Here is a 277,225-nt window from a genome sequence, read left to right on the forward strand (position 1 = left end):
CTTGGCCTTATCTGCTTCTCCTAGTAGGACTTGATTATGATAGGTGCAAATTGAAGCACCTTGGGTGAACTAATAAGGGTAGAACAGACAGAGTATTGAGAAGACCTTGAGGACAAGTACAAATATTGAGGCCAAAGTACAAGAAATCCATAAGGAAGCAACACAGGTAGTTAAAATGATGAAGGTTATGACATGTGATAAATAAATAAATCTGAATCTGACATTCTTGGCTTCATTAGCCAGGGCATCAGGTATTAAACCATGGAAATTATGACACAATTTTACAAAACATAGGTTAAGCTGGATGTGAAGTGTTGTGCACAATGCTAGCTGCCGCGCTATAGGAAGGACACAATTTCACTAGACAGTTTTCAGTGATCACATTTTCCTGGGATGGATTGTTTCAGTTATGAAAAGAAACTGGATAGATTGGGGTTGTTTTCCTCTGAGAGGAGAAAACTGGGGGGTGAGGGGTGAAGAAACACCTGACAGAAATATACAAAGTTATCTGGGGCAGAGGTAGAGCAGATAGTAGGGAACTGTTCTCCATAACGGTAATATCTACAGAAAAATAGAGAGTTTAGATTTAGGGTAAGGGGTAAAAGGTACAGAAGGGGTCTGAGGAAGAAAATTTTCACCCAGGAAATGTCTGGAATCTGGAAAGCACTGTCCGAGAGGGCAGCGAAGGCAAGTGCTCTCATACTTTTAAGAAGTATGGATAATCAACGTGGATGAGGTGGACCATTGGACCTGGTTTAGGCTGCATGACTCCATGATTCTGCTTGTTATATCCTCTATCTACTTTATCAAACCTAAATTTGTTTTCATAAAGTTATGCTGCTTGATTACATTAAGTTTTCCTAAATGACCAGCTGTTTCTTCCTAGAATATAGACTCCAGAATCTTTTAAGAGGCTCCTGAATAGGTACATGGAGCTTAGAAAAATAGAGGGCTATGGATAACCAACCCGAGGTAATTTCTGAGGTAAATACATGTTCGGCACAGCATTGTGGGCCAAAGGGCCTGTATTGTGCTGTAGGTTTTCTATGTTTCTATCTGACCAGCCACTGATGCTGAGCTATAGACATAAAACAAAGAACATAAACAGCAGCTCGCCAGAGTCCTTTGTTCTGGGCCAGACTTTTAAGTTTTCCCAGGTGTAGCCCATTTTCTTGGTGTACCCTTCCTCTCCCAGGGATGAGGTCTTTGGAGCATCTGCTGGTGTTCCTGGAACACTGCGTTTTTACAGGATGGGGCTGCTAGCTTCATGCCTAATCCTCCTCCTTGGGACTATTCATGATGGAGTTCAACAGTACAGTGCAAGTTATTAAAATTAAAATACAATAAAAACACAGGAATAGCAATATAGTGTTCATGGACCATTCAGATTTACTCTGTGTAGGCACTTTGTATTATTATAAACTTCTATCAGATCCTTCCTCAGCCTCCAGTGCTCCAGAGAAAACTATCCAAGTTTGTCCAACCTCTCCTTATAGCTAATACTCTTCAATGCAGGCAACAGCCTAGTGAACCTCCTCCATATCCTTTCCACAGCATCTACATCCTTCCTGTAATGGGATGAATACTACACACAATACTCTAAATGCAGCCTAACCAAACTTCTATATCACTGCAGTATGATTCCTGAATCTTATACTCACTATCCCAACCCATGACGGCAAACATGCCACACACATTCTTTACCATCCTATCTACTTGTGTTGGAACTTTTAGGGAGCTATGGACTTAGACACCAAGTTCTTTCTGCATATTAAAGCTCTTAAGGAAAATTCTATTTACTGCAGTCCTTCACCATCTAGATTTAACCACCTAAAATGCAACACCTCATGTTTGAGTGCATTAAACTGCATCTATTATTTTTCTGCCTATATCTGCAACTGATCTACAGTATATCTTGCTGTATCCTATCACAACCTTCTTCACTATCCATGATTCTAATTTTGTGGTGATTGCAAACTTACTAATCAGCCCCTCTATGTTTTCATTCAAGTCAGTTATACACATCTTAATAACAACTGAGCTTGTGATTTAATTGTTGATTAGAGGCACCAAGGTAGGAAGTGGTGCCTTTGAAGTCTCTCTGTAGGCTCTTTCTTCACTGATATGCTTCTTGTCTGAAGGTTCCTGACTACCTGAGCAGCCAGTTGTACCCATAATGATGCATTCAGTAATAGTGAGGTTGAAGTTGTTGTTACTTTTACGGCACCCGTGACTAACTGTGGAAAAAGCACTGACCTGTTTACTGAAGCACAATCTACAGACCTTGAAAAATGTCAGCATTAGTCAGTCAGCTCTGGACTTGCCGAATTGGGTCTCCTGATACCAGGGAAGTGTCCTTTCCAATAAGCAGAAAAACAATTGAACACAGTGATCCAAATTCAAATGAGACTGCTCTACAAGAAGCTTGAATTTATGTAGGCATGGATGGGACTAGGCAGCATGCAAATAGCATAACAGCCTAAGGAAAAAATGTTGGGGATTGGTGCATTGGGTGCCTGATGCTGTGTGATTGATTGAATTGGTTTAATTCTGTAATATTTACTCTTCTTTAAGAATAGGTAAGGAACTGCCATAGATATTTTTCCAGATCCCTAAAACAAGGTACAGTGGAACCAATGAATTAGGAAACCTAGAGAACTAAACATCTTTTGAAGTGTTCATTCATTGAGTGACATGAATTAGCCCAAAACCTCCAGGAATTCCTGTCCCTACTGAAGCCTTCCCTTCGATAGTTCTTTCACATGATTGTACAATCAAATGTGCTTTTCTCCCCCTTCCCATTTGTTGGAATTCCTGGTTCACTTCACCTCAGTGTTCTTCTCATTTGAGGAATGGAAAGTTTCACAACTGTGAAGGATGCGTTCCTCAGACTCCTCCACTAACACCTGCACAGGTGTGCCACAAGTTAACATTGAAGAGATTCCAGTCTTACTGAGGAAGCTATGGCTCTGCAGGGTCCTGGTTTGGGCCCCTCCTTCCAATCACCACCACTGCTTGAGTGTGGGTGCTTTCTGCAAGTTAATAAAATGGATATCAAGGTGGAATGAGATGTGACAATACCTTGCACAGTCACTGCTTTTTTTTGAATAAATAAATTGGTTTATTATTGTCACATATACTGAGGTAGAGTGAAACATTTGTCTTGCATTCTGCCCATACAAATGAATTCATTACAACAGTGCATTGAGGTGGTACATGGGAAAACAATAGCAGAATACAGAATAAAGTGTTAAAATACAGAAAAAGCGCATTGCAGACAGACACTATGGTGTAATATCACAACAAGGTAGATTGCAAGGACAATTGTTCAGCTTAACCTACTTGGGAAATGTACAGTAATTTTATAACAGCAGGGTAGAGGTGTACTTAAGTCTGATAGTATTTACTTTCAGGTGCATGTCTTCTGCCCGATGGGATATGAGAGAAGGTTCAGTAGGTAGGGTCTTTGATCGTGCTGGCTGCTTTACTGAGGCAGGGAGAAGTATGGATGGAGTCTAAGAAGGGGATGTTGGCAGGTTGGCTTCCTTGACATGCTGAGCTGTTCATAACACACTGCAGTTTCTTGCTGTCACGGGCAGAGCAGTTGCCATACCCAAATCATGATGCATCCCAACATCATTATGACAGTGAAGCTGCCCTAGATCTGTCCATCCTATAAACACCATTTATAAACATCATTATAAACTACATTTATGTAGTGTGCAGTGTTTTAGAACAAAACAACGATGATTGGGGTGGGGGGGGGAGGGTAAAAAGATAAAATTATCACGATTCATTATTTAGTTACTAAAACAATAACCAGTGTCATTCTGCCTCCTGTAGATTGCATTTTTTTTAATGCATGGATATCTGTATAAAGAATATGTGGAAAAACTCAATACCTCCTGGCTTTCTTGCAGTAAGTCAGATTAGAACTATTTGATGTAGGAATATTACACAATAGAAAACTGTCCAAAAATGCATCATGAAGCAATTTACATTTGTACAAGCTACACCCTCCTCTTCATTAGATCTCAGTTAGTTTCCCCTATCAACCAGGAGCGGTGAAAACCTGTGGGAAAATGTGCTACCACAAAGTCCAAAGAAAATTTGGAGCTGTATGCTTTAAGAAAAAAAAGGCAGGGTGTGGAACAACTCAGTAGATTATAAAAGAAACCATAGTGCATAAAGACAAAATGAGGTCAATCACATTCCTTTCCCAACTACATACAAGAAAACAAATAGTAGTAGCACAGTCCTTCACACAGGCTCCACTATTCGATTGGATCATGGTCATCCTATCTCAAGCCCAATTTCCCACCAGATCACCAAATCATGTACAACTTAAGCATTCAGACATTTTAAGTGATACGGAATTTCAACCATCTGAAAATCTCTGCACTAAAGAATTTCTCCATCCCATCCTAAATGACTGCCCCTTTGTCCATAGCCTATCACTAGTCCCAGACACTGCAATTAGTAGAAAAAACCTCTCAAACATTGTGTCAGTAGATTTTAGTAAAACCACCTTTCAGACTTAAATTGCACTGAATATAACTTAATCTAACTTCCTGCTCAGAGCAAACCTCATCTGTTAGAATGAATCTGGTGAATCTACACTGCCCTGACTTCAACACATGATTATCTAGATTACACACAGTATGCCAATAAAGTCTCAGAAAAGCCATACACATTCTCAGTAAGACTTCATTTACATTTCAAATCTTCCAAAAAAGTCTCAAGTTCTTGAAGTTTCTTGGATGCAATGGTAGAATGTAACACTGTGCATATATCAACTTATTGTATAGTGCTAAATCTGGCGTCACCTCCTTTGAAAAATATGAAGGGTCTCATAATTCAAGGTTATTATACGTTTCAAGTTTTCTGGTCCAGAAATATGATCACAGTGACTTACTTCAGCAGATTGGACACATGATGACCATTTCCAAGTTGTTCCATGGGATCAAGTTTGAACACTTCCCAGTGTAGATGGACATTGGATCAGTTCCCATGCTAAAAATATCTGCATTGCTCTGGAGGTGATGAGGATTGATTATTTCTCAATCACGTTTTCATGAATTCAGTTCCCCCTCTCACCACCTGCACTTCAGGAACCACACTTTGGCCCAGGTCCCAACCTTCTTCACTTGACTAATGGCCCCAACCACGAAGGGATTTAATGTCCGATCCTACAATGATCTGTGACCCCTGGCTCACCCCCTCATTATGGATGATCAAAATAGTCATGTGCATGTCACTGCCACACAGTGGACAAATAGAAGCACACGAGTTCCATGACTTTTTCCTGTTCTTCCACTCAGGTACAGAATTTAATTTCCCCACATTGTTCTCCATCTGTTGATCAAGTTCTGCTGCTTAATCACGTCCATCCTTTTGCCTGTTGTCCTCTCACAAATCACCCTCATTCCTGGCTTTATGTCAATATTAAAACTGAACAGCCAAGGCCCAGTACTGATCATCTTAGTAACACAGTAGTGGCAATTTTCGAAGAAACAAACCTCTTATTCTTGATTTATATCCTTTAGCATTATTAGAGGATTTAATGTTACTTCTAAACCAGAGTCTTTGGTTTAACAACCTTTGGTATGTTACCTTTTGGAAAAACAGGTACCAGAACCAGATACCAAAGAGCCTTAATCATACAACACAGAAACAAAATCTGTGTCATTCCCTCTTTATTGTCACACTTCCTTACACAATAACTTAACAATTTTCTTTTATAGTTAACTTTGCCAAATAAGATTTCAATTTTCTCAGTATTGTCATAAGATGCTCTATGACTGATTCCTATATTTTGTCAACCAAGGGACATTGGTTAATTGATCTGTAGATACCCAGGAGTTCTTTGAGAGAGACAGAGACAGCATACAAAGTCCTCCTCTGGAGGCCATCTTGAACCAGTGGGCAAGATAGATCCTGGACAGGGACTGTCATGTTTTAATTTGAGCTTTGCAAATATTCTGCTGTAAAAGGCATATTTTGTGTTTGTAAACAAACCCCTTTAAAAGAAAGTAAGGTCTATAGTTCTTAATTTTTCCCATTTCTTAAACAGAAGCTTGCATTTTCTAGCACTGTCTATTGAATAATATTCCAAATCTTAAAGGACTTTAATGAATCAAAGATCGTCATCTTTTAAAACATTTTATAAATGTATGTTTGTAGATTAAACCAAAAATATCACAAAGGTTAGAGAAAACACTGATACAACACATTCATTCAGACTGAAAATCCAAATTGGGAATTGCTCCGGGTAATCCATCTACCTGAAGCTCTTCTCACAACATGCTGGAGGAACTCCGTAGGTCGGGCAGCATCCATGGGAAAGATCGGTCGACGTTTCTGGCTGGAACCCTTCACAGTCCTGACGAAGGGTTCCGGCCCGAAACATCGACCGATCTTTTCCACGGATGCTGCCTGACCTGCTGAGTTCCTCCAGCGTGTTGTGAGTGTTGCTTTGACCCCAGCATCTGCAGGTTATTTTGTGTGTACCTGAAGTTCTTGATATTTAAGCGAATTTTGCGCAGTCAAACCAGAATACATTGAAAATAAATTGCTAAACAAAACCACCATTTTCATTTTTCTTCCTGCTATCCTCAATTTGATGCTACTCCAGCACTAAGGGAATACGTAGCTGATTGTTTTAGCAGCCTAGAGCAAGTTCTTAACATCCCATGACCTGCATCCCTCTGGGACCTTAGATCAGGGTGTCAGAAAACTACACCACAGAAACGTGTTACACGTTTGGAACAAATGAATGGTCCTGCTTATTTCACACAACTGGGCAATAAAGGGCATCATGGTAACATAATAGGGCACTATAGTAATTGGTGCAACACTACTAGAGCTTGGGGAGTTCAGACTTCAATTCTGGCAATGTCTGTAAGGAATTTGTACATTTTCCCTCTGAACTGCATGGGTTTCTTCCGGGTGCTCTGGGTTCCTCCCACAGTCCAAAGACTAGACTAATTGGTCATTGTGAATTGTTCTGTGATTAGACTAACATTAAATAAGTGGGTTGCTGGGCGGAGTGGATCGTTTGGCAGGAAGAGCCTGCGCTGCAATAACAAAAATATCAATGTTTTTACAGTATCAAAAACACAGATTACTTAGAGCATGGACCATTATCTCAAATTTGCACTACAGTGTGAAAAATACTCCCTTCTTTGTAACTACGAAGTGAATGGCGAGTTGAAACCTAATATTACTTCTCTAGGAGACCAAACAACTTCAGAAGTCTGCAGGTACTGATTTAATTATCTTCCTTTAAAACAGTTACTGCCATGGCTCCTCCCAATCCACTTCAGCTTCTGGTATATATCAGCCAACTAGAGATAGGCTCACTTTACATTCTGTAGCTCTAGTCTCATTCAGCATCGTAATTGTCTGATCCTAGAGTTTTATTGGTTTTCAAACCCTGAGATAACTAGAATGTCATGCAATTTAAGTCATTAGGCCTTTTCAAAACCTCTCATGAGTTTCAGTGAGTACTTCCAGGCAGAAATTCTGCATCTCTTTTTTGTTTAGCTTATACACTTATATGTTAAATTCTTTGCCAGTTTCCTGAAATTAAGAATTTTTAATTTGGTAACTGCAGCTGGGCTTATTTCTTTATCTTATCCTCTCTCTCATGCTTTCCAAACAACTGCTTGGCTCATTCATCCCTAGTGGCATCTACCCCAATGACTTCTTATACCTTGATTTTTCATTCTATTATATTCATTTATTTGATAGTTCTTTCTTTAATAAACAAAATCCTTAAGATTCACTTTATGTTTTCTTCTGAAAGACTTCCTGTCATCTTCAATTGAAGTTCTTGTATCCCTAGCTCCTTTCTCCATCATAGTCAGTCATAGAACAGAAACAGGCCCTTCGGCCCATACTGCCTGCTTTCTGATAATCTTGAATTCAACTCAAAGTTGCACAGCTCAACATTTAGCTCAAAGAATAAAGACCAGATAGCTGATCCAAAATGTTTGAACGCTGACAGGTTACAATGTCAAGATGGAGGAAGTTGGTAGTCAAACATCACAAACAAGTTCAGAACAAAATTAATGAGAATTTATACATTTAAAAAAAGAAATGATAACTCATTGACACTTGAAAGGTCAAAAGTTTAATCTGAGAGTCTCACCTTCATGCAATTACAAAGAATGTAGAAAAGAACACAAAACTGCTGTTTTAAAAAAGGTTTGTCCCAGGTGCACAAATTACATCTGGTACTTCATTGCACCCACTAGGCCCAAATGCCAAAACTGACAAATCTGACATGCTTAATCCTACAGAAGTATGAAAGACATTCTCAGGACCCTTATGGCATAACTCCTTTCTGGACATTACCAAGGAATAGAGATGGAAGAAGCACGTTTCAAAAACTCAACAGAAAATGGTATCATCACCAATGTCCTGTAGTTTTCAAGCAACTCATCTTACAAAATGGATCCGAGCAGCTCAGAACAACCTAGTCACTGTTGTGAAAAGTGCATTGTAGCAAATGTAACAGGCAAAATTGCAGGATCAGTTTGCCTGTGTAATCTGCAAGAAAACATCAAGATACAGGGCACTACAATGGACGTTCCTATGTAAAGTCAGCTATAAGATGTAATGGCATTCATGACTTTGTCTTCCTGTAACAAAGCTGAAGACAAATTTAGTCTACAGGGTTCACTAGACAGATATCTGGTTACAGTTAAAGGATTTCCTATATAAAAACTTTCACATCCATTTAGACAACTTGAGGCGAGATTGTAGGTTACATTATAAAAAGACATTGATATTACTTGGCTTCCAACCAGGCTTACAGAATTGAAGGCCCTCACTGTTCTAATAGCTGCACAAGGTGAGGGAGTCATGTCTTGCCTCCAAACTAAATGGGAAAATGCAAAATAGGGAGTATAACCAAGTCCTACTTCAAATACAAACTGAAAAACTTGGGTATTCAGCTTCAAATGGAAACTCTTAAAGGAACAACCAGTGATAGATTTACTAGTGAACATGTTGCTTCTGTAATAGTCTGGGTTGTAGGTTTAGATGTTTTGGCTGTTCACAGGAGGAAGTATATCTGCAACATACAAATTGCTTGAACGTCACAATAGCCACCTTTTATTTGCTTTCTGCATACTGTCCTCCTCCCCAAGGAATGTTAATGTGCTGGGCCAACTTCCCAGGCACACAGGTGCTCTAGCCACAGTGCCCCTAATAACCCATTCCAGAAGGCTCATCATCTTAAAGCAGGAAGGTGGCTGTGCTGTAACTAACAAAAAACAAAATAAGTTGGCATATATTTCTAAGTGATTGCGGGGTGGGGGGGGGCTCTTAAGGAGAATAAAATCAAGGCAGTTAAAGAAATTTTACTCTAGGAATTACTTCCCTGTAAATTATTTTTACACTCTTCCATCTTCTCTTCTAGTCTTCTTTGGCTAGATTCATAAAGTAGCTCCATTTAAATGAGCACAATATTATCACTTAAAATGCAACTAACTTGCACTTGGGAAATCAGGCCCTTAACTTAAATGTTGACATTAGTTGGCATCCTCCTCCTGCCAGCCAATTCATCCAAATGATCAATCAGGGAAAAATAAACTCAAAGTTGTCACTCTTCATGTGCGAATCACCAAATTAAATGTTGGTGAGTTATTCAGGCATTACAAGAGTGTTATCCTAACCACCAAAAGTCCAGAGGTCAATTTTATCAGTGAATAATTAGGAAGGGGAATCCAGTTAACTTTAGTTCTTCAGAAGTTGGACACCACCCAAATGTTGCATCGCCCTGTTATAAAAATAATTCTGCCTAAATAACAATTATTAGTATACAATTAAAAATCCATTTGTGTAAATATTGCTGCACACAATATTGTTCATTTTCGTCATACACATTGGGCTTCAGTACTAATGTGGTAGTTGTACCACCAATACCTTGAGGATCTTTGCAATAGGCAAATTCAGAAAGTGGACTGCCACACCTTTGGCAAAAATCCATTCAGGGAGGAGATTATCTACAAAAAGATAGTATTCCTAGAACACAAACAGTTTTCCACCCTCATCATTAAGAATTTTAGTTCATGTAACAACTCTGCAGAAATGATTTGTTACCTAGGTGGATGCCACAAAAAAAAAAACTAAATTCCTTGTTCAGTAAATGCAACATGGCTCTCACTTGCCAGCAGTGTGAGAATGTAGAGATTTTCTGTAAGCCTTAATTATGATACTTGGATTACTTTGATTATTCAAGCTATCGACTAATTCTGGCAGCTTCTATTGGAGAATTAGTGTTCCAATGGTTTAAGAGGCAAAAAAAGAAAAAAAGCAACGAAAGACATATGTAAACGTTTGATATGTCAGGCTGGGAGAGGGGAAGCAAGGTTTGTCGAGGACAGACGATGTCCACTCTATGTGAAGGTCAGACCAGCTTCGTTATACACTTTGAAGACTTTCTCGATGGCATTGACATAAGCAGCTGTTCTCAAATCCAGGCCCAGGTTATATTTCATTGCTGTCCGCATAATTTGCTGGAAGAGAGAAAAAAAACATTACTAGTAAACACATTCTTCTTCCCCACCCCTGCCTTTGGTATACATTCCTAGGATGCAGATCACCTAACAACTAAATATTCTTCCTGCTCCCGTATCAAAAGTCATTGACATGCTATTCAAACATAAAAGGCACATTTATTTCTAGCCACTTTGATTCCAAACATGGATAAAAAGAACCAAATTGCTAAGTGAGTGTAACTGTCCTTTATATCACTTACACAATTATCAAGGATCTCCAGTAAACCTTGGTAGGGGAGAATCAAATAGAAATTCTTCACCAGTTACAGTCATACTAACAGAAGATAACAGATGAATGTGGGCAATCAAAAATCAGCTGTAGTGAGTCTCAATCACAAGACCAGAATTGGCAGATTACCAATGATCACATTTACAACTTCTCTAAAGATATCTACAAGCAACAAGATCTCAACAACATTCATATTTGGCCTGTTAAATGAAAAGCAATACCTTTATTACCCAAATGATGGGCAGTAACCTTCAATCCAGTCCCTCCACCATCACGATTCTTGGGGACACTACTGACTTGAAACAAATGCATCAGCTACATATGTGCTGTGGCTAAAAGTGTAGATCTGAATCTGGGTTCTCTGTGGCAAGAGACTCATCATCTCATTTTCCAAAGCCTTTTTGCTATTTACAGCAAGTTAGGTGTCAGATTCTCCTAGGCCAGCGTAGCTTAAGCAAGACGCAAGACAAAGCAGCTCACTTGATTGGCATTCCCTCAATCACATTAACACTCTCTTGCACAATGGTTTTTCACAAAATACACACCAAAACAAAAAAAATTATGACTTCTGCTGCCTCAGATGGGGTAACAGATGCATGGAGACATTTGCAATTCCCTTCAAGTCACACACATCATTCTGTTTTGGAAATGTATTTACGATCTTTTATTGTCATCGCATTGAAGTCTGGATACTTCTTGTTAGAAATATATATTGATACACCCAGGATTAAAAGTGAAATACAAATTAACGAGAGCATGAATTTCAGGTTTTGTTTCTAATGTTTAGACCACATTCTTCACCCAATTATACAAAACCAAACTGTTTGGTTTGCATGCATGTCATTAAAGCCAGGTGTTGGACATTTCTTCACTGTGTTTCTGCAAATGCCCTCTGCTTGCATCTGCTCCCTCAATGGCAAAAAGCAAGAGCTGTCATACTGTCAGCTCCTGCACCTTTGAATCAGAAGATTTTGGGTTAAGTCTCAGTTCAGTTTGTGTATGAATCCTACTCCTGATACCCAGCTATTCAATAAAATGAGTAACTAGCTTACTGCAAGAGAAAGTAAAACGTAGGAATAAAGCGAACAGCCCAAATGACTACGAAAGATTACAAGCCAATATTAATACATTTCCTAAATTGCATACAATATTTAACTACTGCAAGGATTAAGATTTTGCCTGTGTTGGCTCTTGTATCCTTCAGCCTGATGTTTACAATGTGGAAAAATAAGAGGCCATTTACTCGAAAAACAAAATTAAAATGACCTAGGGATTGCAAACACCATAAGTAAAAAATTCAAATTAATAAAGGCAAATGAACTTGAGCTTTAAAGATCAGAATCAACAATTTTATCAAAACCCTAAAGCCATGAAACCATAAAACTAGAGCCATTTTGAAAGATACAGGGAAGGGGCAAAAAAAAAAATCTAACTATTATACCAGAAATGCTATTCATATCTTACTGGAAGGATGTAAAGATCTTCCTTTTACAGAGAAGGCTGGGTGCTAACTTCCAAGGTTCATTTGCTATAACTAAACATTTTGATAGAAGAGACATGTCAAAGATGGCAACAGTAAGGTTATCAGTACCCAAGGGTCATGAAGAAATCTTGTTAATTCAGGGCAATCAGCTGAATTTAAAAGACAACTAGAACACAAGAGAGAAGGGGAGTTAAAGAGATTAAGGGGTTATTGCTGTTAATTGAAAGAGCTTGAGCTGTATATGTTGAGTTCTACGGAAATGAGAAACCACCCCTCCCCCCAATTCAGGTGACTGCAAAAGTTCACATGGTCCAATTTAAGAGCAGAGTTTTCCCAGTTGCCTGAGCAACATTTTATCCTTCAATCAACTTCACTCATCTGTTTGCAAGTTTGTTGAACTTCTGTACATAAAATTGTTGCACTATTTCCCTGCTAATGCCTTCTCCACCAGCTCTGGGATGCTTTGGGATGTTCAAAGAAGACATTTTTAAAATCAAAGCCTATTTTGTTCTAAATCAAATGCAGAAATTAAGGCTGTTTGAATAATTTCCCGCTCCTTATCTCACAGTACAATGACAGTAAAGACCAGTGGTTTTATAGAAAACAGAGACACAAAGTACACCCAATCTACATTACTTCATATAACTTGTTTAGCCTTGTACAGACCTTTGCTGAGCGCTCCATGGTATATGCTAGACCAGAATGGACAATATCCTTCTCAGAGGCACCCTATTAAAAAAGATGGACCAAAACAGTGTAAAGAAATAGTGGTTTATGGAATAGACAATCTGCTAGTGCAAAGATATTGTTTCCATATCAGCTTTCTCCAAACCTGATAAAATGTCACTGAATTGAAGCACCAATGTTTCTCTCTCCAATGTTGCCTGACTTGCTGTTGATTTACAGTGTTTTATTTAGGAGACAATATGCTTTTCTTTAAGATAAGTATTGTCACTAAAACAGACAAAGTGTGTTGAGAGTTTCCTAATGCGTTTCTAAATTGGGAGGTAGAAAAGACCACTTCTTGGTGAATGATCAGTTGCCCACCAAGATCAACGTGGTTTTAATTTCATTTTTTTGGGTTAGTCGTGTGGTCTTAATTACCGTAATTTGTGTTGAAGTTCTGGTCTTTGTTCCATGACTTTAAGCATTTTGATTTAGAATACAGTTACTACCATTTCAGTTTACTTAGCAAATCATCTCAATCTGAAGACTGCAAAAAAACATGTGAAATATTAACTTTTAATGACATCATTTAATTGCTACATCTCTTTGTACAGTGTATCCCTCACAGCATGTTTTCCACCCATCTTGGTACCTTCTGAAAATCAGGCTACCATAAACTCAGTCCCCATACCCATGTCATTATTATAAATAACAGAGGGATCAGCATTAATTCACAAAGAGTGTCACTGTTTATAATGTAGGCCCAAAATCAACCCATTTACTATTTTCTCCTGTCAATCTTGCTTCTATATTTGTATATTATCCCTAATACCACAAGTTTGTACTTCCTGTAGCCACCTTTTACATAGTACCTTACAGAATATATTTTGGGAAAACCAAATATAGTTATAGCTATTGCCCCCGCCCCTTTATCTAACCAGTTTATTATGTTCTCACAGAACTTTAAACACTTTAGGAAAACAAGATGTTGTCATGGTCTTATAAAGGCCCTGCTAATATTTCAAGTGACAGATCTGAGGCTAATTGGGCCATTGTTCCATGCTTCCAGTTCCCTTTTTAATAGGGGCACTGCATTTGCAGTTTGTCAAATCAGGGAGGGCAATTAGATAAAAATGGAAAATGCTGGAAAGATTTAGTAGCAACAATGCCCTGGCACAGGCAAATTAATTACAAATATAAAACACAAAATAATTGAGTGCATAACTATTCACCCCCTTCAAGTCAGTATTTAGTAGATGTACCTTTGGCAGCAATTACAGCCTTGAGTCTGTGTGGATAGATCTCTACCAGCTTTGCACATCTGTGCACTGCAATTTTTCTCCATTCTACTTTACAAAACTGATCAAACTTTGTCAGATTGTACAGGGATTGTGAATGAACAGCATTTTTCAAGTCCAGCCACAAATTCTCAATTGGATTGAGGTCTGGACTCTAACGTGGCCACTCCAGGACATTAACTTTGTTGTTTTTAAGCCATTCCTGTGCAGCTTTGGCTTTATGCTTGGGGTCATTGTCTTGCTGGAAAACAAATCCTCTTCCAAGCTGCAGTTTCCTTGCAGACTGCATCACATTTTCCTCCAGGATTTTCCTGTATTTTGCTGCATTCATTTTACCCTCTACCTTCAGAAGCCTTCCAGGGTCTGCTGCAGTGAATCATCTCCACAACATGATGCAGCCACCACCATGCTTCACAGTAGGGATGGTGTGTTTTTAATGATGTGTGGTGTTTAGCTTATGCCAAACATAGCATTTAGTCTGATAACTAAAAAGCTCAACTTTGGTTTCATCAGACATAGAAACTTCTTTGAGCTGACTTCAGAATCTCCACATGCCTTATGGCAAACTCTAGTTGAGATTTCATGAGTTTTTTTTTTTTACCTCCAACAGTGGCTTTCTCTTCGCCACTCTCCCATACAGCTGCGACTGGTGAAGCACTTAAGATTATAACTCCTCCAGAGTTGTCATTGGTCTCTTGGTGGCCTCCCCCACTAGTCTCCTTCTTGTATGGTTTTTGAGGACAGCCTGCTCTAGGCAGATTTACAACTGTGCCATATTCTTTCCATTTCTTGATGCTTGACTTAACTGTACTCCAAGTGATATCCAGTGACTTGGAAATTTTCCTGTGTCCATCCTAACTTGTGCTCTTCAATAAACTTTTTTGTGAAATAGCTTCGAATGTTCTTTTGTCTTCATAGTGTACATTCTCCCAGGATACTGACTGACCTTCCAGATACAGATGTACTTTTTTTACTACAACCAATTGAAACACCTTAACTACTCACATCACCAAAAACAGATCGCCATTTAACTAATTACATGACTTCTAAGACCAATTGGCTGCGCCAGTGATGATTTGGTATGTCATATTAAAGATTATGCAATCAATTATTCTGTGTTTTATAATTGTAATAAGTTTAGATAACTTCAGAGAATAGTTTTCACTCTGACATGAAAATCTTTTTCTGTTGATCAGTGTCAAAAAACCCAAATTAAATCCACTGTGGTTCAATGTTGTAAAACAATAAAGCATGAAAACCTCCAAGGGGAATGAATACTTTTTATAGGCACAGTATGTAGCTATAGATACTGCACTGCTACATAATAAACAGAAGTAGTAATTAAGTATTAAGGAATTCATGTTAAGAAAGGGTCTGAGTCATAACTACTATGCCACCACACCCAAAAACCAACTCCCCACCCGCAGGCTGACATATCTCCCTTCTGCAATTATCTAACAAGAACCAGACTCACGCAGATCTAAACCATCCTATCAAATTTACTCTCATGTTAAGTTAGAAAAAAAGCTATAAATTTGTCGATGCCACTATTGTTGGTAAAATCTAATTGCGATGAGGCTGCATACAGCAGTGAGGTAGATTGGTTGTTTGAGTGGTGTCGCAAAAACCACCTTGTACTCAATGTCAGCAAGACCAAGGAATTGATTGTGGACTTCAGGAAGAGGAAGTCAGGAGAACACCAGACCTCACTGAGGAGCCAGGGGTGGAAAGAATGAGAAGCTCAAGATCAAGCTTCAAGATGTCAACACGGAGTATCAATCTTGGGTTCAACACATTGATTTAAATCATGAAGGCAGCAGATTTGCAGCTCTACATCGTTAGGAATTCAAGGTGATTTGACATGTCAAAGACTCTTCCAAGTTTCTATAGATGTAGAGTGGAAACCATACTAACTGGTTGCACTGCAGCCTGGTGCAGAGGCTCCAATATGCAGGATTATAGGGGCTACACAGTATTGTAGACTCAGTCAGTTCCACCAAGGGCACATCCTTCCACATCACTAAGAACATCTTCACACAGGGCCTCATGAAGGCGACATCCATCAGCATCCAGGACATGCCTTCTCATTACTACCATGAGAAGGTACAGGAGACTGAAGACCCACCATAATCAGTGATTTAGGAGCAGCTTCTTCCCCACTGCCAGATTCTTGAATGGTCCATGACATTTCTTTTTTGTTGTATTATATTTTGTAATTTATAGCATTGCAATTTTGTATCGACACTGTACTACTGCTTCAAGGTTCAGTTCACATCATAAGGGTGATAGTAAACCTGATTCTGAAAAATCTTGCCTTCAATGTACATAATTTTCTAATATACCACGGTTTTATCATGCCAAAATGTTACTTCCAAAATACAACATTGAGATTCAGAGCTTTAATTTTCTTCAATGTGATTACTACCATTACAAATCTCCCGAGGTCTGATTGCATGCAAAATTATATTCAGAAATATATCCTCAATTCTGTGTATTCTTCTGCATTTCATTATAATATTCCAGTTTACTACATGATAATCTTAGAGCTATACAGCACAGAAACAGGCTCGTTGGCTCAATTCAGTTATAACGACTGCAGGCTTCCTGAATTAGTCCCATTTGCCTACATTTGGCCCTTCTCTCGCTTTCTCTCTCAACACCTTCTATTCATGATTCTCTCCACGGAGGAATGAAAAGACAAGAACAAGTCCCAGATACTTACTGCTATTCTGGCTTGGAATTCTGCTGTGGGTACAACTGGTATTGTGCCACCATGCTTGCCAAACTTCCTCTCTAAGCTTTCCTGGACGGACACTAAGGGGAAGGAGGAAAACATCAGAGGCAAAATTCAGTTGTAAATATCTGGCACCTATTGAATAAACAAATTTCACCTCATCCGTAACTTCTATTCTGGACAAAGACAGGTACTTTTAGAGCTGGATAACATCAAATACAGAAAAGCATGACCTTTAAAAGGCTTTGAATTTTATTAAGGATGAATCAGTAAAGACATGATACTCCAAAAGGTTTGATCTGAGGCCAGAGACTTGAAGTGTTGAATTTATTTTCACAAAGACTACCTGACTTGTTGAGTAATTCCAGCATCTTTTGTTACTGTGATACTTGTTCTATCCTCCTCCTATGGATTCCGATATTACAGTACAGTTTGCAGTACCATTTGAAGGTTTTAAATACAAACCCCATTTCCAGAAAAGTTGGGATAGTTTCCAAAATGCAATAAAAACAAAAATCTGTGATATGTTAATTCACGTGAACCTTTATTTAACTTACAAAAGTACAAAGAAAAGATTTTCAATAGTTTTACTGACCAACTTAATTGTATTTTGTAAACATACACAAACTTAGAACTTGATGGCTGCAACACACTCAACAAAAGTTGGGACAGAGGCACGTTTACCATTGTGTTACATCACCTTTCCTTATAATAACACTTTTTAATCGTTTTGGAACTGAGGATACTAATTGTAGTAGATTTGCAATTGGAAATTCTGTCCAGTCTTGCTTGATACAAGACTTCAGCTGCTCAACAGTCCATGGTCTCCGTTGTCTGATTCTCCTCTTCATGATGCGCCATACATTTTCAATAGGAGATAGATCTGGACTGGCAGTAGGCCAGTCAAGCACACGCACTCTGTGTCTACAAAGCCACGGTGTTGTAGCCCGTGCAGAATGTGGTCTGGCATTGTCCTGCCGAAATAAGCATGGACGTCCCGGGAAGAGACGTTGCCTTGATGGCAACATATGTCTCCCTAAAATCCTAATATATGCCTCAGAGTCAATGGTACCTTCACATACATGCAACTCACCCATGCCATGGACACTGATGCACCCCCATACCATCACAGATGCTGGCTTTTGCACCTTTCGCTGATAACAATCTAGATGGTCATTTTCATCTTTGGTACGGAGAACTCAACGTCCATTTTTTCTGAAAACTAGCTGAAATGTGGACTCATCTGACCACAGCACACAATTCCACAGTCTTTCGGTCCATCTGAGATGAGCTCGGGGCCCAGAGAACTTGCTGGCGTTTCTGCATAGAGTTGATGTATGGCTTCCTCCTTGCATAATACAAAAGGTGCATTTCTGGATGCAGCAACAGACTGTGTTGAGTGACAATGGTTTTCCAAAGTACTCCCGAGTCCTGGTGGCTATAATTGTCACAGTAGCATGACGGTTTCTTAGGTAGTGCCGCCTGAGGGCTCGAAGATCACGCGCATTCAACAGTGGTTTCTGAATTTGCCCTTTACGCACCTTTTCACAATATTATGTACTGTAGATGTTGAAAGACCTAAATTCTCTGCAATCTTGCGTTGAGAAATGTTCCTTTTGAACTGACTAACAATTCTCTCACGAATTTTGGCACAAAGGGGTGAGCCACGACCCATCCTTGCTTGCGAAGACTGAGCCTTTGATGGACGCTACTTTTATACCCAGTCATGATACCTCACCTGCTACCAATCAGCCTGCTTAATGTGGAGTCTTCCAAACCGGTGTTACTTGAATATTCTGTGCACTTTTCAATCTTATTTTAACTCTGTCCCAACCTTTGTTGAGTGTGTTGCAGCCAGCAAATTCTAAGTTTGTGTATATTTACAAAATACAATTAAGTTGGTCAGTAAATCTATTGAAACTTTGTACTTTTGTCAGTTAAATAAAGGTTCACGAGAATGAACATATCACAGATTTTTGTTTTTATTGCATTTTGGAAAATATCCCAACTTTTCTGGGTGGGGTTTGTACATTTTACATTCTCCACTATCCTTCAAAGAAAAAGCACCAGAAAGATATTCATGGGGTTATATCAATGAGGTTAAACCCATAAAAAAAGTTTAAGGGTACTCAGTAACTTTGCAAAATTACAAGAAAAAAAAGACTGAAACAGTGTCTTCTTAATTAGTTGACTAGATCCTTAGAGAAGTTTCATTTAATTTCAGTTCTGGATTAATCCAAGGTCATGTGAGAAAGTTTTCAAAACAGTGATTCCTCATAATTTTACAGGAAACATTTTGAATCAGGATGGAATCAAACTAAAAGATTAAATTTTCTCTCCCCAATATCTTATGCTAAAATGAAGATATGGATCTAAATGAGACTCAGGCTCCTACCACTTTGCCCAAATGATATATTGGGAACTGGACAAGGCATCAGATAATTTAATAACAAATATTCTTATAAATGTGGCTCAACTTGTTCAATTCAGATCTAACAGGAATTAAGGTTCATCCTCCTCCCCCATTTGTTCTACACAGGCCTTTTCCAGCAACTAACCAACTGCTGCTCACCAGGATAGTGACCTTCACTACTATACTCAGAAAATCACAAAAGGCTCACTTACTTAGCAGGTGGTAGTTGGAGTCTCTCTCATATTTGAAGGTCAGCCGGCCATAGCTGACATGGTTCAAATTTTTTAGCCACTCGAAATAGGAAACAGTGACACCACCAGCATTCAAGAATAGATCCTGTAACAAGGAGGAGAGATAATTAGAGATCAGAATGACAGTAGATGGTGCCCTACACTGAGGCACCAGCCTCTATTACTTCAGGTACATTATTCTTGTTGAGATCCTCTTCCCAACTGTTACACAGGGAAACTCAGGGGACTGGTTGCTAACTACCTCACCTCTCCCCCCACCCTGGTTACTGCTCTTATTCAATACAAGCACTAAATTTAAACCAAATAATCTAAATAATTTAATGACAAGCAGATTTTTTCCCCTTCTGAGGAACAGAAGTGGTATTAGTTTGTGAAAGAGACCAGTAGCAATTAGCCAGCCTCTTTAACACCAACTTCATTCAGTCACGAAAATCAGGCAAATTGTTAAATTGTTACATAGGTCACACTAATTTGCTGCTGGAGGCAGTTTCAAACAGACAACAGCTACTTTATTTTTGACTTTGTTTCAACTAATTTTAGGAATATACAAATTAAGTGACAAAGTTACAAATTAATTCCATCATTAAAGGAAGACATGAATTTTATTCTAATAAGAACAATGTTTAAACATTGCTGAATGTTAAGCCAAGAAAACCACCAAACTGTATTGACTAATGAGGAACTAACATATAAGTCACAGGAAGTCTACTACAAACAGATTAAGAAAGCAACTTTTTCTGGCGAGATTAGAAAGCAGTAGACATTAAATCAAAATGCACTTGGAGTATTGTGAGCAATTTTGTACCTGTTATCTAAAATATTTGCCGGCATTGGATATGATCCAGAGGAGGTTCACCAAGAATGAAGGGGTTAACATAAGAACAGTTGATGATCTGAGCCTGGACTGGCTGGAGTTTAGAAGAATAGAGCAGGGGGAGGGGAGGAAGGATCTTATTGAAATCTAAAGAATAATGAAAGGCCTAGATAGATTGTTTCAGCCTCAGAATAGAGGAACATCCATTTAGAATTGAGAAGAGGAGGGATTTCTTCAGCCAGAGGGTAACGAATCTATAGAATTCATTGCCACAGACTGCTGGGGAGGCCAAGTTACTGAGTATATTTTTAAAGCAGAGGTTGGTAAATTCTGATTAGTCAGGGTGTCAAAAAAGATTACGGGGAGCGGGCAGGAGAATGGGATTGAAGGGGATAATAAATTAGCTATGAAGGAATAGTGGAGCAGACTCAACAGGCCGAATGGCCTAATTCTGCTCCTCTGTCTTATTTTCTTATGATCTAAAATCCACGAGTATGAAGCAGAAAGCCAGGCCAAAACTCACTGGAATAACCATGATGTTCCTTTCCATGAAGATCTTGTCAGCTTCTGGAGTTGTTGGCCCATTAGCACCTTCAGCAATAATCTGAAAAGTAGATGTTTGGAATCATTCTAATATAAATAAGCCATTGTTCTCAGCTACCATGACAGATCTCACTCTTCAGCATTACAGAAACACTTCCATTCCTCAGATCACTAAGCTCTCCAATTCTGGTCCTTTGCACATTCCAGGTTTTGTCCCACAACATTAGTAATATTTTAACATCATCACATACTCAGGTTAGTAACAAGTGTTGAAATACACACATTTCTTTTCCTCGTTGAGCATTAAATGGGCAAATGCTGAAAGAGCAGCAAAACAAGATCATAATGAGTAAAATGGCTTTCAGTTATTCTGATCTTTTAGCCACAGTAGGAGTTAAAATAACTGGACAAAAAATAAACATTTTAAAATGGATGGAACCAAAGAAGATGGACCTCTCTTATATATTATACCATGTGTGGTGAATCAATGCCCAAAAAACAGAAGCAAAGCATCCCAAACAGAAGCAGTACCTCCAATAAAGTCCTGATGAAGGGTCTCAGCCTGAAACCTCCCCTCTGTAGATGCTGCCTGACCTGCTGAGTTCCTCCAGTGTTTTGTATGTGTGTCTCTGTGGTGCAGGTGCTGGAAACCCAATCTGCTGAGTTTATGCTTCTAATAACCTAACTGTGAAGCAATCTAAATGACTTCCATTGTTTAGGAATTTGAATCCAAACCCTAGAGAAGGTGTGCAGACTAGCTGGAAAACGTACCAAAGGCTCAAAACCAAAAAGGTAAGCAAGTAGATCGACAAGTATCATGAGCTTTAGGAAATAGATCTAAAAGAGAAAATTAAGACCTGAATAATTAAACAAGTTTGAGTAAAAAATTTGAGCTATTTATTTAGAGACAGACCACAAAAAAGGCCCTATCTGCCCTTCGAGCCCCACCACACAGTAATCAATTAATTTAATTCTCGCCTAATCACGGGACAATTTACTACAACCAAAAGCCTTACTAACTGGTACATCTTTGGAGTGTGTGAAGGAACCAGAACACCTGGGGGAAACCCACGTGGTCATGGGGAGAACATACAAACTCCTTATAGGCAGCAGTGGGATTTGAACCCAGATCACCTGTACTGTAAAGAATTGTGCTAACCACTACACCACCGGGCTGATCAAAGGCAAGATCAAAATAAAGAGGAAATAATTTAAATGAGTTACATTCAAATTGGGACAAAAAAGAACTGCAAAGTGATCACTATCAGAAACTCTACACAGCAGGATAAGCCATATTGGAAAAATAAGTGGTAGATAATTATAAATGTCAATGTAGGAGTTTATAGCATGGATATTACAAAAGCTATGAAGCATGTTTTTAAAATGAGGACTAAATTCTATCTTGGTGGCCTCATTATCATTTGTCCATGTAGGTCAAAGTGGTATTATAATTGGTTTATGATTAATCCCTTTTCAGTTGCAATTACCTGGTGTGAATTTATGAAATTCCAGAGCTTTTTCATCAGTTTAATCCTATTAGTACAAATTAACTACAAATTTATCAATTTATAAATGGTGTTATCTTTAAAACTAAGCAGTTGTAAGTTTTGCACTGAGATTTATTAATATTTTTTAAATTTTGCTGCTTTACTTTCGAACATTGCAGGAGTCAACTAAACGTTTCTGGCATTCTTATTGTTGATGGGATTCTGAATGCTGGGTTTTAATTCTGAAAGTAAAAATAAAATTCAATCTAAGTATTATTTTGTCGCTACAGGTGAAAGAGACAGTGGCTCTGTAATCTCAGAATGAGGTTGTAAAGGGCCAATTAACAAGACAACAATCATAAATACATTCAGTACTTGCAATCACATTAACAATTCATACACAGTGACCCCTTTTTAGGTACACCCGTGGGTGGTAGTGATTGCCTGTCTATAGTGTCTGATGGTGACAGAAAATCTGTATGGGAGAGTTTTTGAAGTGGAAAAGCTATTGTACTGGAGCAGCTCCACTCTCCCAACCTCGGAAGTCTGGATCCAGTGATAAGAACAAGCATCACAAATGGGGTCTTCCTTGGTTGAAGTGGATGGCCGTGATACCTCCTGTGCCTTGTCATGCGATTTGCTCTCCAGGGAGCATTGTAGTACTGCCTTCCTAGCCACTAGATCTCACTGTAGATCTTATCCTTCCAGTCCACCAGAACTGGTTTGCATTCTAGGACAAGCATGTCCCCATCTCACCATGGTATGAGTCCACCAGCTACCCTCACCTGGTTAAGCCCACCTGTCGAAGCAGTGTACCAGGGTGTGGAATCAGGCGCATGCAAACAGCTACTTAGAGCCATTGGTGAGAGCCAAATGCCCGGTGGGGTCTAAAGGTGAGTGAGCTGTCACGAAATGAACACATCAAGTCCCTTCACCAGAGGTACTCGTTACTGCAAATATCCAATCAGTCAATCATGTGGCAGCAACTCAATGCATAAAAGCATGCAGGCATGGTCAAGAGGTTCAGTTGTTGTTCAGACCAAACTTCAGAACGGGGAAGAAATATGATCTGAATGACTGACCGTGGAATGATTGTTGGTGCCAGACGGGGCATTTTGAGTATCTCAAAAACTGCTGATCTCCTTGGATTTTCATGCACAACATTCTCTAGAGTTTACCAAAAAAAAAATCCAGTGAGCAGCAGTACTGTGGCCAAAAATGCCTTGTAATAAGAGGTCAAAGAGGAATGTTAATGAGAAGGAGAATTTTCAGGGCTAAGTATTGGCACTGCTGCTTTTCACATTGTTAGTCAATGATTTAGATAAAGGAATTGATGGCTTTGTGACAAAGTTTGCAGATGATGGAAAGATAGGTGGAGGGGTAGGTAGTGCTGAGGAAGCAGTGCAATTACAGCAGGACTTACGCAAATTGGAAGAGTGAACAAAAAAAGTGGCAGATGGAATACAGTGTTGGGAAATGTACGATAATGCTTTTTGGTAAAAGGAACAATAGTGCAGACTATTACCTAAATGGGGAGAAGGTTCAAACATTAAAAGTGCAGGGGGACTTAGGATTCCTTGTACAAGACTCCCAGAAGGTTAGTTTACAGGTTGAAGTCTGTGGTAAAGAAGGGAAATGCAATGTTGCCATTATTTCAAGGGAAACAGAATATAAAATCAAGGAGATAATACTGAGCCTTTATAAGACACTAGTCAGGCTGCACTTGGAGTACTGTCAACGGTTTTGGACCCCTTATCTCAGAAAGGATGCATTGTCATTGGAGAGTGGTGGTTCACAAGGATGGTTCCAGGAATGAAGGGGTTAACATACGAGGAGCATTTGGCAGCTTTGGGCCTGTACTCACAGGAATTTAGAAGAACGCGGGGGGATCTCATTGAAACCTACAGAATGTTGGAAGGACTAAAATATGATGGATGTAGAAAAGGATATTTCCTTTGGTGGGATATCCAGAACTAGAACACACAGCCTCAAAATTGAGGGGTGACCCTTTAGAACAGAGTTAATGAGGATTTTTTTAGTCAGAGAGTAGTAAATCTGTGGAATGCTCTGCCACAGACTGCAGTAGAGGCCATCCGTGGGTATATTTATGGCACAAGTTGATCGTTTCTTGATCAGTCATGGCATCAAAGGATATGGCGAGAAGGCAGGTGTATGGAGTTAATTGGGATCTGGGATCAGCTATGATGGAATGGTAAAGTAGACTAGATGGGCTGAATGGCCTCATTCTGCTCCTATGTCTTATGGTCTAATCGCCAGATTGATTTAAACTACAGTAATTCAAATAACAACGCGTTATAAGTGGTGTGTAGAAGAGTATCTCTGAATGCACAACACATCGAACCTTGAAGTGGATGGATTACAGCAGCAGAAGACCTTGAAGATACGCTCATCTTGGAGACAGAATAAACTCAAGAGATTAAGTGGTCACAGGAAGCACCCAATAAAATGGCCACTGTGTATGTTGCTTTAACTGGGACTGGAGATTTCTCCTCACCTTTGCTTTAACTTTCTGTGCATTGTGTTTGGTCAGCTGCTTCTCACCGGCTGCAGGGATGAGAATGTCGCATTCTGACTCCAGGATATTGCCTTCATATGGTCGAGCTTTAGGGAAGCCAACTATAGATCCATTTGCCTGTATACAGAACCAGACAACATACAAAGGACTGAAATCTTTCACACAATGTAGTTTACCGAAGGAGTATCGTGTAATTTCAGTGGCATGAGTTAAATGAACTTGTTTTTCAATCATGAAATCCAGGGGCTCAGTAGACTTAAAGTATAAAATGAAAATCGTGATAAACTCATCTTATTTCCAGAAATCACTTCCAGCATCTTCATTACACAAAATTGACAGTGAGTCAGTGTGTGTACAGAGACCAACAGCTCCATATCCATTATATAACTACATTCATAGATTGCACAACACAATCACCTTCAGAAGCTGCTCCTATGGCCAATAGCAAAAGCTTCATTTTCAGTAAAATTTATTTTGTTCAGTTTTTTAACACTTCATTGCATCCAGCATTAACTGAAAAAATTGCTATTTGGCTTTTACAAATAGGTACTAACAACAAAAAAGACTGGAGAAAAATTACAGCCTTTTGAAAATTACCATCTCCCAAGTTCTATGCTGCATAAATTTTGTATTTACAGAAAAAAAAAAGCCTATTGTCAAAGTAGGCTTGTACAATACAACTCTGGTATTTGTCTTCTCCAGATAGCCATTAAATACAGAAAGACCATGGGCATTGATGAAAAAGTCATTAACTCCACCCCCCCCAAACAGACATGATAAAGAAACAAAGCTCGCAGACCCCAAAATACCCTGCTTGCCTGCAGCAAAACACCACAAAAACAGTCAACGATCCTCTACATATACCAATCCCCGACACCCTCACTTGCAGAAAAGAACAGCGACAGCAGCACCCCAAATCCAAATAGTAGATGATGGAAATATAGACTAAAAGCAAAAACTGCAGGGAATAGATTAGTCAGCAACTATGGAGAGAGAAAGATAAGCTGATATTTCAGATCAATGACCTGAAGGATCAGAATGGTCACTATTTCTCTCTGTAAATTTGTTGCCTGACCTGCTGAGCATCACAGCAGTGTTAGTAGATATTTACTTACCAGTTTGTAATCCTCTAGTTCCTTGGGATCTATTCCATTCTCGTTCCAAATGGACCCATCCAACTCACCAACACCTATGCACTTGGCTCCATAACGATGCAAGTACCTCATGGAGTGCATCCCTACATTACCAAATCCCTGTGCAATGACACAGAAACAGGAATCACTATCATCAATATTGATTATTACCTGTTAAAATCTTCAAGAGCATCTAATGAGTTTCTTCAGTATGTTTCACTTGCTCTGAAAGACCCCATCCTTCACTATTTTTTGTTTTATCATCCAAATGACTTTTCTTGGAGAACAGTTTTTAAATTAGTATCCCAAAATGGTGTAGCTCATCTGATGCTTATGCAATTCTTTAATAGCTTGGATGAGATTAATAGTTAGTGGGAATATAAAAATCAAATGGTATCTTCATAATTCCAGGACACTGAGGTCAACTGATACCCCACAGCTTTCCTTCAGTAATCCTGCAAGACTAGGATTTGAAATGTAACCTTGTTTATGTATAATGAAAACTTAAAACTGGACAACTGAAATTCTCATTGAATTCAAGGCGCTAACATGGAGAGAATCTTTTTCTTCCAGGGATATTATCAAGCCTTAGATTAGTCAGATACAAGTTCTGACTGCTAAAATGTTAAAAAAAAGTTTCCACAAGGAGAAATTTGCTTTTGCCATTTCAAAATTTGCATCTAGATTTAAGGAAATGAAAAATCTATCACCCAATATAGACATTGTCCACATCTTTGCTTCTCAGAACCTCAAGCTAATTGAATGAAATTGAGAATCATGTTTACCATTGTATACTACCTTATTAGAATACATTTTGCACTGAGATTGCCAATGTGCAATGACATATATGCTGTTGAGTTTTGCAATTAACCTAGGAAGTGGGGATATCTTCAGAACAAAAAGGAGCTGCAAGTTTTGTTATTGAATTAATTTATGAGAGTTTTTGAAGGCAGTGTATACAGCCCCCACAACTATTTTCACATTTTACTGAAGTTTGTAAGATTTGTTATTTTTCTAAATTTAAAACATACTGAAGTAGGACTTTTGATTAATCTACAAAACATTGCGCATCATGTAAAATCAAAAGAAAAATTCCAAAACCTGTCAACAATTTACTAAAAATTATAAACCAAAATTGAGGCTGCAGAAGTATTCATCTCCTTTGTAATTATGGTGCTAGCTTTCCTCAGGTGCAATACTGTATATTACTTACCAATTCACTCAATTTGTTGATGTAGACAATTGGAGAATCACCTTTCTTCCAATGAATTAAGAATAAATACCCCCTCCCTCAGTAAGTCCAACAGTATGCTAGATTTTCAACAGAGCAAAGTAAAGACAAGCCAGGGAGCGATAATAGAGAGGCACAAATATAGGAAAGGACACAAGACCATCTCAAAGGCATTGAACATACCTAGGAGCTTAGTGCAGTCCATTGTGAAAAAGTGGAAAAAATATGAGGCCACAACCACACTGCCTGGATCAAGCTGCCCCTCTAAACTTAGTTGCTGGAAAAGAATTGCACTCATAATATTAGAAAATGGCAGAAGTCTGTAGCTGCAACAGGAGATGAAGTTCATGGCTCCACAACTTCCAAGACCTTACACAGAAAGGATTTTTTAAAATGGAAGAGTGGCAAGGAAGAAGCCCTAGCTAAAAAACATCCTTACCCATAAAGACTTCGCAAGACGTCACTTAGAAGATACTGTAAAGATGTGGAAGATGATCTTGTGGTCAGATGAGACTAAAGTGGAACTTCTTGGCCTCAACATTAAGGGATATGTGTAGCATAAAATCTAATACTGTGTATCAGCCAGTTAGCACCATCCCTACTGTACAGTGGAGAGAGCATCCTGCTATGGGGGTGCTTTTTAGCAGCAGGGACTAGAAATCTGGTCAGGATTAATGGGAAGATTAATGCTGCTAAATAGGATAAAAAACCTGCTAGCCTCTGCCAGAAAGCTTAAACTAGAGCAGAAGTTTGTCTTTCAGCAGGACAATAACTCAAAGCACACTGCCAGAGCAGTATGGATTCAAATGTTCTTGAGTGGTCCAGTCAGTGTTCTGACCTTAACCTGATTGAATATCCCTGGCAAGACTTCAAGATTGCCGTCCACCACTTCTCCCCAACTAACCTGGCATAGCTTGAGGAATTTTACAAGGAGGAATGGACAAATCTTGCTCCGTCACATTGTTCAAAGCTGATAGACAATAGCTGCAAGAGGTGGTTCAGCAAAGTACTGAGCAAAGGGGGTGAATACTTTTGAACTGCTGACACTTCAGCTTTGAATTTTTAGTTTTTCACGCCTTACAATTTTCCCTTTGCTTTGGGCTCTACTGTGGAAAAAAGGAGCACATTATTCACAAATAAAAATTGCAATACTTATTTATGCATGTGAACAAAGGGTTGGGGACTGAATACTTGTAAAAAGCACTGCATATCCATGGAAGACATTGAATGTAGAAGTCAGAGTGAAATCAATTACAAATATTTCCTCCACATGGTTAAAGGGCCATGCCCAAGGGTTAATAATATTAGACATAGCAAAATTGAATGAGTAAAGCATTGTTCAGTATCCACTACAAACCTGAATGACGAAAGTTTTGTCTCCAAAGCCTGGGGTCATTCCAAGGACACTCATGTAGGACGCTTCGTTAATAAAGTTCTCAATCCCATGGAATACTCCACGTCCTGTAGCTGAAATTCGCCCATGGATGCCACCTTGGCTGATGGGTTTACCAGTCACACAGGCATGAGCATTTATATCCTGCCACAGAAAATTGTTAATACAAACTTAAAAACACATATAGTTGGGCCTACATAGAGAAACTTCTCTCTGTTGCTGAAAAATCCTGCAGTTGGCATTTTCCTAATAGCCTTCGACTTCAGGAGCCAAATCCAATAAAAGGTTATTTGAGCCTATGCCTCTTCTAGGTCAGCCTTCATTAAGTACTTCCTGACCTCATTCCTCAATAATAACACTTCATAAAATGACACACCACAACACTCTGACTGATATCTGACACTCCAGAATGCCCAAACGCTAGTTGAAACTGCAGGTAGGTAACAGGCAAATGCAGACATATCCCATGACAAATACTAGACAGCTGGACTAGTTTTCACACAGAGTCTATGGATAAAGAGACTTTGCTGGACACACTGATCTGGTTAATCAATCGCTAAATGATTGGTTGCCAACTTGTGCAGCAATGTGAAACTGATATCCAAAAAAATTGGCCCTGAACCACATGCAGCTCACTATGTTTTCTTGGCAAATTAATAAATTATGTTTGACAATAATTTCATGGCTACAGGAGATCCAGTCCAGCTTTAGGCATTTGCTGCTTACATTTCAGCAATGAAAGCAGGAAAATTATATAATCTGAAAACAAGGTAGAAGATTTCCTTTTGCATTAAAAGCTGTTATTCCACAAGTTCCTCAAATACTTAAATCTTCACTTAGTACTAAAATGATATCACTAAAATAAGAGATTGCATATGATTGCTCTACCACACTACAATCAGCTTCTCCAATATTAAATTTAAGTAGCAAAACATTTCACTTGTGTGCACACTAAATTATTTGGCTCACCGTCTCTGTGTGCTACCAAGTGTTACTAACATTGTGTTTTTGTTTCAGATTCCCAGCATGTCAGCTGCTGTTTTCAATTCCCGACTTGATACAACTCAACTTCTCACCATGGATGCAGCCTAACTTGCTGAGCTTTCCCACAATTCTTATGTTGTATTTCCAGCAACTGGGGTATTGTGTCTCAGTTAGAGCTTTTGAGTCTTCCTTATTCTATTTACAGCTCCAATCTAGTTAGTTATAACAAGACTCTTTGCCTTCTGACACCAATATGTTAAACTAAATAAGTAACAAGCAGTTTTAGAAGTAACAAAGAATTGATACACGAAAATACCTTTCTATATAGAACATATGCATCAGTCATAATGGGAGACGCACTAAGGTATTCTTATAAAGAATGCAGATTTACCAGATTAGAATTTCATGTTAACTTATGATTTTAAAGGATATGAACAAATTGAATTAAATCATGGATCAGCAATTTTGTTGTTGAATAGCTAAACAGGTTTGAAAGGCTGAATTATCAGCTCCCATTTCTAACAAGCCTTTTCCTTACCTCTGGAATGGCCTGCTTCTGACTTTGTCCATTTGCTTCAATTTTCAGTGGTTAAATATTCTATTAGGCTCTTTCTGCACCACCATAAAATGCCAATTTTCCAAATGCCAAATCATACTTGGAATGTAATCTTACCTCATAACCCAGACTTTCCAACCTCAGAAATATTCCAGCAAATCTTTATTCTTTCCTTCAGAACAATACATTCCTTGGGTTTAATGATCAAATACAATGGATTCCAGTTAATTGGACCACCAGTAAATAATTGCAGCTGTTTATTTGGGACAACTCAAAGAACAAAAGCTAAATTGAGAAGAAAATAGCCAGGGTTCCCTTTCAGCATCTCTCGGAAGAGGCGCAGTCGACGTTTCAGGCCGAGACCCTTCGTCAGGACTAACTGAAGGAAGAGTGAGTAAGGGATTTGAAAGTTGGAGGGGGAGGGGGAGATCCAAAATGATAGGAGAAGACAGGAGGAGGAGGGATGGAACCAAGAGCTGGACAGGTGATAGGCAAAAGCCTTGGTTCCATCCCTCCCCCTCCTGTCTTCTCCTATCATTTTGGATCTCCCCCTCCCCCTCCAACTTTCAAATCCCTTACTCACTCTTCCTTCAGTTAGTCCTGACGAAGGGTCTCGGCCTGAAACGTTGACTGTGCCTCTTCCTAGAGATGCTGCCTGGCCTGCTGCGTTCACCAGCAACTTTGATGTGTGTTGCTTGAATTTCCAGCATCTGCAGAATTCCTGTTGTCAGGGTTCCCTTTATTTATTTGGGACACTACTCCGTTTAATTGGGACAGAAGACTATTAGTGAACAGTTTTCTAACTAGCGTCAGTCGCACGCACTGGCATGGCCATTAGACACTACATTGTGCTTAGAGCATTGCTTTTTTTAAAAAAGGTGTTAGTTTCATGTGCCTGTGTTCCAAAACCAGTGATTTGTTTCTGATAGTTGGTGAGAAATAAGCAGCAAGACCACTCAAAACTGTCTTGCTCACCACAGTTTAGAGCATTCAGGCTTGGAGATGCCAAAAACAGCCAGGAGTGAAATTGAAATGATTTCATTACTTCAAGCTAAGGATTTGAAGGTTTTGACAATCATCTTGAATGTTACAATGAATATGAAGATTTGGAGGATGCAATCGTCTACAGCATTGTATGAAGGCAGTCCTTTATGTACACTCGGTCTCCGTGCTGATTTTGTTCATTTGCAGTCAAAGGAACACAGCAGTACACACTGAATGAATTACTCTGTTAATAAGGACCTAATACAGTTTTATAGTACTGTTTGTAGTATTGTTAGTGTTCTAATTTGGTTTTGTACTTCATTTAAATGCATAATTTGTTACTCAGTTAAACAGTAGTTTGTCTTTTTTATACCTTTTGACTACATCCACGAAACAACTAATTGGGGCAGCAGCTTAAGTGAACCAAAATGTACTGGTCCCAATTAACTGGAATCCACTGTATATGCAATACTGTTTTTACATGGCTGAAGTAGTTACTCTTTAACTTCCTGACCTCTACAATTTGATTGGTGATCAGAAGCTCCCAAATTGTTTTGAACACCAGAAGTTGGGAGCAGGATGACATTTTGTATTTTGAGACTCCATCATCCAGTACCGTCCCTAGTTCCTCTGTCTTCTAAGTCTATCATTTGACCATGCAGAAGAGAAAGTTGATAAAAGTAGAGAATTCCAGCGATTCATAATTTCAGTAAATATCCTGTGCTACATGCTTGACCCCTAATTTTAGCCTTCCTTACCAGGGGAAACTTGTTGCACCTGTCCCAAGAGGAGCCTCAAGAATGTGTTTCAGTGAAATCGCTTCTTACTCTTCTGGACTCTAGGAATGCAGGCATAACCGTTTGTCTTCTCTCACTAATCCCTTTATTCCAGCCATCAGGCTTGCGAACATCAGTTGCACTTCACCCAAGGCAAAAGTGTTCATTTAGGTAGAGATATCACAGCAGAATTTAGATACGATTTCATCAACTCTACTTTCAAGAATAGTCAAGTAAAACATTCCAGTTGCATTATAATTACCAATTGCAAACTAACATTTTGCAATTTGCAAAGAAATTCAGATCTTTTTGAATGTCAGCATTTTCTTCTCTTGCAGTACAAATGAATTTCTTTCTACTTTAGTATTTGTTTAAAATACTCCTTAGGAATCTGCCAGTTTTGCCCACCCATCATTAATCCATAATCGTTATGCACCTATTAACTTTATCCTGGGGAAACCTGGATATGTGGCTCATCATTGAGATAATTTTCACTAATAAGTGTAGTGAACAGGAGCAACTAACTTTAGTTTTACTTATTCCAACCACATCTCACTCCTCACCACAGGATATAGGCATCGTTGGTAAGGAGGGGATTTATTAACCTTGAATTGCTCAGCCACTCTCTTGAATGATTACTGTTCTTCAGATGGAAGTGCTTCTGGGGAGGGCGTTCTAGGGTTAAGCTTATTGATCGTAGTGGACGTTGTAATGATAATACCTTTGAATATCAATAGTGGCTGGAAAATTATTGCTGATTGATATTGCCCAACTCATGGTGCTAATACTATTTTCCTCTGAACAGCCCATGCCCAAATGTTGTCTAGGTCTTGCAGCATTCAAGCATGGACATTTTCATTTGCTGAGATGAGAATGAAACAATCATTAGCAGGCATCTCCACTTCAGATCTTCTGAAAGAAAATTCACCGATGAAGCAATAGATGGTTTGCACAGAACACTACCCTGAGGAACCTCTGCAGTGAGGCCTGAGCCAAGACTGATCAACTTCAAATTATTACATTTCCCTTTGTGTGAGGTATGCCTTCAACCACTGGAGTGTTAACTCATCTGCAATACTGTCAGAGCCAAATGTATTCAGACCAAGGGTACTGAAGATCAATCTCATCAATGGGTGGAGCTCAGGATTTGGAATTTTTCCCACTTGGATTTAATAAGGCAATGTACAAATAGGTAAGTGGGATAGGAACTGCATATATACCATATGCAGATTAAGGTTATGGTTTTAACTGTTTGAAATGTTAAACATGTATACATCATAAGACACCCTCCATATTAGGAGGATAGAAGCTGCCAATCTAGACTTCTTAAGTTTCTGCCAGGTATCCTCATCAAGTAACAGGCTCCCAAATATATTGCACATCCAGCCAATGAACAATCATGGGAGGACAGAGAATCACCAGCTATGGGCAAATAGAGCTTGTACATCAAAAGGGGGAAAAATCATGTTGAAGAACTTGGAGAACATAAAAATACTAGTCTCAGTGCTGGAATTGGACCAATGAAAATTGGAAGAGCTACTGTAATAAGGATCTTTGGAAAATATGCAAGGTCCACATGCTGTTCCTTTCCCTGATCTTTTTCAAATGTTTAGTAACAAACACTTAAAAATCTTATTGATTCTGCTTATGGCTGAGATCACCATTCCCTAAAAAGAACCTTCCCGGCATTCATTTTGGTGTTTTGGAGATAAAATTACAACAAAAATGATTTATTCAGTCATGGGTGTCCAGTTAAATTTCAGGTCAATGGCAACTACAGATACTGCTAGTGGAATGCCAGACATATGATTAGGCTCTTTTGCTGTCCCACCAGGCACTTTGGCTGTTACATTTCAGCCCAAAATCCATGAATGCTGGATTTAGTTTCAGAGGAATTTAAAATCTTTTAGTCAAAGGAAATCACAACAAATGAGTGAAAAAAAATGAATTTGAGAGCATTAAATTCTTTTTAAATTAATGCACTTTTAATCAACAGCCAGATACCAATGACAGTATTCTACTGACATCCTTTGCCACTTCTATGCCCTTTTGCTCACCTTATGCCCTGCAATTTCTTGGCTGATGAGAGATTCAAATCCAGAATCTGGAAGTCAGAATTAGCCCATTGTAAAATCCATATTCACTTTCAACAAATAACCTAGTCTTGAATAATTAAAGACTTCTAATATTTCATCTACTGATTTGATGCAGAAGCAAGATCTTATCCATTCACTTTCCTTGTCCACTCACCTGGTGTCCCATTGTTGTGGCGAAAGTATCAGCAATCCAAGACATCTCTCGCTCACCTGTGCTCATGTCAGGGGCTGGCACATCAATACCAGGTCCTAAGAAGGCAAACAAAAGCTTTTACCTTCCAAGAATCATTAAATCTACAGTAAAACATTGGAACAAATTAAAAATAGAAACTATAACTGCACACAACAGAACCCAGTTCTGCACCTTCTGTGGGCTACCATCTCAAGCTATTTTTCTGTCTGTAAGAAACACTGTTCTCATACCTTTTGCTAATAGACAAACTTGCCCATTAAAGTCCTGTGCCAGAGTAGCAGAGTTCCAATATTCTCAAAGTGACATAATTAGTCACACCTCATGATGGGTCAAAAGTGTCTTGCAACTAGAAAAAGACATCATGCAGTCTGAGCTGGATACAGTTGGTATGAAAATTACAGACTTGTAATCAGACTTTTCTCATATTTAATAAGCTGTCATCAATTTTGATATGTTCAAAAGATAGAACAATTTTTTTTTAAGAATGGAGATGTGCAAGATTCAGTTCATCAAGCAGCCTACATAGTAACTGCTGCAAATGTTTTTCAGGATATGGGTGTCACCAGCAAGGCCAGTAGTTCATGTCCAAACCTAACTACCAATGAGATGGTATCAAATCACAGAAACAGAAAACCTATAGCACAATACAGGCCCTTCAGCTCACAAAGCTGTGCCAAACATGTACTTACTTTAGAAAATACCTAGGGTTACCCATAACCCCCTATTTTTCTAAGCTCCATGGACCTATCCAAGAGTCTCTTAAAAGACTCCATCATATCTGCCTCCAGCACCGTTGCCGGCAGCCCATTCCGTGCACTCACCACTCTCTGCGTGAAAAAAATTACCCTTGACATCTCCTCTGTATCAACTTCCAAGCACTTTAAAACTGTGCCCTCTCATGTTAGGGCTTTCAGCCCTGGGAAAAAGCCTCTGATGATCCACACGATCAATGCCTCTCATCACCTTATATACCTCTATCAAGTCACCTCTCATCCTCTGATGCTCAAGGAGAAAAGGCCGAGTTCACACAACCTATTCTCATAAGGAATGCTCCCCAATCCAGGCGACATCCTTGCAAATTTCCTCTGCACACTTCAATAGTTTCCACATCCTTCCTGTAGTGAGGTGACCAGAACTGAGCACAGTACTCCAAGTGGGGTCTGACCAGGGTCCTATATAGCTGCAACATTATCTCTTTGCTCAAACTTAATCCCACGGTTGATGAAGGCCAATGCACTGTATACATTCTTAACCACACAGCCAACCTGTACAGCAGCTTTGAGTGTCCTGTGGACTCGGATCCCAAAATTCCTCTGATCCTCTGCACTGCCAAGAGTCTTACCATTAAAACTATATTCTGTCATCATATTTGACCTACCAAAATGAACTACCTCACACTTATCTGGGTTGAACTCCATCTGCCACTTCTCAGTCCAGTTTTGCATCCTATTGATGTCCCGCTGTAATCGCTGACAGCCCTCCACACTATCCACAACACCTCCAACCTTTGTGTCATCAGCAAATTTACTAACCCATTCCTCCATTTCCACATCCAGGTCATTTATAAAAATCATGAAGAGTAGGGGTCCCAGAACAGATCCCTGAGGCACACCCACTGGTTACCGACCTCCATGCAGAATATGACCTGACTACAACCACTCTTTGCCTTCTGTGGACAAGCCAATTCTGGATCCACAAAGCAAGGTCCCCTTGGATCCCATGCCTCTTTACTTTCTCAATAGGCCTTGCATAGGGTACCTTATCAAATGCTTTCCTGAAATCCATATACACTACATCTACTTCTCTACCTTCAATGTGCTTAGTCACATCATCAAAAAATTCAATCAGGCTTGTAAGGCACGACCTGCCTTTTACAAAGAAATGCTGACTATTCCTAATCATATTATGCCTCTCCAAATGTTCATAAATCCTGCCACTCAGGATCTTTTCCATCAACTTACCAACCACTGAAGTAAGACTCACTGGTCGATAATTTCCTGGGCTATCCCTACTCCCTTTCTTGAATAATGGAACAACATTCGCAACCCTCCAATCCTCCTGAATCTCTCTCATCTCCATTGATGATGCAAAGATCATTGCCAAAGGCTCAGCAACCTCCTTCCTTGCCTCCCACAGTAGCCTGGGGTACATCTTATCTGGTCCCAGAGACTTATCCAACTTGATGCTTTCCAAAAGCTCCAGCACATCCTCTTTCTTAATATCTATATGCTCAAGCTTTTCAATCTGCTGTAAGTCATCCCTACAATCGCCAAGATCCTTTTCCGTAATGAATACTTTGCTTCAGTATTCACTAAGTATCTCTGCTATCTCCTCCAGTTCCATACACACTTTTCCACTGTCACACTTGATTGGTCCTATTTTCTCACGTCTTATCCTCTTGCTCTTCACATACTTGTAGAATGCCTTGGGGTTTTCCTTAATCCTGCTTGCCAAGGCCTTCTCATGGTCCCTTCTTGCTCTCCTAATTTCATTCTTAAGCTCCTTCCTGCTAGCCTTATAATCTTCCAGATCTCTATCATTACCTAGATTTTTTGAACCATTGAACTGCTGTAGCCCTTTGGATATAGGTATTCAGTCAATGCTATTGAGGAGTGTGCTAGGATTCAGACTCACTGATGATGCAACAGTTTGCAGGAAAACTGGCAGGAGATGGTGTTCTCTTACATCTGCTGTCCTTGAGTTTCTTAATGTTAAACTTCCAGATTTTGGATCATTGTCATTTGGTTTACAGGGTGGAGATATATCTCTACCAAAAAAGGTGTAAGGTGCTCCTTCCTTCCGCTAGCTTGCAGGTCACCCTTGGGCAAAGTGTAGTATCTGCTTATCCGCCTCCCCCACCCCCAATCAGGGTTATGTGAAGCCCTGGGAGCAGGTGGTGGATGGTCATATGAGCAGCTGGTGCAACCACTGACAGCAGGGAGTCGATCTCTGGAGAGTATTGATAATGGCAGGGGTCGCCCATCTTGTAAAGATACTAAACTAACCAGAAGGAGGCAATGGCAAACCACTTCTGTAAAAAACTTTACCAAGAACAATCACGGTCGAAGACCGTGATCACCCACGTCATGACATGGCACATAATGATGATGATGTTAGTGTAGCCCAACCAGGTTAACGGGAACATTTTGTAGACAGTACACAGCAGTAATAGTTAAGCCAGTAGAAAAGATAATTAACATCTACGGTGCTGGAAAGGATGGCTTAGTCCTGGAGATCATTAAGCTTCAAATATCACCCAGAACTGCATTTACCCAGGCTAGAGCAGACAATACCATCACATATAGTAGCAAAATGGTTTAGGGCTGTAAGGTGGTGAGCCACTCAAAGGATACCCAGACTTTTAGCATTAATGTAGCTAAATATGGCTGAATTTCTGGTCAACTGATCCTCAGGATGATGGTCAGGGAACTGGGCAGTAACCAGCTTTTGAGGTAATTGATACATGCTTCCTTTCAGCCTGTGCTACTTCATTTGCTGATTTGCAGCAAAAGGAATTGAACAATACGCAATCAGTGGACATCCCATTTCTGGTCTTAGAATAGAAGACAGGCGTCTGATGAAACAGTTTAAGATGGCTACACCCAAGGAATTTCTGCAGCTAGATCACTGATCTCCAGTGACTACAAGATTTGTTTGGATGTCAACCAGAGCTCATTCTGAATTGGTATGCAATTATCTGCTGATGGAAGACAGCAAAGTAGATGCCAGGCAGGGTATAGATCAGGCCACTCTCTGACCAAGTAACTATGGATACTGAAGACTCCAGTAGGATACTGCAGATCCATGGCCTGCAGTACCTAAAGTTCATCTAATCCAGCTTGTTCAAGTAAAACTGATGAAATATGTGGAGATAAAAGGAAATAAATAGCCTGCATTGGTGAGAGGGATCCCCTTTGCATTGACTGATCAAAAGGAAACTGAAATGTTCATTCTGATAAAGGTTCCACCTATTTTTGCCCTCAAATAATATCACAAATTTAATGTCAAATCAATTGCTTTCACATTTTAAGACTGGATTATCAAAAAAATTATGAAACAAGTCAAAAAGTTCATACTAAACTGCTGACATAATCTTCATAGGCCCAATATCTCAAATTCCATTGCCAGCCTGTATTAATTTCAGCCTCAGCAAGAAATAAATTATAAGCAGCCGCCTCAGAATACTGAGATGAAGGAGGGAGTGAGGCAAAGAAAATCATATTGTTAGGTTGGCTCTCATGGCACCTCAACTGCCACTGGAATGAATTACATTCCAATATCCAGACCAAATCCAGCAATAACTGACTCATGGGCTATGGAAAGCTTGGGGGAGTGGGGGGGGGGGGCAGTGGAAACCAGGGAAGGGGTTGAAAATCAAATGTAAATTTTGCTTAGTCCAGACTAAAGTTCAAACCTGTCAAAAACTTTGCACATCACAACTTGAATGCAGGATTGGAAAAAATGTCTACAATCTGCACTTACTTCAGAAAGAAGGCAACAGAAAGAGGAAACATCAAATGAGGAATAATAATAGTATAAACATCTTAAGTGAGGAAGAGCCTATTAAGAAATTTAGGATGATCCAGTAATCCTGTGACAACTGTTCTATTTCTACATATTTAATTGCTCTCTCAGCTTACTAATAGGATAGCCGAACTCACTTGGTCCTTGCTGCAAAAACATCTTCCATGACATCTACCTCCAGTCCTCAGATCATTAAGAATGCATAATCATGGTATATGACTTTATCTGAGCCTCTAATCCTGCATTCACCCAAAACTATCAAAATATCATCTCCAGAGTTGGATCAATATGTAAATTCTCCCTAACCCTCCATTAAAGTACTTCATCTTAAACTTAGCTGACCCAATCATCTATTCAGTGAATGCTTACGCTCCAACTGAATCGCAACTTGTCTACTGCAGTGAGACCCATCCTTCTTCACCCAACCTTCCTATTACTTCTATATTCATGAGGGCTTCTGACCCCATAATACTTGCAATTTTTCATGGGATTTCCCAAAGCTTTGATGCACAGCAGTTAATGGGCCTTTGCATTTATTGAGTCTTTGGACCTCCTGAGTTTTCTCTCTGCTAGCCCAGCTCTATTCTGAGACCCAGCTCAGAAGTTCTCAATGAGCAGCCCCACCAAACCCCATACAATCCATCCTACAACAGCCACTTGATTCTTCAGTCAGTTCATTTTCATGTAGCTCATTCTTGTCCATATGATCCAGACTCCTAACCCCACACCCAAACCAGCAACTCCGATTCTTCCGAACACTTCCCTCACCTTGTACCTCTCCACTGACTACAGATCTCTATTGTCTCAGGGAATTTACACCATTGATTCATGTCTCTCATCATCCTACACTGACCCTCCTCATACCCAGCCTCGGATCAAGGCATAATTTTATTCCTTACAAAATCATGCATTGCACGTTAACTCCATGACCCTCAGAGCTAATATACCGTGATCCATGTGCAGGATCTGTTACAAATGCAGAGGACAGAGAATGAAGTTGGCAAACATGATTTTAGTAAAAGGCATGCTGAACTACTCTTGTTGGTCTAGAGCTGCTGTATGTAATCTAGTGAGAATTATGTACTTCAGAAGCATTCTCCACAAACTTACCAATAAATCCTTTTTTTGCCAGCTCAATAGTAAATCTTCTTGTGATTTTTTCTAATTCGGAATCCTGCAATAGTGCAGAAAATTGGTCAGTGTAGGGTAGTACAATACAAGCACTGATCAAACTAGAATGAGACTTCATAAAATTGACTTCAAGATTCAAACGTAAACCACCTTTGACTCAAGGTACTTGTCAAAAGACTCATTTCAAAACTACATACAGTATATAAATCACTGTAACTGAGGTACTATACTCCCTGTGCAAGTCACCTCAACAAGAAAGTGACAAATTAGAGCTACATTGATTTTTCTTGTATTCTCTGATATTGAGCATATGCAAGGCAAGAAATAGGAAGATCATACAGTATAACACGTGGCCAAGGAGATGGTGCAGGAGGGAGGGATTCACATTTTCAGATCATTCAGCTCTCTTCCAGGGAAGGTGGGACCTGGACTGAAGGGATGGTTTGCACCTGAATTGGAGAGGGGTTTGTATCCTTGAGGGAAGGTTTACTAATGCTGCACAGCAGGGAGGGATTTAAACTAAACTTGTAGGGGGATTTGTAAAAACCAGAGTGCTAGTGGAGTGGTTGTGGGGAAAGATGTTGTTAAGCCTACAAAGTTAGGAATCGAAAGACTGTAATTGGAATAATGTGCTGAGTTGTATGTATTTCAACGCAAGGAGTATTGCAGGAAATGCGGATGAGCGTAGGGGCATGGTTCAGGACGTGGAATTATGACATTGTAGCTTTAGTGAGACCTGGTTGCAGGAGGGGCAGGGCTGGCAGCTTAGTCCAGGATTCCGTTGCTTTAGACAAGATAGAACAAGAGAGAGGGGGATGGGTGGCATTACTAGTCAGGGAAAATATCATGGCAGTGCTCAGGCAGGACAAACTGGAGAGTTCGTCTACTGAGGCTATATGGGTGGAGCTGAGGAATAAGAAAAGGATGGCCATGTTAATGGGATATTATAGACCATCCAGCATTCCACAGGATTTAGAGGAGCAAATTTGTACAGATATCGCGGGTCGTTGCGAGAAAAATAAAGCTGTGATAACAGGTGATTTTAATTTTCCACATATTGACTGGGACTCACATACAGCGAAAGGGTTAGATGGGATAGAGTTTGTCAAACATGTTCAGGAAAGTTTCCTTAATCAGATCATAGCAGTCTCAACTTAGAGAGTGCACAATACAATATCTCCCATTAGGGTGTGAGACAGGGCCGGTGAAAGCAGTGTGTGTAGGGTATCACTTTGTATCTAGTGATCATAATTCCATTAGTTCAAGATAACTATGGAAAAGAATAGGTGTGGTCCTCAGGTTTAGATTCTAATTTGGAGAAAGGGCAATTTTGGTATCAGAAAGGATCTGGCAAATGTGGATTGGGACAGGTTGTTTTCAGGCAAAGGTGTACTTGATAAATGGGAGACTTTCAAAAGTGAAATTTTCAGAGTACAGAATTTGTATGTTCCTATCAGAAGGCTAGGACAGCAGGTTTAGAAAACCTTGATTTGAGAGATATTGAGGACTTCTTAAGAAAAAGGAGGCGTATAGCAGATATAGGCAGGAAGGAGCAAATGAGGTACTGGAGTCCAAGAAATGCAAGAGAACACACAAGGAAATAAGTGTTTTGATAAACAGGGACTGATTAGGAATAGTCAACATGGCTTTGTGTGTGGGGGTCATATCTAACCAATCTTATAAAGTTGATGAAGGCAAGGCAATGGATATTGTCTACATGGACTTTAGCAAGGCCTTTGACAAAGTCCCACATGGGAGGTCAGTCAAGAAGGTTTAGTTGCATGGCATTCAAGATGAGGTAGCAAACTCGATTAGATGCTGGTTTCGAGGGAGAGGCCAGAGAGCGGTAGTAGATGGTTGTCTCTCTGACTGGAGGTCTGTGATTAGTGATGTGCCACAGGGATTGGTGCTGTGTCTGTTGTTGCCCATCATCTAAATCAACAATCTGAATGATAATATGGTACACTGGATCAGCAAATTTGTGAATGACACCAGGATTGGGGGCGTAGCAGATAACGAGAAAGACAAAATAATGTTCCTCTGGACAAAAGCATATCACAACAACAGAAAACAAAATATTACCACAAGTTAATAAAATACAATTCAAAATGCATGCGATGTGCACAGGTAAACAGTAAAAAGCTCACTATCCAGTGAACTTCAGCTACTAGAATCCTATTTTTCTTAACACATGCTTCTAGAGCCTATGGACATCTTTTCAGTCTGATGCCTTAATATTTAGTCCATCACTTCAAGTTTGTAGAGTGGGAGTGAGAGAGGAAGGCTGTAAACAAGATCAGGGAATCGAGGTTAGCAATGGACCAGTTACCCAAAATGCCACATACAATACACCAATCCCTCAAATTTCAGCAAAAGCTCAACTCCCTAGCTTAACTGTACTTTGCCCTCTATAAAAAAAAAAATGCAGGAAACATTGGTTTGAAAATCAGCTTGAAGTTATTTGACTACAACTCCAAGAGATGCCCATTTACCATGGAAATGCTTCTGCCTGATGAACAGAAGGAACAGGCTGGTCTTCACAAACTCATGTTTCTCTCTGCACAGTTTGTGTTAACTTGGTATCTCAGGAACACCGAATGCTCCAACAGCATTCTTTTCCCAAGTTTTCACACCTTTAAAAATGTCATAGAACACAGTACAGGCCATTCATCCAGTCTCATTTTCCATTAAATACTGATGGAACAGAAACTGCAACCCACTGACATTTTCAGCTGAAGTTTCTAATATATTAAAGTTACAATACCAATTATGATACTTTAAAAAAAAGTATATGCAGTGGATTTTGGTTAATCGCGCCAGAACATTTTGGTGCAATTAAATGGCTGCCCCAATTAGCTGAACTTTCACAGAAATAGTTTAAAGATGTAGTAAAAAGAAACTACTGTTTAACTGAGTAACAAATTATATATTTAAATGAAATACAGAACAAATTACAACACTACCAATACTACAACAGTACTATAAAACTGTATTAGTTCTTAATAGTCAGAGGAATTCATCCAATGGACACTGCCACATTCTTTTGACTGTGAAGGAACAAAATCAGTGCAAACACCTAGTGCAGATAATGGACTACCTTCATACAATGCTTTGATGATTGCATCAAATTCTTCGTAGTTCCTAACTTGAAGTAGCAAAACCATTTCATTTTCAGTCATAGCCATTTTTGACTTCAAGCTTGAAGGCTTGAAACCTCAAAGAGTAAAACAGTTCTGAATTGCCTTGCTGCTCATATCTCACAACTATCAATGACAAGAATCACTGCTTTTTGAACACAAATCGCTCAAATGACAATTTAAAAACCGATGTTAGAGTCCTGATGAAGGGTCTCGGCCCAAAACGTCAAATGTTCACTCTTTTCATTATATGCTGCCTGGCCTGCTGAGTTCCTCCAGCATTTTGTGTGTATTGCTTGGATTTCCAGCATCTGCAGATTTGCTCATGCCTCTAGTTAGAAACTATTCAGCAAGTGTCCTGTCCCAATTAAGCGGTATAGTGTCCAAAATAAAGGAAGGGAATCCGGGCTATTTTCTCTATTAATTTTTGTTGTTTAAGAATTGCCCCAAAAAAGTAGCTGCCCCGATTACCTGATGGCCCAAATAATTAGAATCCACTGTACTTTCTTATATCTTTTACAAACACCCATTAGTAAAAGCTATTTAACTTATACCCACTGAAAAGAGTTAAACTGTTATTTAAAGTCACACTCCACCTCAGTACAATGTTAGATTTCACAATTTCAGTAGATCAGCACTTATTGGATCCAAATGAATCAGAATTGTGGACACAGAAAATCTCCTCTGCCTTGTCTTCACTCTAAAGACACCTGCATCCCCCACCAGGAAGGCTTCAAAGCTTTGTTTTTTTCTGGACTCCAGACCTAACCAGTTCCCCTCCACCACCACTCTCATTCACCTAGCAGAACTTTTCCTTATTCAAAATACTTTCTCTTTTGGCTCCTCCCATTTCCTTCAAACAAAAGGTGTAGCCATTGGCACTCACATGGGTCCCAGCTATGCCTGCCTGTTTGTCGGCTATGTGGAACAGTCCATGTTCCAAACCTACACTGGTGACCACCCCGCACTTTTCCTATGCTACATTGAGTGGATCGGTGCTGCTTCCTGCACCCACGCTGAACTCGTCGACTTTGTCCACTCTGCCGTCAAATTCACGTGGTCCATTTCCAACACCTCCCTTCCCTTTCTCGATCTCACTGTCTATCTCTGGAGACAGCTTATCCACTGATGTCTATTACAAACCCACGGCCTCTCACAGCTACCTGGATTACACCTCGTCCCACCCTCTTTCCTGCACCATCCCCTTCTCTCAATCCTCCATCTTCACTGCATCTGCTCTCAGGACGAGGCCATTCTGGAATGAAGGAGATTTTCAAAGAAAGGGGCTTCTCTTCCTCCACCATCAAACACTGCCCTCAACTGCATCTCTTCCATTTCACACGCCTGCTCTTACCCCATCTTCCCACCACCCTATGAGGGATAGGGTTCCTCTTCTCCTCACCAAGCATGTCACCAGCCTCTGCATTCAGCACATAATTCTGCAGAACTTCCACCATCTCCAATGGGATCCCACTATCAAGCACATCTTTCCCTCCCCCCACCTTTCTGCTTTCCGTAGGGATCACTCCCTATACAACTCCCTTGTTGATTCGTCCCTTCCCACTGATCTCCCTCCTGAAACTTATCCTTGCAAATGGAACAAGTACTACACCTGTCCCTACACATAAGACCATAAGACAAAGGAGCAGAAGTCAGCCATTCAGCCCATCGAGTCTGCTCCACCATTTCATCATGAGCTGATCCATTCTCCCATTTAGTCCCACTCCCTCACCTTTTCACCATAACCTTTGATGCCCTGGCTACTCAGATACCTATCAATCTCTGCCTTAAATACACCCAATGACTTGGCCTCCACTGCTGCCCATGGCAACAAATTCCACAGATTCACCACCCTCTGGCTAAAAAATTTCTTCGCATCTCTGTTCTGAATGGGCGCCCTTCAATCCTTAAGTCATGCCCTCTCGTACTAGACTCCTCCACCATGGGAAACAACTTTGCCACATCCACTCTGTCCATGCCTTTCAATATTCGAAATGTTTCTATGAGGTCCCCCCTCATTCTTCTAAACTCCAAGGAGTACAGTCCAAGAGCGGTCAAACGTTCCTCATATGTTAACCCTCTCAGTCCCGGAATCATTCTAGTGAACCTTCTCTGAACCCTCTCCGTCAGCACATCCATTCTTAAATAAGGAGCCCAAAACTGCCCACAGTACTCCAAGTAAGGTCTTAGCAATGCCTTATAGAGCCTCAACATCACATCCCTGCTCCTATACTCTATTCCTCTAGAAATGAATGCCAACATTGCATTCGCCTTCTCACCACTGAACGTCCTCCCTCACTATCATTTAGGGCCCCAAACAGTCCTCCCAGGTGAGGCAACACTTCACTAATGAGTCTGTTGAGGTCATTTGCTGCATCCCATGCTCCCAGTGTGGCCTCCTGTATATCGGTAAGAACTGATGTAGATTGGGAGACCGCTTTGCCAAGCATCTACACTCCGTCCACCAGAACAAGCGGGATCCCCCAGGGGCCACCCATTTTAATTCCACTTCCCATTCCGATATATCCATCCATGGCCTCCTCCACTGTCATGACAAGACCACACTGAGGTTGAAGGAACATCTTATATTTCTGTTTGGATAGCCTCCAACTTGATGACACATATTGATTTCTCTAGCTTCCAGTAATGCCCCCCCAAAACCAGCCTCCTTCACCATTTCCCATCCCCTTTTCCCTCCCTCACCTTGGCCACCCATCACCTCCCTCTGGTGCTCCTCCTCCCCTCCTTTTTCTTTCTCCCACAGCCTTTTCTCTATTTTACCAATTTACTTCCCAGCTCTTTATTTCATGCCTTGCCCTCCAGGTTTCACCTATCACCTTGTGTTTTTCTCTCTCCCCTCCCATCACCTTTTAAATCTACTCAGCTTCTTTTTCTTCAGTCCTGCAGAAGGGTTTCGGCCCAAAACCTCGACTGTACTATTTTTTCATTAGATGCTGCCTGGCCTGCTGAGTTCCTTCAGCATTGGTGTGTTGCACAGAAAAATTGCTTTTATTTTGGACTGATTTTCAAACAAGAATTATCTGATTTTCAACCGTCGAGGGCAGTACTTCATTACAGAAATTAAATACAAGCAAGAAAGCTAACCAGCAATTACTTACCGAGTACATCTTCGGATTAATTTTTACTCCAGCTTTAGCCCCACCAAAGGGTACATCTAGAGCACAGGGAAGGGAGGAGAAATTGAGAAATATGTTAAGTTTCAGGCTTAAAGTTGACTATAGAATCAGGCAAAAGGACTATTTCTGTCCATCTCTTCTGCCCATTGCTGTCCAGCTTCAAATTACTTTTTGAAAAGCTAAATTACAAACTCAAAGACAAGACAGAGGTTATGGTCAGTGATTGACTAGGGTTCACCTTCTAAAAATCCAAATATATAGCAAACAATATTTAAACATCTAAAATGTAAATTGAGTACGTGATTCTAAATATTCCACTGCACATCTTTGCACTGAATCCTTAGAATGGAATACAGGGAGAGAGAAAGGACATGCTATATACAGGGAGAATCTCTGCATTTTAAACTATCTTGTGGTTAGTTGGATGGTGATGATAATGATGAATGAGGAAAATGTACAAGCTCTAATCTGTATTTTCCAACCGATAAGCTGGTAAAGGAATTATAAGCATTTGCAAAACATTTCTCAGAATTTACTTTTAAAAATGATTCCAGAACTGATTACTTCCCTAAACAGGAGATATTCCATTGGGTAGTTAATATATTTGTTAACACAACGCTGAGGATAAACCATTCAATACATCAAAAGACAGATTCAGTGCACTGGTCACGGCACTTACCAACCACTGCACATTTGTATGTCATCAAAGAGGCCAGAGCTTTCACTTCATCCACACAGACATCTGTGCTGTAACGGATACCTGTAATCAGAGACACAAGCTAAAATTTTCCACCGTAAAAGTACAACTGAAGAACAAAACAGATGTTTTGGCTTTGAAAGGGATATTTCTCAGACAACCTCTTCCTCTTGTTCTTTCAGATCCCATTGGCACTAAACTATCACATTTGAGTTAGAATCAGTTATACAGCATGAAATCAGACATTTGGCAATCATTAAATCCCATTTATACAAATACTGCTTGTTTACTCTCCATTCTACCATTCTAAATGCATTAGTCAATTAACTCATCTTTAGCAAGCAGGAAGAAACAGGAACACAAATGTAAGTCCACATTAGACTGTAAAGCCCAATTTATACTTCTGCGTCAAATGTACGCTGTAGGTACCGCGTACCCTAAGCCGTAGGGTGATGTGCGCCTCCCCAAGAATGTAAATCACACGCCGCGACGACGCAGCCCGCAACAACTGTGATTGGTCTGCTTGGTAGCATCGCATTTCCTCATACACATTTCCGGTTGCTTTTCTCCGCCATGTCTGTACACTGATTCGAAATAAATAATTGGAGACGATGAACCAAATCGTCAAATCTACCTACCAACATCTGAAAATATTTGAAATGCATTTCCTCGTCCATGTCTCTCATGAAGAAACTCACTGTGGCATAGAAACCCCACCGCCAACTAGCGTTTTGGCGGTGAATTGCAGAGTGACACAGACACAACTACGCACTCTCACTACGGCGTAGGTCTACGCAAAAGTATAAATCAGGCCTATGGCGTAGCCCATACGTACAAGTATAAATCAGCCTTAAGGCTACGTCCACACTAGACCGGATAATTTTGAAAACACTGGTTTAGCGTAAAAACGGTGGGCGTCCACACCAGGCGTTTTTGAAAATACCTCCATCCACATTAAAATGGGTATTTGGGCGAATCTCCTCCTACTGGGCAGGCGCAGGACATATCTACAGAAAACAAGCGAAGAGGAAACAGTATCCTATTTCCATTTTTGCGGCGGTGTTGTGCTATTTCCATTGGTCAAAAACTACAGTACCTACAACAACAGTGAAAGAAAGTTTTCAACAATGTCTTCGAGGAATACAAAGAAAACCTCCACTGGAAAAAAGCAGACTAGACTTCTTCGTTTGGACAGACGATGAAGTCGAGCTGCTTCTGCGAGTTACAAACGACTACAAAGTCAGCAAAGCAGTGGAAAACGTGGACCGGGAGTCGTGCCAAACCAAATACAACGACATCCACAACCACTATAAAGAATGGTACTATATATGCGTTCAAGAAAACAATGAAATGCTGCACTGCTGCCACCATCTGTTCCAGCACATCTGGACAGCATTTTTAAAAAGCTCTGGTTATGCCGTACACACTACATCGCCCAACCGGCATTTTCAGATTTACACGCTCTGGAGGGCGTTTTAGAAAAGCTCAGTTTTCAGGGGAGGAAAACGCCGTTTCAGTGTGGACAAAGGGTCAAAACAAAGAGAAAAGGCTTCAGTTACGGATTTATCTGGTCTAGTGTGGACGTAGCCTAAGATACAGGAGCAGAATTAGGCCACTTGGTCCAATGAGTCTGCTCTGCCATTTCATCGTGGCAGATCCATTTTTCCTTTCAGCCCTGATTTCCTGCCTTCTCCCTGTATCTCTTCATGCCCTGACCAATCAACTGCTGCCTTAAATATACATAAAGACTTGGCCTCCACAGTTGTCTGTGGCAAAGAATTCCACCGATTCACCACTCTCTGGCTGAAAGAAGTTCCTCCTCGCCTCCATTCTAAATGGACGTCCCTCTATTCCGAGCCTATGCCCTTTGGTCTTAGAGGATCTTGAGGGAAATCCAACAGGCGTTGAATGAAACCTATCCGTTGGTATTTCTGTTATCAGTGCTCTGGTATGAAAAGACCACATCAGTCTGAGGTTGTGTTCTCTGGTCTGAGACTCCACATCTTCTCTATCAAGGCCTTTCACCATTTAATATGTTTCAATGAGGTCACCCCTCAAACTTCTGAGTTCCAGCAAATACAGACCTAGAACCATCAAGTGTTCTTCATATGACAAGCCATTCAATTCTGGAATTATTTTCGTAAATCTCCTTTGAACAGTCTCCAGTTCAGCACATCCTTTCTAAGGTTAGGGACCCAAAACTGCTCACAATACTCCAAGTGAGGCCTCACCAGTGCTTTATAAAGTATCAACATTACATCCTTGCTTTTATCCAGTCCTCTTAAAATGAATGCCAACATTACATTTGTCTTCCTCACCACAGACTCAACCTACAAATGAATCTTTAGGGAATGCTGCAAAATGACTCCCAAGTCCCCTTGCACCTCAGTTTTGTATTTTCTCTCCACTTAGAAAAACATCAACCTTTTCATTTCTTCTACCAAAGTGTATGACCACTTAGCGACTCTGTATTCCATCTGCCATTTCTTTGCCCATTCTCCTAATCTGTCTAAGTCCTTCTGTAGCCTCTCTACAGTCTCAAAACTACCTGCTCCTCCATCTATATTCATATTGTCTGTAAACTTTGCAACAAAGCTATCAATTCCATCATCCAAATCATTGACATATAACGTATAAAGAATCAGTCCCAACACAGACCCCCCATGAAACACCACTAGTCACTGGCACCAGCCAGAAAAGGCATCCTTTATTCCTATTCTTTGCCTCCTGCCAATCAGCCACTGCTTAATCCATGCTGGAATCTTTTTATGCATTAAAATAGGCTCGTAGCTTGTTAAGCAGCCTCATGTGTGGCACCTTGTCAAAGGCCTTCTTAAAATCCAAGTACACAACATCAACCGATTCTCTATTGTCTATCCTGCTTGTTATTTCTTCAAAGAATTCCAGATTTGTCAGGCAAGATTTTCCCTCAGGGAAACCATGCTGACTATGGCTTACTTTATCAGGTGCCTCCAAGTACCCCGAGACCTCATCCTGAATAATTGACTCCAACATCTTCCCAACCACTGGGATCAGACTAACTGGCCTATAGTTTCCTTTCTTCTGCCTCTCGCTCTCTCTTCTTGAAGAGCGAAGTGACATTTACAATTTTCCAGTCTTCAGGAACCATACCAGAGTCTAGTTATTCTTGAAAGATCAATACAAATGCTGCCACGATCTCTTCAGCCACCTCTTTCAGAACTCTGGGGTGTACACCATCTGCTCCAGATGACTTATCTACCTTCAGACCCTCCAATTTCCCAAGAACTTTCTCTCGAGTTATGTTAACTTCATACACTTCATGACCCCTGACACCTGGAACTTCAACCATATTGCTAGTGTCTTTAACAGTGAAGACTAATGCAAAATACTTTAATTCATCCGCCATTTTATTGTCCCCCATTACTACCTCTCCAACAGTTTTCAAGTTGTCCGATATCCACTCTTGCCCCTCTTTTACACTATGAATCTGAGGAAACTTTTGGAATCCTCTAATATTACTGGCCAACTTACTTTCGTATTCTACGAGGTTCACTGAAGCAGCTAAAAAATATTTCAGAAATAAAACCAGAAAATTCTAGAAAAAATCTACAGGCTTGGCAGCACCTGTACAAGATTAAAGAACCTTTATTACCATTGAGATAGAGGAAGTGCATTAGATTAAATAGCAGAGAGGATGGAGGATGGCAATGGGTGAAACAAAGTGAATGTCCATAACTGAATGGAGTGATGTAGACACTGAATGGGCAATTAAACTCTTCGCAATGTAATAGTTGTTAGTGTTGTTAAGTCCAGATGGTGCTGTATGGTCTGTCCTCACAGGGCAGTGAAGAAAGGAACAGCTAGCACAGCCAGTTCAGAGCAAGTGATTATCCGAAGTTGGAGAATCCACTATCAAATCTTGCAGACAGCAATATGTGCAGAGAAATGAGGTGCTCTACAAAGCTTACGCTGGCAGGCAATCAGAAGCTCAGGGTCACTCTGCAAGAGCTTCACAAACTGATCATCCCATCTGTGCCCAGGGTACAGGAGACCACCTTTTGAATGTAGAATGTAGTACATTAGATTGGAAGTGCAGGTGAATAACTGCCTTACTTGGAAAGACTGATTGATCCCTGGATAGTGAGAAGAGAAGTGATGAAAGCACAGGCAATGCATTTCCTGCAGTTACATAGCAAAGTACCATACACAGGGAATGAGTGGGGACAAAAGAGCAGACCAGAGAGCCACAGAAAGAGCAATCCCTTTGAGATGTTGAAAGGAGAGAAAGAGGGTTTGTTTGGTGGTGAAACTTTGTAGTTGACAGTACTATCCACCCTGTTACAGACATTACCTATATTTCAACCCACTGCCCTCTCTAACCTTTTCTACTGCTTCAAGCTCATTTTCTCTTTTAAGGTTCTGATCTGAAACAAATGTTTTCTTTCCACCTATTCTGCCTTACTTGCAGAGTTTTTAAATTTCAGATTCCCAACCCTCAAGATTTTGTTTAGTTTTCATTTACCAGAAGACGTTTCAGCCTAGGACACTGCACCTAAGAAATTGCTGGCATATCTTGGGACTGAGAAGACTGACTTCCAATGATCACAACCACCTTTCTTGAAGACCTCAACTAGAGAGCAACTTCAACATTACTGACCAATATTAAGAAGATTTATTGATACTGCACTCCATCAGATGCTACTTTGATGTTTAAAAATTTAAAACTATTGCACCCATGAAATTAATCTCATTGGTTCATATTTGGACAAGACAAAAATGGAGTCAAGCCTAGCCACCAGGACAAAAAGCAGAACAAACATCAGAAAAGCACATACATAATATGGTCAAATTTCCTCCGTCTGTTAATAACTCTAAATAAACTGATTAGGCAATCATTAGCCAGATTGCATTTATCCTGCTTTGTGTGAACAGGAAACAGTCATGCATTTCTCCAAATCATCCAGTAGATGGCAGTTGTCAACTACACAGGAATATTTGGTGAGTTGTGGAGTAAATTTTCAATGTTTCAGGTAAGATGTCATCCAATCTCTTTGAGACTATTGCACCCTTTGGTATTTCTTGATATCATAGTGTACACTGAATTGGCAAAAGACCCTTTCCTATCAATAGTGGAAGCCCCAAAAAAATTGATTTCAGAATGGCAGGCAGTGACTAGTGGGGTACTGCAAGGCTCAGTGCTGGGACCCCAGTTGTTTACAATATATATCAATGATTTAGACGAGGGAATTAAATGCAGCATCTCCAAGTTTGCGGATGACACGAAGCTGGGCGGCAGTGTTAGCTGTGAGGAGGATGCTAAGAGGATGCAGGGTGACTTGGATAGGTTAGGTGAGTGGGCAAATTCATGGCAGATGCAATTTAATGTGGATAAATGTGAGGTTATCCACTTTGGTGGCAAGAACAGGAAAACACATTATTATCTGAATGGTGGCTGATTAGGAAAAGGGGAGGTGCAACGAGACCTGGGTGTCATTATACACCAGTCATTGAAAGTGGACATGTAGGTACAGCAGGCAGTGAAAAAGGTGTATGGTATGCCGGCATTCGTAGCAAGAGGATTCGAGTACAGGAGCAGGGAGGTACTACTGCAATTGTACAAGGCCTTGGTGAGACCACACCTGGAGTATCATGTGCAGTTTTGGTCCCCTAATCTGAGGAAAGACATTCTTGCCATAGAGGGAGTACAAAGAAGGTTCACCGGATTGATTCCTGGGATAGCAGGACTTTCATATGATGAAAGACTGGATCAACTAGGCTTATACTCTCTGGAATTTAGATTGTTCCCGATGTTGGGGAAGTCCAGAACGAGGGGTCACAGTTTGAGGATAAAGGGGAAGCCTTTTAGGACCGAGATGAAGAAAAACTTCTTCACACAGAGAGTGGTGAATCTGTGGAATTCTCTGCCACAGGAAACAGTTGAGGCCAGTTCATTGGCTATATTTAAGAGGGAGTTAGATATGGCCCTTGTGGCTAAAGGGATCGGGGGTATGGAAAGAAGGCAGGTACAGGGTTCTGAGTTGGATGATCAGCCATGACCATACTGAATGGCGGTGCAGGCTTGAAGGGCCGAATGGCCTACTCCTGCACCTATTTTCTATGTTAGCCCTGCAACTCCTACTGCTTTTTTTAAAAAATGGAGCTAGTACAACACATTTAATGTATTATGTTACTATTTGCATACTGATTTACGCTTTCCTGTGGTCAAGATAACTTGCCACTATTTATCCATGGAGACACGAGAGACTGCAGATGTTGAAATCTGGAGCGATAATCTGCTGGAGGAACTTCATGAGTCCATCAGTACTTAAGGCAGGAAAGAAACTGTCAATGTTTTGGGCCAAGCTCTGCTTTAAGACAGGTGGTACAAGACAGGGCAGATCTGAATGGAGGGTTTCAATTCCTTTCCTCCCACAGGTGCTGCTTGACTGCTGAGTCTTTCCAGCAGACCACTGGTTGCTCACTCTTTATCCAAGTTGTTTTAGCTAGCCCTTCAGCACTTTCTGGGCTGCTTCAACCTACTACCATTGCTCTACCTCCCTTCACCCCTGCCCCTCATCCACATTAACATCAGAATCCAAATCATTGACGTCCAGTGAACAATGGTGAGCTCAACACATTGGGGAATTGTATGATACATACAGATGGCCAGAGATTACTAAACAGTCCTCCTGGTGAAAATTAATGGTTTTGTAATCACAACCTAAAATCAATTTGACTGTCAACTTTCCACAGAATAATCATATTGAACCTTCACTAATGCTATTTTCACTACTGTTTAAACAAAAGATAATCCTCCTGCTTATCCCTCAGCTCCATCTATGCATGCACAAATATGTTGTTTGTATAACTGCAACAGCAGTTTGCACTGCATAGTGTGCCTTAAGCCTCAAAAATCAATGGAGATTTTGAAAAGTAGATTTTGATTTGATAACTATAACCACCACTCCCCACTTGCAAGTATTTATAGAACAATGAGAACATCCTAATGTTTTTGAGTTTCAAAGGAACACCCCCCCCCCCCCCCCCCCCCCCCCCCCCCCGTTTCTATAGGCTGTTCAGGACATAACAAACAGAATCAAACTAATCTTAGCAGCAGCACTGCAACAGGATTGAGTAACGCCACCAAGTGCAGTCAAGAGTAACAGGCATCAACAACTGCTGAAAGATTGATTTTAAAACTTAGCTTTAAATGGGATGGGCCATTTGCAGTCAGCTGAGAAATGTAAGAGAAAGTAATTTTTAAACACAAAAATACAGGTTGTTTTCAGACTGGTCAACTGCATACAAGACCTATCAATCTCCTCCTCAAACACCCTCAATGATCGGGCCTCCACAGCTGTATGTGGCAACGAATTCCATAAATCCACGACCTTCTGGCTCAAAAAATTTCTCCTCACCTCTGTTTTAAATGGGTACCCTCTAATTCTAAGACTGTGGCCTTTTGTCCTGGACTCACCCACCAAGGGAAACAGCCTTTCCATATCTACTCTGTCCAACCCTTTCAACATTCAAAATGTTTCTATGAGATCCCCTCTCATTCTTCTATACTCTAATGAATACAGTCCAAGAGCCGACAAACGCTCCTCATATGTTAGTCCCTGAATTCCAAGAATCATCCTTGTAAATCTTCTCTGAACTCTCTCCCAACATCAGTACATCCCTTCTAAGATAGGAGGCCCAAAACTGCACACACTTTTCCAAATGAGGTCTCACCAGTGCCCCATAGAGCCTCATCAACACCTCCTTACTCTTATACACTATTCCTCTTGAAATGAATGGCAACATAGCATTCGTCTTCCTTACTGCCTATCCAACCTGGCTGTTAACCTTTACAGTATCCTGCACGAGGGACCCCAAGTCCCTTTGCACTTCCAATTTTTGAATTTTCTCCCCATCCAAATAATAATGTGCCCAATTATTTCTTCTTCCAAAATGTACTACCGTACACTTCTCTACACTGTATCCCACCTGCCATTTCTTTGCTCACTCTCTTAAACTGACCATTCCGTTCCTTCAACACTTCCAGCTCCTCCACCTATCTTGGTGTCATCCACAAACTTAGCCACAAAACCATTCAATCCATAATCTAAATCATCGATATACATTGTAAAAAGAAGTGGCCTCAACACCGACCCCTGCAGAGCACCACTAGTAACCGGCAACCAATCAGAATAGGATCCCTTTATTCCCACCCTTTGCTATCAGCCAATGCTCCACCCATTCCAATATCTTTCCTATAATTCCATGGGCTCTCATCTTATTAAGCAGCCTTTTATGTGGCACCTTATCGAAGGCCTTTTGAAACTCCAAATACACAACATCCACAGCCTCTCCCTTGTCAATCTTATTTGAGATTACCTCAAAAAATTCCAATAGGTTGGTGAAGCAGGATCTTCCCTTCATGAAACCATGCTGGCTTGGGCCTATCTTGTCATGCACCTCGAGGTATTTCATAACCTCACCCTTGAGGATCGACTCCAATAACTTTCCAACTACTGATGTCAGACTAATAGGTCTGTAATTTTCTTTTTGCTGCCTCCCTCCTTTCTTAAACAGCAGAACTACATCTGCGACCTTCCAGTTCTCCAGAACCATGCCAGAGTCTGGGCTGACACTTACGTGCCGGGCAGCACCTAATTAATTAGCTTGTTTATTTCGGCTTTTTCTTAAAGATGTGCTGGATGCGTTCCGGCCACCGCTGCACCCCTGCATGCTTCGCGGCAATGCATCGGTCCGCAGCCCGGAGGTTGGGGACCACAGGTATAAGTCATACCTCACCCAAAATAGATCCCAATGATCCAAGTATTTGAAGCCCTGTCCCCTGCAACAGTTACTTAGCCACACATTCATCTGCTTAATTCTGCTATTTTTACCTTCATTAGCACGTGGCTCAGGCAGTAATCCTGAAATTATTGCTCTAGAGGTCCGGCTTTTCAATTTCTTCCTAGCTCCCAGTAATCTTCCTTCAGGACCTCCTCTCTTTTTCTGTCTATGTCATTGGTACAAACATGTACCAAGACTTCTGGCTGCTCGCCCTCTCTCCTCAGAATACTCTGGACCTAATCTGAGACATCCTGTACCCTGGCACCAGGGAGGCAACACACCATCCGGGTATTCTTGTCCAGCTCGCAGAATCTCTTGTCTGTTCCCCCCACTATGGAATCCCCTATAACTACTGCATTTCTCCTTGCTTTCTTGATCAAGGCACTGGGCAGAGTGCCAGAGTCCCGTCCGCTATGGTCTTCCTCTGTCAGGTCAACCTCTCCAACAGTATCTAAAACGATATATCGATTTCTGAGGGGGACTGTCACAGAGGTTATCTCTCTATAGGTATTATCAATCACCTCCTCACTTTCCCTAATTAGCTGAAGGTCATCAAGTTGCAGCTCCAGATCCCTGACACGGTCCTTAAGGAGCCTCATCTCAATGCACCTGGTGCAGATGTAATCCTTGGGGAGGCTGGGAGTCTCCCAGGGTCCCCACATCTGGCACTCCAAGCACAACACTAATCCTAGATGCATACCTCTAATGCTACTGTTATTACTAAATAAATAAACCGGTAACTTACCCCTTTACTATGAAACTCAATGGTCGCAGGAAGCCTCTTCCCGTTTCTGCCTAAGCCTGTTGAGCCAAAGCCCGATCACTCTGCACCCTCACTCCGCTGCCTGCTTCAGTTTGATAAAGGAACTACAAAGTGTCTACTGCAAAAAAAAATCTGAATTTCTAATGCCAATCACACTGGACAATTTCAATGCTCTGTGATGCCCTATCCTCCATAAACCAGCTTATTCAAAATAGCACTTAGCCTATAAGAAATGGGAGTAAATTAGACCATTCATCCCATTGCTTGTACTGCCATTCAATCAAGACTAATTTATTTCCCTTTCAACCCCAGTCTTCTGCCTTCTCACCATAACCTTGACACCCTTACTAATCAAGAACGTACCAATCTCCAGTTTAAATATACACAATGACTTGGCCTCCACAGATGTCTGTGGCAATGAATTCCACAGATTCACCACCTTCTGGCTGAAGAAAATCTTCATCTCTGTTTTAAAGGGGTGTACTTCTATTATGAGGCTGTGCCTTCTGGTTCTAGACTCCTACAATACAAGAAACATCCTCTCCATGTCCACTCTATCCAGGCTTTTCAATATTTGATAGGTTTTTCACTTTGTATCATGCACCAATGTCCCTGATCCCATATCAGAAGACCAGATATAAATCAACCAGAAGTTGAAACTGAGAAAATGTGTGTGAGGAATATTTTAGATTCCCCCTACCAAATAAAAAGCATTGTAGGTGCTAAAACCTGAACACAAAAGCAACATATGCCGAATATGGTCAAGATCAAACATTTGCAGAGAAAACAAATATACCAGGTCAATATACCTAGTCCTGACGAAGGGTCTCGGTCCGAAACGTCGACTGTACCTCTTCCTAGAGATGCTGCCAGGCCTGCTGCGTTCACTAGCAACTTTGATGTGTGATACCAGGTCTATGTTTAGTTGGAATTGACAAAACGTTGGAAACCAATTTTAAACAATGCACAGAAGCAGGAAATTTGAAGAGAAAATGAGGAGATTACGCAAGATAATAGGTGAATGCAAGGTAAATAGATTTAGTAGTAGATGCTGTAATAAATAGGAATGAAAGGAAATGTAAATAGGACGAAAGAACTAATACAAAGCAGCAGTGGTAATGATTAAAATGAGTCAAAGTTGAAATGCACCTATTCAAGCCTTGCTCCACAAAAGTCTGTTGATGTTCTCACAACAGTTCACTGGAGCCTCATTCGCACAAAGTCCTTGCATTCATCGGCATTTTAAGAGCATTTGCGCATTTTAAACAGACTACAGAACAGATGATATTTGTTGCTGAACTTGTGTGAAGGACCTATTGGATGCCAAGATTATTTATGCATGTCAAACGTAAGCAGAATAGAGAGTCAGGAAACCACATCACATGTTCAGTGATGGAAAACAAGTTTGTTTCAGTTCTCATGGTTTCTTTATTCCCATATGTTAGCATTCATTTCAAGACTAGAAAATAAGAGAAAGGATGTGATGCTGAGGCTTTATAAGGTATTGGTCAGACCACACTTGGGAGTATTGCAAGCAGCTTTGGGCCCCTTATCTAAGATGAGATGTGGTGGCATTGGAGAGGGTCCAGAGTAGGTTTACGAGAATGATTCCACAGGGGGAAAAAAGGGTTAATGCATGAGCCGCACACAAAATGCTAGAGGAACTCAGCAGGCCAGGCAGCACCTATGGAAAAGAGTACAGTCAATGTTTCGGACCAAAACTCTTCAGAAGGACTGGAAGGGTCTCAGCCCGAAACATCAACTGCACTCTTTTCCATAGATGCTACCTGGCCTGCTAAGTTCCTCCCCCATTTTGTGTGTGTGTGTTGCTTGGATTTCCAGCATCTTCAATTTTTCTCGTCTGGTTAATGAACGAGGTGTATTTAGTGGCTCTGGGCCTGTACTGACTGGAGTTTAGGAGAGTTTGGGGGGGGGGGTGTGGGGGGAGCAGAGAAGGTTCCCATTGAGATCTGCTGAATATTGAAAGACCTAGACAGAGATGATGTGGAGAGGATATCTTTCCTAAAGGGGACCAGAGGAAGCAGCTTCAGAGCAGACAGACATCCATTTAGAAGCGATGAGCAGGACTTTCTTTAGCCAGAGGGTGGTGAATCTGTGAAATTCATTGTCATGGAATGCTGTGGAGTCCAAGTCATTGGGTATATTTAAAGTGGAGTTTGATTAGTCAGGGCATCAAAAGGTTACAGAGAGAAGGCAGATAATGGGGCTGAGGGGGATAATAAATCAGTCATGATGGAGCAGTCTTGATTGGCCAAATGGGCTAATTCTGCTCCTGTCTTATTGTCATATACTTGTTATCTGTGACAGACCACTGCTTTAATGTAACACATAAAAATTGCTGGTGAACGCAGCAGGCCAGGCAGCATCTCTAGGAAGAGGTACAGTCGACGTTTCAGGCCGAGACCCTTCCTGACGTCCTGACGAAGGGTCTCAACCTGAAACATCAACTGTACCTCTTCCTAGAGATGCTGCCTGGCCTGCTGCATTCAACAGCAATTTTTGTGTGTTGCTTGAAATTCCAGCATCTGCAGATTTCCTCGTGACTGCTTTAATGTAATGCATTCAGTTATTCAATATTCATAAATTAGCCTCACATTTATTCCTCCAAATTACCTACACAGATAAAATTCCTACATACCCCAGAAAAGTTAACAAAAATGGACTGCCAGCGAACCTCGGACTGAAATTTTTTTTTTTAAAAGAGGCTTGTATTTCTTCATGACTAGAAGACTAAAATCAGCAGCAAGCACTCAAACTCTACATAGTTAATTCAGAGGATGGGACTAGATAAAGAACTACAACATCTAGGAAAAAGGACACTGGTCAGCAGTCAATAGTAATCTGAGCAAGCTGTACAAGGTCTTATTTAGGGTTAAGGAGATACAAGAACAAAAGACACAGGAGAAGAATTAGGCCATTTGGCCCATTGAAATATGTGAAACTAGACAGGCTGTAGCATGCAAATTTTTGTTGTGCATGGATAAAAATGATGAAAAATTTGTGCAAATATTTAAAATGTTTTCTTAAATCTTTGGGGAGATTCTTTTGCAGTGGAGCAATTTTGCTAAGATTTGAGGCTACAGTACTATTCAACAATTCAGGTTTTTAAACTTCACTATTTGGATTCACTCTATATAATGCATACATCAGCATGCTCTTCATCAACTGCAGTTCAGCATTTAGTACCATCATCCGCTCAAAACTTATCATTAAATTTCAAGACCTTGGCCCCATTACCCCCTTGGGCAATTGGATCCTCTATTTTCTCACTTGCAGATCCCAGTCTGTTCAGATTGACAACATCTCCTCTATAATCTCCATCAACACAGCTGCACCACAGGACTGCGCCGAGCCCCTTGCTCTACTCACTTTACATTTATGACTGTGTAGCTAAGCAAAGTTCCAGTGCCATATTAAGTTTGCTGACAACACCACTGTCATTGGCCGAATCAAAGATGATGCCAAATCAACATATTGGATGGAGATTGTTGTTCTGATATCACTCAGCCAGATTATCAATCTCTTACTCAATGTCAGCAAGACCAAGGGCTGATTGACCAGGGAGCCTTGACCAGCTCTCATTGTGGGAATCAGAGGAGGAGAGAGTGAGCAACTTTAAATTCCTCAGTGCTATTTCAGAGGACCTATTCTGGACGCAAATGCAATTACAGAGAAAGCAAGGCAGTGCTTCTACTACCTTAGAAGATTGCGAAGATCCAGAATGACATTTAAAAATTTGACAAACTTCTATAGACTTGTGGTGGAGGGTATGTTGACTGACCGCATCACAGCTTGATACGAAAGGACCAATACCCTTGAAGGGAAAATCTTTTTTAAAAAATTTTATTTGGATAAGGTATTCACAAGTAATACACAAACTTTTTTTTAACATATATAACCTTTTCCATTTTTTGTGTGAGTAAATCTATATTAATTTGTACGTTCACAAGTGCACATTGAGATAATATAGAAAATAATTAGGCACTCAAATAGATGTTTATGTGCAATTGTAATTCCACTCTATTAAACTAAATAATGATAATAGTTGTTATAAAAAATATTAATAATAGTGGTTGAATACTAATTCCCATGTATCTCTTCTGGTCCAAAATTTCCCCAGATCTTTTCTTTACTTGTGTTAATTCCACATTTTCCAAAAAAAAGAACAGTAAACATTCGAGCCAAGGGTGCTTACGTTAACACTATTACTATGTTGGTGAGACAAACAGTATAAACCATTAGGAGAGTCAGCTGAAGTCTGCTCGCTCTGGGGTTATGAATTCAATCCATTTATTCCAAATTTGATAAAAATTTTTCCTTTTGAATTCTCAGAGAGTAGGTCATCTTTTCCATTTTAAATATTTCCAAAATGATTTCATGCCAATCTTCTAATGTAGGTGATGTTGGATTTAACCACTTTCTGGTGATTGATTTCTTACTTGCCACTAAAAGGGCCTGCAGCAGCTTTATATCTTTCTTCTGTTCCAAAAACAATACATGCCCCAAGTAGAGAGTCTCAGGAGGTATCTGAGTCTTAAATACTTTAACTGATGTTCTGTGAATACCTTCCTAATATAAACTTAATTCAGGGCAATCCCAAAAAACATAGAAATGATTTGCCTCCTTGGAGCCACACTTTCTGCAACACGCCACGTTTGTGTCTTTATATTTTTCTTGGTATGGGGTCTTGAAGTATCTTATAATATTTTTCCAACAATGTTCTCTCCAAATCAAAGAGTTAGTCGAAGACCACTGGAAGCTGCATATTTTCCCCCAAGCCTCCTCTGAAAGTACCAACCCCACTTCTTTCTCCCACTTTAATATACAATGTGTTTTCATTTTTGGCATGAGAGAGGGCATTATATAATCGAGAAATTGATTTACTTGGTATTGAACTGTAAGCCAAATTCAGAATCTTGAAAAATTCTAATTCTGTTGATAAGTCTGTATATCTACGACTCTGGTTAACATGATGTTGTCCTTGAAGGTACCTAAAAAAGTCATTGTGTTCTAGGCCATGTTTGTCCTGCAGGGATTGAAAATTTTGTAATTCACTTTTGTGTGAATGAGAGGTGGTTGTAAGACCTTTCTTTATTCACAGTTAAAATCTTATCTCCTCTGCTGGGAAGAAATTCCGTATCATAAGCACACCATCTAAAAAGTTTTAACATGTTATTAATTCCACATGAATTAGCCACCTTCTGCCATACTTTTAATGTGAGATTTATCCAGCTGTTTTTAATCTTTTCCAATTGGGCCATCAATCCTTTATCCGCTATGGAGGCCTGTAGAGGAAAACTGTCAATCAATCCAAATTCTATTTCCTTCCATCTAGCCTTGTATTCCCTATTACACCAATATAACAGAGGGGTTATCTGTGAAGCATGAAAATAATTTCTCAAACAAGGAAGCGCCATACCTTCTCCTTCCTTTCCTAACTGTAAGGCATTAAATCAGATTCTGGGTTTCTTTCCTTGCCAGATAAATCCATTTGTCCCATTCCCTGAATTGATTATCGTTCACCTCCACAGGTAAAGCCCGGAAAAGGTAAAGTAACCGAGGGAGAATATTCATTTTTATGGTATTTATCTTTGAATTTAAACTTAAAAAGGGGATAAGATTCCACCTTATGTATACAGGTGTCTCCCCGCTTTTTGAACGTTTGCTTTACGCGAAAAAAAAATCAGCGCGTGCCCCGAGCAGCCACTCTCCCCCGGATTCCGAACTGCATTCTCGCCGGCATTGCTTAAACACGTGCCTGTGAGCAGTCGTTTGCAAGATGAGTTCTAAGGTCTCAGAAAAGCCTGAAAGAGCTCGTAAGGGTGTTACACTTAGAGTAAAACTAAACATAATGAAGCATTTCCATCGTGATGAACGAAGTAAGGACAAAGTGAGTTTGGCTTGTGGAAGTTGACAAAGATGATGTTGAAGAGGTTTTGGCATCCCACGACCAAGAACTGACAGATGACGAGCTGATGCAATTGGAAGAGGAAAGGATAAAGTACGACTTTAATTTTGAAAGGGTACGTCGGTTTAAGGCATATTTGCAAGATGGTTTGAGTCCTTACAAAGAGCTGTATGATCTAAAAATGCGCGAGGCTCAGCAAACAAGCAAGCCTTCCACATCAGCCACAGCAGACGACAAACCTCCACCTTCGACATCAAGGTGGGCAGTCATAAGAGAAGGTGAGCTGCCTGCCCTAATGGAAACAGACGATGATGAGATGACACCCCAGTGTCCCACCACCCCAACCCCCAGGCCGCGGACAGATACAGATTCGCAGAGAATGCAGCAGTAGCCGGGACGCACCCAGCACATCTTTAAGAAAAATGCCCAAATAAACATGCTAATTAATTAGGTGCCACCCGGCACTAATTGTCGGCCCAGATCAGAGGCAATGCAAAATCGCCTCTGGTCTGGGCCAACAATTACGTGCTGGGCGGTACCTCATTAATTAGCATGTTTACTTCTGCTTTTTTGTTAAAGATGTGCTGTATGCCTCCCGGCTACCGCTGGACCGCTGCATTCTTCGCGGATCAGTATCGGTTCGCTGCCCGGAGGGAGGGGGCCACTGCACCACCCCAACCACTGACGACTCAGGCTATAACACCATCATCAGTGTGCTCGGCACTTTCCCAATTCCGGTAAGTGATACTACACTGTACATACATTATTTCTACTTTATATAGGCTGTGTATTTTTACGTGTTATTTGGTATGATTTGGCAGCTTCATAGCTTAAAGGTTACTGGAGAGCGCTTGTGCCGTGTTTTTGCTGACAGCTCTTGCTCCGTGTTTCTGCCGAGAGTGCTTGCGTGAGATTTTCGCTACGGAGAACAGTTCAGGCAATGATTGTGGAAAAGTATTTCTACTTCATATAGGCTGTGTACTTATCATATCATTCCTGCTTTTACTATATGTTACTGTTATTTTAGGTTTTATGTGTTATTTGGTATGATTTGGTAGGTTATTTTTGGGTCTGCGAACGCTCACAAAATTTTCCCGTATAAATAAATGGTAATTACTTCTTCGCTTTATGACATTCCAGCTTACGAACCGTTTCATAGGAACGCTCTACCTTCGGATGGCGGGGGAAACCTGTATCTGCTTTTATCTCTGAAATTAATGGCCCATAATTTACCTGTGACAATGTTGAAAGATCTTGAATGGAAAATCTTACAGTTAAGAAAGTAATGGATACAGCCCAGTTGATCACAGGTAAAGCCCTCCTCACCATTGAGCACTTGTACACTGAGCGTTGTCGCAGGAAAACAGCTCCACAACCAGGAACCCCCACCATCCAGGCCATGCTCTCTTCTTGCTGCTGCCATCAGGAAGGTGATACAGGAACTTAGGACTCACCACTAGGTTCCAGAAAAGTTATTACCCCTCAAGCATCAAGCTCTTGAACCAGCGGAATAACTTCACTTGCCTCATCATTGAAAGATTCCCACAACCTATGGACTGACTTTCAAGGACTCTTCATCTCATGCTTTCAAAATTTCTGCTTATTTATTTATTTTCGTATTTGCACAGTTTGTTGTTGTTTGCACACTAGTTGAATCCCCAGTTGGTGTGATCTTTCATTGATTCTACTATAGTTATTGGATTTAGAGTATAACTGCAAGAAATTTTTCTTTGAAATTTGAAGACTAGTCTGGAAAAAGTTCAACTTCCAATGACTGGCAAACTAGATTTGTTAATTTAGTGTGCAATATGTGCTACTGGCTTCTTAGACCTCAGATCTCTTTTCAAGAACAACACAAAAAGATCCAATAGCAAGTACACTGGTGCAAGAGCTGAGTAATGGTACTTAGGAAAGCCAAAGAGCTTCATCTCCAGTAACATAAAAATCTACAGCACACTGTGGGCCAAAGGGCCTGTAATGTTGTGCTGACCATGTAACCTACTCTAGAGTCTGCCTAGAATTTCCCTGGCATATAGCCCTCTATTTTTCTAAGCTCCATGTCCCTAGCTAAGAATCTCTTAAATGAGCCTATTATATCCGCCGCTACCATCTTCACTGGCAGTGCATTCCACTCACCCACCACTCTGAAAAACTTACCTCTGACATCCCCCTTGTACCTACTTCCAAGCACCTTAAAACTATGTCCCCTCGTGTTAGCCATTTCAGCCCTGGGACAAAAGCCTCTGGCTATCCACATGATCACTGCCTCTCATCATCTTATCAGGTCACCTCTCATCCTCCGTCGCTCCAAGGAGAAAAGGACAAGTTCATTCAACCTATTCTCATAAGGCATGCTCTCCAATCCAGGCAACACCTTTGTATATCTTCTCTGCATTCTCTCTATAGTAGAGAGTATAGTCCTTCCTGTCATGAGGTGACCAGAACTAAACACAGTACTCCAAGTGGGATCCAAGTACAGTCTCATATAGCTGTAACATTACCTCATGGCTCTTAAACTCAGTCCCAAGGTTGATGACGACCAACACACCACGTGCCTTCTTAACACCACAGTCAACTTGCGCAGCAGCTTTGTGTCCTATGGATATGAACCCCAAAATCTCATGATCCTCCACAATGCCAAGAGTCTGTCTTCAAATTTGACCAACAAAACTGAACCACTTCACACTTATCCGGGTTGAACTCCATCTGCCACTTCTCAGCCCAGTCCTGAATCCTATCGATGTCATGCTGTAAACTTTGACAACCCTCCAGACTATCCACAACACCCCCAACTTTTGTATAATCAGCAAACTTACTAACCCACCCTCACCCTGGTCATTTATAAAAATCACAAAGAGGAGGGGTCCCAGAACAGATCCCTGAGCAACATCACTGGTCACCAACCTCCATGCAGAACATGAACCATCTACAACCACCCTTAGCCTTCTGCAGGTAAGCCAATTCTGGATCCACAAAGCAAGGTCCCCTTGGATCCAATGCCTCATTACTTTCTGAATGAGCCTTGCATGGGGAACCTTATCAAGTACCTTACCAAAATTCATACACACCACATCCACTACTCTACCAATGTGCTTTGTTACATCCTCAAAGAATTCAATCAGGTTCGTAAGGCATGAGCTGCCCTTGACAAAACCATGCTTAATATCCCTAATCAGATTATGTCTCTCCAAATGCTCATAAATCCTGCCTCTCAGGATCTTCTCCAACAGTTTGCCCACCACTGAGGTAAGACTCACCAGTCTACAATTTCCTGGGTTATCTCTACTCCCTTTCTTGAACAAGGGAACAACACTTGCAACCTTTCAATCCTCCAATACTTCTCCCATCCTTATTAATGATGCAAAGATCATTTCCAGAGGCTCAGCAATCTCCTCCCTTACTTCCCTCAGGAGCCTCTGGTACATCTCATTCAGTCCTGGTGACTTATCTAACTTAATACCTTTGAAAAGCTCCAGCACATAGTCTTTCTCAATGTCTACACACTCAAGCGTTTCAGTCCACTGCAAGTCATCCCCAAAATTGACAAGGTCTTTTTCATTGGTGAATACTGAAGCAAAGTATTCATTAACCATATAACAATTACAGTACAGAAACAGGCCATCTCGGCACTTTTAGTCCGTGCCGAACTCTTACTCTCACCTAGTCCCACTGACCTGCACTTAGCCCATAACCCTCCATTCCTTTCCTGTCCATATAGCTATCCAATTTTACTTTAAATGACAATATCGAGCCTGCCTCAACCACTTCTGCTGGAAGCTCGTTCCACACAGCTACCACTCTCTGAGTAAAGAAGTTCCCCCTCATGTTACCACTAAACTTTTGCCCTTTAACTCTCAACTCATGTCCTCTTGTTTGAATCTCCCCTACTCTCAATGGAAAATGCCTATCCACGTCAACTCTATCTATTCCCCTCATAATTTTAAATACCTTTTCTAAGTCCCCCCTCAACCTTCTACGCTCCAAAGAATAAAGACCCAACTTGTTCAACCTTTCTCTGTAACTTAGGAGATGAAACCCAGGTAACATTCTAGTAAATCTTCTCTGTACTCTATTTTGTTGACATCTTTCCTATAATTCGATGACCAGAACTGTACACAATACTCCAAATTTGGCCTTACCAATGCCTTGTACAATTTTAACATTACCTCCCAACTCCTATACTCAATACTCTGATTTATGAAGGCCAGCATACCAAAAGCTTTCTTCACCACCCTATCCACATGAAATTCCATCTTCAGGGAACTATGCACCATTATTCCTAAACCCCTCTGTTCTACTGCATTCTTCAATGCCCTACCATTTACCATGTGTCCTATTTTGATTAGTCCTACCAAAATGTAGCGCCTCACATTTATCAGCATTAAACTCCATCTGCCATCTTTCAGCCCACTCTTCTAACTGGCCTAAATCTCTCTGCAAGCTTTCAAAACCTACTTCATTATCCACAACTCCACCTACCTTAGTATCATCTGCATAGTTACTAATCCAATTTACCACCCCCATCATCCAGATCATTAATGTATACGACAAACAACATTGGACCCAGTACAGATCCCTGAGGCACACCACTAGTCACTGGCCTCCAATCTGACAAACAGCTATCCACCACTATTCTCTGGCATCTCCCATCCAGCCAATATTGAATCCATTTTACTACTTCAATATTAATACCTAACGATTGAACCTTCCTAACTAACCTTCCGTGTGGAACCTTGTCAAAGGCCTTACTGAAGTCTATAAAGACAACATCCACCACTTTACCCTCGTCAGCTTTCCTAGTAACCTCTTCAAAAAATTCAGTAAGATTTGTCAAACATGACTTTCCATGCACAAATCCATGTTGACTGTTCCTAATCAGACCCTGTCTATCCAGATAATTATATGTGCCATCTCTAAGAATACCTTCCATCAATTTCCCCACCACTGACGTGAAACTCACAGGCCGATAATTGCTAGGTTTACTCTTAGAACCCTTTTTAAACAATGGAACAACATGAGCAATACGCGAATCCTCCAGCACCATCCCAGTTTCTAATGACATTTTAAATATTTCTGTCAGAGCCCCTGCTATTTCCACACTAACTTCCCTCAAGGTCCTAGGGAATATCCTGTCAAGACCCGGAGACTTATCCACTTTTATATTCCTTAAAAGCGCCAATACTTCCTCTTCTTTAATCATCATAGTTTCCATAACTTCCCTGTCTGTTTCCCTTACCTTACACAATTCAATATCCTTCTCCTTAGTGAATACCGAAGGAAAGAAATTGATTTAAATATCCCCCATCTCTTTTAGTTCCACACATAGCTGTCCACTCTGATTCTCCAAGGCACCAATTTTATCCCTCACTATTCTTTTGCCACTAACATAACTGTAGAAACCCTTTGGATTTATTTTCACCTTACTTGCCAAAGCATCCTCGTATCTTCTTTTAGCTTTTCTAATTTCTTTCTTAAGATCCTTTTTACATTCTTTATATTCCTTGAGCACATTTACTCCATGCTGCCTATATTTATTGTAGATATCTCTCTTTTTCCGAACCAAGTTTCCAATATCCCTTGAAAACCATGGCTCCCTCAAACTTTTAACCTTTCCTTTCAACCTAACAGGAACATAAAGATTCTGTACCCTCAAAATTTCACCTTTAAATGACCTCCATTTCTCTATTACATCCTTCCCATAAAACAAATTGTCCCAATCCACTCCTTCTAAATCCTTTCGCATCTCCTGAAAGTTAGCCTTTCTCCAACCAAAAATTTCAACCCTGGGTCCAGACCTATTCTTCTCCATAATTATATTGAAACTAATGGCATTGTGATCACTGCACCTGAAGTGCTCCCCAACACAAACCTCCATCACCTGACCTATCTCATTCCCTAACAGGAGATCCAACACTGCCCCTTCTCTCGTTGGTACCTTAGTGTATTGCTGCAAAACACTATCCTGCACACATTTTACAAACTCCAAACCATTCAGCCCTTTTACAGTATGGGCTTCCCACTCTATGTGTGGAAAATTAAAATCTCCCATAATCACAACCTTGTGCTTACTACAAATATCTGCTATCTCCTTAAAAATTTGCTCCTCCAATTCTCACTCCCCATTAGGTGGTCTATAATACACCCCTAAGTGTTACTACACCTTTCCCATTCCTCAATTCCACCCAAATAGCCTCCCTAGACGAGCTCTCTAATCTATCCTGCCAGAGCACCGCTGTAATCTTTTCTGTGACAAGCAATGCAACACCTCCCCTTCTTGTTCCTCCAATTCTATCACACCTGAAGCAATGAAATCCAGGAATATTTAGTTGCCAATCACACACCTCCTGCAACCATATTTCACTAATAGCTATAACATCATACTTCCAGGTATCAATCCATGCTCCAAGCTCATCCACCTTTCTTACAATGCTCCTAGCATTAAAATAAATGCATTTAAGAAATTTTCCACCTCTTACTTGGTTTATCACTAACGGTGCAAACAACTTTACTATCTCCTTTTTCTTCCTTCTCCCCAGCATCTGTTCCTACACTCTGGTTCCCCTCCTCCCTTGTATCTAGTTTAAATCTACCGCAGCCTCTCTAGCAAACCTACCTGCAAGAATATTAGTCCCCCTCCAGTCCAGATGTAAACCATCCCGCCGGAACATGTCCCATCTTCCCTGGAAAACTACCCAATTATCTATAAATCTGAAGCCCTCCCTCCTGCACCATGTCTTCAGCCACATGTTGATCTGCGCTATCTTACTATTTCTAAACCCACCTGCACGTGGCACTGGTACCAATCCTGAGATTGCTATCCTGGAGGTCCTGTCCTTTAACTTGGTGCCGAACTCCCTAAACTCGCCTTTCAGGACCTCCTCACTCTTCCTACCCACGTCATTGGTCCCTACATGGACCACGACATCCGGCTGCTCACCCTCCCCCTTGAGAATACCGAGAGCCCGATCCGAGATATCGTGGACCTTGGCACCAGGGAGGCAACAGGCCATCTGGGATTCTCGATCTCTTCCACAGAACCTCTTAACATCTTTACCCTAACATCTTTTCCCTGCCTCAATGGAATATACCTATGCAGAACACCATGCAAATGTTCCCTGAATATTTGCGACATTTCTGCCATACATTTGCCTGAGAAAATCTGCTCCTAATTTATGTTCCCAATTTCCTGCCTAATGGCATCATATTTCCCCCTCACCAATTAAATATTTTTCCAAATTGTCTGCTCCTATCCCCCTCCAGCATTGTGGTAAAGGAGATAGAGTTGTGATCACTACCTCCAAAATGCTCTCCCACCAAGAGATCCAACACCTGACCAGGTTAATTTCCCAATACCAGATCAAGTTCAGCCTCTCCTCTAGTTGGCTTATCTACATACTGCATCAGGAAAACTTCTTGAACAACCTTACAAAGTCCACCCCATCTAAACCCCTTGCTCCAAGGAGAAGCCAACCAATATTAGGAAAGTTAAAATACCCATCACAACAACCCTTTTCATTGTTCCAGATTCTGCCTCCCTATCTGCTCCTCGATGTCTGTTATACAGTATTGGGGTCTATATTTTAAAAAATACCCAGTAGAGTTACTGCCCCCTTCCTGTTTCTGACTTCCATCCACAGTAACTTAGTAGACAATCCCTCCATGACTTCCTCCTTTTCTGCAGTGATACTACCCCTGATTAGCAGTGCCACTCCCCCACCTCTTTTTCCTCCCTCCCTGTCTTTTCTGAAACATCTAAAGCCTGGCACTCCAAGTAACCAATCCTGCCCCTGAGCCATCCAAGTCTCTGTACTGGCCACAACATAGTTCCACGTATTGATACACAGTCCAAGCTCATCCACCTTGTTTATGATACTCCTTGCATTAAAATAGACACATCTCAAACCATCTGGCTGAGTGTTTCTTTGCTCTATCATCTGCTTATCCTTCCTCAAACTCCCTGCAAGCTGTCATCACTTGTGCGCCAACTGCCCCATTCTCTGCCTCTCCCCTTCTGTTCCCACTCCCCTGCAAGACCAGTTTAGTAGAGATGCAGAACAGGCTAAGATTACTCCTAGAGTTGGCAATCAAAATATACTTGTGTATGAGATGCAAAATTCAAGAACATTACTGTAAAAGTCAATTGTGACAATTTAAAACCTGCACAAGCCATTAGAATTAGCATCTATTGACTAATCAAAGCAAAGAAGCATCACAGAATCCTAGACAAGGTGCAACTATGGGATTAGCAGAGAAAACAATCCAGCCTATTTCAAAGATACAGCAGTGCTGGGAAAACCAATAATAAACATCTAATCTACTGAAAAATATACTTTGGAGCAAACCTGCTATACAAGACAGAGAAATACAGAGTGTTTGTCTTTTTTTTTAAATTAGGAGGTAATCCAGGCATTTGGACCAACAAGGTGCAGCCAATGAGGTTTGCCATCTCAGTATTCAAACGCTAGATTTATACCAATAATTGAGTGACATTCTAATTTCTACAAGAAATCAACTCCCTTTTCATTTGTATCTAAGCAGATTGTATTCTGCATAATCTATAGTTTACATATATAAATACCCATCACCAAAATACAAAGTTCTACTAAATTAATGAAAATACTTGAGATCTCATTCTGTTAATGTTTCTAAAGATAACATTTTCGGAAAGGCTGCACAAGTTTACAGAATGGCACCTGTCCAATAGAAACAGAACACATCACAGTAGATGGATACATATGGAAGACATTTAGTCTGGATGTATTCTTAGAGGTTGACATGAAATGTTCCACGAAAGTAGGAACACGAGAGGATTGTTTTTTTTTAAAAAAAGCTAAATCCAACATTGAAGGAGTAATAAAACATAATTAGTGGGGGAAAATGGATCAGCACAAAGAAATGTTAGAGCAGATTCAACGAGCCAAATGGCCTAATTCTGCTCTTTTTTCTTATAGTCTCAATTCTTTTAAAAAAAATCTGTAGAAAGAAAAACAGTTAATATTTTGAGTCTGCATTCCATTGGGAATGGAGTATTTTATACTAGTTTGAGATTGTGAGAACTGCTATACAAATATTTCCCTCTTTATTACAAAGGTCAACTAAGCCAATCAATTAAAATTGAAAACAAGAGAAAATCTGCACACAAAATACTGGAGGAACTCAGCAGGCCAGGCAGCATCTATGTAAAAGAGTTAGCTATGACATCACTGGAGTAGTCATTGTTATCATTTAGATTCCTAAAAAACTTGACCTCACCCACAAGGCTCCCTAACCCCCTGCTGGATTTATTCAAGCCCTTAAGACTCACAGAGTCAGGCCCATTTTTAGTTTGACATTATCAAATGCATCAAGAGTGTCATGTGCTAGGTCAACAAGCTTTACCTGTCACCTTCCTTGTCTGGTGAAGGGCCTCTGACCGGAAACATCAGTTATTTCTCTCCCCATAGAGGTAGCTTAACCTGCTGAATGTTTCCAGTATTTTGTGTTTTTATTTCAGATTTGTAGAATCTGCAGTTTTATTTTTTAAATTTTACGTTTAACATACAGCTACTATCTTATTTAACAGATTGCCTTACTGCTGTGGCAGGTTTCACTGCACAGGTTTTCTTCCACTTAAGACATTTCTGGCTGAGATCAAGTACCATTCAGCCTCTTTCTTCTCCCATATGGAAATTTGTCATCTCGAAGCCTTGAGTTTGAGTAGTGGCGTCACCGAAATACTTTTTGGCATCCAATTAATTTCCTCCTATTCACAAATAAAGCAATTCCATACAGAAACCTGCCTGTTCAGCATCCAATTACAATCAAGAGTAGATGTACAGAGAAACTGGATTTGGTGATTACGCAAGATGGTCACTTAAAATATGAAGGCACTCAAAACTATGAACATCAAAGTAAAGGGAAAATAGTCCATGGAGTTTATTAATTCTAAACACAACAGGTTCAATGCTCATGCTTCACTACCTTTTTCAGTTGAGCCTTGTTACTGAAGACTTTTTCCCTGTCATGCTTGCATGTAGTCCTGCTGCAAGATCTAGCCACAATTCAAAAGTCATCATTAATCAACAATTCTTGGATTTATTAAAGCATGTTGTATGCACTCGAGCAATAAGATGACATTTTTACTTTACTGAAGTAGATACCAAATTTAAAAAGGTTAAAATTTTTGCAATTTAACATACTGCTAAACTTTCCACCCAGTGGCATTAAGTGTGACTGGTATTGCATTAAGTTTAGCTATGCAAATTTCCAAAATTTATTCTAAATGTTTAATCTTTTGAAACTGTATAAAGTGGCAAGTTACACATTAGGGTCCTGAGAGGCAATATGTATCTCATTGCAACCAATAACAGGATTAGATAATGACACTTACACCGGAGATTTCTAATTCCTAATTCTGAGGATTCAGACCTAGAACCAAGGTGCCAAGTACCGTCTGTGTTTGTCTATATGGCTTCAAAATAGCTGCAATGCCATGAGCATGATTGTGATTTATTTTTTATTATTCAAATATGGAATGCAGTAAAGATTCACAGGACTAATCTCAAGGTTGACAGATTTTCTATATAATGAAAAAAATTGAGAATAAACTCTAGATCAGGGGTCCCCAACCTTTTTTGCACCGCGGACCGGTTTAATATTGACAATATTCTTGCAGACCGGCCGACCGGGAGGGGGGTGTCCAAGTAGGGTTAAACTCACCTCAACATGTCTTTTACAGTTAGGATTGCCAACTTTCTCACTCCCAAGTAAGGGACAAAAGTGGCAGTCAAATCCCGGGACACTTTACCCCAGGAAAGTCTACCATGACCATGAAGCCTTGCGCGGGCACCTGTGTGTGCATGCGTGACGTGCGCATGTGCGTACGTGCCAATTTCTTTCCCTCCACAAATTGGTTTTGCCTTCATCTTCCTGACTACACTGTACATACATTATTTCTACTTTATATAGGCTGTGTATTTATCATATCATTCCTGCTTTTACTATATGTTAGTGTTATTTATTTTTGGTTTTATGTGTTATTTGGTATGATTTGTTAGGTTATTTTTTGGGTCTGGGAACGCTCAAAAATTTTTCCCATATAAACTAGTGGTAATTGCTTCTTCGCTTCATGCCATTTCGGCACGAAAGGTTTCATAGGCACGCTCTACCTTAGCGGGGGAAATACGGGACAAACCAATTTAGCCCAATATACAGGATGTCGCAGCAAATACAGGACAGTTGACAACCCTATGTTCAAGTTCAACAGTGTGTGACAGGGGATGAGGAAAGGTGCAGCTGACTCATATTGTTTCCTCATGGCCCGGAAGCACATGCTTTGCAGCCTGGTACCAGTGGCCCGGTGGTTGGGGACCGCTGGCCTAGATCTTAGAAGAATAAGATGAGATTCATTTAAACTTAAAATACTGAAGTGTTTAACAAGCTAGACATGGGGAGCTTGCTGGTGGGGGGGGGGACTTTGAACAAGTGTAGGTCATAGGTCATTTAGGAATGATGAAAAACTTTTTTTTTACTGTGGTGAAACTTTGGAGTTCTGTATCTTGAAGGGCTGTGTAGACTATCAAGTTCATTCAAAACAGATTAATAGATTTCTGGATGGAGAGAATCAAAGTTTAAGGGAATATGCAAAAAAAACCCATCATGTTCATGACGAATGGTGGAGCAAGCCATATTTGATTTTACTGAAAAGATGAATACAATAAGATATTCAATGTGCCTTACATAGATCAGTAGAAAAACTGAGATATCTGAAATTTTGCATACAATTCAGTCTCACGAACTATGTGACATTTTCTTTTCTGGGTAATAAGTTCTGCTGCTAATTAACTTGCTTCCTGATCTTTTTACTGACTGAGTGTATTAACAACTGCTTTACTCTGATTGTTTTGAGATTCCAATAGCCGGGGCTGCTCGGTCACTGCCCACCACTGTGAGCGGAAGCATTGTGTGTTGTGCCAGGTTCAGAAAACAGTGTTTTCTTTTTAAATCACAACCTCACATACAACTTCTAATGACCTCTCATAGAACCCTGATTGAGAAGCCCTGGCCCAGTAAATTTCAGAAGTCTTTGTTAATGGTCTGCACTGCATTATTGTTTTGTTTTTTTTAAATAAATTAAGTATTCTTGCAACAACCATCAGGAATGGACATTTGGGAAAATAATTTGCGTCAGATCATGAATTGAAGTGAATTCAGCCGAGGTTTTCATCAGATTTATTCCTGTTGAATCCATGACCCAATTAGAGTAAATTTGAAGCAAACCCTCAGATTGTTCATCTGTCAAATATACTTACACATTATGAAATGATTCAACTTGAAAACCATTTTCGCCAAATTTGTGGTGGTATAATGCAGGTTTCTAAATTAATCTGCTCATGGAATCATTGGTAACATTTGACAAAAACTATCAAATTGGACAAAACCAAAGGGGATTTTTAAGGTTGCATGTACAGTTTCTCCACTTCACATTCATTCCCTCCCTCTCCACTGCCCCCCATTTATTTCCTGACATAAATCCATTATTAAATTCCATTATAAGTCATCATAATTGTAATTAAGTTAGATCTTATTTACAGGGAGTGTTATAAAACTCAATTGCACGGAAATAAACGCAAACATCATGATTACCAACATAATCCGTTCAACGTCAGATATAGCAACTAATGTAAGATAATATTTTCATTTTAACGCACTGAAGAAATACTGAGCCATTATAAATCAAAAAGAAAACATTAATGCTGAAAATACCAAGTTCTGTGGGGAGAGAAACAAAACATTTTAGGAATAAAAGATCATTGGCCCAAAATGTTAATTCTGTTTCCCTCCCCACAGATCTAACCTGACTATTTCCGGGGAGCGGGGGGCGGGGGGTTGGAGAGAAGGAGAAATGGCAGATCAATCCAAATTAATGCAAATAAGACCGATTATGAACAGTTAACTACACAATGTTGCCAACAACCATTAACATTTTAGCTCCCTAAAGGAATTTTCATCTGCCCCTCCATAGTTGTAATCCCACCTACCACAAGGAAATAACAGCTCTACAACAATGGTTAATGGCTTAGGGTGGTATTGAAATAAGACATACATTTTTGTAAACAACAGTAACTACACAAGAAAAATTTTTGGAAATCAAGTTATGAATTGAAGAGAAAAATTAGATTGAGAGTGAACTAGCTAAATGATCACTGCTGAAGTACATAAAAAAGCAGCAGACGTTAAATTCAGCATTGATTACCAGAGGATAAGACTGGGGATTTAATAATGGAAACAGCAGATTTTCTAAGAATATTTTGTATGCCTTCATAGCAGATAGCAAAAGTGTCCAAACAACAGAATAAGTGAAGTGCAAAAAGGTAAAGGAGATCTTAAAACAAGGTAGTAGAGAAAAAGTATTAGGCCAACTAATGGGACCAAAAGCTACCAAGACCCAAGACCTGATGGCCCAGATCCTGGGATTCTTAAGCAGCTACAGAGACAGTGACAGTGTTGGTTGGGATCTCCCAAACTTCTTCAGATTTTGAAAACATCCCACTGTACTAGAAAACGACCAGTATACTGGAAAACTACCTGGTTAATGCTCCTATTTAAGGAACAAGTGACAATAATGAAATCTACAGACCAGTTAGCTGAACATCTGTCATTATGAAAATATTGTAATTTATTACCAAGTAGTATAGGATTATTTAGCAAATCAGAATACAATCAAAATTAGCATGGTTTTATTAAAGAACAATGGAACTTATGGAAGCTCTTATGAGAATGAAATAAGAATCAATAGAAGGGAACCTGAAAATGTAGCTGGATTTCCAAAACGCAGATGTAAAGATCTGTTAACCTGCACTTTAATATCCCATTTTCCCACAGGCCTCAATATCCTCAAATTTATTGCATTCCCTTTGCTCCACCCTTCCAAATGCACTACCACACTTCTTTCAATTATATTTCAATTGCCTTTTTCTCAACAATTGGCAAGATCATATACTGTACCATCCTACAAACTAAAACTTTATTAATCATACAATGAATTATTTTTCCGTCTTGACCCCACTACATTCAGTCTAAATCCTTAACTATGTGAGCAAGGGAATAAGTGGAAATAACACTGACACAAAGACCACACATGAACGATTATCTGGCACTTCCAGATTCTGAGCCAATTTTAGATCCAATTTGTCACCCTTGGGACTAAGATTTTTTTTCCCCCAAAAAGTGTCATTTGCTGGCTGAAATTTGCAGAGGAAAAACATTAATCAGAACCAGGTTTATTATCACCGGCACATGACGTGAAATTTGTTAACTTAGCAGCAGTTCAATGCAATACATAATCTAGCAGAGAAAAAAATGAAATAATATTAGTAAACAAGTAAATCAATTATGTATATTGAATAATTTAAAAAACATGCAAGAACAGAAATACTGTATACAGTATTAAAAAAGTGAAGTAGTGTCCAAAGATTCACTGTCCATTTAGGAATCGGATGGCAGAGGGGAAGAAGCTGTTCCTGAATTGCTGAGTGTGTGCCTTCAGGTTTCTGTATCTCCTGCCTGATGGAAACAGTGAGAAAAGGCATGCCCTGGGTGCTGGAGGTCCTTAATAATGGATGCTGCCTTTCTGAGACACCACTTCCTGAAGATGTCCTAGGTACTTTGTAGGCTAGTACCCAAGATGGAGCTGACTAGATTTATGACCTTCTGCAGCTTCTTTCGGTCCTGTGCAGTAGCCCCTCCAGACAGTGATGCAGCCTGTCAGAATGCTCTCCATGATATATCTATAGAAGTTTTTGAATGTATTTGTTGACATGCCAAATTTCTTTAAACTCCTAATAAAGTATAGTCGCTGTCTTGCCTACTTTATAACAGCATCCATATGTTGGGACCAGGTTATACCCTCAGAGATCTTGACACCCAGGAACTTGAGGCTTATCACTCTCTCCACTTCTGATCCCTCTATGAAGATTGGTATGTGTTCCTTCATCTTACCCTTCCTAAAGTCCACAATCAGCTCTTTCGTCTTACTGACGTTGAGTACCAGGTTGTTGCTGCGTCACCACTCCACTAGTTGGCATATTTCACTCCTGTACGCCTTCTCATTACCACCTGAGATTCTACCAATAATGGTTGTATTGTCAGCAAATTTATAGATGGTATTTGAGCTATGCCTAGCTACACAGTCGTGTATACAGAGAGTAGAGCAGTGGGCTAAGCACACACCCCTGAGGTGCGCCAGTGTAGATAGTCAATGAAGAGGATATGTTATCACCAATCCGCACAGATTGTGGTCTTCCGCTTAGGACGTCGAGGATCCAACTGCAGAGGGAGGTACAGAGGCCCAGGTTCTACAACTTCTCAATCAGGATTGTGGGAGTGATGGGATTAAATGCTGAGCTATAGTCGGTGAACAGCATCCTGCCCTGCAAGGTCCAAGTATTTGCCTTTTAGAACCTCATTTAAGAGCTGGTTGAGTAGGAGGAACAAACTGCAAGGCATTGGAGAAGGAGAATGTTAGCTTGACACTGAATAATGAAATATTAAGACTTCTTAGGTGAGGAATTACAGGTCTGATCTGTGATCAGGATTAGTGAGTGCGGATGAAATAAATAATCAGGTATTTAATAATCAGGAAAAAAACCCAGCTTCTGCCCTTATCAAACAGGTCTGAAGTTCTTATTACCCATGATGAGGACAAAGGGAGCATGTTGGATGAGTGGACTGACCATAGGATAGTGGAGCTGGAGACCATCAAAAGGAATGTGGTAGAGGATAGCATGGCCAGGAAAACGGGTATTAATCCAAGAAGTTGTGGCTGGGAGTTCTGAAGGTTGTGGCAGGATTATGCTGTAGAGTGGAGGAATCTATTCTCCCCTCCCCCCACCAAAACAATGATATGGTGGCATGAGGTACAAGAACTGCTGGGGGAGTTTGAGCCAATGTCAAAATGAATTATCTCATTTCACAATGTTAAGCAAACCACAGTGGATAACTGTGAACAAATGCATAATCTGGAGGCATAATTCAGTTTCAGAAAGACTTGCCAGTACTGAATGAGTCAGAATTGAAATCAATGAATGCATAAATCATTCACAGTATAATTATCAATATAGCTTAATATGATTTAATAATCAGAGATATGGCTGCAGAATAAGCATAGTAAGGAATCATTATCAGGGCTACTTCTTCCCTGCAAAGATGGTAGAAGCAGTACAAACTCAAAAATGCAAATACAGTAAGTAGGCCAAACTACAATGTGGCAAAAATCACGGATCAAAACAACAGTAAACAACATTGTCAGACTGAACATAGTAATTGCAGGAAACTTCACCCATTAACAGTGGCATAGATCCAACATGCAGCAATTATGTGGAGGATGGAATTATGAAATACAAAGAATAGCTTTGTATATTTACTCTATTATGCAGAAATGCTATGGTAGTCATAATATAGTTTCTTTATTTACAGCCACACAGCAACGTCCTTGGATCCAAAACTAAATAGTTTTTGACCTGAACACAGCAAGCTATGAAGTCATAACAGGCAGTTCCAAGCAACAAGTCACAATTGAAGAAATATTCTTAACTCAAATGAATTCACATACCCTTCTAAAAGAAACAAAAATCCTATTAGAAAAAGAGGGCTATATCTGACAGGTAAGTTAAACATAATTTAGATTTGATGCTGTCAATACTGTAAAATTTAGAATTAAAGAATTTTGGACTGCAGAAAAGATTAAGGAACTGACAAAAATAGAATGAACATACAGAAGATTTTGTGAACAATCTTTGATAGTTAGAGAAATTTGCCCTGTAAGCAGTGGCCAAAAATAATTATAATGGAGAATAATGAATTATCATGCCCTGACCAATCAGGAAGCTATCAACTTCCATCTTAAATATAGCCACAGACTCGCCCTCCACCGCGGTCTGTGGGAGAGGATTCTACAGATACACTACTTTCTGGCTAAAAAAAAACTTCCTTACCTCCGTTCTAAAAGGTCGCTCCTCAGTTTTGAGGCTGTGCCCGCTAGCTCTGGATACCCTCACCAAAGGAAACATCCTCTCCACATCCAACCTATCTCGTCCTTTTTACATTCGGTAGGTTCCAATGAGATCTTCCCCCCAACCTCCACATTCTTCTAAATTCCAGTGAGTAAAGGCTCAAAGCTGCCAAATGCTCCTCATATGTTAACCCCTTCATTCCTGGAATCATCCTCATGAACCTCCTCTGGACTCTCCAATGACAACACATCCTTTGATATACGGGGCCCAAAACTGTTGACAATACTCCAAATGTGGCCTGCCTAGTGTCTTATAAAGGCTCAGCATTATCTCCTTGCTTTTGTATTCTATTCCTCTTGAAATAAATGTGAACATTGCATATGCTGCCTTTACCACAGACTCAACATGTAAGATAACCTTCTGGGAGTCTTGCATGAGGACTCCCAAGTCCCTCTGCACCTCTGATGCTTGAAATTTCTCCCCATTTAGATAGTCTACACTATTGTTCGTTTTTACCAAAATGCATCATACATTTCCCAACACTGTATTCTATCTGCCACTTTTTTTGCCCATTCTTCCAACTTGTCCAAGTCCTGCTGCAATCACATTGCTTCCTCAGCACTGCCTACCCCGCCACTTATCTTTGTATCATCCACAAACTTTGCCACAAAGCCCTCAATTCCATTATCTAAATCAATGACAAACAATTTCATTCTTCTCTTTCTAAAGACACTGTTCAAAACACTGAGTGCTTCTAGCATTCTCATTTTCAAATCATCAACTGCTATGGCTTGCATTTCACAGAATTACATGTCCCCATGTCAGTTTTTCCCTCTCTCCTTGCTAATCTCTAAACAGCTCCATATATACTGGAACGACCTCAGCAATCCTGACCTCCTCCTGATATTCCCTGTGTCCTTTCCATTCCTCCACATGCTCAGCAACTTGTTTTCTCTTTCTTTCTCTGACAGAGGGTGCAATATGAATTAACTGTTTCTTTTTCCGCAGCGACCATCTCAAACTCGATGATCATTTCCAGCAGTTTCAATTTTCAGTTCATGTTCCCTTTTCCCTCTGTATATCATAGATTTTTTTAAAAAAGGTCATTAAAGTGTGGATAACAATTTTGACTATAATTCTCTACATTTTAGAATGCCCCTACAGATTAAAAATTATAAATTTTTCAGTACACAAATGCAAACTGAAACAAAATGATAGTTACTCCAGATTCAATGATTTATAAAAAAACACAGTAAACATAAAGAACATAATAAAACAAAAATATAAATATAAAAGCAATCCTATACAACACAATGTATAAGTAAATGTTATATACATAGACTGATATGTACAGAAAGTGACACGAGGAGATGTATGTGACACAAGGTTAATGAGCAGTGGTGTTTATCACCCAGATGATTAGAGGAAGTAACTTGGAGCCTAATGCTCCTAGTCTGGAGCCTCTTCCCTGATTAACAGCGGGACTAACAGTCCATAAATTCTGTGGGTGGGCTCTTTTATGATCCCTTTTTTAGCATCTTTCCATATTTATGTCCTTGATGCCACGTAAGCTGGTGCCAGTGATGTACTGGACTGTTTGTAGAGCCTTCCTCTACGTCACAGTGCAGTTTCCATACCACACGGTGATGCAGCATGTTAGAATGGTTTCTACTGTGTATCAGTAGGTCATGAGTATTGGTATGCTTAGAGCAGCTCTCCAGCCTTCTTGGAAAGTAGAGGCGTTAGTGAACTTTGACAGTGGAGGATATATTCTGGTACCATGAAAGGTTGTGTAAGATGTGCACTCCCAGGAGTTTGAAACTGCTCAGTTTCCACTGCTGTGCTACAATTTCAGAGGGAGAGTTAAAACAACGACAGCAACTTCCAAGGGAGAATTAAAATGAGGAACTGTGGATCAGTTAGCCTAAAGCAATTAGCAGAAAATATTAGAATCTATGATTAGGAATGGTTTACTGGAATCTCAAAATAATCACAGTACAATTGGATATATAGTCTAGGAAGAAAAATTATGCTTGAAAACAAGAATTTAAGAGTATTAACTAGGGTAGAAAATGGGAAGCAAAGGATGTAATATATTTACATTTTCAAATAATAAAACAATTAGTTCTTGAGATTACAGCCCTCAGGTTTGAAGTAATCAAAGATTGGAGATTCATTAACACGGATTTTCAGGCTGCAGCTCTTTATTAAAGACTTAGAGGAGATGTGTAATTTGTACAAGTTTGCTAACTGTACAATAATTCAGAGGCTATAAAGATAATACTGAGTTAAGTGTGCAACAATGCATAATGATGAGTTAAGCATGAAAAAAATAGATGGAATACAGAGCTGAAAAGTCAGAAAAAAACTTTTTTTGTTTTAACTGCTGAGCAACTGCGGCTCAGGAGCTCGTATCTCCTTATGCAGAAACCACATTAGTTAAAAGGCAAATGCAGGCAGCTATTTATGACAAACAAGTGGTACATTGGCCCTCATTTCAAAAAGGATGAAGTCATTATGCAGTTGTATGAACACTGTACAATATTTATGATTTGATCTCACCAAAGTGCTAGTCTATCAAGGAAAGTTATTGCAGAATTCAGTAATTGACGTCGATGATAAAGACTACTCTACTAGGGAAGATTGTCTCGGAATGGCGCTTTGAAATCTCACTGAAGACGAAACACCACCATGTCAGCACAGTACCAGAGGAGCCAATGTACTTGATCAATGTTGCACCACTATCAAGAACATCTATTATGCCATCCTGTACAAGTATGATCACCTGGCTATACTACTCCCAGTACTTGGGTGGTGACTGAGGACAGCAGCACCCAGTGGAGAAGCATGTAAAGGATAACTCTGAATCGGTAGAGAGGACCATAATCAGGGATTTCTCTTCTGATCTAAATGAATATGCCACAGCTGTCACCAACTTTATCAACACCTACACGGATGAGCGAGAGACTTTGAGAACACACCAGGAGATTCTTACTCGGTTGAGAACTAGACCTGTGGCATTCAAGACTGGTAATCCAGAGCCCTACATGAAGTCCAGGTACATCCTATTGTAGGCCATCACGAGGGCAAAAAGGTAATTCCATGTGAAGCTAGAGACAATCAGATGCACAACAGCTGTGACAAGGTTTGCATGCAATTACTTCCTATAAGGCAAAAACTAACAGCTTAAATGGTTGTGATGCCTCACTCACTGGTGAGTTCAACTCCACTTTGAAAGAGAATTACATTTTGCCTGTGCAAATCCCCACAGCAGCTGGCAGCAGCAAGAGGGCTATGGAAGATCATCCTTCAAGAGAGTGAACCCTCACAAGGTATCAGGAGCCTGGCAGGGTACTGAAAACCTGTGCCAACTGGCTAAAGTTTTCAAGGATATTTTCAACCTCTCTCTGCTGCAGTCAGAGGTTTCCACTTGCTTCAAAAGGGCAGGAATCATACTGGTGCCCAATGAGAGCAGGGTGAGTTGGTCCAATGACTATTACACAGTGGCACTCGTATCTACTGTGATAAGGTGGTCATGGCTAGAAATAACTCCTGCTGTGCAAGGACCTGGGCCCCCTGCAATCTGCCTACCACTACAACAGGTCCATAACAGATGCAATCTCACTGGCTCTCCACTCCGTTTTGGAGCACCTAAACAGCAAAACAGACATCAGCTTGCTGTTTCGTAACTACAATTCAGTGTTCAACACTGTCATCTCCTCAGTACTAATCAACGAGCTTCAAAACCTGCATTCCCATCTGCAACTGGATCCTACACTTTCTACAGAAAAGGGACAGTCAGGAGAACACACTCCAGTCTTCATCGGAGGTGGAAAGGGTGAGCAGCTCAAGTTCTGAGTGTCAACATCTCACAGCATCTACCCTGGGTTCACCACAATGATGTAATTGGGAAGAAGTCACACCATCAGCTCTACCTCATTGGGCACTTAAGACAATTTGGTATATTACCAGAGACTCGTGCAAATTTCTACAGATGTACAGTGGAGACCACGCTGACTAGTGGCATCAGCACCTGGTATGGAACTTCCAACGCAAAGGATCGTGAAAAACTGCAAAGGGTAGTGGACTCAGCCATTTCCATCAAGGACACAACCCTCCCCACCAAAGAACATCTTCAAGAGACAGTGCTTTAATAAGGTGCCATCCATGATTAAAGACATACACCATCTAATACTTGGCCATTTTGCATTTCCACCACCAGGGAGGTATGGGAGCCTGAAGACCACACAATATTTTAGGAGCAGCTTCTTCCCCTCCATCAGATTTCTGAAAGGTCCATTAACACTAACAGGTTATTCCTTTTTGCACTGTTTATTTGGGGACAGTAAATTTTGTCTTACACTGTACTACTGCCGCACAACAAATCTCACAACACTATGCCAGTGATTAAACTGATTCTGATAACAAATCATGGCTGCAATATTTTTCCATGATAACTTAAAACCTTTGACCACTTTCAAATGACAAAGAATGCATTCAGTTTTGCATTATTTAAGCAACAGAGGCCAGATATGATCCTGCTATATACTCCAGTGATCTATCCCACTAGCAAACCTTCAGGGGCAGTCTTATCAAGATGTTCACAATTAGAACATTATTTTCCAGTAGTCTACTTATAAACTTACTCTTGGATGGTGGAACAAATACTTAAGAAGCAGTTGGATCAATCATAATATGCCAGGGTCAGGGTCCGGGATGTCTCTGACCGGGTGCACGACATCCTGGTACGAGTGGGAAAGCAGCCAGAAGTTGTGATACATGTTGGTACCAACGACATAGGCAGGAAGAGGGATGAGATCCTGAAGTGTGAGTTTTGGGAACTAGGCAGAAGGCTGAAGAACAGGACCTCAACGGTGGCATTCTCAGGACTGCTGCCAGTGCTACGTGACAGTGATGGTAAGAATTGGAGGAGATGGCAGATGATCTTAGAGCTTTGATACATACATGGAATTATGATGTAGTGGCCATTACAGAGACTTGGCTGGCACCAGGGCAGGAATGGATTCTCAATATTCCTCGATTTCAGTGCTTTAAAAGGATAGAGAGAGGGGAAAAAGGGGAGGAGGGGTGGCATTACTGGTCAGGGATACTATTACAGCTACAGAAAGGGTGGGTAATGTAGCAGGATCCTCTTTTGAGTCAGTATGGGTGGAAGTCAGGAACAGGAAGGGAGCAGTTACTCTACTGGGGGTATTCTATAGGCCTCCTGGTAGCAGCAGAGATACAGAGGAGCAGATTGGGAGGCAGATTTTAGAAAGGTGCAAAAATAACAGGGTTGTTATCATGGGTGACTTTAACTTCCCTAATATTGATTGGCCCCCGATTAGTTCCAAGGGTTTAGATGGGGCAGAGTTTGTTAAGTGTGTCCAGGACAGATTCCTGTCACAATATGTGGACAGGCCGACCGGGGGAATGCCATACTAGATCTAGTACTAGGTAATGAACCGGGTCAGGTCACAGATCTCTCAGTGGGTGAGCATCTGGGGGACAGTGACCACCGCTCCCTGGCCTTTAGCATTATCATGGAAAAGGACAGAATCAGAGAGGACAGGAAAATTTTTAATTGGGGAAGGGCAAATTATGAGGCTATAAGGTTAGAACTTGCAGGTGTGAACTGGGATGATGTTTTTGCAGGGAAATGTACTATGGACACGTGGTCAATGTTTAGAGACCTCTTGCAGGATGTTAGGGATAAATTTGTCCTGGTGAGGAAGATAAAGAATGGTAGGGTGAAGGAACATGGGTGACAAGTGAGGTGGAAAATCTAGTCAGGTGGAAGAAGGCAGCATACATGAGGTTTAGGAAGCAAGGATCAGATGGGTCTATTGAGGAATATAGGGAAGCAAGAAAGGAGCTTAAGAAGGGGCTGAGAAGAGCAAGAAGGGGGCATGAGAAGGCCTTGGTGAGTAGGGTAAAGGAAAACCCCAAGGCATTCTTCAATTATGTGAAGAACAAAAGGATGACAGGAGTGAAGATAAGACCAGTTAGAGATAAAGGTGGGAAAATGTGCCTGGAGGCTGTGGAAGTGAGCGAGGTCCTCAATGAATACTTCTCTTCAGTATTCACCAATGAGGGGGAACTTGATGATGGTGAGGACAATATGAGTAAGGTTGATGTTCTGGAGCATGTTGATATTAAGGGAGAGGAGGTGTGGAGTTGTTAAAATACATTAGGACGGATAAGTCCCCGGAGCCTGACGGAATATTCCCCAGGCTGCTCCATGAGGCGAGGGAAAAGATTGCTGAGCCTCTGGCTAGGATCTTTATGTCCTCGTTGTCCACGGGAATGGTATCGGAGGATTGGAGGGAGGCAATTGTTGTCCCCTTGTTCAAAAAAGGTAGTAGGGATAGTCCAGGTAATCATAGACCAGTGAGCCTTATATCTATGGTGGAAAAGCTGTTGGAAAAGATTCTTAGAGATAGGATCTATGGGTATTTAGAGAATTATGGTCTGATCAGGGACAGTCAGCATGGCTTTGTGAAGGACAGATCGTGTTTAACAAGCCTGATAGAGTTCTTTGAGGTGGTGACCGGGCATATAGATGGGGGTAGTGCAGTGGATGTGATCTATATGGATTTTAGTAAGGCACTTGACAAGGTTCCACTCCGTAGGTTTATTCAGAAAGTCAGAAGGCATGGGATCCAGGGAAGGTTGGCCAGGTGGATTCAGAATTGGCTTGCCTGCAGAAGGCAGAGGGTCATGGTGGAGGGAGTACATTCAGATTGGAGGATTGTGACTCGTGGTGTCCCACAAGGACCTGTTCTGGGACCTCTACTTTTCGTGATTTTTATTAACGATCTGGATGTGGGGGTAGAGGGGTGGGTTGGCAAGTTTGCAGATGACACAAAGGTTGGTGGTGTTGCAGATAGTGTAGAGGATTGTCAAAGATTACAGAGACACATTGATAGGATGCAGAAGTGGGCTGAGAAGTGGCAGATGGAGTTCAACCCGGAGAAGTGTGAGGTGGTACACTTTGGAAGGACAAACTCCAAGGCAGAGGACAAAGTAAATGGCAGGATACTTGGTAGTGTGGAGGAGCAGAGGGATCTGGGGGTACATGTCCACAGATCCCTGAAAGTTGCCTCACAGGTAGATAGGGTAGTTAAGAAAGCTTATGGGGTGTTAGCTTTCATAAGTCAAGGGATAGAATTTAAGAGTCGCCATGTAATGACGCAGCTCTACTAAACTCTGGTTAGGCCACAATTGGAGTACTGTGTCCAGTTCTGGTCGCCTCACTATAGGAAGAACGTGGAAGCATTGGAAAGGGTACAGAGAAGATTTACCAGGATGCTGCCTGGTTTAGAGAGTATGCATTATGATCAGAGATTAAAGGAGCTAGGGCTTTACTCTCTGGAGAGAAGGAGGATGAGAGGAGACATGATAGAGGTGTACAAGATAAAAGGAATAGATAGAGTGGATAGCCAGCACCTCTTCCCCAGGGCACCACTGCTCAATACAAGAGGACATGGCTTTATGTAAAGGGTGGGAAGTTCAAGGGGGATATTAGAGGAAGGTTTTTTACTCAGAGAGTGGCTGGTGCGTGGAATGCACTGCCTGAGTCAGTGGTGGAGTCAGATACATTCGTGAAGTTTAAGAGACTACTAGACAGGTATACAGAGGAATTTAAGGTGGGGGGTTATATGGGAGTCAGGGTTTGAGGGTCAGCACAACATTGTGGGCCGAAGGGCCTGTAATGTGCTGTACTATTCTATGCTCTAAAACAGGAAGGGTAGATCAACTGCACTGAACAACCAAAATTAAAATAATAGTTACCAAAAAGAAATGCAAAAATTGGTACACAGCAGCAGCATGAGGTCTGGGAACAGTTTAGAACTCGCCAAAGCGGAACACAGATTGCAATAATATGTATAAAGAACACAAAAATTTACTGAAAATTTCTATGACATCTGAACAGGAAAAGATTAGTAAAGGTAAATGTAGAAGTCCTAAGGACAGAAATACAGGATTTCAGAATGAGGAGCCCAAAAAACAACAAAATGAATAAATAGCTTGGTTCCATTTTCACCAAAATGGGGAAATAAGAATTTAATGAGGGGGGTAAAATAAAATCTGATGGAACTGAAGGTCAATAACCCTCAGTGAAGTCTGCATTTAGAACACTAAGGACATGGACCCAAAAAATGGTGGGTATTCTGGTGGTCATTTTACAACCTTCTCTGGACCAGTTATTAGGAATTGGAATACAATGTCAATTAAACAGTGGGGAGACCTCAAACAGGGAATTTTGATCAGTTAGCATGGAATCAATAGCTGAACCACTGGTTTTAGAACTCACCTGCATAACCCTAATTCGTGTCTTAGTATAACCGATCACGTTGCAGTTCGTAGACTATAATTCTAATTGTTTCTTTGTACAATTTTGTATAACGTGTTTATTTAAAGTTTTTCTTGTTATGCATTGTGTATCAGATGCTATGAGCATGTCAAGCTGCTTCATGAAGATTTTTTAATAACAAGGAGTTCAAGTTGTGGGGAATTTAATTGCAGGATATCTTGCAAAGACTGACAGGATCTGCCAAGGTCAACATGGATTTACCAAAGGGAAATTATGCTTTAGTGAAATTTTGACCAGAGAGAACCAGCGGAGATTTATTCAGAAGGTTTAACAATAAACGATTACTGTGTAAAACTGAAGAACATGTTATTGGAGGTTATGACCTGATATAAAACCAGCAGGAATAAACATATGTGAGTGGCTAGTACATATCACAGGTTTTAGTGCTTGGAATCCAACATATTACATTAATAATTTACATGAGGGAATTAAAATTAATATCTCCAAGACTGCCAGACAGCACAATGCTGTTCAGGAATGCAACATGTGAGGAAAATATAGAGGTTCCAGACTGATCTAGACAAGTTTAGTGAGAGTACCAATGCATGGCAGATGGAATATAATGTGGATAAATGTGAGGTTATCAACTTTGGCAGCAAGATTCAAAATTGTTTAATATCATTTCCAATAAACAATTGTAAAGGAGAACAAATAACTGTTACTCCAGTTCCAATGCAGCCCAAAAAAAAAGTCAGATAAAGAACACAATAATAAAAACACCTAAGATAGCTTATACACAGATTGATTGCCGTCTATAAAGTGATGATAGGCACAGGAGTTGCTGTATTCTGCGAGATGTGCAGTCCCAGAAATTGAAAACTGGCCACATAGTTCTGCTACCAATGTAACAAGGGGTGTAAATGATGCAACTTCTGAAGTTGAGAACCATCTGCTTTGTCATTTTTGACACTGAGGAAGAGGTTACTTGCGTGGCACTAGGGCCTTGAGTTCTTTCACCACCTCTCTGTGGGCCATCTCATCGTTGTTGGCAATGGCCCCCACCACTGTCATGTCATTGGCAAACTTGACAATGACTATTTGGGTGTATGGCCATGCAGGCCACGTGTGGCAAGAGTGTACAGCAGTGGGCTCAGCACAGAGCTCTGGAGGGCATCAATGTTGAAGACGATGGTATTGTCGTCCAACACCCAGATGCACAGTCCTAGACAGTGTAGGAGTGTGTTGACCAAGGTCCACGGGACAATAATGTTGATTGCTGAAGTGAAATCCAGGAATAGTTTTCTCGGTGTGTCTCAGCAAGGTGCATGGCAGATGCTACGGCGTCCGTCATAAAGCGGTTCTGTCAGTAAGCGTATTAGTGAGTATCCAATGTGGCGTGAATGGAGTTCTTGATGTGAGCATTATGAGCCGTTCAAAGCACTTCATGACAGTGCCAGCAGGTGATAGTAATTTAGTTCTGAATGCGTTGATTTCTTTGGTACAGGGACGATGTTGGCCAATTTGAACCATGTGGGGACAGCAGCCTGAATGAGTGAAGTGCTGAAGATAGTGAGCTGGTGTGCACCATCCCTGGATACTCGGCCTGGGATGTTATCTGACCCAGCCACTTTATGGGGGTTGATTCTCTGCAGAGTTCTTCTCATGTCTACTGCTATAAACAGTCTCTGCTGGAAAGGGGTAGCTTTCATCACTGACGTTGTGTTGCATGCGTTGAAGCATGCACGAAAATTAAGGGAAGGAGGCAGGTTGACTGTATCCAGTGCAGTCTCCTCTACATTGGATATGTCGAGCACCTTCACTCCATTCACAACAGGTAGGATTTCCCAGTGGCCAACTATTTTAATTCCAATCCCCATTCCCATATGTCAGTCCACAGCCTCCTCTACTGCCATGATGAGGCCACTCTCTGGTTGGAGGAAACAACGTCTCATATTGTGTCGAGGTAGCAAGCTGACAGAATGAACATCAATTCTACTAATCTTAGGTAATTTCTCTCCCTCCTCCTTCTCTCTTCCTCATTCTGGCATCCTCCTTACCTCCTCTCACCTGCCTATGAACTCCCTTTGATGCCTCTCCCCTTTCTCCCGTGGTTCATTCTCCTCTCCTATCAGATTCCTTCTTCATCAGCCCTTTACCTTTTACACTTATCACCTCCCAACTTCTCACTTCATTTCCCATCCCCCACCCACCTACCTTCCCACTGACCTTTCAGCTTGTGCTTGTACTCCTTCCCCTCCCCCACCTTCTTATTTTGGCTTCTTTCCCTTCCTTTCCAGTCCTGATAGTGTCTCAGCCTGAAATATCGACTGTTTATTCGTTTCCATAGGTGCTGTTTGACCTGTTGATTTCCTAAAGCACTGCACATGTTACCCAAGATTTCCTGCATCAGCAGAATCTCATGTTTTTATATATAAAAACATGATTTTTTTTTAAAAAAGCAAAAACTAAACCATATTCTTAACCATTAAGAATAGAAAAAAATTTTAAAAATAGAAAAAACTCTAAGCAATTTTGGTCAAAATATTTTCTGACTTCAAAAGATATGGAATCACTAAGCAAGATCCTCACCACTTACACTTTCATGTGGGTTTCTATGCATAGACCCCATTTACAACATAGGATGGGAATTGCCTTCCAACAGATCAAGGGATAACCAAAATTCCACCATCACAAACACAAAATGTCTTAATACCTCCATAACTCATGCCATTACGTTAAGAATAGATACTTTCCAAGGGGGGGGGGCAAAGAGAGTTGGCTGGCTGCCAAAGAATAGTAATAGGAAGGGTGGAACCATTTAGGGATCAAAAATGAGATCTCTACACCTATCAAGAGATTATGCTGGAGGTACTAAGTACGTCCACTGCCTACATCTTAGTCAAAGAAAAGGAAGTTGCCAAAATTGGACAGACCAAAAGTGATGATCAGATGGCACGAAGGGTGGCTGTACTTAAAACAGATCATAGCAGGTTCTAATATAATGCAAAGTGGCTGAGGGATGGAAACTAGCAATTCTAGCCACTATCTCTCACTGCTTCTCAGACACAGGACTCTGCCAGAGAATTATAGCATTGCAAATGTTACACGCTTTTCATAGAAAGGATAACCAAAGCAAACATCAAGTGAGGTGATGGCAGTGAAGCTAATACCAGACAAAATTATGAATCACTTGGACAATAAAGAAAATCCAGCATGTTAAAGGCACATTGTGCTCAACTAACCTGATCAAGTCTCTGTCAAACACCCCCTCCCACCCATGGAAGAGAAGGATTGATGAAGGGATTTCAGTTGATATCTGTCCATACCTTAATGGGCATCAATAATAAGTCCTGCCAATAACATTGAAACCCATGGAAGAGGAGGAGCAGGAACAACATGGATAAAGCACAGGAAGTAATAAAGAGTCATTTTATGGCAGAGGTCAACAAAATTAGTCTGTTGCGCTGTATTGGTACTGGGACAAATCCAATTTTAATGCTTTCCATGGACACACAAGGTTACGTTTGAAAACTTGCAGATGACAACACTTAAAAATATGGATATTGGAGGACAGCAACAATGGATCTGAATAGGTGACTACATGGCAGATACAACTTAACTGCATGAAATGAGTAGCAATTCTTTTGAACCCCAGGTAAAGGAAACTAAAGCACACAATAATAAGAGGTGAGCATGGACAAATCTTTGAAATGCATCAAATCAGTTATGTTAAAAATAGGCCCCTGGGGTTTTATTTATAAAAGCAAGAAATCGACAGAGAATTCTATAAAAATACACTGCTACAGCAGCAAAGTGGCAGAGTGCACATATCTCTGGAACCACTCAAGTACAGATGTGACACTATTGGAAAAGAAAGATTTATTTGCTATAATCCTAGGATGAGGGATCAGTTACTCAAGTAATCAGACTGAGGTCAAGTTGATTCAAATCTCAGTTAGGATCTAGAATAGACAAAATAAAAAGAGAAACTGTTTCCAAAGGCAAAAAAAAACCAAGAACACACAAGGAAAACCTGCATGCAGAAAATTATGATCTAGAATTCACTGCTTAAAAAAGGGTAAGGAAGCTGATTCAATTAAAGGGAATTAAATAAGTACAGCAAAGAAGACACCAGTTTCCTTTGTGATCTCTTCTGACACGGTCAGCTCTGCTTGTACTAACCTGCTTTTAGCTACGCCCTCATACTTTAAATGCTATCATTAATATATTCATTATTTTCCTCACTGAGTGTTCCCTCATCTCTTTTGCAGATAGTCTTAGTCATCCCCTCCACTATTTCTGAAACATTACCAGGATCTCTGCCCCGAGATGGAAAGCATTCAAGTCACATACTCATTTCCCTTATCTCCAAGTTTCCTCCCATCCTTACCCTAAATTCATAACTTTATATTCTCACTTATTTTGTTTTCTTCTGCTTTTTGTAAGTTCACTTGGTCCACAAGAACAACTGAGGCACTCAACTGTTTCTCAAACTTCCCTTCCTTGCTCCCACGTTAACAGTTAGTTTAACAGCTCCTTTTAGGTTACTGTGCCCCGTCCAGCCTGCACTCTTCAGCTCAGACCCATTCCAAAACAAGCATCCCACTTCCTTATCTGAAGTTTTTTTTTCCAAATCAGTGCTCATCTTTCCTGAAACAATATTATCCTCCCTAGCCATAGTGCTAAGTCAATGCTCCAGGAGCATGACTATAACCCCTGGTTATTTTCAAGCTATCCAGAGTATGACAGGGTTGCTAATTACCATTCTCTATTACCACTACACCAGCAACCAGCTGCGTGAATCAGCACTGAAGTGGCTCCATTCCTATCTATGCAGCTAGAATTAGATAATGGCTTCTTCTCATGTTCCACTGATAATCCCTGCCGCCCATAAAGAATCTAGCTTCTGATAGTCAATATACCACTTCCATTTTACCCTGACAATTATAATAATACTGTCAATTTCAGCATACTTTATTAATAATGTTCTCTCACATCTCCGGTCTTTAAATTGTCAGCCTGCTTCCCCAGCAGTGCACACTGGTCGAGCAGAAATTCCCTCTAACCAATGAAAAGCCTGAGCCCATTCCCAAGCCACCAGTTCACAGTTGCTGTGTCTTTCTGAAGCAGAACGTAACTGTTCACAATCCAGCTCATATTTTACCCATTTTAATAAGTTATATCAGAATACTGTCAACAAGACTGCCTATGTTCACAGCACTATCTCTCCCTCTGATCATTTGTTGCTGATACTCCCATCCACAACTTTACTATTTCTAAATTTGTCTCTTCCAACGGACTCCCGACTGCCATCTTGTTCGACCCATACAAACTATCTTAACACTGCTACCCGTGATTAACCTTTAGCTTTGCTTACAAATCCTCATAGCCCCACTTTTCCTGACCTCTGCCTGACAACTTACAAAGTATCTTCCATTGCTTAATTCTAGTTTCTCACACATCTCCGAGCCAATTACAAAATTTTTAAAAAAACTACTGACCACAGTGCCTTCACTAGTCAAAGTCGTATAACATGAATTCCCTCCCTATCGTTCAACATTTTCTTGAAAACCTCACTGTGACCGAACTTCTGGACATCTGTCCTAATACGTCCGTGTCATTAAAATTAAATTACATGTCAGGAAGCCCATGATCAAACAAGACCCGCAACTGTGAAACATTCTTTCTGGGAATGAGTTCACGGTGTCAATTGAAAAACTGACAGGAGAACATTCTGTGGTCAAGGAATTTTTAAGAATAAACGAGTGATATTATGTAGTCCTTCTAAGTGCTAGACAAGGTCTACGATTCCTATGACAGAACAGCGAGACTTGGTAACAATTGTTCTCGTACTTGTAACGAAAGGGTAAAAGAGATAAAAGCCCCTCCCTATACAGTAATTGTCCAGCTGAGAGTTGGGGCCAACTGGGCACGAGCCCCCGACAGCTCGCGGGTATTCCTTCGCCTTACCTCCTTTGCAAGGCATCCGGTGTTGGCTATGCTGAGCTCGGTAGCCCTCGATCATTTCCCACTCGCCATTGTCCCTCTTGATGGGGAAGGAGATGGACAGGACGTGGTTACAAGGTTTGATGATCTTCAGGATGCCCCGCACCCGCTTGTGTTTCAGCTCGTCCGACTCGCGGGTCCGCAAGTCCTCCACCAACTTGTCCTCCACGATCTTCGCCCCGCGATCGAAGAAGCCTTCCACCATGGTGAAGAAGTTGGGGTCATCCAGCTGGTTGGCCGCCGCCAGTTCGCTGGAGTAACGCCGGCACTGGAGCAAGGCTGCCGGGCCGCCCAGGCGCTGCACGCATCCTTCAGAAGCGGGCGTCAAGGGAGCGACGGCCCCCCGAGCCAGTAGCTCTCCTAGGTACCGGTACATGGCGAGAGAAGATGCAAGTAAGTGTCGCCGTGTTCAAAGGGACTAGCAGCGTTGCGTGTCTCACCAGCACACAGACAGCACCGAGCACCTCCCCGCCTGGCACTCCACCCCGCCGCTTCACTTAGTGCCCCAGAGCAAACCTCAACGACAAACACACCGCAACCCGCATGCGCTCCACTTCAGCAGGCGAGCGTGGCGCATGCGCCCTGGCTAAACCCGGAGCGAACAGGAGGCGGGGCGATTCCCACGTGGAACGTGAGTGGGAAAACCTGAGCATCTGACGTCATGGCAGTAAGCGGAGAAGAATCATGAGAAGGCGGAGCCGGGGCTGAGCGCGAGGATGAGAACTGGGCGTGGCCTACACATCTGACAATCAAGCCAGCTAGCCAATAGCCTCTGGACAGGATCCAAGGTACTTCGGAAATCTTCGGTAATTTTCGTCCATTGCTGTTTAACGAGTTTGCCCGATTGTTCGGGGATGTTCGTAAATTTTCGATACCTCGGTGTTGTTGCAGGTAGGGATACTACAGGGTTTGTTTATTGCTGCCTTGCTTTGTATGTGTGTTTTCGGTGACTATGGCTGCACCTGCAAAATTAGTAAGTTTCGCGTATTAATATTTGATTAACCCGGATGTGATCAGTTTCATGCCCGCCATTAATTGTAGAGTTCAGAGTGTCAATGGTGTGGTCAGTTGAGGGGCTGAAAATCTCTGTGCAGTTCTCTTCTTGCTTTCCCAGTACCTCTACTTCCCTGAGAGTCTGTGGAGATTTGGAATGACGTCTATGATATTGACAATCTTCTATGGATGTTTGGTGGAGAGTGTATTGACTGGCTGCATAATGGCCTGGTATGGAAACACCAATGTTTTTGAATGGAAAATCCAACAAAAAGTAGCAGATTCAGCCCAGCACATCACGAGTAAAGCCCTCCCAACCATGGGGCACATCTACATGAAATGCTGTCATAGGAAAGCAGCATCCATCATCAAAAATCCCCACCACCCAGGTCATGCTCTCTTCTCAAGGCTGCCATCAGGTAGAAGGTAAAAGAGACTCAGAACTCACACCACAAGGTTCAAGAACAGCTACTACCCATTAACCATCAGGCTCTTGAATAGAAGGGGATAACTATACTCACTTGCCCCATCATTGAAATGATCCCACAACCAATGATCTCACTTTAAGGACTCTTTATCTTGTTATCTCATATTTGTGTTATTTATTGCTATTTATTTATACTTGCATATGCACTGTTTGTTGTCTTCTGCACTCTGGTTGATCTTTCATTGATCCTGTTATAGTTACTATTCTATAGATTTGCTGAGAATGCCTGCAGGAAAATGAATCTAAGCATTGTATGTGGTGACACATATTATACTAAAATTACCTTTGAATTTATAAATTCCATCTTGTACAACAGTTGGCTTTAAAACTGGATATAGGAAAGAGGAGGAAAAATAAGCATGGGATTTGCACCTCCATTTCAGAGAAAGAAAAATCCTTAGCTGAGGCAGTGTTAATATTCATTGTGATCATTGAAATGTCAGCAGTGTTGAATCCAATGTTTTGCGATCTAGAGGTTCTTCAGAAGTTAAGAATGAGGCATAAAACTTGTTGCTTATGATCCTATTATTAAGCGTTGCATGAACAAAGGGAACGAGGGGGAAGAGGCATGGCAAGAGGTGAAAGGGAAAAAGGGAAAGAAAATGAGCAGAGGAAGAAACCCGAAGGAAAAGAGAACACTGGTGGTCTGGTCTTGTACCAACCACTGATTCCACTGAAATTCCGACAGATGACAGTTAACTAATTAAACCACCTGATTCAAGTAATGCGACAACCTGCTGCTGAAATCAAGAAGTTTCCAGAAAAATACAGAGGCAACTGTAACCACGGGCAAACTCACTGAACAATCACATGTATATAGGTAATTATATAAAAATACAAACTAGCGTAAGAAAGTCAAACTAAAGGAAAACAACAACTCTGCAGTTTAATCCAACAGCAGGTATGCATCCATTATGAAGTGGCTATCATGAGTTAATGGAATGTCTGGTAATCTGGGTTTAAAAAATATTAAAGTATGTTAAAGCTGCATATATGATTGAAATAATTGAACAACTTGTTTGAAAACAATATTACTGGACTAATGGTGGCATAAAAGTAGTGTAAGTTATGTGCTGGTTATACATTGATCTTTTACCCTTAAGATATGTATGCTAGAGGTCTCTTCACATTAATTGTCCTCACAACATGGTATATTAACCATATAACCATATAATATTGTGGCTATTATAGATAGGAAACCAGTACTGAGTATTTTTTATTGGCTCTAATGAGGTAATTGTTCTCATTTTGTCTATTTTTGTGGAACTACTTTAAATAATAAAGGCATCCGTTAGCCTTGTGAGGGGAAAGTCTTCACTCTCCAGGGCGCAGGCCTAGGCAAGGTTGTATGGAAGACCGGCAGTTGCCCATGCTGCAAGTCTCCCCTCTCCACGACACCGATGTTGTCCAAGGGAAGGGTACTAGGGCCGATACAGCTTGGCACCAGTGTCATCACAGAGCAATATGTGATTACGTGCCTTGCTCAAGGACACAACACGCTGCCTCGGCTGGGGCTCGAACTCACGACCTTCAGGCTGCTAGTCGAGAGCCTTAACCACTTGGCCACATGCCCACAGAACTACTTTATCTGACGTCCAATAAAGGACAGAGTAACTGAATTGTTTTAGAATAAACAGTCGATCAAAGAGGCTCAACGTGAATTTGGAAAGGTGCAATCATGCTTGAAAAGTCTGACTGAACACTTTAAAAGGGTAATTAAAGTGTGGTCAGGGAGGTGTCGGAACAAATTTCATGACATATGCCAGTGGTATTAAACCTGATTATGATTTCAAAATGTATTTGATGAAGCTTCCCTTGTTTGTGAAGTTGAAGGCAAGTTATTGACCTTGCTAGTAAATTGGCTGAGAGTCAGGAGGCAGAGACTAAGCATAGTGGACAATTACTTAACTGTGACATGAATTCCCATATAAATTTGAGTTCATTTTGCAACAATTTACTGTGTCCATAAATAAACCAGCTTGAAAAAGAGCATTGTTTCCAAGTTCACAGAATTGACACAGTAACATGCACAAAATGCTTAAGGGAACTTGGAAGGCCAGGCAACATCTATGGAGGAAAATGAACACTCAGGCTCAGACTCTATCAGGACTGGCCATTTCGCTTCATAGTTTGTTTGTTTAGTTAATTAGAGATACAGTACGGAATAGGCCCTTCTGGCCCTTTGAATCACGCCTCCCAGCATTCCCAGATTTAATCTTGGCCTAATCACAGGACAATTTACAGTGACCAACTACCAACTAGTACGCCTTTGGATTGTGGGAGCACCCAGAGGAAACCCACGCAGTCACAGCGAGAACATACAAACTCCTTACAGACAGCGTTGGGAATTGAACCCCGGTCACTGGTACTAACCACTATGCCTTACTTTGTGCACACTCTACTGTTCACAGCCTCAGAAGCTATTCCCATTCACCCCCATGCTTCCTCAGATACATTCTCCCACACCGTGCTCCCACAGCATTTTGTGTGCGTTGCTCAACACTTTCCGCATCTGCTGAATCTCGTGTGTCCTGATAGCGATAGGTTTCAATGAAGGCAAATGTGTGGTCAAAGATGGAACAGAATTTTTTTTTAAAAGTGTATCTTTGCAATCCATGAGATGACTTGGGGATCCATAAACATAGACTATTTAAAATGTTATGTATGTGTGTAGAAACTAATCAAAAAGGTTTAATCTCCTTGTTTAAGTAGGGATGTGCTTTGCATTAGGGGTAGTTCAGAGAAGCTCACTGGATTGCTGATGGAGATGGATGTGTTGCTTTGGATTGAAGTTGGTCTGAAGTTACACCTGGCATACTGGAGAATGAGCAGTTAGAAGTGATGCTATTGATGCCACAGCTATTCAAAGTGCTGATTGGACCACAGCTGGGGTTAGACCACAACTGTGGATCTTTTCTCTTGTAAGGAAAGACTTAAATGTGATTCCACTTTGGTACATGCTAAAATAAAATGGAAATTCGAATGCCAAGATGGTGTTGGCCTGGAATATGGACTGCTCAGTATTGTCAATGAACAACTTAATTATTGCTGTGGTGGACTTTGTATCTTGAACCTAAAATTTCCAGTCTGAACCAAAATAATTTAGGGCAATTGATTTTTATCTTGTATCTCATTTACAAGTTTAAATTCCAGCTCTGTTGTTTTCATAGGAAACTATTGAGTATTATAGCTATAAAATCAGAATGCTTGAATATTTTACAAATGAACACCCTGCTTTGGAAGAACATTTCCTAAAGTGGGAGTGGGTGATAGGAAAAGTTGTTTCAAGATTTTATTTTCCAGGTGTGCTCCTACAAAATTTTATTCTCCAACTGTGGAAACTGTTGAAGCTGTCTGCACTCTCAACAAGTAAACCTTCAGAATATATTAAACATAAGTCATTTTCAGAATATTAAACATCAGTGATTTCAGGGTATAAAGTTAATTCTCGTCTGTTCTTAAGTTATCATACCTTAACGTTGTAGAGTTGTAGAATATTTTGTAAGTTTTTCTCAGTTATTTAGTTTGTTCTTGGACAAATCAGAGGTCTTCTTGAAGGCCACTGAGATGATTAAGCTTTACTGTCAATAATTTCTTTTACTTGTAGTGAAATCACTTCAATTTGACTTGCAATTTTGTACATTGTTTTGATCTGGTAGAAGAAAATTGGAATTAATGGCACGGAATTGCTCTTCTATGTGCATGGTTAACTGCACACTAATCTGTTCACTTTGTAGAATTGGCTGTTTCATCACAAATTTCTTTGTAAGTTGGACTGAAGGTGTCGGTTGGTATTTCCCCTGTTCCTAGTTCACTGCTTATAGTGGCATGGTGTCGTAAATGAGCCTAATTGCCCTGTAAACTCAGACATCCCACCTCTCCCAGAAGTTCCGGGAGTCTCCCGCATATCAATAGTGGCTCCCTGATGCCCAGAAATTATATACAATAGCCCGGAAATAGATTTTTTTGAGAGGGAGAGTGAGCATCCTGATTGGTCTCTCTCTGTGCTAAGAGTGGTTCCCAACCACTGGGCCGCGTGGAAGTGATATGGTTTGGCGATATGAAACGATGTGAGTCAGCTGCACCTTTCCTCATTCCCTGTCACACACTATTGAATTTTAACGCACGCGAGGTCATCAGTGACCCAAGACGTGCAAAGGAATGGGTCCGTGACCTATTTGTGAATGTCCCCGGTGAATCATCCATGTCAGTGCGGGAAAAAGATCAACTCCTCGCGCTTGCAAATGACGGTGGGCTGAAAAGTATGTTTGACATAACATCTCTGCCGGCATTCTGGATCAAAGTCAAGGCTGAATATCCTGAGATAGCTACGGAAGCACTGAAAACGTTGCTTCCATTTCCAACATATCTGTGAAGTGGAGTTTTCTGCAATGAATGCAACGAAAACTAAATTGCGGAATAGACTGGACATAAGGAACCCCGTTCGAGTATCACTGTCTCCCATCACCACTTGATAGGACTGTGTTGTTGCAGGGAAACAAGCCCAGGGCTCCCACTTATTCAGCGATATTGGTGTGTTGCAGTGATTTTATATGTTCTTACGAGGAAAATATGTGCTGTATGTTTAATATCCAAACGTTACTTAAAATGTTATGATGCGATTGACTTATCACCTATATTCCGGTTGCAATTAACACCCCCTCCCCCGGTTGGCCGGTCCACAAGAATATTGTCAATATTAAACCGGTCTGCGGTGCAAAAACGATTGGGGACCCCTGCTAAGTAGACCTATCAGTTTTCTCTGTTGGAGGGCTTTACAGTCGACCTCAAAAATAATGACAGTGTTGCTCGCTGCACTGTTTGCAACAGTGACTTTTCTATTGCCCATGGAGGGTTAAAATGTAAAAGACATGTTGAGGTGAGTTTAACAGGTGTCATTCGTTCATTAGCATAGCTAACATTATTTAAACTAGCTGGCTGCTAAGGAGCTACGCTATTGATGTCCTACTTGATGAGGCCAAACTCCCTGTAGACTTGCTTAAAGTTGTAATAGAATAAACATGATAATATAATATAATATAAGTACATATTTTAATGTCACATTTTCTGCATATACCCAACTTAGTTTACAGATTAGACAAAATCACTAAACAAAGTATTACATACACCCTTGGACGTCGACCGTGGTGGGGGGGGGGGTGATATGGGGTTGCGGGGGGCGTGGGTGCTACCTCCCTGAAATGAGTTTTTGCAGGGTGGGATGTCTGTAAATTAACATGAGGACCACAGGGGCCTGGAGAACTTGGCTACATAGTATTTTTCCCATTGATTTGAATATTAAAGCACTGGAGTTAAAAGGTGAATCTTTGTTATTTATAGCACTTGTGACAAATTGAGCTTCTCTCAAAACATTACAAAATTGGTGAAAAACAAGTTGGAAGCGGCCTTGTATTATTTTACACTCAGAAAAAAGTACAGATTGAGTACCTCTTATCCAAAAAACGTCCAAAATCTGAATTATTGTTTATCATTGACATGACATCACAATTGGAACGTTCCACAAGACGTTGGATAGGTTCTCAGGTGATGTTCAGGTCTCTGCGCACCACAGACAGTTCTGAGGTCACCTCACATATGTAATGATCAGAAGTTAATGAAAAATAGAAAATCACTGGATAAAGTGAAAAATGAAGATTTCTATAGTGTACCATCGGCATTGGAGTGAACATGTGTTGTTTAACAACATGCTGATCATGAAACATGCAAAGATCTATCACGACGAACTGAAAATTTGAAGGTAATTGTGAATATTCAGCAGGCTGGTTGCAGACGTTTTAGAGAAGGCACGGGATTAAATTTTTAATGATCTGCTGTTCTCGAAAATCTAGCACCAGATCAAGTCTACGATGCTAGTTGTTTTTATACCTTACATAAATCTTTAAAAAATACAAATTCCGTGCACTGTAACCTTTTAATCAAAACATGGCATCATGGATGGAGACTGAAAGCCGGCTGTTGTTTGTTGTCATTCAACAGCTGATTCAGGTACTCGCCTGATGCTGCTTTGCTGTTTTTGTTACCCTGCGTACGTTCTATTTTCATTATATTAGTGGTATGTATCCCTTGGAGGGTCAGACACCCTGAGCCAATAGGCTGGTCCTGGACTTATTTCATAATTGACTGGCATAATTTACATATTACTATTTAACTACTTATAGTTCTATTATTATTTATTATTTATGGTGCAACTGTAATGAAAACCAATTTCCCCCGGTATCAATAAAGTATCACTATGACTAATAATTTTTACTGTGACTACATATGTGTCATGAACAAGTGTAAGACAGATTGCTTACTGGTAGCACATAAATTCAGTCAGAAATTATGGCAATCCCAAATTATCTCATTATATATACCAATATCAGAAAAAATCCAGAACACTTTCTGCCCCAAGCATTGCAAATAAGTGGTATTCAACCTGTACTAACTTGCAACTTGCTTTATATCTTTTGGTACTGCACTAATTTCAGCATGACAGCCTCTTTATTGCACAATGAACAGAGTAGTGTTAGTCCTTGAAAGACACATTCCTCTTCGTAGTCAGACACATTTTATGGCTGGGGAGAGAAAGGACACAAAGGAGAAGAAAAGAGTTCCACTATTCACAATGGCAGACATAGAAGCCTGGACTGTGCAATAAATTCTAGGGTTAAATTTCTGTGCACTGAAAGGCCGTGCTGGGACAGGCATGTGACTAACAGAATACATATCAAGACCACTGTAAGAAGACTGAAGTAATGATGTCCTCCATGTGTACGAATTCCAAGCAATAGAATAATATCAGAAGTTGTTCAATGATCTCTCAAGATAGATACCAAAAAACTAGCTGCTGTCTTACACAAGTGTGCCTGCAGGCCCATGCACACAATTACATAGTTCACCCCTGTCTCCCACACATTATACTCTCTCCAAACCATTTACCATTCAGCCCCATCTACCTCCGAATACTGACATCTTCTATAAACCCACTGACTCTCGTAACTACCTCGACTATACCTCTTCCCACCCCGCCACATGCAAAAATACCATTCCCTATTCCCAGTTCCTCCGTCTCCGCCGCATCTGCTCCCAGGATGAGGCTTTCCATTCCAGGGCATCTCAAATGTCCTCCTTTTTTAAGGATCGTGGTTTCCCTTCTGCCGTCATCAATGATGCCCTCACCCGCATCTCCTCCATTTTCCACACTTTGGCCATCACCCCCTCCTCCCGCCACCGCAACAGAGACAGAGTTTCCCCTTGTCCTCACCTACCACCCCACCAGCCTCTGGATCCAGCAAATTACCCTCTGCAATTTCTGCCACCTTCAACAGGACCCCACTACTAAGCACATCTTTCCCTGCCCACCCCTCCTCGCTTTCTGCAGGGATCGGTCCCTCCGCGACTTCCTGATCCACACATCCCTCCCCACGGATCTCCCACCCGACACTTATCCGTGTAAGCGTAAGTGCTACACCTGTCCCTACACCTCCTCTCTTGCCACCATTCAGGGCCCCAAACAGTCCTTCCAGGTGAGGCAACACTTCACTTGTGAGTCTGTTGGGGTCATCTATTGCATCCGGTGCGGCCTCCTCTACATCGGTGAAACCCGAAGCAGATTGGGGGACTGCTTCATTGAGCACCTCTGCTCCGTCCGCCACAACAGACAGGATCTCCCGGTTGCCACCCGCTTCAACTCTGCTTCCCATTCCCATTTGGATATGTCCATACATGGCCTCCTCTACTGCCATGATGAGGCTAAACTCAGGTTGGAGGAGCAGCACCTCATATACCGTCTAGGTAGTCTCCAGCCAATCGTATGAACATAGAATTCTCCAACTTCTGGTAATTCCCTTCCCCTATCCCTATTTCACTCTGCCCCCTCTCCCAGATGCCTATCACCTCCCTCATGGTTCCGCCTCCTTCTACTACCCATTGTGTTTTCCCCTATTCCTTCTTCACCTTTCCTGCCTATCACCTCCCTGCCTCCCCTCTCCCCTTTATCTTTCCCCTTACTGGTTTTTCACCTGGAACTGACCAGCCTTCTCCTTCCCATCCCCCCCCACCTTCTTTATAGGGCCTCTGCCCCTTTCCTCTTCAGTCCTGATGAAGGGTTCCGGCCCAAAACGTTGACTGATCGTTTCCACGGATGCTGCCCGACCTGCTGAGTTCCTCCAGCGTGTTGTGAGTGTTGCTTTGACCCCAGCATCTACAGAGTATTTTGTGTTTACCTCCTAATACATAGGTCAAACCTCCAAGGCTAGGATAATGAGCGGGCCAATCATTGTCCTTCTTCGTTTAAACCAACAGCAATAGGAAGGCAGCCATGCACGCAGGAAGGTACCTCTCAACTGCATGCTTCACTGAGATGGGTAGGTAAAAGACGGGTGTGTCCAAACAAAAACTATGTGGAATCTGCTAGGTGTGCTGATTAATAAAGTCTCATTGGTATTGGATGTGCCTTTTGGGGGGGGTTCAATATGCCTGTTCTGTTTTGTTTGTTTTTTTGTGCAGGATGAGGGATTTGGGGAGCCAATGTGCCTGTTCAGTTTTTGTTCATTTTTTTGTGTGGGGAGGGAGATTTCATGGCCAATGTGCCTGATTTGTTTTTTGTTTTTTTTGTGGGGGGGGGGTGGGTTGTGGGGATTGGGGGGTGTTCGTCAATGTGCCTGTTCCATTTTGTTAGTTTTTTTTGTGCGTGGGGTGGGGGGAATCAATATGTGTGTTCCGTTGTTGAGGGATTTAGGGGCTAAAGTGCCTGTTCCATTTTTGTTCATTTTTTTTTGTGCAGGAGGAGGGATTTGGGGGAATAAAGTACCTGTTCGGTTTTTGTACATTTTTTGTGCGGAAGCGGGTTTTGGGAGGTTGATGATTGTTTCTTTCTTGGTTTCATGGCTTCCCAGTAAAGAAGAATTTCAAGTTGTGTACTTTGATAATAAATAAATCTTTGAACCTTTGTAGTCAATCAAAGTGTTTGAAGTACTCATTCACTTTGATATGATCAACAGTAGATAATTGGGGCACAACTTACAATTGTAACCATTTCCTGTTTTGTTTTTGCAATGTATAAGGAAAAACACCCTGTTCCTTCACTTTTCAAAAGAGTATCTTTCATATATGTTTTCATCTTGATAATGCTGTTATTTCTAGCATTAGCCTTCTGTTTTCTTCAGTTCTTTCTGAGTTTTTCTGTGTCCTTGTCCCAGGAATGTGAAGCTTACCACCAACTCAACTTGGTCATTACCTATCTTGAATTCTTTTAACTGTTGATGTTTAATAGCAGACTAGCTCTTGCATTCTCTTCTTCAACTTTCATGACAGCTTGACTTGGATCCTGTTCGCATTCTGCTGATAGAGTAGTAATATTATCTGTGTAACTCAGATTCTTGATTTTGATTCTGGTGTAAGCCTCTTGTAAGCTCATCCTTCTCAAGAACGACTTGCTGTATAAACTAATGTGATTTAAAAACATTATTGGACCCTCCGACTTTGTAATTGTCCAATCATCCTGGAATGCACTAAAAGAATATAGCTTCTTGGTGGCTCTGCATCTATAATGAGGAGAGAAAAAAAACTGGAAAAGACCAGTGGTTCAGTCTTTGTAAATTCATGAGGCAGAAATGCACATCACTAACCTTTTACCCATGTATTGAGCTTTTTAAGAAAATGGCTATCTTCCCCTTTCCGAAACTATGGATGGCTCATAACTTCATCTTCATCAGCTATTACAAATACTTTCACAGTTAACAGCATTGATATGAGTGACTCAGACAGAATCTGGACAAATGAAGTTCGACTGTATTGTATTTAATATTTCGGTAGTATTGCAAATATATTGTTTGATTAAGCAATCTTTGTTGTTTATATAATTCATTAAGGATTGTATGTAAAAAGTACGTGAATGGCATACATCATTACACCATCACGTCGTATATGCGTGCCTCACTAAATTAGATCAAAGTAGACCCGTATCCCTGGCTCCTGTGTCTTTCTTTCGATTCGTTTTTGGAGTTACAAGATATAACACTGACATCAGACCAACATTCACAGTGTTGTGTTGGTATACTGTTGTGCACACCACTAAGTCAGGGCAATTTGTGAGATGGAAATCGGTGAGGCATTGTGGCACAGCAGCCGTGGTAGAGTTTTCTTTCAATGTGTAACCTCATGGCCTGCCATTTTGTTTGCTCCACCATTAGTCCACCAGTAGAACAATACTGTGGAAAGACATACCTAAAGCAACACCAGAATTAAGTTTATTATTGCTGACCTATGACATGAAATTTGCTATTTTATGGCAGCAGTACAATGAAAAGAGCTAAAATGTCTCTGAATTACAAAATAAATAAATAATGCAAAACAAAAGGAATAGTGTGGTTCTGTTCATGGTTTCATGGACAGTTCAGAAATTTGATGGCAGAAGGGAAGAAGTTGTTTCTGAATCATTGAGTATGGGTCTCGGGCTCCCTGGTGGTAGAAGTTGGAATACAGGACTACATGCATGTTAAACAGCAAAAGCTAAATACATCAGTAAAGAGAGATTAGCTTTATTTGTCACATGTACATAGAAACATTAAAACATACAGTGAAATGCGTTGTTTGTCTCACGACCAACACAGTCTGGGGGCAGCCTCCAAGTGCTGCCATGCTTAACGTAACATGCCCATAATTTATTAACCCTAGCTCGTACATCTTTGGGAATGTGGGAGGAAACCAGAACACTGGAGAAAACACATGCGGTCATGGGGAGAACATACAAAGTCCTTACAGACAGCAGTGGGAATTGAACCCCAATCTTACAGCTAATGCTGTAAAACTTTATGCTGCAACACTACCATGCCACCCAGTTGATATGCTTTAAGTTATTCCATGATGAAAGGATGAGTAGTCGGTCACATCTAGCTGTGAATAAAAGTGGACAACTAAACAGAAGACTGAAGTTGGAGACTTCAAGAACCATTCCTATTTCCAACAGTGATTTAGGCCAGCACATGAATATTAAAATCCGGCCGAAGCAGCAACCATCCCGAATGCAATGAGTCTAGTGGTTTGCTACAGTAATTTAATAACTACATGATTTGATCTTCAATCTAGGCTTTCTCCTAAACCTATTATGGAAGCCAGTCCTCAGCTAATATTTTCCACTCCATCGAATATCAAAAAATGACCCTGAGCTTTCTAATAATGCAAAGGCCACAAGCCCGGATGACATTCTGAATGCAGTACTGAAGACTTTTGCTTTAGAAACAGCCATGCAACTAGCTGCAGCTGTCCATAGTCACAATGTAGGCATGTACCTTGACAAGGTGAAATTCTGCACAGATAATGTGGTCTTCACCGACGTTGGGTAAAGCCAGCTTACTGCTTTGTCTCAGTCATCAGGAAGGTGACAATGTTGTTGTCAGTGCTCTTAATTTATCAGTTACTCATCAATAACTTGTGTTCAATGGTTAATTTGGGATTGACTAGATCTGCTTGGCTCTAGATATCATCAGTGCCTAGCTCCAAACAGGGACACGGGCTGAATTCCAAACATTCTATTTGCAATCCTTAAGAAAATGAAGCAGTCCATGCCTTCCTACAGCATGATAAGACTTCATTCAGGTTTGCCTTGACAACGGGTAACATTGAGCCGTACAATGACCATCTCCACCAAGAGGAACTGTCAAGAAACCTACCAATGATATTCAGATGGCACAGATTCCTTCCTCACTATTAACGTTACAGGTGTCACCTTTGTCTGGAAGCTGAACTGCACCAGCCATATGAATACTTTGACAACAAGAGGCATCATGAGTGTCTCACCTTCTGCTTGCTCAGTGTATGTCATCTTCAACAGGCAATGCTGTCAGTCAGCTGGGATACTCTAACAGCACTTCCCAAATATGAGCCCTTCATCACAAAAAAAGAGCAAGAGCAGCAGGCATGTGAGAACACCACTATCTTTATTTTCTCGCCAAATCTCACTGTCCTAGTTTGGAAAAATATCACCATTTCTTCATCATTGTGGAATTCCCTACCCAACAGCACTGTAAGAATATCTTCACCACTACCTCAGTGATTCATGAAAGTGTCCCACCATCACTTTCTTAAGAGTAATCAGGGGCCAGGAAGAAATACTGACCTTGCCAGCAATGGCATTCTGAAAAACAAATATATATAAAAAGATAATTGTTTTCCTTATTAGCAACTAGCATGAAAAAGTTTACTTGTTGCATTTCCATGGCAACTGTTGTAAATACTAATGCAAAAAGTACATAACAGTTCTGTCATAGTCCAACAAATGTGACTTAAAGTCACCTGAGTCACTGGCAACTAGAACTAATAAGTCATTGCAACAGGTGTTAATTTTAGAATGCCATTTATAGTTGGCTGAAGTTCATGCTATTGGACAGAGTACAGATAGCAGTATACTTTAGTCAGCCATTCATTGAACTTTAAGTGCTGGTCTTGCCAGCAATGTTACTGTCTTTTATTAAGTGAAAATGTTGAAATATTGAGTTGCCTTCTTGGCCCATGCAGTAACAAACCTCCTACAGTGGAGTAACTTTTAAGACCGTATGACATTGGAGCAGAATTAAGCCATGCAGCCCCTCAAGTCTGCTCCACCACTTGATCATAGCTGCTTCATAGCCCCTCTCAACCCCTTTTTCATGCCTTCTCCCCATAACCTTTAGTACCCTTTAGTAATTAAGTACGTATCAAGCTCTGCTGTAAATATACCCAAAGACTTAGTCTCCATAGATGTCTGTGGCCGTGAATGCCACATATTCACCAGCCTGTGGCTAAAGAAATTTTTCCTCATCTCTATTCTAAAGGGACGTCCTTCTATTCTAAGTTGTGCCCTCTGGTCCTAGACTCCCCCACTATAGGAAACATCCTCTCCATGTCCATTCTGTCTAGGCCTTTTAATATTCATTACGTTTCAATGAGACTTCCCATTCTTCTAGACTTCAGCAAGTACAGGCCAAGAGCCATCAAATGCCCCTCCTACATTAACCCTTATAAAGCCTCAGCATTATATCCTTGCTCTTTTATTCTAATCTTCTTGAAATGAATGCTAACATTGCATTTGCCGTCCTTACTACCAATTCATCTTTCAAGTTAACCTTTAAGGAATCCTGCACTAGGACTCCCGTCCCTTTTGCACCTCCAATTTCTGAATTTGCTGTGCATTTACAAAATTGTGTATACCTTTATTCCTTCTATCAAAGCAGTGGCAGATGGAAGTGAGTGATCATAACTTTACATTTCCATCTGCCACGGCTTTGGACAAGGGAGTCGCGTAGAGAGCGATCCCTGCAGAAAGCAGTGGGAGGGGGAGGGAAAGATGTGCTTAGTGGTGGGATCCCGTTGGAGGTGGCAGAAGTTACGGAGAATAATATGTTGGACCCAGAGGCTGGTGGGGTGGTAGGTGAGGACCAGGGGAACCCTATTCCTAGTGGGGTGGCGGGAGGATGAAGTGAGAGCAGATGTGCGTGAAATGGGGGAGATGTGTTTGAGAGCAGAGTTGATGGTGGAGGAAGGGAAGCCCCTTTCTTTAAAAAAGGAGGACATCTCCCTCGTCCTGGAATGAAAAGCCTAATCCTGAGAGCAGATGCGGCGGAGACGGAGGAATTGCGAGAAGGGGATGGCATTTTTGCAAGAGACAGGGTGAGAAGAGGAATAGTCCAGGCAGCTGTGAGAGCCAGTAGGCTTATAGTAGACATCAGTAGATAAGCTGTCTCCAGAGACAGAAAGATCTAGAAAGGGGAGGGAGGTGTCGGAAATGGAACAGGTAAACTTGAGGGCAGGGTGAAAGTTGGAGGCAAAGTTAATAACGTCAACGAGCTCAGCACGCGTGCAGGAAGCAGCGCCAATGCAGTTGTCGATGTAGCGATGGAAAAGTGGGGGACGGATACCAGAATAGGTTTGGAACATAGATTGTTCCACAAAGCCAACCAGAAGACAGGCGTAGCTAGGACCCATATGGGTGCCCATAGCTACACCTTTAGTTTGGAGGAAGTGGGAGGAGCCAAAGGAGAAATTATTAAGGGTAAGGACTAATTCCGCTAGACGGAGCAGAGTGGTGGTGGAGGGGGACAGATTAGGTCTGAAATCCAAAAAGAAGAGGAGAGCTTTGAGCCCTTCCTGATGGGGGATGGAAGTATACAGGGACTGGACATCCATGGTGAAAATAAAGCGGTGGGGGCCAGGGAACTTAAAATCATCGAAAAGTTTAAGAGCGTGAGAAGTGTCATGAACATTGGTAGGAAGGGATTGAACAAGAGGGGATAAAACAGTGTCGAGGTATGCAGAAATGAGTTTGGTGGGCCATGAGCAAGCTGAGACAATAAGTCTGCCAGGACAGGCAGGTTTGTGGATCTTGGGTAGGAGGTAGAAACGGAAAGTGTGAGGTGTGGGAACTATAAGGTTGGTAGCAGTGGATGGGAGATCCCCTGAGCGGATAAAGTCGGTGATGGTGTGGGAGACAATTGCCTGGTGCTCCTTAGTGGGGTCACGATCGAGGGGTAAATAAGAGGAGGTATCCGCGAGTTGTCGCTGTGCCTTGGCAAGGTAGAGGTCAGTACGCCAGACTGCAACAGCACCCCTCTTATCGGCGGGTTTAATAATAAGGTTAGGATTAGTGCGGAGGGAGTGGAGAGCAGAGCGTTCGGAAGGAGTAAGGTTGGAATGGGAACAAGGTGCGGTGAAGTCGAGATGGTTGATGTCCCGTTGGCAGTTAGCAATAAGGAGATCCAGAGCAGGCAGAAGACCAGAGTGGGGTATCCATGAAGAGGAGGAGGGTTGAAGACGGGAGAAGGGGTCATCGGTGGGGGTGGAAGAGTCCTTGCCGAAGAAGTAGGCTCGGAGATGGAGACAGCGGAAGACCAGTTCCGCGCCATGGCGAACACGGAACTCGCTGAGGTGTGGGCGAAGGGGGACAAAGGTGAGGCCCTTACTGAGAACAGAGCGTTCTGCCTCAGACAATTGAAGGTCGGAGGGGATGGTAAAGACACGACACGGATGAGAGCTGGGATCAGAGGGGGGAGGGGGGAGGCTGGGGGTGTCAGTGGAGAGGGGAGGGTTGAGGTGAGAGGAAGACGGAGCCTCTGAGGGCCCAGGAGCTGACGGTGGGATCTGAGGGAGACGGGGTTGCAGAGTGATGGTGGGGGGACGGGAGTCACAATAGCAGCACATAAAGACCCGGCCTGGAGTTCAAGGCTGGAGTCGCAGTTGGTGGTTGCGCAATCACTTTGAAGGTGTCCATGGTCGTTGCTGGAGTCCGGGTTTTGAATCTGCCCTGAGGTGTTGGAGCCAGCGAGATCAAGGGCAGAGGCCGTAATCTGAAGTTCATGCCTGCTAGCGCCAGGGCCAGTGACCTGTTTGCGGATCCTATTCTGGTTGGCTGTCAGTTACCAGTGGTGTTCCACAGGGGTCCGTGTTGGGGCTGCTTCTTTTTACATTGTACATCAACGATTTGGATTATGGAATAGATGGCTTTGTGGTTAAGTTTGCTGATGATACGAAGATAGGTGGAGGGGCCGGTAGTGCTGAGGAAACAGAGAGTCTGCAGAGAGACTTGGATAGATTGGAAGAATGGGCAAAGAAATGGCAAATGAAATACAATGTTGGAAAGTGTATAGTTTTGCACTTTGGCAGAAGAAGTAAACGGGCCAACCATTATTTAAATGGGGAGAGAATTCAAAGTTCTGAGATGCAACGGGACTTGGGAGTCCTCGTGCAGGATACCCTTAAGGTTAACCTCCAGGTTGAGGCAGTGGTGAAGAAGGCGAATGCAATGTTGGCATTCATTTCTAGAGGAATAGAGTATAGGAGCAGCGATATGATGTTGAGGCTCTATAAGGCACTGGTAAGACCTCACTTGGAGTACTGTGGGCAGTTTTGGTCTCCTTATTTGAAAAAGGATGTGCTGACGTTGGAGAGAGTACAGAGAAGATTCACTAGAATGATTCTGGGAATGAGAGGGTTAACATATGAGGAACGCTTGTCTGGTCTTGGACCGTATTCCTTGGAGTTTAGAAGAATGAGGGGGTACCTCGTAGAAACATTTCGAATGTTGAAAGGCATGGACAAAGTGGATGTGGCAAAGTTGTTTCCCATGATGGGGGAGTCTAGTACAAGAGGGCATGACTTAAGGATTGAAGGGCGCCCATTCAGAACAGAGATGCGAAGAAATTTTTGTAGCCAGAAGGTGGTGAATCTATGGAATTTGTTGCCACAGGTGGCAGTGGAGGCCAAGTCATTGGGTGTATTTAAGACAGAGATTGATAGGTATCTGAGTAGCCAGGGCATCATTATGGTGAGAAGGCGGGGGAGTGGGACTAAATGGGAGAATGGATCAGCTCATGTTGAAATGGCGGAGCAGACTTGATGGGCCGAATGGCCAACTTCTGCTCCTTTGTCTTATGGTCTTCTTCCTTACTTTGTCCACTTTACGAGACTTTTATATAATTGGAGACTTTAATTGCACTTTAAACCCAGCAATGAATCGCTCTACAGGCTGTGATACCTATAAGGCACAAACTAGAAAATTACTAAAACAATACATTGTGGATATAAGTTTGGTTGAAGTATGGAGAGAACAAAACCCTGGCAAAATAGAATACTCTTGCCATTCAAGTATACGTAAATCTCGTTCTCGTATTGATTATTTTCTTGTCTCAAGAGAGCTCTTATCAAAGATTAAAAATTGCTGGTATGATAGCATAGTAATAAGCAACCATGCTTTTATTTCATTAAGTATTCATATAGAGAAATTTATTCACAGTCCCCCTAACTGGCGATTTCAGGTGAGATGGCTACAAAACCCAGACTTTGTTAAATTTGTGGGAACTAAAATACATTGTTATTTTGAGTTAAATACAGATCAAACTAGTGCCAGCACGAGATGGGAGGCATTCAAGGCATATATTAGAGGAGGTATCATCAGTTATACAGGCTCCAAGTCCAAACAACAAAAAATAGACACTCACAACACGCTGGAGGAACTCAGCAGGTCAGGCAGCATCCGTGGAAATGATCAGTCCACATTTCGGGCCAGAACCCTTCATCAGGACTGAAGAGGGAAGGGGCCGAGGCCCTATAAAGAAGGTGGGGGGGGGGTGGGAAGGAGAAGGCTGGTAGGTGCCAGGTGAGAAACCAGTAAGGGGAAAGATAAAGGAGTGGGGGAGGGGAAGCAGAGAGGTGATAGGCAGGAAAGGTGAAGAAGGAATAGGGGAAAGCACAATGGGTAGTAGAAGGAGGCGGAACCATGAGGGAGGTGATAAGCAACTGGGGGAGGGGGCAGAGTGAAATTGGGATAGGGGGAGGGAATTACTGGAAGTTGGAGAATTCTATGTACATACCAAGGGGCTGGAGACTACCTAGACAGTATATGAGGTGTTGCTCTTCCAACCTGAGTTTAGCCTCATCATGGCAGTAGAGGAGGCCATGTATGGACATATCCGAATGGGAATGGGAAGCAGGGTTGAAGTGGGTGGCAAGCAGGAGATCCTGTCTGTTGTGGCGGACGGAACGGAGATGCTCGACCTGGAACCTACCAGCCTTCTCCTTCCCACCCTCCCCCCCACCTTCTTTATAGGGCCTCTGCCCCTTCCCTCTTCAGTCCTGACGAAGGGTTCCGGTCCGAAACATTGACTGATCGTTTCCACGGATGCTGCCCAATCTGCTGAGTTCCTCCAGCGTGTTGTGAGTGTTGCTTTGACCCCAGCATCTGCAGAGTTTTGTTTTAACAAAAAATAGAGATGGAAACTTTGGAAAAACAAATTAAATCTTTAGAGATAGAACTAAATGAAAGGGATGAGCCAATAAAACAAAGAGATCTGCTACTTTTGGGAGCCAAATATAATAAATTGTCTGCTGATAAAGCTGCAAAAAGTGTAATGTGGCTGTTGCAATCTTATTACAATCAAGGAGAAAGAGCTGGGAAACTTTTGGCATGAAGAATTAAAAAAATACAGTCTGACAGAGCAATTAACAGTATAATAACCTCTTCAGGAAGCCTAACAGTAGACCCATTGGAAATTAATAACAGTTTTAGAGAATTTTATGAACATTTATATAGATCAGAATGCCCAAAAGGTTCAGAAGAACAGGACATATTTCTTGATCAGTTTCAATTCCAGACAATGACAGAAGATTCAAAAAAGGAGTTAGATGGAGGTTTAACAATTGAAGAGTTTTCACAGGCTATCCAAAATATTAACAACGGTGAAGCACCAGGGCCTGACAGCCTACCAATTGAATTCTACAAAACATTTCAAGAAAAATTACTAGTCCCACTCTTGATTATGTATGATGAATCTTATCGGAATGGAACTCTCCCACCCTCTTTAAAGCTGGCAATGATAACGCTGATCTTGAAGCCAGGCAAACCTCCTACAGAGTGTTCCTCATTTAGCCCAATAAGTCTAATTGGATTGGACACAAAAATACTTTGTAAAGCCTTAGCAAGAAGATTGGATCCTTATATCCCACATCTAGTTCATAATGCTCAGAATGGTTTTGTGCAAAAATGCCAAGGATTCCATAAAAGCAGAAATGTGTGTACTAGGTATATAAACAAAGAACTTTACTGTTAGTCCAAAACAGTCAACTTTTTGACTTTGGACTCCTACAGGCCAAGAGGATGATAGCTTTATCTTGGAGAAAAATGGATATACCTTTGATACATGTATGGGTGAAGGAGATGGCATCTTGTATTATATTGGAGAGACTGACTTACATAACCAGAGGAAGGGCAAGAGAATTTGAAAATGTGTGGAAACCTTTACTGGAGTTTCTTGGATGTCAAGGTGCACAGTCATTTTGAAATAGCTGTGTGTTGTTGAGTGCTTCTACAGTTTTTTCTCTGATGTGTTTTTATTTTATTTCTTTATTAAATATGTGAAGTATGTGAAATGTTATATCTCTTTTCCTATGATTCTGAAAAACATGAGAACATGTTTCACTATTTAGTTTAATTATTATCATTGTTTATTTGTACATGTGAAATATGTAAAATTCAATAAAAATATTGTTTAAAAAATATTCGAATCAATCTCATGTTGCACTTGTGCAGGCAGCTTGTTCCACACTTTCATGATCCTCTGAGTGAAGAAATTCCCCCTCATGTTCCCCTAAAGTTTTCACTTTTCACCTTTCACCCTTAAACCACAACCTCGAGTTGTAGTCCCACACAACCTCAGTGGAAAAAGCCTGCTAGCATTAACCCCATCTATACCCCTCATAATTTTTTATACTGCTATCAAATCTCCCCTCAATCTTCTACATTCTAAGAAATGAAGTCCTAACTTATTCAATATTTCGTTCTACCTCAGGTCCTCCAATCTTGGCAATATCCTTGTAAATTTTCACGAAACGCTTTCAAATTTACTCACATCTTTCCTGTAGGTTGGTGATCAAAACTGCACACAATACTCCAAATTAGGCCTCACCAACATCTTATACAACTTCAACATAACATCTCAACTCCTGTACTCACTACTTTGATCTATGAAGGCCAATGTGCCAAAAGCTTTCTTTATGACTCTATCTACCTGTGCCACCACTTTCAATGAAATATGTACCTGTATTCCCAGATCCCTTTGTTTTACTGCACTCCTCAATGCTACTGTTCACTGTGTAAGACCTACCCTAGTTGTTCCTACCGAAGCACAACACCTCGCACTTGTCTGTATTAAATTCCATCTGCCATTTTTCAGCCTACTTTTCCAGCTGGTCCAGATCTTGCTGCAAGCTCTGATAGTCATCCTTGCTGTCCACTATACCCCTATTCTTGGTATCGTCCACAAATTTACTGATCCAGTTAACCTCATTATCATCCAGATCATTGATATAGATGACAGACAACAACAGACCCCCACTGATCCCTGTGCAACTCCACTAGTCACAGGCCTCCAGTCAGAGAGGCAATCATCTACTAATATTCTCTGGGTTCTCCCACAAACCCAATGTTTATTCAATTTACTACCTCATCTGGAACACTAAGTGACTGAACCTTCTTGACCAACCTCCCATGGGGGACCTTGTCTGATGTTTGCCAAAACCCATGTAGTCAACATCCACTGCCTGGTCTTTGACATTCCTGGTAACTTCCTGAAAAGTCTCTATAAGATTGGTTAGACACAACCTTCCATGCATGAAGCCATACTGACTATCTCTAATCAGTCCACGTCTATACAAATACCCAATAATATGATCTCTTAGAATATCTTCCAATAACTTTCCCACTACTGATGTCAGGCTTACAGGCCTGTAATTTCCTGGTTTATTTTTGTAGCCTTTCTTAAACAGCAGAAGAACAATAGCTATCATCCTATTGTCCAGTAGCTCACCTATCACTAAAGATGATTTAAATATCTTTGTTCAGGTCCCTACAGTTTCTGCACTTGCCTCCCCACAGAATCTGAGGGAACACCTTGTCACCCTGAGGATTTATCCATCCTAATTTGTCTCAAGACAGCAAACACCTCCTCCTCTGTAATCTGTATAGGGTCCATGAAGTCAATGCTGCTTTATCTCACATCTACTGTAATAACCTACACTAAAGAGAGCCTTTGGATTAGTGATAAGCTTGCTGCTTCTAAAGATGGTGAACAATTCAAACCCTGTTCCAGATTATCCCAGTAAATGGGAACTAAAACATGGTCTATAAATAACATCCTTCAGAGCCCTTGTATCCTATGGCTGTGACTGCTGGCTCACTGATATGAATGAGTTTCAAGTGGCACTAGGAAATTAGACAAACTCACCCAACCTCCCATCACGTAAGTGAACACTTTAATCTTTAACAACAGGAATTCTGCAGATGCTGGAAATTCAAGCAACACACATCAAAGTTGCTGGTGAACGCAGCAGGCTAGGCAGCATCTCTAGGAAGAGGTACAGCCGACGTTCCTAACGAAGGGTCTCGGCCTGAAACGTCGACTGTACCACTTCCTAGAGATGCTGCCTGGCCTGCTGCGTTCACCAGCAACTTTCATGTGTGTTACTTTAATCTTTAGCAGTGCAGTGAGATCATTCTACCTTCCCACTAAAAGGCAATTTCATTGTTTGCAAATATCTAGGGGCAGGCAACCATCTGTATGCCAGTCATGGTCTTGGTCCCAGTGCATATTTCAGCATGTGGCCTACACATTTGTATTTTCTGCATCCTGTGTATTTCTATTTCTATTTGGCTTGGAGTAATTTCTGTGGTAATTCAGTAACTTAATGCAATTAATAGCTCTCCTTCAATTTGCCTGGCGTGCCACCAAAGTAAACAGCATCAAAGACATCCACCATCCAGCCAGGCCCTCTACTTGTTACTACCATCAGGCAGGAGATCCCACAATGCCAGGTTCAGGAACAACCATCAGGCTCCTGAACTGGAGTGGATAACTTCATTCACCACTTAGAACATAAGAATATAAGAGGTAGGAACAGGAGTAGGCCATTGGACCTGTCCCACCATTCAACAAGATCATGGCTGATCTGACCAGGTACTCATCTCCACCAACCTGCCTTTTCCCCATAACCCTTAATTTCCCTACTATGTGAAAATCTATCCAACTTCTCTGAACTGATTCTATGAACTGTGGACTCACTTTCAAGGACTCTTTACAACTAGCTCATTTTCTCAGTATTATTTTTATATGCACATTTTATCATCTTTTGTACATCGCTGTCAGTCTTTGTTTATGTATAGTTTTTCATAGAACTCCATTGTATTTCTTTTTTTATTTTTTCCTGTAAATGCCTGAAAGAAAATGAATATACATGTACTTTGATAATCTAAATGTAGTTTGAACCTTGAACATTAAAAGAATTTGACAAGTCATTACAAATATTCCTGCTAAACACTACCAGGTATTATGATAGACTGTAGAATGATGAATCTATATCATTATTTTCTGTGTTGCAAAAATAAATAAATGTGTACTATATATTTTTCAACCATTTCAACATTTTCCCGTAAACACATTGACAATGTGTGCCAGTGGTGTAGTGGCATCTGAACCAGATTTCGAGCCGAGTGGTCTTGGGTTCAAATCTGGCCAGCTCCTTGCACGCTTTTCTCTTCAGGTTTAGTAGAGCTTCAGTTTTGGGCTCTGTCACCGCTTTGATTGCATTGGAAACTGCCGAACTGATAAACTCAGTGCAACATGTTCCCACGTTTGTGCATTCCTCGACTGCTTGTGTTTATCCACCAATTGAAAGCAGTTAACCCCAGATAATAGGGTTAAAGGCCAACTGACACACATCAAAGTTGCTGGTGAACGCAGCAGGCCAGGCAGTATCTGTAGGAAGAGGTGCAGTCGACGTTTCAGGCCGAGACCCTTCGTCAGGACTAACTGAAGGAAGAGTGAGTAAGGGATTTGAAAGTTGGAGAAGGAGGGGGAGATCCAAAATGATAGGAGAAGACAGGAGGGGGAGGGATAGAGCCAAGAGCTGGACAGGTGATAGGCAAAAGGGGATACGAGAGGATCATGGGACAGGAGGTCCGGGAAGAAAGACGGGGGGGCCCAGAGGATGGGCAAGAGGTATATTCAGAAGGACAGAGGGAGAAAAAGGAGAGTGAGAGAAAGAATGTGTGCATAAAAATAAGTAACAGATGGGGTACGGGGGGGGTGGGGTGCCAACTGATGTGTTTGACTTCTGCACCACTTCCCAAAAGCATAGTAGGCTCACATCAAAGAGACAATGAGCTAAACCAATGCTCAGATACGTAAGCATTGGATTGGCAGAGAAGGGGGCTGATCTATTTCCAGCTTCCTTATTGGCCTTTTGCATCAAAGCTAACAACTACCACTGAACCAGACCTTTTAAACTGAGGGGTCATTAGTTGTAGAAACTGTCTGGCCTAAAGTCCCTGGGTGTAAAGACATTTTATTTTCACTCACAGGATGATGAGATTTCAGGAGAATTCCAAACTGGCAAGCATCTCAATAAATAATGAGTTGCGTTGTGAAGTATTGACCATATTTAGTATTAGTTTTTTCTCTACACAAATGGCTGCTGGAGCAGCCGATTACTTCCATTACTTTCTGATTTTAGGTTCAAGACATAAATTTGCTCAACAGAGGGATACTTGGGAGTCTTTTTGGATGGATCATCAAAATATCATGGCATGCAAAAAATATGGAAAGGCATATTTTCCATATATGCAGGCTTTCAACTGTTGCACTTGGCCTCCTCACATCCCTATCAGAGATCCTCAGTGTTTAATGACTTGTGTTTTGTTTGGTACTGGGCTATGAATTCCCTTCAGAATGATGTTCCCTCAAGAAAATGTTGAGAATGGCTTTCTGTCCGAGAATGATTGATTTGTTAATGTGGTGTTAGGGTTGGAACTGATATAGATAACCTACCAGAGTGAGTCAAATGTGATCAGACCCTCAGTGCAGAGAACGTTGCCCTGGAAAGGATGCTGTCTTTGATTCACCTATTCTACTAATGGATGTGGTGGAATTTGCAGGTAGTACTTCTTCACTGATATGGCTTTTGCCTATGTCTCTGACGCAAGGCAGAGATAACTACTGCTCGTTAGACCAAAAGTGTAAAGTATAAGGTCTTGCTTTTTCAGTGCCACTCTCCACAGCCAGCTGAAAGATGTTCTGGTGCACCAGAGGCAGACATCAAAGACATTGTTCTGTCATTGATGTCTACCTTTCCTGAAAGGTGACTTCTAAGATGTGGAAAGTGATTTTGAGTTCACTGTGTTGAGGTACAATGTGGTACTGAGTGGCAAATTGGTAGAGGATCTCAATTTTCTGGATGCTTCTTTTAAGGCTCGCCATCTTGAGTGCTTAATTGAAGACTCTTAAGAAGAATGATGACCTTTGGATGGTGTGGATTTACCAGACTGATATCAAAGGATTAAATTATGAGGAAAAATTACACAGCTTAAGCTGTAATCCATGTAATTTAGAAGTTGTCAGAGTGATTTTGATAGAACTCTAAGATATTCAGGGAAATTAACAGGGTTGGAGAGAAATTATTTCCAAGGATTGGGAAACCTAGGACTAAAGACTATAATCCACTGCTGCTGGTAAGGAGTTAGTACGTACTCCCCGTGACCATGTTGGTTTTCTCCGGATGCTTTGGTTTCCTTCCATAGTTTTAAGATGTACAATAGTTGGTAGGTTAATTGACCATTTTAAATTGTCCCATGATTAGGCTCAGAATAAATCGGTGGATTGCTGGGCGATGTGGCTCAAAGGGCCAGAAGGTCCTATTCCATGCTGCATCTCAATAAATAAATAAAACTCAAAAATTGAACACTTGGCTTTCTAAGGGTGACAAAGAAACACTTCAATCCACAAAATGGTAATAGAAATTAGACATAGTAGCAAATAGTTCTGAATTTCTTTTAGCTAAATTCAATATGTTTTTGATGAAGATATTCTAGAGTAACGGTAGACAAATGGACCACAGAGCAGGATGGTCTTACTGAACATCAGGAGTATAAGAGAAAAGATGGCTGATTTCTGTTTGTCACTGACGCTGGGAATTGTTTCTCTGCCTCCACCTTGCCTCACAGAGAACTATATTCCATGATGCCTTATTAACTACAACCGGGTGCAGTATAACGTCCTTCCCCTCCACAGTATTGTTCCTACTTAGGGTAGTCTAATACCGAAGATTAAAATCACACATTTGCAGGTATACCTTTACTACATGCACCTCTAATTTCCAATTTAATGCCATCCCCAACGTGACCTCTACTATTTGGGGGCACTGCGCAACTCCCGCTATCACTTTCTGTCCTTTGGTATTTCTTAGCTCTGTCCATAAAGATTCCATATCATCTGAGCTATTACCCTTCTTCGCTATTGTGATGAGCTATTAAAGCAGCAACACCACACTTGCTAATGTCCTTCATTAATATTGAGTACCCTAGATTTTCATATCCCATCCTTAGTCCCCTGTGGCCATATACTTTCCATAAGCATCTACTTACATGATTAATTTATGCACCTTATTGGAAATGTTCAGCGCATTGATACACGATATATTTACGCTTGGCTTTTTAACATTCTCAGTTCCTTTGGCATTATGTTGCATTATGATCTTGTTTGTTTCTTGCCCTTGATTTTTGACTCTTCTATTTGTACTCCTACTCCTCTTGTCTTTTGTTTCTCTCTTCATTTTCCCCTTCTCTTTCTCCCTTCATATGATTCCATCCCATGCCATTTTCCACTGTCTCCCATCATGAGTTGTTCTTTCGTTAAGTCGTTCACAACAGAGATGGGTGAAATCTGCAGGATGGCCTTTGTCATTCGATCTTGCCTGGACTGATCTGTCTCAGGAAGCTCTGGTGATGTTGTCGCTCACCTTCCAGCTGCTGGAGCATCCCAGGGTAAAGCAGCAGGTCAGTGCAGCACCTGAGTGGGAATATGGGCAGTCTACTCCTATAGCGATGACTTTTTTTCTAACTATTTCAGTGAGGAATTGGTGAAACCTTGGGAAGTAAGATTTCTCCCTAATACTAGCTTTCATGGATGTAGGCAGCTGTTGGCCACAGTCTAACCCATTAAGAAACTTCACCTCCATCAACTGAAAGCACAGTATTTCAAGTGCCTCAACATACTGTGGGTTGGTATACCTGAAAATAATTTATTTAAGGTCAAGGCCATGTTTCTTGGTGGCTTTTATGACTCCTGTGTTCTGAAGGAATACACACTGCTGTACATATTCAGCAGGCAGCCATGCCTGAAGGAATGAGGATGAGAGTTACTCTATAACTGAGTTTTCACTCCAGTTTGTAGTCCATCCGTAGCTGCTGAACACTGGTAAAATGAGAGTCATCAAAGTACCAGAGTCATTGTGGAAAATACTACAGATCCCCTAAAAATTAGAGACCATTATGTGTGAAATCACTGGTACATACCAGCCGTGGGTGGTGTGCAGCAAATAGGAAATCTTGGCAATTGGAGGTTAAGCGTTGCATGCAGATATAGAGAATGAAGGACAAACAGCACAGCAGGAGGATTCACAGGAACAAGAGGTACAAGACTGAGGATGCCCCAGCTGAACTTTATCTGCCTCATCTCTAAGCTGATTGGAACACCTGGGCATTTTTTCCAGTTGGCGAATAAGGCCCCGTTGTTGAGAGAGGCTTGCCAAAACGAATGTACTAAATCAAAGTTCAAAGTAAATTTATTATCAAAGTACATATGTCACCACGTATAATCATGAGATTCATTTTCCTGTGGGGATTCTCAGTAAATCCGATAAACATAATAGAATAAATGAAAGGCCGCATCCACTGGGCACTCAACCAGTGTGTGAAGGACAACAAACTGTGCAAGTACAAAGAAGAAAAAAGAAATAACCAATAAATAAACAATAAATATCAAGAACATGAGATGAAGTGTCCATGAAAGTGAGTACAGAAGTTGTGGGAATATTTCAGTGATGGGGCAAGTGAAGTTGAGATGAAGATTGTGAAGTAAAGTTGAACCCTTTGGTTCAAGAGCCTGATGGTTGTGGGGTAATAACTGTTCCTGAACCTGGTGGTGCGAGTCCTTAGGCCCCTGTACCTTCTTCCTGATAGCAGCAGCGAGAAGAGAGCATGACCTGGGTGGTGGGGGTCCCTGATGACAGATGCTGCTTTCCTGCAAAAACACTCCACTAAGTAGTGGGGAGGTCTTACCTGTGATGGACTGTGTAATTTCACAAAATCATTCTTTGCAGTGCAAACTAAGTGATCTTTTCTCTCCTTGCTTCAAATCTTGATCAGCCTGGTAAGCCAATACAACAGAAAGTTTCATCATATCATGTTGTGGAGATCTGTCTGTATTGATTAGAGTATACCAATGAGTGGTTGATTCCCTGATCCATTCACTTGACTAGCAACTTGCTTTTATTTGTTATTCAACCAGTGAATGGTGAAAATATTCAACAAGTGTGATAGCATCTCTGGAGAGTGAGTTAACATGTGGGACCAATGGCCTTTCACCACAATGTCATTGGAAGGTCATTCATGTGAAATATTCATCTGAGTTTTCTCCCTATAAATTTTGGCTAACCTGCTGAATATATTCATCACTTTTTAAAAATTTAATATTTTCAGCATCTGCATTTTGTTTTTTTGTGTTCTTTTTTGGCAAAAAGAGCCATGAACTCTGCACAAGATGCACATACCTCAAAGCAGCTACACCAGGCAAGTTTAAACATTCATTCAGATCCTTAACCTTTGTACTGTTGCTTAATATCAATTGTGGGTAGTCAGCATTGTAGCTGAAGTATGTGACAAGACTGCATATCACAATATATTGATCAAAATGCCACAAAGCAATAGGTGGAGAGAGGAGGGTGTTAAAATTTCAAGCCTATGATATCTAATTCATCCAGGAATGAGAAATCCATCATAAAATTCCAAAGGAGGTCCAATAAAGTTATTGTGCCAATTGACCATTTGGTTGTACATTGGGACACAACCAATAGAAGTGCCAACAATATTTTTGCTCACAACCTTTTGGGTGATCAGTGTAACTTCATGATGTTTTGCGTAAGCAATCACTTCTGACTCATACTCTTCTTGTGTATTCTATCATTTCCAGTACAATGAATTAAGGAGCACGTTTAGGGAATAGGGAAAAGACTGCAGAGGTTGATCTTGCTATGCAAATTCACTCGTGTCTGACACTAACCTTCAGAGGTTGCTGCGACAACCATAATGGAACACCTCAAGACCAACAGAACAAGCAGAATGACATGATTGGCTGTGAAAGGCTGTCTCATGCTAGGAAGTGATTTGGTGCCCTCATGAATGGCAATCAAACCTTTCAGGTGATCTCTTAGGAGATGAGGTAGACAATGGTACTAACACTGGGTGGCAGTCAGACCTCACTTAACTGGTTCGCCTGGGCTGACGGACCCAACATGATGGGTATCTCCACACTTCTCACTGATTTTCACTGCAGTGTAAAGCAGGCTGTGCTCATGTAGAAGTGTGGGAGTGGGTATGCATTTCTTTGCTCCTGTGGAAGAGAAGTGCGTTCTCCTGCGCCATGCCTCAGCTCAAGTTGGAGAGTGATATTCTTACGGATTATTACTCTGCTTATACAGGAGAGTATTTTCTTGTGTAGAATCTGTCCATCTGTACCATCAAGTACCTCCCACTCCACCCAGGGCAGAGACCAGAAATCATGTTGCCCTCATCAGCCACCTGAATGTACTTAAAAATTACAAACTAGGGAAGCTAAGCTGTATTTAATATGCCGTATAACTCTATGATTGCATACTTCTTACAGTTCTTTCTATCAGCCACCTCAGAAGTGAAAACAAGTCATATCGAAGAAAAATGGTAGTATTTAGTAGTGCTCGCACAAGTGTATCCATACACTAAAAGTATTGACACTATCATAAGATCTTCTGTGGTATTTTGAACCCTAGAGGAGACAGCTTTGGGACCTCCTGCAAGGCTAAGGATTGCTGAAGGAGTGAAGGTAGAGGGGAGATGTCTGATTCCCTGACACACAGGACCGCCTGACATTTATTTTGTAGGCAAAGACGTTTCAGTTGCTCTCAGAAAATTGTAGAGTTCTCTGCTTCCCCATGGAGTCTCTCTGTCCTCAGTGTTAACGATCAGATATAGGGGGAGGGGGGATGTTAAGGGGAAGAGGCTTTGCATTATTGACCACAGAAACCATAACTCGGATTATTTCCTTGATCAATAATGCAAAATCCTCTCCTCTACATTTTACTCCGCACCCCCCATTATGCCTTCCATTATCTTATTGTTGCCATGGAGGACAAAGAGGCTACGAGTAAGAATGTTTCAGAAGGCCTTTAAAACAAGGCCGTGTGAGTAGAACTTAGAAATGAAAGTGAAGAAATCTTAGGGCTGGGATTATACCACAGGTGTGGCAGGAGGTAGTGGAGCAGAAATGTAGGCAAATAGTATAGAAGTGTGAGCCATATAAATTTCATCAAAAGCCAATCGTTGACTTCTTGAAGTGCATCCTGAAGAGCCATTTCTGCCAATTGTAGATCATTCTAAAAAGCTAACTAAATATGTTGTTGAGGGCAGTGTGGTTGATGTGGTTTACAGGGGCTTCAGTAACATCTTTGCCAAGGTCCAAAGTGGAAGGTTAGTCTAAAATGTTAGAGCCCATCAGATCCAAGGCAAGTTGGATCCAAAATTAGCTTAGTAATAGGAGATATTGAGTCATAGAACACTACAGCACAGAAACATGTCCTTTGGTCCATCTAGTCTGTGCTGACCCATTAATTTACACAGTCCCATCAGTCTGCACTCAGACCATAGCCATCCATACATCTCCCATCCATGTACCTATCAAAATTTCTTTTTAATGTTGGCATTTACCCTGCATCAACCACTTGCATTGTCAGATCGTTCTACACTCTCACCACCATCTCAGTGAAGAAGTTACCCTCATGTTCCCCGTAAATACAATGTCATAATTCCACATGCTGATCCGTGCCCTAAGCTCATCCGCCTTTCCTACAATACTCCTTGCCCCAAATTTCACCCCATATGCCAGGTATCACATGGACTAGGGGCCAGAAGAGGAGTTGGTTAGAGTAACATTGGTAATGAATATGGAAACTCTCATCATGGAACAATGTATTTTGAAATATACACAGTTCAGAACATTAATCTCACCATTTATGTAGGTTTAGCAACATTTTTCTCCAGAACCATTCCACTATCTGTTCTGGCACTCTGATTCCCATCCCCCTGCAACTCTAGTTTCAACATCCCCAAATACATACATACATATACATACACACACACACACACACACACACACACACACACACACACACACACACACACACACACACACACACACACACACACACACACACACACACCTAGCAAACTTTCCTGTTTTGAGACGGTGGGTGATGCTGGAGGATTCTGTAGTGGTTAGAAGACTATAGCCGGTGGTGTATAATACAGTCGGTGCTGGGATTCTTTGCTTGTTATTGTGTGCATTAGATGTGAATGGAGGAGCGTGATTGGTACGTTTGCTGATAATTCAAAAATGCAGTAGTTATGGTGTAGTTGATAGTGAGAAAGGTAATCAAAATGATGTTGATAGGCTGAAAAATTAGGCATTTAAATGGTCATCTGGAGTTTAATCCTGATAAATAATGCCACAGGAAGGGTAGGACAAATACCGTGAAAAGTAGGACCCAGGATCTCAGTGTGCCAGTCCAAATATCCTTGAAGATGGTAGTACAGATAATTAATGATGAAGAGGGCAAAGAAGACAATTGCCATTGGTGGGGGCATAGACCATACTGTAGGTCCAGGGAAGCTTTGGTACAACATTTTAAAATATTTGTTGGTCCACAGCTGAAATAGTGTGTACAGGTCTGCTCTCCACACTATAGGTACTTGCAGTGGAGGGGATGCAGGATAGATTCACGGGGATGTTGTATGGGATGGAGCCTTTAGAGTTTGTTTTGCTTGAAATACAGGAGGTTGTGTGGATAGAGTTGTACAAAGTTATGAAAGGCATAGAGAAGGTTGATTGTATAAAACTTCGCCATGTGGCAGAAGTGTCTCAGTGCATTGATTTAAAGTGAGGAGTAAGAAGTTTAGAGAGGAAGTGACAAAGAAAGTTTACACTCCATGCATAGTTGGCTTTTGGACTGCACTGCCTAAGAAGGTGGTGGGACAGGCAGGTACTCTTAAAGTATTTAAATTACATCTGGATTAGCACATGAATTACCAAAGCATAGTAGGCTAAAATCCAAGTGCTGGTCAGTAGGATTATAGAGACTTGGATCGTTAAGCATCGATATGGTAGCCCAATGCCTGTTTGTCTGCTGCATGATCTGTTACTCACTAATAATGTACGTTGCTCTTGCCTGCTAACATGGGTAGTGTACTTTAAGGAGTTAAATCCCTTTTCTGATTACTGTATTGCACAGCAATTTGTGGGCAGCTGATCCCATGCAGGCTACTTTTGAGGAGTACGATATCTCAACACTATTAAATTTGACCTACTTTGTCATTTCTGGAAGGGGTCCACCTAGTGCTAAAATAGGTGCAATCTAGCTTATAAGTAGCAATCGAAACCTCAGAATCTTGTTGCATCAATGATTGTCAACTAAAATGCTAATGCTGGATGTCCAAATCAAAAGAAGTTGCTGGAAACACCCAGCCGTTCAGAAACAACTGTGGGAAAAGAATCAGAGTGAGTATTTCAGGCCAGCAATCTTTTGTTAGAATTGGTAAATGGAGAAAATCAAGTTAAGTTCTGATGAAGGTTCTCAGCTTGAAAGATCAACTATCTATTCCCCTCCGTGGATGCTGCCTGACCTGCTGCTAAGTTCCTCATTTTTGACTTGTTGCTCCACATTTTCAGCATCTGCAATCTTTCTTGTATCTGTAGTTTGTAAATTTAGTTTTCTCTTTTTCTGTTCTTTTGCCTGAAATATTAATCGTGCTTCTTCTTCCACCGACGCTGCCTGATTTGTTTCATCAATTGTCTTGTTTTGTTGTAGCTTGTGACATACAGTTCCAAGGAATCATAACCCTCTGGACAGAATTCACAATGACACGTACTTAATCCTTAGTAGATTAAATTCATCCTGCTCAAGTATGATACATTTTTCTTCTGAAATTAAATTAGCTAGCAGGACTGATAGAAAGCTCGAGTTACAGAGTCTGGGACATTGTCTGTTGTGGAAGCAAAATCGTTGTGTTATCTTCAAAGCTCAGAAACCCGTTCTGTTGTCCCAATGACAGCTTCAGTTTCAGAGTAACAAACTTAGGCCTAAGATAGGACCATAAGTGTAATAAAGGTAATTGTATAATACATGGTAAAAGCACATTCAAAATTTGATAAAGGGAAGGAGGTTCATGACCGATGATTGACATTTTTTTTAAAAATCATGATTTTCAATGGAGGTATGTGCCCTCTAAAAATTAGTCCCACAACGTTGGATTCCTCCTTTTTTTTGATGAGTTAATTTAGCACAGCATGTAGCACAATATATAACCCTGATACCCATACAGTTCCCTGCAGAAAAGGCAGGAAATTGGCCAGAGATGTTTGAAACAGTGCAATAGAACATGCATAGTTTCTGATGGCAGCTACGATACTTTCCTGTAGACCAATTTCAAAAGGGCATCAGACAATGGGAACATCTTTGAGGGGTGAGAGACTGTAGCGAAGAGGGAGAGGGATCTGTATTTCACCCCATATGCCAGATATCATGTGGACTGGTAGCCAGCAGAGGAGTTGGTTAGAGTAACATCGGTCATAAATATGGAAACTCTCATCATGGAACAATGTATTTTGCTAGATTTGTTATTTGAACTTTGTAGGAAAGTACTGTTCTCACATGAGAGCACAGATTTCACCATGTGTCTAAGTCTCCACAGGAATAAAATGAAAAGTTATTAAAAGGCCTTTATCTTCACCATTTAACCAAACCTACCAAAACTTGAGAAGAGATAACCCACTTAGGGCACGGTCCTTTGCCATATCAGGGCCTATGACATAGGAAGGGGCTCATCTTGTAATCGATGGAGGATAGAGGCTGCTGGAGCAGGAGAGGATGAGAAGGAGAATAATAATCATGATGAGGAACACAGTGTTGTAGTGTGGATGAAATTACTGGAGAGACAGAGTCACTGGTAGATACAAAGCAGCTTCTTTATTCGACACAACAAGGTACAGCAGGCATCATATGGACGGAGACGCTTTCGGTAGAAAGGTCTGCTAGCCCAATGTAGGCTTGATATTTATATGCTAAACACAAAGGGCAATCACTGTTTACAAAGTTATAGACAATGCTTCCTTTTGAAGCTACATACAAAATATCACACCTTCTGACTTCATCCTTTTCTCCCAACGCCAACGTGTCTGGGTTGGTACTCACAGCCTTTAGGAGTGCAAGTCAAATCCACAATACATTTATTTGGTATTTTACATGCTAAAATAGAGAACAATTAATATTTATAAAATATAGATAATACTGTCTTCGAAACTACAGCATCTGGTCAAACTACGGCACCAGAAGCATCTGGTATTCACACCTTTTTAGGAAGCGCATTGTTGTGGACTCAGTCCACAGTACCTTGTCAAATAGAAGTCTGGTGGCCAAAGTCATTTAAGTGTAAACGAATCATCTACCCAAAAAAAACTCACTCTAATAGTCCCTCCTCTTGGCCCTCCTGGACAAAAATTAAATTTGTATTAGGAAAGGCCAACCTAGGAGGATCTGCTCAAATAGGGCTGCAAAAATGCCCTGTGTCGAAATTTCCCCCCAATTTTATGTACCTTGATATCTATCCTAGCATTCCCTAATCGCTACCTACCAAATGTTAAACAGAGAGGCTGTTCCAAGTCTTTAGGAATGCAGCTCCTTTCATGTGCCTGTCGGCTCTTTCCCTGCAGGCTGACTGCAGCTTAATCACATTCCTTTGTCTTCAGCCCTTTATCCTCTGGTCACTGAAACTCTCCTTCCAAGAGCACCCACAGGCTATCTCATCGATGTACAGGAAGGGGTTGGGGTGGCCTCTATGTAAAAGTCTGCAAGGACCTCTCCCTGGTGGCATCCCCTTCCGAAATGTCCGGTTGATCACTGGTCCAATTGCTAAAAAGGGCCCTGCTCCTCAGACTGGGGGTGACTGCTTCCAGATGCCGTGTGCAGTCTGAAGTGCCATCGAAGTGGTGGAAATTGCCATCTCTGCTTTAACTTAAAAATCCCTCCCCATCTATTTCCCAATAATTTTCTATATTATGCTATAAAATTAATCATCTATCTTCAGCAACCAGCCTTCTTTACAGAGTACCATCATCATCACACTTTAGCAGGCCATTCGTGGTTTTCCAACACGTTCTCAGTGTCTTCTGCCACACTCTCGGCGTTTTCTGCCTTTGCGTTTTCTCCGGGTATGTTTTCATCAGCTGTGGTCGGGTCTGGCATGGCCGGCTGGTGTTCCTCTCTTAGGTTCTCTGTAATTATATGGTTACTGGGTACACTTGGTTCCCCACTCTGTCTGTGGGAGCAACAAGAGGGTGAGTTGTATGCTTTAACCTGAGTCCAGTGTCTCCACAGGCTGCCTTGCCGAGTCTGTACACAGACACATGTGTCATTGGTTAAGAGTACCGTCTGTGGTCCTATCCACCTGGGGGCAAACCCTGGCCTTTCCGGCAGCACCCTCACCATAACTTGGTCGCCAGGCTGTGGAAGGACTATCCCCTTTCCCTCTGGCTCTCTTTGATCGGTGATTCGCTGCTGTTGTTTGGCTCGGTCCCTCAACACTTTAAGTTGGTTACAAAGGTCTTCCATATATTGGGTCATTCTATTCCCTAAAGCCCCAGGCTCCCCGCAACCCGTAATTACCCCATAAAGGAGTCACATAGCATGCCCCGTCAATAATTCGTAGGGGCTGAGACCCAAAGTGCAGTTCGGGGTTACGTGCAATGTCATCAGGATTCCTGGTAATACATCAACCCATCAACCCATGTCTTTCCTGTCTCAGCTATAGCTTTGGCTAATGCATTCTTGATTGTTCGGTTCATCCTTTCTACCATCCCTGAACCCTGGGGGTGGTAGGGTACGTGGAACCGCTGTCGAATCCCTAGCAGTCGGCACATTTCCTTCATCACTTTCCCCGTGAAATGTGCTCCCTGATCTGAATCCACCTGAACTGGGGTTCCCCACCTTGGGAGGATTTCCTGAACTAGGATCCATGCAGCAGTGCCGGCAGTGCAGTCCCTTGTTGGGAAAGCCTCTACCCACTGAGTGAAGTGATCCATTTGGCAGGGGCCCTGTGAAGTCTGTCTGGATGTTTTCCCAGGGTCCCCTCAGCTGAGGCTGATTTGCCAGCTGTGGCTTTTTGCCCTTATCAGGGTTATGCTGGGCACAAATAATACAACGGCGGCAGAATTTCTCAACATTCCTGCCCATCCCTGGCCACTGCCGGTCCTGCCGGAGGGTTGTGATCATGCTCTGCCTTCCCTGATGCATCACCCCATGATAAAACTTTAGTAGTATCTGTCTAATACAGGGTGGGGCCACCGCGACTCTTTCCTCCCCATGTGTCCAGCACCCATCTGGTCCCTCCTTTGCTCCTTTTCTCCTCCAGTTTTCCTTCTCTTCTGCTTCTACCTCTTCATATAATTTTACTAAGCTGGCTTCTGTCGTTTCCTCCTGCACACTTGCAATTTCAATTGCCTCTTGTTCCCCTGCTGCCTTATTTGCAGTAATGTCTGCCCTCGGAGGAACTGGGAAAACTTTATGTTTTGGAGTGGCCACAGTCTGTGACGAGAGTACACATAGATTAAGATGTTAACTGTCCTGTGCTGGCACCAGTGGGATCAGCAGTTGGTCTGCCACCTGTCTTTAGGAGAAAGAGAGATAAGGAAAACAATGGAGCAGCATTAGGAGAGCTGTCAAGATCGGCTCCCCTTTGAACCCTGAACTGTTTGAAGTGATGGACAGGCGATACCCCAGCAGGGGGATAAAAAGGGACAGGTTCGCTAAGGCAAGACATACACACGACACCACGACGTAACGAGACCCTGGAAGCGGTGCGCCTCCCACAAGTCGGTGGGAGTTTTGCAGGGCTGATCGCGGGACCAGGCCATAAATGCACAGGGTGGAAAGGTACGATCGGCGGGAACCTGGTGTGTGTCCGCCCTTGCCTGGGTGCCAGGTTCACCGCAGAGAAACGATCGTATCTGGAAACGGAGGGGTCACGGTCAGTGACCTCAGAAGACATCACAAAGGGCTCGCCCGAAAGCTGACTGCGAAGAATATCAAAGGTCTGTGTGGAAGCTGTTTGAATATTCATTCGTTTTTGCTCTCTCTCTCCTTCCCCCCACTGTCCATCACCACCGCAGTGATTACGGTGAACTGAACTGAACTCAGTTGAACTGAACTTTGCGTCACTTTGAAACTGGCCACTTACCCCTAGACAACGATAGAGCTTGATTGATCCTGTTATCCTAATTCTGCGTACATGTGTGTTTATCATTGCTGAACTGTTGCATTTATTATCCTTTTGATTAGAGTACTGTGTTGCTTGTTTCTTTAATAAAACTCTCTTAGTTCCAGTAATCCAGACTCCAACTGAGTGATCCATTTCTGCTGGTTTGGCAACCCAGTTACGGGGTACGTAACAAGTCTCTCTGAGTATCCCCTGGTGTTTTTGTTCCTTCGCTATACCCTGAACAGTGGTCATGGTATCAGTTTGTATAGGGTCCTGCTTATGGGGTTTATACAGACCCTCCTCTGTTTTAACTGGGTTTATCTTTACTCGACCATAATCTTACTTGTGTGTAGCCCACACTGCTGGGAACTGCTGACAAGGTAACCCGTAGACCCCATCCGGGCTGCAGTCTCTGATGATCGGGGCAGCTGCGACTATGCTATGCAGGTTGTGTATTCTGTTGGTTGTATGTGTTCGCTGCCCTTGACTCGTCCATATTATTTCTCCCTTTCTCGAATCTATAACAGCTCGTGCTTCCCTTAGATGTCTATTCTAAGGATCGTGCCCTCATTATTTGGACATCGACAGAAATACACTGGAAGCTGTACTCCCCGATTTCTAGTATTTGCTTCTCGCTTCTTTCTGCTTTCACTGTTTTCCCTCCTACACCCCTGATATAACTGGCCTGTCCGGTTGTTGGTAAGGGTAAGTCTGCTATCGATACCGATGCCCCTGTGTCCACTAACATATTGCATTGCCGTCTCCCTAACAATGCTGTTGTGTACATCCGCAGGTCACCAGCGCTGGCAGGGCAGCCCACTGCCACATTTTTTTTTGCCCTAAGAAGCGCCATTACTAACTCTTTGATCTGATCGACAGTCATACTGGTTGCTGATGGGGTGAGTGACTGGGTGTCTGCTGTGACCTTCGCCTGGGTTTTCCCCCTCCCTTTTGGACACTGTCTCCAGCCATGTCCTGATAGGCCACAGCTGTAGCATATCAACTCCTTCACTGCCTTATACCTGGTCCAGCAGTCCTTTGCTGGGTGCCCTGGCTGCCGGCAAGCAAAACAAACTCTCCGGGACATCACAGCCGCTGCATCCACTATACCCACTGTATGATTTCTCTTGCCTTTTCTTTGGTCTATCTCACTGGCCCATGAAACTATCGCAGAGTAGGTGGACCCCACCGTTATGCCTAAATCTAAAACTTCCTGGTGGGCTTAGCTCAGGCCTTCCTTCAGCATTTTCAGGAAGACTTGGTCATCCCTCCCTGGATTATCCTACCCTGAATACTCCTTGTACACTTGGTATTTACGTTCTGCATAATCCATGGCTGTCTTGTCAGCTTTTTGAATCACTGCCATTATCATTCCCCAGCTACTCTCTCCTCCCCCCAGTCACTGCCTCACTTCCCCTTTAAAAAAACGATATCCTTCTTCATCACTGGTGCTCCCGGTGGTTGCCCATGTACCATCCCGCACCCCCTGGGCCATCCTGTCTCACATATTCCTCAGGCACTTCACTTTCACTAACACGTGTATATCTTTAGGGTGCATCTGGTGGATTTCAACCATTTCCTCGAGCTTGTGCCAGGATTCTGAATTCCCACTTGCGACTTTAAGTGAGGGCAATTTAGACAAAATGCTTTGTTTCTCCCCGGGGGTGAAGGGCTTATGAATAGTCGTAATCAAGGTCAAGGGCTGGCTCGAATCATCAGGGTTCTCAGCCTGACATTGCCTGACTTCAATAGGTGCCATTCTGGTAGATCTATCTGGGTAAAACCTCTCCCTGAGATATCTCTATCTTAATTCCCACACTACACAAAATATAAAACCGCAGAGTATGTATTCCACAATCTGCCACTTTTGAGAACCTGAATTTATGATGCCTGCTGTATTCCTTTGCATCACACTTGCAAACGCATACACTAAAATGCAGCTCCCCGATCAAGTATACACACCCCCGCTCTGGCGTCTTGAACCGTACCATTATTTACCACCTTTCGCAACTGGTGGTCCAGGTCTCACCAAGTTAACATGGGAAGATTCCTCATTTACGTAAACACACATGCACACGCACACACTACTTTCATGTCTACCAGCTCAGCTCTTCACGTTCGTGATACCTCATGTCCCGTGCACCACCGATCGAACAGATCCAAGTGTGAGTGTTATTTTAGAAAAATACTCACCAACCTAGACTGCTAGGAACGCTGGCCACACGACGGGTCATGAAGGTATCCCATTCCTGACACCAAATGTTGTAGCGTGGATGAAATCACTGGAGAGACAAAGTCACTGCTAGATACAAAGCAACTTCTTTATTCGACACAACGAGGTACAGCAGGCATCTACGTACCGAGACGCTTTCGGTAGAAAGGTCTGCTAGCCCAATGTGGGCTCGATATTTATATGCTAAACACAAAGGGCAATCGCTATTTACAAAGTTATAGACAATGCATAGACAATGCTTCCTTTTGAAGCTTTCTGGGTTGGTACTCACAGCCTTTAGGAGTGCAAGTCAAATCCACAATATATTTATTTGGTGTTTTATGTGCTAACATAGAGGACAATTAATATTTATAAAATATAGATAATACTGTCTTTCAAACTACAGCATCAGGTCAAACTACGGCACTAGAAGCATCTGGTATTCACATCTTTTTAGGAAGCGCATTGTTGTGGGCGCAATCCACAGTACTTTGTCAAATAGAAGTCTGGTGGCCAAAGTCATTTAAGTGTAAACGAATCATCTACCCAAAAAAACCTCACTCTAACACACAGTATGTCAATGTACCTGGTACCTTATAGCAACACATCAGACCCGGTTACCATGAGTGAAGAACAGACTAGAGAGAAAGATAAATGTGATACGGAACTGCTTTGGGTATGAGTTATCTGTAGTATGATACCAAACATGGGTGCCCACTGAGGGAATGGCCTATGCACCTACTCTATCCCAGGAAGCTCAAATGTGGACCACGATGAGGATGCTTTCATGACGAGGGCGCATTCTGAGATGGTGAGCACATCATCGGGTCAGCCTGACCAGTAGATGTGATGGAAGGAGCACTGAAGAGTTCACCACATGCTTTTGCTTGAAACAGAGACTACAATACTGGAGATCACGTGTACCTCTCTGCAACAATGAATTGACAACCCCGTCATTCATTCCCTCTTGCAAATGTCGGGGCACAGTAGCGAGCCATATAAAATCTTTTTGCTTCTATACCATCAGAGCCACTGATCCAATTAGAGCTCTGGTCATTGCCACATGGAAGCAGTTGAGGGACTGGGCTGGGTTTGGGTATCTCATGTGTCTTGTCTTTTTGTGAAACATAGCAATTTGAGAATTTAGATATTACTAAAACCAAAAAGGTACATCAGTTACCTGCATGTATTTAAAATATGATTAAAACTACCACTCTTAAACAATTAAAGGGAGCAAAACTAAGCTAAATAACTGTCAATGAAGTAGCATCTTGCATCTCCCAGGTCACGGTAGCAGGTTTAACCTCTTGTGGGATCTGCAGACTGATTACAAAGCATAAGTCATTGGCCTTTAACCTTCAGATCCATGCTGGGTTCCCAAGAGAACAATTCCATTAGTTCCATTCCCTCTTTCCTTATTTCCCTGTAATCTGCAACTTAATCTTTCTCACATGCCCATTAATTTTTCTTTGATTCTTCTTGCCCTTAACCTACATTAGTGTAATTTACAGAAGCCAATTAACCTAGCCTGAGCATGTCTTTTGGATGTGGGAGGAAATCAGAGCTCTGTGGTCGCAGAGAAAATGGGAGAACTCCATAAGGGTAGTACTCAAGGCAGTGAGGATGATGCAGTCTGTGGTGTCCATCCCTGTTGCTGTTGCCTATACTCTCTCTCCAGCCACTAACCTACTACTGCCTGTGGCTTCCCTACTATCCTCGCTAAACGCTGTTCTGTATCATTCAGTGTGAGTTCAGAACCAAAGAGGGACTGCTTATGTTTTAGCTTCATACTTCACCTCCTCTTAATACCCAACGTCTCATCTCACACTCCTCATATATTTAATAACTCCCCCCATCTATTTGCAGTCTCCCCTTACCACGGTTTTAAAATCCTATTAGAAAATTCCACTTCCCCCACACCTTGTGCCTTTCAATAGATCAAACAATTTGATGTCTTTCTACCTAGATCTCACTCAGTTTGCCTCCCTTCATACTCCCATACTCATATCCAAAACTCCCTCATCTCTTATCTCTTTCCAAAAATGCTGCCTGACCTGCTGAGCTTTTTAGGATTTTCTGTTTTGAGTCCCACTCTACACTCCTTCCCTGAATTCAGTATTCCAAACAGTCTAATTCCATCACAGCCAATTTAAATTATTTTAGCATCCAGCCATCAAATCATGGGACCTGTAAGCTTTCACTTTTACATTTAATTGTTTATCGATATCAATTTTTTTACATTAATTCTCTTCACTTAAACCATTGATAGTTTCCAGGATGAATTTTTTATTTTCAATCATTAAGATTCAGATAGAATAATTATTTAACATCCATAATTTATTAGTTCCTTGTTCATTGTTAAAATTGGATGATCTGTATGAGGAGAATCATTGCAAGCTAGGTCAGAGCAATATAATACAATTTAGTGAAGTAGTTACCAATTACTACTGTCCAGATTAGTCAGTGGGAGTTGTCCCACTCTGTCCTATCACTGTTTAGTGGTGTGTCATGAACAGCCCATAGCAAGCAGAGGTCTGTTTCTTTGAAACTTGACCCCGATGAATGATTTATATTGCAATAACTTATAAATAGGTGGAATGTTGTGGGGGAAGGGTGATTGATAGTTACTGAGGCAAAGGTTATGTCTAAATAAACTCAGCTGATTTCAGGGCTGAATTCATTCTATCTGTTCAGGTAATCACATGAAGGACGTACCTGTGTAGAAGATTACCATAATGAACAAACATGAGCATTATCTATTCAGCAATAACTGCCTATTACATATTATAATATGGTTTTAAATGTAAATTAAATACGATCAGTTTTTTTTTCAAAATGGCAATCAGAATCGGGTTTATTATCACTGAAATTTATTGCTCAATACAAGTCATCAGGTTTTTAATATACAAACCTCTGGTTTCCAAATCCAGGTGATTATTTGGTATCAAATTTCACTGTAGTTCCCTCCTGTGCTCCTTGTGAAAATCACATAAAAAGTGCAATCTGTATTTGTAAGGTTCACAGAGCAGTGCTATGCATTACACAGAACATTCCTGTGTAATGTTGTATTGAAATCAATATGATGGTTTCAATGCAGGTTCAAATTGTTCATCTCAACTTGGAGTCCTATAAAGATGAATATTGAATATACCAATCTTTATAGAGGTATCAGAAGTGGAGAAAGTGAACAGTTTCAAGTTCCTGGGTGTCAAGATCTCTGAGGATCTAACCTGGTCCTAACACATCGATGCAGTTATAAAGAAGGCAAGACAGTGGCTATACTTCATTAGGAGCTTAAAAATATTTGGTATGTCAACAAATACACTCAAAAACTTATGTAGATGTACCGTGGAGAGCATTCTGACAGGCTGCATCACTGTCTGGTATGGGGGGGCATGGTTACTGCATAGGACTGAAAGAAGCTGCAGAGGGTCGTAAATTTAGTCAGCTCCATCTTGGGTACTAGCATACAAAGTACCCAGGATGTCTTCAAGGAGCGGTGTCTCAGAAAGGCAGTGTCCATTACTAAGAACCCCCAGCACCGAGGGCATACCCTTTTCTCACTGTTACCATCAGGTAGGAGGTACAGAAGCCTGAAGGCACACACTCAGCAATTCAGGAACAGCTTCTTCCCCTCTGCTATCTGATTCCTAAATGGACATTGAACCGTGAACACTACCTCACTTTTTGAATAGATATTATTTCTGTTTTTGCATAGTTTTTATTCTATTCAATATACTTGTACTGTTATTTATTATTTTTTTTCTTCTTCTATATTATGTATTGCATTGAACTGCTGCTGCTAAGTTAACAAATTTCACAACACATGCTGGTGATAATAAGCCTGATTCTGATTCTGATTCTGAAACCAATTCTCAATTACGACATTGTTAGGACTGACCTTCGTCGCTGGAGAGACACTGAAGCTGGTGACATGAAAGCCTTCATTCAACTTGACAAGTAGGCATTTTTCCAAAGATCCTCTCTGTGGAGTCTTCCCAACTCAAAATAAATCACGTTTTCATACCCTTATGATTAAAGGTAACAACAGGTGATTCAATACATTTTCAATAGCTACTGTGACATTGTTTATTTAAATATTTTGAGTCTAAAGATAGTTCCATTGAGTTACATATCTACAATGGGAGATACATCTGATGTTCAAGAACCAGACAAAGAAATTTGCACGTGTAGTCCAACAGCTTCTGAGCTCAGAGATCCCCGACACTCAAAATTAATGACTCTCTGAGTGTACAAGTATCCCAACTATTGATTGATTAAATATGCCTGTGAACATGTTTTTTGTGCTTAGTGTCAATATCAGTCTAGTTTGCAAAATTCCTTAGTCTCAGACACAATAATGCAAAATACCTTGCCATAGTTGCCTGGTTTGATGCAGGCCAATTAACAGAACCCCATTGTTTTATGTTTTTCTGATGCGCACAAGCAATCTGATGGTCACTTCACTTTGTAAACAAACCATATCACTTGAGCAACCAACGTCCTGCTGTGGGTCAACAACCTGTGTTCTGTAGATAAGACAGAGAGGTCTCTGTGTCCTTTTAATTTCAAACTGATTACTACTTGCAAGTTACATTAATAACAGAAGGCTGATTCTTGTTTGAATTAATAATAGCTATTTTCACATTAATTCCAAAACTCCAGCATCCCCAATGAAACATAAAACAACATCCTTTCAGCTGCAGGGATGTGATGCTATTGATTGAATAAATGAGTTTGTGTTGTGTTGATGGGCTAAAGAAAAAGTAAATAGAGTCTTTTCTCCCTGAGGCTGAAACTTGGGTGATCTCTCTAACATAGTTTGCAATGTGGCATAGAGAGAAGCAATGGGAGTCTAATGAACTTGAAACTTAGGAAGCTAAAATAACCACGACTCATGGGAGAAGCACTCAAGCACATGTGCACGTGGTTGTATTTGCAACAACAGGAGGTCACAGGTTTCAGTGAGGACAAAGAATGTAGTTTGAGTGTTAGCCATTTAATGGAAGAGAATCCGAGTAAAATCTGGTAGTTCTGGGGATTAAAGAAATATCATTCATCAAAAATGTGAGGTTGAAAATTTAAGCAGAAACGTGTACAAATAGTTCAAATCTAATTAAGCAAATACCAATGATTGAACCTCAGATTAGAGAATTCCAAGTAACAAATCTTCTCATCTCAATCTGAGATGGCCTGTCCTTTATGTTGAGACCACAACCCCCTAACTGGGGAAAATATCCTTCCCCGTAATTACCACTAAAAATTTTCTTTGTTTTTGTTTCAATTAAGTCCAGAAAATAGAGACTATGGTACTCTTCTGTAGAGTTTAGATATGATGTGACATCCCAGGATCTAATATGGTGAATCTTCACTGCAGGCCCTTTGTAACAAATACTCCTTCCCACTCTGTCATTCTTCTTCTTCCTCTCTTTCATGAGGCAGAAGATACAAAGCTCGAGAGCACATACTACCAAACACGAGGACAACTTCTGTCTCACTGTCATCATACTCCAGAACAGGCCTCTCATACACTGAACTTTTGACCTCCCAATCTACTTTGTCTTGGCCCTTGCACTTGCTCAGTAGCTGAAACAGTTAATTGTAAATTCTTTTTCCTTTTTATACCAACTTGGTGTACCTGGATGGAACGCAAACAGAGGTTTTTTTACTGTATGCGGGTATATGTGACAGTAGTAAACTTACACCAATCCTTCCTCAGGAACGGAAACTGGAATTGTGCATAGTATACAACAGGAATTCTGCAGATGCTGGAAATTCAAGCAACACACATCAAAGTTGCTGGTGAACGCAGCAGGCCAGGCAGCATCTCTAGGAAGAGGTACAGTCAACGTTTCAGGCTGAGACCCTTCGTCAGGACATAGTATTCGTGCATAGTATTCTGGCTTGCTTGCACTATTGCCCTATGTTTACTCTTATGCTCAGATCTTCTTGCATTACATACCAGTTGTCTTCTGAACTGCCTGCCGCATCTGCATTGTAGTTTTCAATGACCCATGCAAAAGGATGATGGATAATGTCATTTTTTTTTGGAAATTGTAGGATGGCTTTCCTCTTACATAATGCAAACTTTCCTCAGGGGCTTTGATTTATCTGAGCAACAAACTAAATAATGTTTGGAACTGTGAGAGAGCCTTGATAAAATCAATGATAGGGATCATAACCATTGTTTAAAGCTTTTATCAAATAAAACGTAATCTTCATGTGTAGGGATGTTGAAGATAGCAGTTGTAGCTGATATCTTCAGCATATGAAAAAGTACCTCAGAGCACAGAAAATAAGGTCACCAATTTATTCATGTTAATAAATCTCAAGATTTCCAATAATACAAATAACCAGTGAGGAACCAACGCCCTTGCAATTTTACATTACAATTTATATGTTAAACTTGGCCCAGGCTGATTTAAGTGCATAACCTTCAGATGTCTCTAACTATTTAATAGCCTGTGATAGACTTCAGTGTTGCAATGTAGCAAATTAAAACAAAGCACAAAGTCAGCAATTGTATTCAGTGGGTTGGTCATTAAATTGCAATACTTGCAGTTTATGAAACATTTGACTCCTGCAGATTCTGATAAGATACCTTCACCAAATTAAACATTTACTTGTTTTTACAAAGATAAAAACAACTGGTATTAAATGCAGCAAGATCCTCGGAAATTTCAGAAAAGAGAAAGTGATTACAAGCAATAAAAATGTGAAAGGAAGTGGAAAGGTTTGTCATTGAGGAGATGTTTTTACTTAAGAAACTAGGAAAGGGGAAGAATTTGTTTGTCCTGACATAGACACTGCCGAACTTTTTTTTCATCCTCATAGAGCTCAGTATTACAGTGGTGAACCCTTGTGAAAGTTTGTGAACCCTTGAGAATGTTCTGTATTTCTCTGTAAACATGACCTAAAATGTGATCAGATCTTCACGCAAATCCTAAAACTAGATAAAGAGAACCCAATTAAATAAATAACACAAAAAACATTATACTTCTCCGTTTAGTTATTGAGGAAAATTGATCCAATAAAGTATGTGAACCTTTCCTTTGCTTTCAGTAACTGGTGTGACCCCCCCCCCCCACCCGCCCCTATACAGCAATAACTTCAACCAAACTTCTCCAGTGACTGTTGATCGATCCCGCACATCGGCTATGAGGAATTTTAGACCATTCCTCCATACAAAACTGATTCTGTTCATCAATATTTCTGGGGTACCTTTCTCTTCAGGTCATCCCACAGCATTTCAATTGGGTTAAGAGCTGGACTCTGACTTGGCCATTTCAAAACACAGATTTTCTTCTTTTTAAATCTTTCTGTTGTTGATTTACTCTTGTATTTTGGATCATTGTCTTGTTGCATCATCCAACTTCTACTAAGCTTCAGATAACGGACCGCTACCCTGACATTCTCCTGTAAAATGCCTTGATACAATTTTGAATTCATTGTTCCCTCAGTGAATGCAAGCTGTCCAGGCCCTGAGGCAGCAAAGCAGCCCCAAACCATGAGGTTTTGGTGTTGGTGTGCAGTGTCCTTTTTCCTCCAAACATAGCAGTGTGCATTTCTGCCAAGAAGTTCGCCTTTTGTCTTATCGGTCCACTTGTTCCAGAAACGTTGTGGAACATCAAGGTGGTCTTTTGCAAACTTGAGATGTGCAGCATTTTTGTTTTGGGGAGCAGTGGTTTCCTCCATGATGTCCTTCCATGAATACCATACTTGTTCAGTGCTTTTCTTATAATGGAACACTCACAACACGCTGAAGGAACTCAGCAGGTCAGGCAGCATCCGTGGAAACGATGAGTCAACGTTGTGAGTGTTGCTTTGATCCCAGCATCTGCAGATTATTTTGTGTTTCTTATAATGGACACATGAACAGAGACTTTAACAAGTTCTAGAGGTTTCTGCAGGTCTTTTGCTGTTATTCTTGGGTTCTTTTTCACCTCCTTAAGCAGTGCACATTGTGCTTGTGGTGTGATCTTTGCAGGACGCCTACTCCTAGGGAGAGTAACAACAGTACTGAATTTCCTTCATTTGTGGACAGTTTCTCTTACTGTGGACTGGTGAACACCTAGGTCTTTAGAATTGCATTTGTACCCTTCTCCAGCCTTGTGCATCTCAACAATTCTTCTAAGGTCCGCTGAAAGTTGTTTTGATCAAGACATGGTGCACATAAAAAGATCTTTCTTGTAAAGAGCAGACTCTGTCAGTAACCTGTCTGTCTGTATCTTGTTTTACGGCGGTTGGCATCCAGCTTAATGGTGCATTACCGCCACCCTCTGCTCCAGAATGTGCACTAGACATACATTCTAAATCCCTTCACCCAATTGCACGCGCGCGCACACACACACACACACACACACACACACACACACACACACACACACATATATATACAAACCTACACTTCACCCTCCCATCTTTGACCATCCTAGTATCCTATTCCTGTTTATTCGTCATATTCTATAAAAAACCCCTGTACCCTTTTTGTCAGTAACCTGACTTTGTGTGTCTTTTTTATAGGGCGGGGCACCTCTACAACCCACACCTCCAATCTCATCTCATTGATTGGAACACCTGACTCCAAATAGCTTTTGTGGAAGATATTACCCCAGAGGTTCACATACTTTTTTGAATCTAGACTGTGATTGTTTAAATGGTGTACTCAGTAATGATGAGAAGAAGTACAATTGTTTGTGTGTTATTAGTTTAGGCAGATTGTGTTTGTCCAATATTGTGACTTAGGTGAAGATCAAACCACATTTTATGAGTGATTAATGCAGAACACCAGATAATACCAAAGGGTTCACAAGTTTTTCTTGCAACTGTATATCCCTTGATATTTGCAACAAATATTGAGTTAGACTGGAATGTAGGGGATTTGATGGAGAAGTTTGCTGATGTGATCAAAGTTCAAAAAATGAAAGCAGTATTTGGGCTGCTACAAGAATATACCAATGGACTGGCTATCTGGCCATAAAGATAGTCAGTGGAGCTCCATCTGGAAAACTAATAAGAAATGCATTTGGTTCCAATCAAAGTAAGGAATAAATGATTAAGTGATAGTATTGAAAGTACAGAGGAACAGAGGAATTTTGAAATGGTTGTCCACAGACAACTGAAAGTACAATGCAAGTAGATACTGATTTTGAAGGCAAATGAGATACTTGTCTTCATTGGCCAAGATATTAGATAAGAGCAGAAAAATAATGTTAGAACTGTACTTGGGGTATTGTGTTCAGTTCTGGTTGCCTCTTTATAAGAAGGATATGGGAGCCTCAGGGAGGGTGCAGATGAGAATTACCAGGATGCTACCTGGATTAGAGAGTATGTCTTGCGTAGAAAGGTTGAGCAAGCTAGTGTTTTTCAGTTTGGAGCAAAGAAGGAATAGAGGCCACTTAGTAGAGGTGTAGAAGATTATAAGAGGCCTATCTAGAGTGGATACCCAGTGCCTTTTTCCCAAGGATGGCAATGTCTAATACTAGAGGACATCCTCTTCAGGGTTTAGGGCAGTGGTCCCCAACCACCGGGCCGCGAACTGGTATCAGGCCGCAAAGCATGTGCTACCGGGCTGCGAGGAAATGATATGATTCAGCTGCACCTCTCCTCATTCCCTGTCATCATGCACTGTCGAACTTGAACACCACCCCCCGCCCCCTCGGGTCGGCCGGTCCGCAAGGATATTGTCAATATTAAACCGGTCCGCGGTGCAAAAAAGGTCGGGGACCCCTGGAATAGAGGAGATGTCAGAAGCAGATGTTTTACATCAAGAGTGGTAAGTGCCAAGAATGAACTGCCGGGGGTGGTGGTAAAGGCTGATACAATAGGGACATAAAAGAGATTCTTTGATAGGCACATGTATGAAAGAAAAATGAAGGGTTACACTCAACTTCACTTGCCCACTTGAAATGTTCCCATAACCAATGGACTCACTTTCAAGGACTCTTCATCTCATGTTCTTGATATTTACTGCTTACTTTTTTTTAATATTTTCTCAGTTTGTTGTCTTCTGCACTCTGGTTGAACAGCCTAGTTGGGCAGTCTTTCACTGATTCTGTTATGGTTGTTATTCTATAGACCTATTGACTGTGCCCATCAGAAAATGAATCTCAAGATTGTGCATGGTAACATAAATGTATTTTGACAATTAAATTTACTTTGAACTTTGATGTAGGAGGGAAGGTTCAGACTGATTGTAGAGTAGGTTTACAATAAATACCAGAATATAAAATACAGTGTTTCAGCACAACATCACGGGTCAAAGAGCATGTACTATGTTACACTATTCTATGTTCTATGCTGTAAAACATGAGTTATGCCACAGCTGGAGGACTATATAGTTTAGAAATGAGATGACAGCAGGAGGATGAGTTCAGAGACAATACCAATAGGCTGGTCCTGGACTTATTTCATAATTTACTGGCATAATTTACATATTACTATTTAACTATTTATGGTTCTATTACTATTTATTATTTATGGAGCAACTGTAATGAAAACCAATTTCCCCCAGGATTAATAAAGTATGACTATGACTATGACTACTAATACACAGGACTTAACCAAACTTGGGCAATGATAGTTATAATGAAATACTGACAAAGGTAGGATTGTACTTCTTGGCAGAATAAAAGATTAACTGCTGTATATAAAATTATGCAAGGCCTAAGCAGATGATAGGAAGGACTTGGATCCTTGCACAACACTCGATGTTAATTAGTGTGAGGATAAGAGACTTGTTGGTGAAACAAATTCAGCAAGTTTTTGAAAGCTGCTGGAGGCAGAACCTCTCAACACATTTCAGAAGAACCTGGATGAAGGCCAAGCCTATAGGATGGAACATCTTTTAATGGCCAAGAGGTGGAGAGAGGGAAGATTGCTGATGGCAGAATGGGGCAACTAGTTGTGCTACTGCCTCACAGCTAATGCAGTGTGAATCAATCCTGACCTCTGGTGTGGATTTGTATGTTCTCCTCAAGACTGCATGGTTTTCCACTGGGTACTCCGGTTTCTTCCAGATGGCAGGAAAGGTATTGAAAATGTGAGGAACATAAATGGTCTTCTGTGATTTTCGTAGATATGATGGTAATCCAAAAATCTAGGTGAACAATTAAGACAAGGTTGGATAGATTTTTGTATAGTCGGGGAAATTAAGGGTTATTGGGGAAAGGGCAAGTAGCTGGAGATGAGTCCATGGCCAGATCATCCAAGATCTTATTGAATGGCGGAGCAGGCTCAACGGGCCAGATAGCCTACTCCTGCTCCTATTTCTTATGTTCTTATGTAACCACGTTCAAATGCCACAACAGCAGCCCTAAAGTTTAAAATTGGTTTATTATGAGGAAGATTAAAAATGTATATATTAGGAGTGATGACTACAAAATTGCTAGATCATCATAAATAATGAACCCAGTGTTTTGTTTTCCTTCAGGGAGGAAATGTGGCACGTTTTCCTATTCTGACCTATGTCTGACTTCAGTGTTACCTGTGTTGTCTATCGGGTACCTGCTGAAGTGCCCTAACAAGCTACTCAATTCAGAAGCAATAGATGTTGTCCTTGTCAGTAAAACCTTGTCATGAAGATGAATAAGAAAGACAATACTATCCTATTGAGCACGGTAGTGAAGGGTAGAAACGGGTGTCACCAAACAGAAGCTTTAATGGAATATGTTTTTGATGTTCAGGACAGGATTGGGCCAAGAATGCACAGGAATGTTTTAGATGTTGGCATCGTTACCAGTTCCATATCTGCCCACTTACCCAGTCACGTCCAGTCTCAGTCACATTCCAGACCCGGGTCACTGTAGCTATGCACTCGATCGCTCTCCTGCAGTGATTCACTGACTTACTCATGCTCTTGACACATTTCTTGTTGCCAGGTGCATGGGGATCTTTTTCCTCGGTGCTTTCTGAGAGGAAGGGGAGGGGAGGGAACGTTGACTCAGACCATGAGAGGCCTGCATCGGGCATTTTCATGCCTTACAAGGCGCAGATTGGAAGTCTGTGTGGGACAGACACTAGAGCAGTGTGTGGTTAACTGCCTTACTCAAGGACATAAACACGCTGCCACAGCTGAGGCTCGAACTAGCGACCTTCAGATCACTAGACGAACACCTTAACCACTTGGCCACGTGCCCAACACAAATGCTGAGAGAATGCAGTAAAACAAAAGCAAGCAAGCACAATGATTTCTCAGAGGCAATTGCAGCAGGCCGAGCCAATCTTTTGTGATGAAGTGACTCTTCCCAAACTGAGACTGCCTAGAATAGATGCTCCAAGAAACTGGTAGCATGCCACCAATGCTGTCTCTGCAAAATACTCCAAATCTCCTCAAAGGATAAGTAAACCTACATCAGTGTCCTATCATAGTTCAAAATCCCTAGTATTGAGGCACCGTCCACAGTACTTGGGTAGGCTATGTCATTCAGTTGCCTGACACTAGATTCCTGCAACTGACATTCCATTATGAGCTTTGGCATACTTAACAATTGTCTGGAAGAGAAAAGAAAAGATTCAAGTATGTTTTCAATGCTTCGTTTAAATAATGTGACATTCTCACTGACTCCTAGGAGCCCAGACTCGAAATGAAAAGGAGCGTTCAGCATGGCAGAGGAATCTTAAATAAGAGGAGGAATGCATCATTTCATAGACTACCCACCCACCTGACCTATGAAGCACCTCCAGCACTATCTGTGGAAGAGTCTGTAATTCCCACATTGGTCTAATTGGCTACCTTGAAACCCACAAAAAATGAATGCAAGCAAGTCCCCCTGCTAAAGTTGATGTGCAAAACCAACATCATCTTCAATCCTACATTGCATCCCCAATGCATGTCAATGTGCCTCATTCTTACCTGATAGCCCTATGAATGGACTTACAAGTGGCTGAGATTGAAAGTGATTCAGAGTGGGGAGTTGGTATTTGATTTTATTTCCTTAGGTACATTACTATGTCCATTATTCGATAAGGGCACCAGTCTCCCAAAACGGACAGAATGTTCTGAATTCTGTAAACGGGAGGAGATTAGCAGGTGGACAGAGAAAATATGCATCAGTCAGAATTAGGTTCCATACCACTGACATAAAATATGCCATGAAATATGTTGTTTTTTGGCAGCAGTACAGTGCAAGATATGAAAAGTTGCTGTAAGTTACAAAACATAAAAAATAAATACCAGTCTCTGATCCATGCCTGCTGAAAGTAGAGAAGAAGTACTCAAATTGGCATAAAACAACCTCAACTATGCATCAACACCCATAGAAGCCCAGGGTAACCAGCAGTAGAAGTGAAACACCTTGGAAACTTTCCATACATCAGATACTTACCCCATCTGTGGGAGAGTACCAGTATATATACGGCCTCATTCCAGTCACCTCAGAACCCAAAACACCAGGGTGGAAACAAATCATCTGTGATCCTGAGAAGACGGAGTTTGATATTAGCCAGACCGGAACCAAACTCAGGATTTTCTTGTAAATTTAATCTAGATGCTACCTTCATTATAACGTTTAGAACAAGCTTGTGAGAAAAAAAAAATAAAACTCCATGTATCATGCTCCAAAATAGAACTTACCTGAAAAGTTGTTAACATAATGAAGTTTTGTATAATTCATCATAAAAGCTATTTTGTCTTTACATATGTAACTAGATTCGGAATGAGTGTTTGGCTAAAATTAGAATCGGTTTGTAAAAGCAAACTGATGAACAATAAATTCTTCCATTTCCTTCCGTCAGCACCATGTGAAATCTTGACTTATTTGTCATGAACTTCCTCATTTGAGGCAATTATAAAAGTATGATGCTAGATTTGCTTTATTAATGTTTATTAAAATGCTCCACATATAAGGAAGCCTGCTGGAGGCACTCAGTGGGAGTGGATTGGAAATGTTGACATTTCAGGTTGAAACCCTGCATCAGGACTGAGAGTGGAGATGGGAAATGGTCAGTATATAATTGGTGGGGTGGAGGGTTGATGGTGGGACAGAAGCCAGAGGTGATTGGTGGACTAGGGAGAAGACTAAAGGAATATCCTCTAGCCTCTATCTCATCATTCCCCCATCTCCCCTTCCCCCTTCATCTCCCTTCTCCACCCTTAATCCTAATGCAGGTTTTCAACCCTAGACGTCAACCATTCCTTTCCCTCATCCCCCCAATCTGAGCTTCTCCAGCAGATTGTCTGTGGCTCTAGATTTCGGCACCTGCAGTGTCCTGTAACCCCACATATATAAAACCTGCTTTCAATTATATACGTTGAATGGTATCTTAAGACGGTCAAATACATTCTCTGTCTAAGCATTTATAACCAGTGTTTTGTTTTGTTAAATGAGTTTTTCTCCTTTAATCAGTAAACAATCTTCTTCCCTTAGGCTTGAGAGAGTAATCTATGCAACATTATCAAGCTCAAGCCAGATGTTGCTGATAGACCTGGTAACGATTCCAGCTGTCCAATTTCTAGTCTTTGTGCTGAATACAGTGCCAGAACAAATTACTTTTATAATGCTTTGTGTCATGAATGAAGAGCAGAAGTGGGGATTAGATTATGCACTAAGGAGATTTGACCAGAAACAAATTTTTCAAGTGCAATCAAAGCAACTTCATTTAACAAAGGGTCAAATTTTAGAGTCTGGGGCTCAGCAGTAAATCTGAGACATTGAATTGATTTATGCAGCCTGTGATTTCTTGTGCTGAGTTAACTGATGTCAGCTTAGCAAAGTTAGCAATACAGTTAGTCAGTCTCATTGTTTCCAAGATAGGAATGGGAATGCATCAAGACAACTGCTGCTTTGTCATCAGTGAAACTGTGAAGCTTGGGTTCCCAGCCTGGGGCCCACGGGGCCCACGGACCTCTTGCCTTGGTCCAAGGCATAAAAAAGTTGGGAACCCCTGCTCGGGAGTATGTATGTGAATGTCCCGTATTGACAGGCAGTACACACCTTTCATGAAAAATAAGCCTATTTATGCACTTGGCCTTAGCTTGCTCTTGAAAGTTAGGAACTTGGATGAGTTTTCAGTGAGCTGGTGCACATGGAAGGAGTTTTATGAACTCATTAATTTTCCCTCATGCATAGGTCTCGCATTCATATTGGAATCAATTGGAGAGTGTCAATAAATCTACTCCTGGTATGTGGTACAAGAACCTGGGTTCATTGCTGACTTTGGATGTTGTGTGTGTACATGTCCTCTCTCTTCACTGTGAAGACTTCCTCCCCCATCCCAAAAATGTGCTGGTAAGTTAATTTACAACTTTAAATTACTTGTTAGTATAGATAAAAGAATAATAATAAGGGACTTCATGGACATGTGAGAGAAAATAGGTTGCTTGGAAATAAAAGAGGGAAAGAGCCCAACAGGATTGCTTTGCTGAGAGCCACTATAAACCCAAGGTGCTGAGTATCCTCCCGTGTCAAAATGAGTAAATGTGATGTGACCTGTATCTTCATAATCACAAGTTGATAGAGTAAGCACACTGACATACTTACTAGCTGAGGTGTTAACAAAAATGTAAAAGCAATTAGTTGATCTATAAAATAAAGTTTGTCTTGTATGATGTGGAAGCTCCAATATTGACTTGGAGGGTAACTATTTTATGTTTAAGGTAAAAATAATTCTAAAGTAAATGTATTGCCTGATCTGTACTGAGCTAGCTGATCCAGAAGGAAATTAATTGCTATTCATTGTGAATTTTTTTTTTTGAGAATTGGATGTCATCACAAGGCCAACAGTTATTTCCCATCCCCAATATGTTAGGGAAATGCAAACTGAGTGGTTTTAACATTCCACGTGGCTGCCCTATGTTATTGATGGAAGATCTTCACTGGCAGGTGCCAGTCAGAAATGAAGTTGGGCTCGGTAGTGATTCTCTTTTGGCCTTTGACAAATTTGCTGGCCTTAGTCCTCCGTCAGTCAGTTTCATATCACAATCCACCGACCAATTCTGGCATTGCTAATGCCACATAGGAAAAGTAAGTTGAAAAATATGAAAATAAATTATTGGGAGTCTTGTATTGTAACAAAGCTGAAATGCAAGAGACTCAAAAACCAGTTCCTAGAAACCCGTCAGCTTTTTTTTATCCTCAGTGCTAGGACCTTCCTGATGCTGCTTTAAAAGCTCTTAAGCAGAAACATAGAAATTCATTGATGCCAGAACAATGCTGGCAAGCTTCCATGTGTAAAGCTGCTTTATTCTGATAAAAATTAGGAGTAAGTGGAATTTTCAACACTGGGGACATGTTTCCTCCCAGTTCTGACCTCTGGAAAGGTTAGCGCAAAATACAACCAGGATTGCTTTGGGTGCTCGGCAATAGTAGCAAGGAGCAACTGTATGTGAGAAAAAAAAATGGAATGAGGGTGGCAGAGTTCTTCTAGTGAGGTAGAGGAAGCTGCACTGGTTTCTGGAAAAAAATGCAAACAGAAAGTAGCTTTCTTGTGCAAAGGATATTTGTAACAGGAAGGTGTCAGGGAGGAGACTATAAGGCAATGCATGCCCTCTGTGAATCTTAGCAATGTACCCAAATGCAGACATCCCACCTCTCCTGGAAGTTCCGGGAGTCTCCCGCATATTGATAGCGGCTCCCTGATGCCCAGAAATTATATACAATATCCCGGAAATCGATTTTTTGAGAGGGAGAGGAAACATCCTGATTGATCTCTCTTTGTGCTAAGTAGACCTATCAATTTTCTCTGGGAGCGGGCTTTACAGTCGACCTCAAAAATAATGACAGTGTTGCTCGCTGCACTGTTTGCAACAGTGACTTTTCTATTGCCCATGGTGGGTTAAAATGTAAACGACATGTTGAGGTAAGTTTAACAGGTGTCATTCGTTCATTAGCATAGCTAACATTATTTAAACTAGCTGGCTAGCTGCTAAGGAGCTACTCTATTTATGTCCTACTTGATGAGGCCAAACTCCCTGTAGACTTGGTTAAAGTTGTAATAGAATAAACATGATAATGTCACATTTTCTGCATATACCCAACTTGGTTTACAGATTAAGCAAAATCACTGAACAAAGCATTACATACACCCTTGGAGGTCGACGGGGGGTTGGGAGGTTGCTACCTCCCTGAAGTTTTTGCAGGGTGGGATGTCTGGAAATGCCTCTTCTAGTTTTGCCTCACCTTTTTTTTGCTCTCTTTTGCACTACTTATTTCATTTATATTAAATACAATTTATATTATATTCAATAAAATACTTAAATCAAAAATTGCTGCTTTAAAACAACAATTTCACAATTTATGCCAGTGATATTAAACCTGCTTCTGATTGCAAGATGCAAAAGTAACATGGATAGTAATCAAAGGATCTGCTTTTTTTTTTTACAAATGTGATGTATCTTAGCCGATGAAGACCGCAGGGGTCTTGAGACAAGACTTTGAGAGTTGTGCAGGGTCGTGGATCTCATTGAAACCTACCAAATGGTGAAAGGACTAGATAGGGGGGATGTGGAGAAGATGATTCCTATGGTGGCAGTATCCAGAACTAGAGGGCATAGCCTCAAAATTGAGGGGTGACCTTTTAGAACAGAGGTAAGGAGGAATTTTTTTTTAGCCAGAGAGTAGTGAACCTGTGGAATGCTCTGCCACAAACTACAGCGGAGGCCAAGTCCATGAGTATGTTTAAGGCGGAAATAGATTGTTTTCTGATCGGTCAGGGCATCAAAGGATATGGTGAGAAGGCAGGTGTATGCGGTTGAATGGGATCTGGGATCAGCCATGATGGAATGTGGAGCAGACTCGATGGGCTGAATGGCCTAATTCTACTCCTATGTTTTATGTATACTCAAAGTTCACAGAATGTGAGTGAGGGCTTCTTGGTGTGAGGAACTCAACAAGTCAGGCAGCTTCTGTGGAGGGAATAATCATTGACTGTTTATTCACTTCCATAGTCGCTACCTGGCCTGCTGAGTGCCTCTTGTCTGTGTTTCTCATGATTTCAGACATCTGCAGAATCTCTTGTAATTATACCTGGTGTGAGGAGAGCCGACGTAGGCCTTGCTGCCTCCTTGTGTAATCTGCTGGAGAATGTTGTAGCTTGTATCTCTTTTGCCAGATATCTGGTAATGGGCAGCTACTCATTGATCACAGCTCAGCATTCAACACCACCATCCCCTCAGTACTAATCAGCAACCTTCAAAACCTGGCCTCTGTATCCCCCTCTGCAAATGGATCCTTGACTTCCTCATCGGGAGACCATAGTCAGTGCCAACCAGAAATAACCTTCTCCCCGTCACTAACAGAGGCACACCCCAAGGATGTTTACCCATTGCTCTACTCCTTCTACACTCATGACTGTGTGGCTATGCACAGCTCGAAGGCCACTCATAGATTCACCAATGACATAACTATTGTCGGCAGAATCTCAGAAGGTAACGAGGAGGCATACAGGAGTGAAGTAGATCAGCTGGTTGAGTGGTACCTCAACAACAACAACAATAACATTAGTAAGACCAAGGAATTGATTGTGGACTTCAGGCAGAGGAAGTCTAGCGAACACACATCGATCCTCATCCAGGGGTTGGCATTGGAAAGGGTGAGAAGCTTCAAGTTCCTGAAGGACTATCCTGGGCCCAATATATTGATGCAATTATAGAGAAGGTACACTAGTGTCTGTATTTCATTAGGAGTTTGATGATATTTGGTATATCACCAAAGACTAGCAAATTTCTATAAATGTACCATAGAGAGCATTCTGACTGGCTGCATCACCGTTGGTATGGAGGTACCAATGCACAGGATTAGAAAAGGCTGCAGACAGTTGTAAACTAAACCCGTTCCATCATCATCACCATCTAGCCTCGTCATCGTCCAAGTCATTTTCAAAAGATGATGCCTCAAGGAGGTGGAGCCCCTCACATCCAGGACATGCCCTCTTCTCATTGTTACCAGCAGGAAGGAGGTACACACACTCAGCATTTTAGGAACAGCTTCCCCTCTACCATCAGATTTCTGAGGGGTTCAAGAACCCATGTACACTACCTCACTTTCTGGTCTCTTTTTGCATTACTAGTTTATTTTCTTGATTGGTCAGGGCAAGAAGGGATATGAGGAGAAGGCAGGAGATTGGGGCTAGAGGAAAATTGGATCAGCCATGATGGGCAAATGGCCTAATTCTGCTTCTGTATCTTATGGTCTTATAAGCATAGAATCCCCTTCTTTCATTAAATATATAATGGAGCCAATCTTGCTGTGTGTCCAACTCTTCAGTTATTTACCTCTGCCATCTCCACTGCTAGAACAGCACCACTGAGTTCAAGCCTTGGTACAGGGAGATCTGAATTGAGAGCAAACGTTGCCTTGACCAGAACAAATCCATCTTCATTGTATCCAGCAGAGTCAGTGACCTTCGGGTTTGCAAAAGTAGCAATAGCTTTAGTTGATGTTTCACATAAGATGCAGACCACTTTCTTTTGGGCTGCAGATAGTGGAATTGTGTAGGTTCTTTGAATTTTCAAGCAATAAGATCCTGAAGGAAAGAACAGCACTGTTACCACTGCACATGTTTCTCTTTAGGGAGAGGAAAATTGGATCAGCAATGATGAAATGGTGGAGAAGACTTGATGGGCCAAATGGCCTGATTCTGCTCCTTTAATGTATGATCTTATTTTGAGGGTCTGGCATATTTCTCCTGAATGACGGGGCAGAACGCCTCACAACCATAAGTAGACTGACACAAACCCAACCACCACACCCTCAGATGGTTCTAACAAGTCCCCTTCAAAATTTAGTGGCCAGAAATGACAGAAGAAATTTCTTCAGGGAAAAGCAGAGGCATGGTCATCCAATGAGAATGGAGTAATAGACAGGAGACAGATATCAGAATCATTATCAGGTTCATTATTACTGACACATATTGCGATATTTCTTGTTTTGTAGCAGCAGAACAGTGCAACAATTTTTTTTTTAAAATGTAAGTTACAGTAAGAAATAATAATACAAATAAGTAATGCAAAAAGAGACCAAAAATGAGTAAGTTTTGGAGATCTTGAAACTCAAATGAGGTGGATGAATCCCGAGGGTCTGACCAGGTGTATCCTTTGATGTTATGGGGAAGGGATTGCTGGAGCCTCAGCAGAGATTTTTGTAGCATTATTAGCCACAGCAGAGACACTGAAAGTCTGGAGGGAGCTAATGTTTTGCCTTTAGTTAAGAAGAGCAGCAGGGATAAACCAGGAAACCACAGCTGGTGAGCCGTTTATCAGTGGTGGGAAAGTTTTTGGAAGGGATTCTGAGGGACGGGATTTGTTTGAATTTGAAAAGGCAAACATCAGATAAAAGATAGCATGGCTTTGTGTGTGGATGTCAGGTCTCATGAATTTGACTGAGCTTTTTGACGTAGTGACCAAGAAGATTGAGAAGGGCAGCAGGGTCAAAGTTTTCTACTTGGACTTTAGCAAGACATTTGACAAAGTCCTGCATGGTAGGCTGGTCCAGAAGGTTTGATCACATGAGATCCAGGGTAAGCTAGCCAATTGGATACAAAATTGACCTGGTGGTAGAAGACAGGGATTGGTGGTGGGGGTGGAGGGGGGGGTGTTGTGTTCCAGAATGGGGCCTTTGTCCAGTGGTGCGCCACAGGGTTCAGTGCTGGGTCCTCCATTGTTGATGAAATTGTAGGTATCATGATTAGTAAGTTTGCAGATAACACCAAAATTAGTGGTATAGTGGACAGTGAAGAAGGTTGTTTAAGATTACAGCAAGATACAGATCAGTTGAGAATATGGGAAGGAAAAGACAAATGTAATTTGTCTCGAGAGGCAGCATGGTAGTGTAGCAGTTAGTGCAACATTATTACAGTGACAGTGACCTGGGTTCAATTCCCTCCACTGTTATAAGGAGTTTGTGTGTTCTGCCAATGATCACATGGGTTTCCTCCATGTGCTCTGATTTCCTCCCACATTCCAATGATGTACGGGTTAATAAGTTAATTGGCCACGTGGGTGTAATTGGGTGGTGCGGGTTTGTTGAGTTCAAATGGCATGTTACCATCTGTGTCTTTAATAAATAATAACAAATAAAATAAAAGCAAAGTGATGCATTTTGGAAAGTTAAACCTGGGCAAGACAAAGAGAGTAAATGTCTGTTGTTGAATGGGATGTGAGTATATGGTTCCCTAAAAACGGGAATACAGTTAGTGGAGTGGGTGATGAGGGAGGTAATGGCACACTTGCCTTCATCATTCAAGGCATTCAGTATTAGAGTTGGGACATCATGTTACAGTTGTACAAAACAGTGGTTAGACCACACTTCAAGTATAGTGTGCAGTTTTGCTCACCACACAATACGAAGGATGTAATTAATCAAGAAAGGACACAGAAAATATTCACAAGGATATTGCTTTTTGATTGGAGGGCTTCTGTTAAATTGGCAGGGTCTGTTTCCCTGGAAGGAGGCTGAGAGGTGACCTGATAGAGATAGATAAGATTATGAGAGGGATAGATAGTCTCTGTTTCCTATGGTAGTGGTGCCTAAAACCAGAATACCATAAGACGTAAGAGCAAATTAGGCCATTCAGCCCATCAAGTCTGTTTGATCATGGCTGATTTATTTTCCCGCTCAATCCCCTTCTTTTCTCTGTTTCTTGTAACCTCTGAAGCCTTTTTCTAATCAAGAACCTATCAGCCTCTGCTTTAAATATACCCAATGACTTAACCTCCACAGTCAGTTGTGGCAATAAATTCCTCAGATTTCCCACCCTCTAGATAAAGAAATTCCTCCTCATCTCTGCTGTAAAGGGGTGTCCTTGTATTCTGAGGCTATGCCCTCTTGTCCTAGACTCTCCCACTATTGGAAACATTCTCTCTACATCCACTCTAACTCTTTCAATGTTCAATACATTTCAATGAGATCCCCTCCCCCCATTCTTCTGAACTCCAGTAAGTACAGGCCCAGAGCCTACAAAGGCTCTTCATACGTTAGCCCTTCATTCCTGGGATAATTCTTGTGAAGCTCCTCTGGATTCTCTCCAATGCCAGCACATCCTTTCTTAGGATTAAGGTGAGAATGAGGAGGTGTAAAGGGGACCAGGTGGATAAAACCTTCTGTTGATACCCGGAATGAGCTGCTAGAGGAGGAGGAGATGGAGGCAGGAACAGTAACAGCATTTAAGAGGCATCTGAACAGGCACTTGAATGAGCAGGGCACAGAGGGATATGGAATTAATGTAGGCAGGAGGGATCTGTATAGATGGTCAGCATTAATGTAGTGGGCTGCAGGGTCTGTTTCTGTGCTGTGCAGCTCCATAATCAGTTGCATTGAACAGATGCCCTTTAGAAACTCTTCACTTAACGTCACCTTCAGCGTCAAAACTTGGTTGTTTCTTATTCATAATGATTGAGTGCAACTATTGCAGTGTTTTCATGAGTTAGTGTCACTGCACAATTGTTATTCATTTAATTTCTCTTGCTATGGAGTACATTGTTCTTTCCGGAATCACAGACTGGAAAGCAGCCATGGCATCTGAGGAATTTAAGTTCAAATTAATTTTCTTTAAAAATTAACAGTAACAATAACCATGAAATGACTGGATTGCTGCTTAGACACCTTTCTGGTTCACTGATGTTCATTATTGGAAGAAATTCTACATAGAACATAGAATGGTACAGCACAGTACAGGCCCTTTGGTCCACAATGTAGTGCAGACCCTCAAACCCTGCCTCCCATATAAGCCCCCAACTTAAATTCCTCCATATACCTGTCCAGTAGTCTCTTAAACTTCACTAGTGTATCTGCCTCCACCACTGACTCAGGCAGTGCATTCCACACACCAACCACTCTCTGAGTAAAAAACCTTCCTCTAATATCCCCCTTGAACTTCCCACCCCTTACCTTAAAGCTATGTCCTCTTGTATTGAGCAGTGGTGCCCTGGGGAAGGGGCGCTGGCTATCCACTCTTATCTATTCCTCTTATTATCTTATACACCTCTATCATGTCTCCTCTCATCCTTCTTCTCTCCAAAGAGTAAAGCCCTGGCTCCCTTAATCTCTGATCATAATGCATACTCTCTAAACCAGGCAGCATTCCGATAAATCTCCTCTGTACCCTTTCCAATGCTTCCACATCCTTCCTATAGCGAGGCGACCAGAACTGGACACAGTACTCCAAGTGTGGCCTAACCAGAGTTTTATAGAGCGGCATCATTACATCGCGACTCTTAAACTCTATCCCTCGACTTATGGAAGCTAACACCCCATAAGCTTTCTTAACTACCCTATCCACCTGTGAGGCAACTTTCAGGGATCTGTGGACATGTACCCCCAGATCCCTCTGCTCCTCCACACTTCCAAGTATCCTGCCATTTACTTTGTACTCTGCCTTGGAGTTTGTCCTTCCAAAGTGTACCACCTCACACTTCTCCGGGTTGAACTCCATCTGCCACTTCTCAGCCCACTTCTGCATCCTACTAATGCCCCTCTGCAATCTTTGACAATCCTCTACACTATCTACAACACCACCAATCTTTGTGTCATCTGTAAACTTGCCAACCCACCCTTCTACCCCAACATCCAGGTCGTTAATAAAAATCACGAAAAGTAGAGGTCCCAGAACAGATCCTTGTGGGACACCACTAGTCACAACCCTCCAATCTGAATGTACTCCCTCCACCACCACCCTCTGCCTTGTGCAGGCAAGCCAATTCTGAATCCACCTGGCCAAACTTCCCTGGATCCCATGCCTTCTGGCTTTCTGAATAAGCCTACCGTGTGGAACCTTGTCAAATGCCTTACTAAAATCCATATAGATCACATCCACTGCACTACCCTCATCTATATGCCCGGTCACCTCCTCAAAGAACTCTTATCAGGCTTGTTAGACACGATCTGCCCTTCATAAAGCCATGCTGACTGTCCCTGATCAGACCATGATTCTCTAAATGCCCATAAATCCTATCTCTAAGAATCTTTTCCAACAGCTTTCCCACCACAGACGTAAGGCTCACTGGTCTATAATTACCCGGACTATCCCTACTACCTTTTTTGGAACAAGGGGACAACATTCGCCTCCCTCCAATCCTCCGGCACCATTCCCGTGGACAACGAGGACATAAAGATCCTAGCCAGAGGCTCAGCAATCTCTTCCCTCGCCTCGTGGGCAGCCTGGGAAAAGCAGTCCTAACTGCTTCCTCCGTTCATGGGCAATTAGGAATGGACAATAAATTCTGGCACTGCCAATGGTGTCCACAGCCTCTGAATTCAACTTGTTGCATTTGATAGCAGAACTACCACCATTTCCTCAATTGTTCCTTTTCAGGGTTTTTGGTGTAATTTATCACTGCCAGATGATTTATCCAGTTTTAGATCCTTCAATATTTTTTTCTCTTTGCTTTTCCCATATTAAATATCCAACACAGGAAGTAAAATTACATGCTAACTATTGCAAAGAGGTTCTAGTAAGTTTTGTTTAAAAGCATTTGGGTTTTGGTGAGAATTACTCTGTGTAGTTTTGACCGTCTTCTCTAAATAAGGTCTTGATTGTAACAAAAGGGACTTGCAAGATTGCTTCGTGAGCCAAGAGGACTGAGTATAGTCTAAGTACCATTGGCCTATATTTTCTGAACTATTGCAGAGTGAAAGGTGATCTCATTGAACATGTAAGGCTTTACAGTTTTGAGCGGGTGCATATTAAGGGATATCTTCAGATAGCAAGCACTTAGAGGTAATTTACTTTAAATGATTGAAACTTTGGAGGGGAGAATGACCAGCTTGAAACACTGCCTCTACATGCCTGCTTGAATCTTGCAGCTGACTGAAAAATTAAAGTCATAAAATGCTGGAAATACTAGACCAACAGCAATGTGGTGAGAGAAACAGTTGACACCACATTGGTGATTAAATCTAATGAACAGTTTCTTCTGTTTGTATTTCAGAATTCCATAATCCTCAGTATTTTGCTTCTGTGTCCTCGGTGGGTTTAAGGAGTCTGGTGGTGTGTCACCTATTTTTAAATGCTCTGCTTCTGGTTTGCTGTTGTATCCATTCTATTTGTATGGCTTTTTTGGATCAATGGTAGCCCTCAGGGTATTAATGGTAGAGCACTTACCAGTAACGTCCCAGAATAAATCGTAAAATGGCAACAGTGGAGACCTATCAGACCTTTGTCTGGGCAGCTCTCAAAGCTATATTTGGTTCCAATGAAAATGCTAACTAGCATTTTCAAATTCTCATTGACTTTAGACATGGTATTGGGACACAGGAAGTTTTATTTAAAAAGAAAAAGTGATATACCAAATTTGTAATCAGCCAGCCTAAAATGTTGACAGAGAAATTATTGAGACAAATTTTAAGGCTAGTGTAAATCGTCATTTAGAAAGGCACAGTTTCCAGCTGAGGAGCTACACTAGATTGCTAAGGGATGACCATGGCTGACTACGTAAATTTAATTTATTCACAAGTTAACAAAAAGTGCACAGGTAGCAGTTTATTTGATGTAGTTGATAATGGATTTTAGCAAGTGATTTGGCCGTATCCTGTGTGGAAATTAATTAGATAAGTAAAAGCTTCAAGGATCCAAGAATAAATACTAGATTGGATTGAAAATTGACTCAATGGCAGAAAGCAACAATTACAGTTTTAATTATCCAAGCCACGTGCAGTGAAATTCCACCAGACTGTCTGGGGCCCTTACTTTCCTGTTTGCCTGCGTTTTTTTTCCCCAAGTTCTGACCAGTTCCCTTTTGAAATGCATGATTGGATCTGCTCCTACTTTGCTGTCAGGCAATGCTAATCAAATTGAATTGCTAATCACTCTTTCCACTTTTAAAAATAGAGATTTCCTCATTATTTATGGTGTTCTTATGCCAATCACCTTATAGCTGGGTCACAGAACTGTACAGTAGAGCACAAGAACAGACCTTTGATGTTTCACTGAACACAACGCCAAACAAAATCTCTTCTCCCTGCACAGTCAGTGAGGATCGGAAATAACATTTCATCCTCGTTGGCCATCAACACGGCGCACCTCAAGGATGTGTGCTTAGCCCACGAGCTCTACTCTCTCTGCACACATTACTGTGGCTTGGCACAGATGAAACGCCAACTATAAATCTGCTGATGAGACAACTGTCGTTGGCAGAATTTCAGATGGTGACAAGGACACACATAGGAGTGAAAAGATAGATCAGCTGATTGAGTGATGTCACAATAACAACCTTACAGTCAACATCAGTAAGAGCAAGGAATTGATTGGGGAAGTTGAGGGAACACACACACGTCTGTACCGAGGGGTAAGCAGAGGAAAGGGTGAACAGTTTCAAGTTCCTGGGTGTCAGCATCTCGAAAGATCTATCCTGGGCCCAACATATTGATGCAAGTACAAAGGTGGCCCAACAGCTGCCATATTTCATTAGAAGTTAGAGGAGATGTGATATCTGTATTAATAAAGACATTTGAGTATAAAAGTCCCGACCTTCAGTGTACGTTACACATTGTTGTACTCAGTGTCTCTATTAATGAAGCTTGAATTTCCATTGATTTATTACCACTTTCTTAAACATCTATGCTGCTCAGTGTACACAGATATCACTTCTCTCAGTTCTTGTGCCCACTTTAGAATTGAACCTCTGATCTAATGAACTATTTTGATCTTTCAATTAAAATGTTACCACTGACATTCTATGTGATAAATTCAATCTGTCAGGTGTTTCTCATTCATTCCTACAGCATGGAGTCTCCCACCGGTCCTCCCACTGTTCACTACTGAGTTTTGAAATTGACCCCTGTATACCCAAATCAATACAGAAATGGGGAAAGTTGTATCCACGGCACCAGTTTCTGAGGAACACCACACTCTGAATCCCTTACTACTGCCCAGTCACCACAACTCTTTACACAAGGAATTCTGCAGATGCTGGAAATTCAAGCAACACACATTAAAGTTGCTGGTGAACATAGCAGGCCAGGCAGCATCTCTAGGAAGAGATACAGTTGACGTTTCGGGCCGAGACCCTTCGTCAGGACTAACTGAAGGAAGAGCTAGTAAAAGATTTGGGAGGGGGAGGGAGAGATCCAAAATGATAGGAGAAGACAGGAGGGGGAGGGATGGAGCCAAGAGCTGGACAGGTGATTGGCAAAAGGGATATGAGAGGATCATAGGACAGGAGGCCCAGGGAGAAGAAAAGGGGGGATGGGGGAAAAACACAGAGGATGGGCAAGGGGTACAGTCAGAGGGAGAAAAAGGAGAGAGAGAGAGAGAGAGAGAGAGAGAGAGAGAGAGAGAGAGAGAAAGAATGTGTGTATATAAATAAATAACAGATGGGGTACGAGGGGCATTAGCGGAAGTTAGAGAAGTCAATGTTCACGCCATCAGGTTGGAGGCTACCCAGACGGAATATAAGGTGTTGTTCCTCCAACCTGAGTGTGGCTTCATCTTTACAGTAGAGGAGGCCGTGGATAGACATATCAGAATGGGAATGGGATGTGGAATTAAAATGTGTGGCCACTGGGAGATCCTGCTTTCTCTGGTGGATAGAGCGTAGGTGTTCAGCAAAACGATCTCCCAGTCTGCGTCGGGTCTCGCCAATATATAGAAGGCCACATTGGGAGCACCAGACGCAGTATATCATCCCAGCCAACTCACAGGTGAAGTGTCGCCTCACCTGGAAGGACTGTCTAGGGCCCTGAATGGTGGTAAGGGAGGAAGTGTAAGGGCATGTGTAGCACTTGTTCCACTTACAAGGATAAGTGCCAGGAGGAAGATCAGTGGGGAGGGATGGGGGGGACAAATGGACAAGGGAGTCGCGTAGGGAGCGATCCCTGCGGAAAGCAGAGAGAGGGGGGGGAGGGAAAGATGTGCTTAGTGGTGGGATCCCATTGGAGGTGGTGGAACTCTTTCTTCTGTTACTAAGCCAACTTATTGTCCACACTGCTGGTGGACCTGTTAATCTATTCTTGGCAAGACTATTTTAATGACACCTTATCAAATAATAATCAGTTTCCTCAGAACATCTTGGGGGGGTTCAAATGTTGTGACTTATTCACTGGCATTTTCTATCAGTAAATCTAAAGAACACTGGATCATAACCCCTGCTGGGGTTACTTTTTTTTTTAAAAAAAGAAAAATTAACTTTATTTGTCATATGCATATTGAAACATAACAGTGAAATACATTGTTTGCATCAACAAATGACACAATGCGAGAATGTGCTGGGGACAGCCAGCAAGCATTGTTATGCTTTCCAGTGCCAACATAGCATGCCCACAGCTCACTAACCCGAGCCTGTACACCTTCAGGATATAAGAGAAAACCACATTGTCATGGACAGAATATACAATCCTTACAGACAGCAGCGAGAAACAGACTTAGATCACCCACTAGAGTTGTGCCCCGTGTTACTGGTCCAAGTAATCTACCAACAGTAAGCCTGGTCCTTATTGCCATCACCACCCCCAACTCCACCCCCCCCATCTCAAACATGGATGCTTATGAACCTCTGGCCCAACTAATGTCAGGTCCAATCCTTGGTCTCCATCAACACATGGCAATCCTTAGATCCTACCCCTTCCACCTGTTGCATTGATGATGGGAGCATTTTACACTTGTGTTACCTGCTTTGCTGACCAACATTTCAGATGAGGGTTCCTATTTCTGCTCCTATTTGGCCTCGGGGGGGGGGGAAGCGGGAGAGAAGAGAGCAGAGTCCCTCAAAAAGAGAAGTGAAGGGAGGAAAGAAATTTTGTTGTGGGCGGGGGGGGGGTTAAAAGTTGGATTGATGATAGGATAAAAGCTGGAGAGAATGTTAGGAGTTTCTTGGAGCAAGCGAACAAGGTGGAGCTAACGGTGAATTCAGAGTTATAAAAGAGAGAGAGAGGGTGGGCGATGGAAGACTGATGGGGAGCTGTTGGTGAGGAAAGAACTGCAGCCAGACATTGCTGGAAGTTTGTTGGCAGAGGGAGCACAGTAGAGTGAGAGGGAAGATTGGGTGGCTGTGTCAAATATGGAGGGGGATTGAGGAATGAGTGACAGATGTGGAGGAGAGCAAAGAGCAGCATGGAGAGAGAAGGGGGATAATAATAAACAAACACCTATCTGCCTGACAAGACTTCCTCTCACACACAGGCATGCAACCTGAGCTGCTTCTCTAGTTGATTGTCACTCTCCCATCAAGTACCTTTGCAATGCAATCACTCTTGGTGATATGGATGGAGAGCAATCTATGAAAAAAAAGGGTGGGTCCTTTCCACAAAATATCTTTTATTAAAATTGAAGTCCATATGAAGGGTGGTTATAAAAACAAGGGAAAATTAACAGCTCTGTACCCAAATTCATGTAGCATCTGACACAAATATCAAGAGCCAACAGCAGAAATGTAAATAAACAAGTATGATATGATAGCTACTAAGGGAGTTCAAAGCTGGGAACTCAATGCTCAAGGATATATAATCTTTAGGAACAGATAGAAAGAAAAGATGGTTAGATAGCTCTGCTAAGAAATGAATTATTGCAGTAATGAGAGACTCCCTCAGTTTAGAAAATGTGGAGTCCATTTGGATGGAGATTTAAAAAAATAAAAAAAGGCACAGAAATGGGTACAGGATCCCAAAAAAATCCTGGTTGTTGGAAGGGTATAAATGAAGTATAATCAAGGTATGTAAAAGGACTAGTACATTAATCATAGCTGACTAATTATCATGATCTAATAAGAGGTGCACACAAGAGTAGACCGTTCAGCTCCAATGGCTGCTCTGACTCTTAGTAAGATCAAGGTTAATCTGACATTCCTCAAAGCCATTTTCCTGTACTTTTTCTGTAACTTGATTTATTTATTGATTAGAAAACTACCCCAGACTTGCATATTCAGGAGTCTGACCCTCTTTGGAAAGAATTCTAAAGATTCCTCAGAGAGAAAAAAAATTCCACATCCCATTCTTAAAAGGGTCTCCCCCTTATTCTGAAATAATGGCAGCCAATTATGGACTCTCCCATGAGTATATATATCCACTCAACATTTACCCTGTCCTGGCCACAATAATTAATTCATAAAATGCATTTGGGGTTAGTTTCCTAGAGCATTATTTTGTAGCTACAGATAAAAGACAATCTTGGATCTAATAATGTGTAATAAGTGATCTCAAAGTAAAATACAGTGCCTATAAAAAATAATTCACCACCACCCCTCCCACAAATTTTTATGTTTAATTGATTTACAATGGTGAATCAGTGATTTAATCTGGCTTTTTTGACACTGATCAATAGAAAAGACTTGGATCAAAGTGAAAAATCTCTACAAATTGGTCTAAATTTATTGCAATTATTAAAATAATTGTTTGCATAATTACTCACCCAACCCCTCCCCCTCCCCCCCCTTCAAGTCAGTACTTAGTAGATGCACCTTTGGCAGTAATTACAGCCTTGAATTTGTGTTGATAGGTCTCTATCAGCTTTGCACATCTAGACACTGCAATTTCTCCCCATTCTTCTTTACAAAACTGCTCAAGCTCTGTCAGATTGCGTGAGGATCATGAGTGAACAGCCCTTTCAAGTAGAGCCACAAATTCTCAATTGGATTGAGGTTTGGACTCTGACTTGGCCACTCCAGGACATTAACTTCATCAGTGTTAAGCCATTCTATGTAGCTTTGGCTTTATGCTTGGGGTTATTGTCTTGCTGGAAAATAAATCTTCACCCAAGTTGCAGTTCTCTTGCAGACTGCATCAGATTTTCCTCTGGAATTTTCCTGTACTTTGCTGTATTCATTTTACCCTCTACCTTCACAAGCCTTCCAGGGCCTGCTGCAGTGAAGCATCCCCACAGCAGACACCACCATGTTTTTGCTGATGTATTATGTTTGGCTTACACCAGAAATAGTGCCTAGTCTGATGGTCAAAAAGCTCAATTTTGGTTTCATCAGACCATAGAACCTTCTTTCAGCTGACTTCAGAGTCACCCATGTGCCTTCAGTCAAACTCTGAGGCACCCAGGCAACTGTTGTTGTACATGCAGTCTCTCCTATTTCAGGTACTGAAGCTTGTAACTCCTCCAGAGTTGTCTTAGGTCTCTTGGTGGCCTTCCTCACTAGTCCTCTTCTTGTACAGCCATTCAATTTTTGAGGACAGCCTGCTCTAGACAGATTTACAGCTGTGCCATATTATTTCCATTTCTTGATGATTGACTTACTCATCATTGCCTGTACTCCAAAGGATAGTCAGTGACTTGGAAATTTTCTTGAATCCATCTCTTGACTTGTAGTTTTCAATAACCTTTTCACAGAGTTGCATGGAGTGTTCTTTTTTTGCCTTCATGGTTTAGTTTTTGCCAGGATACTGACTCACCAGTAGTGGGACTATCCACCTACAGGTGTATTTTTACTACAATCAATTGAAACACCTTGACTGCATACAGGTGATCTCCATTTAACTTATTATGTGACTTCTAAGACCAATCAGCTACACCAGTGATGATTTGGTCTGTCATATTGAAGGGGGTATATACTTATTCAATCAGTTATTTTGTGTTTTATATTTGTAATTAATTTAGACTACTTTGTGGAGATCTGTTTTCACTTTGACACAAAAGAGTCTTTTTCTATTGATCAATGTCAAAAAAAGCCAAAGTAAATCCACTGTGATTCAATATTGTAAAACAATAAAACATGAAAGCTTCCAAGGGGGGATGAATACCTTTTATAGGCACTTTTAGGAAGAAGAGATTGCTTGATATAATTTGGCATTCAGTTACAGAGTGAAAAACTTGAGTTTGCTTCAAACTTCAATAAGGGGAATTAAAAAGGAAAGAATATAGAACTGGCTAAAGTGGGCTGGACAAATAGAGTAGGAGTTAGATGATGCTCAGTGAGTATATAACCTGATGAAGAAAGAAAGTAAGAGGGGATGTTAAGAGGAAATTAGAGAGAACACTAAGTTGAAAGGTAAATATATAAGGTAGTAAATGATAGCCCAAAAACGCAGCATCCCTGTAAGGAGTTTGTACATTCTCCCCATTACCAGGTGGATTTCCTTCAGGTGTCCGGTCTCTTTCCACATTCCAAATACCTATGGGTTAGTGGGTTAATGGCTCACAAGGGCGTAATTGGGTGATGCGGGCTCGTTGGGCTGAAATGTGTCCCTAAATAAATTTCAGAGTCAGTTATTCAGAAGACAATAGCAGAACATTTGATGAAGCAATTCAGCATGGAATCATGAAGGGGAACCTATGCCTCAAAAATATACAGTATTAGATTTCCTTGAGGAAGCATCACCACAGAATCAGTAGAGAGAGAAAAACCAGTAGTTTTAAGCTCTTTGGATTTCCAAATTCTGTCCAACAACATGCCACACAAACGTTTATTTTGCAAGACAAGTGTTTGTGATGTTGCAAGAAATGTATTAGAATGGATAGAGGATTAGCTAACAAACAGGAGGCAGAGACTGAGATTAGTGGGTTATTTTCAGATTGGCAATGTATAACCAGTGGAGACTCCTAGGGATCAGTGCTATCATGATTTAGAATAAGGAAGTGAAAATACTGCAGACAAATTTAGGAAAGACGCAAAGTGGAAAGGCAAGCTGTGAGGCCAAGACGAAGAGTTTACAAAGAGGCATTGATGGTGAAATGAGTGCACAGAAAGTTGTCAAATAGAGCAAAATATAGAGAAAAGTGAAGATATGCACTTTGGAGAAAGAATAATGGAAAAGATTATTGTTTAAATACAGTAAAGTCTGCACTAAGCTGGAGCACTGGTGATTTGAGCATGTAACCCAGAAAGCGAGCATTGTAATGCAGCACATAATCAGCAAGGTGAATGTCTGCTGGATATTTTTTCCAAGAGGGTTGGAAAATGCAAGTACAGATGTGCTACTACAGCAGTGTAGGTCACAATGTCCTCACATTGAACAACCCTTCCTTCTGCTCTGTTCACTTTTTCCGGATCAAAGGTGTTGCTATGGGAATTTGCAAAGGCCCAAACGACGCTTGTCTTTTTGTGGATTATGTGGAACAGTTTTTGTTTCAGTGCCTCTCTGGTCCCCTTCCACAATTCTTTTACTGTTACATCAATGACTGTATTGATGCTGCTTCCTGCACTAATGCAGAACTTGAAAATGTCATTAATTTTGCTGCTAATTTCCAGCCAGCTCCCAGTTTCACTCTTCCCTTCCCTCTCTGCCTTTATCTTGGTGGTAGGCTGGTGACAAATATCCATCACAAGTGGATAGACTTCCATAGCTTTGGCTCCTATTCTTACCTCCTTTTTGACTCCTGTAAGGACTCCATTCCATTCTCCCTGTTCCACCTCCTCCATCATACTGGGCAGTGAGACTTTCTTTGTAATGTTTTATTTTCCATAACTGTAGATTCCTCTTCTACCAGTTTTAACAGAACTATTGACTACATCTCTAGAAGAAATTGCAGAGAGTTATGAATGCAGCCCAATATATCACACAAACCAGACTTCCTTTCCTCTCCGTCAACACTTCCCCCTGCCTCAGGAAAGCAGCCACCATTATCAAAGACCTTGGCTATTCTGTCTTCTCTCCTCTGCCATTGAGCAGAAGATACTAAAGCTTAAAAGCCTCTAGCACCAGACTTCAGGAGAACATCTATGTCACTGTTATTAGTCTCTTGATCAGACCTGTCGTATGCAGAAGAACAACTCTTGATCTCCCATTCTCTCTGATCATTGTCCCTTCACTTCATTTATTTACCATCTCTACACTCAGATTTCTCTGCCTGTGACCTCCCGCACCACTATAATGAGGTGCAACCGAATCCCGAGGGGCCTAGAATGGTCATGTTACAGTCTCCTGAACTTGACATCAAGTTCTAAAATTCAGATAACTCAGTTTCTCTGACCCAGAGTGGGTCAGGTCACGATCTGTAATGTTACTCAGCTTTTCTCTGTCCATTGGCATAGCCTGACCTGCCAGAGGTATTCTGCAACCCTGCATTTCACAATTATTACATTTCTTTGTCTTTGCGCTTCCTCACCAAATGCCCTGGAGCAAACCTGGCCTCACCCTATCTGAGATATTGCTTTTCTCGTAGCCAACTCTCCCATGTCCTGCTGCTCTCTTAGATATGAACTTGGTTTTTCGGTCCTTCCAGTTCTGAGAGAGGAGTTGGCCAGGATTGATTGGAAAAGAACACTGGTAGGGATAACGGCAATGGCTGGAATTTCTGGAAGCCATTCGAAAGACACAGGATGTATACATCCCAAAAAGGAAGAAGTATTCCAAAGAAAAAAATGACACAACCGTGGCTTACTAGAGAAGTCAAAGCCAACATAAAAGTTAAAGAGAGGACACATAATAGAGCAAAAATTAGTGGGAATTTAGAGGATTAGGAAGCTTTTAAAAACCAACAGAAGGCAACTAAAAAAGACACTAAGAAGGTAAAGATGGGATACAAAAGTAAGCTAGCCAGTAATATTAAAGAGGATACCAAAAATGTCTTCAGATGCATAAAGTATAAAAGTGAGGCAAGAGTGGATATTAGACCACTGGAAAATGACACTGGAGAGGTAGTAATGGGGGGGGGGGAGTAAAATGAAATGGTGGACAAACTGAATAAGTATGTTGCGTCGGTCTTCAATGTGGAAGACACTAGCAGTACTGTGAAAGTTTCAGGTGTCAAGGGTCATGAAGTGTGTGAAGTTACCAAACTAGAGAGAAGGTTCTTGGGAAACTGAAAGGTCTGAAGGTAGATAAATCACCTGGACAAGATGGTGTACACCCCAGAGTTCTGAAAGAGGTGGCTGAAGAGATTGTGGAGGCATTAGTAATGATTTTTCAAGGATCACTAAATTCTGGAATGGGTCTGGAAAACTGGAAAATTGCAAATATCATTCCACTCTTCACGAAGGGAGAGAGGTAGAAGAAATGAAACTATCGGCTTGTTCATCTGACCATGTAGCTGGGAAGATATGGGAGCCAATTATTAGTGATGAAGTCTCAGAGTACTTGGAGGCACATGATAAAACAGGCACGGTTTCCTCAAGAGAAAATCTTGCCTAACGAATCTGTTGGAATTCTTTGAAGAAATAACAAGCAGGATAGAGAAAGGAGAGTTGGTTGATGTGTATTTGGATTTTCAGAAAGCCTTTGACAAGGTGCCACACGTAAGGCTGCTTAACAAACAATGAGCCCATGGTATTACAGGAAAGATTCTAGCATGGATAAAGCGGTGATTGGCAGGAGGCCAAGAGTGGGAACAAAGGGAGCCTTTTCTGGTTGGCTTCCAGTGACCAGTTGAGTTCCGCAGGGGGTCTGTGTTGGGACCAATCCTTTTCACATTATACGTCAATGATTTGGATGATGGAATTGATGGCTTTATTGCAAAGTTTGCAGACGATATGAAGCTAAGTAGAGGGAAGGTAGTTTTGAGGAAGTAGAGAGGCTACAGAAGGACTTAAATTAGTAGAATGGACAAAGAAATGGCAGATGGATACAGTGTCAGGATGTGTATGGCCATTTGCTTTGGTAGAAGAAATGAAAGAGTTGACTGTTTTCTAATTGGAGAGAAAATACAAAAATCTGGGGTGCAAAGGGACTTGGGAGTCCTTGTGCAGGATTTTCTAAAGGTTAATTTGCAGTTTGAATCTGTGGTGAAGAAAGCAAATGCAATGTTAGAATTCATTTCAAGAGACTAGAATATAAAAGGAAGGGTGCAATGTTCAGACTTTATAAAGCACTGGTGGGACCTCACTTAGAGTATTATGAGCAATTTTGGGCCCTTATCTTAAAAAGGATGTGCTGAAACTGGACAGGGCTCAAAGGAGTTTCACGAAAATGATTCCTGGATTAAATGGCTTGTCATATGAAGAGAGTTTGATGACTCTGGGCCTGTGTTTGCTGGAATTCAGAAGAATGAGGTTGTGACCTCATTGAAACCTATCGAATGGTGAAAGGCTTTGATAGAGTGGATGTGGAGAGGATCTTTCCTGTGATGTGAGAGTCTAGGACCAGAGGACACAGCCTCAGAATAGAGGGGTATCCTTTTGGAATGAAGATGAGAAGGAATTTCTTTAGCCAGAGAGTGGTGAATCTGTGGAATTCTTTGCCACAGGCAGCTGTGGGGGCCAAATCTTTATGTATATTTAAGGCAGAGATTGATAAATTCTTCATTGGTCAGAGCATGAAGGGTTTTGGGAAGAAGGCAGGAGATTGGGGTTGAGAGGAAAATTGGATCAGCCATGATGAAATGGTGTTGCAGACTGCATGGGCCAAATGGCCTAATTCTACTCCTGCATCTTATGGTCTTCTATAAATAGTGTAAAAGAGGGATAGCAAGGTAGACTTCATGGATTCATGGACCATTCAGAAATCTGATGGTTGAGGGGAAGAAGCGATTCTAAAATGTTGAATATGGGTCTTGATTCTTCTCAACTGCTCTGGAACATCTAGTGCTCAAGTGTCGTCCATTTTATCTGCCATGGGAGTTTTCCACCATCGTCCTGGTAGCGGTATACATTCCGCCTCAGGCCAGTGTCAGGCAGGCACCAGAGGGGCTGAGCAGCATGATGAGCAGCCACGAAACAGCACACCCTAATGCCTTCCCTATCATTGCTCGGGATTTCAACCAAGCCAGCTTGAAGAAATCGCTGAACATCTACCACCAACATATCACCAGTAGAACGAGAGGAGCCAACAAATTGACCACTGTTAACCACCATCAAGAATGCTTGCCATACCATCCCATGCCCATTCTTTGGAAAGTCCCATCACCTGGCTGTACTTCTAGTCCCAGCACATTGGCAGAGACTAAAGACCACAGCACCAATGGTGAGGACCAAGAAGCTATTATCAAGGGTGTGGAGGAGTGCTTATAGGATGCTTTGAGTCAGTGAACTGGACAATATTCAGGGATTCAAATTCAGATCTGAATGAACACACCACGGCTGTTACCAACTTCATCAAGACCTGTGAGGATGAGTATGTGCCTTCAAGCACATACTGGACATACCCAAACCAAAAACCATCAATAAATGAACCAGGAGATATGTAGTCTGCTGAGGGCTAGATCTGTGGCATTCAGGACCGGTGATCCAGAACAATCCAAGAAGTCCAGTTACTGTACGGCCTACAAAGGCTATTTTAAGAGCAAAAAAACCAATGCTGATTGAAGTTAGTGATGGAAACAGATGCGCATCAGCTGTAGCAGGGTTTACAGGCTGTTACTTCCTACAGTGTGAAACCTAACATCACCTGAGAGCCTGTAATGCTTCACTCCTAGATGAGTTAAATGCCTTTAATACATACTTTGAAAAGGAGAATAAAACTACACCTAGGAGAATCCCTGCAGCGTCCAGTGACCCTGTGATCTCTGTCTCGAAGGCCGATGTCAGAACATCTTTCAAGAGGGTGAATCTTCACAGGGTATGAGGTCCTGTCGGTGTCAGCATTGAAAACCTGTGCCAATCAACTGGTGGGAGTGTTCAAGGACACCTTCAGTTTCTCACTGCTGCAGTTAGAAACATAGAAAACCTACAGCTCAATACAGGCCCTTCGGCCCACAAAGCTGTGCGGAACATGCCCTTACCTGAGAAATTACCTAGGGTTACCCATAGCCCTCTATTTTTCTCAGCTCCATATACCTGTCCAGGAGTCTCTTAAAAGACCATATCGTATCTGCCTCCACCACCGTCGCCGGCAGCCCGTTCCACACACTCACCACTCTCTGTGTAAAAAAACTTACCCCTGATATCTCTTCTGTGCCTACTTCCAAGCACCTTAAAACTGTGCCTTCTCGTGCTAGCCATTTGAGCCCTGGGAAAAAGCCTCTGACTATCCACACGATCAATGCCTCTCATCATCTTATATGCCTCTATCAGGTCACCACTCATCTTCCGTCACTCCAAGGAGAAAAGGCCGGGTTCACTCAACCTGTTTTCATAAGGCATGCTCCCCAATCCAGGCAACATCCCTGTAAATCTCCTCTGCACCCTTTCTATGGTTTCCACATCCAGTTGGGGATTCCCATCTGCTTCAAAAGGGTGACAATCCTACAAGAGCAGGATGAACTGCCTCAATGAGTATTGCCCAGTTGCACTCACATCTACTGTGATGAAATGCTTTGAGATGTTGGTCATGGCCAGAATCAACTTCTGCCTAAGCAAGGACTTGGACCTGCTGCGATGTGCCCATCATCAGAGTGGATGCAATCTCACTGGCTCTCCACTCAGCCTTGGATCACCTGGACAATAGCAATATCTGTGTCAGGCTGTTGTTTATTGATTACAGCTCAGCGTTCAACACTAACATACCCTCAGTACTAATCAACAAGCTCCAAATCCTGCACCTCTGTACCTCCCTCTGCACCTGGATCCTTCACTCCTTCATCAGGAGACCATAATCAGGTCAGAATTGAAGTGACGTCTTCTCACTGACAATCAACACCGGCGCAATTCAAGGATGTGTGCTTAGCCCACTGCTCTGCTCTCTCTGCAGCCACAACAGTGTTGCTAGGCACAGCTCAAACGGCAGCTATGAATCCGCCGATGTTACAACTATTGTCGGCAGAATTCAGAAGGTGACAAGGAGGCGTACAGGAGCGAGATATTCAGCTGCTTGAGCAGTGTCAAAACAACAACTTTGAGTTCAACGTCAGTAAGACCAAGGAATTGATTGTGAACTTTAGGAAGGGGAAGTTGAGGGAACACACAGCAGTTCTCATCAAGGGGTCAGAAGTGGAAAGGGTGAGCAGTTTCGAGTTCCTGGGTGTCAACATCTCCTGACATCCAACATATTGATGCGATTACAAAGAAGGCACAACAACTGCTATATTTCATTTAGGAGTATGCAGAAACTTGATATGTTACCTAAAACTCTGTCAAATTTCTACAAATGTACCATTGGAGAGCATTCTATCTGGTTGTGTCACCGTCTGGAGGGGCCACTGCACAAGATCAGAAAGAGCTGCAAGCTCAGCCAGCTCCATCATGGGCTCAAGCCTTCCAGCATCAAATACATTTTCAAACAGTCGTAGGGCTCTCAGTATACTAGGTGGACTGTTAACTGTTGATCGCTTATTACCAAAATGGCTTCTCTGAGGTGTTATATTAAAATGGCTTCTCGTAATGTTAACTGCTGAGCAGGGGGTTCTCTGTAACTGCAATGTTTGGGTTATACAGGAAGATAATGGAAACTGTATTCCTTTGTTAGCCAATGGAAGTCATGTTCTGTTATCTTGTATATGTGTGCTGAGCTGAGGAGCGTGGGCTTTTTCGGGGGGTGAGCAGAGAGGACAGACGTGTGAGGAACGTATGGGGTTCCTGGACAGCGGACACCGAACCTCGGGGGTTTGGAGGGTGGCTGGAGTCTCAGAAGGACGTTGTGGATGGAATCGGAGGTGTGAGCTCCAATGTATTAAAACATTATGTGCACAAGACTGATAAGTTATTTATGTGGCGCCTTTTCTTGTAGTTGTTTCTACTAACCCAACACCAAAAATTTGCTATAAAGTATAATTCTTTACTCGCACTTGGTATATTGTTTCATATTTGTGTCGTGGCTGATCATTGGGCGACTCACACCTTATCCGCACCAAAGCAATTGCACTGTTGGCGGGGTTGACGGCTATTCACCCTAGGCAACGGGGGGTCAGTGGGGCAAAGGCCCTTACACAGTGATGCCTCAAAAAGGCAACATCCATCATTAAGGTTCTCCATCACCCAGAACATGCCCTCTTCGGATCGCTACCATCAAGAAGAAGATACAGAAGCCTGAAGACACACACCCAACGTTATAGGAACAGTTTCTTCCCCTCCATCATCAGATTTCTGATTGGACAATAAACCCATATACACTACCTAACTATTTTTTTTCATTTTTTGCTAATATATATTATTGTAATTTATAGTTTTTTAAAATTATTCATTACAATGTGCTGCCCCAAAACAACACATTTCAAATATATGAAAATTGATTCTGATTCTGATTCTCCTTTCCAATGGTACTAATGAGAAAAGGACATATTGCAGATAGTGTAGGTTCTTAATGATGGATACTGCCTCCTTGAGCACTATCACCTCCCTGGTGCCTTACCTTCTTTGCTTTCTCCCATTGCCAACTCTCCTCTCCTATCAGATTCCTTCTTCTTTACCTTTCCCACCCACCTGGCTTCACCTATCACCTTCTAGTTATCCTCCTTCCCCCTCCCCCACCTTTTATTGTGTCTTTCCCCTTCCTTTCTAGTCCTGAAGAAGGGGCTCAGCCTGAAACATCTGAGGTTATTCAGCATTTTGTGTGTGGTGCCTTTTGAAGATGTTTTTGATGGTGGGGGAGGATTCTGCCCATGATAGAGCTGGCGGAGTTTACAGTGCTCTGCAGCTTCTTTTGATCCTGCGCGTTGGATACTCCACACCAGGCTGTGATGCAACCAGTCGGAATGCTCTCCACTATAGATCTGTAGAAATCTGCTAGAGTCTTTAGTAACATACCGACATACCAAGTCTCCTTAAACTACGTGTCTATTTACTGAATTGTTCACAGAGAACCATGCTTCTAGAAATTTTCTTGCATGCCACATGTTTGCTTGTGCCATGACTTTCACTAATGCCTAGTTGAATTTGTGCCCCTCTCGAACATCATGGGTGGAGACCAGGGAGAGTTGGTTATGCCGCTTCACAGCCAGTGGATCTTCTCATGGATCCTTGTGGATAATTTTCTCCCAGTTTCTTGACTCCTTGGACAAAGGTGTCAGGGCTTAGATCTGTTCTCCTCTTTCCTGTCTACTCTGGCAGTCCTTCAGCCTATGTGTAACTATTTGGGCTTCCCTTACTCACTCTTCCTTCAGTTAGTTCTGACGAAGGGTCTCAGCCTGAAACGTCGACTGTACCTCTTCCTAGAGATGCTGCCTGGCTTGTTGCGTTCACCAGCAACTTTTATGTGTGTTGCTTAGATTTATGCTTGGAATGGACTGTGGGGGAGGAGAGGGGTGTTAAAGTACAGGAAACTGCAGAGTAATTGGCTGAAGTTATCAAATAAACTCAATCTTTTTATCAGAGAATAGCTTTAGAAGTGTTATCATAAGGCATGGTGGAAAACTTAGATAAGTAAGATGAAGGTAAAAGAATGATGTAGCTAATATTGCAAGCCATTGGTGTGGTGGGGTGTTATCTGTTAATTGTGATAAGGATCTTTGGATTTGTAATTCTCTGAGGGGATGCTGAAGAACTGGGATGAGCAGTAAATACTTCTTTGTTGAAATGGCTTTGCACCAGTAGACACTGCCCAGACAATGTCTGCTTGTTTTTAAAGAATGCGTCTCTTGTAAAAGACCAGTAGATGAGTGTCCATTTATGGCCTTCAGTTTAATCCACCTGATTACATTGATTGGTGGTCAAAGAAGCTACATCATTTTGGACTTCATGACCCTTTAGATCTGCCTAGTCAACTCCTCTGGTATTTCAGCCCTTACTTATCTTTATCTCCCTCACCCATCCTACACCATTTCTCCTTCAGGCCCCTGATCTTGTGAACAATTCTTCATGCCCCCTTTTCTCCTTCATCCTAATGATCACACAGCTTTGATCCAACTCATTTTATTTGCCACACACACAGAGTAGTGCCTCCACTTCCTGAGGAGATTGAGGTGAGCGAGGCTCCCTGGCCCCATTCTAACCACCTTCTATTGGAGCACCATCAAGAGGGTCCTGACCAGCTGTATCACTGTCTGGTATAGGAATTGTAAGGCAATCTGACCATAAGACCGTGCAATGGGTTATGAGGACCGCTGAGAGAATCATCTGGATCTCTCTCTCCCCCCAGTCTAGGACATATACCAGAAGCACTGTATTCACAAAGCCCTCAGCATTGTTGAGGACTCCTCACATCTGTCCCACAATCTATTTGACCACCTACGGTCAGGCAGAAGGTACAGCAGTATAAGAGCAAGGACTGTTAGGATGGGTAACAGCTGAACAGCCTGCCACCACCCACCACTGTCATTATACTGCTATATATTTAACTATATGTCTTATATGCACTTTACATGTACAGTGTACATCTATATTATATTTCTATAAAGTTAATATTATTGTGTTAGCATTATTTTATGTGCTGAATGTGATATATGTGCTGTGTTTTGAACCTTGGTCCCGAAAGAACATTTTTTTCATTTAGCTATATACATGTGCCTGGTTGAACGACAATTGAACTTGAAAATGCTGGAGGAACTCAGCAAGTCAGGCAGCATCTAATGAGGGGAATAAACAGTCGATGTATCAGGCCAAAACATTGTCTGTTTATTCCTCTCCATAGATAATGCCTGTCTTGCTGAAATCCAGCATTTTGTGTTTGTTGCTCAAGATTTCCAGCATCTGCAGACCTACTTGTGTTTATCATTTTATTTGGAATCTTCGTAAATTTCTAGAAATGCTTAACAGGTCAGGCAGCATCTATGGAGAGAGAAACAGATTTCATGTTTCAGGTCTTTCACCAGCACTAGGAAGTTAGTGACTGAACACATTTTAAGCTTCAGGAAAAAAAGGTGAATTAGGAAAGGGAAAGTTTGTGATGTGATGTGGGAAACTGAGAGAGACCATAGTAGAATCTCTGGCTAAAAAGAGTGGGTGAATTAGTACTGTTCGTTCCTAAAAAAGCACATGAAATGCAGCAGGCATCTTATCACTCTTTCTACCATTCAGGGACTCGAATGCTCCAGGTGAAATGGTGATTCACTTGTATGGCTTACTGTTTAATGTACTGTATTCCATGCTCATGATGTTGTCTCCTTTACATTGTGGAAATCAAACATGGATTGGGTAATTGCTTTGTGTGATATCGCTGTTCAGTCTGTAAAAGTGGCCCTGATCTTCTATCTGCCAGTCAGTTAATTTTCCACCCCACCTCCAATCTGATATCTCTGCCTTTGGACTTCTACGTTGTCACCAAATGCCAATGACAAATTGCAATCATCAGAGCTCAATATGTCGAACAATTTCTGTCACCCAGTCTGTGTTTGGAAAGATGATTTGGAAAGCTTCATTTTCTTGAAAACCTCCATTAGGCTTGTAGCTCAGACGGACAGGGGAATATAAGTGAATAAGATCTCGGCAAACCAGTATAATGTCTTTCACTGAAATCATGGCTAAGCAGAAAAGGGATCCCACCAGCGGTTTTTGGATACCCTGTCACTGAGCAGACCTGCAAGTGACAGAATAAATGACACAAGATTTGTTAAATGGGGGGATCTTCTTCACTCAGGGGATGGTGTGAGAGTGGGATAAGCTGCCAATAGAAGTGGTATATGTGAGTCCAATTGTGATACTTACGAGAAGTGTGGTTTGGTGCATGAATGAGAAGCGTATGGAGGGCTACCTCCTGGTGCAGGTAGATGCAACCAGTCAGCAGACCAGGCCAGCATAGACTAGATGGGACAAAGGACTTGATGGTAGTGCTGTATGACTCTAAATTGGATCATTTAGTGTAGTTTGCTCTGATAGGGTCTCCTCTACATTGTGAAGGAATTGAGTGCCCTCCACAGGCATTATGATGCATTGCTTTTGATGCAAAATTCTATATTTAAAATATTTCAGGGTTTACCTTCCTCATTAACCTGACAATGTCCCTCTGAAGAAGGCATCCATTTTGTTCCATTTCCCCTTTACATCTAGGTATCATAAATGTTTGCATAATTTTTACCCTTCTTGAAAGTATATTGAATTTCTACGTAATTGTAAGTGGAGCGTGAATATGAAGGCAACTGTTATGCATTGCAAAGCTGCTTTGCTGATCTTTTACTGCCTTCATGAACTTGTTCTGCCACTGATGCTCACAAATCAGGTTCTGTACCCAATGAATGCTGAATTAGATGGCCTCACCCAGGATGAATTAAATGGAAAACCATGACTCATCTTCACAAGCCCAGGCAGGCTGCACAACATTCAAACACAGATAAGATGTGCCAATGTGTTTGCATTCCTTTCACTTAGAAGATTATTCACCCAGCCCTGACTCAGATGAACCAGTATTGTTGCATTCCTTTCACTGAAAAGATGACTTATTCCCCGATCCCCACCTTCCAACTCTGACTCCGATAGAATGGATAGTCTATAGTACCATATAGTTACTGAGTAAAGTCCTCAGACTGTCTGGCAGAATGGGTAGCCTGAAACAGTATCATACTTTATACACATATGGTTAATTTATAATATAACAAAATTATGCACATTATGTTCATGCTTAAATCTCCTCAGTTCCTATCTATATTCTTATGACAAATTTCACGACGTATGTCAATGGATATCAATTCTGATTCTGGTTCCAATGTTTGTTGACTTCATACAGATTTGATTAAACTGATACAATTCTGTTGGAGACAATATCATATTGGAGACGCTATGTCCTGGAAGGACTGAAGTACTTATCAGCACAAATGAGTAATAAGAATAAAATCCACATTTTCCTTGGAGCACCAGCCATTCCGACGCAGCAGAAACCACCAGCAGCTGAAGCAGTGATTGAAGGAAGCTCTAAGAAGTGGCTTCAGTGCCACTTTTTGTATGATGCAGGATCTCACACCATCAAAAACCGTACGACTGAAACCTCACAGAAAACCTTTGAGTGTCACAACGTTGTGGTACAGTTGGAAAACTATGCCAGACAGTTTTCTTCTTCAAAGTGTGAAGAAGGAATTGTAACAGCATTCCAAGAGTGTTCTGGTGAAAGCCTTGATTCCTCAAGGCTAGAGCAGAGACAGAGTGCCAGGTTGTCCCATGAACATCTCAGTACTAGAAAGAAGGGAGAACGGAGGGAGTTGAGCAACAAAAGACTGCTGTGTTTTGAAGGACATCTCAAAACAGATGAAGAACATGTCAATGAATCCACCAATGTACTTTGCACAGAAGATGATTTCAAGACACCTGAGTTTGACAATAGACGTACCCAAAGCAAAAAAACTGAAACTGAATCGCAGAACACCAACAGCACAACACTACAGAACAGACTGTTGAAAGAAGATGATCATGAATTACTACATGAGTTGCTGATGGAATATCTGCAGGACACCTTTCCAAATGAGGAACAGAAATGTTATTTCAAATGCACAACAGTGAACCAAAGTTTATCAACAGACTCTGAGTTCCTCAGTGTGTTGGCAGCCAGTCAAGCTGCTGTTCTTTTACAGAAATGTTCAGAAAGTCAGTTTAATTTAAAGACTAAACTGAAAACAGATGCAACAGATGCTGAGATGCCCTCTCAGTTAATGACATCTACACTTTGGCCTGTTAGGCCTTCTGGACGATGTGAGAGTGAGATGGTGGGCAGACGAGCTGATAATGCAGAAAGTACCCTGGAGCTTTTCAACACATTGAGTAACCAGCAATTGTCTGCCAATGGAGTTTTGGGTGGAAGGACATCAGAGGGATCAGAGCTGCTCTTTACTTCCATCACTGATAGGTCTGAAGGTGAGGATGAGATTAATATTGAGCCATACAGTGGAGGAATCCTGTGCTCTCAAGTTGTGAACTCCACCAGGTGGTCTTTTAAAAAAATAGTGGAAATATCCAAGGGTCCTGATGAGTTAAATAAAGGAATCCAGAAACCTAGATCTCCAGATTGTCTAGATAAAGTCCGGCCATCACCCAACAGAATGAAGACAAAAGAGAAACCTAGATCCCCAGATTGTTTAGATAAAGACCGGCCATCACCCAAGAGAATGAAGGCAAAAGAGAAACCTAGATCTCCAGATTGTTTAGATAAAGACCAGCTATCACCCAACAGAATGAAGACAGAAGAGAAACCTAGATCTCCAGATTGTTTAGATACAGATCACCTATCACCCAAGAGAATGAAATCAATAGAGGATAAGAGAACCTCTCATCTTGGACATTATCTACAAGCAATGAGGGTACAGTGGCCAACTCTTACACTTGGCTTAGTGGAAACAGAACAACTTAAGTGTTGCACTGACAGGAACAACAAGTACCACATTTTAGTCACGGTTCTCTTCTGCTGCCTCCTGAAGGAGATAGAGATCAAGTCAGGATCACTGGCTGGGCGCAGAGTCCCCATAGCAACTATTGTGGTAACAGACCAATCAGGAATAACCGTAAAAGTCGTGTTGTGGCGAGCTGCTGCTTTCTGGGCACTGGCTACATTCCCTGGAGATGTCGTACTACTAACAGGTAACAGAACATTTCATTTACTTATCCTCTGAGAAAGTTAATACCGGTGGGGTCTGAAAAGCAGATCGTATTACAGGTTGGTTCTTGGTTTAATAGCTGAGTGGTGCGCTCAGCCTTAGTCTTTCTGACAGACGCAGAGGGCCAGAGTGTGTCATGGAGAACTGATGCCAACATCCTCCCCATGTCTGTGATTCCATGTTCACAGTGCTGAAGTCTGGAAAAGCGTGGCATTAATTAATTAATTAGAGATACTGTACTGTGTAGAATAGCCCCTTTGAGCCACCCTGCCCAGCACCCCCCCCCCAATTTAACCCTAACGTAATCACTGAACAATTTACAATGACCAATTAACCTACTAACCAGTTAGTCTTTGGACTGTGGGAGGAAACTGGAGCACCTGGAGAAAACTAATGCATTCCATGGGGAGGACGTACAAACTCCTCACAGAAGATGCTGGGATTGAACTCTGAACTTCGACGCACTGAGTTGTAATAGCATTGTGCTGATCACTACGCTATCGTGGCGTGCTTTGATTGGCATGTGGGGTGTCTTACTGTATGTCACTGAACTCTCCACTGAGAGAACTGGAAGAACTCAGCAGGTCAATCAGTATCTGTGGAGGCAAGTGATGTATGTCGACAGTTTGAATTGCGACCCTGTGTCGAGACAGGGAATGGAAAAGGAAAACTTCCCAGTATATGGCAGTATGAGAGGGGATAGGATAGACCCAGGTAGCTGATAGCAGGAATTGTGTGTGGTGGGGGGGTGGCTGGGAATGATGGCTTAACAGAATCATATGGGAGATGATGTACAGGGAATGGATAGGAGTAGGAAGACTGAAGAATTGAAAAAGAAAACTATGTGAAAGATGAGTATGTATGGGAGGAGAACAACTCCCCCACCGTGTTAACACCCTGGTGAATCTTCTCAGCACTCTCTCCAGTGAAACCACATCCTTTGGTGCAGCAACCAGAACTATGTACAGTGTACCAAGTTTGTTCTAACTGGTGTTTTGCAAAGTTGCAATGTAACGTCCCAACTTTCATACTCTATGCCTTGACCTATAATACTAAGCATGCATGTGACCTCTTCACCCGGGTGTCTATGTATGTTGCCACTTTCAGTGAACTATTATCGAACCCCAAAGTCTTTCAGTTCATTAACATTCAGTACCCTAACATTTACTCTATACATCCTAACCCTATTTGACTTTCCAAAATACATCAATTTACTCTCATCAGGATTAAGTTTCATCTGCCAACAATTCACCCATCTTTCCATCTCATCTGCATCCTGCTGTAGTCTTAAACAACCTTCCTTGTTATCCACAACACCAACTTTTGTGTCATGTGCAGAATTGGCAGTCTTACCTCTTGTATTCACATCCAAGTCATCAATATGTATAATCACAAAAAACAAGGTTCTCAGCACAGATCCCTGGGGTACACTGTTGGTCATAGACTTCCAATAAGATCTTTCCACCTCTACACTATGCTTCCTCTCACCTAGCCAATTTTGGATCCAATTAGCCAGCTCACCATAGACACCATGTGCCGTAACCTTCAGGATCAGCTTGTCATTGGGACCTTGTCACATGGCTGCAGGAGCAGGTCAGCCATTTCATCATTGAGCTTTCTCTCTCCAGAGCCAGAGTGAGGAATGTGCTGATGGTTGCTTTATTCCAGTTCCATTTGCAACTCTTCAACAAATGCGCCAACCCATGCCTGTATGCAGCAAGACTTAAACAACCTAAAAGTCAACATTTTGGATTGAGATCCTTCATCACGACTGGAAGGGAAAGGGGACCAGTACAAACTGGCAGGTGATAGATGAGACCAGGTCAGGGGGAAGGTGGGTCGGGTGATGAAGACCAAGAGCAGACTAGGCATCTGCTTTGCTGGCCACCTGTGTTCTGCCCACCACAGACATCTGGAGCTTCCTTTTCCCAGCCATTTTAATTCTGCTCCCGAATTCCACACTGACCTCTCTGTCCTCGGCCTCTGCCATTGCCAGGTAAGGCTAAGAGCAAATCAGAACAAGGCCTCAGGCAGGTAATCCCCAGCCCAATGGCATGAACATTGAATTCTCCAATTTCAGATAACCTGCCCTCCTTCCCATCCCTTTCCTCATCTCCTGATCAATCCAGATCCTCTCACACACCCTTCTTTCCTCTCCCCCACCAACTCCATTACCATTGTACTCCTCCCACTGCATCCCCTATACCCTCCCCCCCGACTATTCTCACCTCCCTCTTTAATTCCATGCTCCGCCTTTCTTTCCCATTGGTTTTTATCATCTGTAGTCCTTTGTTGCCTCCACCTATCTGGTTTAAGATAGCACTTACTATCCAGTGACTACTTATGGCAGCAAAAAACAAAACAAAGGAAACTACTTACTACCTTATTAATAACACTTTATTAATAATGATGAACACGAACGACACTAACAATGGAAAGGCGAGCTAAGGGTGATCGAGGCAAGCAGAGGCAGAGACACAGGTGAGGCCCAGTCGTAGAAGGTGGAATGGTCTTGACCCAGAACTTTAACTGCCCATTTTGCTCCACAGATGTCCCTGACCTGCTGAGTTCCCCCAGCAGCTCATTTTTCTCCCCACTCCAACTTCCAGCATCTGCAGTGTTCTTGCGTCTCCATTTCACTTTTCTAAACTCCAAACCTTGCCTCTTAACTATTTCCCATAACCCGTCTATCCAATCTTTGCTGAACTGCTTCTGATGAATTACTGGAGTGGAACTAATTGGAGAACTCTCTAGCAAAAAATTTTCTTCTGTGTTGTATCACTCACTGTTTCACCATGAGGATTGAATGCTGAAATTGTTATCTCAGTGGCCAAATGAGAAATACACAGTAGGCAACAATTGGACGAGACACACCAGACAACAAACAAATTGCTGGAGGAGCTCAGCAGCTGAAGCAGCCTCTGAGGAGACAAAGTGATGGTCTACCACATGAACAATCATTGAATGAACTGCTGCCAGTATAAACAGCAGGTTATCGTACTATCTCCCTTTAGCCACCAGTCACACTGCTGAGCTACACAAATGATGTATGGTACATAACTTATCGCTATTTCCTCTTCATCGGGGACAACTTCAGTCACGATAAATAATTACCCAAGTGTCTGGATTAGAAAGTCAATAGGGTCTTCATTGAGTAATTATCCTGGCTTTCCAGGATACCCAACCAGGTTTAAAATACATCAATAAAAGAAAATACTGTTTATCATTTGAAGCAATGGGGAGGTTGGTTCAAGGTTCCTTCTGATTGTTCAGTAGAGCTGCTTGTTTTTGTGCCTGCAGATGTGACCGTGTATTGGGACCACTGGCAAGGAGAGGAGATGCTGCAATCCACCAAGGGGAGTAAACTGATCAATCTGGGACCCTGCTTGCAGATTCAGGCTGTACAGTGTGAGTTCAGTATTCTACTGTCATCGTCACTGCATGCTTGCATTTAAATGCACAACGACATTCAGTATTTTACGAACCTCATCTGTATCAATTGTTGCCGATGAGCTGCTACTAAAACAGGACAGTTTGATTATTAACACATTTTGAATTCAAAGTGAATCTTCACCAGCCATGAGTGCAATGTGGGCCATACCAATAACTTCATTCCTCACATCTGACAAAGCTCAACACTAGCAGCGAAGCCTCACAAAATTACTTAATTTCCTTTAATATAAATCCTGTAAACTCGCAACACATTCCGTTGATTCTTTGTCATTTGATTGGGCGATTAAAGAGGACTGGTAAGGTCATTATCATTGCAAACTGATCACCACCAAGTAACCATCAAGCTTAGGGGTTGGGTGACTGTGTACTGAGAACAGGATTCGGGATAGGTTTGGAATTCATGTGTCCAGATCTGATTGATTTTTTTCTCTGATTGATTATTTAATTAGTTAAATAAAATTAGAAGCTACTTAGATTGAATTGCTCATTAAAGTGATTAGACTGATCCAGATTAAATGCAATGATGTGATCTCGGAGTTACTTGAAGTTAGTTTATTATTTGGTTTTATTTAGAACAGGCTTTAGCTGATTTGTTTGTCACACATTAATCCCTGTGATGTGATTTATTTGCCGCCTGCCAGCCCTAGAAGCATACATGCAGAATTAATGTCAATTTGGTTATATAGATGAATATTAATTTTGTTGTGTAAAGCTAACCTTTCCTGAATGTTTTCTTTCTAAAGGGTCACATACAGTGAATCCAGTATCACTGAAAGGTCTTATAGCATATATTTCCCATCACCATGCCCACCTACTGACTCTGGGACCTACAAACCATCAACATTCAGACTCTATGCAATACGTCAGCCTCTGTGATCTGCGGCCAGGTCTGGTGGTACATGCACTACTTAAAGTCATCCTCATGACTGTGCTCACAGGTCTGTACCCTTTGACTTATCCTAGTTTTTTTTCCTAGAATTAGTTCCTCTTCTCCATTGAAGATGGAGAGGTTCCACAAATACCTAAATCCCTTTCCCCATTATCTCTTCCAAGGGATCCATTCTTTCTAAATGAGCTTCAATTAAAGAAAGTAGCCAACTGAGTGAAATCTTTAAACTGACCTGTCCTCCCAGCAAGCAAGTTAAAACCCGAAGAAAGTTGGTTCCCACAGATGTGCCCTGAACTGCTGAGTATTTCCAGCATTTTTTAAATTTTACTCTTCTCCTAGCAATTATCCATTTGAGATGGAGAATCCTGGCTAAAGTATTTCATTCCTCCTTGGACTAATTTTAATCTGAGGTGAGCTAACACAGTGGAGACTGGAAGTAAAACACAGGAGAATTCCACGGTGTGTTGTACTTACAGGGGTGTTTTCCATCTGATGTTCAGTGCTGAAAATGGTTCATATCTTTTGGCCCACAATGTGGTTTTTTTCATTCAACAATAGGCAGAACTTGTAATCACATAGCTGTTTTGAAGTAGTAAAACATTCCAAGTTTCTTCATGAGTATATTTGACACCAACCACATAAAAAAACTGACTTGTTCAGATTTCGGACGAGATATTAAACCAATTAAGTGAATGTACAATATTCTCTGCCACTATATCAAAGCAGGTAGCGGAGCTCTGGTATCCTGGCCACTATTAAACACTGAACCCGCATCAGTAAAGCCAGTAACTTGGCCAATTCACTGCAATCTTTTCTACATTATCATGCTGACTCCACCTCAGAACTAATTAATTGATTAGGGTGTAGGCTATCCCATTAACTCGTGATTCTACATGTCTAGATTAGGCGACACTTCACCTGTGAGTCTGGGGTCATCTACTGTATCCGAGGCTCCCGGTGAGGCCTCTTGTATAACAACGAGACCCAACGTAGATTGGGAGACCACTTTGGCAGCACCCACCAGAAAAAGCGGGATCTCCCAGTGGCCACCCATTTCAGTTCTACTTCCCATTCTGCCATGTCAGCCCATGGCCTCCTCTACTGTTGCGATGAGGCCATACTCAGGTTGAAGGAGCAAGAACCCGATATTCCTTTAGACTAGCCTCCAACCTGATGGTATGAACATCGATTTCTCGAACTTCCAGTAATTGCCCCCACCCCCTTCACCATTCCCCATCCCCATTTCCCTCTCTCACCTTATCTCCTTACCTGTCCATCACTTCCCTCTGGTGCTTCCCCCCCTCCCCCGCCACCTTTGCTTTTTTCTGTGGTCTTCTACCCTCTCCTATCGGATTCCCTCTTCTCCTGCCCTCTATCTCTTTCACCAGTCATCTTCTCGGCTCTTTACTTCATCCCTCCCTCTCTCCCGGTTTCACCTATCACCTTCCTCTCCTCTCCCACCTTCTTGCTCTGACTTCTTAGCTTTTTCTCCAGTCCCAATGAATAGTCTCAGCTCAAAACGTCAACTGTTTCCTCTTTTCCATAAATGTTGCCTGGCCTGCTGAGTTCCTCCAGCATTTAGTGTGTGTAAATTGATCGGTAAATCATTTTGGAGTACCTTGAGGAAAGCTTTATGGAAATAGAAATATTTTTGCTCTATGTTCTTTCGAATTTTACACATTAACCTGGGGTGACAGCTCACTCTTCCTAAACAAATTGCTTGTTTCAGTTGAATAATTCCAGCTGGTTATTCTGGTCTTTATTCTATTGAAGGTGAGGATTCTTGGCATTAGCAGCATTTTGTTTTAAAGCTTGCAATAGAGTTTATTATGATAGGTTTTTCACACAAAATTTACCTAAAGGAGTAGCAGATGATATTGGGAAGGTTTGGTTGTTTAGACTGGAAATTGGAACTTCGCACCATACCTTAGGCATCCTTTGGGAAGGAGGCATCAGCCACATTACCCCCTGTCAGAAATGCACTGTGTGCTTATCCAGTAAGGGTGCTACAGCACAAAACAGGCCCTTCGGCCCATCTAGTTCCTTCCCATTTGGGGATCCAGTAAACTCAGCACACCAGGTATAAGGGACGAGAGAGAGAGATCCCTCTGTGGCAGGGTTTTGGAATCTGATTCCTCATACTAGGTTCTGGTAATGTCCATAACTCCAGCAATAAGGAAAGAAAACTGCTTATTAAAAACATTGTAGAATTGTGAAACCACAAAAAAAATTATTCAGGAAAATGTAAGGTAATTATTGTGTGTGAACTTCTAATCACAGCCAGGTTGAAGCCCCCAATTATTTTTGTGCATCTCTTCAGTCAAGTGTTTATTACAGCTGAGAGCACACTGTATAATCTGACAATACTTCATGTTCAGAGAACATGTACACCTACACTGGGAAGAAACAACAGAAGATTGTGCTAACCGTGGAACAGCGCAAAGATAAACCAGGCACACTGACTCTCTGGGGAAATGCGATATCGTGGCAATCTCTGATTCAAAAGAAATTGGGTGAGTGAGGCACAGCCATTGAAATATGTGGAATGTTATATGTGTGTTTCAGCATTTACCTTGACCACGGTATGTAATGATCATTGAGCAATGAGTAGTCAGCTTCCTTTTCCAATTTTCTCCCCAGTTTTTACTCAAGTTTCTCCTTTGAACTGATGCATGCTGTGTGCTGATGGTCGTTTCACAGTTGGATCCTGTCCTCACGTGGCTCAAATGTAGGGATCACTGGGCATTTGATCACTGAGCTGATCCTGGTTCAGCTGCTCATTCAGTACAGGCTAGGCAGTATCCCTGTGATTTCCAGCTCCAGGGATGTTTCCACATTTCCCTAGCTTCCATGCTACTGATCTGATAATCCTGCTTTCTCGTGGTATTTATTGTTAATAACTGAGACGCATTATTGTTGAATCTGTTTCTCTTTTAGACCATGTCTGGGACTTCAGAATCCTGCTAGTCTGTCAAAATCCCATCACTGGGGACTTGGAACTGCACACTACACCTTGGTCATCATGTGAGTGCCTGTTTAATGACGATGAAAGGGCCATTGAGTTCAGATCCAAATACCAACCCAGCAAAATGGCCTGTGTTAAAGTGAAGGACATTTCAACACTGTTATGTACCAGGCATTCAGGTATATTCTAAAAGTAACAGCGGCATTGTAACCAAGAATCTCTTAATTACGCGTTGTTTAGAGGTCAGTTTCAGCCCCAGAGTATTTTCCCATTGATTTCACTGATGGTGAGAAATAACTCCTTTTAGAAGGAAAAAAATCCCTTGAATGTCCTCTGCTTGTTGCCTGGAAGTTGAAGATCAGGCACTTCTGGCACATGGTGCAAGATTTGCCAGTATTTATATAATCGCGGTATCCAAAAACAATTTTCAGTAATGCAATCGTGTTGTGGTGGATGAAACATCAGCAGATTTGCACTCTGCATGGTTCCACAAACAACAAGCATGATAATGACCAAGGGTGTTAATTGAGAGAGGACTATAGGCCCCAGATCCCCCTGCTCTCATTCACATATCATCTGTGGAATTCTTACTTCTGTTCAGAGCAGCGATGGTTTGACACCTCAATTGAAGCACAACATTTCTGGCAGTATTGCATTCCTCTATGTAACACTGAACTATTAGCCTGGGTTGTATGCTCATGTCTCAGTGTGATCGTCTCTGAGAGAAATAGGACTGCTTTAGACTGGACTGATCTTAGCATTCCTGTAATATCCCACAGTCAGCTAACAGACAGGGGAGGAACCAGAGATTTTCTAGTCAGCCACAAACAGCTGTGGAAGCCAAATTATTAGGGAATATTTAAAGCAAAGGGTGATAGATTTTTGATTAGTAAGAGGGTCAAAGTTTATGGGAAGAAAGCAGGAGAATAGAATTGAGAGGTAAAATAATTGATTTCCCTTCCAGGGATTTTGTCCCTTCCAATCCTTTTGCTCTTAAAATATCTCTGGAATCCCTTGGTATTGTCCTTCACCTTGTCTGCTAAGGCAACCTCATGTCTTCTTGTAGCCTTCCTGATTTCTTTCTTAAGTATTCTCTTGCATTTCTAATACTCCATGAGCACCTCATTTGTTCCTGCCTATATCTGTTGTTACATGTCAACGTTTTTTTATTAACCGTAAGCGTCATTTAGGCATGCCTGGGTGAGGCGGGAGGATAACATCATATAACAAATGCGTGGAGGCTTTTTCTATTCGATTCGAGAAGTTTCTGGAAAATTTGTCAGTTAAAGGATTCAATGGACCGTGAGTTACCAGCGAGGGAGTGAATTGAGTTGAGTGAGTTGAAGAGTTCACTACAGCAGTGGGCGGTCCCAATATTTCTCCATGTCAGAAGATTGTGATAATTTGCGGCACACAGTGCATATCGGATACATGACTGTCACTTTGTATGATCCATACTTGGATTTCTGGAGTATTCTGTGGCGAACCCTTTTTGTTAACCTATACATGGATTCGGGTGTGTTACGTGGCGACCACTTGTGTTAAGGAATATTTCGTGACTGTCACCTTGTGATATCCCTACGTGGATTTTGGAACTTCGATATCACCTTGTTATCGCTGCGTGGACTCCAGTATTTAAGTGACGACCACTCGACTTCTCGAATCTTCTGTGACTGTCACCTTGTGTCATCGTAATGTGGATTTATGAACCCTACCTCACAGACACCTGTACCTATTCCCATGGATTTCAGGACCTCCTGGATTGCCGTCCTAGGACTCTGTTTAAATTGTCTATATTTTGGGTTGAGTAAGATTTGGGAAGAACTGTTTCCAGATCTCCACAGTTTGTGAGCTAAGATGCATTGCACTGTTAATTTTTGGTTGGGGAGTAATTGTTTTAATTGACTATTAAATTGAAAGTATAGTTGTTTAACATTAAAAATCTGTGTCTGTGGTCTATTGCTGCTGGCACCTAACACTGTAATGCGCCTCCTTTTTTTTCCTTAACCAGGATCTCAATATCTCTTGAAAACCAAGGTCTCCTAAACCTTTTATCTTTACCTTTTATTCTGACAAGTTCATACAAGCTTTGTACTCTCAAAATTTCACTTTTGAAGGCCTCCCACTTACCCCACCCCCAAGTACACCTTTGCCAGAAAACAGCCTGTCCCAATCCACACTTGCCCGATCCTTTCTGATACCATCAAAATTGGCCTTTCTCCAATTTAGAATCTCAGCTTGTGGACCAGGCCTATCTTTTTGTATATGTACTTTGAAACTAATAGCATTGTGATCACTGGATGCAAAGTGTTCACCTACACAAACTTCTGTTACCTGTCTTGTCTCATTCCCTAATAGCAGATCAAGTATTACACACTCTCTCATTGGGACTTATATGTATTGATCAAGAAAACTTCCCTGAACACATTTTACAAGCTCCGTCCCCTAAGCGCATCTTCCTTTCCTACGATACTTTTTGCATTGAAATATACGCAGCTCAGGACATTCGTCACATCATGCTCAATCTTTTAATTCCTGACTGTGTCTGAGGTCTTAATAACATCTGTTTCCACAACGTCTCCACTATTTGTTCTGGCACTCTGGTTCCCATCCCCCTACAACTCTAGTTTAAACTCCACCGTGCCAACACCAGCAAATCTTCCTGCTAGGATACTAGTCCCCCTCCAGTTCAGATTGCAAACAGTCTCTTCTGTATAGGTCCCACCTTCCCTGGAAGAGAACCCAATGATCCAAAAATCTTATGTCCTCCCTCCTACACCAACTCCTTAGCCACATGTAAAACTATATAATCTTCCTATTTCTGGCCTCACTAGCATGTGGCATGGGTTGCAATCGTGAGATTACAACTCTGGAGGTACTGCCCTGTAACTTTGCACCTAACTCCCTGAACTCACTTTGCAGAATCTCCTCGCTCTTCCTACCTATGTCATTCGTACCTATGTGAGTCACAGCCTCTGGCTTTCACCCTCCCACTAAGAATGCTGAGGACTCAATCAGAGATGTTCTGGACCCTGGCACCCAGGAGGCAACATACCATCTAGGAATTTCAACCTCATCCACAGAACCTCCTTCTGTTCCCCTAACTAACAAATCCCCTATCAATACAGCTCACCTCCTCTCCCCCTTCCCTTCTGAGTCAGAGAGCCAGACTCAGTGCCAGGGACCTGACTGCTGAGACTTCCCTCAGCTAGGTAATCTTCCACCCTCCCCAACAGTATCCAAAGTGCTATACTTTTTGTTGAGGGGGATGGCCACAAGGGTACTCTGCACTGACTGTTAAACCCCTTTCCCTTTCCTGGCTGTTACCCAATTTCCTATGACCTACCTCTCTATAGGTCCCAAGTATCACTCCCTCAGCCTCCTGAATGATCTGGAGTTTATCTAGTTCCAGCTTCAACTCCTTAACGCAGATTGTTAGAAGCTGCAGTTGGATGCACTTCTTGCAGATGTAGTCGTTAGGGACACTGGAGGTCTCTTTGCCTTCCCACATCCCACAAGAGGAGCATTTCACTATCCTGCGTGGCACCTCTACTGTTCCTAACTGAGCAACCATAAATAAGGAAAAACAATAAATTTGTGAAGGAGGGAAAACACACTACCTACAGCTGTTTTTTGCCTTCTCTCACTCGAGCCTCTCCTCGCTGAAGCCTCAAAGAGCTAAAGCCTCAAAAATCCCAATCTAACGCTGACCATTCCAATGATGGCCGCTCCACTTGCCCCTATCTGACTTTAATTTGTTCTTGTAAATCAATCCCAGACACCGATTGGCTGCTGCTCAAAACACCAAACTTCTGCGAATCACTGCCTTTTCTACTCAATCGGTGAACCTGACTGAACCACGTCTTCTCAGGCTTCCGATCTCTGCCACGGTGTTGCTTGAAACTCCAAGCTGCCGCGAGTCACTACCTTTTCTACTCAATTGCTCCTTGTGTGTCAGTGAGTGGTAGAATCTGGTACTGACGGTAAGGTGGGGAGAATTAGAGGAGGTAATTGTAAAAGTGTGTTTGATGAATAACACAAACTTGGTTGGCTAAAGGACTTGCTGTGTGACTCTTGAATCACCACCAAGTTTCAAAAATAATGAACCGCAGGTGCTGGAGATCTGGAAGAGAAAGGACGTGCTGGAGATATTCAGCAGGTCATCACCTGCAGGAAGATGAAAAGGAATAACTTTACAGGATGTTGCATCGAAATTCTGCCACATTTATTCTGCATTACTTGCAATAAAATCAGACTTTCCATTCGTCTTTTTAATTACTTCCTGGAGTTTTGGTTGAGAGGGCCCTTGATAAATATTAGGTAATTTGCATTTATTTTTCAATTGAGTTTACCTAAATATGTTTTCTCAGTGTTTTTTGTTTTATGATTTAAAAATTTTGTAAAAATACTATTCTATTTTTGAACTGGCCTTTGAATATGTAGGACAATGAAAAAACGAAGTCCTTGGCAAGTTTGGCAGCTGGCTGAATAAATGAAAATGGCTTTTCTAGAACCGTTGTTTATTTCAGCTGTTTTTAGTCAGGGTTTATTTGCAACCACATCCCACCAATCTTTCTCCCAAGTGAAAACATTATGTTGCAACATCACAAAGCAGCAAGCCAGTTTTGTGGATTGGCACATAGTTAATTTATATTTAACATATAAATCTTTGAAATTCTCTAGTTCAGACAGCTGTAGATGTGCAGTCATTATATTCAAAATGCTCAGGAGGTTATTAGAATTCAAAGAGCATAGAAACAGACCCATCTGCCCACTGTGTCTATGCTAACCATTCCTGAAACTGACAGTTAATGGGGAAATATAGTAGGTGTGTTAAAAATCATGGGTGATAGAATGTTGGTGATAAGATGTTTCTGATGGAAAAGGATAAAGTTATCAATGGATTTAAGATAATTGACAAGGATGTATTTTCTGCAGCCATGGCTCAAGTAGGATTTGATTCTGTGCCTTTATTTTGTGGCATATGCATGCTCTGAAATGGATGCAGGTATTTGTAAAGTCACTGCATTTTCTTCCTCTGCTGAACCTATCATCTTGCTGTTCGGGTATGATATAGGAGGGTGAGAAGACAAACCATCAAATCTTTTGCTCTATATAGCTTGTACCAGGCCTGCTGGTACTTTCTTGGAATCATACAGACTGTGCCAGACTCCTTCATCGAACCTTGGGATCACATCCACCAGTGGGAGCCTTCTCCTGATTATCACTTGCCATCTTCCCTCCGTCGTCAACAAAGAGATGGATATCATCGATGTCACTATTAGGTGGAACTTGCTCATCAGTAAACTACCTGCTGATGCTCAGTTTGGTTTTCACCAGGACTACTTGGCTGCAAAGCTCATCACAGCTTTGTTCCAACATGGACTAAAGAGCTGAATGTCAGAGCTATAGTGAGAGTGACTGCTCATGTTCATATTAACTATTTTATGGTTCTATTACTATTTTTTATTTATGGTGCAACTGTAACAAAAACCAATTTCCCCCGGTGTCAATAAAGTATGACTATGACTATGACAATAAGGCAGCATTTGATCAAGTGTCCTCCTAGCCCCAGCACATCTCTGCAGAAGTTTCTCAGATACGTAGTCCCCAGCCTAAACATCTTCAGATGCTTCATCAATAATTTTCCTCCCATCAGAAGATCGTAAGTGGGAATATTCACTAACAATGCATAATGTTTGCTTCCATTCTCAACTCCTCAGCAAAAGACCTGGACAACATTCAGGCATGGACTGTTGTGGCAAATGACTTCATGCCAGCCAATGACCATCTCCAACAAGAGAGTCTAATCACCTTCCTTTGACTTTCAGTGGCATTACCATCAGCCTGGTGATTAGACATAAGTAACCTGGGTTCATAAACCTATGCCCTCCGGTTTTGGACTTTATTTATTTTTATTCAGCGATACAACGCTGAGTAAGTCTTTCCAGCCCTTCCAGCCACACCACCCCAGCAACCCCTGACAAATCCTATATACCTACCCTAATCAAGGGACAATTCACAATGAGTAATTAACCAACCCGGTGCATCTTTGACCTGTGGGCTGAAACCGAAGGACTCAGAGAAAACATATACATTTCATGGGAAGGACGTACAGAGACTCCATACAGAATGAAGCAGGAATTAAATTTTGAACTCTTGGAACGCCCCAAGTTGTAGTAGCGTCCTGCTAACCACTACACTATCGTGGCATCCCTGGCCATGGTGATGGTGGTATTTCTGTTTCAGGGAAATGGTTCTCACTATCCGCCTTTTCATAATTTGTACACCTCCACAAGCTCCCCCCTCAGTCTTCTCTGCTTCAAAGGAAAGAAACCCAGTCCCTCCTCGTAACTGAAATGTTCCATCCCATGCAACCCTGGTGAATCTCAGCACCATCCCCAGTCCAATCACATCCATATTGGTGTGATATTGTGTTTATTGTATCTTATTAACTTCACTTCTGCCTACTCTAATTTCATTTCTTGGAACCTGGATAGGATTTTTAAAATGCTTAGTCATAAATCTGATCTGGCCTGAGATTTGACCTTGACCATGTCAGAAAATTCCCCAAGGGTAACTATAAGCCATTCCGTGATTTGCTTTCACATCATGAGGGCTGGTTTTCACAATGGACTTTCTGAATATAACTTGAAGATGCTCATAGTGATAACCTCAAACACTGGCTGTGGGTTTAAGGATTTGGTGGACTCACTTCCAGGGGCTGTTGGATGCCTGTACTCAGGATACAGTGTATTGGGCACATTTAAGTGAGGTTGTTCCATTTGTTAGGTGAATGTTTGAGAATAAAGTGCACGAACTTCAGAGTTTGTCTCCTCATTGAATGTAAGAAATAGGGTAAAATTGGAAGACATTTATGAGTTGATTAACCTACTGGTTATGAGACCCGGTGCGTCGTGGACATGTACTCAGAAGTAGTCTTATCTACTGGATGTGTGTGGTGTACTGGATGAATGTAGCAAAATTCTCCAAATTCCTGAAAAGGTGAGAAAACCAATGTTAATAATGTTGCATGAGTCATGTGCCCGACAACAGACTCCTGAAGTCGACACTGTTTCTGAGCTCTGTCACTGCAAGCAAACGGAAGATTGAAGGATGTGTTTAAAGATTCCTTGAAGGAATCCAATGTCACTGACTCCTAGGAAATCCTGGCCCATGAAGAGTCAAAGAGAGATTTACAATAACGTCCATTCAGGATGGTATTGGGAATCACAAGTCAATGTGTGAGGTGCACACAGAGGCCCTGCATGGGACTGGGGGGTGGGGGGGGGTGGAATATACTTCTTCATAAACTACCCATCAGGCACCTCCTTCCCTTCCATGGAAGAACCTGAGCTTCCCATACTTGCTTCAAAACCAGAGTAGTGGCAAGTCAGCCTCAGTACTAAGGAACTCTCTATGGAGAAGAAGAAGAGTATGGTGGACAGGTTGCATGTGATTAACTAATGCACTCTCCTGCTATACGAGGCTATTCAGTTGGTGCATGCATTCAAAAATTTGTGCAGTACACCTGTATTTACCAATTTCTTCCTTCCGTTGCAGAAGTTTTCTGTTCATTGTTTGGGAATAGTCCTGCCAGAAGTACACAATGACCACAAAGTCAAACCTGGACAGAACATCACTTGCTACCAGCACCCTAATGAACAAGTGGGAAGTTCTTACTTTGTATTTATAATATCTAATTAACTTCATTACTGTGTTTATTTTACAGCGACTTTTGAATTAAGGACACACATAATTGCAATGAAGTGGAGTACGTTCTCTTCTGTTGATCCCCTGTTCACAATGGATGCCTTCACATCAGCGGAGACCACCTTGGCCTCTCTTTCCCATTTAACATACTCTGGCTGTAAATCCTGTGGCAGTGAGCTAGAATTTGATGAAAATGGCATCTATCAGCAGTGTATTCCTTGCTTACCAAACAATGCCCTGAAGATTTATTACAGGTAATAGTTTTTTTTCTTTTTCAGTGTTTTTATTAATTACTTGCATAGACAAATACAAAATACATTATGATATTATGGAAACAGAAACAAGGTTGAAATGCCCCATATCTATGTATAGTAAATTAACCATAATATTGAAAAGGTATATTTTATTCTATTCTAAGCAAAATCAAAACCCCATAACAAAAAAGAGAGAGAGAAAAAAAAAACAGCCGTTTGGTTAAAAGAAAAGAAAAAAAATCTTAGACATATAGTCGTAAATTCAAACATATAATGGCCATCATCATTGCTGAACAAGTCGAAGATTGTGAAAGTAGTTCCAAAAAGGTCCCCATAATGTGAAAAAATCTTGTTTAGGTATAGTATGCTGTTGGCAATGAGAAACATTCCGTTAGACAAAATTTAAAAAACCTCTGGCAACAAGACCTACAGATTTCAATTGATGAGGATATAGGTAATAGTTTTAAACATCCTTTCTCTAAAGACCTTCACACCATCCTATTCTTGGTGAAAGATAAAGAGTGAGGAGAGTTTTCAGTGATGTCACAATATTTTGAAGCCTACACTAATAAGGGAGGATTGACTTTTGTGAACTTGTGTATGGTGAAATCTAAAACTAAATCTAAAGGGACTGAGACTACATGATAATCTCTCACAGATATGGCAAGAAAGTTGGGTGAATTTTCTTCAGACAGTGCCACATATAGTGGGTGAGGCAAATGGCACAGATGTGTCTGAAGAGAAGCTAAATAGGTAACTAAGAGAGAAGAATGAAAGAATACGACGAGAGGGAGCGGAAATGCTAGCATCAACATAAGAGACTGAATGGCCTGTCCCTGTTGTAAAAGTCCAACTAATAAAACTAGGTCTTCATATATTGTCATGGAATTTAAGAATTTTAGATGTAGCTTTGAGGTAGCTAGCCCAAAATAAACTTCTCCTTTAACTTAGTCTGTTGTAGGTTCAGTAGGAGTGTTTTGAAAGAGCAGAATCAGGCTGCATACATCGTGGATGCCTTCTGAAGGACAAATTCTCAACTTCTCCTTTGCATTAGAAAGAAAGTTGGGGTTGGTGTCCTAAGTTCACATGTTTGAGACCAGTGTACGGATGGAATATGCTTGGTAGCACATACACTCAGTGAATCTTTGACAACGGACTCTTGGAAAGCATGTGGACACTTGGCCACAGCATGTTTTATTTCACCACATATAGAGAGAGTCTTTTAAAATCCTTATCTCCCTCCAACTTGCTTTTTATATAATGGATTGATAGGGATGCTTCTTGAGGAGCCAGATGCAAATTTTACAAATCTTACAACATTTAGTGGATTTTCTGGTTTCTGGCAGGTTAGAGTCTTGAATGTACATTACCAGGGCATATGAAGAGATGTCCTCTTGAGCCGATGACTCAGTATCAACGTTCTTGGAGAAAAGATGTCCTCCAGTGGCTCTGACACAACTGACCTTTTCACTAAGTTATGTGAAGCTGTAATGATTGAGGTTTGACAACAACTAACCAACTTTTTCCATCCCTTGAGAACACTTCCCAGAACAACAGGTAGTGTGGCCTTTACAGTGTAGTGTGAGGGATGTGTAACTGCCATCATTACCACAAGCCTCCAATGAATGCCTCCATAAATTCTATCACTCAAAGTATATCTGAAGTAGCATGGTGAATAACTATATCTTGTGGGTAGTGTGCACTGTGATGAGGTATGCAAATATTTATAGTCATAGGAATGAAGTAGTTCAATCCAAAACTCATGTCCCAAGTTTAAATAATGGATGTTACAAGTAATGTGGAGTGAGTTGACTATGATAGATTGAGGAACTTCATTGAAAGAAAAGGCCAGGGGTAGTGAAGGCTGGTGTTTAAGGAACAACTGCAGGAAATGCAACAACTGAGAATTCCATTCTGGAGCTAAAACAGAAAAGGAAAATAATCCAGTCTTTTACATAAGTTAAAAGGTTGTCGTCGATCCAAAGAGTAGATCTGAAAAAGTAGCCTGTCAAATTATTTGGAGCAGGTTAAAATTCAGCATAAAAGAAGACTCAAGAGTTTGATTAACAGCCAAAAAATAGACCATCAAAGTAAACTTGCAAGGAATATCAAGGTGGTTTGTAAATAGTTCTATAAGTATGTAAGAAGTACAAGATTAATGAAAATATATAGGACACTTCCAGTCAGAAAAGGGAGAATTTACACTATAATGGAAATCAAACAAAATGACTGAGCACTATTTAAATTTTACAAGCTTATGAATATTTCCGTGAAGTATTTTTTCCTTATCACAATCACATTGACTTTAAGATTTCTGGCATTTTTAAATTTAGAAATTGTTCTCTATATTCCAGAGTCAAAATCATTGACATAGATAAAGGAGGTCAGTAGTGTTGATGCAGGCTCTGGGGAACTCCACTCTGTGTTGTTCTCTAGTTCAAGAACCAACTTTTCACTATAACATTTTTCCTGTTACATAGCCAAGTTTCTCTCCATACTGTTGGGCCTTTTATCACATAGTGTTCAAACTTAAAGCCTATCATGCAATTCATTAAATACTTTATTTCTCATCAAACTAATCTCAAATTTAATCTGGAATATTTCAATAAATTACATATCTGAACATCTAAAATGCATGTTAGAATACTAGACTGTACTTGAACAAATACCCTGTGTTAGCTCAGACTGACTTTCATTTTCCCTCTCTTGTCTGAAACTGATAGAGTCATAGAGCAATACAGCGTGGATACAGATCCAAACACGAGGAAATCTGCAGATGCTGGACATTCAAACAACACACACAAAATGCTGGTGGAACGCAGCAGGCCAGGCAGCATCTATAGGGAGAGGTACAGTCCACATTTCGGGCCAAGACCCTTCGTCAGGACTGTACTTCTACCTATATATGCTGCCTGGCCTGCTGCATTCCACCAGTATTTTGTGGATACAGATCATTCAGTCCAACAGGTCTATTCTAACCACCCTGCTAGTCCCAATTTCCTGTGTTCAGGCCATATCCCTCCAATCCCTGACCCTCTACTTAGCTTTTCAAGGGCTTCTTAAATGATACCATTGGACCTGCCAGAACCACTTTCTCTGCAGCTCGCTCCATATAGTCGCCACACTCTGCATGCCCCTCAGATGCCTTCCTAATCTTTCCCCTTTAACCCTAAACCTATGCCCCCTAGTTTTGGATGCCCCTACCTTGGGGAAAAGATTGTTATTGTCCACCTTATCTATGCCTTTCATAATTTTGGGAATATTGTTAAGAATTACGGAATCTGTGAAGCTAAAATAGATCCGCCATAATTAATTGAACAGTAGAACAAATTCAAGAGGTTGAATATCAGAATAATGTTCAGATCTGGTTTAGTTGATTTCAGAGGCTCTGTGCTTAAAGCCATATTTCAAGTCTTTTTAGGCTTTGAAGGTCACCTGGGTTTCTCAGCATAACAGCCAAGTGGAACTGTCATCTCAGCTATAACTTGTCTATAAAATATGTTATTTCTGGATCCATGAAACCAGGAAATGTGCTGAAATTCTCCCCCAGCCCCATTTCTCAGTACATTGCTACTACAACATTGTATAGCAATACAAAACAATGACTTCAGCAATACAGTGACTGTTTTGGGTAAGTATAGAAAGGAGATGTTGGATTCCGATGCTTTTGCAATCCAAAGGTTCTTCAGAAGTCAAGAATGAGGCATAAAACTTGTTGCTTACGATCATTTTATTAGGCGTTAAAAGAGCAAAGAAGCAGAATGGCGAGAGATAAAGGGAAAATAGGAAGACTCAACAGTAGTGTGGTCTTCTCACACTAGACTACTGATAACAGAAAATTCCATTGATAGCAGTTAACCAGTAACATTGCCAGAGTCACGTAATATGACACCCACCACTGAAACCAAAAAGTTTCCGGAAAAATACAGAGGCAACTGTAACCATTGAAAAACTCACTAAACAATCAGATGTATATAGGTGATTATATAAAAATACAAATAAGCATAAGAAAATTAAATGACAAGAGAAATAACAATTCTACACCACAATCCAACAAGACCAAACACACAAGGAGACCTTGTGTATTTCATCATGTAGGTTGTTCCTTTATATTCTGTCATAAGAGATTCACTTTGTGGATTAGACTGAATAGTATTATTTGGGTAGGATTTGACACAGTACCAAATAATGCAATTCAAAGTATTGTATTTCAACAGTACTTTTAGACAGAAGAGAGGTGGATAGAGTTCTGGACATTCTCAATCTGTCAGAAACAGATTTGGTCTGACTACTTCACATTTGTTGATCCATATCCTCGTTGTGTTTTCCAGGCCCACAGTGCTTACATTAGCGGATGGAAATTCCACTATAGATGTTTTTGTCTCATCCAAACTGATGGAGAAAATATTCCTTAACATTCCTCCCACCTGCCTACAAAAACCCATAGGTAACTGATCTGCTTTTAAATCCGACTCTGGCTTATCTGGAGAGGACCCAGAGATGATGATCCATTCAACCTGTACAGTGACTCTACTTTTTACTCGTTGGAATGACAAAGCAAGAATCTGGGAAGAAACCTTTCAGTATATCACACTAGAAAAGGCAAACTAGTTTGTAGAAAAAAATGCAAAGTACAGTATGGGTGATTCCCAATTTGCCAGGTTACTTTACTAGAAATTTGTCAGAAGGAAACTTTAGGTGCAGACAAGAGTACTTAATGACAAGACCAGAGTATGAAGAAACACACTCAGGATTCTGAAGATTAAGATGTTGGAACAGGTTGTTAGGACGAACAGTCAGTTCCACTACACTGGACTGAAATGCTGTTGTCAGCTGACCCTGGGGCTGCCATCAACAACATCTTTAATACTGTAAAGTGTCCCAGAGTGGTTCATAGGAAAGTCACTTAAAAAGTTGCCACTGACCACATAGAGTAAAATCATGGCACATGGCAAGAGCTTGGTTGGAGGAAAGTGGAAGGAGAGTTAGGTAAGCAAAGAGATTCAGGCGGGAACTGCAGAGTTTAATCGCAATTAAAATTAAAAATGTTTAAGAAACCAGAATTGGATTGCAGAGATTTAGAGGATTAGCGCACTGAGGGACGTAACAAAGATAAACAATGTGTGCAATTACAAAGGGATTTACAAACAAGAATGGAAATATTAAAAATCAAGACATAGCTTAACTGTATGCCAACAGGATCAGGACAGTGGCAGCCGGGGCTTGCTATTAGTTAGGAAATAGGAGGTTTTGAGTGGCCTGTCTGTATGATGGGAGATGTCAGGAGTATGATAGAACAGTAAAAGACACAGCTAAAGCTTTCAAAAGCAACAAAGTGAAGCATGATGGACCCAGATACTGGCACAGACATTAGAAGGACAGGCTCTATGATGAATATCTCAGTCCAGGCCAGCACTTACTGCTGACGCCTAAATGTCTTTGAAAAGCTGCTGGAGAACTACGGGGTTTCTTTTGCCACTCCAGTCCTTCCAGTGATGGTTTATCCACATTGCTGTTGAATCAGAAATTCCAGGAACAGGCCCATTATCAGTGGTGACATTTTTCAAAATCAGTGTGCGAGTTTGACTTGGAGGGGAAATGACACATGGTGCCTGATCCCTGGTGCTTCTTGGTGGTAGAGGCTATGGGTCTGAGAGATGCTTTCAGAATAGGCAACCGAGTGGAATGCAGTCTGAAGAATGAATACACTGCATTGATGATGGGGTGAGTGAGGGTGGTAGATGGAGGCTAGTTAGATGAACTGCTTGACCTGAATGGTCTTGCACTCACCTGTGGAACTAGGATGACCATATAAGATCCCCATGTACAAGTATCAAGCCACCACTAGACTGTCTGTTTCTTCTCAATAGTAACAAGTGTTGCCCAAGAATTAGATCTGCATTGCCAACTGAATTTAACAGTGAGTTCAATGTACTAGCCCTCAGCTGAAATCAATATTAAAATTAAATGTGCTTTTTTGAATCTAACTTGAAGTTAGACACTAAAATGCTGGGTTTGTGTGTTGCAGGACCGTTTGGCAAGGTGACGTACGGCTTTGTAATAGCAGATTTGTGCTGCTCCTTGTTTACATACCCTGGAGACTGTTATGTACTGACTGTGCAAAGCCAGTTGCAGCTGGATGAAAACAGCATCGCCATGAAGCAAGATTTCTACCTGTTAGACTTCCATCCTGACCTGTAGCCTGCTAACCTAGTGTGGATACTTGCATGGTGAATTCATAATTTCTATATCTAGAGGGAGAATGGGGAGGGGATGTTTTGGTGGTGAGTCATTGAGGATAGGAGAAAATTGGCTGTTATATTGCCTACAAGTCGTATTGCAGCTCAGTGATGCACTTTAACTGAGAACTCACGGAAAATAAATTTTCTAGAATGAGCTACAGCTTGTTCTATTCCTCTTATTCATTTTTGCAATGGGAACATCACTGGCATTCATTTACCATCCTGAGTTGTGCTCGAGAAGCTGATAGTGGACTACCTTCGTAGATAACATCCCTGGCATTCGTTTACCGTCCCGAGTTGTGCTCCAGAAGGTGATAGTGGACTGCCTTCTTAAGTAACTGCTGTGGGACAGTGCTATTAAGGAAGGAGTTCCAAAACTTTGACCCAGCGATGATTGAGAAAGGACGACATATGGACCATGGCTTGGTGGGGAACTTCGCAGAAACGCTTCTGTGCTGTGTCTTGTTCTGTAGGTGGTCTCAGTTTGGGCAGCAGTGCTGAAGAAGCCGTGGATTGCATCTTATACCAGAATATAGTGGCAGTAGTGGACTCTGATTGAAAGATGTAGAAGATTTCAAGTTTAATTCAGCCTGTGTTTGTTGCTCTCAGAAGTCTTTGCACGTCTGACTTGGCAATAGACAGAAGTTGACCACACTTGCTAGAAGTTATGTGGTTACCAATTTTTTCATAATATATTGCACATTGTTGCAATAACCAAAATGAAATTGTGGAAAGGTGTTGAAATAAACTACTTCTGTTTCATTTTATTGGATCCTTTTTATTGTTTGTAAAACCTTTGGGTCTGGTGACATAAGCATTGTTTGACTGACTAGAATAATGCAATTAATAAATTAGGCTCTGTTCACAGTAGATTTAGAGAGCTATATGCCTTCCTACTAAACTTGTCAGACAAACAATGCTGAAAAATTAAGTTTGGGCAGTTGAAGGCATTTGATCAGATGAAGCGCGAATAAGGTTTTCAGGAGAGGCCTTTTGTTGTCAAAGTTAGTCTCAGCAGGTTTTTAAATTTTCTGAGTAAATCGGCAGATAAAGATATTGACTGAGGTTATCTTGTTCATGAGATCAGTGTATGATTTGATTTTTTTTCTGACTATTCTAGAAATGTGGTTCCCCAGCTTCTTGGCTTGATCTTAATTGACACCCTGCTACATACTGAAACTCAGGCTCTCCTTGTACAGCAATGGATTTAATGAATATGGGAACAGTAAATTATTGAACACTAAAACATTCTCAAGGTGAGGCTGGACAACTGAAGTGTTTTAGGTCAATCACCTGCAAATCTTATCTATGTTAGTAGGTTGTATCTCAGATTATAACCTTCATATTTTAGCAACATTACTTACTGCATTAGCTCTTATTAAGTAATGAGCATGTATCCTTTGAAAAAAGGCTCCTTTAAGACTATTGGGTATCAGAGACTGACCTATTGTAAGTCAGTTGCATATTGTTGTACATATTGTGTAGCTTTTCAAACCTGTTAATCAAATGACAGTTTGTGGATTAAGGCATGTGAGATAGTGTGGTGGGTTCATAGGTTTAATGCTGAGTTATTTAACTTGCCAACACAAGCTGATGAAAGTGGGAAAAAAACATTTAAAAAGGTCAGATGCTTATGAGTCATAACTCTATGAATGTGACCTTGAAGGGGACAGGCTATCATTTTACAGGGTGAAAAATTATACAAGTTTGTACTGTTCAACAGACTCTGTGAGGTTTATTTATTTTATTTTGAGACACAGGCCCTTCCAGCCCAATGAGCCCATGCTGTCCAATGACACCCATGTGACCAATTACCTGCTAACCCGCCTGTACATCTGTGAAATGTGAGAGAAAACTGGAGAATCCGGAGGAAACCCACGCACTCATGGGGACAACGTAACAATTCCTCAGACAGCAGAGGTTGAAGACCACATAAAGGGAACTAACCAAGAAAAAAAAATAGAATTAAAGGACAAGACCGTGAAGTGTTACATTTAGAAAGACAGCACAAACAAAATTGCAACATCTAGACAGAGGCCTGCCAGGCCAAACAAACTGTTTTGCCACCATTGTGGCAGGGGCTCACATACACCAGACCAATGCAGGTTTAAAGGTGAAATGCAACAAGAAGGACACATACAAAGAGCATGTTGAGCAGACAAAAATAAATGGACTGCACGGGAAAAGAGAAAAAGATAAAAAGTCAAGTTGCAGTTTCAAAATGAGCATTAATCTGCGTACAGTTGATGAAAAATCTGATCATGATGACAGTGACACAGGACCGGATAGCCTTGATTTACAACGTGAAAGCTAACAACAGACAAGCAATATGGCTTGCACCAGAACTGAACGGCAAATTAATTAAAATAGAATTGGACATTGGCTCGGCTGTTTCAGTCATTCCACAAAATGGGTTTAAGCAACATTTCAAAGATACTGAACTGAAGCCTGCAGATATCCAACTGAGAACTTACACTGGAGAAAAGATAATTCCCATGGGAAAAACATTCATGACAGTGAAATACAACAATCAACAAGCCACATTGGGCTTGTATATGGTAAAAGTAGGAGGGCCAGCATTGTGGGGCTGTGATTGGCTGAGAACTACAAACTTGATTAAAGATCCATGCACAATTTTCATGCACATCCCTTGCAATACAGTCAACTGATTGCCAATTAAGAAAGGCATTGGATGATGCCACAGCAGTGTTCAAAGTTGGCATTGAAAAACTCAAACATTTTTTTTAAGGGTAAAATAATGATAAATGGAAATGCCATGCCCCCAAGTTTTACAAAGCCCGTCCAGTTCCTTATACCATCCATGATAAACTAGCCAGTGAGCTAAATCGCATGGAGGCTGAAGGAACTCTTTCCAAGGTTGAGTGGAGCCCATTGGCAACATCAGTGGTCCCAAAAGCCAAGAAGAATGGGTCTGTCAGGATCTGTGGTGATTTTACAGTCATTGTTAACCCAGTAATGAAAGTAGATTAATACCCCCTGCCCAGCATGCTTTTTGTTTGTGTCCTACTTTGTTGCATTTTCTGCAGGTTTTACCATTAAACCTGCATTGCTCTGGTGTATGTGAGCCCCTGCCACAATGGTAACACAATTTTTTCAGCCAGACAGGCCTCTGTTTAGATAATGCAGTTTTGATCATTCTCACTTTCATTCCTGAGTGCAACTCAACTGTGTCTCTGCTGTTTCCATTGATACAGCTATTTCAAGTGCTCTTTTAAATGTAGGTTGTGTTTCAGTTAGGAGCCATTTGTGAATGCTTTCTTGTAAGATTCCTCAAATTAAATGATCTCTCCATGCATCATTAAGCCCATCATTGAGCTGACAATACTTGGACAATTTCTTCAATTCAGCCATGTAAGCTGAAATGGATTTTCCCTTCCTTTCGACTCTGCTTATAAAACCTAAAGTGTTCTGCACTCATCAATGGTTTCGATTCTAAATGTTCCTGCATTACGGTCACGATATCAGCAGAGCTCATTTTAGCTGATTTGGTTGGAGCAGTTAAACTTCTAAGCTAACTGTATGCTCTTCCCCCTATTGCACTCAGTAACTCTGGCACTCACTTTTCATTGGCTATTTCATTCCTTTCAAAATACTGCTCAATTTGTTCAATATACATCATCCATTTTATCTGCTGTGCAGTCGAACACATCTCTCTTTCCAATGTAGCCAGCTATTTAAGCTTTTTTTTAACGATTATTATCACCCGGTACTCAAGGTTTATGACCACATGAATCTTGTCCTTTTTTGCCTTTTTTTTACTCGAATGTCACTCTCCTCTCTCCCTCCTCCCCCCAAAGAAAAATGTGTTGTGTTTTTTTTAATTGAACGTCTTGCTATACTTCCTTGTTGCCAGTGTTATATTTTGTAACTCTAGAAACTAATTGAAAGCACAGAAGATGGGATGTGTGTGCTTATTTTCTTTAGTGAGGTGTTCACATATGAAGTAGTGGTGTAATGCTGTACACCATTTACATACTTCTTACATATAGCCCATAATGAATTATGTGAACAAAAAATGCTTAATCATTTTCAATACTACAATATTACTCAAATATTATTGAAATATTAATTACCTCGAGCAATATGCCTCATCTGTCATTGGCTTCATCAGTAAGTGTGTAGATGACATTGATGCCTCAAGAACAGCCATCTCACGGCCCAACCAAAAGCCCTGGCTGAATGCAGAGGTACAACCCCTACTAAAAGCCCAGGACATTGTCTTCAAGTGCAGGACAGAACTGCTCTCAGAGCAACCAGAAGAAACCTTTTCTTTGGCTATAAGAGGGCAAAGGCTGCTTATGCACAAAAAATTCAGGAACACCTGTCCAATAATGATCCCTGGTGTATGTGGCTGGGCGTCAAGGGTATTACTAACTTTGCAAGGAAAAAGAGTCCACTTCGTCAGTGATGCCTCCCTCTCTCCCCTTAAACAATTTTTAAGCTCGCTTCAAGGCATGTAACATAACGCCGGCCACGAAAACTACCCCCGTCCCAGGTGACAAGCTGCTGTAACAGCGGCAGATGTGAGGACTCCACAGAAAATCAACCCCCATAAGGTAGCCAAGCCAGATACCATCCCAGGCCAAGTACTCAAAGAGTGTGCACACCAGCTCACGAATGTTTTTGTGGACATCTTCAACACTTCAGTCATCCAGGCTGCTGTTCCCACATACTTCACATTGGCCACCATCATCCCTGTGCTGAAGAACTCTACATCTTCAGAACTAAACAACTACTGCCCGCTGGCACAGACACCAGTCATCATGAAATGCTTTCAACAGCTGATAATGGCATATATCTTTATCTTTTGTGGTTTTTCTTTGTGATGCATCAGATCTGGAGTAACAATTATTCTGCTTTACAGTAGTGTGTAGGAAATGGCATTAAACAATCTTGAATCTTGAAAACCAACGAATCCACCTCCAGAATATTCACAATCTCTTCTGAAATAACCTGACCTATAGGGTTACTTGCACACTGTCAAATAATCTTTTAGCGCTCATACTGTCCCGATGCTTTGCTGGCCTCTTCAATTACCTCTATAGTTGGTGCTGGATGTTCCTGCTTGGTTTTGTTCTCAGATTTTGATGACAGATAATTAGAGTAACATGGTTTTGATAACTTTGTTTTCTAAAAATTATCTTCACCTGCCAGAAGACAGCTGTGATGACAAGTTGGTATGGCTACTATATTATTGACTTGAGTCTTGTACAATAGGAACTGGGTGCAAAAATAGGGCACTGGCTCATTCCCACAGTCGCACACATTGCTGTTATACAAGATTATCCTTTTCCTTAGATTTCTTCCAAACTTTACATTGGTCTGAACATCTTCCCAGTTACTTCAGCATTAGCATATGGCTCCATATTTAAGGGAAAATAAAAACTTTTAACTGGAATAGCAAATCACTAGTAGTAAGCGGTTACCCTTGTTTTTGTCTCTATATTCAATATTTTGTGCACTTCGTGTGATATTTAAATAAAAAGTAATTGGGAAGATGAAGATGTTATTTCTTCTTGCTGCGTCACCTCAAAGGTACCTGTTCACATTCCCATCTCATGTCACACATCCTTTCCCCTAATAGAAAAGGCAATCACTGTGCATAGGTGGTACAGTGGCATAGCAGGTAGAGCTGCTGCTTTGTACCAGGGTCCCCGGTTCAGTCCTGACCTTGGTTGCTGCCTGCGTGGAGATTGCACGTTCTTCCTGTAACTGTGTAGATTTCCTCCGGGCTCCCCTACATCCCAAAGACGTGGGTTGGTTGGATGGTTAGTTGGCCACTGTAAATTCCCTCAAGTACGTAGGTGAGTGGTGAATCTCTGGGGAGCTGATAAAATGTGAGGAAAATAAAAACAGGATTAATGTAGGATTAGTGTAATTGGTCAGTCGGGGTAAATGATGTGTTTGTGTGGTTACATCTCTATGATATCATGACTCTGCATGTCTGTATTTAGTTAATTCCCACATGAACTTGCATTCTTAGAGTTTCTGTACAGCATGAGGTAACTTGATTCCACTCTGCTCCTGCAGATACTGAGGTGGCTGAAAATGACAGTGTGGTACAGGATTGGTTGCTGGGTGGTTTGGGTATTTCATCACTGTGTAACTCAGCCTCTGTGTGCTCCTTATAAATGGACTTGAGGTTCTCAGGTCATCCTGCCCTTCCTTTTCCATTTTGACTGCTCACAGGCCAGATATTTCCAGGAGTTGCAGTTTTTCCAAGGAAGCTCTGACAACATCCTTGTTCACATCCTGTACCACCTGATAATCTTTTCTGGAACCTGATGTCAGACACACGATCGAACTGACTTAACATATGCAGGGCAGGATACTGAGGATATGGGTCAGAGAGAAGACCACTGATGTTGGTTTGCTTCTCGTGCCACTGGATCTGAAGGACTTTCCAGTAACAGTTTTGGTGGTACCAAAGCCAGTTGGTATCTACTGTAGGTAGTCATGACACACAAGCATTTGGATGGACAGGCAGCACAGCTGTTATATAGACTACGAACTTTGTGTCCGTTCTTAAGTCCTGACCTTCAACTGCTACTTTCAACCAGATAACCAAACATGGCGCTGACACACTGAAGGCAAAGTTAGGTTTTGTTACCACTGTCCACTTTTGGTGAATGTTAACTCCCAAGCATCTCATTATGATACTTTATTTTCAACAAGATTAATTGTGGGACATGTCGGTAAACACCTTTGTTTTGCAAGTGATTCAGTGTTTGCCCATCTTCTCATGATTTCAGTGAACAGTTGATTGATTTAGAGCTTGGCCTCTCAGAGTCTTCATCGGCAGTTACTTCTCCTGTACTGCAGTTTGATTAGAGGCCGCAGCAGTCTTGGTTCCCAAGAACAGCCAATGGAAACTCAAATGCTATCGAAAAGCAAAGAAATGCAGAGGCTGGAAATTTGTTTAAAAAGAAAAATCAAATTGCTGGAAATGCTCAACAGAACAGGCAGCATTCTTAGGAAATGAAAGAGTTAATATATCAAGTTAGCGACCTTTCATCAGAATTACATTGGGCAGTTCCCATTATTTATTTAGAAATACAACACAGAAAGGCCCTTCTGGTCTTCTGGCCCAGTGAGCAGCATCGCCCAGCAACCCATCTATTTAACCCTAGCCTAATTTCAGGACAATTTACAATGTCCAATTAGCCTACTAACCAGTACATCTGTGAACAGTAGGAGGAAATCCACATGCTCGGGGGAAGAAATGTACAAACTATTTACAGAAGATGTCAGAATTGGATTCCGAACTCCAGTATCCTAAGCTGTAATAGTGTCGTGCTGACCACTACACTACCTTGGTGCCCCTTCATTCTGCATTCTCCCCTTTAGCTGGAAGTTTCTTGGACGTGAGATACAACAGGAGAGAGTTTAAGAAGTGTTGAGGTAATAATGCTGTTTATTTGACACCGATAGATACAGATGGAGTCTGGAGTTCTGTTCCAACGTCCTCTATAAGAAATATTGTGTGTTCTTTCCCTGTGCGTGTGGATTTCCTCCGAGTGCTCCGGTTTCCTCCCATAGTCCAATGACATATCAGTTAGTAGGTTAATTGGTCATTGTAAATTGTCCCATGATTAGGGTAGAGTTAGAGAGGTGGGTTGCTGGGTTGTGCAGCTCATTGGGCTGGAAGGGCCTATTCTGCCGTGTACCTCTAAATCAGTGATTCCCAACGGGGGCAGTTTCATGTCCTGTCCTTAGGCAGTGTTAGGGGAAATGGAAGTCATCTGGGGAGGGGGGGGGTCCGTTCAGGGTTCTTGGGAGGCACAGGACCTAACTGACTGTGTCAATTTGCTGCCATTGTCAGCTTCTAATAGGCATTTAATTTAATTTAGCCCTATTAATGATGGATTAATACATACAGCGCAAACGCTGAATCTGAAGGCGGTGAGGCCTTGAATTTTAATCCTGCCAAGAACCAGAAAGTGCATCAGTACAATGTTACATACCTGGAGTTTGGTCTTATTCCATTCCCATCAGATCAGTGACATCCCATGTGCCTTATTTGTACTGTCTAATGAAGCCATGAAACCATCAAGATTTCAGGAAACCTTTGGTAAAAGACACCCTGAAAAGGCTACTTATGGTATTACTCAGCTCCAGAAGATGAAAGAAGCATTTGAAAAGCATTGCACACTTGTGATATTTGCCAAGGAAGCTAAAAATGACCTTGGTCTCATTGCCTCTTATAACATTACCAAACTGATAGTAAAGTGTGGAAAATCTCGTACAACTGGTGAAAGATTAATAATGCCTGCTATATCAGAAGTGCTCACCATGGTTCTCAAAATGGATACCAGTATTTTAAAGTCAATTCCTCTGAGAAATAGCTCTGTAGCTCATCATATTGATGAAATGAGTGAAGACATTGAGTATCAGCTATGCACAGAGATACAAAAAGCAGAATTTGTAATACAACTGGATGAGTCAACTGTGCGAGACAACAAGGCACTGCTAATGGCATATGTATGGTTTTATCAAAAATGGAAAAGTTTATGAAGAGATTCTCTTTTGTAAAAGATTAAAGACAAATATCAACAGAGAATCAATCTATGACAAACTTAAAATGTATATTGAGGATAAAAGGATTCCGATTAGGAACATGATTTCTTGTGCAACAGATGGAGCACCATATATGACAGGTTGCCATGCTGGTTTAATGGCATTTATGAAAAAAGAAATTCCGTCTGTTTGCAATCCACTGTGTAATTCATCGTCAACTCACCGCAGCCAAAAATCTCAGCCAGCAACTTTGTTTAAGCATGACTCTTGTAATATTTGATATTAACAAAATTAAAGCTCATCCATTAAATAGCAGAATATTTCACCAGTTATACCAAGATAACGATGATGCGTTTGAATGCTTGCTTCTTCATACTGAAGTGCGTTGGCTATCAAAAGGCTACTGCTTAAAATGTTTCTTTGATCTTTTGACACTGTGGTTGAATTTTTGCTCAAAGACAAGAACTTGGGAAACAAGACTGAAGTTCTATGTGGAGATGTGACATACCTAGCTAATCTGTATGACAAAATGAACATTCTAAACATGAAACTGAAGACGAGAATTTCAATTTAATCCAGGCAGAAAGTGACATGTCCATTTTTAGTGGAAAATAGGAAATATTTCAGCAAAACATTGGGAGAAGAATATTCTCACAGTTTCCCTACATGGAAAGTATGGCACTCTCTTTCACAGATGGTGATTTGCAAGAGTACTACTTACAACTGCAGTACGGAAGAAGGATTTTCAAATCCTTGAATCAATTCTGAACAATCTAGAAATTCCAGGCTAAGTAATTAACCCATTTCTTTGCAAGGTGGAAGAACAGGAAGAGAGCTTGCACGAGGAAATCAAAATTCAGAAAGATGAAGAAACAAAAATGCTTTTCAAAAATATCAGCTTTTGTGGTATGTGGCTACACCATCATATGAAGTTTCCTGGTCTTTGGAGAAAAGCCAAACTTACATTTCCATCCTCTTACCTTGCTGATAAAGGCTTCAGTGCAGTGAATCACTTACTCACAAAAAGCAGAAACCTCTTAGACGTTGTTATGCGTGGGGACTTAAGGCTTTGCTGTCACAATTTGAACCAGGGATTTCAACTCTTGCTAAAAACCATCAAGCTCAAGGATCACAATTATATCGAAGTCATTGTACAGCTAGGTACTGGGTAAGCTAGGTTTAAAGGTCAATAAAAATTTAAAGCAGAATCATTTTTCTCATGTTAGCATATGGTAAACATGTTTTTACACTAGAGAGGCGCCGGAAAGTATATTGTGCCTAAGAGGGGCGCTGGCAAGTATGAAAGTGCTGGGGGGGGGGGGGGTGCATTGGGCTAAAAAAAGTTGGGAAACATTGCTCTAAATAAATAAATAAATGCTGGTAATCTAAGAAAAACATAAAATACTGAAATTACTATCAGGTCAGGCTGCAACTCTGGGAAGATAAACAGAGTCAATGTTTCAGGCCCAAAACCTTTTGTCAAAACTGGAAAGGAGAGAGAAAATGCTTTTAAGATGCTGGGAGAATGGCAGAGGCAGTTTACCCTGATCGGCCACCCGTGATCCTTCCTTTCCCTTGAAACCTACAGAATTTATCCCCAAAAATGCTCACCCAGTGGCCCTTCAGCCTGCTGCAGACTTCATTCCCCAAGATTAAGTCCAGTAACACCCCTCTTCCCCTTCTCTGTAAGGGCCAGCTATGTATGGGCTCAAAAAGCTCTTAAACATTCCACCTCCTCCAAATATCTCACACCAGGCTGATCCCAGTTGATGTGGGGAAAGCTGAAATCTCTACCACCATGCTGGTATTACACATATGTCTGTATGAATAACCTAAATATCTACTTCTCTGTCTCCTGCCAACTGTTGGGAGCCCTCTAGTAGGACCCAGACAAAGGAATCTCTCCTTTTTTTGTTTCTAACCTCTTCCCATACAACCTCATTTAAAGAGCCCCATTGCACCCAGCCAGCTCAGTCTGAACTTGCACACCAGGAGATATTTATTGATTTAAAAAGGAAATATTATATCTCTGTGCATCATTCTGGTGTCCCACAGTGTAGGTAATCCTGCTCAAGACCCCAGTTCTCAAGTAAACAGCTCTACCACAGCACCCTTATCTCCAGCCACATTCCCCAGTTAAACTGCAGTCTCAGACTTAACAGGTTTACCATCAAAGCAAACTACAAAAGTAGACAGAATATAATGCCTGCCATCTGTTACTGATTAACTAGAATCAGGCCATTTATATGGCAACTAGGAGTTCAACAAGATTACCTACACAGTGGTGCACCAACTAATGATCAGAGATTTAATCATCATCATGAGAGATTTAATACCCCATTTTTAAAATCAATAAACATTTTCTCATGTGCAAGGTCAGACTGAGTTAGCTAGGTGCAATGGGACTGGGTAGGAAGCAGACAGATAAACTTTAATTGATTGAGAAAAACATCACACCACAGCCTACAATCCCACTCTGCTTATAACACAAGTTTGCCAAAATATACCGCCCTCCCCACCACTCTTGGCCCTGGACAAACCTGTGACCAATTCCAGTGACCAGGCAGAAGTTTAGGGCACTTAAGGTCTATTAGTGATCTTCTCTAAACCAGCTATCACTATACCTCTTGATATTGCTGAATGTCTTCTATGTCATTTTTTATATTTTCATAGTACATTATGCTTGCTTTATTATGAAGGAGTCAATCTCTATATTTTTCTAAATTGCAAACTGTCTCCTAATGCCCCCTTTTTTATGATTCTAAAGAATTATGCGCCCACAAATGACCTACAACCTTTGTGGTTGTCATTTCTATGTCTAGTTTATTTTTTTCAGCAACCAAAAAACAAGCTGTTGGGGAATTCAGTGAGTCAGTTATCTTCCTCCAGTGGTTTGCCTTTTGCTCTAGATTCCAGCATCAGCAGGTCTCTCGTGTCTCCTTTTTAGTTCTTACACAGCTATGCACCTTAGCCAGTTGGCCCTGCATCATCACATTTCACAAAGATGTTGCTTAGACAGGGAAGCTCTGTAATTTTATTAGTACATTGACAAGATCTTCCTGTAATGAAATTCCATGGGAGAAACAGACCTCTTAAATTGTGACCTTGGGTATATCATGTTTGTGGAGGGAAAGAATTTTTCCACATAATTTCTTCAATTTGTAGCTTTTTACTACGTTGCTTTAAATGAAGATCTGTCCTCTCTCAGAGCAGGGAGGGTAGAATTTGGCAAAAAGGAATTAAATGTACATCTTTCTAAAAATGTTGTGCACACAAGACTCAGAATCAGATTCATTATCACTGACGCATGTTGTGAAATTTTTTGTTGTGCGGCAGCAGTACAGCGCAATATGTAAACAAATATTAAGAAATATTAAAAATAAAATAGTGCAAAAAGAGAGCAAAATAGTGAGGTTTCTGGGTTCATGGACCATTGAGAAATCTGATATTGGAGGGGAGCGAACTGTTCCTAAAACACTGGGTGTGCCTTCAAGTCCTATATCCTCTCCTTGATGGTAGTAATGAGAAGAGAGTACGTCCTACGTGGTGGGTGTCCTTAATCAGGGATGCTGCCTTTTTGAGGATGTCCTCAATGAGGAGGCTAGTGGCATGATGAAATTGGTTGAGTTTGCCACCCTCTGCAGCATTTTCCAATCCTGTGCATTGGTGCCACTCAACCAGATGGTGGATACAGTCAGAAAGATATTCTCCATAGAAATTTGTAAGGGGTTTAGTGGGTACCAAATCTCCTCAAACACCTAGTGAAATATAGCCACTGGTGTGCCTTATTTGCAATTGTTGGGCCCAGGAACTTGAAACTACTCACACTTTACCCTTCTGATCCCTCAGTGAGGATTGGTGTATTTTCCTACGACTTCTCCTTCTGAAATTCATAATCAATTCCTTGGTCTTATTGATGCTGAGTGCAAGGTTGTTGTTGTGACTCCACTCAACCAACTGATCATCTCACTGCTATATAACTCCTCACCACCATCTGAGATTCTGCCAACAACATTTTGTGATTGGCAAATTTATAGATGGTGTTTACTATGTGTCGAGCCACATAGTCATGGATGTAGAGAACATTTTGGGAGTGTAGTGTTATGTGTTTCACTGGAACGGGGCTGCACGAGGACATACCCGATCAAAACTTCTCCATGGATGGCTTCCAGACCATTCCAGCTGACCGGAAGTGCACTGAGAGCGGTAAGCGTAAAGGAGTTGGGTGCTTACTGTTCTGGTTAACAACAGATGGTGCAATCTGGGTCAGGTCGAAGAACGTGTTTGTAGACCGGATATTGAACTTTTTACTGCTGGACTTCGGCCACATTTCACCGAGATACAACACTGGGCGGCACGGGAGGTTGTTCCTGCCTGTGGCCATCGAACTTGCAGCTCCTCCTGTGGAGGGTCAGACACCCTGAGCCAATAGACTGGTCCTGGATTTTTTTCCATCTGGCATAGTTTGCATTTTGTTGTTTGATTGTTTGTGGTTTTGGTATTGCTATATTTATGCTCTATTCTTGGTTGGTGCGGCTGTAACGAAACCCAATTTCCCTCGGGATCAATAAAGTATATCTATCTATCTTTCTATCTATCTATGTAGAGAGACTAGAGCAGGGGGCTAACCACGAGGTGTGCTGGTGTTGATTGCTAATGAGGAGGAGCTGTTATTTCCGATTCGCATTGACTGTAGTCTCCCAATGAGGAAGTCAAGGATCCAGTGGCAGATGAGCTACAGAGGCCAAATACCACTCCTAAATGACAGATATTTTGATTCCTAACGACACTGGTCACTTTCAAAAAGCTTTCCCAGTTTTTCTGAGATAAAATCTGGCACACTCATTTCTACCACTTCTTCCATCATTGTTATTGCTCTTTGCTAGTTACAATAAGCAGATCACAATGTTCAAATGGACCTCCCATGGATCCCTTCCATGGATCCTTCTCAACTACAGTTCCCCAGGCATATAACTGCTGCCACCTTGTGGTGATTCTGATGCTCTTTATGTTTCACCTGGCGCCATTTTTCCTTTGTTTTAACGTTGACTGACATCTAGTTCATTCCATTATTTTTCTTCATGTGAGATTTGTAAGATGTCCTATTCACACTGCCTAGTTAGATACAGTACAAAACAAGTCGAACCTCTGGAGGCACCTTTATTACAATGAAAAAACAGATCCATTACTTAGCCTAATAGGTTAGATTTACCACAGTACATAATTATCTATTTAAATGTTTATTTTCCTTTTATATCATCTCAATGTGTACTTAAGAATGTATAAATAATCGTAGTTTTATACATATAAAAAAATGGAAAAGGTTATATGTGTGAAAAAAGTACATGATATTTGTGAATTCCTTATCCAAATAAAAATAAAATTTAAAAAAAAAGAAAAAACAGATCCTGTTTTCTCCATATACTTTAATACAGAGGTTGTTTGTGGTGGTAAAAAATATAATACCAGTGAGTTGTCTATCTATTTACTCCCTTTCTAATGTTATTCTATCTAACCAACCCGATCTGTGTGAAGAGGTGTTTATTTTTCATTGTGGTGAGTGCTTATCATATCTCTGGTCATCATTCTGGTGTCCCACATGGTAGGTAATCCAGCTCGTGTCCCAGTTCCCATGTAGATGGCCCTGCTGCTGCATCTTTATCTCCAACCACATTCCCCAGTTAAGCAGTCTCAGACTTAAATGACTTGCCATCACAGCAAGCTACCAAATTAGGATAGAATTTAATGCAGTCCATTATTCAGAAGCTGGCTCGGAATAGCAGGTATATCCTTCTCCTTTTCCTTAAATATATGAGGGTTAATACTTTATTCTGATTCAATCTGCACAATCATGGGTCTACTCCTATGACCCAATGGTATGAATGTGAAGGAGGCTTGCTGAAATGCCATATGATAGACTTGCTATCACGATTGAGACCCATGGAATAAAAGTGTCTGTATTAATGCGGATAGAAAATTGCCTGAGCAAAAGTAAATGGAGCAGTAGTAACAGATTGTTACAAAGACCAGCGGAGTTCCCCCGATACTAAAACCTTTCAATGCATATTAATGGCTTGGGTTTGAGTTCCATAAGAAATTGGAGGAGGTGTCAGCAGTCTGACCCCTCATGCCCCCGCATTACTTAACAAGATTGAGACTTATCTTTTACTTCAGTGGAAGCCTTTGGACTATTTTTAGATATTCAGAGATCAATCAGTGTATTGAGTATAATCAGCAACTGAGTCCTTTGAGAATTCCAAAGATTCGCTACTTTCTGAGTAAGGAAATGTTGTCTTTTCCCTGGAGGGTGAACATTGTATTCTGAGACTGATCCCTTGTTCTAGACCCAGTACCCACAAGTCACAGACTTCCAGCAAATCTGTTAACTAATCCTTCAACCAGTCAGTCTCTACTGTGTGTTCTAATTTTATTTAATAATCCCTTATCCACATACAACACATCAGTTAGTTCATCCTCAAATCTCAAAAAACTATCAGACTGGTCAAACCTTATTACTCTTTCATAAATCCATGCCTTGTTTAAACTTACTTAATCATAGATCCCAAAAATTTGCCTCCTTCTGCTGTCAAGCTAATAGGTAATAGCTCTCTGTTTTCTCCTTTCCTTCCTTGTTAAATTCAGGCATACTTGTTTTCTTCCAATATGTGGAAGCAGGCTTCAATTTTGTGGATTTCTAAGATAATAACCAGTGCATCTCCCTAGCCATCTCCCTCATAAACCAAGGATCTTGTGGACATTTCACTCCCACCAATTTCTGTAACAGTGACTTTTTAATAACATTAAACTCTTTGATCTCTTCATTTATTATGAATCTTATAGTTCTCCATTACTCTGGCAAAATTTTCAGACAATATGAAGACAGATAGTGTTAAGGAAACAGGGAGACTGCTGAATGACTTAGAGAGATTAGGAGAATGAGCAAAGTGGTAGATAGAATATAATGTAGGTAGTGTATAGGTATGTGCTTTGGTAGAAGAAATAAAGGTGTGGACTATTTTCTAAATGGGGAGAAAATTCAAAAATCAGAGGCTCAAAGAGTACTCATGCAGGATTCCCTAAAATTAACTTGCAGGTTGAGTTGGTGGTAAGAAAGTCAAATGCAATGTTTGCATTCATTTCAAGAGGACGAGAATATAAAATCAAGGATGTTATGCAGATCTTTTATAAGACTTTGGTCAGACCACATTAGATCACATTTGGGAGTATTGTGAGCAGTTTAGGGCCCTTTATCTAGGAAGAGATGTGCTAGTATTAGAGAGAGTCCAGAGAAGGTTCACAAGAATGATTCCAGGAAAGAAGGGGTTAACGTATGAGGAGAATTTAATGGCTCTGGGCCTGCGCTTGCTGGAGTTTAGAAGAATGAGTGGAGATTTCCTTGAAACCTTTCAAATATTGAAAGGCCTAGCTAGAGTGGACATGGAGAGGATGTTTTGTATTGTGGGCGAGTCAATACTTCTGTTTACTCAAAACTTTGGTTTATGAAGGCCAATGTGCCAAAAGCTTTCTCTTTGACCCCATCTACCTGTGCTGCTATCAATTAACTATGGACTCCCAGATCCCTTTGTTCTACATACCCCTCAGTGCTCTATTGTTTACTGTGTAAGATCTACCCTGGCTGGTCCTGTGGATGTGCAACATGTCACACTCGTCAGCATTAAATTCCATCTGGTTCAGATCCCGCTGTAAGCTCTAATAGTCTTCCTCACTGTCCACAACACTTCCAATCTTGGAGTCATCTGCAAATATTTGATCCAGTGAACCATAGTATCATCCAGATACAGTTGAAGTCAGAAGTTTACATACACCTTAGCCAAATACATTTAAACTCAGTTTTTCACAATTCCTGACATTTAATCCTAGAAGACATTCCCTGTCTTAGGTCAATTGGGATCACTACTTTATTTTAAGAATGTGAAATGTCAGAATAATAGTAGAGAGAAGTATTTATTTCAGCTTTTATTTCTTTCATCACTTTCCCAGTGGGTCAGAAGTTCACGTACACTTTGTTAGTATTTGGTAGCATTGCCCTTAAATTGTTTACCTTGGGTCAAACATTTTGGTAGCCTTCCACAAGCTTCTCACAGTAAGTTGCTGGAATTTTGTTCCATTCCTCCAGACAGAACTGGTGTAACTGAGTCAGGTTTGTAGGCCTCCTTGCTCGCACAGGCTTTTTCAGTTCTGCTCACAACTTTTCTATCGGATTGAGGTCAGGGTTTTGTGATGGCCACTCCAATACCTTGACTTTATGGATTGTATATAGATTACAAGCAACAACAGACCCAGCATTGATCCCTCCAGTCAGAGAGACAACCACCTAGTACCACTCTCTGGCTTCTCCCACAAACCCAATATCCAATCAAATTTACTACCTCATCTTGAGTGCCAAATGACTGAAACTTCTTGACCAACCTCCTAAGCAGGGTCTTGTCAAAAGCCTTGCTAAGGTCCCTGTGGACAACATCTACTATCTTGCCTTCATGAACTTTCCTGGTAACATACTCAAAAAACTGTGTAACATTGGTTAGACATGACCTACTACACACAAAGCCATGCTGACTATCCTTAATCAGTCCATGTCTATCCACTTACTCATATATCCGATCCCTTAGAATACCTTCCAATAACTTTCACACTACTGATAGAAACATAGAAAACCTACAGCACAATACAGGCCCTTCAGCCCACAAAGCTGTGCCGAACATGTCCTTATCTGAGAAATTACCTAGGGTTACCCATAGCCCTCTGTTTTTCTGAGCTCCATATACCTGCCCAGGAGTCTCTTAAAAGACCCTATCGTATCCGCCTTCACCACCATTGCCGGCAGCCCATTCCATGCACTCACCACTCTCTGCGTGAAAAAAAATTTACCCCTGACATCTCCTCTGTACCTACTTCCAAGCACCTTAAGACTGTGCCCTCTCATGCTAGCCATTTCAGCCCTGGGAAAAAGCCTCTGACTATCCACATGATCAATGCCTCTCATCATCTTATACACCTCTATCAGGTCACCTCTCATCCTCCGTTGCTCCAAGGAGAAAAGGCCGAATTCACTCAACCTATTCTCATAAGCAATGCTCCCCAATCCAGGCAACATCCTTGTAAATCTCCTCTGCACCCTTTCTATGGTTTCCACATCCTTCCTATAGCGAGGCGACCAGAACTGAGCACAGTACTCCAAGTGGGGTCTGACCAGGGTCTTATATAGCTGCAACATTACATCTCAGCTCCTAAACTCAATCCAATTGATGAAGGCCAATGCACCATGTGCTTTCTTAACCACAGAGTCAACCTGCGCAGCAGCTTTGAGTATTCTTTGACTTGGACCCCAAGATCTCTCTGATCCTCCACACTGCCAAGAGTCTTACCATTAATACTATATTCTGTCATCATATTTGACCTACCAAAATGAACCACCTCACACTTACCTGGGTTGAACTCCATCTGCCACTTCCCAGCCCAATTTTGCATCCTATTGATCTCCTGCTGTAACCTCTGACAGCCCTCCACACTATCCATAACACCTCCAACCTTTGTGTCATCAGCAAATTTACTAACCCGTCCCTCCTCTTCATCCAGGTCATTTATAAAAATCACGAAGAGTAGGGGTCCCAGAACAGATCCCTGAGGCACACCACTGGTGACCAACCTCTATGCAGAATATGACCCGTCTACAACCACTCTTTGCCTTCTGTGGGCAAGCCAGTTCTGGATCCACAAATCAATTTTCCCTTGGATCCCATGCCTCCTTACTTTCTCAATAAGCCTTGCATGGGGCACCTTGTCAAATGCCTTGCTGAAATCCATATACATCTACTGCATCAATGTGTTTAGGCACATCCTCAGAAAATTCAATCATGACCTACCTTTCACAAAGCCATGCTGACTATTCCTAATCATATTATGCCTTTCCAAATGTTCATAAATCCTGCCTCTCAGGACCTTCTCCATCAACTTACCAACCACTGCAGTAAGACTCACTGGCCTATAATTTTCTGTTTTATTTTTAGAGCCTTTCTTCAACAGCAGAACAGCATCGGCTATCCTCCAGTCCTCTGGTACCCTACCTGTCACTAAGGATGATTTAAATATCTCTGCTAGGGCCCCATCAAATTCTGCACTTGCCTCCCATAGGGTCTGAGGGAATACCTTGTCAGGCCCTGGGAATTTATCCTCCCTAATTTGTCTCAAGACAGCAAACACCTCCTCTGTAATTTGTGTAGGTCCATGAAGTTGATGCTGCTTTGCCTCACGTCTATAGACTCTACGTCCATCTCCTGAGTAAATATAGATCCAAAAAATCAATTTAATATCTCTCCCAAAACTTTTGGCTCCATTCATGGATTACCATTCTGATCTTCCAAAGGACCAATTTTGTCCCTTGCAATCCTTTTGCTCTTAACATACCTGTATAATCCCTTAGGATTCTCCTTCACCTTGTCTGCTAGGGCAACATCATGCCTTCTTTTAGTCCTCCTGATTTCTTTCTTTAAGTGTTCTGTTGCATTTTTATACTCCATAAGTACGCCATTTGTTCCTGCCTGCTTATACCTGCTATGCATCACATTTTTTCTTAACCAGGGCCTCAATATCTCTTGAAAACCAAGGTTCTCTAAACCTGTTGACTTTAATTTTTATTCTGACGGGCACATACAAGCTTTGTACTCTCCAAATTTCACCTTTGAAGGCTTCCCACTTACAAATACACCTTTGCCAGAACACCGTGTATCCCAAGCCACAGATCCTTTCCGATACCACCAAAATTGGCCTTTCTCCAATTTAGAATCTCAAACCCCGACTAGATCTATCTTCTTTCAATATTTACTTTGAAACTAATGGCATTATGATCACTAGCTGCAAAGTGTTCCCCTACACAAACTCCTGTCTCATTCTCCAAGAACAGATCAAATATCACACACACTCTCGTTCAGACTTCTATGTACTGATTAAGGAAACTTTCTTGAGCACATTTGGCAAACTTTATCCCATCTAGTACTTTTACAGTATGGAAGTCCCAGTCAATACAGTATTTGGGATGTTAAAATCACCTACTATAACAACCTTATGTTTCCGCAGCAGTCTGCGATCTCTAAAATATTTTTCTCCAAATCCCGCGGGCTATATGTAACATACCCTCATTAACGCGGTCATACGTTTTTTTTATTCCACCCATAAAGCCTCACTAGACGAGTTCTCCAATCTGCCGTGACATTTTCCCTGACTAGCATCGCCACTAGTCCCCCTTTAATCCCCGCCGCTCTGACGCGACTAAAACAACGGAACCCCGAAACACTGAGCTGCCAGTCCTGCAGCCGAGTCTCATTAATGGCTGCAATATCATAAATCCATGTGTTGAGCTCATCTGCCTTTCCTGCGATACTTGTTGCATTGAACTATATGCATAGACATATACATCTGTAGAAATTTCCTCGTCTTTAGTGACATACCAAATCTTCTCAAAATACAGATCCACTGCCCTACTCTCCACGCCTTTTGTGAATTCCATCTAATTCCATAATAAAATCCACACCACCACCACCTTTACAAGCACTTCCACTTCGCCGTCTCTGCTACATTCTGGGGTCTTGTCTACGGTATTCCAAGAGGTCAAACGTCCTATATGTGGTTCTTGTCCCATCAACAAGGGTGACTCTGAAAATGCCCAGCTAGCCACTTAGATCAAGGATTTGGGGATGGGAAGAACGGATGAACAAAACTTTCGTTGCACTGGCTCTGCGGTGGCCATTTTGTCTAACCATTAAATAAATCTGCCTCTCAAATGCCAGTGATTGCTCTGTGTGCTTCTCTAATTTGAAATATTAGCGGAAACTCAGTCAGTACAGGGTGGTGGTGGCTGGAGAATAAAGTAAACCACGGTTAAACAGCGACAACGATCAGGCGGAGAGATTAACCTGGAAGAATAGCCAAAGGTCTCACCGACACTGATTGGAAGTGACAGGCAGTGAGAGACGGACGGGAGACACATAAACACGTAGGGGAGATGTCTGGAGGTAAGGATGGCGAGTGAGCAACGCGAACCAGTCCGTGGTTGTAATTTGTGAGTGTGGAACAGAGAGGCGACGCACGGCGCTGGACGGGCTGAGGGAGCGCGGCACTATTTCCCTTAATCGGATAAAACAGACTGATACTCTCTTTTCTTCATTGCGTCTGCATCGTGTGAGCGAGCGATGGAGGACGATGAGGGAACCGTGTGACTCAGCCCGGCCATCTGCACACACACACACATACTCGGCAATACTTAATGATAATATTTGCAAGAGTGCCTGGATTCATTGAACGGTGAGTGCTGTCCTCGGTGTAACGGGCCGAAGGGATTTCTTCAGCAAAGCACCAGGTGGCTGATGAGGTGCTGAGCTTTTGAGGGTATTAGATATTCATTTATAGATTTATTGTGCTGTTGCCGAGAGACTGTCCGTGGAGTCGGAACCGTCGAATAGTCAGCGATCGTTAGTTCTGCACCGGGTTCTCTGCCTGATCTTCACCAGTGACCGGTAATCGCCAGTGAATGGGGGGTTAGACTTGGGCTGCAGTTTGTTGTCGGGAGCGTTATTCTGTGTACGTATGTTCCCAGCAGATAAAAGGCCTGTTGCTTTCATATATATATAGATCCTCACCATGCTTTCCTGTTTAATCCCCCCGGAAAGGAATTTGTTGGTCTTGTTTAATGGGACTCCGAGGGCTCTCCAAACGGGTGAGAGTTGCTGGAATAAAAAAAAGTCTCGCAGAAAATGGGCCGGAGGTGGCTTAGGTCGAGAACGGAGGCTGCACTTTAGAACGGAACGGGACATAGAGTCTCCGATCTGTTGCTGGTGAGAATGCTCTCCTCTCCACCACCACACCGCCACCCCCCCCCCCCCCGCCTCACAGTGTAGTACACAGATCCCAACCCCTCCCAAGGGATGTCCTCTTACAGTCCGTCACCTCCCCGGGGATACTCCATCCCTGACACGGCTGCGTGTCCTTCTCGATTGTTCCACGCAGTCACTTTGCCACCATGACATGGATTGCATTTTGTCCTGTCTCCATCTTACTGCCTCAGACCGAACTTGAGCCACATTCATTCGATGGACATTCCCGTCCGTGCCATTCCATACCCTGATCGACCACGGTGCATTAGTTTTTACACGGATTTCTGTAGATACATCTTAGACTGAAAATATTCCACTGACCCACATAGCAACCTGACATACTTGGTTGATACATTGGACAAATATCACACTGGTCCTCAAATCTTACGGACATCTCAAGCACACAGGCGCGCGCGCGCGCACACACACACACACACACACACACACACACACACACACACACACACACACACACACACACACACACACACACACACAGTTGTACAAGACACGTATACCCCAATGAAACGCCATTGGACTGGAGGGTGACTTAGATCTTACCGAGACTCACATTATACTAACATATAACACTGACAACATCATGGACATACACTACATCAGACCAGCTCAACCATCATGGCACAGCAATAATACACGGCACTGATAGACAGAAGCGTGAAGGGTCCATGGACCATGGTACTTTTGTCGATTTGCTCACCTTCACAGGCTGGAATAATCTCCAGCAACAAACAATCTGCTGGAGGAACTCAGCCAGTCAAGCAGCATCTGTGGGAGGAAAGCAGTTGTCCACGTTTCAGGTCAAATCAGGACTAAGAGTGGAGAGTGGAGATTATCAGTATATAGAGAAAAAGGAAAGTGGTGGAACAGGAGCCAGAGGTGGTTGGTGGATGGGGAGGAGGGGGTGGAATTGCTGGTGAAGGAATGTCCTATGTCCCCTGTCTCAGTCCTCCCCTCTCCTCCTTATATTGGCTAACTCCCTTCTCCGCTCTCGTCTTGATGCAACGTCTCAACCCAAAATGTGGACAATTCCATTCTTCCTGCAGATTCTGCTTGATGTACTGATTTCCTCAAACAGACCAGCATCTGCAGTCTCTCTGGAAGAATCTCCATCCTGTTGGACAAGGTTTGAGCCTCCCATAACAGATTTTGCCTTTTTCACATTCACAATTTGTGTACCTCTCAACTGAGCAATTTTCCTGTACCTCACTAAAGGGATATGACTAGCTCCTAGAACAAAGTTTCCAGGTAACTCTCCTTCTCCCTAATCTCCAGATCTAGCTCACCAACTCTAAACTGAAGTTCGTCATGCAGCACACACAGTGGGGTGGTTGTCATCAATCCCGCGCAGTAGCCTTAGGCTTCAGGAAAATACTGATCAGCTGTCAATTGGGCAGAGCAATGGAAGATGGAAGTTAGTCCTGTTACTCGTGACGCAATGTCCTTTGGTATACATATTAAAAGTGGGAATACACAGTGAATGGGAGAGCTCTAGGGACTATTGAGGAGGAAATGAAACTTGGTGTACAAAGATCATTAAAGGTAGCAACACGGGCAGATAAAGTGGTGAAGAAGTAATGTGGAATACTTGTCCTCCATTACTTAGGGCAGAGAATATAAGAGCAGGGAGGGAATGGTACAGACTTATAAAACTTTGGCTAGGCCATAGCTGGTGTACTATGCACAGTTCTAGTCACCACACTGTGTGGTAGCATTGGAGAGGATAAAGTGGAGATTCAGCAAGATGTTGCCATGTCACTAATGAGGAGGCACTGGATAGTCTGGGTTTGTTTAGAGAGTCCTGATGAAATAAGCAAAATTTTGAGGAACATAGACAAGGTAGATACAGTACTCCCTGGAGTTCTGGAGGGTTTGCGTTCCTAGAAAACCATCTGTATCATGCTTTTCCATATCTCAAATTTTATTTGGTAGTGATTTGTGAATTGTATTATGATAAATTTCCATTACCTGAAATTGTCATAGGGCAGAGTATACTGTAGTAGGAAACCTTTCCCTATAACAGTGGTACTAAAAGATATTGATTGATGGGAAGTAAAAGAAGTTTAGAGCAGCTCTGAGGAATTGTTTTTCGCCCAAAGGATGTCTGGAATCTGGAACACACTGTCTGAAAGGGTGAGGACGCAAGTACTCTCACAACATTTAAGAAATATCCAGATGAGCACTTGAATTGCCAATTCAAGGCTATAGACCCAGTGCTGGTGAATGGAATTGGTGTAGATGGGTAACTGATGGTCAGTATGGACATTGTGGGCCAAATGGCCTCTTTCTGTTCTGTATGACTATGATTCTATATATATCTTACTGTATGTTGCTGCAAAGCTTCCCTTATGCTGCTTGTCTTAAAGTAGTTTATTTATTTAACCAATTTATTTAATTCTTCACCCTTGCCCAGTCCTTGATGAATTCTCTGCACTTAGCACAGTACAGTCAAACACACTGTACTTTGCTACCCCACAGATTTACTTTCCCAGGTATCTGTACCTTTGTGTCACATGACTTCAATGAAAATCTTCTAGCTGACTACTCAATTACATGGAAAACTAAAGACTAATGTTTATCACATCATATCACTGCAAGTTCAAACTACAAGGTTAACATAATCACACACACAAAACTAAATTAACTAATTATGAAAATAAATCACCTCATTAACCACCAAAGACCTCCAAGCTCATGGAGCATTTGTCTTCTACGGCCCTCTTTAAATACTCTGGACATGAGTGCCCTCTTAGATATGTCTATCTCTCTCCTTCTCTCTCTCACACACACACACGCACACAAACACACACCGTGGTGATGTACATATTACCTGGTCCACTAAATATACACACAGTGATTTGTTGGTTGGTTAAGCTCATCTGGGGCATAGGCTGCCAACATCAGCTCGCCAGAGTCCTCTGCCCAGGGCCACTCTTTCAAGTTCCCAGGTGTAGCCCACCTTCAAAGACCCTTCTTCTCCCAGGGATGCTTCTGTTGGCATTTCTGTAGCTCTAGGTTTTCACAGGATGGCATTGCTAGCTCCATGCTCAACCCTCCGCCTTGGAACCACAGATGGCTGAGTTATACACACACCGAACCATGTATTAAAAACACACCACATCATTCGCGCATCATACTGACTCTCCAACCTGATGCATCCATCAATAAGTCCCACACTGACATACTGGACATTTGCACATACCTGTATATCATACTGATATACATGTCAGTCTGGTACTAGACAGACACACTATTCATATAGAAAAGCAGACTGACATATAAATCAGAGAAGGAGCATGAAAAGTGGGGGAGAAGGACGTGCAGGGTCATTTGCTCACTAATAATAATTATGCATATTATTAATGCATTCATACAATAAGCATCCATTTCAGTTGCCCCTCCAACATAATTAAATTTATATTTCTTCATGCTCTGCAATATCATAGGGATACACAATAATATACCATAAAGGTACATTTAGAATACTTACAATATAATCCTACTTTGCCACATGAACACAAACATACCATTACCAACATATTGACACATGTATTGAGATAGAGTGAAAAGATTGTCTTGCATACTGTTGTTTCAGATCAGATCATTGCACAGTGAGGTAGAACAAGGTAAAACAATAACAATGCAGAATAAAGTGTAATAGCAACAGAGAAACTGCAGCATACACAGACTGCTGGAGGAACTCAGCAGGTCAGGCAGCATCTATGGAAAAGAGTAAACAGTCGACGTTTCAGGTCCTGGTGGAGGGTCTCGGCCTGAAACATCGACTGTACTCTTTTCTATAGATGCTGCCTGGGCTGCTGTGTTCCTCCAGCATTTTGTGTGTGTTGCTTGGACTTCCAGCATCTACAGATTTTCTCTTGTTAAAGAAACAGCAGTGCAGGTAGATAGTAAAGTACGAGATCATAACAAAATAGATTGTGACGTTAAGAGTCCAATTTATGGTACTAGGGAAACATTTGATAGCCTTATAACAGTGGGGTAGAAGCAGTCCTTGGGACTGGTGCTACATACTTTCAGGCTTTGCATCTTCTGCCCAATGGAAGAGAGAAACTTTGGGGTGGGTTTGGCTTTGATAACGCTGGTTGTTTTACTGAGGCAGTAAGAATAATTTCATGGAGGGGAAGCTGGTTACCATGATTTGCTGATGTACCGCCACAGAGCCAACAACCTGTGCTTCAAAACCACACAAGTCTGCACCATATTAACACACAGTCATCATCAACATGACTTTTCCAACCCATCAACATATTCCTTTTCTCCATTTTAATTGGGCTGAACCGTTATGCTTAAAAGTTTACTAATTTTCTCTTCAACATTAGTGCACAAATAATTCAAATTATTTTATTACTTCTAAAACTCTGTGGGATGCCCTAACAGGATCATCAAGGGCACAATATAAATCTATTGATCCATGTCTTCTCCTCCTTCAAATGAACAATATCCCCGAGTACAATGTTACTAGTCAGCAGCAGTCAGGACCTGACCTCTGAGTTAGTCTCTGTCTATAGCTCAGGAACACCGAATGCAATTTGCAAACTATCATTTAGCAATTGCTGGTACGGAATCTGCGATTTTCATTTAGTTATTCAGATAGATTAGTAACAAATTTTAATTCAAGGTACAAGGAAAGCCTTGAAAGGAAGAAACTGACAGGAGAATTCACACATTACAAGAAACAAAGAGGGGAGGGGGGCCTGTGATAAATCCAGATCATAACTTCACTTTGGACCTTAATACCAAGAAGGCACACAATCAAATAATCAATGGCAAATTTAAAACATAGGAGCTAAATGTGGAATGGACACCCAAACAGTTGGTATAAGAGAAAAAAACTAAATCATTCAAGAGATGGTAGAGCACTGTGATGGGGAAACAGCAGAGTAATTCTGTGATGAAGACATGAATAGACATGACAGTTTCTCACATCATAACTATTACACAATTCTAAACTGTGTAATCTCTTACAAAATGAAACTGTGTATAACTGAGCCATCTGGATCATGAAGAGTTGAGTCAAGTCCCTACCTAGTCTTTAAATGAATTTGAGCTGAGCGTGGCAAACCACGTAAGCCCCAGTACCCACGGGTTAGAAGACAATTAATTGTCTCTGTTTGCTGCCCAGTAAAAGATCCTACATAAATCTAAGATATAAAATGCTGGAAACAACCGGCAAGCTGTGGCAGCATCTATAGAGCAAGAAATAGACTTAATTTTCAGGTTGCTGATTGTTCATCTGAACTTATAACAAAAGGATAACATAATTTACTATTTTTCTCTTTATTGTTTCTCATCATGATAGAGTGCGCATTCGACATGGCCACATACAATCGACGGTCATCTGATCATGCTTTCCAGGTAAACCAGGATGTAGTGTATCGTAATACGTTGGAACCAGAACATTTCCCACTGTCAAAAAGCTCCTCTGACACCCTGTTCCCAAGAAAGGAAAGCATGGAAGAAAGGAAAATGACTAATCCATATCTGAGGAAGACCATCAGCAGTGTTGTCTCTTCAAGGAACACAGTTGAAACGGGCATGAGATATTCTTGTCATTCTTCCTGTTTCATGCCACAGAATAATTTCACTATTATCCCCTTGTGTGGCTGCTTCCAGATGAATTCCATCCCCAATCCCAACCATGTGACTGAATCCCCAATCTTTCAGGATAGTGCAAAACTCCACACCAATGACCGTACTAACAGCAGCTCAGACATAAGAAGGGATACAGACACAATGTTGTACAAAGACCCAAATTTGGGGAAGTTGCAGACAAAGTTGATGTGCAGGAGTTGCTCAGACATCATCTGTGGTTACAAAGAGAACTGCTGTCAAGACAATGTAGTGCACAGCCAGACTGCCACGGAACATCAAGTTACTGTGCCTGACAGTAACCGCAGTGCAATCCCTCAAAGTGAAATAACAACAATGGATTCTGATCAAAAGATAGTGATAAGTATTTCAGAGAGCGATACTGACAACGAACATCATGAAACTATGGGAGAAAGGCCAGCCACTCCTGAGCATCAAGTTAATAGCATCAACAATAATGTGTGCAATTCCATGCATCAGTGCCATTTCATGCTTACAGAGAGTTCTCACAATTATCCAAGTGTCATGGTTGTCCAAGAATCTGACAGGCAGTATCAAGATAACTGTATGAAAGGAAATGGGACAATCACCAAGGACCAGGCTAATGTGCAACATCAGGTAGATGCTTTAATGAACAGTCAGAATTGTACTGGAGTTCAAAGCCACATGATACCTGGCCTGAACATACAAGACACTTCACCTGCTTTCAGCCATTCTCTGCCAATTCCAGCCATTCATCTTATGCCAAGGATAATCAGTTCTGTCAGTGATTCTGGAAGAGGAAATATCAATGCATATTGCCACCCGCTGCCAATTTCAGGTATCCTTGCATTCCCACGGTTGGTGTCTTCAGTGAGTGAATCTGGTTTGGACACAAAGCATCTTCTGAGATGCCATGGTACTATAGGAAATAATGTGGTCCCCACCATGACTGATGAAAATCCACAGAATATCTCAGATGCAATAAAAGTAGAACTGGAAAACCCTGCTCATCCTTCTCAACAAAATAGTCCAAATAATGATGTGAATGTGAGAACACGAGATATGTGCACTATGACTTCTATCAGAGATCTGACCCTAGGCATTTATTATCAACTGAAGCATAAAGATGCAGAGGTACAAACTTCTTTTGCAGTTGACTGCAGGTCAGTTGGCACCAACCCAATGTCTCCCACTGACTGCTGCTTGGTTCACATGTTCCCAGAAGTTAACTTAGAAGAGAATCAGGAGATTCAGGAGTCTCCAGTCCGAGAAGTAAAATGGGATGACAAAGGGATGACATGGGAAATTTATGGGGCCTCTGTAGACCCTGAGGTCCTTGGGCTGGCCATACAAAAACATCTGGAGATTCAGATTGAACAACATGAAAAAGACAAGGTATCCACAGCTGAGAAAACATTGAAGCATTTGGATCCTCACTTTGATGCAACACATGTGCTGGAACATCAAACAAAAGAGAAGAGACATATGCCAGGCTTTAGGAAGATGTTCTCTGCTCTGAGACATCCCACATGTTGTATACGATCCAATACAGCGATAGATTGACAGCTGCGTCCACTGTCAAAGAGTCAGTATCAGGGGAGGGTATACATAAACTGCAGTCACAAAATGTAAATGCAGTTTTTGCTTTTCCCCAGACACTTACATTCAAAAGTAATTATTAGTAAGAGTATTTTTTTTAAGAATTTTTTTTTTTCAAAGTAACTATGAGAGTGGCTGATTGAGGTGTTCTGGAGCAGGTGAAGTTTTCAGAAAAATATAGATCCTGAGACATTTATAGGAAAGTAGAAGTCTGAATGCATTTGTGATCCAGTTGCTGTATGCTCAGGTAGATGAGGATGTAAATGATGCTGCTGCAAGAATACTGGGATAGGGACAAAAAGGTATTTTTAGCAAAATGTTTTTAACTATCCTGCATTTCCCAGATTTTCTTCTTGGTGCTCTGAAAGAACAGTAATCTTTGACAAGACAACGATCCTTGTAAACATATGATAATGTGACACAGTTAGTTATCTTAATGTGTAATAATGATGACAGAAGCAGAAGTCTTAATGAATAATAATACATTTCAGAAGAAACATATTGGAGTGGAGGGAAAACGATGTAAATGACAATCCCACAGGATCATGGAAATGTCATGTGAAAGTGCAACAAAGGGCGAATTGCTCCATTTCTGGAACTTTGATAGAGATTCCCGTGTATTCTAAAACCCGCAGTCATAATTTTTTGTTTAAGCATTTATCTACTTTTCATTGATGACTACAAATGAGTCCTTTATCATCGGCCTTTCAGATTGAACATTAACTACATGAAAGAGTATTTCCTCAGGTCACAGCAGGTTCTTAAATTTGGACCTCTAGTTGTTGACCTGTCTGCCACTTCTTACTTACTCCATCAAGACAGTGACTTGGAATACCTCTATCGAATCTTCCTAAACACTTTCTCTAGGCACTCCACATTACTGACGTCTCTCATTTCTGCTATCCATTTTAATAAATCTGTTCTACACCCATATTAAAGCCTTGGCATGAGTTCTAAAGTGTGGTAGTCAGAATTAAACACAAAACTCCCAGAAGGAGCTAGAAGTCTGTTTTACAATAACTTTCTAGTTTGCAGGCTATTAATACTTAGGATATGCAGCCAATTTTGCCCTGGATTAAAGCCACGATTGAAATACAATGCAGAACAGGCCTTTCCAGCCCAACGAGCCACACCACTTGGCAATCTATTTAACCCTAACATAATCACAGAACAATTTACAATGGCTAATTAACCTAATAACTGGTACATCTTTGGAACGTAGGAGGAAATCGGTGCACCCAGATGAAACCTATATGTTCACAGGGAGTAGCACTTTTAAAACTGACCAACAAACAACTGAATTTGGATCAGATGGGAGGATAAAGAATTAAATTTCAGAAACCATCTTTAATACTCACTTCTTTTCAGCTTCAGCAAAGCTAAGGCTGGGGTCAGTCACAGAAGCCTAGAATTGGATTGTTTACTAAAGATAGCTTTTGACTAATCTATCCTTAGTACTAAAATAACATTAACCATCTAAAACAAGATTAGAAGACAACAAGCATAATTTGATCATGTAAAGGCACAAATAATTTAACATCTCAGTAATTAGTTTTTCTAAAAAAGAAGTCAGTTAAAAAAGGTGGAAAAGAATTCAACAGAAAACTGGATTTTGACTATAGAGGACAATGGGCCCTTTATGATGATGAAAATTAAATATGAAAACGATGAACAAACATAGCTGGCCACAGGGGGAGTTTGTGGCTGATTTAGGAAACAATCAGATAAAAAAGCTGGGGAACAGATAAGGAAGATTAAAAGTAGATCTGTACTTTATTATAGAAACTTTATCATAGGAAGATTATAGTTGATGGCAACATTTGCACAGGCAAATACCTCAAAATAGTAAATGCAGATATTCAGCAAAGTTATGCTAGGACTGTGAAACTACTTACATTCTCAACCACCAAAGACTTGCGGGTAATTTCCATTTTTCAAAGCCCTCCTAAAGAAGTGTGAAATGCAGCATTACTGAGATAACCTTTACATAAAAGCTGGGATGCCCAATTACAAAATCCAGTCAATAGACAGTCTAATAGACGTAGTGAAAAACATCACCATTGATCCATAAGGACTATCTTAAATGATTCAGTTCATCCTCCTTAATCTTTCTTTCTTAAAATTCTCTTGATAGTAATATTACTTTCTAAAGGCTTCTATCGAGTTGTGGTATAACATGGTATAAGTAGACTTTAGCCAACAATAGAAGCAGAATGGCAGTAATACAGCTGGAGGATGAATTTGAATTTGGAACAAAATGACAAACTTTGTGTAAAAAGGATAGTCCAGTGAATCTCTAGGAGCGGATCCTTGTAATTTTAAATGCGAATCTGTTTATAGGACTCTGATTACCAACATAAGAACATAAGAAATAGGAGCAGGAGTTGGCCATCTGGCCCGTCGAGCCTGCTCCACCATTCAATAAGATCATGGCTGATCTGACCATGGACTCATCTCCACCTACCTGCCTTTTCCCCATAACCCTTCATTCCCCTACCATGCAAAAATCTATCCAACCTTGTCTTAACTATATTTACTGAGGTAGCCTCCACTGCTTCATTGGGTAGAGAATTCCACAGATAATTTCACATCTAAACGCAGTGCCATGAAAATGAAGACTCCTTAGTTTAGGAGGCTGGTTTTCTGTCAGATATCAAAGATACAGGGAACCTGATTTGGCCATGTACCGTTTAATTGCAATTTTCCCTTAAAAGTGAACAATTAAACAACTTTTCCAGTCTGTACTCTTATTTTTATTGATAGTGTGCATCAGCAAATATTTGTTGTTTATTATAAAGTAATTAATGATAGCTATTTTTGTATACATTTTCATTTCATTTTGCATATGGAGTGTTACAACTTACAGCTCAGTGGCAAACCACTTATTTTCTCTTTGACCAATTCACGCTCCTGCACCTTGTGATGTTAGCTCTGTCAGCTAAGGTAATGTTACATAGCATTCAGCATTAGTCATTCTTTTGTTCCTCTCAAAGAGTGAATAGCTGTCTTGGTGTTCGTAGAATGAAGGTTCTTTTATATAGTAACTTTGACAACCTCACAAAGTCTCAAAGCCTTTACAGTCACTGAGGTACTTTATGAAGAACATTGGTTGTCATAGATTGGGAAACGTAACAACCAACTTGGTGCAAAGATAAATCCCAAGTCGACAAAGGTTTCAGTGATGGCATTGAGGCCAGGACACCAGGGGGAGCTCTAATGTCTTTTTGATATTTTTTATATTCTCTTGTTGGGTCAACTGGGTCTTAGGTTTTAATAATTCTTTTCACCCCTGCGGGTACAGAACTCAGTATCATACTGGGTTATCAATCTGATTTAAGGTGCTCAAGTTCACAGAGTGGATTTTAAGTCCACAACTTTCTGAATTAGAACAGAGTGTGACCATTGGAGCCAAATCAATCCAATGTGATCACTGACAATAGCTCATGCCAAAAACCTAACCAAGCAAGTGTGAGAGACCCAACAAAGACAGATACAGAACTTCAGCTTTCTTTCTTTCAAATAGGAAGTGTCTTGAGTAGGATGAGCACAAGCTCAGACCCATATACCTCTCTTTGAAAAAGAAGGATTGCAGCCACCTTTGTAACAAGAGGTGCAGGTACTGGCACAGATGCATGTTACAATGATACTTACAAGAGCATCCCTTACTTCAGCCTCAGAAGAACAAATTTATGCCCTAGGTTTCTTTCCATAAAGCATCTCAACTGCCCTTGGTGCTCCTTTCAGTAAATGCCTACATATACTAGAGATTGAAGCAAAGATACTCAATTCAGTTCATTTACCTGGGGTGGTTTACATTTGTTAGCTTATAGTACGGAAGCTGATCTATCAGCAGAAAAGAGGAAACAAATGTGATTTAATTCTTTTCACCTGTGATGCATATTATGTTAGGTTCTGCTGTTTCCAGGAGCTACCTTCGATGACGGTGACAAGACTAAGGAATTTCCACTCCCAGTACACAGTTGGGAACCTAATACCTTAAGATAGTGGACACATACCATTCCCACTAGTGTATAAGTGATCATCACAGGGCTAAAACAGCAGACAGCATGAATGCACACAGATAAAGAGGTACCTTCTCACTATATATTCAATCCACTTGAATGGTTTTCTGGAGAGTCCCAGCATAACCACCCGATTGTAACTCAAGAAATTCCAGTGTTCAGTGCAGACCAAAATGTGACAAAATAATCGACCTTTTCCTCTCTAGTCAAGCAGTCTCGGCCTGAAACGTCGACTATACCTCTTCCTACAGATGCTGCTTGGCCTGCTGCGTTCACCAGCAACTTTGATGTGTGTTGCTTGAATTTCCAGCATCTGCAGAATTCCTGTTGTTTGAGTCTATATGATGGTTGTGATTCTGGCAATAAATGTGATCTGCTTAAAATGTAACCAAGAACCTTTAAACAGCACTGGCCAAAATTGTCAAACTGAAGGACTTCTTTTTACAGTAAAACTCCATTAATCTGGCACTCTTGGAACCTTGGTGATGCCTGTAGTAGATTTTATGGTCTACTGGATGTTATTCTATCAACACTATACTAGGTTACACAATTGTGCATTCTAAGGGACAACAGCAAATGAGGGCCCTGTGAGTTTAAAGGCTGTGAGTGCAAATGGGCCCAGTGAGTCATGGGAGAGTTGCCATCAAAGCCCCAGTGTATCAAAGAGAGCACGGGAAGCAGGGTGTTAAAGGGAGAGTGGGATGCTGCCTCACTGGGATTTCTGAACGAAGGGATAGCAGATTACCGGAGTTTTACTACATGTTAGTTTTATCAGATGTTTAGTAATGACAAAGTCTTAGTTAGTCATTGATGATAATGGTTTATGTTTTGTCTGTTTTAAAGGAAGTTGCTATCAATAAAAACATCAAAAGTGTGGAGTGATGTATTGGTATTATAGTCGGGCATTGAGCCAGTTATTTTCCACAGATGAACAGTAGGAACATACTGTGATAATGATATCAAGAATGAACACAATGGGAAAGGACTGGAGACACAAGGCACTGGGTTCTGAAGCAAAAAACAATCTGCTGGAGCAACATTTCAGGAAGCAATCCTGTGTTTGTCCCAATTCAGGGTTCCGACCTGAAAAACTGACAATTCCTTTCCCCACACAGATTAGATTATGAGGACACTCAGTCCTCATTTATTGTCATTTAGAAATGCATGCATTAAAAAATGATACAATGTTCCTCCAGAATGATATCACAAGAAAACACAGGACAAACCAAGACTAAAACTTACGAAACCACATAATTATAACATATAGTTAAAACAGTGCAAAGCAATACCATAATTTGATAAAGAGCAGACCATGGGCACGGTAAAAAAAAGTCTCAAAGTCCCGTTAGCCCCATCATCTCACGCAGGCGACAAAAGGGAGAAATTTTCCCTGCCATGAACCTCCAAGCGCTGCCAACTTGCCAATGCAGCACCATTCGAAGCCCCCGACCGCAGCGGACTCTGAGTCCGTCTGAAAACTTCGAGCCTCCAACCAGCCCCTCCGACACAGCCTCTCCGAGCACCATCCTCTGCCCAGCGCTTGACCCCGCCCCGGCCGCCGGGCAACAAGCAAAGCCGAGGACTCGGGGCCTTCCCCTCCGGAGATTCTGGATCGCACAGTAGCGGCAGCTGCAAGGCAGGCATTTCAGAAGTTTCACCAGATGTTCCTCCATGCTCTCACGTCTGTCTCCATCAAATCAGGATTGTGCACGGCACCCTATTTGACAAATAACAGACATCACCACCAGAGTGGCCGCTGCGAGCTGCGTCACAACGCCATCTTCTCCTCCCTCCTCCTTGATGTTTCTTGACCCACTGAGTTCTATCAGGAGATTGTTTATTGCTGTAGGAAAGGGCTGGCTGGTTCATTAAAGCTCACACAGAAACTCTGATTAGCACCTACACCTGACATTTCCACCACCCTACATATGAACCTGCTCAATTGCTCACATATTAAATTACCTCCCTGTACACCCACCTCTCCACAAGTCTACTGTCCACATGCTCACCTACCCTCCTGCTCACACAATCACCTTCTGCCCACTCACCTGCTTCCATGCTGCTTCTCTGTGCACCTGCCAGTATGACCATGTACCCTCCTTCCCACACAGGCATTCACCTTCCTGCTCACACACTCATCTGCTCATTTGTCTACAATCCACTCAACTGTCCACAATCCCACCTCCCTCCTGCTAAACGCTCACCTGTGTATACACTCACCTGTTATCACACACACACACACACACAAACCCTCCAGCTAACACACCTTACTGTTCACCTGTCCTCTCACCCAGAAACCCCAATCCAGCATAACACACACAAAATGCTGGAGGAACTCAGCAGGTCAGGTGGCATCTATGGAGAGGAATAAAGCGTTGACATTTTGACTGAGATCCTTAACGAACCTGATGTTTCTCCAGAGTTTTGTGTGTGCTACACTGGGCTTGCAGCATTTGCAGAATTTCTTGTGTTTATGATGTACTTCTTCAATCCAGACTTTGCTCTCAAACAAGAGAAAATCTGCAGATCCTGAATATCCAAGCAATCTAATGCTGGAGGAACTCAGCAGGTCAGGCAGCATCTATGGAAAAGAGTACTGTCGACATTCCGGGCCTAGACCCATCAGCAGGACTGGAGAAAAAAAGATGAGCGGTAGATTTAAAGGGTGGGGGAGGGTAGGTAGTAACACAAGGTGATAGGTGAAACCAGGAAGGGGAAGGGTGAAGTAAAGAGCTGGGAATTTGATTGTGAAAGAGATGCAGGGCCGGAGAAGGGGGAATCTGATAGGAGAAAACAGAAGGCCATGGAAGAAAGAAAGGGAGGGAGGAGCACCAGAGGGAGGTGATGGGCAGGTAAGGAGAGAAGCTGAAAGAGGGAAAAGGGAATGGGGAATGGTGAAGGAGAGGGGGCAGGGGGAGGGGTAGAGGGAGGGAGAAAGAAAAAAGAAATGGGAAAGTATGGACCATCAATCATTTGATAAAATGTCACATAAAATGGTACTGGCACACAGCTTCAGGGTAGCATGGAAAATAGAACATGGAACAGTACAACATAGAAATAGGCCCATTAGCCCACAAAGTTGGGCACAAATGCCCAACTAAACTAATCCCTTCTGTCCAGACAATGTCCATATCCTTCTATTTCCTACAGAATCATGCAGGAGGCTAAGAGACTCATGAACACCTCTATTGTATCTGCCTCCACCACCACCCCAGCCAGCACATTTCATGCACCCACAACTCTGTGTAAAATCCTGCTTCACGCCTGTCCTTTGAACTTACATCCTCTCATCCTAAATGCATGCCCCCTAGTATTAGACATTACAACCATGGGAAAAATATTGCAGTTGTCTGCTGTATCTATATCCCTTGTGATCTTATAAACCGCTATTAGATCTCCTCTTACCCTTCACTTTTCCAAAGAAAACAAACCAAGTTTCTCCAACCTTTTTTTTAGCATATTCCTCTAACCCTGTTCTGCACCTTCTTCAAAGCCTCCACATTTTCCTATAATGGGGCAACCAGAACTGAATGTAATACACCATATGTAGCCTAACCAGAGTTTTGTAAGGCTAAACCTAACTTCCCAGCTCAATTCCTCAACTATTAAATGCCATATCCTATCAACCTGTATAGCCATTTTCAGGAAGCTAAAGTTTTCGACCCCAAGATCCTTCAACATATCAACACTGTTAAAAGACTTGCCATTAACAATGTACTGTCTCTTTACATCTGATCTCCCAAAATGCACCTCTTCACATTTGGCCAAGTTAACTTCCGCCTGCCATTTCTCTGCTCATATCTGCAATTGACCTATATCCTTTGGTAGTCTTCTTTGCTACCCACAACACCACCAATATTTGCATTCTTTGCAAACTTACTATCCATCTATGTTTTCACCTTGGTTATTTAAATATATTACAAATAGCAGAGGTCCCAGTATAGATCCCTGTGGAATACCAGTAGTCACAGACCTCCAGCTAGAGTAAATCACAGCAGCTGCAACCGTCAGTCCAAATGGCAAATTCACCATTAATTCCATGCTTCTTAACCTTCTGAACATTGTTAAATGTCTTACTAAAATCCAAGTAGACAGCATAAACCTGCCCCTTTGCACCATTCCTCAGTCACTCATTCATCTGTTCTATCCTTCTATTCCTGCCTGACAAGCACATGACACTGGAAGTACCTTTGATAAGTAACTCTAAGGTCCTGCTTTTTAGCCTATACTCCCTGTACAGGACCACTTCAGCCTCTCTCCCAAGTCATTGGTGCCAATGTACACCATGATCCGGGCTGCTTATCCTTTCTCTTGAGAGTGTTTTGCTCTGAGATATCTTTGACCCTAGCACCTGGGAGGCAACATAACATCCTGGTGTTTCTTTGGCAGCCACAGAATTTCCTGTATGTCTCCCTGACTGCTTACTCTCCTTACTTCTCCTGGTGGTCAACCATCTATCTGAACGTTGTGCCTTGACTGTGACCACCTGCTGGCATGCACAGGTAATTAGCTAGTAGAAACTGAGAATCAAGATAAATGGATTACTTTTCGATTAATAATCAGTAACCAGAGTGGTGACATGGGGAACAGTGCTGTGACCACAAATCCATACAAAAGATTTGGATGAAGGGACTGAGTATGTAGCCAAATATAATGGTGTGCAAATGAACTAACTAACTAAAAACAGACAGTGTGAATAATCAGGTCACTTTTGGATTGGTAATCAATAATTAGTGGGGTCAGCGCTGAGCTCTCAACAATTACATGTATGTCTTGAATGGAGGATCCCAGCTGGACTGCATCCAGATCTGATGGTAATACAAAGATAGATGTGCTAACAAGTTGTGAGAAGGCCATAAGAATCTTACATAGATATAGTTAAAGCTATGTAAGTTAAGCGAATGGATATGAAATTGGCAAATGGAATATATGTGGGAAAATGTAAGGTTATCCATTTTGAAGGAAGAATAAAAATAAACAATAGTTAATGGAGTAAGACTACAAAATGTTACCTTCCAATGGACTTAGAGGCCTTAAAGCTGAAAGGGTACAAGAAATAAGACTAATTAAATGCTATTTTTATTGTTAGGGGTATGAAATATCCATATCCTTCACAATGTTAAGGAGGAAATTCTGAAGCAACCATACAGAGCGCTGGTGAGACTGCAGCTGAAGTACTGCATAGTTTTTGTCTCCATATTTAAACAAGACTATACTTACATTAGAGGTAACGCAGAGAAGTTTCACCGGGTTGATTCCTGGGTTAAAGAGGGTTGAAAATGTGGAGAGGTTATGCAGGTTGGGCCTGGAGTTCAGGAGAATGAGAGGTAATTCTTACTGAAACATACAAGATTCGGAGAGGCGCTGAAAGGGTAGATGCTGAGATGTTACTTCCCTTAGTGGGTTTTTCTAAATCTGGGGAAAATAGGTTCAGCTTTAGGGACCACCAATTTAAGACAAATAGTGAAGAGGAATTTCTCCTCTTTAAGGATTATTGCACTTTGGAATTCTCCACCCCAAGAGATCTGTCATCAAATATATTCTACGTAGAAACTGACAGAGATTTGAATGATAAAGAAGCCACGGGGATAGGGAGGGAGCAGGAAAAAGTGGTCTTGAACCAGAACTGGATCAGCCATATTGAATAGTAGAATAGCTTCAAAGGGTTGATAAGACTGCCTCTGTTTCTTTTGTTTTTTGTAATATTGCACTTCAAAATAAATAAAAGGAAGATGTGTTAAATGCACTTATGTCATAAATATCTCCTGTTCTGCATTAATTCAGACTATTTTTGTTTCTAACTTCCTCTCTTTTTTACTGCATCTTAAAAAATGGTTTATCTCAAACCAGCAGTGAAGTTACCTCTGTTATTATACGTTAAGTGACCTATTAATGTCTCCAGAAATGTTTGTATGTATTTCATATTCCCAATATTATCAGCATCTAGGTTTATTTGTTGATGGCTTAGCAAAGATATGAGGAAACCAGAAAATAACCCTGCAGGAGGCATTTGATAATATATGTAGATATATATTAAGAGAGAGAATGGAAATTAATAGATTCATAGCATCTACCTTCAGGGATTAAAATAATTAAGAAAATAAGAACAGAAGGACTGAGTGGAAGAGTAGGCCATCTTGCCGTTCAAGTCTTCTCTGGTAATCATCTTGATCACTACTGATTTTTTTTTAACTCAGATTAATTTTCCGGCACCTCCCCCATTTTCTTTGATTCTCTTAATGTCCAGAAATCTACCTTTTTCTATTTTGAATAAATTCAATGATTGAGCATCAAAGCTCTCTTTAAGTGAAAAAAAATCTCCTTATCTCAGTTCTGAAGGGCCTATCCACTATTTTGAAACTGATCTCTGGTTCTAGACTCCTCAGCTGGGAATTTTGCAAGAGATTTCACAAGTTTCCATAAGTTCACTTTTCATTCTTCCATACTCCAGAGAACGTAGGCCTTGCTTATTCAGTCTTACCTCATATGTCAAAGTCTCCGTTGAAGAAATAGACTAGGGAGTCACTGTTCACTATGGCAAATATATACTTATTGGAGAGGAGAACAAAACTCTTATGCAATACTCCAGGTATGGTCTTATCAAAGCCCTTTATAATTGTAATGACACTTCTATTTCTCGACTCAGATCCTCTCATAGTGGAGGCCAACATATTATTTGCTTTTCTAATTGTGGCATACACAATAGCTCTCAGTAATTTCTGTTCAGGAACACCTAGTTCTCTTTGAACATCAACATTATTCAGTCTGTCAACAATTTTAAAATAATCTTCTTTCCCATTCTGTATATAGCTAAAGGAAATTTCATTATCTATTGAAATTCTTCTGTCTTAGTAACTGTTCAGTTGGATTAAGTGTAAATATCACTACATTATTTATAAAAGGAATGTAAAGCATAAAGTTATTATTCACATAACAGTTTTGTGGAGAGAATTAAATTGAGGATTAGTCTGACTGAACACTTGGATGTAGAACAGTGAAACTGCTTGAAGGCTGGAACAAAAAGTACTGAACAGAGATGCAGCAGAATGTGATCACACAGGGTGTGCTGTTCAATGGACACATCCAGATGTGCCCTTTAATAGCCATAACAGTGCATGCTCTTCAATGAGCATAGGAGGATGAACCTTTAACCATTTCAAAGTTCAAAGTAAATTTATTATCAAAGTACATATATGTCACCATGTACAACCCTGAGATTCATTTTCTTGCGGGCATACTCAATAAATCCATAATAGAGTAATAACCGTAATAGAATCAACAAAAGACTGAACCAAATTGGGTGTTCAACTGGCGTGCAAAAGACAACAAACTGTAGAAACACAAAAAGAAAGAAATAATAAATAAATAAATATCGAGAACATGTGATGAAGAATCCTCAAAAGTGAGTCCATAGGTTGTGGGAACATTACAATGATGGGACAAGTGAAGTTGAGTGAAGTTATCACCTCTAGTTGAAGAGCCTGATGGTTGAGAGGTATATCTGTTCCTGAACCTGGTAGTGTGAATTCTGAGGTTCTTTATGGGTACAATAGGGTGTTCTCTCCAACAGACAGAACAGGGTGTATTGCTTAATGTACAGAACATAAATGGACACCATAGAGTGTGCTCTTTAATGAACCATCAAATCTATGTTGGTTCTCAGACCAATCTCATCATTATCCACTTATTACCCTCTCACTTGTCCTTTAACTACCACTTCCACCCATCCTCACCTCATCCCATCACCAACTCTCTTATTATTCACCTACAAGAATAGAGCAATTCATATTAGCGAATTGATTTAAGAACCAGCATATATTTGTGATGACAAAGTAAACTGGAGCACCTGGGGTCTGAGGTGTTCAGGATATGGGGAGGATCCAAGCAATCATGGGGAGAATGTACAAACTCCACTCAAACAGCATTAGTTAAGATCAAACCTAAGTCACTGAAACGTTGAGTCACCTGCTGAACTATATGCTGAGCACAGCAGGTATTTCTATCTGAGTCCAGATAAAGGGTCTCAGTCCAAAACATTAACTGTTGAGTTCCTCCAGCGACTTGTGTGTGTTGTTGTGATCTGCGTCTTGAATGATGTGTGAAGTGTATGGCAGGTCATTTATCCAGGTATGCTATAGTATGCATCTTTCAAATCTAATAGTTCATTTCTGACATCCATAATCTATTATGAAGGAAATTGTAACCAGGCACTTAGAAAATAATGGGATTAGGAATAGAAAAGGAATATGTTTTTGGCAAACCAGTTGTGATTTGTAGAAGTTATTTGGATCTAACAGTATACATTGCTGGTTGGTGGCGTAGTGGCATCAGTGCCGGACTTCAGAGCGAAGGCTCCCGTGTTCGAATCCGGCCGGCTCCCTTGCACGCTTTCCATCTGTGCTGGGTTGAGCACTGAGCTAGCAACTGGGCCTCTTAAAAATAAGAATGCCTGCTAAAAAAATGCCGTCCTGACAGCGTCCCGATGACTCCACGCGGAGTTAAGGGCTTTCTTCTTCTTCTTCAGTATACGTAATGGCAAATAAATTTAAGTGGTACATTTCAACTTTCAGAAAACCTTCAAAAAGGAGCCCGATGAAAGATAATTAAACAAAACTGGAGCACACTTTATTAGGGATAATGAACTGGCATGATTGAGATTGCTCAACAGATAAGCAGGTTGTGCAGCAGCAAAAGGTACTATGGCCTCAATTGTTTACAATTTATATCAAATTTATATAAGTTATACATTCAAATCCTTGAAATTTAGCAAAAGTATCCATTTAAATACTTTGAACTTTCTCCACCCTCTATGTACTTCAGTTTTAAATGAACCAGCTCCCTATCTTGCAATTTCCCCTCATTTTAGATCTCTCACTAATGAAAATTTCTCAAGATCTATCCTGTCATACTCCTCCGTATCTTTTGTGTTAGGTCACCATGCATTCTTGTAAGTTCCAAAGAATACAAACCAAACCTGAACCCTTGATAGGATGATCTTCTCATTCCAGGAGTCAGCCGGGTGAACTTCTTTTAGACTGCTCCAATGTTACTATATCCATTTATAGTGAAGGACATCGAAACTGTGTATAGTACCTCATCAACACCTTTACATAACAGTAATAAGGCTTCCTATTTCTAAACTCAACACCTTTGCAATAAAATCCAATGTGCTACTTTTCCTCTTAACTACTTGCTGCATCTGCCCGCTAAATATGAGGTGATTCATTTGCTGAGTTTTAGAGAATCATAGAGTCATTAGAGATCTAAAGGTTTTTGGATTTGAAGGAAATCATGGGATATGGATATAGTGGGGGTAAAGTCTCACTGAGGTAAATCATCATGAGTTCATTGAAAGGTGAAGCATGCATATGAGGCTGAGTGGATTATTCCATCTTCTATTTCTTTTGTTCTTACAGCCTTCTTCCCGTAACCTTTAATGCCCCGACTAAGCAAGATTCTATCAACCTCCACTTTAAATATACTCAATGACTTGGCCTTCACAGCCATCTGTGGCAAAGAATTCCACAGATGCACCATCCCCTGGCTAAAGAAATTCCTCCTCATCTCTGTTCTAAATGGAAGTCTCTATATTCTGAGGCTGTGGCCTCTGGTCCTAGACTCCCACCATAGGAAACATTCTCTCCACATCCAATCTATCTAGGCCTTTCAGTATTCCATAAGTTTCAATGAGGTTCCCCCCCTCATTCTTCTAAACTCCAGCAAGTACAGACCCAGACTCATCAAGCACTTCTTATATGTTAACCGTTTGATTCCCAGATTCATTCTCATGAACTTCTTCTGGACCTTCTCCAATACCAGCACATCTTTTCTTAGATAAGGGACTCAAAAACACTCACAATACTCCAAGTGCAGTCTGACCAATGCCTTATAAAGCCTCAGCATCATATCCTTGCTCTTATATTCTAGTCCTCTTGAAACGAATGCTGACATTGCATTGCCTTCCATATCACTGACTCAACCTGCACGTTAACCTTTAGGGAATCCTGCATGCAGATTCCTAAGTCCCTCTGCACCTCTGACTTTTGAATTTTCTCTCCATTTACCACAAAGTTCACATCTTTATTCCTTCTACCAAAATGAATGACCATGCAATTCCCTGTATTATATTCCATCTCCCACTTCTTTGTCTATTCTCCTAATCTGTCTAATTCCTTCTCGAATACAATACACAGTCACTGACCCAGCTGTTTGTGCATGGTCGGTCAAAACATCACTGAAACTACTGATTCACTGTAGGAATGGCTGACAAGCAGGTGCAAAGGCCACACAGAAATATCTGGGCCCATTCTATTTCATGTTTGGTTGTTGTAAAGTAGAACAGGCTAATCCTGGCACAATGGTGTCAATGGAGTCACATGAAAGTTTCTGTGTGCTCTGCGCTTATATAAATTATTGAGCAAAGGCGGGGATATTTAGAATTATGCGATGGATGGTTGCTGAACATGTTGGATCAGAGTGAGCCTTTGATTGTCCTTGTACTAATGATAAGTCATGCATTTTATTTTGGGAATGGTCTTCAGCAAAAAGTTGGATTTCTAGGTAAGAGCAGTGAAATTGTCTTCTCATTGAAAAAAGGTTGAAAATCATTTTCTAACTAAACAATGCTAATGTGAATCAGTAATCAAGTACTGAATGTACGTGTTACAGCTTCTGCACAGCTCCAAGGACCCTGGTTCAATTCTGACCTCAGCTGATGTCTGTGTGACAGAGTTTATTTGTCCTCCCGTGACAATACAGGTTTCCTTCAAGTGTTCTGGTTTCTTCACACATCTTAGAAAACCTGATTAGTTTTTAAACCGGGTGCTATAATTTGCCTGTTACTATAGAAAAGTGGAGAAAAAACTTTAAAAAGAGAAATTTTTGTATATGTGAGAGAGAATATGTTGTAGGTTACAGCAGAATAAGATGAGGAGATACCAACCAACAAGAAACCAATTACTCTAATCCTACTGTAACCCAATTGATGTTTCTCACATTCCCATCAACTCCTCTCCCAACCCCAAAGTGTAACACTCGTGAATATACCTGGGGACAATTTACTGGGGCCAATTAAGGTAACAGCTACCATGTTTTTAGGATGTGGGAGGAATCCAGAGGAAGCAATGTGGTCACAGGTAGAGCATACAAAATCCACACAGAAGGCACTTGTGGTCAGGATCAAATCTGGGCTGCTGGAGCGCTGAGGCAGTAACTCTACTAGCTATACTACTGTGCAGAGAATTACTTAGAGTCAACATCAATTTGGTACATATGATACATGCTAGAGTTTATGCTCCATATGTCTTTCCGCCTACTCTATTTATCGAATCCTATTGACTTTCTAATTCTTTCTCTCTCAAATGTATATTCAACTTCTCCTTCAATGTCACCAGTCTAGCCATCTCAACTATTCAATGAGACATTGAGTTCAACATAATTACCAAAGCCTGGACACTTAATTCTCTCTAAGTTCACTATTGGATTGATTAGTGCCTGCTTTGCCCTTTTGGCCAGAGCTTTGGAATCCTGCAAGATAGAATTCTCTTACCTTTGTTCATCCTACCAAACCATTTCACAATGTCAAGTCTTCCACCTGTCTCTTCTTGGCCTTTCACTATCTAGAAGAGTCCTGGCCTGTTCAATCTTTCCAGTTTGGCACAGATTACACAGATCAATTCAGTGATAGTGTGTGTTTTCAGATGTCCATGTATTGAGAGGATGTCTTGCTAATACCTACATTTATTGGGTTTTCAGACTGGCCAGAGGATTGTGGCATCCCACAGTTCTTGCCAAATGTAGCTGGAAGGATTATATCTGGGAATGAAGCACGTCCACATTCCTGGCCATGGCAGGTCTCCCTACAGGTAAACAACGAGTTGTGGCGATGGATGGATATGGAATCTTTTGCAACAGGAGTCATAATGGTCAGGTCCCCAATGAGTTCGTAATATTCTCCCATTTTCCTTTTTTCAAGTATTAAACCTTTTTAAAAGTTGTTATAAATTCTGCATCTGAAAGCATTTGATTTTTCTTTGTTGATGACAAATTAGAATGTAGTCCTCTATTTCCACTGTACCAGTTAGTAGAAAGAGGCACCTCAGAAAACTCTTACATAATTTGGAAAGCTTCCTTTAGTTCCCTTAAGAAATACTATTGGACTAAACAGGGATTAGACGGATGAAAAATAAACATATTTGAAAAGAAACTTGCAACATAAGCAGGGAATAAAAAGTGCAGATTTGATCTTCGAAGTCATGGATGAAATAAAGTTGTGCAATCTCATAAGAAAATATGAGCAGGAATAGGCCACTTAGCCTCTCAAATCTGCTCCTCTATTCAAGGTGATTATGGCTGATTTTACCCCGGCCTCATTCCCCCTTTCTGTTCCAGTTCTCTGTAGTCCTCAATCCCCTGAGGTTTTAAATATGTATCTGCTTCCTCTTTAAATATCCCATAACCTAGCTTCCCAACACTCCAGGTGCAGAATTCAAAGCCTTCTGTGAGAAGAAATTTATAATCACTGCAGCTTTAAATTACTGCACTTTATCTTGTTACCATATCCCCTCATTAGAGGTTATTCCACTTGTGCAAACATTTTAACATCTACAATTTAATGCTCCTTAAGGATCTATTTCAATAAGATCCCCCATCATTCTTCTAAACACAAATAATAAAGATCTAACTTTTTTATCTATTCATATAGGACAACCTTTTCTTCCCAATAATTAGTCTAGTTAATCTCTTTCAGGTCATCATAAATATCAGTTTTTCCTTTCTTAAATAGGGGTACCTAAACTTTGTACAATACTCAAGATCTGGCCTCATCAGCACCTGTATGTCTTTATGACATAGAAGGAGGTCATTCAGCCCATTGAGTCTATGTCAGCTCACAAAGCAATTCCACACCCCCGGTTACTTTCCCTGTGATTTATTTCCATTAACTCTACTCCACTAGACACAACTTAGAATGATCAATCAGCTTCGCAGCCAGCACATCTTTAGAATGTAGGGAGGAAACTGAAGTAGCACAAGGAGAAGTGCAAACTCAACATATAGAGTATCGGGGCTCAGGTTTCAAGCTGGGTATCTGGAGCTGTGAGGCAGCAGCTCTATCAGCTATGCCACTCCCTAACACCTTGTACAATTACTGCAAATACTTCTCTATTTCTAAACTTTAGATCTCTTATAATAAAGGCCAATATACCATTTGCCTTCCTCAAAATTTGTTGCAGCTTCCTGTTAACCTTTTGCTGTTCATGTGTAAGAATACTTAAACCCCTCCATGCTTTGCTCATCTACAGTCTTTCTCCATTTAGATAATTGTCTGCTTTTGGATTTTTACCTGACAAACATTATACTCAATTTACACACATCAAAGTTGCTGGTGAATGCAGCAGGCCAGGCAGCATCTCTAGGAAGAGGTACAGTCGACGTTTTGGGCCGAGACCCTTTGTCAGGACTAACTAAAAGAAGAGCTAGTAAGCGATTTGAAAGTGGGAGGGGGAGGGGGAGATCCAAAATGATAGGAGACGACAGGAGGGGGAGGGATGGAGCCAAGAGCTGGACAGTTGATTGGCAAAAGGGATATGAGAGGATCATGGGACAGGAGGCCTAGGGAGAAAAAGAGGGGGGGAACCCAGAGGATGGGCAAGGGGTATAGTGAGAGGGACAGAGGGAGAAAAAGGAGAGAGAGAAAAAGAATGTGTGTATATAAATAAATAATGGATGGATGGGGTATGGGGGGAGGTGGGGCATTAGCGAAAGTTTGAGAAGTCAATGTTGACTTCTCAAACTTCCGCTAATGCCCCACCTCCTCCTCGTACCCCATTCGTTATTATTTATATACACACATTCTTTTTCTCTCTCTCCTTTTTCTCCCTCTGTCCCTCTCACTATACCCCTTGCCCATCCTCTGGGTTTTCCCCCCTCTCCTTTTTATTTCTCCCTCGGCCTCCTGTCCCATGATCCTCTCATATCCCTTCTGCCAATCAACTGTCCAGCTCTTGGCTCCATCCCCCCCCCCTCCTGTCGTCTCCTATCATTTTGGATCTCCCCCTCCCCCTCCCACTTTCAAATCTCTTACTAGCTCTTCTTTCAGTTAGTCCTGACAAAGGGTCTTGGCCCGAAACATCCACTGTACCTCTTCCTAGAGATGCTGCCCGGCCTGCTGCATTCACCAGCAACTTTGATGTGTGTTGCTTGAATTTCCAGCATCTGCAGATTTCCTCATGTTTGCATTATACTCAATTTGTCAAGTTTTCACCTACTCACTCAGCCTATCTATGATCATTCATCACTTTATTTGGAACCTCCTCTACATAATAGTGTGGGCACGTGGCCAAGTGGTTAAGGCATTGGACTAGTGACCTGAAGGTCGTGAGTTCGAGCCCCAGCCGAGGTTAACGTGTTGTGTCCTCGAGCAAGGCACTTAATCACACATTGCTCTGCGACGACACTAGTGCCAAGCTGTATGGGTCCTAATGCCCTTCCCTTGGACAACACTGGTGTCGTGGAGAGGGGAAACTTGCAGCATGGGCAACTGCTGGTCTTCCATACAACCTGGCCCAGGCCCGCGCCCTGGAGAGTGAAGACTTTCCAGGCGCAGATCCATGGTCTCGCAAGACTAACTCTACATAATAAAATGGCCACTGGTCTTCTGCTGCTATAGTCCATCCACTTCAAGGTCTAACATATTGTGCATTCAGTGATGCCCTTCTGCACGTAATGTGTGACTATTTGAGTTACTGTTACCTTCCTGTCAGCTTGAACTAGTCAGACCATTCTCCTCTGACCTCTCTCATTAACAAGGAATTTTTGCCCACAAAATTGCCACTCACTGGATTTTTTTTTTGTTTTTCACACCATTCTCTGTAAACTCTAGACACCTGTGTGTGAAAATTCCAAGAGATCAGCCGTTTCTGAGATACTCAAACCACCCCATCTGGTACCAACAATCATTCCACAGTGAAAGTAACTTGATCACGTTTCTTCTCCCATTCTGATGTTTTGTCTGGACAACAGCTGAACCTCTTGACCAGGTCTAGATGCTTTTATGCATTGAGTTGCTGCCACATTATTGGCTGATTAGATATTTGCATTATTGAGCAGGTGTACAGATGTACCTAATAAAGTAGCCACTGAGAGTATATCCTGCTGCAAAGTCCCAATATCCTCATCACAACATGTCTCTCCTCCTCCAGGTCATTAATATAAATCATAATTAACTGAGTGCCAAGAACTGGTCCTTGGGGTACTCCACTATTTACATCCTTCAAGCCTGAAAAAGACCTATTTATTCTCATTCTCTGTCTTCAACAGACCAGTCTTCAATCCATGCTACACAAGTGCCCGAATATCATGAATTGTCGTACTTCTTGCTGATTCCTCCTTTGATTATCAAAGGTCCTCAATGTTCTTCTCTATTCTTTTGGAAACTTGTATTTCTGGTCCTAGTTCTCAATAAATATCCAAGATATAAATATGTGCTCTTACCGCTAAATGGCACAAAATTAACTCTTTACTGTGAGATAGAACACACAACAGTAGACCAGAGGAACAGGCACTTCTGCCCGCAATGTTATGCTGAACTAATTACATTGGTAGCAAATGTCAACTACATTAATCCCTTTGCCTACACAATGTCCATATGCTTCCTATTTCTGCACATTCATATGCCTCTTAAATATCTGTATCACATTTGCATCTTAAATCCTAAGATGACCTTATAATCTCATAAAAATCACAAAAATGAATAGCAGAATAACTATAAATGACATAAATTGGGAGTAATTATGTAACAGCTATTGACTATGACACAAAGGGAGAGGAAGAACATACAGAAAGCTTTATCTACTGCTGCACCTCAAGATCAAGCTTGGTTACACAAGAATACACTCACAGTGAAGAAAACTGCAGCTCTCTATGAACCACCTCTTTCTAGCTGTGGATGAATCCATCTCTATTTCTACTCAATCCTAGAAGTCTCTGCACAGTATACCAATAAGGCATACAAGTTTGGTTTCTGAAACCCTGATGCAATGTTTGGGTTGCATTGCTCAGAAAGGGTGTTATGCTCACAAGAACCCTTGAAAAGACAATAGTAAGTATTTTTTTCTTGTACTTGTTAGGATGCAATAGCAATAATATTCTTCTGAACCCACAAAAATATTTCCAGCAGCCATTGCTCTCTGGGGGCACCCTTTATCACAATTCTATGTGATACTAACTCACCAATTACCGGAGGGAGTGGTACAATTTATGGTCTGGTTGTTGTCTGAGGTCCTAAGAACGTAAGTGTGAATGTAGAGAATCTGGGAAGGGGGTGGTGGTGGTGTGGAGGGGAACTTGACCGGAACTTACTATTTTTCCACCAGTTAAAATATAATTATTTTTTTACAGTGGGAGCAATTCTATTCACAGTTGGCTTTTATTTACTAATTACAGTTTAACTGAAAATATGGGAAGGCAAATCACATCCTTGACATGATTAGACACCTACTCTCAATAAACAAATACTCCATAAAAGCGTAGTTATATTGCTTACGTGTTAAAAATGCATGTCTGAAATCAAAATGAAAGTCTTAATTGCTCCTGTTTCTAGATGAGCAGGTAAAGAAAACTCATTTTACCTCTTCTATTTCCACTCATCCTTCAAAGATCAAGTTGAGCTCTAGTCTGTAAAGTCTACTTCTTAAAATTATTTTACTGAACAATTTCTGCGCATTGGTGACAAAGTCAGCAATTAATATCATTTTCCAATAGACCTTGAGAAAATGATAGCAAGTCATCCTATTAAGTTATTCCCACAATGCTGCTTGGTGAGGAGCTCTAGGTTTAGACATAGTGACAATGAATGGGCAGCATTATATATCCAGGTCAGTAAGCTATGTGATATGGAGCGTAATGTACATAGTGGGGTTTCAACACACATGCTACCTTTCTTCTTGTGGTACATGTCACAGGTATGTTGTCTGAACAGCTTAGTCACCTAACAGCAGTATATTATGCAAATGGTACATAGTGCAGCCATGGTGTACAGATAGCGGAAGGAATCAATGCTTGGTGTAGTGGATAGGATACCTATCAGGAAAGCTTTCTGTTTCAAGTAGTGTTGATCTTCTCCCATGGCGCATTCATCTAGGCAGGTGAAGAGTATCTAGTCACATTCTTGACTCGTGCATTATAGATTATTGAAATTGACAGTACTAAAGGAGACCATTTGGCCCATCAGTTCTCTATGGTTCAAAAATGAACTTCAGGTTAATGCCACTTTCATCTCCTGTACAGAACCCCACTCTTCCATTGCCACTCTGACACTCTTTCAGATTAAATTCTGTCATGAGCCCTTCAGGCCTATGCAGCTAACTATAGAGTAGCTATATTTGTTTATTGTTGTCTTAACTAGAGTCATTAAGCCCTTTCTGTTTAATCTTGTCAAGTTTATTTTGACTGGCACAGGTTCTCCTTGTTCTGTGATTATTTAAAGTGGACTCCTGATTAGCGCTTATAGCAAGGTCCTTGTTTTGGAGAAGGATTGGTCTCACAGTATCACTTGCTCAAGCAACCATGTTCTGTTGGAATTCCTATGTATAAATTCTTGCTTCCATCTCTACATGGGAGTCTGTCATTCCTCTGCACCTGGGTTCAGGCTTTGCCAGTGCACACCATGATAAAATTGTATTTGCCACTTTGTAACAACTTGAACAAATCATCCATTTTCCCATGTGCTAGAACTTCAACCACCCTGCCACTTTTGGTACCATGAACAAATTTCTTAACTTCACCCCTTACACTTAAATTAAAAGTATTTCTGTGTACAATAAAGCAAAGTGTCTAATACTGAACCTTGTGACACTCCACCACACCTGGGAAAACGCCCATCAACTTTAAACATTGCTTTCTGCCACTGAGACAATCTTAAATCAAACTACCACTTTGCTTATATCATGGGCTTTTATCCACCTTCCATCCTGTCCTCAAATTTACTTGGTCCATTTCTGACACCTCCCTCCCCTTTCTCGATCTCTCTGTCTCCATCTCTGGAGACAGTCTATCTACTGATACCTTTTATAAACCCACTTATTCTCACAGCTACCTGGACGATACCTCTTTCCACTCTGTCACTTGTAAAAGCGCTATCTCTTTCTCTCAGTTCCTCTGTCTCCAACACATCTGCTCTCAGGATGAGGCTTTTCGTTCCAAAACTAATGAGATGTCCTCCTCCTTCAAAGAAAGGGGCTTCCCTTCCTCCAACATCAACGCTGCCCTCACCTGCATCTCCTCCATTTCATAAACGTCTGCTCTCACTCCATTCTCCCACCGCCACACCAGGGATAGAATTCCTCTTGTCCTCACCTCCCACCCTATGCATCCAGCACATAATTCTCCGTACCTTCCACCGTCTCCAATGGGATCCCACCATCAAGCACATCTCCCACCCTCCCGCTTTCCGCAGGGATCACTCCCTATGTGACTCCCTTGTCCAGTCGTCCCTCCCCACCGATCTCCTTGCAAGCGGAACAAATGCCACACCTGCCCCTGCACCTCTTCCTTCACTACTATTCAGGGTCCCAAACAGTCCTTCCAGGTGAGGCAACACTTCTCCTGAGAGTCTGTTAGGGTCATCTACTGTATCCAGTGCTCCCAGTGTGGTCTCCTGTATATTGGTGAGACCCGACGTAGATTGGAAGACTGCTTTGCCGAACACCTATGCTCTGTCCACCAGAAAAAGTGGGATCTCCGTGTAGCCACCCATTTCAATTCCATTTCCCATTCCCATTCCAATATGTCAGTCCATGGCCTCCTCTACTGCAATGATGAGGCCACACTCAAGTTGGAGGAGGAATACCTTACATTCCGTCTGGGTAGCCTCCAACCTGATGGCATGACAATTGATTTTTTGAACTTGCCACCCTCCCCCCCCCTTCACCATTGCCCATTCCTGTTTACTTCTCTCACCTTCTCTCCTGACTTGCCCATCACCTCCCTCTGGTGCTCCTTCCCCTTTCCTTTCTTCCATAGCCTTCAGTCGTCTACTATCAGATTCCCCTGCCTCCAGCCCTTTATCTCTTTCACCTATCAACTCCCCAGCTCTTTATTTCAGTCCCTTCTCTCTCCCAGTTTCACCTACCGCTGTGTGCTGCTTCCTCCCCACCTTTTTACTCTGACTTCTCCCCTTCATTTCCAGTCCTGATAAAGGGTCTCCCCTTGAAACAACAATTGTTTACTCTTTTCCATAGATGCTGCCTGGCCTACTGAGTTCCTCCAGCATTTTGTGAGTGCTGCTTTGGGTTTTCAGCATCTGAAGATTTTCTCTTGTTTGTGATGGGCTTTTACTTCTGCTTTGTGGGACCTTTATCAAATGCTTTGCTAAAATTCTTGTATGCTACATCAAATACTCTCCCCTTATTGATATTTCTTGTTATCCTTTCTAAAAATCAACTGTTAATCAAATGAAGTCTGTAAGTGAGAGACTTGGAGGAAGTAACTCCGAATCTGAACTGTTTTTGTCGCTGTGATATTATATAGTTAATTCCATTAGTATTCCCAAGGATGTTATTGGTGGGGTCCTAGTTACAGAAATGCAACTGAATGTCAGAAGTAAAACAATACCATAAGGCATAGGAGCAGAATTAGATGATTTAGCCTACTGAGTCTGCTCCACCATTCTATCACGGCTGATTTACTGTATTATCCCTCTTAACCTCATTCTCCTACCCCTTCTCCCCATTACCTTTGATGTCCTTACTAATGAAGAACCAATCAACCTCCACACTAAATATACCCAATGACTTGGCCTCCACAGCCATCTATGACAAAAAATTCCACAGATTTATCACTGTCTGTTTAAAGAAGTTCCTCCTCATCTGTTTTCTAAATGGGGACATCCTTGTATTCCGAGACCATGCCCTCTGGTGCTAGACTCCCCTACTGTAGGAAACATCCTCTCCATGACCACTCTACCTAGGCTTTTCAAAATTTCATAGGTTTCAATGAGATTCTCCCTTCATTATTCTAACCTCTAGTGAGTACAGACCCAGAACCATCAAACTCTCCCCATAGGTTAACCCTTTCATTCCCAGGTTAGGCTCTTTCTTGACGATGGTCATTGTCTGGCATGTGTGAGGTAACTATTACTTGTGATTAAACAGAACATACTTGGCTATCATTTCTTGCTGTAGTTACAAGTTCTTCTCTCTTACTAGGAGCGTCCTCGGGGGAGTAAGTCCTACAGCCACATATGTGGAGGAACACTCATTCACAGCCACTGGATCCTGACTGCAGCACACTGCTTTCAAAAGTAAGCAATGGTTTGAGGCAAGGTGTATGAATAACATACCATAAAAAGAGGTGGGGAGGTTTGCCTGCATTACTGAGTCAGGCAGGAGGGCATAGGTAAAAACTTGGCCACTTGTATCTTTGGATCTATCCCATACAAAGCCAGCGATAGAAAAAGACATTAAGCTTTGCACTTAGCTAGGGGCATGTCCAGGGCAGCAGCTCCCTTGGGAATTCTCTTATTCTTAAGATGCATGGAATCCAGGACAAGATTTTGAGTCCTCAAAAAATGTGGACTTCACTGAGGCACTGAAGTGGGTGATGCCAAAACCAAAGTAGTATCTTGGATCCACAAAGGTTAAATAAGATATGATTGGACCACTTACAAAGAAGAGAATAATACACATACCTCATATGGGAGTGAGAAGGGAAGGTGGTGTAGAACACAAACGCTCTGCTCTCCACTCCCTCCGCACTAATCCTAACCTTACTATAAAACCCATCCATAAGGGGGGTGCTGTTGTAGTCTGGCGTACTGACCTCTACCTTGCCGAGGCACAGCGACAACTCGCGGATACCTCCTCTTATTTACCCCTCGATCATGACCCCACTAAGGAGCACCAGGCCATTGTCTCTCACACCATCACCAACTTTATCAGCTCAGGGGCTCTCCCATCCACTGCCACCAATCTTATAGTTCCCACACCCCGCACTTCCCGTTTCTACCTCCTACCCAAGATCCACAAACCTGCCTGTCCAGGTAGACCCATTGTCTCAGCTTGTTCCTGCCCCACTGAACTCATTTCTGCATACCTCGACACTGTTTTATCCCCCCTTGTTCAATCCCTTCCCACCTATGTTTGTGACACTTCTCACACTCTGAATATTTTCAATGATTTTAAGTTCCCTGGCCCCCACTGCATTATTTTCACCATGGATGTCCAGTCCCTATATACCTCCATCCCCCACCAGGAAAGTCTCAAAGCTCTCCACTTCTTTTTCTATTCCAGACCTAACCAGTTCCCTTCTATCACCACTCTCCTCTGTCTAGTGGAATTAGTCCTTACTCCTAATAATTTTTCCTTTGGCTCCTCCCACTTCCTCCAAACTAAAGGTGTAGCTATGGGCAACCGTATGGGTCCCAGCTATGCCTGCCTTTTTGTTGGCTTTGTGGAACAATCCATGTTCCAAGTCTATACCGGTATCTGTCCCCCACTTTTCCTTCGCTACATCGACGACTGCATTGATGATGCTTCCTGCACTCATGCTGAGCTCGTTGACTTTATTAACTTTGCCTCCAATTTTCACCCTGCCCTCAAGTTTACCTGGTCCATTTCCAACACCTTCTTCCCCTTCCTTAATCTTTCTGTCTCTATCTCTGGAGACAGCTTATCTACTGATGTCTACTATAAGCCTACTGACTCTCACAGCTACCTGGATTATTCCTCTTCCCACCCTGTCTCTTGCGAAAATGCCATCCCCTTCTCGCAATTCCTCCGTCTCCGCCACATCTGCTCTCAGGACAAGGCTTTTCATTCCAGGACGAAGGAGATGTCCTCCTTTTTTAAAGAAAGGGGCTTCCCTTCCTCCACCATCAACTCTGCTCTCAAACGCATCTCTCCCATTTCACACACATCTGCTCTCACCCCATCCTCCCGCCACCCCACTAGGAATAGGGTTCCCCTTGTCCTCACCTACCACCTCACTAGCCTCTGGGTCCAACATATAATTCTCCGTAACTTCCACCACCTCCAACGGGATCCCACCACCAAGCACATCTTTCCCTCCCCGCCCCCCCCCGCTTTCCGCAGGGATCGCTCCCTACGCGATTCCCTTGTCCATTGGTCCCCCCCATCCCTTCCCACCAATCTCCCTCCCGGCACTTATCTTTGTTTGCGGAACAAGTGCTACACATGCCCTTACACTTCCTCCCTCACCACCATTCAGGGCCCCAGACAGTCCTTCCAGGTGAGGCATCACTTCACCTGTGAGTTGGCTGGGGTGATATACTGCGTCCGGTGCTCCCGATGTGGCCTCCTATATATTGGCGAGACCCAACGCGGACTGGGAGATCGTTTTGCTGAACACCTACGCTCTGTCCGCCAGAGAAAGCAGGATCTCCCAGTGGTAACACATTTTAATTCCACATCTCATTCCCATTCTGGTACTGTACATCTATCCACGGCCTCCTCTACTGTCAAGATGAAGCCACACTCAGGTTGGAAGAACAACACCTTATATTCCGTCTGGGTAGCCTCCAACCTGATGGCATGAACATCGACTTCTCTAACTTCCGTTAATGTCCCACCTCCCCTTCAAACTCCATCCTTTATTTATTTATTTATTTATTTATTATTTTTCTCTTTCTGTTCTCCCTCTGTCCCTCTCACTGTAACTCCTTGCCCATCCACTGGGCCTCCCGTCCCATTATATCTCTTCCTTCTCCAGCCTCGTATCCCTTTTGCCAATCAACTTTCCAGCTCTTAGCTCCATCCCTCCCCCTCCTGTCTTCTCCTATCATTTCCGATCTCCCCCTCCCCCCCCACTTTCAAATCTCTGTCTCTTCTTTCAGTTAGTCCTGACGAAGGGTCTCGGTCCAAAACGTCGATGGCACCTCTTCCTATAGATGCTGCCTGGCCTGCTATATTCACCAGCATTTTTTGTGTGTGTTGCCACACATAAGGTTGCTTACCAAGTTAAGAGCCCATGATATTACAGGAAAGTTACTAGCATGAATACAGCATTGGTTGATTGGTAGGAGGCAATGAGTGGGAATAAAAGGATACTTTTCTGGTTGGTTGCCAGTCATGAGTAGTGTTCCGCAGGGGTCAGTGTTGGGACCATTTCTTTTGATGCTGTATATTAATGATTTAAATGATCAAATAGATGGCTTTGTTGCCAGGTTTGCAGATGATATGAAGATTGGTGGAGGGGCAGGAAGTGTAGAGGAAACAAGAAGGCTGCAGAATGACTTAGACAGATTAGGAGAATGGGCAAGAAAGTGGCAAATGAAATACAATGTTGGAAAATGCATGGCCATGCACTTTGGTAGAAGAAGTAAATGTGCAGATTGTATTCTAAACGGGGAGAAAATCTGAAAATCTGAGATGCAAAGGGACTTGGGAATCCTTGGGCAAAATACCCTCAAGGTTAACTTGTAGGTTGAGTCAGTGGTGAGGAAGGCAAATGCAATGTTAGCATTCATTTCAAGAGGTCTAAAATATAAAAGCAGGGATGTGATGCTGAGGCTTTATAAGACACTGGTGAGGCCTCACCTTGAGTACTGTGAACAGTTTAGTGCTCCTTATCTAAGAAAAGATGCTGGTATTGGACAGTGTTCAGAGGCGGTTCACAAGGATGATTCCGAGAATGAAAGGGTTATCATATGAGGTAAGCTTGACAGTTCAGGGCCTGTACTCGCTGGAATTTAGAAGGATGAGGGGGAATCTCATTGAAACCTTTTGAATGTTGAAAGGCCTAGACAGAGTGGATGTGGAAAGGATGTTTCCCTTGGTGGGGAAGTCTAAGACATGAGGGCACAGCCTCTGGATAGAGGGGCATCCATTTAAAACAGATGCAGACAAGTTTCTTTAGCCAGGTGGTGGTGAATTTGTGGAATTTATTATCACAGGCATCTGTGAAGGCCCCGTCATTGGGTGTATTTATGGCAGAGATTGATAGGTTCTTGATGGGCCACAGCATCAAAGGGAGAAGGCCGGGGAGTAGGGCTGAAGAGGGGAAAAAAAAAGATCGGCCATGAAATGGTGGAGCAAGCTCAACGGGCCAAATAGCCTAATTCTGCTCTTATGTCTTATGGCCTTATGATCCTTGAAATTTAACTCTTGACCCAAACCTTTGTCCATTCCAGAGGGAAAAGGAAAGCAGTGGATACAGCTAATTGGCGCATTGTACTTGGTAAACACAACCTGAATCATTCAGAACGAACCGAGAAGATCTATCGTGTGAAAAGAATTTACAGACACGAGCGCTTTTACTACCCGCGCCACAGTGAAATTGACAATGACATTGCCTTGGTCAGGTCAGCAGTGGCCATTTCACAAAACAACTATATCCGATATGCTTGTATGCCCAAGAAAGACACCCGACTACAGTCTGGTCAGCCATGTTGGGCCACAGGATGGGGTGCAATAAGAGGTAAGATGAGATTTAAAGAATGAATTGGTGACAACAAGAAACAATTCATCTGCTTCTCAAACATATTTTCAAATGCAAAACAGGAAGGGGAGGGAATGAGTCCCCATATCCTCATGGTTTTCCAGAATCTGCCTAGTGAGTCGGAAAAGAAATTCATGAAATTATTTTTCCCAGTTAATTTTGTTTCTTTCAGAGAATGGGGTGGCTGGCTTTGTGGGAGATGAACTAAATAAAGTAGCATTATCACAGTAATGATGAAGTTTGTTACACCACTCAATGTTTTTCCTTTCTACTATTTCCATAAGTTAATTTGCTTGAGAAGAAAAATCATCCACTACAAGTTGATTTTGAGGTCCTTCAAAGGTTTCACATTATTTGACAATATTCTTTCTTTCAGTTTTGTCTTTGGAAGACATATTAACATAAACCTAATTTTCTACAATTCAAAAAGAAAATTATTAAAATATAATCATTCTTCCTACAGTTTGATGAGCTGATGGGCTGTGCAGCCAAAGAATGATGGACAGAGTTTGTAAAGAAATGGTAATTGGGAACCAAAACATAAGGATTGACCATTAATTGCCCATTTTCTTCTGAAAAGGAATTTGGGGTTTCAATTTGAAGACTCTGCAGCAAAGTATAATTCTAGAACGTTGGTCTCAAATACGTGCTCAGGCAAGGGGACTTAAGCCCACATCCTGACCAAGGCTAAATATTGATTTCCACATCAGCACCCTGTGAAATGAGGAAGCAAGCCTTACCTGACACTCCAGGAATAAGCAGTAGTGTGGTATTTGACCACTCAAGTCTGCCTTGCTCTTTTCTTTTCTTTACAGTACAAAAGGAAAATGTCATTTTATCTGAAGTGCTGAACCAAGCCAGAATGCCAATCATTGATCATCAGACCTGCAAAATGAAGAAGTTCTGGGGGGATCGAGTGCGTAGCACAATGATTTGTGCTGGCTTGAGAGATATAGAGGGGTCTCCTGCCGCTTGTCAGGTACTTGGAAAGGATCTGGTTGGAGGTTAACAGCACCTATTCCCCTCATCAGCTTCTCCTCTGTACCCTTGTATCATCCTTTTAAATAGATCAGAAATGTACATTTAATATGAACTTTCATATGAAGGACACATTTCACAGGCTAGGACTTTATTCCTTGGAACATAGAAAATTGAGTGGAGATTTGATAGTGTATATAAAATTATGAGCGTATAGATAGGGTAAATGCAAGCAGGCCTTTTCCACTGAGTTGGGTGAAACTACAATCAGAGGTCATGGGTTAAGGGTGAAAGGCAAAAAGTTTAAAGGGAACATGAGGGGAAACTTCTTCATTCAGATGGTCATGAAAGTGTGGAACAAGCTGCCAGCACAGGTGCTGCACATGAGCTCAATTTCAATGTTTAAGAGAAGTTTGGATAGGTACATGGATGGAAGGATATGGTACTGGTGCAGGTCCTGGAGTGGCAATTTAAATGGTTTGGATGGACTAGAAGGGCTGAAGGGCCTGTTTCTCTGCTGTACTTTTCTATGACTCTATGACAAAAATATTTTGCAGAGATCGTTTCTGTCTAAAATGAGCCCTGAGTCCATGGGAACCCTTTCTGTATTATCTGTATGCCCACAGTCTTTGATTGCCATCTAATAAGTCCTCTTCTTATTTGTAGGTAGTTCCTCAGGAACAAGGGTAATTCCAGCTCTGCACACTCTGGGGTGGTCGATGTCAATGTGGGATCCACAAATTCTGCTCTATATAGACAGGGTAGGAGGTGATTGATAGGGTGGGCAGATGGGCAGCTTGGGAGTTGGTGAATTTTATCTGCTTTTATGCTGAATTTCTATGTGCTCCCAACAAATGGACACAAGGCTCTCAATGGAGTATTAAGTTGTTCTTGTCATTCTGAGCAGTCAGAGGCCAGAATACTCACAGTAGTGGGTATGTTGTGTATCTGCAGGAAAGCACTGAGATATTCCCTTTCCTCTGTCCGGTGGTAATCTCTTTCTGTGACCAAGCTCAGAAACTCCCGGTTCAGTCCCTTCCTACTTACATCCATGACACTTCACATGCTCTGGATCTTCTCAATGATTTCAGGTCCCTTGGCCCTCATTGTATTATTTTTACTAGGGATGTCCAGTCCCTCTACACCTCCATCCCCCACCAGGAAGGCCTCAAAGCTCTTCACTTTTTTCTAGACACAAGACCTAACCAGTTCTCCTCCCCCACTACTCTCCTCTGCCTAGCAGAACTTGTCCTCACTCAAAATAGTTTCTCCTTTAGCTCCTCTCACTTCCTTCAAACAAAAGGTGTAGCCATGGGCACTCACGTGGGCCACAGCTATGTGGAACAGCCTATGTGCCAAGCCCACACTGGTGACAGTCCCACACTTTTCCTTCGCTACATCTATGACTGCATTAGTGCCGTTTCCTGCACTCATGCTGAACACGTCAACTTACATCAACTTCACCTCCAATTTCCACCCTGCCCTCAAATTTACCTGGTCTACTTCCAGCACCTCCCTCCCCTTTCTCCATCTCACTGTCTCTATCTCTGGAGACGGCTTATCCACTGATGTCTATTATGAACCCATGGATTCTCACAGCAACCTGGACTATACCTCTTCCCACCCTGTTACTTGTAAAAGCGCCATCCCCTCAATTCCTCTGCCTCTGCCCTCAGGATGAGGCTTTTCATTCCAGAGCTAAGGAGATGTCCTCCTTCTTCAAAGAAAGGGGCTTCCCTTCCTCCATCAGTGCTGCCCTCAACCACATCTCTTCCATTTCACACACATCTGTTCTTACCCCATTCTCCCACCACTCTACCAGGGATAGGGTTCCTCTTGTCCTCTCCTACGACCCCACCAGCCTCTGTATCCAGCACATAATTCTCTGAAACTTCTGTCATCTCCAACAGGACCCCACCACCAAGCACATCTCCCCCCCCCCACTTTCTGCTTTCTGTAGGGATCGCTCCCCAAGTGACTCCCTTGTCCATTTGTCCCTCCCCACTGATCTCCCTCCTGGCACTTATCCTTGCAAGTGGACCAGTGTTACACCTGCCCCTACACCTCTTCCCTCACTACCATTCAGGGCTCTAAACACTTCAACTGTGAGTCTGTTGGGGTCATATACTGTGTCCAATGCTCCAGGTGTGGCCTCCTGTATATTGGTGATACCCAATGTAGATTGGGAGACTGTTTCGCTGAGCACCTACCCTCCATCTGTCTGAAAAAGCAGGAACTCCCAATGGTTGCCCATTTTAATTCCACTTCCATTCTCAGTCCCATGTCTATCCATGGCCTTCTCCACTATCGTGATGAAGCCACACTCAGGTTGGAGGAGCAACATCTTATATTTTGTCTGGGTAGCCTCCAACCTGATGCACGAACATTTGATTTCTCTAACTTCCAGTAATGCACCCCACCCCTCCTCTCCTTCACCATTTCCCATCTCCTCTTCCCTCTCTCACCTTATCTCCTTGCCTGCCCATCACCTCCCTCTGGTGCTCCTCTCCTTTCTCTTTCTTTCACGGCCTTCTGTCTCTTTTACCAATTTACTTCTCAGCTCTTTACTTCATCCCCTCCCCCTTCAGGTTTCACCTATCACCTTGTTTTCCCTCTCGCCCCTTCCCCCACCTTTTGAACCTACTCCTCAGATTTATTTTTCCAATCCTGCCGAAGGGTTTCAGCCCAAAACGTCAACTGCACTCTTTCCCTGGATGCTGACTGGCCTACTGAGTTGCTCCAGCATTTTGTGTGTGTTGCTCAGAACAGGGTGCCTGTACCTGGAGAGTGGTGTTTGATAAGCCAACAACATGACCTGATCAATGAAAGGGACTAAGTGTAACCAGGGCATCACTGTTGGGTTTGTTGGCCTAACAGCGGGAGAGATTGCTTATTCTGCCATTGTACTCAGAAGGTTTTGCAGAGGCTGTTGGTAAATATCGTTTCAGTGCTCTGAAATGCCTGTTGAGATAGTCAGAGGTGCATAGGCAGCTGTGGATTATGTTCAAAGTAAATTTATTATCATAGTACATATATGTCATCATATACGATGCTGAGATTCATTTTCTTACAGGCAATCACAGTAAATACAAGAAACACAATAGAATCAATGAAAGACCACAGCCACCAGGAGGGACAACAAGCAATGAGCAAAAACAACAACCTGAGCAAATACAAAAAGAAAGATGTAAAAATAAATAATAATAATAATAATTTTGGCATAATATCTTAGTCCAAAACTAATCTGGAAAACTTACAAAGAAAAATAAGAAATAAAATGACAAATTTTACAGAACACTATGTACATTTGGACACACTTAGATTAAAACTACCTAGGACAGAAGGAGGAAGGGGAATAACAGACATAAAAATTTAAAACAACAAACAGATAAAACTTCAAAGGATATATTTTCATCAACCAAATCAGGATTCAGCACGTCATATGGGCAAATGCAAATCTGATAAGTATACACATCTAAACTTAAATAAAAGCACAATCCAGAAAAATGAAGACATTATCACTATAGAAGGAAAAGTTAACCAATGGAAGAGACCTCTTCCCAGAAACAGAGAGTTTTTTGTGGCAATTCAGGACCAGGCAGTTAACACAAATAATAATCAAAAATATATAACAAAAGACCAACAAATTAGACGCAGAAATGGCAAGAGAAACCAGAAACAACAGCAGTTTAATGCAATCTGATTACTTACACAAGCACAATCAAGTGGTAAACATCATTCACCAAAACTGTGCTTTAAAGTACAAACTCAAAAACAACAGCATACTTTACTATAAATACAAACCTGATCCAGTTTCAGTGTCAGAGTCCCACAGATCATATTAAACCAATCTGTTATTACAGATAGGAAAGTCCATTATAACCATCCAGATATAATAATACAGGATAAGCATTCAAGAACAACTTACTTAATAGATATAGCCATTCCAAACACACATAGCATACAGAAATCAATAAGTGAAAACACCAGAAATATGCTGAATTAAAAGAGTAAATTGAAAGACTATGGAATATGAACAGTTATTTATTGTCAATAGAGAATAGTAATATCTACAACTGGTATCATTCTACACAATAGCATTAAATAATTAGTCCTACACAACATTTACATAAATTTCCAGAAAGCCACAATACTAAACACCACTAGAGTAATCCAAAAGTTCCTAGCAATTGAGAAATTAGTGTGACTGGCTATGCCTGTACCTCAGGTTTTACCAGTCTGAGCTGAGGAAAAAAACTAAAAATACAACAATAATAACAATAAATAAATAAACAATAAATATTAAGAACGTGAGATGAACTCCTTGAAAGTCAGTCCACAGGCTATGGGAACAGTTCAGTGATGGGGCCAGTGACGTTGAGTGAAGTTATCCTCTCTGTTTCAAGAGCTTGGTAGTTGAGGGGAAATAACTGTTCCAGAACCTGGTGGTGCGGGTTCTGAGGCACCTGTATCTTCTTCCTGATGAAAGCAGTGAGAAGAGAGCATGGCCTGGATAGAGGGAGTCCTTGATGATGGATGTTGCATTCCTGGGACAGTGCTCCGTGTAGACGTGCTCAATAGTGGGCATGCTTTAGCTGTGAGGGACAGTGCCGTATCCACTACTTTTTATAGGCTTTTCCATACAAGACCATAAGACCATAAGACAAAGGAGCAGAAGTAGGCCATTCGGCCCATCGAGTCTGCTCCGCCATTTTATCATGAGCTGATCCATTTTATCCTATTTAGTCCCACTGCCCCGCCTTCTCACCATAACCTTTGATGCTCTGGCTACTCAGATACCTATGAATCTCTGCCTTAAATACACCCAATGACTTGGCCTCCACTGCTGCCCGTGGCAACAAATTCCATAGATTCACCACCCTCTGACTAAAAAAATTTTTTCGCATTTCTGTTCTGAAAGGGTGCCCTTCAATCCTGAAGTCATGCCCTCTTGTATTAGACTCCCCCATCATGGGAAACAACTTTGCCACATCCACTCTGCCCATGCCTCTTAACATTCGAAATGTTTCTATGAGGTCTCCCCTCATTCTTCTAAACTCCAAGGAATACAGTCCAAGAGCAGACAAACGTTCCTCATATGTTAACCCTCTCATTCCCAGAATCATTCTAGTGAATCTCCTCTGTACCCTCTCCAACGTCAGCACATCCTTTCTTAAATAAGGAGACCAAAACTGCCCACAGTACTCCAAGTGAGGTCTCACCAGCGCCTTATAGAGGACTCCCAAGTCCCGTTGCATCTCAGAACTTTGAATTCTTTCCCCATTTAAATAATAGTCTGCCCGTTTATTTTTTCTGCCAAAGTGCATAACCATACACTTTCCAACATTGTATTTCATTTGCCACTTCTCTGCCCACTCTTCCAATCTATCTAAGTCTCTCTGCAGACTCTCCGTTTCCTCAGCACTACCGACCCCTCCACCTATCTTCGTATCGTCAGCAAACTTAGCCACAAAGCCATCTATTCCATAATCCAAATCGTTGATGTACAATGTGAAAAGAAGCGGCCCCAACACTGATCCCTGTGGAACACCACTGGTAACCGGCAGCCAACCAGAATAGGATCCCTTTATTCCCACTCTCTGTTTCCTGCCAATCAGCCAACGCTCTATCCACGTATGTAACTTTCCTGTAATTCCATGGGCTCTTATCTTGTTAAGCAGCCTCATGTGTGGCACCTTGTCAAAGGCCTTCTAAAAATCCAAATATACAACATCCACTGCATCTCCCTTGTCTAGCCTACTGGTAATTTCCTCAAAAAATTGTAATAGGTTTGTCAGGCAGGATTTTCTTTTAAGGAATCCATGCTGAGTTCTGCCTATCTTGTCATATGCAGGACATTGGTGTTCCCGTACCAGGCCATGATGAAGAAAGCAAGGCAGCAGCTATATTTCATTAGGAGTGTGAGGAAATTTAGTTTGTCACATAAACACTCAAAAGAACTTCTACAGATGTACTGTAAAGAGCATTCTGTCAGGCCACATCACTGTCTGATATGGCGGGGGGGAGGTGGCTACTGCACAGGATCGAAAGAAGCTAAGGAACGAAAGTTGTTAAGTTAATCAGCTCCATCTTGGGTACTAGCCTCTGTAGAATCTAAGACATGTTCAAAGAGTGGTGCCTCAGAAAGGCAGCGTCCATTATTAAAGACCCCTATCACCCAGGGCATGCACTCTTCTCATTGTCACTGTCAGGAAGGATGTACAGAAGCCTGAAAGTACACACTCAGCAATTCAGGAACAGTTTCCTCCCCTCTGCCATCTGATTTCTAAATGGACATTGAACCCATGAACACCACCTCACTTTTTTATATTATTTGTTTTTGTACTATTTTTAATTTAACTATTTAAAATACATGTATATACCTACCGTAATAGACGTACCGCATTGTACGGCTGACACTAAGTTAACAAATTTCACAACATATGTCGGTGATTTTAAACCTGATTCTGATTCTCATACTAAAATAGTATGAGGATAATGTTTAGTTGTAATGACTAGAATGTAAAAATATAAGAAATAGAAGCAAAATCTACAAGACCATTAGGACTGTTGTGCTTGCTCCCATTAAAAGTCATGGATAAGACAAGCACTTCATTCATAAAATGCATCATGGTGCATCCATAGGCATATTACAGGGTTTCCTGTATGTGATGGTAGACAATGAAATCCATTGTGATGCTGTGTCACTAGGATTCACTCTGTGTAATGATGGGCTTCTGAGATTCACTGCGTACGACTGTATTGTACTGGGACTCATTGCAGTTTGTTGTGTTTCAGGGAGACTCTGGTGGCCCTCTTCTTTGCCAGAACAGCTCAGGTAAATGGGAAGTTCATGGCGTGGTCAGTTTTGGACCCATGGGCTGCATTGGTGAGAACAAGCCAAGCGTATTTACCAGAATCACCGACTACCTCCCCTGGATTGAGAAAACAAAAATAAGAGATTTTTTCTTAGACTGATGCCCCATTCTCAGCTCAATATTATTCACTGGGGAAAAAAAATTACATAAAAATAAAAGCCTTTGAAGGGAAGTTATTGACTGTCTTTAAATTTCTGTCTCCTTAAACTGTGGATAGCTTGAAGTAAGAGGGAATGTGGAATGTAGTTCTTCAGAAAGAAAGAGAAAGCTGGGTCAAAGCACTTCACAACCAATTAAGTGCTTAGAAACATTGACATTACTGTAATAAACAAAAACTAAATGAAAGAAACTATTTGCTGAAATTAATTTGAAGAATCTTAAACTAGCTCTTAAAATGTCTGAGCCAGCAGTATTTTGCCACTGTATTGCACTTGATCCAATGTGGATCCAATGTAACTGTGATAAAGGATACACAATAAACTTGCCTTAAAAGAAACCTTTTAAGTTCAGTGGCAAAAAAATTGTTATTAATGGGCACTAATAGCATGATTGATTTATGTTGCTTTTTGCAGCAATTTTTTTTGAAGTCTAAAAATTTGTTATCCACATTGATCTTGCAGCACAAGGATACTCAATTAACAACATATATTTACTGATATTCATTACAATGTTACCTTCCCTGTTAAAATGTTGCACAAATTAACTCTAGGCTTGACATTATAAATAATGAAAGCTACTTAAAAGGCTACCTGCACTTAAAGCAATAGTCCATTTTGTCTGCAGTAAATAGTGAAAATCTACTGTGAAGTGAATTGGTGCTGTAATACTGAGAAGTGGTCAAACCAGCAATAGAGTGTCCACCAGCATTTTCTGTTAATCCATTGGGTGCCTTAATTGCAAGATGTTGAGGAATGAGAGATTTTCTATGCCCACAGTGCAGAAGACATACACCAAAACACAATAGAAAAATGATCACCTTTGATGAAAAAGTGAATGCTGGCACTATTTTGCTCTGAGGTTATATTGGTAGCTCTGGCCATTCATTGGTGTCTCTGGAAATATCAGCAATAAGCACTTCTGTGAGCTTTAAAACTTCCCTGAACGCACATAGCAGACATAACGTTCCTCCTTTCTTCTCTCCTACTCCCACCTTCACTCCTACTCCCTCAACCAATGTTTTTTTCCGTTTTGTGTAGTTTTTCAGAATCAGAATCAGAATTCAAAATTAGGTTTAATCTCACTGACATGTGTCATGAAATTTGTTAACTTAGCAGCAGCAATACAATGCAATACATGATAATATAGAATAAATAAACAAATAAATAAATTGCAGAATATATATATATATTTGTTAAATTAAAAATAGTGCAAAAACAAAAACAAAACTCAAAATATAAATTTGCTGATGACACAACAATTGTAGGCCGTACCTTGGGTAATGATGAGTTTGAGTACAGAGAGGAAATTAAGAACCTGTTGGCATGGTGCGAAGACAATAACCTATTCCTCAATGTCAGCAAGATGAAGGAATTGGTTGTTGACTTCAGAAGGAGTAGCGGACCGCACGACCCAATTTACATTGGTGATGCGCAAGTGGAACAGGTCAAAAGCTTTGAGTTCCTCGGGGTCAATATCACAAGTGACCTGACTTGGTCCAGCCAAGCAGAGTTCACTGCCAAGAAGGCCCACAAGTGCCTTTACTTCCTGAGAAAGCTAAAGAAATTTGGCCTGTCCCCTAAAACCCTCACTGATTTTTATAGATGCACCGTAGAAAGCATTCTTATGGGGTGCATCACAACCTGGTATGGAAGTTGTCCTTTCCAAGACCGAAAGAAGCTGCAGAAGATCGTGAACACGACACAGCACAACACACAAACCAATCTTCCATCACTGGACTCACTTTACACCGCACGCTGTCGGAGCACTGCTGCCAGGATAATCAAGGACACGACCCACCCAGCCAACACACTTTTCGTCCCTCTTCCCTCCAGGAGAAGGCTCAGGAGCTTGAAGACTCGTACGGCCAGATTTGGGAACAGCTTCTTTCCAACTGTGACAAGACAGCTGAACAGATCCTGACCCGAATCTGGGCCGTACCCTCCAAATATCCGGACCGGCCTCTCGGTTTTTTTGCACTACCTTACTTTCCATTTTTCTATTTTCTATTTATGATTTGTAATTTAAATTTTTAATATTTACTATTTTAAAAATATTTTTAATATTTAATATTTGTAATCCAGGGAGCGGGAAGCGTAGAATCAAATATTGCTGTGATGATTGTACGTTCTAGTATCAATTGTTTGGCGACAATGAAGTATAAAGTGTAAAAGTGAGGTCGTGTTCATGGGTTCGATGTCCATTTAGGGATCAGGTGGCAGAGGGGAAGAAGCTGTTCCTAAATCACTGAGGCTCCTGTACCTCCTTCCTGATGGTAACAATGAGAAGAGGGCATAACCTGGGTGACATGGGTCCTTAACAATGGACACCACCTTTCTGAGGCATGGTTGGCCTTAAAGAGAAAGAATTTCTTCTGGGAAATGGACATAACCAGAAAATTGAAGAAGGATCAGAAGAGGAGATGTTTTGGATACTACAGAGGCTAGTACCAAAGATGGAGCTGGCTAATTTTACAACTTTCTGTGGCTTCTTTCGATCCTGTGCAGTAGCACCCCCTCCCCCATACCAGACAGTGATGCAGCCTGTCAGAACGCTCCCTACGGTACACCTGTAGAAGCTTTCAAGAGTTTTAGATGACAAACCAAATTTTCTCAAACTCCTAATGAAATGTAGCTGCTGTCTTGCCTTATTTATAGCTGCATTAATATTTTGGGACCAGGTTAGATCCTCAGAAATCTTGATACCCAGGACCTTGAAATTGCTCACTCTCTCCGCTTCTGATCCCTCTACGAGGATACAAAGCAGAGTTCAAGACAGCATCTGGATTTCCTGGCTATGTTTATTTCCTAGGAGAAATTCTTCCTCCTAAAGGCCAACCATGTCTGAAAATAAAAAATCAAAATACTGCAAATGCTGGCAACCAAACTCAGCGGCCAAACAGAATCTTAAGGAAGACAAGTAAAGTTAATATTTTAAGTCAAGCATCCTTCATCAAACCTTTGGTCGGGATCTTTAACTTGAAGTGTTAAGTCTGTTTCCTTTCCATAAATGCTGCCTGATCTGTTGAGTGTTTCCAGCATTTTCTGTCCTTATGCTTGAAAATAACTTACTTCAACAGGGGCTTTTAAAAATATTTCAAAGCAAACAAATACCGTAATATCCAAAGGTATACTTAAACCTTAGCCAATTATAGAAAATTACCAAAATCGTGAATTGTAATAGCAACAAGAAATAATTCAGCAACTAACACCTTAACTGTTTGTTACCCCTGTAAATATCAAACAAGTGGAGGAGGGAAATTCTTTATTCCATTTAATCTCATGTTCAACTTTGTGAGGACAGGACAAGATGAACCCAAATTCCAAATTCACAGCAGTGGTATCAAATTAGCATTGCACACTGTGACTCCTGCTGTTACCTCCACTAATCTTACCCACCAGGTCTGGATGCAGAAGGTTGATATTTCTAGTCATCTGCACCCTCAGGTCAGACAATGCTGTTGCAATGGTGACTAGGCAGCAAGCAGTTGATGATCTGTTGCTCTGGGGGGTAACCAACAACACACTTCACCATAAGAGAGATTGCCAGTACAGGTACCGGTTGAGGCTTACTGTGGACCAACACGAAGCCTCCCCACATAACAAGGAATTCCAAGGAATAGCACAAGCTCATTACCAAAATTCCTTATGGACAGTTTTTTTCAAAGGATCTTATATAGTAAAGACGACGAAATGAAATAAACATAATCATCTAGTTACTTATTCCTGAAACATACACCTTATTTGAAAGTCCTCAAAATATTAGAATTAGAAATGAATTCTAATGACACAATGCAGTCACTTAAGAAAATAACTGTCTTTTTTAATCTCACTCTTCACACTTCCTCTCAGAGGACAAACATTCCCTACTCTTTAACTAAGACACAAAAATACTGGAGCAGCTCAGCAAATCAGCCAGCATGTATGGTGGGGAATAAACAGATGATGTAGACCTTTCATCAGGATGCCTAGACTCCTAGCACTGATAAAGGCCTTGGCCAAAAATATCAGCTGTTTATTATCCTCCGTACATGCTGCCTGACTTGCTGAGCTCCTCCAGCATTTTGTGTGTGTTGCTCAAGATTCCTAACACCTGTAGAATCTCGTGTCTATAATCTGCTGCTCTACTCCTTTATGTCAAGAAGCTAATTACATTTCCGCCCCGTCTAATCTTATCAAGCATTGTACTTTAAGGCATCATCTTTATCTTGTTATCCCTTGGGCTAGGGTATACATACCAGTCTTTGACATGAAAAAAGCATAAGGGAGGTTGTGGCCTGAACCAAAACTGGCAGTTAGGTTTCTGCCAGTGAGAGACATTACAGTAAAACAGTATTTAGTATTGACTGCAAAGGTTGAACATGGCTTTAAAGTCACAATAGTAAAATCACCCACTATTTAGCTTGTAACAACTGTCAGCAGAGGTTTGCCAAAGTCTGTTCAGTTCTCTATACCTCTGAACCAACCAAATGGACTCACTTTCAAGGGCTCTAAAACTCACATTCTCAGTATCAATCAATCAATCATTCATTCATCTATCTACACAGATTGTCATCTTTTGCACTTTTTTTTTCAGTATTTGTGTAAAGTGGTAGGACCTATACTTCTGGTATCATAACCCAGTGTTATAAGGATTCAGTTCTAACAAAGACACTTTCAACCAAAGGGTTAACACAAGAACACAAGAAATAGGAGCAGGAGTAGGCCATCCGGCCCATCGAGCCTGCCCCGCCATTCAATAAGATCGTGGCTGATCTGTCCGTAAACTCAGCTCCATCTACCTGCCTTTTCTCCATAACCCTCAATTCCCCTACTATGTAAAAACCTATCTAACTGTATCTTAAATATATTTAGTGAAGAAGCCTCAACTGCTTCCCTGGGCAGAGAATTCCACAGATTCACCACTCTCTGGGAAAATCAGTTCCTCCTCATCTCCGTCCTAAATCTTCTCCCCTGAACCTTGAGGCAATGTCCCCTAGTTCTAGTCTCACCTACCAATGGAAACAACTTTCCTCCTTCTATTTTATCTATCTCTTTCAAAATTCTGTATGTTTCTATAAGATCCCCTCTCATCCCCTCTAATGTCCTCTTCAATTGACACCTGATCCCAGAATCAGAGTCAGAATCAGGTTTATTATCACCGGCATGTGTCATGGAATTTGTTAACTTAACATCAGCAGTTCAATGCAATACATAATACAGAAGAAGCAGAAAAAAATCAATCAATCAATTACAGTATACGTATATTGAGTAGATTTTAAAATTCCTGCAAAAACAGAAACAATAAAAATGAGGTAGTGTTCATGGGTTCAATGTCCATTTGGGAATCAGATGGCAGAGGAGAAGAAACTGCTCCTGAATCGCTGAGTGTGTGCCTTCAGGCTTCTGTACCTCCTACCTGATGGTGACAGTAAGAAAAGGGCATGCCCTGGGTGCTGGATGACCTTAATAATGGACGCTGCCTTTCTGAGACACCACTCCTTGAAGGTGTCCTTGGTACTTTGTAGGCTAGTACCCAAGATGAAGCCGACCAAATTTACAACCCTCTGCAGCTTCTTTCGGTCCTGTGCAGTAGCACCCCACCCCCCAATACCAGACAGTGATGCAGCCTGTCAGAATGCTCTCCATGGTACATCTATGTAAGTTTTTGAGTGTTTTTGTTGACATACCAAATCTCTACAAACTCCTAATGAAGTATATTCACTGTCTTGCCTTCTTTATAGCTGCATCAATATATTGGGACCAGAGATCTTGACCCCCAGGAACCTGTTCCTGAAGTCCACTATCAGCTCTTTCATCTTACTGACGTTGAGTGCAAGGTTGTTGCTGCGACATCACTTCAATAGTTGGCGTATCTCACTCCTGTACGCCCTCTCGTCTCCATCTGAGATTCTACCAACAATGGGTGTATCATCAGCAAATTTATAGATGGTATTTGAGCTACACCTAGCCACACAGTCATGGGTATAGAGAGAGTAGAGCAGTGGGCTAAGCACACACCCCCAAGGTGCACCAGTGTTGATTTGCTGATTATTTCCAGGTTTTCCTGTTTTTGATAGACAATAGACAATAGACAGTAGGTGCAGGAGTAGGCCATTTGGCCCTTCGAGCCAGCACCGCCATTCACTGTGATCATGGCTGATCATCCACAATCAGTACCCTTTTCCTGCCTTCTCCCCATATCCCTTGACTCCATTATCATTAAGAGCTCTATCTCACTCTTTCTTGAAAGCATCCAGAGAATTGGCCTCCACTGCCTTCTGAGGGATATAGAGATAGGCAGCTCTTATGTGTCTGGCTGAATCCCAGTGTCCAATACAACAGTTCACCTGGGTATGTAGACTTGAATTCAGATTTGGTTCAAGATAGTTGGACCTTTCCCAACATGGTCCCCGGTCCCTGTCCCATTTGATCACTGGGTCTCTGATCTTACGTCTCAAGATTAGAGTGGCCTGCAGGCCCAAAAGGCCTATCCAGTCTTTGAGCCTCCAGTCCATTTTCCATGGCCCAGCCACGTTTTGGTCATCTCTTCCTGCATGTCCCTTTTGGTTCCTAGGTCTCCTGTCCCAAGCCATTCTATCATATACACCATTTCATTGGGCAGATATGTAAGCTGAGTTAAAACAGCTCTCACAGTTCAGTGGTTTTCATGAGGCATTTCTCTATTAAAAATTCTATTTTGTTTTGAATTATCATTTCAATTCCAATGAGAGTTGAAGACAAAATTTTCAGTATATTTCTTGAAGATATCACTCCAACATAGACCTTAATGAGACAGCATCCAGAACACACACTGTTCTCAAGTTATAAACACATGACATGGAAGTCCTTACATACTAATATGTCCCATAATATTATAAAGTTCAAAACTCCTACTATGTACATACATTCATTCCTTTGAATGGGTGAACTAGTTTCCTCTTGCTATACTTTTAGTAAATATTCTTTTTTATCAGTCTTTTGTGGTTTGATGTCATTTACTGTGGATGTATAGTTACTATATTGAATGATTTTTGTGTACTATCTGACTTACAGACAAAATCAGCTTGCAGATACAGTATCTTTGAAAACAGAACCTGGTCATTACCTGCAGTAGCTTGTACTGTATTGTGTTCTGGCCAGGCTCCCTACTTTACAAAAGATACACTTGCAATTGTGGGATTGTAAGATTGATTCATTAGATTGATGCTTCAGATGGTACGTTATTCTTTTTGTGTCAACGGACATCAAGCAGACTGGCCTTAAACTGTACTGGAAATCTAAACAAACATAGAGAATGCTGCAAAAACAGCATGTCAGTCAAAATCTGTGGTAAATTCCACAAATGCTGCCTGGCCTGCTAAGTTTTTCTGGATTTTTCTGTTTTGTATATCTTTGGAAGAATGAGAGGTGATTTCATTTAAATGTATAGGGCTTGATAATATAGATGCAAGGGTGACTTTTCCACTGGCTTGAGTATCAAGAACCAGGATTCAGAGTCTTAAGTTAAGGTGCATCAATTCTGGACTGAGATGAGAATACTGGGAAAAGAAGTGGGAGAATGGGGTTACTCTGTGAGACCGCAATGACCAAAATGGCTTCTTTCTATGTTATATAAGAGATATGGAAATTCCTTCCCAACATTAGTGGATCTTTGCTGATCTTTGGGGTCCACAAACCCATGAACACTACCTCACTGTACCTCTTTTATACTATTTATGTTTTATTGTAACTTATAGTAATTTTTACATCTCGTACAGTACTGCTGCCACAAATCAACAAATGTCATGACATATGTCAGTGATAATAAACTTGATTCTGATTCAATACGAGAGGACTGTGGAGACTCAATCAAGAGACTTAGGCTAAGTTCAATTGAACTTCAGATATTTTGAGAATTAAGTATATTTTAAAGTGGTTCTAATGTAAAAGATCCAGCTGCATGGAACCAGGGGTTGCGTAGTCCTATTTCTACCTCTCACCTTCTTATGAAATGTTTTGAGAATCTTATGATGTGAAGTTGTAACAAACAAGAGAAAATCTGAAGATGCTGGAAATCCAAGCAACACACACAAAATGCTCGAGTCACTCAGCAGGCCAGGCAGCATCTATGGAAAAAAGTAAACAGTTGACATTTCAGCCGAGACCCTTCATCAGGACTGCAGAAAAAAGATGAGGAGGCAGAGTTAGAGGGTGGGGGGAGGGGAGGAGAGGAAGAAATACAAGGTAACAGGTGATAGGTGAAACTGGGAGGGGGAGGGGTGAGGAAGTCGATTGGTGAAAGAGATAAAGGGCTGGAGAAGGGGGAGTCTGATAGGAGAGGAGAGAAGGCCATGGGAGAAAGGGATGGGAGAGGAGCAGCAGAGGAGATAAGGTGAGAGAAGGAAATGGGAATGGTGGTTGGGGGGGGGTGCAATTACCAGAAGCTCGACATATTGATGTCCATGCCATCAGTTTAGAGGCTATCCAGACAGAATATAAGGTGTTGAGCCTCCAACCTGAGTGTGGCCTCATCGCAGCAGTAGAAGAGGCCATAGACAGACATATCAGAATGGGATTGGGAAATAGAAAGCAGGAGATCCAGCTTTTTCTGGCAGATGGAGTGTAGGTGCTCGGCAAAACAGTCTGGAGGCTGGTGGGGTGGTAGATGAGGACAAGAGGAACCCTGTTCCCGGTGGCATGGCGGGAGAATGGAGTGAGGGCAGATGTGCGCAAAATGTTAGAGATGTGGGGGAGGGCCGCCTTGATGGTGGAAGAAGGGAAGTGCCTTTCTTTAAAGGAGGACACCTCCTTAGTTCTGAAATGAAAACCTTATCCTGAGAGCAGATGCAGCAGAGATGGAGGAATTCAGAGAATGGGATGGCATTTTTACAATTAACAAGGTGTAAGAATAAATGAGCTTTATAAAAGATATCAGTAGATAAGCTGTCTCCAGAAATAGAGACAGAGATCGAGAAAGGGGAGGGAGGTGTCAGAGATGGACCAGATAAATTTGAGGACAGGGTGGAAGTTGGAGGCAAAGTTGAAGAAGTCGATGAGCTCTGTATGGGTGCAGGAAGCAGCATTGGTGCAGTTGTTGATGTAACGTAGGAAAAGTTGGGGAGTGATACTAGTGTAGGCTTGGAACGTGGCTGAAAAACAGGCACAGCTTGGATCCATGTGAGTGCCTATGATTACACCTTTTGTTTGAAGGAAGTGGGAGGAGCCGTAGGAGAAATTATTGAGAGTGCAGACCAGTTCTGCCAGATGGAGGAGAGTGGTGGTGGAGGGGAACAGGTAGGGTCTGGTGTCCAGAAAGAAACAGGAAGCTTTGAGGCCTTCCTGATGGGGGATGGAGGTGTACAGGGACTGGGTATCCATGGTGAAAATAAGGCGATCAAGGCCAGGGAACTTGAAATTATTGAAAAGATCAAGAACATGTGTAATGCCACAGAAGTAAGTAGGAAGAGACTGAACTGGGGGATAAAACTGAGTCGAGTATGCAGATATAAGTTTGGTGGGACAGGAATACGCAGAAACAATGGGTCTACCTGGACAAGCAGGTTTGAGGTTCTTGGGTAGAAGATAGAAATGAGAGGTGCAGGGTAAGGAACTATAAGGTTGGTGTCAGTGAATGGGAGATCCCCGGAGATAATAAGGTCAGTGATGGTGTGAGAGATAACAGCTTGTTGCTCTGTAGTGGGATCCTGTTCAAAGGGTAAATAAGAAGTGTCTGAGAGATGTTGCTGGGCCTCAGCAAAATAGTCCTCTGTCAGACTACTACAGCACTCCCCTTATCTGCAGGTTTGATGGTGAGGTTAGGATTAGTGTGGCGAGAGTAGAAAGCAGTATGTTCGGAAGAAGTGAGGTTGAAATTGGAGAGAGGAGTGGTGAAGTTGAGATGGTGGATGTCTTGTCAGCAGTTAGTAATGAAAAGATCCAAAGCAGGCAGAAGATCAGAGCGGGGTGCTAGAAAGAGGAGAATGGTTCATCGGTGCAGGCTGGAGAGTCCTTAACAAAGAAGTAGACACAGACTCAGAGGCAGCAGAAGAAGAGCTCAGCGCTGGGGTAGGCGCGAAACTAAGTGAGGTGTGAGTGCAGGGGGAACAAAGGTAAAGTCCTACTGAGGACAGAACACTCCGCCCCAGAGAGGGGATGGTGAAGACCCAGCATGGCTGAGAGCTGGGATCAGAGGGGGAAGGCAGTTGGCAGTGTCTGAGGAGAGGGGAAGGTTGGGTGTTCAGGAAAGGTGGGGTGAGGACCCAAGAGCTGGCGGTGGGGCCTGAGAGACACAGAGTTGGAGTGATGGTGGGGGAAGGGGAGACTGAGGATCCAGTGGCAGTGCGTGAAGACCCAGCCTGGAGGTGGAGTCAGGGTTGGAGGTTGCGCAATAGGCCCTTTGAAGATGTCCGGGGCCATTGGAACCTGCATTGATGGTGGTGGAATCCGGGTTCTGAATCTGCTCAGGAGTGTTCGAACTGTTGAGGTCGACCGCAGGGATTACAGTCTGGGGATGTTGGTGCCTACTGGTGTTGTAGTCTATAGACCAGTGATCTTTTGACCCTTGCTGGACGTAACAAAGGCAGAGAACTGACGACTGAAAGCGTGGATCCGATGCAAGATAAAGTATTGGACAGGTCCATTGCAGGCTGCAGAGACAGCATCCCAGAGTTGTGGAAGGGACTGGGATGGGGACTCCCAGGTACTGTTTCACAGTGGAAAATGTGGCGCGTAGAACAGAGAAGCAGTCAATTGAATGTGAGTACCTGGGGTCCTCAGAGGATCTGAATCCAGGAGCTTGAAAATGGATCTGGAAGCCATGTGGCACAAAATGGACATGTGGCTGTCGTAGCAGGTCTGGATGAGCAGTAAGTTGAAATATTGTTATGCGATCAGGTGCCCAATCTTGACCTGAAATGTCTCTGCCTCCACAGATGCTGCCTGACCCGCTGAGTACATCCAGCAATTTTTTAACTTATGAAAAATTAACTTTGCTTTTCCCTCTACAGAAGTTGCCTGAGTCATTGCATATTTCCAGAACTTTGTTTTTTCTTCCAAATTTCCTAGCTTCTACACCTTTATTTTAAAATTGTATTTTGCCTCAGGTATCTCTTCATTTACAGGACTA

The 277,225-nt window shown here is 41.5% G+C and overlaps 4 protein-coding genes across 14 annotated transcripts; 3 read left to right on the forward strand and 1 right to left on the reverse strand.

Annotated features, from left to right (window-relative positions):
- Positions 1–8,118: 8,118 nt before the first annotated feature.
- On the reverse strand, positions 8,119–94,382 carry LOC140212046 (glutamate dehydrogenase, mitochondrial). The gene is made up of 13 exons (XM_072282499.1): positions 93,791–94,382; positions 46,977–47,057; positions 46,280–46,335; positions 40,003–40,066; positions 34,330–34,424; positions 28,744–28,923; positions 26,138–26,275; positions 25,002–25,139; positions 20,980–21,060; positions 19,604–19,727; positions 16,967–17,058; positions 12,947–13,009; positions 8,119–10,526 (listed from the first exon to the last, which is right to left on the reverse strand). The coding sequence occupies exons 1-13, from the start codon at positions 94,200–94,202 to the stop codon at positions 10,407–10,409; spliced, it is 1,644 nt and encodes a 547-aa protein (XP_072138600.1). The 5' UTR covers positions 94,203–94,382; the 3' UTR covers positions 8,119–10,406.
- On the forward strand, positions 94,370–201,781 carry shld2 (shieldin complex subunit 2). Of its 10 annotated transcripts, none has more exons than XM_072282488.1 (11): positions 94,652–94,717; positions 137,330–137,476; positions 148,504–148,662; positions 177,649–179,486; positions 182,804–182,911; positions 183,700–183,894; positions 186,224–186,358; positions 186,783–186,989; positions 194,543–194,777; positions 199,109–199,224; positions 200,806–201,781. In XM_072282488.1, the coding sequence occupies exons 4-11, from the start codon at positions 177,737–177,739 to the stop codon at positions 200,976–200,978; spliced, it is 2,919 nt and encodes a 972-aa protein (XP_072138589.1). In that variant the 5' UTR covers positions 94,652–94,717; positions 137,330–137,476; positions 148,504–148,662; positions 177,649–177,736; the 3' UTR covers positions 200,979–201,781. The 10 variants fall into 10 exon arrangements, with proteins under 10 accessions (XP_072138596.1, XP_072138589.1, XP_072138599.1 ...); XM_072282498.1 differs by having other exon boundaries at positions 186,783–186,869; XM_072282489.1 differs by having other exon boundaries at positions 137,330–137,395.
- Positions 201,782–221,622: 19,841 nt separating this feature from the next.
- Positions 221,623–232,459, forward strand: LOC140211830 (uncharacterized). 2 transcript variants are annotated; one of them, XM_072281997.1, is made up of 2 exons: positions 221,623–221,875; positions 227,783–232,459. In XM_072281997.1, exon 2 carries the CDS (start codon positions 227,797–227,799, stop codon positions 229,615–229,617), a length of 1,821 nt encoding a protein of 606 aa, XP_072138098.1. In that variant the 5' UTR covers positions 221,623–221,875; positions 227,783–227,796; the 3' UTR covers positions 229,618–232,459. The 2 variants fall into 2 exon arrangements, with proteins under 2 accessions (XP_072138098.1, XP_072138099.1); XM_072281998.1 differs by lacking the exon at positions 221,623–221,875 and adding an exon at positions 222,055–222,087.
- An 11,679-nt stretch (positions 232,460–244,138) lies between these two features.
- LOC140212253 (chymotrypsin-C) lies at positions 244,139–266,084 on the forward strand. The gene is made up of 6 exons (XM_072282972.1): positions 244,139–244,235; positions 245,430–245,539; positions 253,880–253,974; positions 257,821–258,107; positions 258,944–259,107; positions 265,905–266,084. The coding sequence occupies exons 1-6, from the start codon at positions 244,139–244,141 to the stop codon at positions 266,082–266,084; spliced, it is 933 nt and encodes a 310-aa protein (XP_072139073.1).
- Positions 266,085–277,225: the final 11,141 nt, after the last annotated feature.

This window comes from Mobula birostris, chromosome 18 (assembly GCF_030028105.1).
Source record: "Mobula birostris isolate sMobBir1 chromosome 18, sMobBir1.hap1, whole genome shotgun sequence".
Classification (NCBI taxonomy): Eukaryota; Metazoa; Chordata; class Chondrichthyes; order Myliobatiformes; family Myliobatidae; genus Mobula; species Mobula birostris.

What these genes read in the sequence shown, in the direction of transcription:
- LOC140212046 (XM_072282499.1), bottom strand. Translation starts at nt 94,202, where the DNA reads ATGTACCGGTACCTAGGAGAGCTACTGGCTCGGGGGGCCGTCGCTCCC. An exon ending in CCGGATGCCTTGCAAAGGAG is followed by an intron (nt 47,058 to 93,790) that starts GTAAGGCGAAGG and finishes CTCTGATTACAG; the next exon opens with GTATCCGTTACAGCACAGAT. An exon ending in TTAATCCGAAGATGTACTCG is followed by an intron (nt 40,067 to 46,279) that starts GTAAGTAATTGC and finishes GCACTATTGCAG; the next exon opens with GATTCCGAATTAGAAAAAAT.
- shld2 (XM_072282495.1), top strand. Translation starts at nt 177,737, where the DNA reads ATGAGTAATAAGAATAAAATCCACATTTTCCTTGGAGCACCAGCCATT. An exon ending in CCTCATGACTGTGCTCACAG is followed by an intron (nt 183,895 to 186,223) that starts GTCTGTACCCTT and finishes CTTCATGTTCAG; the next exon opens with AGAACATGTACACCTACACT. An exon ending in GCCCTGAAGATTTATTACAG is followed by an intron (nt 194,778 to 199,108) that starts GTAATAGTTTTT and finishes TGTGTTTTCCAG; the next exon opens with GCCCACAGTGCTTACATTAG.
- LOC140211830 (XM_072281997.1), top strand. Translation starts at nt 227,797, where the DNA reads ATGGCCACATACAATCGACGGTCATCTGATCATGCTTTCCAGGTAAAC.
- LOC140212253 (XM_072282972.1), top strand. Translation starts at nt 244,139, where the DNA reads ATGTTGGATCAGAGTGAGCCTTTGATTGTCCTTGTACTAATGATAAGT. An exon ending in CATGGCAGGTCTCCCTACAG is followed by an intron (nt 245,540 to 253,879) that starts GTAAACAACGAG and finishes CTCTCTTACTAG; the next exon opens with GAGCGTCCTCGGGGGAGTAA. An exon ending in GGTCTCCTGCCGCTTGTCAG is followed by an intron (nt 259,108 to 265,904) that starts GTACTTGGAAAG and finishes GTTGTGTTTCAG; the next exon opens with GGAGACTCTGGTGGCCCTCT.